Raw genomic sequence first — 288358 nt, forward strand, 5'->3', positions numbered from 1 at the left:
GCTGCTAATTCGGTGTTTATTTCTTTGGGGGAAAACAAACTTTGAAAAAAGCACAGTTACAGATAGGTGACAACTTCTGTGCTCTATGAAGAGAACCTAATGATACTGCTTGGTGAAAACTTCAACGGGATTTAATCAGCTATGGAGTCTACCCTTCGGAGCTATTGATTTTGGGAATCCCAAATCACATCCTCTCTGGTCATTATTGATGTATCAATCTTCACTATGATGTTTTCTTTTTTTCTTCTGGAAGCAACCAAACTGGAAAGTACCATGTAATCACCAGCGAGCTAAGAAAAGCTTCTTGAACATTCATATGCAAGTCATTTTGAAGTAATTAAGACAAGAAGACCATGTTCTAAATATATTAGAGACTCCTATCTTATAATTTATTCCTTCTTGGCTAGAGCCTCAGAATGGCATTGTTGGGTTGAAGACTTCTAATACTTCTGATTTTAATAAATTTTGTCAGATCACTTTACAAAAAATAATTCATGTTTCTACCAGGATGTATTAGAGTCAATATAATGTTTTAAATACTTGCTACTCAATGTGTGATCCAAGGACCAGCAGCCTTGGCATCACCTCAAAACTTGTTAGAAGTACAGAATCTTAGCCCTACTCAAGTCTGACTCAGTCAGAATCTGCATTTTATTAAGATGCCTGGGTGATTTATATATACTTGACCATTTGAAAATTTCTGTTTTTAATCACTTGCAATCTGTGTTAAAATTGACAGGGGTTGTATTGATGAAATATCTTTTCTGGAAGGAGAATTAAGAAATTGGTAGTTGTAACTGACTCTTGGGTGAAGCATTGTGGGACTGGCACAGACAACTGAGATGGAAACTTGTTCATCACCATATAGTCTCATAAGCTTTGAACTTTTCCATGTGCATGTATGATCTAAATGAAGAATATTTAAGAACACCTTCCTACAAATATAACGATTACTTTCCACCCACAAATCTCCAGGGAGATGGTTGCCCAGTGGTTCCACGTTTATTCCTCACACCCTCCTGCTGACTTTGTCTTGTGTTAGTGGCCTCCAGTTTAACAGCATGGTGGAAGAGAAAAACTTTCCAAGCCACACAACTTGCTCTTTGAGGATATGAAAATGTAATGATGTCAGTGGGGGTTTGTCTGACAAGGGAAACCTCGACAGGGAAGACAGAGTGAGTCAGTGTCATGGGGGCACCTTTGAACTTTTTCTGTAACATCCCCATAGTCTGAACTGTGATCATCATCCCAGTGTTCATGTTGCAATAGTATACAATTCCCCAACAAGAGAAAATTGCACTTAAAGTGTTGTGACTGATTTAACTTCTTGAAATACAAGAATTGTTGTGTTTCTTGTAAATCAAGAGAGCTGGCAAACTGGTTTGGAACATCTCAGTTTCAGAGTTCACACTGGATCTGCTGACACCGGGATGGCCGCAGGCTTCAAGGAGAATGGGAGGCAGCTTCACCTTGGGAGGTTAGAAATGGACCATCCTCACTGCCCTCTTGGTGCCTGGAATCTTCTTATGACAAGAATCCCCTTTTTCCTCAATGATCCATTGTATATAGTGCAATGTGTTTTTGGGAAATGTTTCATATAGGCTACAGTGAAAATATATGGAAGTGTTAAACAGACTCTGAAGGTTAAAATATATGAATCTTCTCCAGATGTTTCTCCAGATGTCGCCACCTTGTGGGTCTAACTGGCTTTATAATAAGCATGGTAATTCAAAGTTCTCTAGCCCTTGAATCCACCTACTCTCTCAGGACCACCAGCCTCCTGAAAAATGTTGCCCAGGTATTTTGGAGAACTTTTGGGAGTGTGGTGGTGGTTTTTACATATGCTCACAAGTAAACCAGGTGAGCCACCAAAAATTTTCCATTTCTTAATGTTCACTGACTTTGGCCCCTTCCTCTGAGCATCACCACTCGTCAGGAATTTCTTTCTTATATTTTTTTCTGCAGACAGTAAGTTCAGAAGGCTTTCCTCATAGCTCAGTTGGTAAAGAATCCACCTGCAATGCAGGAGACCCTGGTTCAATTGCTGGGTTGGGAAGATCCGCTGGAGAAGGGAAAGGCTACCCACTCCATTCTTCTTGGGCTTCCCTTGTGGCTTAGCTGGTAAAGAATCTGCCTGTAATGTGGGAGACCTGGGTTCGATCCCTGGGTTGGGAAGATCCCCTGGAGAAGGGAAAGGCTACTCACTCTAGTATTATGGCCTGGAGAATTCCATGGACTGTAGTCTACGGGGTCACAAAGAGTTGGACATGACTGAGTGACTTTCACTTTCACAGTAAGTCCCTTACATATGCACAAGTTCTGTTCTGAGAGTGCACTCGTAAGTCCAATTTGTAAGTTAGCCCGGGCACCCAACTAACACCATTGGCTATATACTTCTGTACTGTAATAAATTTATAATACTTTTCACACAAACAATACATACATGGAAAACAAACACAAAAAATAAAGAAAACATTTTTAATCTTGAAGTACAGTACCTTTAAAAGTACAGTCATACAGTACAACAGCTGACCTACAGGGACTGGCACACATGTTCGAATCTTTGAAAGTTTGCATCTTTGAAAATTCACAACTTGAAGGTTCGTAGGTAGGGGACTTACTCTATCTCCTTTCTCCTGGTGGGCATCTGTCTCCAGATGTACCTGGGACACTGGAGCCCTTGCAAGTGTGGGGAGTGGAAGGGGTTGAGGCTGCAGGATTTTCTTCTGGATGGGAGCAAAGAACTTAGTCTTCTTTTAGTGTTAGTCTCCCTTAGAGGCCCTGTGTCCCAGGGTTCTTGTGAAACAGCCCTTTTAGATCTCCTTAGAGTTCCCTCTGTCTTGAGTTCATGGCCATTTCACTGTTATTGAATCTAGCTTCTCTAGCTCTTTCTATGTTCCACGTACATTGTTGTCTTAGGATTTTATCTTCTGCCAATGGGTTTCTGCTTCCCAGAAACCCAAGTTTATGTTGGGGTTCCTGCTATATCCTCAGTGGAAACTCTAGGTTCATGAGAAACAATGGTTTATTGCCAGGACCTTTCTGGGATTTGGCATTTAAATAAGAGGTTTCCATGGCCAAACAGATGCCACCTACTCAATTCTCTAGGAGTTTCTGGGGTAGGGGGCCATCCAGCTGTTCAGTCATGGGCTTCATGGCAAGGCCAGTTCTTCCTACTCTTCAGCCACTTCTCTTGCCCTCTCTAGCATGGAAGTGGAGATGTTCCATCCTGTGTGGGAGAGAACTGCCTCACTGCCTCATAGAGAAGCTGAGGGAGAAGAGACTGTGGTCTTCCCTGGGCCCACGATGCTTCAGAGCTGCTACTGTGTGTTCAGCTCAGCGGTGGGGATGTTTGGTGTTGGTGGGTGGATGCGTGGGCGCTGGGGTGGAGGTGAGGAACCAGAGGATGGGAGGAGAACGGGGGAGTACCTTTGCCCACAGCGCCCCTGAAATTCATAATGAGCTTTCCAAAGGATACGTTTTATTTTTATACAGTATTATTTAATTTCCCCAAAGAGTGAAGGTGGTGGCAATAAAAGGGGACAGGGTGACATGGTGGGCATGGAGAATACATCTCCCGACCCTGCTCTTCTGTCTTTGGGAATTTCTGTGAAAAGAAGGGGGTGCCTTACAAAGTGAGTCTGCAGCCAGTTTCGGGAGAGACCCACAAGCTGTGGTTTCCGGAACGATAGTGTGATCACAATTGATACCTGCGTTGTAGTAATCACCACTTCAGTGGCCTTGCCTGTTCCTAGACATAGGGGGAGGGGTGGTGACAGGAAGCGGTGTTGGTTCTTCCATCTAGATTCAGTCTTGCAGGTGAAGTTGAGAGTTAGGTAAGAGGTGCATGGCTAAACCACCCCCTAATCAAAGGAACTTGTGGGCAAATGCTGGGGAAGATGGCTGGAGGCTTTGTGTGCTTATTCTCAGACCTGCCCTAGTTCACCACCTCCAGGTCTCTTCAAGGCTCAGCCTCATCTGTCTCATGCATGTTTCTCTTCCACCATTCCATGTCTAGCACGGACAGGAGATGCAGGCGAGAAGAAGATGGGCTGCAGAGAGGGTTGTACCTCTGATCTTGGTCTAGCCACACACTCCTAGCTTCCCAAAGGGTCAAATGTCTGGTAGCCCAGGACTTGCAGAAGGACCAGCTGGAGAACCTTGGACACTTACTGTCTTCCTCCTTCAGATTATTTTATCTTTTCATCCACATGGTTGGAGTGTCCACACAAGCTGGCTGAGACTGTGTCAAGGCAGCCGTGTACGGTTGGGCAGTTTGTACACTGTGAAAATGCAACCAGCTTAGAGGAGAATGGGGGCTGGGCTCCATTAGCCCTGAACGAGGCCTGCCATGAAGCTGTATCAGGCTGTAGGAAGGGACGTCTCCTGCACGGGGCCTGGTGGAGTCAGATGAAGGTGATGTCATGAGTTAGTGGTGGCCCTCTGTGCAGGGTTTAATGGAAACTGTGAAGCACTGAGTTTGGCAGCAACCTCCATTCTTGCTACCACAACCAACCCTCTGATGTGCTTGGAGAGACTGCCTCTAGAAAACCTGATGGTGGAAAACTGAGGCCACGGACCACACACATGGCCCACGAGTGTAGCCATTCAGCTTATACAAAATTGGCCCACACCATGTTTTAAATTATTTGAATTAATGTCAATATTTACAATGCAAGAGATTTTGCATGAGGATCAGAATTCCTGCCTTCCCATGGCACAGCCAGCTGACATGCGGTTGCAGGCAGTTAGGGTGGGACAGTCCTCACCGGGCCCCGTGGACTCTCCAGCACTGAGGATGAGACTTAACTGATGTTTATCATAGTACTTGTGCTCTGTTTTCTTGTAGTAGAATTAAGAGACAAGTAAAATCTATCCTGGACTGTCTTTGAAAAGCGGGAACGTTAAAGGTAGACTAAGAAGCCACTTTAAAAAAATTCTGTTGATACATTTTTTAAATACCTGCCAAGTCCCTCTGGCATTTGTGGTTCCACCCTGCATTGTCATGCGAAATCGACTCATAAACACATAGTCGAAAAAATTGGAGAAGTTCCCTTAAAGCCCTCACTCCTTCCTTGGGCTGTTATATTAAGCGACTAGGCTGACAGAAGAATCTTGGCTTATCATGACTCCTCTGCAGTGGAGAGTTTAGCTTGGGAGGTGTGTTTGGGGGATCTACCTGTCACCCCGATGGCAGCTGGATGGCGTCACCAACTGGATGGACATGAGTTTGAGCAAGCTCTGGGAGTTGGTGATGAACAGGGAAGCTTTGCATGCTGCAGTCCATGGAGTCACAAAGAGTTGGACACGACTGAGTGACTGAACTAAATTGACCTGTCCCTCTGCTCTCAGTGTTTGCCAGGACAGAGGGTTTTCACCCTCTTGCTGAGCTGTGGGGCTAGCTGATGAGTGGAACACACAAGGCCAGGCCAAGTGTCAGATAGAAAGATACTGTGATCAGATATATGGAATCTAAATGGTGGGGTGGGGAAGGACAGAGAAAATTTGAACACAGGTAAGACAAGTCAGGTGGCCACAAAAAAATCAGGTATCTAGGTCAATGGTGTCAGATTTCATAAGCCCTGATGGTCAAGTTCTGTCTGTAGGGAGGAGATGCTCAAAGGGCAGAGGGTTGAAGAGACCAGTCCTTAGCTGAGGGGACCACTGGGAATTTGACACCTGTGTTCATACCTTGTGTTGCCTCTACCTGACCCACACATGGCAGAGAAGTGGTGTGGTCCAAGGGTCGAGGGCAAAGACCCTGAAAACAGATTCCTTCCCTCCCAGGTAGGAATCCTAGCCTCTCACTTAGCAATGTGAGTTCGGTGAGCTCCTTACCCTCTTTGTCCCTTATTTCACCTGCTTTATAATGAGGATAGGTACATATCTATTTTATAAGGTTGCCTGTAGATGAGAATTGAGTTAATTCTTAGAAAGTGCTTAGAAGAGTGGCTGGCACATGTCAAATACCCAAGAAGCACTTATTACCACCAGCTTGCTGTCTTTCCCACCTACCTTAGGAAAATGCAATAGTCAGAAACATGGCTAATCAGCTTGGAGGAAGTCACCCTCTGAAAGAAATGAGAGCAGCGTATATTCAGAGTCACTCCATTCAGAAAGGAGACATGAAGTTCTTCTGGAGAGTGAGAAGCTAGGAGATGGCTTCCTATTCGGGGCATTCTTCCTGCAGACACTGATGCAAGGAGACTGGTGGCAAAGCCTCTCCTTGATTTACAGGAGCTTTACCATGAAAGGGGCTCAAACGGTGGCCGGTGGCGACACGGGTGGGAGACAACTCAGCCCTCGCCTGCGCGAGGGCACGGCTCGGTCTGCCCTACGCAGAGCACAAGGATGCTGTGGTTTCAGCCTGGTTTGTGGGGGCACAGCCGGGTGAAGCTGCTTCAGACGGCGCTGTGTTGCTGTCTCCCTGCGGTTAGCATGAAGTGAGCAAAGACACAACTGCCTGTGCTTGAAGCTCAAGAGCTCGGGGTGCTGCTTTTGAGCCCCATGCGGCCCTTCTGGGGCTTTGAACTGCGGCCACAAGACGCTAGTGGCATCTCTTTCCAGATTTGTTTTGACGCTCACTCGAAAACAAGATTTCACTCTGTCCTTCTGAAAAGAATCTGACAGGGAGTGTGCTTGTAGATTTGTTTAGCCCTGGCGCGACAGTCTCTGGTGATGCCTTGAGCAATGGAGGATGCTCTATGTCTGTGTGGAGAAAACTTTGGAGGCAGAAGGACCTGTTCCAACAGGCAATGTACATTTGTTAGTAAGTCCAGTTTGCCAGCAAAGTAGAAGAGGAGACAGAATTAAGGTGCAAAAGGTGTTGGAAGCAGATTTAGGAAATCTTTTGTTTAGAGAAAAAAAGGAGTAGGAATGGGGGAGGGGCCTGAAGGAGCGCAGATGAGAGGGGAGGCCGGTTGCTGGGCTGATGTGCTTGGGGTTAGACTAGGCTCCCAGTGCTAGAAGGAGCTGATTACAATAGAAGTCCTGGTTCTCATTAGTTTCCAGAGTCATTAGGCCTCTAGCAGATGTACCCTGATGTCAAGTAGCCTCCCTCCTCCAGAGCTGTAGGGGGCCACTTGAGGAAGAGGAAAGCGACCCTTTCACACACACACACACACACACACACACACACACACAAATAATACTGACAAGATGAAATCGGTTCTCTCCACAGATCTAGAATAGGGAACATATAAGATTATAGGAGGGCTTCCTAGGTGGCACAATGGTCAAGAATCCACCTGCCAATGCAGAAGGTCCAAGAGATGTGAATTCGATCCCTGGGTCCAGAAGATACCCTGGAGGAGGAAATGGCAACCTAGTCAAGTATTTTTGCCTGGAGAATCCCATGGAGAGAGGAGCCTGGTGGGCTACTGTCCATGGGGTCACAAAGACTCATACACGACTGAGCACGCACCCAAGCAAGATTATGGGAATATCTTTACTGCAAAAAGTTACTCTCCACTTGCTAGAATTTCTGTTAAAGGAGACACTCCTCTTCATTTATTAATCCATTTCATATTTATTGAGTATCTAATATTTATTGTCTCATACTAATAAGTTTGAGAAATTATGTTAAGGGAAGCTGTGTAAAATTGAGTAGAAAAAGATGATAAGCATAGAGAGATAGAATCAGACTGTAAATAGCATCCTAAGAAATGTGGAATTTATTTGATAGTAAGGAGTCAGGGGGAAAGTTTTTAATCAAAAATGAGACATGCTTAAGTAAAGATTCAGAAAGGTTGGTTTGGGAATAATGTAGAGGCTGGGTTTGGATTGAATGATGGAGGCTTTGGGAGAAGATATGAAAATAGGGGGTCAAATGAGTGCTATTTCTAGAGTCTAGAAGAAGGATTTGGAGGGATTTTGAAATAGGGTGGTGAGTGCGCACTGAAAGGAAAGGAGAGATGTGAGAGATGCTTGTAAGAAGTGATAGGTAGGGGGAGGAGAATGAGAAGGGAAGGATGGAGCCCCAGTTCTGAGAATGGGAGTCATCTTTCTGGGAGATGGAAGTTGGAGTAGTAGAGCTGAGAAATGGAAAGAGAAATTGAGGAGTAGAAAGAGAATTGCAGTCAGAGTAGGTCAAAGGGATCAAATTCTAAGTTCCTACCATAGCCACCAACTTCCCCACTTCATGGTACCCTTCATGGTCAACACTTCTTGTAATAGGGAGCTTGTAGTTTCTCATGGTCAGCTGAAATCTGCCACTAGTATTGGTTCATCCCTGAGGACCACAGAAAAGCTACTTCATCTGGACAGCTTTTCATATAGTTTGGACATGGCTCCTTTGTCCCTTACATTGGAAGCTTTTCTACTCAAGGCTAAAGCTACAGGACTTTGAATTTCCTCCCTTCTGAGCATATGTATCAGCTCCTCTGCATAAATAAATGGTGCATATATGCAAGTGTGTGGCTACAAACTGCACACAGAATTGCAGGTGAGGTCTAACCAGCTCTGATCAGAGGAAAATCAGCATCTGCCTTCCTACCTCTGATGCTCTGAGGACACCAGATTATTCTGGGGACTCATCACACAGCCAATTAGATGCAATTTACTTTGACTGAAAACCTTCTGCTTTTTATTTTTAAACACTGATAAGTCATACTTCCTCCATCCTGGGCTTGTGCAATTGGATATTTGTACTCCAGTTGAGCAAACTAGGTAAGACAATGGCTTTGGGAGTTCATATTGGGTTCCTAATCTATGTCTATAATTTACAAGCTTGTGACTTTGGGAAAGTTATATGATCTCTCGAGTTGTCATTTTCATTATGTACAAATGTACATCTTAAGAGTACTTACTTCACAGTTATGAGACTAAATGAGATAATGCCTTTAAAGCACTCATCACTGTACCTGACTCGCAGAACTTTTTCAATAATATTAGCTATTATTATCTATTGTTACCATTATTATTCTTCTAACTTTGTTATTGGTTCCTCTTTTTCTTATTAAGCATGTATGTCTGTGTGTATGCTCAGTCATGTATAATTCTTTGCAACCCTTTGGACTATAGCCTGCTAGGCTACTCTGTCTGTGGGATTTTTCAGGCAAGAATACTGGAGTGGGTTGCCATTTCCTTCTCGAGGGGAGCTTCCTGATCCAGAGATCAAACTCACATCTCCTGTATTTTAGGCAGATTCTTCACCCACTGAACCATCAAGGAAGCTTATTAAGCATTATTCAACTCAAATTTCTTCAAACACTGTGTCAACCACAATTATAATTAATCTGAATTCTCTCTCTCTTTGATTTCTTTGTTGATGGTTTGTATCACAGAAGTGAGTAAGAGAGACATGGTCAGTTTCTCCTATATCTAACTAGTCCTAGTCCACCGAGGGAGAGGGAAAATGAATAATTCATGTTATGAATCTTCTGTGTTCACTAAACTCACTCCACAATTGCACATTCACTTGTCATTCAGTCCTTATTTGTTTACCTTGTTCCCGAGGATATCATGAAGATATCATGGAGAATCCTGTAAAACGCCACATTGTTATCCAGAGGAGAGCAACTGGGAAAAGATTCAGATTCATCTCATAGAAGCTAGAGTTGGAGGACAGAGTATTATTTAGTGCCAAAAAAGAGGAGATAGTATAAATGTAGATACTGAAGAGGGTGACAGTTTGGTGGGTGAGTTGGATGAGGATGGAGAGAAAGTGGGCCTGGGTGGCATGAACATCCAACAAGGCCAGTCTTACTGTGGCAGGAAATGATCTTGGAAGTAGCTATTTTAGCAGTCCATGCTGATACCTCTTTGACCTACAATTTGTAAGAAATGGTAGCCCCCTTTCATGTTTTTCCCATAAATTAATCTAAAATACCAATTTTTGTAAAGAGAAGGAAATGGATCTTTGAAATAAGAGGACATGGACAGCTAGGCAAGAAAGAGGAAGCTATCCAATCAGGGTAAGAAAGAGAAGAGAAACTATGGTCAAGTAGTGGACTTTCCCAGCTTCTCTGCCGTCATTCATGTTAGATGTGTGGAAACCAATGGAAGTGGTGAAGGAGGCATTTCATGATTGTATCATAGGTTAACAGTCATTCTGTTTCCTTTACCATCTTTTATCCAGCTGATTCCTTCACTGAGACATCACTAGTGCAATATTTATTTTAGAAGAGAACAGCATCAGCTTCCCTTCCTTTTCATAGGAAATACTATAACATTATTTTTTTAGACAGTTTTAAAATGGGTGATCCCTGGATTTTGTCATCTAACTTACAGCAAAAGTGCAGTGATATACATAAGAACCGTTGCCTGGTAGAAAGGTTGGCTCAGCTGTTTATCATGTGACAGATGGCTTCTTGAAGGTTGGCTTTTCAAGACTGGTGTTTGGGTTGAATGTCCAGAGTCCTGAAATGGAGAGCCTCCTTTGGGAGATTTAAAATCAAATGAACTTTTTAGTTTTGAATTAGATGAGGACTTGCAGGGGAGCACAGGTTCTGTCATGGGAGAGGGCAGACAAAACACCAAGGCAGACAAAAAACCATGAATTTCCCAGGAGGGAGAGTGAAGAGCCTTCCTGCCTCAGGGTCCCGAGACCAGGACACATTATGTCACCTTTTAAGTGGACAAAATCCTTGTACTATATGGTAGGACTACATTGGAAACTGTCTTCTAACACCTTGACAACAGAATACAAGAGCATATGTTAGAGATGAATTTAATAGGGTTATGTGAAAATACCTGTACTTCAGTTTTTTTTTTCTTTAATGTGGGCTCTTAAGATAGGTGAAAAGGTGGTTAAACTAAAGCACATGAAACAAGGACTTAGAAGTTTTAGTTACTTATAAATTTAATATAAGTCATCAGTTTCTTTTGGTCATCATAGACTGCTGGTGTGTATGTGTGTGTGTGAGAGTGTGAGTGTGTGTGTGCGTGTGTGTGTGTGTGTGCACGCGCGCGCACATCCATACACAATGGCTTTGACACTCGGGTGCATTAAGAGGGATGCCATAGTGGTGTATCCAGAAGAGAGCAACCCAGATCAGAGACTTCAGAGACATCTCAGGAAAGCAATAGCCGGGGGACATAGTGATATGGAAGGCAAAAGCGATACCAGATGGTTTGAAGACGGTTGGGCATTCACTAGAATTATGAGACCTGAAAGGCCCTCGGGGAGATGAACTCCTAGAACAGTTTTTCTTTCTCTGGCAGAATCCTGTGCAGCCTCTGGTTTGAGCGTGAAGTTATGCCCTTGCCTGCTCTGGAATCTGCACAATGCAAGAGCTCTGTTTATATCCATCTTCCTGGGGATGGATGGTCCCCAGAAAGTCTGGATGGTCCTCTGTTTTCATCCATCCCCTTCCTGGGGAGGTCATCTTCCTCCCCCAGGTCCGCTCAATCCTGATGATGATTGAAGTCTCACATGGTGGCAAATACCCACCTGGGAGACCTTTGTGGGGGTTGCTCTCCCACTGTTTAGATGAGATAATGGGCCTCAGGAGGGGAATTCTACCATTTCATCCTTTACACTGTGCAAGAACATTATTAGAGCAAGAAATTAAAAGGAAATAAACAAGGAATTGCTAAAGAGCCCTTGTCTCTGCTTTTCATTTCTTTCCATTGCAATATAATGTTGCCTTGTCTAGTTTAGTCATTAATAAAAAGTGGACTAGTTGACTGCCTGTGTCCTTATCACAATATGTTATTTATTTGAATCCTATTTGCAGATACTCTTCCATTTCCTTCTCTAGAATAACTAGAACTACATTTAGACCAACTAAATTTAAATTATGAAACCTTTAGCTGGGTTTCCTCTCCACCTCCCAAGCTTCTGTGTCACCACCCCCACCCCCATAATCCTGAAGGCAAGGGTTCTGGGAATGGAACTGACAAGAAGCAGATTTAGGCAATGTGTCACTCTCCAGAAATAGAATACCATTCTCACTGATAATTGAAATCATCATTGGATCACTCATTGTTTTAGTGACCAATCAAAATGTGATCTGCCTACACATTTTGCACAAGTGTATTCTAATGAAACTTAAAGTTGGCTATGCTTTTAGTCTTAGGTTAAGGAGCACAGCAATAAAGAAAATTCACAACATCCCTGATTTCATGGAACTTAAACCTAGTGGAGCGATAGATAAACAAGAGTAAACATACAATTTGTCAGTTGTTGATAAGCACAACAGAAAAAAATATTAAAGTGGGTTTGAGATGTATGGGGATGGTAGGTTATTTCTATTTTGTATTATGTGTTGAGGGAAGGCCTTACTGACATAGCGTCATTTGAACAAAGGCCTGAAGGAAACTGGGGATAAGCCATGAAGATATCTGGGAGAAAATCACTCCAGGCAGAGAGAAAAGCAAGTGCAAAGGCCCTGAGGCAGGCATGTGTCTGCTGTGTTCCAAAATAAACAATGTGTACTTGTTGCTTATGAAGAGTGAGCTGCGGGGAGAAGAGTGGGAAATGAGATCAGAGACGCAGCAAGGGGTAAGATCCAGGTGAGGACCTGGATGAACCTCTGCATGACATGGGGCTCTAGTAGAAGGTTAGAGCAGTGGGGTGGCTTGAAGGCTCCCTCTCCTTGGCTTGGCTGTGTTGAGTCTGTGATGATCATAAGCCATCCAGGTGGGAATCAAGTCCACAGCAAGAGAGAAGTTTGGATTTCGGGGAAAGAAGATGGGAAGAGAAATTTCAACTTTGGCCTCATAAAGTCTTGGAGAAGGATGAGTCTTCCAGGAATTGACTGTGGATAGAGGAGGCTGAGTGCTGGGGCCTTCAACTCTTAGGGGCTGAATAGAAGAGGTGTGTGTGAGGTCCAGCAAAGATTCTCAGAAGAAGTAGCCAGGGAGGGGACCCAGAAGGGTTTCAAAGAGGCACAGCCACTGAAAAGAACATTATTGTTCACTTTGCAGCAATATGGATGGCCCTAGAGGTTGTCACATGGAGTGAAGTCAGTCAGGCAGAGAAGGAGAAATACTGCATGACATCCCTTACATGTGGAATCTAAAAGAAATGATACAAAGGAACTTATTTACAAAACAGAAACAGACTCGCAGGCTTAGAGAATGCACTTATGGTTGACAGGGGGGAAGGGATAGTTGGGGAGTTTGGGATGGACATGTACACACTGCTATGCTTAAAATGGATAACCAACATGGTCCTACTGGATGGCACAGGGAACACTGCTCAATGTGGCAGCCTGGATAGGAAGGGACTTTGGGGGATAATAGAGACATGTGTATATATGGCTGAGTCCCTTTGCTGTCCACCTAAAACTGGCACAACATTGTTAATGGCTATATAGTAATAAAATAAAAAGCTAAAAAATACAACAAAACAAAAGCACTTTCTTGAGATAAGTATCACTGAATTAGATTCACTAATTTACACAAGAGCTATCATTGTACATCAGTCTCTACAAGACACATATCCTATTAGTAAAGGATTATGAATAGATAACAGGATCATGACTATACCCGCAGCTGAGACAAAAGCCTTCTCCTTGACTGGTGAGACACTCCTTGGGATTTTACGGAGCAAGAACTATTAATATGAACTGTATGAAGCCCTGCTGCCCTGATTTGAGCTTTGGGGGAATTTTTAATGTATCTGCCTAATGCAGACACTTCTCACAGGGACACATCATGACATCTGTGCTTGTTTATTTTTCAGAATATTGTTTTGCTGTCTTCTGTTTTCAGAATCACTTCAAAATGCATTCCTTCTTACTTTGGATTTTGGCTCAGAAATTTAAGGTTTATTACAGAATATTCTTTGAGTTAAGTAAGGAAGACTCCCTTTACAGTGCTCCTCATAGGCTGGTAGGGGCCATCTCTTCACTTACAATGACAATGTATACAACAAACACCATGTTTACATGGGTTGTTTGGAAGATTTATTGCCACCCCTGTGCCTTCATTTCTTTTCCTCTGTAAGTCTTGAAGGAGACCTCTCTTCATCACTTCCTTGTACATGCTCACTCCTTTGGAGAATTATCTTAACATCCTAAGAGAAGAGATTCAAAGAGAAGTTACAACTCTTAATAAATGAATTAGAAGTAATGATTATTAATAATATGGGCTTCAATATGTGGCAGTGATTAAACAGTGAGTTTTTGTTTTTTCCTTTGAGAAAATTGTTCTCTATTTAGTGTGAATCCTGCCTTGCAACTTATTAATTTTGCCAGTGGACAGAGATCAAAGATCTTAGAGACTTCATTTCCCCATCTAATAAGATCTAACAATAGAGTTGTCATATTAGATTAATTAGATAACATTTGTAAAAGCAATTACACAGTTCTTGTTTAGTTGCTAAGTCATGTCTGACTCCTTTGTGATCCCTGGGACTGTAGCCCACCAGGCTCCTCTGTCTATGGAATTCTCCAGGCAAAAATACTGGAGTGGGCTGCCATTTCCTTCTCTGGCAATTACACAGAGTTTGGCACAAAACAGGCAAGGCAAAACATTATTTCCCTATTAATCAATAAAAAACAATATTCACCTTCTATTAAGGGAAAATTCTAACGCTAAATTAATCATGTTTACAGATTTGTAGAATTTTAGAACAGAAGATTATTTTGAGGTGGGGAATTATCTCCTTTCTGGTTTTTTTTTTTATATTAGGGATAGAATGATCTGTTTATTGTCCACTTAAGATATCCAACTGGGCTACATTTTAAATCACAGATGTTTATAAAATAAATTTAAGATATTATCACAATGTATTAATAGAAGGGGTACTAGCATAAGGGGAAAACGTAAAATTACATTTATTCAGTTTCCAGGTTTTTTTTTTAGGGAACTCTTTAAGAATATAAGTTTCTTTACTTCAGACCTGAGTTCCAAAAGTTTCTATTTGACTGTAGTCATTTTACTCATGAAAACATGAGTTAGTTCAGCATCTGAACAGAACCCTGCTGAGTGACACCCACATGGCTGTATCAGTCACTGCCAGGAAACATAGTGAATCATTTTCTTGAAGGAGCTTGTTCTTTGAAAATATAGATCTCCCACAGCTGAAGGGCAATCTTGGGCAAGTTAAGTGAAAAAGAACAGCTGCTTGCCATTGACCTTTCTGGTCCTACCCTCCACAGTACTTACTGATAGGTCTCCTTTGCAGAGAATATTATTTGTAACAGCTATTGCTGACTAGTGACCATTTACTTCGGGATTAAGGAATGAGTTGACCTGTGATTATTTGACACTCCATAGCATGGGGGAAAATTATAAGCTCTAGATATTTCAATCAGTCCTGGCTAGATTTATAGCTGAAATCAAGGGCCATAATTTTAAGTAACAGTTAGTGGAGAAAAGGCTGAGAGAGTCTAGAAAAGTTTGGCATGGGTGCCTTGAAAACACAAAGCGCTAAAGCAGCCACTGTATTTTGTTATAAACATAACGGAGGCGGTTGGAGTGTATCTTAAAGTCAGATACCTTGAAGACTGTGTCCCTTCCAGTTACATGTATATTTATAGGTACTTTGCCCTCATGTAATCAGGTCCTGACTCATTTGTTTCTAAGAAATTCTCCTGTGACATTCTGACTTTAACACTGAGAGATTTATTTTTATCTCCTAGTGAATGGAACCCTTAATATTAAGGCTATCTGCTGGATGTACAGGTTTTGTTAAAAGAGACTCACATTTATGCAGCATACGTGTGCATCACAAGAAACTACATTTGGTGAGTTGGTGCAGAAAATCCAACGTCCACTTACACTTGTAAATCTACTTATCGGAGGAAACTGACTTTCTTCACTAACCACCCACTGACGGTGTCCTCAATGATCTTGTTACATTTAAGCAAAGCATTTTCTTAAGAATTTAGGAAGCTTCCTTGAAAATAACCTCTCTATATAAAAATCTATGAAAGAAGAAGTTAAATAAATGAGCTTGAGTTGAATAACTATAAAATCCAAAACAAAACATGGGTCTTCTGAGTTGGAATTGACCGCATGTGGATTCCTGGGACTTTGGTTCGGACCCCCTGTCATCATGACACTCTCCAGTGAAAGTCTCCTTTCGTTCCAGAGAACAGACACTGAGTTTGGTAGATGAAATGCCAGCTTTTAGTTCATCTGTGTAAATTTTGCACTGTTCAGAAATATTCTTTATGCACTGGAACCACCAACAGACCAGCAGTAATAATAATAGTAATAATAATTACTATGTAGTGTTAGTCACTCAGTCGTGTCTGACTCTTTGCGATCCCATGGGCTATAGTCTGCCAGGCTCCTCTGTCCATGGAATTCTCCAGGCAAGAATACTGGAGTGATCCAGGGGATCTTCCTGACCCAGGAATCAAACCAGGTCTCCTGCATTGCAGGCAGATTCTTTACCATCTGAGCCACCAGGGAAGCCCCTACTCCGTAGTGAGGGCTTTCTATCTGCCAAGAACGGAGCTAAACACTTTGTATGGATTAGGTCATTTAATCTGTACAAGGACCTTGAGAGGCATGTTTGAGAAGTAACCCTATTTTACATATGGGGAAACCAAGGCACCATGGGGTCACTTGCCCAAGGTCACACAGTTAGTAGCTATGAACCCAATCAACATGGCTCCTGAGTCTGCTCTCCTAACCACAAAGCCAGGCCACCTCTCCACAGGAGCAAAAAATAACACATATCAAAATGATTACCCAAACTGACCTTTTTCATATGTATTTTTAAATGTTTGCTAGTTCCAAACACGAATCTTGTAAACACAGAGCTGTTGGGTGACAACCTTTACTTCCCACTGTTTATAACAGCAAACAACATTTTAACCTGAAAAACCACACTCTAGTTTTTGCTCTACTTATCTTGAAAGATCTTCAAACAACATCACTGTGGTTAAAGTTCATTTTAAAAATGTGATCTATTTACTTGCACATGGATATCTGGAGCAAAAAAATTGATGACAGGATGAGAGTGTTAGTAACTGAGTCTTCAGAGATTTTTTTTCTTTTCCTTTCTTCTTTTTCTTTATTTGCTTAGCAAAAATGAGAATAGAGCATCTTACTGGAAAGGGAACCTCTTTCCTTTTCAAGCATCACATTTACTTTTTTCAGGTCAAAGGCTCAACTCTTGTCAGAATGGTGCCCTGACTAGATTCTAGCAGGTGGTTCAATGTCCTCTCATCAGATTCCAGGGTGGAGTAATGACAGGGAAGAGAGATGAAGGACCAGGACGGTGGAGGGTTGAAGAAGCTGACTTGGCAGAAGTACTCTGGCAATGAAGGAACGAACCATCGGACCGCTAGACAGACTGACAAGCTCTCTTTCTATTAGGGTGTCAGGTGACATTCATGCTCTGAAGCTGGAGGTCAGAACAAGCTCCAGCTGTGGGGTGGGGGTCGGGGGAGGGAGGTGGGTGCTCTCAACCCAAGGGGTCTGTGCACCAAACAGGATTTGGGGAACGTGCAGAGATCTTTTTGGTCATCAAAGCATCAAGGTGCTCCTGGAATATAGTGGGCAGCAACTCAGAATGTTAGATGTTCTGCCATGCCAGAGTCAGTCCTATGCTATTCAAAATGCCAGGAGTATTTCAGCTGGGGTGCACGCTGATAAAACTCCTTCCTAAATCAGAGAAATGCACGAAGTGACAAGCACCCTGCTGACTCCAACTTTCCCTGAGGATCAGAGTCCATCTTCAGGGGGTTGACCTTCGAAGGCAGTCAGTCATCTGTTGACGGAGTTTTTTCTTCAGGAACATGCCAGATAGAATCGTCTCTGCAAAAGTCAGTAATAGTTAGACATTCTGGCCAGGGTAAAAATGTTCCCCAAATCGTCCTGACTTTGCAGGGAGTTCTTCTCCCATAATAGGAGGAAGTGATGGTGGCATCATTTTAGGGTCCTAGCTGTTGTTGGTAAGATAAGGTAAACCCTATTGCACATTATTCTAAGGATTTGAAAATTATTTTGCTGGTTTAAAATAGGGAGATTGTTCCCTGAAATGTGGAACAGAATGTGCAGGATGAAATGCAGTCTAAAGAGATGGGCTTCTGGAACTCACCTCACACAGAACGATGGTTGCCCAGAGGACAGCAAAGGCAGGGAGACCCCACAATTGGCAGATTGCCCCCCATTCTGCCTGTGACCACCATGCATTCACCCACCCACCTCTCTCCACCCCTTTGTTTAGTTCTGATGTGTGCTGTTCCCACTAATTCCAGGGTGACACTGATTTATCCCAGTCTCATCTTAAGTGGGGAAGAAAGCTGGTCTTTACGAGTGAAAGTAGGAGTGTAAGATGCTGAAAAGGGACCTGTGACATATGGGTTTCATTGTGAAGAGTAAATGTTTGTGGGATGTATGGGTATTGCCAACCACATATCTAAGCATTTTGGGCCTGTTTAAATAAAGAGACACAAATAATTTTACAAAGAGGATGGTTAAATGTAGAGATATAATGATGTGATATGGTTAAGAGGGCTTCCCTGGTAGCTCAGTGGTAAAGAAACCATCTGCCCATGCAAGAGACACACGGGTTCGATCCCTGGGTTGGGAAGATCCTCTGACAAACCCACTCTAGTATTCTTGTCTGGGAAATCCCATGGACAGAGGAGCCTGGCGGGCAAGAGTAGGACACAACTGAGCAACTAAGCAACAACAACAACGGTTAGAGATAAGGAAACACTTCAGTTCAGTTCAGTTCAGTTGCTCAGTCGTGTCCAACTCGTTGCCTCTCCATGGACCGCAGTACACCAGGCTTCCCTGTCCATCACCAACTTCCGGAGCTTGCTCAAACTCAAGTCCATCAAGTTGGTGATGCCATCCAACCATCTCATCCTGTCATCCCCTTCTCCTCCTGCCTTCAATCTTTCCCAGCATCAGGATCTTTTCTGATGAGTCAGCTCTTCGCATCAGGTGGCCAAAGTATTGGAGAATTCAGCTTTAGCATCAGTCCTTCCAATGAATATTCAGGGCTGATTTCCTTTAGGATTGATTGGTTTGATCTCCTTGCAGACCAAGGGACTCTCAAGAGTCTTCTCCAATACCACAGTTCAAAAGCATCAATTTTTCAGCGCTCAGCTTTAGATCACTTGCATCTTATCAAAGTGAAAGTGCTTTTATCGAAAACTCGGCTAACTCTCTGTAGTCCAATAAACAATTAGCAGGAGCCAAATAGGGAGACTGCATACTATTAAGCGTGTGAGGATTGTGAGAAAGTTGTAGCAAACTGCCACATTCTGAAAGGTGGTCACCCCCAGCCTTCCGTAGCCCTTGCTGTTGGGGACCCGGCACTTGCCAGGTAGATGCACATTCAGCATGTGTGGTTGATGTGCGAGGTGATGGTGTGAGCTCTGAGCCCCAGCTCTTCCTCTCTTCCTTCCTTTATTCTGCTGACTTGGTCCAGCCTCTCTGGGTCCGCAGTGTTCCCACCCTGAACAGTTTTCTCTGATGGAACCCTTATCCTTTCTTTCATAAGTGCGGCCACTGCACAAGTTACAGCAACAATGTGTATTGTGATGAGAGTTTGGTGAATAAATCAGTGCTTGGCTGGGGATCAGGGTCTCCTTTGTCCTCTTGGGCAGGTGGATTCTATTCCCCATGCTCTTCAATCATAGGCCAGGGTCATTCGATGGCTGGAATAACGCAGAACACTAATATAGCCACCCATTCAGCTTTTACTGCCATCTACCTCCAGCCTTCCGTGGTAGACTCAAGACCTCAGAGTCCTGGTGAGGCAGCTCTATGGTATTATCCCTAGTACTGGCGGTCCTATCGGTGGTACTAATCATGTTACCCATATACTGATAGTGCTAACTATCATGGTACCCGTGTACTGGTATGGTGTACTAATAGTCACTTCTACTCTGCCTGAACTCACTGCCCTTGTGGTATTGAGGGCTGGCCTTTTTGGCCTGATGCTGTTACCAGCTTAGCTTCCCGAGACCCTGGTCAAGCCTAGTCCAGCTTCTTCCCTCCCTCTCTTCCTCCACGTTTGTGTTATCCCACCAAGCGCTGAACCTGAATTCAACCATGTTAAGACAATCAAGAGAAACCGTCCTGATGAACCTATTTACAGGGAAGAAATGGAGACGCAGACACAGAGAATGGACTTGTGGACACAGTGGGGGAAGAAGAGGGTAGGATAAATTGAGAAAGTAGCATTGACATATGTACACTATCATGTGTAAAATAGATAACTAGTGGGAAGCTATTATGTAACAGACAGCCCAGCCTAGTGCTGTCTGATGACTTAGAGGGGTGGGATGCAATGGGGGAGGGAGGCTCACAAGGGAAGGGATATACATATATATATGCACATATATTTAATATATATATAATAATGCAACATTTATAAAGCAATTATCCTCCAATAAAAATAAAATAAGATTGTAATGACAGTTTTAAAAAAGACTGTATTAGGATCTTTGGGTAATACTCACAGGGATCTTATAGTCTGGATAACTTGAAATAAGGTCTTGAATAAAAGGATGCTTCAGAAGAACAGCAACTTCAACTGGCTCGAGGTTCTTGGAACCTAGGTCCTGAAACACTTTTATGAAGTTCTTAAAAGGAAAAAAAAAATAAGTTTAATTAAATCTATGATCCTGATGCTGTTAAAAATGATTTTATTTCCTAAAGGAATCATCATAATTTCTACACGTTGAGACATTTCAGGAGAAATTCTATGACCATACACTCAAAATTGACGGAAATTTTCTTGGGTATAGGTTGTCACTTTAATGAAAGAACCCAACCAACCTCTAAATAAATGTTCTCTATCTTTTGGTGGTTGGCAAATCTGTTAGCGTCCAGTACTTCATTTCCTCCTCGGAACACTCGGAGTAATGTTTGCATGGAAATCATTTCAGTATTCGCATTTTCAGGGAGTTCTTCTTCCTTTTCCTCCCCGTCCTCTTGTAATTCCCTTTCCTCACTCATAAAATTGTCCTCGAGTTCAGGATATTCCTCAATGGGACTCATATCAGTCAAGGAAGAGGTCTGTGCAATTAAATAAAGAGAAGATGAAGTCTTTCCATTAATAGAGATATTTAGAAAACATCAATTTCATCCCGAACTTTTTATGCCCTGAGATAGTAATGCCTACTGGTGTGCTACAGTCCATGAGGTTGCAGAGAGCTGAACACGACTTAGCGACTGAGCAACAACCACAGACGAGCTAAACAAGTCTAAAGATAGAATACGCTAGACAATAAGACAAGTCTTTCTTCCTTCTCCAACTCAGAAACAACAGCAAGAAGAAGCAAAAGTGGTTACCAACTGGGAAGGGTGGGGGAGGGGTAAATTAGGAGTTTGTAATTAACATATACACATGAATACATCTATAAAATAGATAACCAATGTCCTACTGTACACTCAATACTTTGTAATAACCTATGAGGGAAATGAATTCGAAAAATATATATGTATGTATAACTGAATCACTTTGCTGTATGCCTGAAACTAACACAGCATTGTAGATCAATTATACTTCAATAAAAAATAATAAATAAAAAGAATAAAAAGAAGTAGAATATGCCAGCTGCACTGGAAATCATGTCGAAAGTCTAGACCAATTCTGCTGGTACTTGACGGAGGCCTTAGTGTGGGGTGAGTTTTATTTACTTTCATACATGCTTTCGCTTATCACTCTCCCAGATAACACTGTATGCACCGTGCTAAGCCCCCTCAGTCATGTCCCATTCTTGGCGACCCCATGGACTGCAGCCCGCCAGGCTCCTCTGTCCATGGGATTTTCCAGGCAAGAATACTGGAGTGGGCTGCCATTTCCTTCTCTAGGCGATCTTCTCCATCCAACTTCTCCAGAACCCGCATCTCTCCTGTAGGCAGGTTCTTTACCACTAGTGTTACCTGGGAAGCCCCAGATACACTGTATTACTCAATAAAAGAACACTGAAATGAATTGTGTGACTTCTGTCAAACTTTTACACATGAATCTAGATTTTTTGACAGGATTTGCTTTGGAAACTGCCTGCAGTCTAGAGGTTGTGGCAGGTTAATTTCTCAAGTTTGATAGATTCTGAGAAACGTTGACAGCCTTTGTTTGGATGCTGGATATTAAACTCATTGAAGCCTTCAGAAGGTAAAAGAGAAAACAGCTTGAATACAGACAGATTGGGGTTCATATTGTTGCTCTTTGAAACTTGGCCAAGAGCTATGAACTTAGACGCTGGCATTCTTAGCATGGGAAAAAGTAAACTGTTTCTGATGTAGTTTCTTAAAAGCTTGAAAAATATGCCTACCTTTTGACTCAGTAGTTACTGATCTAGGAACTGATTCTAAAGAAATATTCAGGTGCACCAAATATTTTGTATACGGATGTTCATTCTGTGTTACTTACAGCAAAAATAGAAAACCTATGATTCCAACAACAGGGAATGGTGACATCAATGATAGTATTGGTCTGTGATGGAATGCTATGCTGCTGAAAGCATTTTAGCTTAGAAGGATACCAAATGACAGTGAAAAAGCAATCATGGGATAAGTGCAAAAAGGGAACAAAACACAAATAATAAATACACCAGGGTCCTCATTCCCTTATATCTCTAATACTTATTACAGAAAAAGAAGAGAAACCGATACATTAAAGAACTGACAGTAGGTTACCTCTGATTGCTCAAACAGGTGATTTACTTTTCATTTTATTTTGTACTTTGCAAGTTCTCTACAGTAGATTTGCATTTATAATATTTATAGTAATAAATGTGTGCGTGTGATGAGGTAATAGATATTCAATGATTTGCCATTGAAAAATGAGCGTTTTCAGAATGCTGACTGGCCCAATGTCATAGAACACCTGAGGGCTGGTTCTCTTTTATTCTGAGGAAGGAAAAATGTTAATTTAGGCTTAAAATTAGAAGAGGGTGCCATTGCTTGTAAATACTCAATTCAGTAGAAGCATTAAGTGCATAGATCACACAAGTTCTTTCCAAATAGCCACTGAAGTCCCAAGTGTAAAAGGACTATACCATGGCACAGAATTAAGCCTCTGGTCATCGTAAGCCCCTCTGAAGGATGTGCAGGGGTGGAGGGTGGTGCAATGGAGACAGGCTGCATTTGCCCTAGTTCTGTGTGGTCACCTTGCTTTAGCTGAGTTTCTGTATCCTTTGCTAAATTGGAAATTTAATCTAATCTTGAAGTTTTTGGAATTGAATATATCTATCTATCTAGTCTTTCTTGTTTATCTATCTACCTACCTATCCAGTTAGCCTCTTATCCATTTTAAACAATTGCAATATTGATTTGCTTGGCAGAAATGTGAAACCGACTTTTTTGTCTCTACCTAGGAAGCTTGGGAATCATCACACTGGCTTCCCATCAATAATTCCCCAGAGTGACAGAACACTGAGTGTGGTGAAAAGAACACCATTGAGACATAGAACATCTTGCTGATAGAATGAAGAATGAGTGAATTTTTATTCAGACAGAACCTGTGGGTGAGCGCATGATGAGCTGGGCTGGATGAGCAGGCGATACCAAAATTAAAGAGCAAGAACTTTCACCATTCTCTTCACCATTTCCAGAACTAGAGAGGGTCCAACGACTCAAAGACTTGATATTATCTTCATGGGATAAATGGATTTTTTGTTTTGGCCAAAAGATAATGAGTTAAACATTTGAATGAAGAATGTCATTCAAATGGCATTATGTCATTAGGTCTTACTAGGTCAGAGGATGCTTTATAAGCATTTGCTAGTTTTGCTCTCTAGGGGGTTGGAGAGAATAGACTTAGTGGTTCAGTGGGAAGGGAGGGAGCGGAGGGAGGCCGAGATCAGGGCCGAAGGAACCAGATCAGCCTCCTGGCGGGACAGCAGGGTGTGCGCGGGACGGGGGCGCTCTCCAACAGGCCGCAATTGCGGATGTGGATGTATGGACAAAACCAGGCATGCCAGTTTGGAGAAAAGCCAGGGCTTTTGAATGAGCAATTATTAATGGCATCAAAACTCTGTGTGAGTCACATTATCTTCTAAGCAGCAGGCAGACTGTGAGGCTGACAAACGCTTTGTCTCTCAGAGACACTCTCAGAGACAGCCCTTGAAGATTCCCAGCAACACGTCCTCAGAATGGTGCCTGAGTGTGCATTTCTACCATTCAGTCTGTTTAGTTCCCCACATCTCAGAGGCAGAACAGAAGTTCAGTCCTCGGGACTAATGTGAACAAAGCATCAAAGAGCAGAATGGGAGGAACATTTAAGTTATTTGAACCCCAAGGCCTCAACCCACCTGTCAAGATGTCTTAACAAGACTCTCAAAATGTGGACAGTTCAAGCTCATAATTTACTAAATTCCAATATCATAACCCCAAATCCCATAGACCAGGATGAACAAACATCAACTTCTTTGATGTTTCACGTTGACTAGTGCCTGCTCATGAGTGCCTGGCCCTTGAACTTCTTTTAAATTACCCAAAGAAGCTGTGAATTTAAACAGGAGGTCTGTGCCACAATGAATAAACCAGCGTGTAAGGAAGAAGAGAGTGAGGAAGAATGAAACAAATGGGAGATTTCCAGTTGTTTATTTGGAAAGCAAAAACCGAGATCTGATTAAATGTCTTGGGAGTAAACACAGACCTGTTAGAGGTATTGTTTCTGAGCAGGTTCATTTTAACATCCTGGGATCAGGTTGCCCAGGAAACTAGAACACAGTTGAAAGGGCACAGGGAGGCAGCAGGATAATTGGAGCCTGGATGGTGAGAGCTAGGAGGAGGCAAGAATGAGGGAGGCGGTGGGTCCTGTATATCAAAAGCTCCTATGCTTCACTCCCAGCCAGGAGCAGGCTTGTGTGTGTGGCGTGTGACAGACCTGCCCCTACCCTGGCTTCTTCGCTGCTGTGCAGTGGTTGTGGGAGAATTCTTGCCCAGTGTCCTTGGAATTTAAAAGAGCTCTTGAGAGAAGCAACCCAGGGAGCTGCTTCCTGGGCGAGCACTAGCTCAGGGGTCAAGGCCAGAAGGGATGCAGCCTCTTACGGTGCTGGTGCTAGCTGGCCTGGCTGCTACCCACCCAGACAGCTGTCTGTTGCTATGGCAACCGTTCTAGCACAGGCTGCCTTTTCCTGGTTTTTTTTCTGGTGACTCACTGCCGCCTCCGGGAGAAGAAAATGGCAACCCACTCCAGTATTCTTGCCTGGAGAATCCCAGGGACGGAGGAGCCTGGTGGGCTGCCGTCTACGGGGTCGCACAGAGTCGGACACGACTGACGCGACAGCAGCAGCAGTGCAGCCTCCGAACCTGCCACTGCCTCTGCCTCTGGAGTGTCTGCTCTCCTCCTCTCTGCCTCAGAGATGGGAGTCCACCCCTTCCTTCTCTCTTCCGCTCTTTCTTCCCTTTTACCAACACTCCTGGAGAACTTGTTATGTGCATTGCTGAGCGCCTGCTACTTCAGAGGATGCAAAGAGGGTAACAAGCTGTCTCCAGTGCAGAGGAGTCAATAGATAAACCACCCCCTGTGTGCATCACTAGTCCTCCTCCCTCCCGTGCTCCCTGCAGTCTGCTCTCTATGGGCATGAAATGACCCTGCCTCAGCGCCTTCTCATCTCCTCACTCGGCACAGCCAAAGCCAAGGTCCCTCCAGGGGCCCTTGGAGTCCTCTTCCCATCACTGCCCTTTCCTGCTGCTCTCCTCCAGCTCAGCGCTCTGCAAGTGCTGACTTGCGGTTCTTTGGGATACTCCAGGCACGGCCCTACATGAGGTTTTTTGCATCCACTGCGGTCTTCATTTAAATGCTCTTCCTCCAGAGGTCTATCTGCAAGGCTCTCTCCCTTACCTCTCTGGGCCTTTGCCTATATGTCTTTTCACAGAGACACCTTCTGTGATGACCCTATTTAACACTGCAACTCCTTCCCAGACTCCTGCATTTTTCCCTATCTTCTTTTTCACCTGTGGCATTTATCACCATTTGATTTAAGTCTTCACTTTACTTGCTTTATTCCCAGGTCTCGGGTAGTTCCCACATCACCAAGGTGCTGGATAAGTAATTGGGTAAATGCCTGGGATGATTCTCAGTCTTGCCAGAGAGGATCTGGATAAAATTGGGGCTCAGGTGAGGGAGCGCTCAGGGTGTCAGCGGGAGCTTCATGAATGAGCTGGTGTAGGAAATAGGCCTTGGGATACTGGAGAGGCCTTGAACCTTTCAGGATGAGCTGGCAGATGCTCTAGGTGGAGGTAACAGCAAGAGCAAAGACACAGAGGGGGCAAAAAAGAAGGCAAAGACCCCTCTTTGGATCAGTAAAGCCCCATGCTAATCTGTCTTTTGTTCTGTGTTCCCTCTGTGTTTGGGCCATCATTCCCTCGTCCTCCCATTCTTTCTTGTATAGTGAAAGTGAAAGTGTCGGTCACTCAGCTGTATCCTCTGTCCATGAGATCTTCCAGGCAAGAATACTGGAGTGGGTAGCCATTTCCTCCTCCAGGGGACCTTCCTGACCTAGGAATTCAACCTGAGTCTCCTGCATTGCAGGGAAATTCTTTACAGTCTGAGCCACCAGGGAAGCCCTGTATGGATATGGGCAACTGGATTTGTAACCCTTGCAGATCACAGGACTACACAAAGGGTATAATTTACAAAGCTAATCATGAGTTAATTGATTGTCCCACTCAATGAAATGTCTTTACTGAGCTCTGTAGCAGTAATTCAGGTTCAGGAATGCAGGTTTGGGGATGCAGAACAAGACAGATGGCCCTTCCCTGACCACCTGGGGCCCAGAGCCCAGAATGGAAGCTGACCATGTAAAGCAGTTATCTGTGAGGGTTACCGTGAGGGGGGAAGTGCAGGGAGCCATGGGAACATAGGCAGGGTGCGGCCACCACTCCAGGTCAGGGAAGGTCTCCTAGAGGACAGACATTCCACAGAGACCTCAGGTAGGTCATGATCCACGCCAGAGATGGGAGAAGGAGGCCCAATCCATACAGAGATGCAGAAACACCCCTGTGTGTGTGCGTGCTGTCATTTCAGTTGTGTCCAACTCTTTGCGACCCCACGGACTGCAGCCTGCCAGGCTCCTCTGTCCATGGAATTTCGCAGACAAAAATACTGCGGTGGGTTGCCATTTCCTCCTCCACGGGATCAACCCAGGGATCAAACCCACAGCATCTTTGTCTCTTATGTCTCCTGCATTGGCAGACAGGTTCTGTATCATTAGCGCCACATGGGAAGCCCTGGGAAAGTGGCAAAAGCAGTCCCAAGTGAAGGCAGACGGCATCTGGCTTGTCGTTTATTTGGGAAAGTGTAAGCGGTCCTTCTGTGGTCTAGGAAGACAGCATTCTCGAGTGGGAATAACAATAATTCGCTGCTGACTTTGTGTTGTTGAGTCAGTGTTAATGCTGCATTGACAAAGCATTGGGGTGAAGAGCCCTGAGCTGTCAGCTTCCTAGACAATAGTCCAGCCTCACCCTGGTCCTGATAGAAGGGGTAGGACATCCTCCTGGCCATCTGCTCAGGGCTGACATTTGGAGATGAGAGGGTTTATGTCTTTTGGGATGTGAAAGCTATCACAGGAGCTTCCCATTTTTACTCAGGTAACCCAGCATAACCAAGATGATGTTAGTCAGATCAGTGAAGACCAATTTGAAGATGACTCTTAGAGATGACTATGCTGTTTCTGCATGTAACCCCCCAACCCAACTCTGTCTATAAAAGCTCCCACTCCTTGCTTGTCACAGGGGGAGTCAGACTTTAGACAGATGTCCGCCATACACCCCCACCCCTCGCAGTTGCCGGCATCTGAAATAAAGCAAACTTTTCTTTCCACCAAAAAAAAAAAAGACAGGAAAAGAACTGCGGCTGGGATATCTGAGGAGTCTGGACGCATAGTATCCCTCTGCCCTCCGTGTCCACAAAGAACAGAGGAAAGCGTTCCACCATGAGGGTCACAGCTCACCTCACAAGGTCTACTGCAGGCTAAATAGTCAGACCAGTGGGCACCTCATAAGTTAGTACCCTGTTAGTACCCTGTTCTGAGACTTTTCTATCTGCCCCATCACCCCCACCAAAGCCAGGGAATGTTAACCCTTTATAAATCTACAGTGGGATGTGAGGTTTCACTGGACATTAAGGTTTTCTGTCCCTGGAGGCAGGTGACACAAAGATTGCCCATGCATCTTAGGTGGCCAAGTTTGGGCCTGAAACCCTATCAAGAGTTACAAATCTGTGGTATATGTTCGAAGGTTGAACTTGTTTTACATAGAATTTCCACACAGTGTGACAAACAGCCTGGATTAATACCCAGTTTGTTCTCATTTATCAGGATTAGCACTTCATGCAAAATAAAGACTATCCCTGACAGAGAAATTTTGGTTCCACTGAGAAACTCTGAGCAAATTTTGGATTTTACTACCAAAGCATTTTTTTTTTGGAGAATTGACCCCAAGTTCTTAACCCAGCTGAGTCCGGCCAAGTCTATCCAAGACCTAGTAAAGCATTGTGTGAGGAAAAGTTCAGGATCTTCTGGGATCCCCTCCAGACCCCAACGCTAGTCCATTTCTGGAACACAATTACCTTTTCTGCAACAGGATTAGGCATTTCAATTGGCTGGAAGACATGAGTCCCAATGGCCACGCTGAGGGCCCGGTAGACCCCTTCTGTACTGTCTGGATGGCAAGCAAAATAAAGCAGCATCTGTGTGTAGTCAAGCTGGGGTGGATCCTTCTCGCAGTCAGCAAACAACCTAAAGAAAAACTGTCATACAAAAAAGAATTTCAGCCAGAGAGAAAATGCAAACCATCTGGTAGACAGTGGATGCACAGGCAATGAAGAACCTCTCCAGGAGTTTTGGAATAAGGTCATTTTCTGAGGACTGAATTACTAAAACTAACATGTAATGAATGGTATTAACTGAAAAGTAAGCTAAATATTTTTTTTTAAAAAAAGTAGGGCTCTAAAAATTCTGATGTTCTAATGAGGCAGGTGAACCTAGAGCTTATTAGACAGAATGAAGTACGTCAGAAAGAGGAAGAAAAATATTCATGTATGTGTGTGTGTGTGTGTGTGTGTGTGTGTGTATACATATCTCGCCTGCAATACAGGAGACACAAGAGATGAAGGTTTGATCCCTGGGTCAAGAAGATCCCCTGGGGTAGGAAATGGCAACCCACTCCAGTATTTTTGCCTGGAGAATCCCATGGATAGAGGAGTCCGGTGAGCTACAGTCCCTGGGCTTGAAAAGAGACAGACAAGATGCATGTACTAATTAAAGTGGTGCATATTAGGTAGAAAAAGAGAGCAAGGACCTTTCTGTCCATCCTCAACTCCATCCTGACACACTGGCCCTGACTCCCAATCATGAAGCTTCTGGTGGGAAGTGGGGAGAGGGAAGGGAATGATGCCCAAAGCCACTGGGACTCCAGCCATTAGCCTCCTTGTTTCAGCCACTTGATTCCAAACTCCCTAATCTGTTGATGTAATGTGACTCCTTCCAGTGAGGACTCTCAGAGGAAGAGTGTGCTCATCACTGAATACCAGCTTTTTCAGCAGGTCTCTCCCACATCTTGAATGACTGAGCTTCCAGTCAGTTCTAGACGCATTGTCTCATGCATTTGACAGTGTGAAGAGTTGGTGCTTGGGGATCTAATATCATCCTCTGGGGCCCGGCAAAGCCCAGGCCAAACCCTGGGACACAGAGGCCACACCTAAATACCTAGGGACTTCTGTTCTGGGAGGTGACTGGCTCTTCTCAAACATGTGTGTTTAGTAACCTTTCAAAAATGCAGACTCTAATTAAGTAGATGGTTCTGGATGTTTTCAGGAGACCCCATTCGATTCCTGGGTCGGGAAGATACCCTGGAGAAAGGATAGGCTACCCACTCCAGTATTCTTGGGCTTCCCTTCTGACTCAGCTGAGAAAGAATCTCCCTGCAATGTGGGAGACCTGGGTTTGCTCCCTGGGTTGGGAAGATCCCCTGGAGAAGGGAAAGGCTACCCACTCCAGTATTCTGGCCTGGGTCGAAAAGAGTCGGCCACAACTGAGCGACTTTCACATTTTCTTTCTTTCTTTTCTGGATGTTTAGTAGATGGCCTAAGTTTCTTCATGTTTAGCAAGCTCCTAGGTGATTCCAAAACTGCTGATTCTGACCTACACTTTGAGAAGCAAGTGTCTAGATCTAGAGATAGCATATCATTCTTTAAAAAAAAAAATTAATTGGAGTATAATTGCTTTACAACTTTGTGTTAGTTTCTTCCGTACAACAATGTGAGTCAGCTGTATGCCCTCTCTCGAGCCTCCCTCCCACCCCTCCACCCCACTCTTCTAGGTCATCACAGAGCACCAAGCTGAGTTCCTTATACTATACAGCAGATTCCCACTAGCTATCTGTTTTACACATCGTGTCATTCCTTATTACTAGCAATCTTTATAACTATTAGCAAATTCAATTAGACATCCATGACGAATTGGAAAAATAAATTCCTGATATTTGACAAATCTAATACAAATTTAATTAAAAATAACTTTAATAGGAAGACACTAAAGTCTAAAGCATAGCACAAACTAAACTTCATAGCATAAACTAAAGTTATGCTATGAAGCAGAAAAGAATTTTTGAGGTCAATGGACTCTGCAAGCTCAATCATTCAGTCATATCTTAATCAAAAGTTTACTGAGTATTTGCTGTAAGCAGGCACAGAGCCAGGCTCAGATGGTCAGGCAGCCTTAGATTTTTCAAGAGTCATGATCCAGCTTTTGGGTTCCTTCAGGACCTTGTATTTATTTCCTCTTCCCACTTGTCATTGGAAGTCCTCAGGGATTTCCAGTAGGACATGGGGTAGAAGGGTGTTGACACCAATAGATAACCACAGCGTTGTCCTTTCATGCTTATCTTCCATTTCTTTCATATGAATCCTTGATTTTTAGTATTATTTCCACTGAAATGCTCTTGAAAATGCTATGTAGGTGCAACACATTATTTCTATTAACAAAGAGGCTGAATATGATATATTGAAGGAAGATGTGAAAAAATAAAGTGAACTGATATGTGAACTCCTTCTCTAATTACACAGGCTTGATTTTAAATCAGTGGATGAGACATGTAAAAAAGGTAAGGCCTGCTATATTCTTAAGAGCATTTAAAATGTTGTTATGGGAAGAATTCTAAGAAGGCTTTGAAGCTTCCCGCCCCGCTGGAGTACCCCCTTGAATACATATCTTGTATAATCCCTTCCCCTTGAGTGTAAGGGATTTTAAATGTGATGAGAAAGTCATTCCCAGGAGTAAAGGCAAAGAGATTCTGCAGACAATTAAGGTACTTAATCAGTGGGTTTTGAGTTAATCAAAAGAGACCCCAAACTTGGGCCCTGATTTAATCATGTGAGAGGTGTTTTAAAAAGGACTCTTTAAAAAAAAAAAAAGGACTCTTTTCAAGGAAGGTCTTAAGGAAGAGATTAGAGATTTGAAGCCAATGAGATACTCTCCTGCTGGTGAAGAAGCAAATCTCAAACTGTAAAAAGGCCATCTGGCAGGGAACAATAGGTAGCCTCTCGGAGCTACAGTTCTCAGTCCTACAAGATAATTCTGCCAGTAGCCAGTCCTGGAACCAATCAACCCTGTGTTTTGATGGTAGAACTACTAAGGCTTCCTAAAGGATTGGATGTGAGATTTTGAAAAAAAAAAAAAAAGGAAAAGAACTGGGGATGACTTCTAGGGTTTTGGCCTGACCAACAGGAAGGTCATAATGTCCACTGACCAAGACGGAGAGGGCTCTAGGTGAAGACAGGGCAACAGGGTGGTGGAGATGGGAGACCAGGGACTTAGACTTGGATACAGTAAGTCTGAAATGTCTGCTAGAACATCCAAGTGGAGACGTCCAATAAGCAGCTATGCTTAGGAGTCCAATGTTTGGGAGAGAGATTTGGGGTTGAAATAGACTCGGGATTTGTTAGCAAATAGTATTTCAAAACACAAGCCTGGCTTCAACAAATGGTAATAGTCCAAAGTCCACTGGAGGGTGAAATGGAAGACTACTTCAGTATTTCTGAACCCCATAAACAGTAGGAAAAGGCAAAAGAAATGACACCAGCAAATGAACCCCGAGGTCGGCAGGTGTCCAAAATGCTTCTGGGGAAGAGAGGAGAAATAGCTTCAGAAAGAGTGAAGAGGCTGAACCAAAGTGGATATGATGCCCAGCTGTGGATGTGTTAGGTGGTGAAAAAAAAGTGATGCGGTAAAGAACGATATTGCATAGGAAACTGGAATGTTAGGTCAATTATAAATTCCAAGGTAGATTGGAAGTGGTCAAACAGAGATGGCAAGAGTGAACACTGACATTTTAGGAGTCAGTGAACTAAAATGGATGGGAATGGATGAATTTAATTCAGATGATCATTATATCTACTACTGTGGGCAAGAATCCCCTAGAAGAAATGGAACTGCCCTCATAATCAACAAAAGAGTCCCAAATGCAGTACTTGGGTGCAGTCTCAAAAATGACAGAATGATCTTGGTTCATTCCCAAGCCAAACCATTCAACATCACAGTAATCCAAGTCTAATGCCCCAACCACTGATGCTGAAGAAGCTGAAGTTGACCAGATTCTATGAAGACCTACAAGACCTTCTAGAACTAACATTAAAAAAAAGATGTCTTTTTCATCAGAGAGGATTGGAATACAAAAATAGAAAGTCAAGAGATACTTAAGAGTAACAGGTAAGTTTGGCCTTGGAGTACAAAATGAAGTAGGCCAAAGGCTAACAGAGTTTTGCCAAGAGTTTTGCACTGGTCATAGTAAACACCCTCTTTCAACAACCCAAGAGACAACTCTACACATGGACATCATCCGATGGTCAATACCAAAAACAGATTGATTACATTCTTTGTAGCCGAAGATGGAGAAGCTGTATACAGTCAGCAAAAACAAGACCTAGAGCTCACTGTGGTGAGCCATCAGCTTCAGTGAGATCATCAGCTTCTCATTATGGAAGATGTGGAGAAGAGATCATGACCAAAAAATGTGTGAATTTGAGTATGATGAATTAAATTGCCTTTTCTCAGGATATCCCTATAGATTTTTTAAAACATTTGGTATTGTGTGGCCAGCTGGGAAGCTAGGACATGGCTGAACCTCATCAGTTATAAGGAAATGCACTGTCACTGTCAGGAGACAGTGATGTGACTGCAACACAGACGTGTCTCAGGGATCCTTTTTTGGATGTAAAGAGACTTTTTACCCAGTGCCTGGGACTCATCCGAACTCATGGACAGTGATAATGACCTATCTCCAGGAGCCCTGCCAGTCCTGGATCATAGAGAATACAGGTGACAAAGCAGGAGAGCTGGGTGTGGCCCTAGACTGTAGGCCAAGCCCTCTTCTTAAGCCCTCTTAAGAAGACGCAGAGGCTCTGGCAGAAAGAACCTACAGTTCAAGGTCCTACAGTGATTCCTGGCAGAATTGGAACAGAGCCCAGGGATCCTGATGCTTAGAATTCCTCTTTATGGGGTGTTTTCCCCCAATCTGGTCTTTACTGCTCTTGTAATGGCCAAAAAGTAAACTTATTATATTGTTTTATGTTTTCCCTTTGTGCAACTTCTTTAGGATGCTAACCATTAAGGCGTTGTTTCACCATGTAGGGTTAGCTTGGTTAGCTTCTGTTTAGCTGACACTTACATAGGGCTTACTGTGTGCCAATCACTGTTCTAAAAGGACCACACATATGAACTCATGCTGTACAACAACCCCAGCAGCAAAGGATGAAAATAAAACCACGGCACAGAGAGGTTGGGTAACTCCATCAAGACCTCACAGCTTTGTCAGCCACGGCAATCTGTGCTTTTAGTCCCAGTTGAAGGGTATTGAGATTTATGAAATGTAGAGCATCCAGTCTGTGGGACAGAGAGGCATGGAAAATTCCACTCCCTTCTGTTTTATGGACACTACACACACACTCTCACATACATCTGTCCGCCATCCTTTGCCCCATTATTGTTCAGCTGCTAAGTTACATCTGATTCTTTGCGACGCCATGGACTGCAGCATGCCAGGCTACCCTGTCCTTCAAAAAGTTTGCTCAGACTCATTGTCGATTGAGTCAGTGATGCTCTTTAACCATTTCATCCTCTTTGCCCCTTTTTCCTCCTGCCCACAGTTTTTCCCAGCATCAGGGTCTTCTCCAATGAATATGCCTCATAGAGCACATCTTTCTCAGACTTTGTGGTCCTGCCTCTACCCTCCCCCACACACTTTGTTCCAGCAGTTTGGGCAGCAGGAGATGGGAGCCATACCCCTCCTTGGCACCCAGAGGCCTCTCTGGCTTCCCTGCCTTGCAGTCCTCAGGGCTGACCAGCATAGACTGCCTCCTGCTTTCAGCAGCTCCATGAGCAACTGAAAGGCTCTGCTGTGATGGACATTTCTAACAACTTCTCGCAGAAAAGGAAAGTGCTTTGTACTTGACATCCTATTCAGACTACTGGCCTCTTCCCACGGAATGAAGAACCTATTTATATACAGATATGCTTTCCAAAGGTTTACAGGAGAATTGAACTCAGTCCTCCGGTTATAAAACAATCAACAACAACTAAAACAAAAAGCTGCCCCACAACTGCCAGCCTCATGTTTTGAACTTTTTTGGTAACTCCCTGACCCCTTTCTTTCACCTGCTCTCCTGCTAGCATCTAGCAGATATGCTTGAAATATGCGTCCAATGGAAGAGATTGCTCACTTTCATGTTACAACAAGTCATGTTCAGTTTTGCATTGCAATTACACCAATGGCTGGCTGAATTGATTAATCAATACATATAGCTTACTGTCATGTCTAAATCTACCATTCAATGTTTCTCATATCTTATCGAACTTGATTGTGTTGGATATAGTTTCATATTTTTAACATTTATACTGAAGTCAGAATAGTTTTCAGATTTTAAGATCTTATATACTATTGTGGCCTCAGGGATACAAGTTAATGATAGAAGTTAACGGCCAAAGTGTTCGTTCAGGTTTTTCCATAACATGATATGAAAAGCCCAAATGAATTTTTTGGCCAACCCAAAAATGATGATGATATTTTTGATGATAGCAATAATCTGATGGGTATGCAAACTCTTGGAATGTAACATGAGTTAGTCAAAATCAAAGAGAAATGAACAAAGGCATATATTGGTAAAAGGCAGTTCTTATCCAAAGCTTTTACAATTATAAGGAATTGAAGAATATGCTCAGTAACAGCTGATTTGCTAGATGAGAAAAGTGAAGCCCAGGGAGCTTAAGGATATTGTCCAAGATCACACAGGGAGTTAACAGGCGGACTGTTTAAGATTTTGACCTCTGCCTCCTCTCCAGACTCCTCTATACTGCCGCCTTGTACTCAGTTGCTCAGTCTTGTCTGACTCTTTGTGACCCCATGGACTGTAGCCCACCAGGCTCCTATGTCCATGGAGTTTTCCAGGCAAGAATACTAGAGTGGGTTGGGCATTTCCTTCTACAGGGGATCTTCCCAACCCCGGGATTGAACCTGAGTCTCCTGTGTCTCCTGCACTGGCAGGCAGATTCTTAATCACTAGTGCCACCTGGGTGAATATTAAACTATGCACTTTGGGAATACATTAAAGGAAAAGGGCATGGGGATGGAGTCTAAGACTAATTACACAAGAAATTGATCAATGTTACCGTGATATGGTGTTACATACATACACTTTTTAAAGAATACCTCAGTCATTACCTCTATAAGATGCTCCTGCCTATTGAATGGCAGGGGTTCAAGAGGATTTTCTGGAATTTTGATATCTTCATCTCCTGTAAACCACAGGCCAGCCTACACAAAAAACAAAAATGAGAATCATTAAAGTTATGCTGAGATGTAATTGCTGCTCTCAGAGCCACAAAGGTTGAATTGGTCTTTGCAAGGTGTCTAGAGACGAGGTCCACAAAGTAAGGTGCAGAAACCATGGGAGTGCTGAAGCAAATTCTAGAAATTCCATTCACGTATATGAGATCTCATTGTTTTGTAATTATTTTCTAAAAAATTGATAATGTATAGAATGCATTAGTGCAATAGTACACATGAATGATTTATAAATGAAAACCCACAGGCCAGGGCGCCAGCTACACTATGACTATACTGTAGCTGTTGGAATGTGCAATGAAGTTTGGAGGTCCTCACCCTGGATGTGGATTGCACAGCCATATCCTGGCTCAGACAGTAAAGAATTCACCTGCAATGCAGGAGACATGGGTTTGATCCCTGGGTGGGGAAGATCCCCTGGAGGAGGGCATGGCAACCCACTCCAGTATTCTTGCCTGGAGAATCCTATGAACAGAGGAGCCTGGCGGGCTACAGTCCAAGGGGCTGCAAAGAGTTGGACACAACTGAGCGACTAACCACACTCTACTGGTGTCTGTGTCCCCCATCACGCTGCACGTGTCCTGTCCGTGTTTGTGTGTGTCTTGGAGCCTAGTGTCCTGCTGGGGCGTGTTGTTGGTGTTGGAAATCTTGGCTGAGTGAGTGACTGACTGACTCAAGAGCTCAAGGACCGATTTTGAAAAGACAGCACTTGTCCTCAGCCCATGTCTGACACTAATTACCAACCCCCTTGATTGCCATCTGGGGATAACTTGCCCCTCTCTCCTTTTCTCCCACCCAACTGCTCCCATGCTGGTGTAAAGCCCTATTGCCTCCATCATGAGCTGCTCCAGCAGCCTTCAAGCTGTCTTCATTTCCAGTCTCCCTCTTGTTTGTTTCAACTCAGACCATTTGACCATATCAATTTTCCCCAAACTTGATTCTTGCCATGTCAGCCTCTACTCAGAACCATTTTCTTCTCTTGCTCACATCATTCCTCCTCCAGGTGATTACCTGTCCACCAATGTCAACCTGGTTATCTCACCAGGCCCAGCTTAAATTATACCTCCTCAGAGAGGTCCTCTCTTTGTTCTCTCCTCTAAACTCCAGTTTGACTTGTTTATATCACACATTCGGGCATTCAGTACATTTTGGGTGGCCTCATTCATATTTGCTATTAAACATCAGGTATTAATTCCTTGGGTTCGAAGAATGTGTCTTGCCAAGCTTACATATGGCAAGTACTTCCTTTTGTTCCTAGGTCTTGCTCCCTTGCTGTCTTCCACACTGACAACCTACCCTTGGCACTGCCTACTGCCAAGAACCACTGGCAGGTCTAACCTGACTCTGGCCTATGCTCTGTGCCTTCTTTCTTTCCGAGAATTACCTGTGCTTGGAGAGAAGGCTGGAGTGGCACTGGGTAGCTTCTAAGAGGATGCAGCCTCCAGAGGTGGAGACTGAGTTTTCATTTAGAACAGAGGAGTGTTGGGTGGGAGATTCTGGCCATGAATAAGCGTGTGAGGGAGGAGATCCAGGAGAAGCGAGGGTCCAGCATGGGCTCAAGTTTTGAATGTAAGTGCTTTGCTTTGCCCAGTGGCTAAACTGTTGACAGTAAGTACCACTCCATGGCCGCTTCCCTGGTGGCTTAGATGGTAAAGGAACTGCCTGTAATGTGGGAGACTTGAGTTCAATCCCTGGGTCAGGAAGATCCCCTGGAGAAGGGCATGGCAACCCACTTCAGTATTCTTGCTTGGAGAATTCCATGGACAGAGGAGCCTGGCGGGCTACAGTCCATGGGGTCACAAGAGTCAGACATGATTTAGCGACCAAGCCACCAAATGACCACCACCATCATGACTATTGGGCTTCCCTGGTGTCTCAGACAGTAAAGAATCTGCCTGAAATGCAAGAGACCTGGATTGGGAAGACCCCTGGGAGAAGGGAATGGCAACCCACTCCAGTATTATTGCCTGGAGAATTCCAGGGACAGTGTAGCCTGGCAGGCTACAGTCCATGGGGTTGCAGAGTCAGAGACGACTGAGCCATTAACAACACTAACCACTATGATGATTATTAATAGAATTTAGGGCAAAACACTAGAGGTGCACTGAAAGAGAAGGTGAGCCCTAAAGATGTGCAGAAAGATCTCCTTAAGTCTTGGTTGAGAGCTGACTTGTGCATATGTGTATGGAAAATACTAGAAGTGGGAGATAGAATCACAGGAAGGGAGTAAGCTTAACAATTCCTAAAACTTATATAGGGCTGGGACTATATTACCACCAGGGAAAATGTGACTACCAGGCAGGGAAGAACCTTCTGATGCACAAGGTATTGGGTAGTGTCCCCAGGAAGATACTGCCCGAGTAGTGGGGCCAGATTGTTGTTATTTAGCAGCCCAGTCGTGTCTGACTCTTTTGTGACCCCATGGACTTTATAGCCTGCCAGGCTCCTCTGTCGATGGGATTCTCCAGGCAAGAATACTGGAGTGAGTAGCCATACCATCCTTCAGGGGATCTCCCAAGCCAGGGATCAAACCTGTGTCTCCTGCAGGTTTGGCAGGCAGATTCTTTACTGTTGAGCCACCTGGGAAAGCAGGGCCCAATTAGCCCTATGATAAAAGGCTGTTCTGGACCCACCCTTACCAATCTTAATGTAACCTTGAAAGGATAAAATTGATTGCAAATAACATTATTACATGCCCAACAATACTTAAGGGCATATAAAATTGGGTGCCCAGCCATATAAAATTTGTAACATGTGGCATTCCATACAAAGGCATTCAAAAAAGCCAGAAAATATAACCCATAGTCAGAAGAAACATCAATCAATAGGAACAAGCACAGCAATACACAGATGATAGAATGAACAGAAAAGGATGTTCATTTAGCTCTTCTAAATAAATTTCATTTGTTCAAGGAGATAGAGGGAAAAATGCATATGATGAAGAGAGAAATGAAGGATATAAAAAAGACCCAACTTAAACTTCAAGAAATAAAAGTATATTTCCAATAAAAACACACTGGATTGTATTAATCACAGATTTGGTGCTACAGAGGAAATGATCAGTGAATGGGAAAAATGAAGGAGTAGAAATGAATACAAAATTGAATCAGAGAGAAAAAAATTGAAAAAAAAAAAGAATCCAGGATCAGCAACTTTGGGACATACATGTGATTGGATTTGAAAATGATAGTGGGGGGAGTATGAAAAAAAAAACTTCTGAAAAATTTCCAAATTTGACAAAAACTACAAACCCACAGATTCAAGAAGCTCAGTGAACCCCAAGCAAAATAAATGTGAAGAAAACCACACCGAGGGACACAATAAACAAATAGCTGAAAACCAGCAATAAAGAGGAAATGTTAAAAGAAGGATTCATTTTCATCCCCAATTTCTCTACTGTCAATTCCACATCCAGTTGTTCAACACACAGGAATTTCCCCTGATTCTTAAAACCAAGAATTCATTCAGTCACATACAAAAAAAAAAATATAACAGATGCATTTTAAAAATTAGGAAGCTGTTTCAAAGTGTTTCACAGAACAAGAGCGCCACAGAAGAAAGAACCTAATTAGAGAACAACTTGTACTTTTAAAAAAGTCACCCAAGAAAATTTTGCCGTGGGAAATGGTACACGTGAACTGTAGGGTTGGGTTTAAATTGATCAAGCAGGGTTCAGTCAACCACATCCTGCCCCACTGGATAATCAGGGGCTTTCTCCTTGAAATGTGGAAATGTCCCTTTGTACTTTCTTGCTAAAATATGGCCAAGGAATTTGAGGTTTAATTTTCCTTAGAGATGGAGTGCTGTGCTGTTTGGATCCTAGAACATCTGACTCACTAAGCCTGTGATAACATGCATTCTCACTGACAGAAGGTGAGCCGAGAGAGTTCGCCATCAAAGCATTCAGCGTGTGACTAGACACCCACACACGACAGAGGCCAGCGTGTCACGGCTGCCCGGGGGCTGGGAGCAGAGGCAAGGCACTTTCACGCTCGCGTGGCTCAGCCCAGGTACACAGTCAGAGCAGATTCACAAACCCTGTGTCTTATTCCATTTTAGAAGCTGGGGAAGTCAACACATTCTCAAGTGGTGGTTGTGGTGAATGTGCAATTAGTCAAGAAAAGAAAAAAACAAAACAAAATAAAAAGCAGAGTAGAGAGCCTCTTCCTCCCATCCCCCAGAGAACTTCATTTCAGCAATGCAATTGTACTATTTGGCTATTCTAAGGTGACATTTTCCACAAATCATAACACATTGCTGAAGGTGCTGTTTTGACATTCCCATAAAAGAACTCTGTATTGTGGTGTGATCTGGCAAGCGCTGGGAATCTGTAAGTCATGTGGGGAGGTCAAGTAGGCCTCTCCAATGGCTTCTTTGTCATGGGCTTTCTGAGGAGTGGGCACTGGGTGAGCCAGGGGAGAGGGAAGAGCTCAGAAATCAACTGCTCCCAAACCCAGCTGGTGATCTGATACGTATATTTGAGTTTCTGTTTCATGCAGCAATCAACTTTCTCTAAGAAATTCACACCTTTGGTGAAGGAGCTTTCTGGTTTTGCTCAGCACTTGTTGGTACAATTTACCAACACCTATGTTCATCTCATGTTTGTGCAAAAGATGTTTAAATTGATATCCTGTGTTCATTGGCACATACTGCAAAGAGTGAAGGTTGGTACTTTTGTGACTGCACGCTTGCTAAAATCTTAAGCCAACAAGTTTTGCTCTGCTGTTTGTGTTTTTACACAAAACCATCTTTAGAAGTTGTAAGTCCAGGTCCAGAACAGTGAAAGAATTCACAAATTGCTCTACTTGGGAAGTGAGTCAGCCCAGTCAGTTATATGTCTTTCTTCATCAGCCTTGAAGAACTTCTTCAATGTGTCAGTGCTGTTTCCTCTGGCTCAGCTGTCTGAGTGTGGGAATGTCAGGGTTGTCTATGAGCACATCATCCATTAATTGAGGAAGAAAAGAAGCAGGAAGAGATGTGATCTTTCAGTGGTGAAATACACAGGAGATACAGGCACTGAGAGATTATCACCCTGATTCAAAATCAGAACCTTATGAACCTTTCATGTCTACCAGCTATGTGAAGTGGTGGGCACTAAGATAAATTTCTTTGTTTTTCAGTTGCTCAGCCGTGTCTGACTCTTTTGAAATCCCATGAACTGTAACCCGCTAGGCTCCTCTGTCCATGGGATATCCAGGCAAGAATACTGGAGTGGGTTGCCATTTCTTTCCCCAGGGGATCTTCCTGATTCAGGGATTGAACCCTGTGTCTCTTACATTGGTAGGCGGATTCTTCGCCACTTTAGGGAAACCTTAAATTCCATTAGCAGACACAAAATAAGTCATTTACACCCTTCTTAGTTACGGTATTTCATTCTAACTCACTCTCTTCTTACTCAAACTTCTCAAAAGATGAATCGACTGTCTTATCTTCACTTCCTAAAGAACCATTTATTCCATCAATCCTCTGCAATCTAGATTCTGTACTCTCTCCAAATTGTTCTGGTGAGGGTTACAGTTACATCCTATCTGCAAATCCATTGGCCAGGTACCATGTTACTGGGTTACCCATCACTTTACACACTTCCCTTGGGTGATCTCATCCATTCATAACTTCAACATTTGCCTAGATGATAGTGACTGACTTCTGCATCTGCCATGTCAGATGGGACATTTCTGCCTGCATTTCCCACAGACATTTCAAAGTCAACTTGTCAAAAACCATCTCATCATTCAGCATGCTCAAGACCAAAGGAAAAAAACAAAACAAAAACCTACCCTTTCCCTGTCTGTGTTCACTGTAACTGTTGTTGCTACTCGCAGAGTATTGGGTATTGGGCATTGGGCTGATTAAAATCTCTGCGGGCGAGTCTAATGAAAAGTCAAGGTTAAGAAGTCGGGAGGAGGACAATGATGTTTCCTGTGATTTCCTTAAGAGCCCTTAGCTCTGCAAGCAGTTTGGACTTTTTCAGACCCTCCCTTTCCCAGGGGGTGAGGTGGGGGTAGGTAGGAGCAGACTTCTGCCTAGGACCTGGGCAGTACCTGTGCTGCCTTTGGGAGCCTAAACATGGGCCATGAGATCTGGCATGGTGAGATCAGGAAGTAATACACTTCTTAGGTCAAAAGTACTCTGATAGGATTAGTGCCGCCAGGGGCCAGGAGTGACCTGCTTATACTGTTCGTAAGTGATGGTGCCCAGCTGCTCCACATCCAGGGCCTTGAACCTCTGCAGGGTCTCCAGGAGCTCCTCCTCCAGGGGGATGGGCCAAGGCAGCGCGGCTACTAACAAGAATTTCCGCCAGTCCACGGACTCCGAGTTTGTTACCAACAAAGATGCCAACTCCTGCAACTAGAAGAAAACAGGAAATGCCACTGGGATATTTGCATGATTCTCTTGTGACATTCCACCTGTGTGCATTTCATAGTGAGAGGTTCTGGTGAAGGAAGTAAGATTTTCAGCTTGGTTAATACAGTCAGAGCTGATTTGCTCCCTCAGATTCTACCAAGCAATCCATGCCAGACAGAACCTAGAGAGTGTTTCCATTTTTGCTTCCTTGACATTTGTAGGTTTTGCTTACTGTTACACAAGGAATTGGATTTCCCAGGTGGCATTAGTGGTAAAGAAACCACCTGCCAATGCAGGAGACGCAAGAAATGCGGGTCTGATCCCTGGGTTGGGAAGATCCCCTGGAGGAGGGCATAGCACCCCACTCCAGCATTCTTGCCTGGAGAATCCCATGAACAGAGGAGCCTCACAGGCTGCAGTCCACGGGGTCACAAAGAGTCGGACATGATTGAAGTGACTTAGCACACACGCATGCACACAAGGAACTAACGCTTGTGACCACAGTACACTTTGTACCTTTCCAACAGAGGAGGAATAAAGATGATGTGAATGTGGGAGGGCTCGACAGCTTGTATGGAAATATTCTTTAACCATCTTGTTTTCTTAAGGAGCAGAATATGATGAAAGCAAGCCTGAATCATCTACTGTTACTCGTTAGCATCACTCCATCTGGTAGTAATAGAAACAAACTCATTGGCTGACCCTCACAGTCTCTGTAAGGTTTCACCGACTGTCAGCATCATCACTCATTTTCGAATACTGTGTAACTTGAAGTTCTTTCATTTGTTCATTCAAGTTTATTGGCTGCCTACAAGGCAGGAGACCCAGGTTCGATCCCTGGGTCGGGAAGATCCCCTGGAGAAGGAAATGGCAACCCACTCCAGTATTCTTGCCTGGAAAATCCCATGGACGGAGAAGCCTGGTAGGTTACAATCCATCGGGTCACAAAGAGTCGGACACGACTGAGTGACTTCACTTTCGGCTAAATGTCAGATACCACGCATGGATTGGTTATTTTAAAACTATTGACTTATCGATCAAAGAAGAGAATTCTCAAGGCTTGAAACCCAAACAAAATTGAAGCTTACTTCAGGTTGAGTGAGGTGCATCCAACTACTAGGAAAGCTGTTTGTCCCAAGGTTCAGGGTTACCAAATCCAGCAGAATGTCAGCAAATGCTTTATTACCTATTATACCTACAATACAAGGAGAAATATTTTTTGGTGTTATTATATGAACTGTTTCTTTTGCTAAAAATGGAATAAATAATGGATATTTGTATAATCATTTTATTCATTTTATTTAAAACTGCAACCTTTAGAGAAACATTAAACATTCTGAAAATACAAAAATATTAATCAATTTCCTGATTCTTTTTCATGGTTGTTTCTTGTCTAAGTCAACATGTCTTTTTTGGCTTAGTAATAACTCATTCCAGACTGGGTAAAATACTGGGACTTTGTATTTTGGTTTGGAGTCTTCTTTGACCTTTTATTCAGAATAGGTTGAATTAAAAAATAGTCCATTATTCCTATTATTATTTATATTATTAAAATGAATACTATTATTATTTACAGTAATATCCCTGTTATGCAGTAGGGCACTAGAATACAACATTTTGGCAAATATGGGATAAAGGTGTTTCAAATGCATGCATATCACCACTGTGATCAAAATAACACATTTATCCTCATTTTGCTTTTTTTAGATCAGAATATATTTGTTTGGGTTAAATTTAGGGATATTTGAATTACTAAATTACTGGGTTGGAAGTGCTAATTTAGTTATCTAATTGGCTCAAACATTCTATTTTATAAAAGGTCACTAATATGTCAAAGGCTTTTGCTCTTACACATGAATCTACTTTACTATGAGATGTTTGCTTAGTCTGTTGCTCATTTCAAATTGCATGCACATGCATTAAAAAAGAAGTAGGAAAGCAAAAATAAGTGTATCTGCTTAAAATATGTCTAAATCCCATTGCAGAGGTACCTTCTAGAGCCAGGAGACACTCCTACATGTATTCGGGTAACTGTCAGGTCCAGAGTATACAGCTATTCTTCTTTGTTTAGGAATAAAAAGAGCGAAACAAGTGTAGAGTCTCACATTTTTCTTACTATATCTAAGTTTTTAGCATTTCTAAAGTCCAACATGAACTTTATTATTTCCTCTAACCTTTGGGGAAATGTAGTAATCATTTTAAAATTTCAGTGGTTCAAATAAAATACACAAGTTTCAGATCTGGAAGGTAATTTCCTGTGTAGCAAGAGTAGAATATGTCTTTCTTTGATGTGACTGGCCATTCAGCAAGTTGTTCAGAAACAAATTCTCTATCCTTTTTGACCAAACCTGAATATCCAACTTTATAGAAATGAGAATAACTTTCCCAGGTAGTGGAATTTTTGGTAAAATGAGCTTTGTATGTGATACTACATTGGTTTTCAGATAAGTTAGAAATAAATCATTCATGTTCCTTAAAATGAAACCAGAAATAAACTCAATCGAAACCATGAAGAGGCTCAAAGTATTTAAAATTTCTGGTAGATTTGTAAAATAGTTCCACTGTCTCTAATACCTATGGCACAAGCAAAGTGTTCTAAGAAAATACTTTCAGTTCACATAGGGTTTATTTATCTGCGGAATTTAGTGTGAAATGCAAAAACTATTTTGATCTTTGGCCTTGTTTCTTAAATGATCAAGGCATATAATAATATGACCTTCACAAATAATGCAGTAATGGAAATAGATAAGCTTACACATTTTATTTACAGATTAAAAAAAAGTTATTTCCATTTGGCCCTAAGTTACTTATCTAATGCAGCCATCCATTAGAATTATCCAGGAAAAACAGTTAATTGTAAGCCAGGCCTAAAGGCACTCTTGATCATAATTATAGTCTGGTTACCCTTAGCAATAACTCTCAGAAAGATGATGTCAAGATAGTACCATTGCTTAGGTATACACTTCACCCAAAGAGTGTGAAAGAATGTGTGAATATAGAACTAGAATTAGGAAAACCAATCTTTGGATTTTTGCTTTGTATGTCTGGATGATGCCAAATGCCTTTTGTGTTTGATGTGAGGACTGGTGACTTTTAAATTTCAGGTTTTTGAAAACAGTTCTTTTTGCTAGGATCAATGATGAGGTCGATATTTATCACATTACTAGTCGCTTTCACCAAGGCTTTCTGAGTTTGATGAGCAATCTGAGTTAGGTCTTGTGTCATCAGTTGAGGATGGTGTTCTTGTATTCCATAAATGAATGGCTTTCCTAGGGTCAAAGTTGTTAATGTCCGGAGAATTCAACTGGATTATCAGGAGATCCGTCATGCTGTCAGCCTCGACCTTGGCACGCATTTGGGACCTGGTGCGCTTCATCTGACCAAAGCCGCGTCCTGCCTCAGCTGAACTGGCAGGCAGGCTCAGCACGAGGTCAATGAGAGTCAGGATGTTTGGATACTTGTGTGAATAAACAGAATTCACAAAATCCCAGGTCAGTTTGCGAATGTTCTGAAATCTAGGAGAAAAAAATGAAAAAATGTGAAGGATGGAGACTCCTGTTTTACCCCAATATTTATAAATCAACTAGGTTACTTATGCTTACCTAGAGTAGATCTCCAATTTCATCATGCTCCATTCTGTGTCTACTTGGTCAATTTTCACCTTGGCTGCCTCTAATACTGGTTCATAATGTGCAATCAGGATGGCCACCTCTTTTTCTCCAAATTCTGCAATCGACATGCCAAAGAAAAAGTCACATATCTGACAGACACGTGTACAGACTTAAAGAACAACAGAATCAGAGCCAGTGCTCATGGATTACCTTGATTTATTTTTGCTGGCCACAGTTTAAAGCTTCCAATCGTGGTTGCCTTCACCACATCTTGGTTGGCATCTCTGAAACAGCTTCGCAGCCTCTTGATAAGATGTGTTAAAACCGTGTTTCTCACGTCAGAAATGTTTCCCTTTCCTTCCAGGCAGTTACCATAAAAGTGTGTGACTGAATCCACCCCACGTTCTTTCGGCCCTGGTCTGGGAGGGGGGAAAAATGCCCCAAGAGATGATTACATGCAAAAGCCTCTGGCGAATGGCTTCCCAAGTCCAGCTGTCTGGTTTTGATAGACTCTCAGATCATCCCAGACTCCTCACCTTGCCTGATAAATTCGGAGCATTTCCAGTGTTGACTCTAAGGTGGCAAATATATCAGCAATTGAAGAATTTCTGTTCTGATTGACATGGGACAGTATGCTAAGGACATTGACAACATCCACCAAGAAGTGGACAAATTTGACAACATCTGCCTGGAGGAGAGACTCCAGGAATTCTTTGGCTTTCTGATGACTGCTGTCACTTCTGCTTTCTTCTGCCTGCGACACAGGTTGGGAATAAAACAGTGGTTTTATCTTTCTCAAAATTATCTCAAATTGCTCAATAAAAGTATTTTTTTTTAAATTCTGAAAATCTGAAATAGTACCATATTTCAAAATTACTTACTGAATGCAGCTGCTGGACAATTGCTGGATATCCCTTGAGAAAGTTCTGGAGGGCAGCCTGCAATCCCTGAAGCCACCTCCGGCCTCTGACTTGAGAGGGCATCACAGGTCGAAGGTGGAGGCCCTTGAAAGCAGTGACCAGAGCACTCCTGTGAGCAGGAGAATCGTGATAGAAGCGGTACATGCTATGAAGAAGGTCTTTCACGTGGTTGTAGAGGGGAACGCTCCGGAACACCGCCTGGTAAGACAGTTCGAGGTGATGGGCAAAGCAGTATACAGACAGCACACCTGGCTGGATTTCCCTTAAGAGCAGGGCCACCTCACCGCCGTCTTCTCCCTCCGAACCCGGAGCTCCATCACTTCCGAAACCCACCAGTTTCTTTGCCCACTCTTGGTTCGACAGTCGAAGTTGAAGATTTCTCTCTAGAGTTTTCTCGATGGCGCGTTTTATCGCCCGGGGCTCCTTCTTTTCCACTGTCTGTACCCCGACGATTTGGCAGTGCACTCTCCCTGCGCGTGCAAACTGCACATACACCAGTTCAGCTTCCTCAACGGAACTGTCTGCGATCCCATCACTGAGGACGGAGAAGAACTGACTTTTTTCTAACTTCTCTCTTAGAGTTCTCCGTTCCACTTCAGCAATAAAGTAGGTAAAAGTTCTGGCAGATTTACTGGTTCTGAACACGGGGCCGATATCAACGCCCTTCATATCGTCCAGCGAACACATCCAGAGGAAGTCTTTGAGGGGACGTCCGGTCTTGGCGATGGCGTGGCAGGACCGGAAGAGGTTCTCCACCCGGCCGAGGGTCACCTTGCTCATGGTCCTCACCATCAGCTCCGTGGTCGCTCTGCTCCCTGGAGAACCACTCGTGGCTTCCATGAGGGACGCCTTGGCGTGAGCCTCGCTCAGATGATGCGCGTTGAGAAATTCAGTCCTGAAGTTATCCGTGCCGTAAAAAAAACTCACCTGATTTCCCTTTGATGTCACTCCATGTTTACGACACAGGCCGCAGAACATAAGATTTAGTATCTCATCGTATACAAGCCAAGGGTATTTTTTAAGCCAAATTTTCAAAAATTGATTGTTCCTCTTTGGGAGGTAATGGTCAAGCTTCCGAGGCCTTTTCTGCTTCTTGGTGAATCCACTCACATCGTCTGGAGGATCCCTGCCTTTAAAATAACTCCATGTTGTTATTTTAAGCGATTTCCGATGCCTACTGGCAATTTTAATTCCTGTCCCCCACTCCGAACTTATTATTTCTAGAACAATCCTAGGGAGGGCTTACCACTTACGAGGCATTTTGAGTAGTGCTCCAAGTGCTTTGTATCATTTACTTGTCATCACCCAGTATCCCTATTTTACATGGTTAAGAAAGTGGGTCAGTTACTAGTACTGATAGCATTTGTGGATTAAAAAACCTAAGACACAGAGAGGGTAATTAATGTGTCAGGTGTCACAGTGGCCATCCACAGTGGAGTTGGGGTTCGCTAGCAGGTGGTCTTACTTAGCCCCCTCTGTTATACACTTCATATTACAGGTTTCTCCTGTGGGCAGAGGGTGCTATGGTCTCCTTCTCCCCAGAATCTGTTTCTCCAGGCAGGAGAGGGGCAGGGTCTTTTGCTGTCATTGCCTTCTCTGGGTGAAAACACGAGAATCACAGGACACGGAGGGCCTTGCCTCGGCAGGGTTTGCTTTGGACACCTCTCCCCTCCCGCCATTGGTTGGCTGCTACAAATGGGGTGTCCCAGTGGGAAGCTGTTGTATAGCACAGGCAGTGGGTTGAGTGGAGGGGAGGTGGGTGTGGAAGGGAGGCTCAAGAGGGAGGGGATATGTGTATACTTATCACCTTGTTGTCCAGCAAAAACCAACACAACACTGTAGAGCTATTATCCTCCAATCAAAAATAAATTTAAAAAATTTACTGATACTAAAAGAAGTTATACAGTTTAGATTTTACATTTAGATCTATAAGAAAAAGGGGGAGGGCATCCTTCCTAGATTATTTTGCAAAGGAGCTGTGCCTCATCTTTTTCCTTTCCCTTAAGGTCTAATTTCTGACACTCATTTATCTGCCAGACAGAGGAATATGTATTTATCTGGACAGAAGGAAAAAATAATTAAAATCACACAAAATTCCTAAAATATGTTTCTTCCTAAAGGCAGAGAGCCTAGATCAACATCTCTCTCTTCTCCTACAACTTCTGTGAAACTCCTGGTCATGAGATGACATTGTCCTACTTCACAGCACAATGAAATCTGGAACATGTGCTTGTGTGACTTGATATTAAAATGACTCATGTTGACACACACACTTGGTGTTTGCTTCAATTTAAGGCTTTAGGGTCCCAGGCTTTCCCTCTTCAACAGACAGAACCACCCTTCTTCTGTGCTTTGTCACATGCCAGATGACTGCTGAGCACTAGGGAGATGTTCAAGAAAATAAATCTCCTTTCCTAATTGATATTTTGGAGCTCATGTCTCTTAACATCTTTAAATTGAAAATCTTTGCACTCATGTCAATCTGCTTCTGCCTCTTTATTGGCTTCTAATTTATATTTTGCCTTTTAACCAATCCTTTTGCAATTGTTGTTGTTAAAACAAATCCTTATTTATTTATTTTTAGATCCTAAATTTTCCGTTTTTCATTTAAACCTAGTCTCCTTATAGCTGGGACCCACTGCCTCCACTATCTTACCCGCAAGTTGGGTAACTTTTAAGCTTCCCACACTAGACCCTCAGCACCATGCTGGGTGCCTGCTCTACACACGTGAGAGTTGGTGAATACATGAACAGCTGCATGAAAAAAGCAGACTCTGGTTGTTGAATGAAAAGACTTTTAACTTTCTCTACTAATTTAGCTAGTTTTTGCATCTTTAGCTTTCTGGCCAGATTTTACAGAAATGCTATCTTGAATTCTGAGCACACACTTTTTCACTGGCCTCATGTAAATTCTCTGGTTTCATGAGACTACATTCCCCTTGAAGAGATACCGGGAACTGTGCCCACAGACTATTCTACCAGGTCCAAAGTCTTCTAGATTTACTACTGCATTTCTATAATGTGACTCTGAGCGAGTAGAAGGAGTTTCCAGGCTGAGAGAAACATAGGGCTCCTGAGTGCCACACTCCTTTCTGCCTTAATCCCTAGGACTTGCCACCTGCTTAGATATTCCTATTAATAACATCAATCCTTTCTTTTACCTTTTCTAAGAAGCGTGAAAGTGTTAGTCACTCAGTTGTCTCTGATTCTTTGCGACCCCATGGACTGTAGCCCACTGGGCTCATCTGTCCATGGATTTTTTCAGGCAAGAATACTGGAGTGGGTAGCCATTTCCTTCTCCACTTTTCTAAGAAATTTTTTTGTATTTCTTGATTTGAGTAAATGTCAGACTAATTTACTTTTCAGATCAAAATAGGGAGCTTACTTACCTGCAAAGTAGGGTGTCATAGTTCTAGAATTTTCTCAAAGACCTGAGCCTGGGAAAACCCAAACAACTGTCTAGTTACTCCTTTCAGGGAATCACCAGGTGCCCTTACTGTGCCTCTAGGGTAGCTGAGGCTTTCTAGGGAGACAGTAGTGTCTGCTGCTCTCAGACACAGTCTTATGCTCCCTCCAATCCAATCTCCACATCCTTTGGCTCTAAATGTCTTCGATAATTCTCTCCAGTGTGGCCTTTGGGGGCAGCCTGAGGCTTCACGTGGGCTTCCCAGGTGGCGCAGTTGGAAAGAATCCGCCTGCCAATGCAGGAAATGAGGGTTCAATCCCTGGGTTGGGAAGATCCCCTGGAGGATAAACTGGCAACCCACTCCAGTATTCTTGCCTAGGAAATCCCTGACGGGCTATAGCCCATGTGGTTGTAAAGAGCCGGACATGACTGAGTGACTGATCACACAATCTTAAGATTTCACAGCTTGACCACAAGCTCTTTGTGGCCCTTATTTCCTGGCTGGTCTATTGCCCATTCCCTAAATAGGTCATGCAACTTCAAAATCTCAGTGTTGATTCCATTTTCTTCTGTGCCTAGAAGACTCTGCCCCTGCTTCTCTTCCTGTAAGCTTCTGTTCAGAAGTTTCCCGTGGATTACACTCTTTGCTGACCCACACAGGAGCAACAACTACTTCCTCCTTGGATTCTTGTAAAAACCACAGAGCTGGGTGATATAGCTCGGCCACTACAGCCTAGACTTCCTGAATTTGTGCCCTGTCTCTGAGATCAGTCACTGAATCCAAGGGTCTCCAAGAGGGGGTTGAGAGGAACACTTGTCATTTTTTAGAACAAAGTTGCAGGTCTTGAAAAACTAAGCACTGCCTCTCTTGAAGAAGTTGAGGGTACAGAATTTGCTGAATTGTGTTTTCTCTGGATAGCCTCTGAGCAGAAATCAAAATAACTATGAACCAAATCTCTGTAAGATATTACATCGAGTACTGATGAGCTTACAAAGAAAAGGAGTCCTTATGGCTTAAGTGGGGACATTGGAACACTGTTAAAGTGTTCCAGCTTCAACAGACTCCAAATTGCTTGCACTGGAGAAAGACTCTCTTCCTGATGTGCTTGGCACTTGATGTTTGGACAATATGTACCTACTCAGAGCTCACTCCGTACAGAGCTGAGTGTTTTTGGTTTGGAGGCTTACAGTCCCCAGGGAGCTGCATACCTCATGGTTCAGTTCCACCCGGTGTTGTGAATTTTCTTTTCTTTTATTTTTTCTTTCTGGAATCGTTCTAAGGTAACACTGTGTTCCTATGTGTTCAGTCACTTAGTCGTGTCTGATTCTGTGACCCAATGGACTGTAGCCTGCCAGGCTCCTCTGTCCATGAGATTCTCCAGGCAAGAAATCTGGAGTGGATCGCCATACCCTTCTCCAGGGGATCGGGGAATCGAACCTGCGTCTCCTGTGTCTCTTGCATTGAATATGTATTCTTTACCGGTGAACCACTGGGAAAGCTCTGCAGGGACCTCTTAGGGCATGTGCACCTTCAGGATACCGAGCTCACATTCTGGATAATAAGCAGAGTTTGTATCCATATTGCATCATGTTATATATTACATAAGAATATAACATTACTGTAATTATATAATTAAGTGATAATGGCTTATATCACATCTGAATTGCACATTCAGTGTGCCAGACACTTTAAAGCACTTTACAAACATTAATTACTTTAATGCTTATAACAGTGAAATACTCCATTTTTCAGATGAGGAAACTGTGACTAAAAGAGGTTAAATAATTTGCTCAAGATCATATTACAGTCATTTGACAAGAGGGGGAGTTGGAAAGAGCTGTCTGACCCTTCTTACCCACGGATGGGTCTTCTTCCTCATCCAGCCATGGGTAAGAAGTGAATTAACGTGGAGATGCTTGAGTAGGGGCTGACACATAGGGCTTGACACCATTCCAATATTGACTACTGTCATAATTCAGAGAATACGCACAAAATTCATTCTGTGCTGGGAGTATGCTCATGGGAATGATTCCTGGGACAGGCAGTGGAAAGGTCCTGATGATTCAGGCTCTCTTACTGACTTGAGCTGCTCCTAAAATTTTAAGTATAGATCTTTGCTGGGTGGCAATAAAAATGCTAGCATGACAAGTCCTTTAATTACATTTTGCATAATTTTGTATGATTATCACATATAAGATCTTTTTTCCCTGGCATATTTGTGACAATCAACAAATGGTATTTTATGTCTGATTACTGCCTTTATCAAAGGAGATATAGAAATATGACACATGCAGAATTTGATGAGGAAAGAAGGGCTGAATAACAGCATGACAGTATACGACACACTTTCAGTTTTCTGTTATCTTCAGTAAGCACTATCTTAATGACTTAATTTTCATGTGGATAACCAGTACTCAGCAAAAACTCTTTAAGCTTTAGTTCTATTAATATTTTGATACTAGTTATTCACAAGTATTTATTCAGTCATTTGTTTTAATGAAAGATTATCCATTTCACTCAATAATTTTATTTCTGTAGCATAGTTAAAAGTAACAAAGTGTAACTTAATGACATTGATAGCCCTTGTAAATTTGCTAAAATACTCTTACTACAGCCCTAGTAACATAATGATTGTTACATGCAAATATGTATGTTTTTTTCCTAGAAAAGATGAATCAATTCATCATATTTTAATTAATTTTAGTGAGCTTGATGCTTGCATCTTAGATATCATAGGTTGCATTGGACTATGTGAAATAGTATAAGAAAATGCTCACATTTCTTGGCTTAGATATAACAGCAATTTTCAAGTTCAAGCAGGAAGTTTTGTGGGAGTCCACATTTAGAAAGGTACTACTTTCAGCCAGTTGCTCTATATTTTCAAAATGGTTATCACTTCAGTTAAGATGGTCTTTTTAAACTGTAGATTTTTAGGGTAAGTACCATAAGAGGTATTCTAAAAGATTTTCTAATTCTTGAAAAAAATATGACAAAAACTTCATGTAAAAGACAGATCGATGTGTATCCATTAATAATCACAAGAATCGAAGAAGAAAGACTTAAATCCATGGATGTTTTGGGGGCCAAAGGAACTAGGAGAAAGGGCGAGTGGTAATTAACTTCTAAGATGTCATCAGAGAACCTCTAATTCTGTGACTCTGGGATGCAGGAAATAGAATGATTATTATTTTGTATTACCTTTTATACATGAGCAAAATGACAACCATGAAAATTATTTCTGTTGATAGACCACTCGACTCTGTGCTAAGTATTTCACATGAACTTAAAAAGTGCCATATGTAACATATATTTTTTCAAATAGTATGACTGAGCTAATAACAAAGAAAGGGTTTAAACTTTTTGCTTATAGACCGTAACTCATTTTGAACCAAGATCTCCAAATCCCACAGTATTATATAGCTTTGTCAATTCTGTGTCAACTACAACTGTTATTCTTAAATCTGGATAATTCTCCAGCACAGGTGGGTGCAGGTGGTTCCACAGAAAGAGTTGATCTCTGTATCTGTTTTCCTGCAGTTCACACAACTGGTGAAGGAGAAGCAGAGACGTCCCTGACCTTTCCGTGAGCATCTGTACTCAAGCCTCATAGCTCCACGCTTTCTGGTGACTGTTCCCCCAACTTTAAATATCCTCTGTATCCTTGCCATCTAGTTACTCTTTACTTCTTTCAGTTCCTCCCTCCAGGCTGTCTTTCTGCGCAGTTTTCCTGATCAACCTCTTTGCACACTGATTCTCCCTTGTTTACATTCTTGAGCACTTTCTTTGTTTATCAAGTTCAGATTTTGTTTTGGAAAGAACCTAAACAGAAGTTTATATTTTCTTCTTCTTTGGATGCCTTTTCAAATTATGCTCTAAGTCCCTAGGGCAAGTGGTTTTCCTTTTACATCTACTTTAAAAATATATATATTATATATAACTATCTCCTTCCTCCTCTACCTCCCTTTCTTTCTTCTCCCTTCCTTCCTCTTCCTACCATACTCTGAAAATAGTGAATCAGTTGATATCTTTTAGTCCAGTTTCTAGTGTTAATCTAAGACATACACATGTCAAGTTATAACTGATATTTGTAATTTATTTATTTTTTTACATGTTGGCCACTCCTTGCAGCAGGAGTGGACCAGGGATTTGAACCAGCGCCCCCTGTGGTGAAAGTGCAGAGTATTAGCCACTGGAGAAGTCCCTGTAATTTATTTTTAAACTTTTAGTTGAAATGCAAACTCTTGATTTTGAGTTTGGATCCAAGAATGTATTATGGCTATCATCATAAATATAAAGTCTCTTCTGAAAGGGACTATGAGTGGTTGATAATTTTCCACCTACTCAAATATCCCCCAAAGCTTTAAATTTTGACCTGCTTCCAGTCACCCTCATTTAGGATTAAAGCAAATTATATTTCATATTTGAATTTTTATAGCTCTGTCTTATTTTATATATAAACAATAGTCTGGATAAAATGAAAAGCAAAATCAACTTTGAAGAAGGAAATATGCAATAAAAAGACATCGTAAGCCCACACAATGGCAAAGAGGCTAGAATCTGCTTGATAAGGACTGAAGGAATTTCATGTGCTGGCTGTATAAAATTGAGATTTTTTTTTTTCCTGTAGCTGCTGATAGCCATATTTTTGGGCCTTCTGCCCCCTACTCAAATGCTGCCAACCTGAGTTACTATGCCCTTGTATCCTGGAGGTGTAGACCCACTCAAGCTAATTATCTGAGGTGACACTTCCCAGGGTAGGGGACTACCCAGGGATACAGTGGTTACACCTATTTCACCCACTGGGCTTAGCAAGGAAGTCTTTAGGCTTAAAGTAAAGCAATACTCTCTTGACTAATGAGATCTAATGTGGTTTTCTGGAAATACTGAACTTAAAAAAAAATATAAGTGAAGTACAACCATTATGAAAGTGACATTGTGTTAGTAATGGACAAAGGTCAGCTGACTATTCTCTAGGGAAAAGCAAATGATTTTCCAGTAAGTAGGAGATGTTGGAAGATAAACCTCTTTATGTGATGCAACTTAGTTCAGTGAGAAGGGACAAGACCTTTGAACCTGAAGTGTCCTGAGGGATATGTGACCATAGGCAAGTTCTCAACTGCTCCACCACCCAGTATCCTGACCCGTAAAATGCAGATGATGACCCTCCATGTTCTGTCGGAATTATGTGTGCTGTCAATTGATGGATGGCACTCACTGTTGAATATCTATACGTAGAAACACCCAAAACTTTTTTTAAAAAGCCTGTGTAGGTGCTACAGAGTCATAATAATAAAATGTGAAGGAAGTCAAGAATTTGTGTGCATAAAATAATGTGTACACTTACATGTGAACAGATTAATTAATCAATTGATTAAGCGAGTATGTGTTAACAAAGGTTCTGCTCTTGGTCTACAAAATATTGAAAGAAAAGGCATACATAAATGGGAAATTCTCTACTCCCTGGTCTCCCTCCCTAGACTAGTTGGGGAGATAGAAACATAGCTCATAATCCCAGTAAATTCCCAATGAAACTTAAACTTGAAGGATGCACAAAGCCTGTCTCTCAACTGCCAGATGGAGTAATGCTCAAGTTTGCCAAATTAGCCAGGGGCAGGGAGAGCAGGAGAGAATTACCAGGGGTGAGGGTCGCCGTACTGCCAAAGTGTTAGACACTGTTTTGCTCTGTTTAATTCAGATCTATGTTGTATGAAGCAAATACTAGATAAACTAGAATGAAGCAAGGGCTCGTTTCAGCACCACATGACCCCAGAAGGCTGTTTTACTTGTGGACAGGTGATTGCCTTCCTGGTTAACCTCAATCTTTTTTTTTTTTTTTTTTGTCCTCTTTTCACAATAATCACTTTTCTTACCTTTGGGTGCTATATCTAAGAACTGATCCCGGAGGCTGTCAAGCTGCTTGATGGTCAGAGTGCTGTTTTCCTCCTTTTCCACAGGTGGAGGGCGTACCGGAGGAGGTGGATCTGGAAAGACTTTGATATCGCCATTAATGAAGAAGTCTTCTTGGTCTAAATAAAGTTCATTCTGAATTTTGGTTGATGTTTCAATGTGATAGCGAGCTACCCCAGTTAGTTTTTCCACACTGAAAGTGGAAACGTGAATAGGGTTATCCCCATTGAAAATACTATCAGATTAATAGTGTTTTCTTCTTAGACATACACAGAGTTAACACATTAGAAAATATAGCTAAGTTAGAAAATTCAATCTGCATGTTTAAAAATTCTAATTTATCCTCAAGTCCATTTGTACAAAGGCAGTAAAAATAAATAAACATAGATTAGAAATAAAATACATGCTCATTACAGGGCTAATAGTTTCACATTTTATAAAAAACTGAACAAAAAGAGACTCCACTAAAATGATTTTATTGGTATTAGGCAAGATTATGTCAAGAGATATATTTCATTCTAAATATGGGCCAGAATAAGGTTATATGACAGAAAAACCTATAAAATATGACTATTAGTATAACGCATTTATTTGGAATCAGGGCAAGTTGTATATGTAAAATGAATTAAAGTTGATAATGGATTTCAAGAAAAATGGCTTTTCTCCAACTTTATATCAAGGAGTTTGATATTATCTAAGACCCATTTGACCGATTGGACTCTGATGAGACAGCCCATTGAAATTGCTTTCCTATGTTTATGGAGAATAACGTTGTTGGTATTGTTTAGTTGTGTCTGACTCTTTTGTGACACCATGAACTGTAGCCCACCAGGCTCCTCTGTCCATGGGATTCTCCAGGCAAGAATACTGACATGGGTTGCCATTACCTTCTCCAGGGAATCTTTCTGACCTAGGGATTGAACCCACATCTCCTGCATTGCAGGCGGATTCTTTAACACTGAGTCACCTGGGAAGCCTGGTGAATAGTGGTTCCCAGCTAAATCACATGGTATAAGCAGGTCTGGAGTGACTGTGGTGTGCTGGAAAGAGCCCTGGAAGCTGAGCTCTCATTGTACACTGTCTCCAGCCCTGGGTCCTTGAGTTAGTGACTTAAGCTCTCCAATTTCCTCATCTTTGCAAGGGAGCCCAAAACACATAACTCCATACCTTATGGTTATTAATGTGAAATCACATAGAGCATGGATTTAGGCTTTCCTAGGGATTATAGTTATAAGTCTAACTAAAGGCTACTTTAAAGGCCAGAGAAGTTTTATACAATAACTAAAATATCACTGTAATACAGAAAGAATCTTATATCTTACAATAAAGATTGAACATGGCAGAAAAGTGCATATTTAATCTGCTTTTATATAACTCAGGAATACCAAAATATTTGTATATTAGAAGCAAACAAACAAAAAAATCATATTAGTCATTTTCTTTCAAGAGACAATCTTGAATTTAATTCCAGCACCCTATATTTGTGAGTGCCCATACAGTGGAAGCAGCGTCAGACTTTACTTTTTTGGGCTCCAAAATCACTGCAGATGGTGATTGCAGCCATGAAATTAAAAGACACTTACTCCTTGGAAGGAAAGTTATGACCAACCTAGATAGCATATTAAAAAACAGAGACATTACTTTGCCAACAAAGGTCCGTCTAGTCAAGGCTATGGTATTTCCAGTAGTCATGTATGGATGTGAGAGTTGGACTGTAAAGAAAGCAGAGTGCCGAAGAATTGATGCTTTTGAACTGTGGTGTTGGAGAAGACTCTTGAGAGTCCCTTGGACTGCAAGGAGATCCAACCAGTCCATCCTAAAGGAGATCAGTCCTGGGTGTTCATTGGAAGGACTGATGTTGAAGCTGAAACTCCAATACTTTGGTCACCTCATGCGAAGAATTGACTCATTGCAAAAGACCCTGATGCTGGGAGGGATTGGGGGCAGGAGGAGAAGGAGATGACAGAGGATGAGATGGCTGGATGACATCACCGACTCGATGGACATGAGTTTGAGTAAACTCCAGGAGTTGGTGATGGACAGGAAGGCCTGGCGTGCTGCGATTCATGGGGTTGCAAAGAGTTGGACACGACTGAACGACTGAACTGAACTGAACTGATATAGTTCACCATCTGCTTGATGGTGTTTGTAGGTTGGGGCAGAGAAGGGGCACTGGGTGAGGAGGGACACCAAATGCATGCAGAGACCCAGCCAGAACCAGGATATCAAAATAAGTGTGCCATCTAGTGGAAGGTTATGAAGAGTAACCTCAAAAGGAGGGTAGGGTAAGGAGAAATGCCAGAATGAAAAGTGGGATTCGAAGTTGAAAGAGATCCAGAAGTTCTACCTATTCATTTTTTCTTGTCACTGGAGGATTTTTGCAAGAACCAAAACCAAGAGCATAGCTGAAGAGTACCAGGTTTTCATTTCTTGTGGCCATATTCAGGTTTCAGAGAGAGACATACACACACAATCCATCTGAGAAATATGTATCCTTCTGATAAAAATAAGCATTTACACTTAGTGACCACAAGGATGGGCGCTGTGAACCCTAAGAATAAAGAAGGTACACTTTCATTTGTAAGTGGCAGGCAGAGATCAGGACTGTACATCACTGTTCTATGAGTAACTGTCTAATTATTTTAAGCATTATGGCAATGAGGTGACCAGGCTGAGCGGTATGTGTGTGCGTGCGTGTGTGTACATGTGTGTGTGTGTGTGTGTGAGAGAGAGAGAGCAACAACTTAGATACAAACAATGAAGCTGAGGATTTTACAACAGAACTTTCACAATGAGGCAAGAACTGGAGAAAACTAACCATAACAACCATCTTCTAGCTGGCCCATGTTGCTTCTAAGAACACTTGCTGTTCTTAGGTATGCCGTGACTTCCAACTTATCAGTAAATGTTTATTGCAAACTGTGGTGTGGCCCAGAATCTAGCAGAAACCTCTAGAAGAACCTGGTTGGAGTGTTTTCTATTAAAGATGAGGCTTGTGGGGTCGGAAGTGATTAGGCATGCTGTAATTTGTGGACAAGGAGAGAGTCCCCATCTCTTGGTCTCCTGACTGTTGAGGGCATTTCTGCTCTGCTGAGCTGCTTTCTTACACCTTCCAGGGGAGAATTAAGAGGATGAGATGTTCTCTAAGGACCTATACCTCCCCATAAAGAACAATGATCGGTCACAGGTCTGTTTCTGCTCTAGACTACAGTTCTGTTCCTCACTAGAAATGAGGATCTAGAAAGCTTTTAGAATCTAACAGAAAAGTAAACTGGCTGTCACAAGAGAATCAGCCTAATGGGGAAAGCATTTCTGTAAATGCCTTCTCCATCTCCTGCTCACTGGCCCTGACTAATAAGAAGCCTGACATTAGAAAGATATGAAACATTATATCATGTCTAAAGAATAATTTTAAATTGCTTATATGCTTACCTCGTACACTGAGGTCCTCATGGAGCAGTGGGAAAACCAAGCTATCATAAATAATGTGCAGTAGTGCCCTTGGATACATGACTTAACTGTGGTTAAAAAGAAGCAACACCAGTGTATAGGTGATTTCCTAAAAGGTCAAAATTCTATTTATAAATGTAATTCACATTTGTAAACATTTAACATTTTTTTGGTCAATTGTGGTCTTCAGGGATTAGCAAAGTAAATATTCAAAATACTTAAAATGTCATGCAGTTCTTTACCTGGCCATTTCATTCAAGTACCTCTCACCGAGCCACTTTTCCATGAGTCTATATACATCGACCGCCTTTATTACTAACTCTTCCAGGAAAGCCAATGCCTTTACCTTTATCAGTTCAAGTCGGAACTGTGTAGCTATCTCTATTTAAAAAAGAGAAATAAAGATGTTTTTAATGTATTATGTGGCATGAACCTTCTGATGAACCAAATTCAATTTTGAACCAATTATGCTTTAGTTTGTGGAACGTTTGGCACATCTTTGATATACCAACATGGATAATCAATAACCTATCCACCTTGGAAACAAAATAGCATGTGGTAGAGTCGTTTGACAGTTTACTTAAACCAAAATTATAATTCAATTTTACATATAATTGCACTTTGTCATATACCATTTGATAAACTGGAATGGGAAAACAGAAATAGATAATTTCTGAATTTCAAAAAAGGGGAGGCTAACTAAGTCTCTTGATCTCTCTTCTTAGAACCTTGGGAAGATGACACCATGTTCTTCAGCACAGGTGAGAGGAAGGTGAAGCCCATGGTCCCAGGGCCCGTTGATACTCTGGGCACACAGTGAGGTCTGTGATTTCCCTCTAAAATATCTGTCCAATCTTTCTTCTTTGCTTTTTTCCATTGCCACGTTGTGACACTGATTTATGTCTCGCCTCCACTACAGCAACCACCTCCATCCTGCTTTCTCCAAGTTCCCTTCCTCACCTCAAACCCAAATCCACCCACCCCAGAGTGACCTGTCTCACCTGCACACGTGCTTCCGGGCACTTTCTGCCCAGAATTCTTTACTAGCTCCCAGTTGCCATACAGGAAATGGAACTTTCTGAGCAGGGCCTGCATGACCCTCCACCTCCCAGATCCCTCGTTTCCAGAATGTGCCTCAGACTCCACAGCTACTCCCCATCGGTGGGTCACCTAGCTCCCCTCCCCAGTCTGTGCCCCCATCGTCCCCTGCATATACTTCTAACATTCTTCTCGTTCAGCTCAAGCATGAATTCAATTGCTCAGAAGATTTTCTTGACGTCCTGCTTGTGCCCTTTGTCCTGTCCACCGGGCTCCAATATCACAACATATTATAAGTGATCATTTGCAGTTCTGTTCCTCTGTATTTTTTTTTTCTTTTGATGCTTTGTGTTTGTGTATATATGTGTATCTTTTTCTCACCTACTGTAGGACTGGCATATAGTAGAAACTCAGAAAACCTTTACTGTGTAAATGTGTGAATTCAGCCACACTAGGAACCACGTATGGAATGAACTCAAGGAATACTTAGCTACTGAAAGCAGATGTGGGAACAGGCAATGGGACAAGCATGTATCTTGACTTTCCGTGTTCAACATCCTTCAGATTTTACTCTTGGAAATAAGAAACCAGGTGGTAGGAGGATGAAGAGAGGGGAGAAAAGGAGAGAATCAAGGGATGGAAAGTATCTTTAGTAGCTAATCATCACTGAGTAGTTAATGGGTCCCAGCATATCCAACGCTGCATTTTTACAGATTTGACATTTAGTATATTGACCATGGCTTCTTCCCAATGAGGATACTTTGGTTCAATTTCTTGATCTTTTCAAATTTTGTTTTGAATTGTATTTTAAGACACCTGGAAGAGCCAGGAGGAGATTACGTCATACAAAGTTGTCGCTCTCCATTGAGAACGAGGCCCTTGAATGTTATTGATCCATCACTAACTCTTCCATGGGGTCTGCTCCCAAGAGCTCCCTTTCAGGACTGGTTGACCTTTAGTCAGGGTTTACTTGCCTAATGAGATGCCTAAATTATTCTTATTATATTATAGAAGCATAGCCTTAAGCCTTCTTTCAGCCTATAAGAGCACACCAACTCTAAAATATTGCTTCTGTTTGTTTTTTTTTTTTACTTTGAGATTTTAATTACTGCTGATGCTCTTCTAACCTCTTCCCAAACTCCCTTTTTGAGATCCCAGCAGACAATCATACAACAGTCAGATCTAGTCTTCATATGGTCGCATGAAAACAGCCAACTGAACGTTATGCCTTTCAGTCAGTTTGCTTGTGCCTCACAGACACAAAGCCAGCCAAGGGCTGCTTGCCTGCTGGTCTATCTTCTACTCAAAATATCATCTTAGTTCTTTCCAATTGCTACCTTCAAATTGCAGGGCGGCAAGATGCTCTTCCTTTATTTTGAGCTTCAGTTCATTTTTTACTTCCACTTCCTCAGTCTCTTCTGCCGGCACTACTACAGGAGCAGCTTCTGCCATAGGTGGGGATTTACCTGAAAGGGTAATGAATCACACTGAGTTATCTGCTAATGGGAAAGTACACACACAGGGACTTGGACAAAATGCACACAAAGTGGAGTGTGTAGAGCTATACATGTCTAGTGATTTGGGAAAGAGAGACCCCGGGCCAGACAGTGTGAGCGATGAAACATTAATAATCCTTCCTTGAGAATTCTCCATGTGGTATCTGGCTGGACACATATAAAAATGCCCCATTCATGTAGCATCATGGAAAAATGAGATATGTGGCCAGTGTGGACAAGGTCACAGACTCCAAAGAGGGTGCAATTTAGAGTTTGGGGACAGAAATTAGCAAACCCCAAGACTGTGCTGGCCACCTGGAGAAACAACAGTCTTCAAAGGATATTTGCACTGGTCAGTGTTCCCCAGGTCCTCATCAAGAAAGACCAGAGAACAGCCTCATGCAGATACAGTGGAAATGTAACCTATGGTCAACAATCTGTAATTCACTTCATTTTTTAAAAATTAATTTATTTATTTTAACTGGAGGCTAATTACTTTACAATATTGTAGTGTTTTTTTGCCATACAATGACATGAATAAGCCATGGGTGTACATGTGTTCCCCATCCTGAAACCCCCCCCCCCACCTCCCTCCCCATCCCATCCCTCAGGGTCATCCCAGTGCACCAGCCCTGAGCACCCTGTCTCATGCATCAAACCTGGACTGGTGATCTGTTCCACATATGATAATATACATGTTTCAGTGCTATTCTCTCAAATCATCCCACCCTTGCTGTCTCCCACAGAGTCCAAAAGACTGTACTTTACATCTGTGTCTCTTTTGCTATCTCGCATAGAGGGTCATCATTACCATCTTTCTAAATTCCATATATATGCATTAGCATACTGTATTGGTGTTTTTCTTTCTGACTTACTTCACTCTGTATAGTAGACTCCAGTATCATCCACCTCATTAGAACTGATACAAATGCATTCTTTTTAATGGCTGAATAATATGTGCATATGTACCACAGCTTTCTTATCCATTATCTGCCGATGGACATCTAGGTTGCTTCCATGTCCTAGCTATTGTAAACAGTGCTGAGATGAACACTGTCTCTTTCAATTCCGGTTTCCTCCATGTGTATGCCCAGCAGTGGGATTGCTGGGTCATATGTCAGTTCTATTTCCAGTTTTTTAAGGAATCTCCACACTGTTCTCCATAGTGAGTGTACTAGGTTGCATTCCCACCAACAGTGGGAACACTCTCCAGCATTTATTGTTTGTAGACTTTTTGATAGCAGCCATTCTGACTGGCGTGAGATGGTACCTCATTGTGGTTTTGATTTGCATTTCTCTGATAATGAGTGATGTTGAGCCTCTTTTCATGTGTTTGTTAGCTATCTGTATGTCTTTGGAGAAATGTCTGTTTAGTTCTTTGGCCCATTTTTTGATTGGGGCATTTATTTTTCTGGAATTGAACTGCAGGAGCTGCTTGTATATTTTTGAGATTAATTCTTTGTCAGTTGCTTAGTTTGTTATTATTTTCTCCCATTCTGAAGGCTGTCTTTTCACCTTTCTTATAGTTTTCTTTGTTGTGCAAAAGCTTTTAAGTTTAACTAGGTCCCATTTGTTTATTTTTGCTTTTACTTCTATTACTGTGGTAGGTGGGTCATAGAGGATCCTGCTGTGATTTATGTCGGAGAGTGTTTTGCCTATGTTCTCCTCTAGGAGTTTTATAGTTTCTGGTTTTACATTTAGATCTTTAATCCATTTTGAGTTTATTTTTGTGTATGGTGTTAGAAAGTGTTCTAGCTTCATTCTTTTACAAGTGGTTGACCAGTTTTCCCAGCACCACTTGTTAAAGAGGTTGTCTTTTCTCCATTGTATATCCTTGCCTCCTTTGTCAAAGATAAGGTGTCCATAGGTGTGTGGATTTATCTCTGCACTTTCTATTTTGTTTCATTGATCTATATTTCTGTCTTTGTGCCAGCACCATACTGTCTTGATGACTGTGGCTTTGTAGTATAGCCTGAAGTCAGGCAGGTTGATTCCTTCAGTTCCATTCTTCTTTCTCAAGATTGCTTTGGCTATTCAAGGTTTTTTGTATTTCCATACAAATTGTGAAATTATTTGCTCTAGTTCTGTGAAGAATACCATTGGTAGCTTAATAGGGATTGCATTGAATCTATAGCTTGCTTTGGGTAGTATACTCATTTTCACTATATTGATTCTTCCGATCCATGAACATGGTATATTTCTCCATCTATTTGTATCATCTGATTTCTTTCATCAGTGTTTTATAGTTTTCCATATATATGTCTTTTGTTTCTTTAGGTAGATTTATTACTAAGTATTTTATTCTTTTCATTGCAATGGTGAATGGGATTGTTTCCTTAATTTTTCTTTCTGTTTTCTCATTGTTAGCATATAGGAATGCAAGGGATTTCTGTTTGTTAACTTTATATCCTGCAACTTTACTATATTCATTGATGAGCTCTAGAAATTTTGTGTTGGAGTCTTTAGGGTTTTCTATATAGAGGATCATGTCATCTGCAAACAGTGAGAGATTTACTTCTTATTTTCCAATCTGGATTCCTTTTATTTCTTTTTCTGCTCTGATTGCTGTGGCTAAATCTTCCAAAACTGTGTTGAAAATAGTGGTGAGAGTGGGCACCCTTGTCTTGTTCCTGACTTTAGGGGAAATGTTTTCTATTTTTCACCTTTGAGGATAATGATTGCTGTGGGTTTATCATATATGGCTTTTATTATGCTGAGGTATGTTCCTTCTATGCCTGCTTTCTGGAGGCTTTTTATCATAAATGGATGTTGAATTATGTCAAAGGCTTTCTCTGCATCTATTGAGATAATCATATAGTTTTTATCTTTCAATTTGTTAATGTGGTGTATTACACTGATTGATTTGTGGATATTAAAGAATCCTTGCATTCCTGGGATAAAGCCCACTTGGTCATGATGCATGATCTTTTTAATATGTTGTTGGATTCTGTTTGCTAGAATCTTGTTAAGGATTTTTGCATCTATGTTCATCAGTGATATTGGCCTGCAGTTTTCTTTTTTTGTAGCATCTTTGTCTGGTTTTGGTATTAGTTAGGGTGATGGTGGCCTCATAGAATGAGTTTGGAAGTTTACCTTCCTCTGTAGTTTTCTGGAAGAGTTTGAGTAGGATAGGTGTTAACTTTTCTCTAAATTTTTGGTAGAATTCAGCTGTGAAGCTGTCTGGTCCTGGGCTTTTGTTTGCTGGAAGATTTCTGATTACAGTTTTGATTTCTGTGTTGTGATGGATCTATTATGATTTTCTATTTCTTCCTGGTTCAGTTTTGGAAAGTTATACTTTTCTAAGAATTTGCCCATTTCTTCCAGGTTGTCCATTTCATTGGCATATAGTTGCTGATAGTAGTCTCTTATGATCCTTTGTGTTTCTGTGTTGTCTGTTGTGATTTCTCCATTTTCATTTCTAATTTTGTTGATTTGATTCTTTTCCCTTTTTTTTCTTGATGTGTCTGGCTAATGGTTTATTTATTTTATTTATCTTTTCAAAGAATCAGCTTTTAGCTTTGCTGATTTTTGCTATGGTCGCCTTTGTTTCTTTTTCATTTATTTCTGCCCTAATTTTTATGATTTCTTTCCTTCTACCAACCCTGGGGTTCTTCATTTCTTCTTTTTCTAGTTGTTTTAGGTGTAGGGTTAGGTTATTTATTTGATTTTTCTCTTGTTTCTTAAGGTAAGCTTGTATTGCTATGAACCTTCCCCTTAGCACTGCTTTTACTGAATCCCATAGGTGTTGGGTTGTTGTGTTTTCATTTTCATTCATTTCTACGCATATTTTGATTTCTTCTGTGATTTGTTGGTTATTCAGAAGCATGTTGCTTAGCCTCTATATGTTTGTATATTTAATAGTTTTTTTCTGTAGTTGACATCTAATCTTACCATAGTGTGATCAGAAAAGATACTTGGAATGATTTCAATTTTTTTGAACTTACCAAGGCCTGATTTATGGCCCAGGATGTGATCTATCCTGGAGAAGGTTCCGTGTGCACTTGAGAGAAAGGTGAAATTCATTGTTTTGCAGTGAAATGTCCTATAGATATAAATTAGGTCTAACTGGTCCACTGTATCATTTAAAGTTCGTGTTTCCTTGCTAATTTTCTGTTTAGCTGATCTATCCATAGGTGTGAGTGGAGTATTAAAGTCTCCCAGTATTATTGTGTTACTGTTAATTTCCCCTTTCATAATTGTTAGCATTTGCCTTACACATTTTGGTGCTCCTATGTTGGGTGCATATATATTTATAATTGTTATATCTTCTTCTTGGATTGATCCTTTGATCATTATGTAGTGTCCTTCTTTGTCTCTTTTCACAGCCTTTATTTAAAAATCTATATTATCTGATATGAGTATTGCTCCGCCTGCTTTCTTTTGGTCTCCATTTGTGTGAAATATCTTTTTCCACACCTTCACTTTCAGTCTGTATGTGTCCCTTGTTAGAGGTGGGTCTCTTGTAGACAGCATATATAGGGGTCTTGTTTTTGTATCCATTCAGCCAGTCTTTGTCTTTTGGTTGGGGCATTCAATCCATTTACACCTAAGGTAATTATTGATAAGTATGATCCCGTTGCCATTTACTTTGTTGTTTTGGGTTTCAGTTTATACACCTTTTCTGTATTTCTTGTCTAGAGAAGATCCTTTAGCATTTGTTGAAGAGCTGGTTTGGTGGTGCTGAATTCTCTCAGCTTTTGCTTGTCTGTAAAACTTTTGATTTCTCCTTCATATTTGAATGAGATCCTTGCTGGGTACAGTAATCTGAGTTGTAGATTTTTCTCTTCATCACTTTAAGTATGTCCTGCCATTCCCTTGTGGCCTGAAGAGTTTCTATTGAAAGATCAGCTGTTATCCTTATGGGAATGCCCTTGTGTGTTATTTGTTGTTTTTCCCTTGCTGCTTTTAATATTTGTTCTTTGTGTTTGAACTTCATTAATTTGATTAATATGTGTCTTGGGTTATTTTGCCTTGGGTTTGTCCCTGTTTGGGACTCTCTGGGTTTCTTGGACTTGGGTGGCTATTTCCTTCCCCATTTTAGGGAAGTTTTCAACTATTATCTCCTCAAGTGTGTTCTCATGGCCTTTCTTTTTGCCTTCTTCTTCTGGGACTCCTATGATTCGAACATTGGGGTGTTTGACATTGTCCTAGAGGTCTCTGAGGTTGTCCTCATTTCTTTTAATTCTTGTTTCTTTTTTCCTCTCTGCTTCATTTATTTCCATCATTCTATCTTTCATCTCACTTATCCTATCTTCTGCCTCAGTTATTCTACTGTTGGTTCCCTCCAGAGTGTTTTTGATCTCAGTTATTGTGTTATTCATTATTGATTGACTCTTTTATTTCTTCTAGGTCCGTCTTAAACATTTCTTGCATCTTCTCAATCCTTGTCTGCAGACTATTTATCTGTAACTCCATTTTGTTTTCAAGATTTTGGATCATTTTTACTATCATTATTTTGAATTCTTTTTCAGGTAGACTCCCTATCTCTTCCTCTTTTGTTTGGTTTGGTGGGCATTTATCATGTTCCTTTACCTGCTGAATATTTTTCTGCTTTTTCATGTTGTTTAGATTGCTGTGTTTGGGGTGGCCTTTCTGTATGCTGGAAGTTTGTGGTTCCTCTTTATTGTGGAGGTTCCTCCCTGTGGGTGGGGTTGGACGAGTGGCTTGTCAAGGTTTTCTGGTTAGGGAAGCTGGCATTGGTGTTCTGGTAGGTGGAGCTGGATCCCTTCTCTCTGGAGTGCAATGAAGTGTCCAGTAGTGAGTTTTGAGGTGTCTATGGGTTTGGTGTGACATTTTGCTGCCTGTATTTTAATGTTTAGGGTTATGTTCCTGCATTGTTGGAGAATTAGCTTGGTATGTCTTGCTCTGAAACTTGTTGGCTCTTGAGTGGAGGTTGGTTTCAGTGTAGGATGGAGGCTTTTGAATGAGCTCTTATTGATTAATGTTCCCTGGAGTCAGGAGTTTTCTGGTGTTTCCAAGTTTTGGATTTAAGCTTCCTGCCTCTGCTTTTCAGTGTTATTCTTTTTTTTTTTTTTTTATTAGTTGGAGGTTAATTACTTTACAATATTGTAGTGGTTTTTGTCATACATTGACATGAATCAGCCATGGATTTACATGTGTTCCCCATCCCGATCCCCCCTCCTGCCTCCCTCCCCATCCCATCCCTTTGGGTCTTTCCAGTGCACCAGCCCTGAGCACCTGTCTCATGCATCCAACCTGGGTTGGTGGTCTGTTTCACCCTTGATAGTATACTTGTTTCAATGCTATTCTCTCAGAACATCCCACCCTCGCCTTCTCCCACAGAGTCCCAAAGTCTGTTCTGTACATCTGTGTTTCTTTTTCTGTTTTGCATATTGGGTTATCATACCATCTTTTTAAATTCCATATATATGCATTAGTATACTGTATTGGTCTTTATCTTTCTGGCTTACTTCACTCTGTATAATGGGCTCCAGTTTCATCCATCTCATTAGAACTGATTCAAATGAATTCTTTTTAATGGCTGAGTAATATTCCATGGTGTATATGTAACACAGCTTCCTTATCCATTCATCTGCTGATGGGCATTTAGGTTGCCTAACACCTATCTTACTCAAACTCTTCCAGAAAATTGCAGAAGAAGGCAAACTTCCAAACTCATTCTATGAGGCCACCATCACCCTAATAGCAAAACCAGACAAGGATGCCACAAAAAAAGAAAACTACAGGCCAATATCACTGATGAACATAGATGCAAAAATCCTTAACAAGATTCTAGCAAACAGAATCCAACAACATATTAAAAAAATCATACATCATGACCAAGTGGGCTTTATCCCAGGAATGCAAGGATTCTTTAATATCCACAAATCAATCAATGTAATACACCACATTAACAAATTGAAAGATAAAAACTATATGATTATCTCAATAGATGCAGAAAAAGCCTTTGACAAAATACAACATCCATTTATGATAAAAACCCTCCAGAAAGCAGGCATAGAAGGAACATATCTCAACATAATAAAAGCTATATATGACAAACCCACAGAAAACATTATCCCCAATGGTGAAAAATTGAAAGCATTTCCCTTGAAGTCAGGAATAAGACAAGGGTGTCCACTCTCACCACTAGTATTCAACATAGTTTTGGAAGTTTTAGCCAGAGCAATCAGAGTAGAAAAAGAAATAAAAGGAATCCAGATAGGAAAAGAAGAAGTAAAACTCTCACTGTTTGTAGACGACACGATCCTCTACATAGAAAACCCTAAAGACTCTACCAGAAAATTACTACAGCTAATCAATGAATATAGTAATGTTGCAGGATATAAAGTTAACACACAGAAATTCCTTGCATTCCTATATGCTAACAATGAGAAAACAGAAAGAAAAATTAAGGAAACAATCCCATTCACCATTGCAATGAAAAGAATAAAATACTTAGGAGTATATCTACCTAAAGAAACAAAAGACATATATATAGAAAACTATAAAACACTGATGAAAGAAATCAAAGAGGACATAAATAGATGGAGAAATATACTGTGTTCATGGATTGGAAGACTCAATATTGTGAAAATGGCTATACTACCCAAAGCAATCTATAGATTCAATGCAATCCCTATCAGGCTACCAATGGTATTCTTCACAGAACTAGAGCAAATAATTTCACAATTTGTATGGAAATACAAAAAACCTTGAATAGCCAAAGCAATCTTGAGAAAGAAGAATGGAACTGGAGGAATCAACCTGCCTGACTTCAGACTATACTACAAAGCCAAAGTCATCAAGACAGTATGGTACTGGCACAAAGACAGAAATATAGGTCAGTGGAACAGAATTGAAAGCCTAGAGATAAATCCACATACCTATGGACACCTTATCTTTGACAAAGGAGGCAAGGATATACAATGGAAAAAAGACAACCTCTTTAACAAGTGGTGCTGGGAAAACTGGTCAACCACTTGTAAAAGAATGAAGCTAGAACACCTTCTAACATCATACACAAAAATAAACTCAAAATGGAATAAAGATCTAAATGTAAGACCAGAAACTATAAAACTCCTAGAGGAGAACATAGGCAAAACACTCTCCGACATAAATCACAGCAGGATCCTCTATGACCCACCTCCCAGAATATTGGAAATAAAAGCAAAAATACACAAATGGGACCTAATTAAACTTAGAAACTTTTGCACAACAAAGGAAACTATAAGCAAGGTGAAAAGACAGCCCTCAGAATGGGAGAAAATAATAGCAAATGAAGCAACAGACAAAGGATTAATCTCAAAAATATACAAGCAACTCCTGCAGCTCAATTCCAGAAAAATAAATGACCCAGTCAAAAAATGGGCCAAAGAACTAAACAGACATTTCTCCAAAGAAGACATACAGATGGCTAACAAACACATGAAAAGATGCTCAACATCACTCATTATCAGAGAAATGCAAATCAAAACCACAACGAGGTACCATTACACGCCAGTCAGGATGGCTCCTATCCAAAAGTCTACAAGCAATAAATGCTGGAGAGGGTGTGGAGAAAAGGGAACCCTCTTCCACTGTTGGTGGGAATGCAAACTAGTACAGCCACTATGGAGAACAGTGTGGAGATTCCTTAAAAAACTGGAAATAGAAGTGCCATATGACCCAGCAATCCCACTCCTGGGCATACACACCGAGGAAACTAGATCTGAAAGAGACACGTGTACCCCAATGTTCATCGCAGCACTGTTTATAACTGCCAGGACATGGAAGCAACCTAGATGCCCATCAGTGTTATTCTTACAGTAGCCTCAAGACGTCTCCATCTACACTACACCGATGATAAAACATTTCGAAGACAATGGGCTGCCTTTCAGGTTGTCTGGTGTCCTCTGCCAGCGTTCAGAAGTTGTTTTGTGGAATTTGCTCAGCATTCAAATGATCTTTCGATGAATTTCAAGGGGAGAAACTGGTTTCCCCGTCCTGTTCCTCCACCATCTTAGGACTGCCCCACTTACTTCATTATTTTTTAACTAGTACTTAACTACAAGTACTTCAGAGATAGTCTATGAGAATTAGAAAATAAGGATTTGTCAGTGTTTGCCTGAGAATGTACCCATAAGAAATGGCAGTGTGATTCTAGCTGCAAGCCCAGGTTATACAATTCTACTTAGTTCAATAAATCTTTCTTGAAGGTCTGACCTCAAGGGGTTCAAATTTTGGGAAGAAGACAAATATTAACAAAGAAATCGTAATTAGATGTGTTGCATCTTATTTGCAGTAGTGGAATGTAAGTATAAGTTACAGATGAAAGAGCCCTTAATCTCTCTGGGTTTCTGTATTAGCATCTGTAAAATTAGGAAATTGGACCCAACATTCCATTAAAGTAAATTGAATCATTTCCTTCAAATGCTGATTATTTCTGTTATGTTCACCATTTGAGACAAATGAGGGTCACAAGTTCTTAATTGTAATGCCACTCTTTCCTCTGCTCCAGGGGCTATCACCTCACGCCTCTCCCATCCTCAGGGTTTTGTTGCAACTCCCACCCTAGATACCTCGATGGACTCCACCCAGGAAGCACTTCCTACTGCCTCAGATGAAGTGAGGTGACTGCTCTCCAGGGACCTGTTCAGTTCAGTTCAGTTACTCAGTCATGTCTGACTCTTTGCAACCCCATGGCGACCCCAGGGACCTGTACTTCTGCATAAAGAATAATGGTTGGACACATGTCTGTCTCTGGCTTAGACTACAGTTCTGTCAGGGCAGGGACCACGGTTCTGACTTTTTATGTAAGTTTGCCATTGTGTCCCTCGGACCCATCTTAATTGTGTTCTGCATGGTGGGGACCTAACAAACACATCAGGAGCAACCAATCAGTGGAGGGACTTCTGCTCATATGCTTCCCTCTCTTCCTCTCTTGCCTCAAGTCACTTCAGAAATGTACAAGCGGGAACATTCAGAGGGCAGAGTATATCTGTGGTGGAGCTCATCCCCAAAGTTATTGGAGGTGTCTCCGAACTTAAGTTTTCTTTCCTCTTTTTACTCTATCTTAAAGAGTTTTAGACAGGAGGAGGCCTCCAGGAGATTAAGTTAAACCTGAGATCTGAATTAAACCTAAGGGCATGGCAACCCACTTCAGTATTCTTGCTTGGAGAATCCCATGACAGAGGAGCCTATCGGGTTACAGTCCATATGGTCACAAGAGTCGGGCATGACTGAGTGACTAACACTTTCTCACTTCCACTTCAAGCCTGAAATTTACACACACAGAATTAGCTTTTGGGCTTCCTTGGTGGCTCAGCAGTAAAGAATCGCCTGCAATACAGGAGATGCAAGAGATGCTGGTTCCATCCCTGGGTTGGGAAGATCCCCTGGAGAAGGAAATGGCAATCCACTCCAATATTCTTGCCTGGTAAATTCCATGGACAGAGGAGCCTGGTGGGCTACGATGGTCCATGGGGTCGCAAAAATGTTGGACACAACTGAGTGACTAAGCTACCACCTGTTGCTTGTAACCCTCTCTTGATTAAGGCAGCTACTGCCAGTCCTCTTGCACATACTTTTCAGATTGCACAGGGTCATCTTGGGGTTCTTTTCACATGTTTTAAACTGTCTTTGACATTTATTTCACTGTAAATACACTTGGTTATGTGGATAGACAACTTAGAAGGGGCTGGCATGGAGAATGTTTGCCAACTAACATTCGAACTTACAGAAGCCCAAGTCTCTAAATAAAACCTAATGAACAGCATTCTAGTAGCTCAGAGGCTCATGTGCCTGTTAAGTGCTTATTTTCCACCAAGGAGAGGTTAAGCATCCACGGTTCTGAATGCTAAAGCTGTGAATACCTTTTCCTTTTTTGTCCTCTTTTTTTTTCTTGGGTTGCGGCGGCAGTGGTGGAGGCTCCTTTTTCACTTTTTTATTTGCAGCCGCCTGAGGAGGTTTTTCTTTTGTGTCTGCTGGCTGGTTTTCTTTTTCTTCTTCCATGAGCCTCTGATGAATTTCAGCAGCCACCTGGTTGTATAAGAGCAATACTTCAGTTAGTGCACCATTTATGAAAGATGATAATTATGTGGATGAGTCATCACCCAATGTCACTGAAACCTTTTACTGAAACAACCATGCCATGTACTGAGTCTTTACAGAACACACTTCAATGTTTCACTTAAATGGAAACCAGTCTCTGTCCCGAGATGTGGCTTCCTGAGGCCCTCTGTGGGGCAGCCACTCACTTTCTCAAGCCCTGCCTGCCATGAGTCTTTCTGTTTCCTCATTGCTGCCTCCAAACCTGGAAAGCTCCATAGTCATACCAGCATTTCTTTCTCAATCTCAGACCTGTGGATTGAATGCTCACTATTCTTCCAAGTTATTTAACTTATAGGCAGAGTACATTACAGGGAATGCCAAGCTGGATGAAGTACAAGCTGGAACCAAGATTGCCGGGAGAAATATCAATAACCTCAGATACACAGATGACACCACCCCTATGGCAGAAAGTGAAGAAGAACTAAAGAGCCTCTTGAAGAAAGTGAAAGAGGAAAGTGACAAAGTTGGCTTTAAACGTAACATTCAAAAAACGAAGATCATGGCATCCGGTCCCATCACTTCATGGCAAATAGTGGGAAAACAATGAAAACAGTGACAGACTTTATTTTTTGGGCTCCAAAATTACTGCAGATGGTGACTATAGCCATGAAATTAAAAGACATTTGCTCCTTGGAAGAAAAGCTATGGCCAACCTGGACAGCATATTAAAAAGCAGAGACATTACTTTGCAAACCGAAGGTCCATCTAGTCAAAGCTATGGTTTCTCCAGTAGTCATATATGGATGTGAGAGTTGGACTATAAAGAAAGCTGAGAATAAATAAATATATAAAAAACAAAAAAAAGAAAGCTGAGTGCCGAAAAATTGATGCTTTTGAGCTGTGGTGTTGGAGAAGACTCTTGAGAGTCCCTTGGACTGCAAGGAGATCCAATCAGTCCATCCTAAAGGAGATCAGTCCTGAATATTCATTGGAAGGACTGATGCTGAAGCTGAAACTCCAATCCTCTGGCCACCTGATGCGAAGAACAGACTCACTGGAAAAGACATTGATGCTGGGAAAGATTGAAGGCAGGAGAAGGGGACGACAACTGCTGAGATGGTTGGTGGCATCACCGACTTGATGGATGTGAGTTTGAACAAGCTCTGAGAGTTGGTGATGGACAGAGAAGCCTGGCATGCTGCAGACAATGAAATCACAAAGAACTGGACATGACTGAGTGACTGAACTGAACTGAACTGATTCTTTCAAGTTCCTGTTATCTCTTGGCTTTCAATCTGGGGCATTCCCCTAAATCAGTGTTTCTCAATCCTTTTTGTTGTTGTTTGTTTTTCGTTATTGATTGTTTTTAAGTCCGTTTCTCCTAATTACATTCCCCTCCATGAAATCTGAATACTACAGAAGTGTACCTGCCTATGTACTTTATATATGTCTGTGCTTTGTACATAGTGAGAATCTGTCTTGTTCTTCAGTCAAGTTTTGGGAGTCCATGCCCTGTATTAACTGGGCTCACGGACACTTGAATCCTGGGCTCCCATTCTATTCTAACACTAGACATCACCCCAGGAATGTACAGTGTTCACGGAGGACAGCCTGTCCCCCAGCTAACCACATTGCTGGTTCTTAACTTCCTCTCCCTGGGAGACTTTGAGCTTCTCTCCATATCTGTACTGTCCTCCTTTCGCTCTCACAGATTTCCTGGTATCAGAGATTAACTGTGTGGTCACAACACAACAGCTGATGAATGGGGTCGGGTGAGCTGCAGCTGGGACCCCTCCCTCTCCCTGCCCTGTGGGCCTCAGGAAAACCTTGTCTTGGGGCTTGTGCAGCTGTGGCTGTGCCTGCAGTTAGAAAGACTGCAACTTTCAAACCATGTTATCTTCTGGATATATGTCCAGGAGTGGGATTGAATTTGAAAAACTGTATGTGTTAGTAGCTCAGTTATGTCTGACTCTTTGTGACCCCATGAATTATAGGCTCCCAGGCTCCTCTATCCATGGAATTCTTCAGGCAAGAATACTGGAGTGGGTAGCCATTCCCTTCTCCAGGGGATATTCCCGACCCAGGGATCAAACCCAGGTCTCTCACATTGTAGGCGGATTCCTTACCATCCAAGCCACCAGGGAAACCGTTGGAAAAGAATAGAAATGTATATATGTATAACTTTGCCGCACACCTGAAACTAACACAAGATTGTTAATCAACTATGATCCAAGGTAAAATAAAAATTAAAAATAAAATAAATTAAAAAGAAAGATTAGACCTGCTAAAATTTGCCCAATGGCTACTGGAGAGGTGAAGGGCATTTCTCCAAAAGGGAGAAAGAAAACTTGCACACACCAAGGGGGCAGTAGCAACAAATGGTTGAAAACTTAAAAATCTCAGTAAGGCAACTGGTGAGGAAATGGAGGTCCACGGAGTTTGTTTATTTATTAATGTTCTTCCTGTGTCCAGGTCTGAAGATATTTCTGGGGAGAATTGGGTTAGGGGCCTGGAGGAGAAAGGGGGAGTTGGATAGAGGTGAACAGAAAGATGAAAAAGGCACAATCTAATGTTTACCTTCAAAGAAGTTTGCTGTCCTGTGGGCAACATAGACCAGCTAATTCCTGTGCTCTCCAGATCCCTGCCGCAGAGTCCCACCATGCTTTACCACCGCGGCTCAGCGTGTAACTGTCCTCAACTGTTCCGCGTGTTAGTCACTCAGCTGTGCCTGACTCTTTGCAACCCCATAACTGTAGCCTGCCAGGCTTCTCTGTCCATGGGATTTTCCAGGCAAGAATACTGGAGTGGGTTGCCATTTCCTTCTCCAGGGAATCTTCCTGACCCAGGGATCAAAACTGGGTCTCCCACATTGCAGGCAGACTTTTTACCATCAAAGCCTCTGGGGAAGCCTTCAACTGTTCTATGACTGTTAATTCTCATCTCCAATCTTGAAATGGGCTGAGAGCTCTCAAGAGCTAAGCCAGCCCTGTGTCTTAGTTATCTCCATTGCTTTTAGCATCTGTGTTAATACTCATAGAAAATGTCCAGGAAAGGCTTATTGATTGATAGGATTTAAAAACAAATAACCATATGCTGCAGAATATATCCACAGCTTCTGGTACAGTGGTCAAGAATCCATCTGCTAATGCAGGAGCTGCAAGAGATGTAGGTTCGATCCCTGGGTCAGGAAGATCCCCTGGAATAGGAAAAGGCAACTTGCTCCAGCATTCTTGCCTGGAAAATTCCATAGACAGAGAAGCCTGGTGGGCTACAGTCCATGGGATCATGAAGAGTTGGACACAACTGAGCGACTGAGCACACACACACACCCACAGCTCTTTCGGTATTAGCAGAACCTCGGAGGGATACAGAAAGGTTTCAAAGAGCAAGGCAGTTTTTTTGGTGTGTGTGTATGTGTTTTTTTAATCAGATGCTCTTTTGATAAAAATGAATTTCATGATATATACTGTACTTTCAAATTCTTGGTAAAACTGTTAACATTCTCCCCTAAATTGCAAGCAATTCATTTTTGAATCTGTTCTTGCAAGGCACAGTAAGTTAGTAATTTCCTTTAAAATTGGATTTTTCTCCTCTGTAAACAGCCTTGTGATAATGGTGATGGTGATTATCATTACCTGCATTTTTCTAGCCCACTTCCCTCAAACACCGCTGGGTCTCTTTCAAAAATTAACATAATTCACAGTATACCTAGTAATCTAGCTTGCAAGGCTGAAGAAACTGTAGAAATAATGCTTTGATACAGTGGGAGTTAAACATGACTGGTTTCTTTGAAATCATTGCATACCTGCTAATTAGAAGAAAGTTCTGCTAAAAATTAACATAACACACTAAGTAGATAGCTCTTGGTAAAGCTGCTGTGTACAGAAAAAGCCCAGGCTAAGTGCTGTCATTTCAATTGCCCTGATCTCAGCTGGTCCTGTTCTCCCTGCATCACTTTATTGAATCAAGCCTCTCTTATTTGAAACTCAAAGTTGTCTTGTGCGTATTAGTTGCTCAGTGTCTGACTTGTTGTGACCCCATGGACTGTAGGGGTTCAGACTCCCCCACCCATGGAAATCTCCAGGCAACAATACTGGAGTGCATAGCCATTCCCTTCTCCAGGGGATCTTCCCAACCCAGGGATAGAACCTAGGTCTTCTGCATTGTAGGTGGATTCTTTACTGTCTGAGCCAGCAGGGAAAGTTCTCTTAAGGTCATTTAGTGTCAAAATCATTTGGAAGTCTACTAGAAATATAAAGGGCTTCCTTAGTAACTCACTTGGTAAAGAATCCACCTGCAATGCAGGAGACCCATGTTCAATTCCTGGGTTGGGAAGGTCCACTGGAGAAGGGATAGGCTACCCACTCCAGTATTCTTGGGCTTCCCTTGTAGCTCAGCTGGTAAAGAATCTGCCTGCAATGTGGGAGACCTGGGTTAAGTCATAAAATCAGGATTCAAATGTAATTATTGGGAATATTAATTACTAACAATCCTTCCTCCTATGTTTTCTGTATGGTTTTCAAAAGTCTGCAAGCAAAGTGGTACAGTTTTAAACAAAATTCTTAATATAATGATCTATTATATTTAGTTTCCAAAAAACTTTCATATTCATTATTTCATTGGATCTTTTCAGTCATTCAAGAAAGGCTAGGTAGAATGTCTCCATGTTACAGATAAGGACCTGAAGACTCAGAGAGGTTAAGTGATTTTCCTGAGATCACACAGCTTACCCAAGAGGTGTGGCCAGGGCTCTTGGTGCTGTACGATACTCTCTAAGAATCTAATATTTTAAAACTTATTTTCCTAGGTAATTTTAGTAGGATGCATAAGATTTGTAAATTATGTTTATGTTCAATTAAACAAAGAATAATAATTAATCAACTTCTTTTCTTAGAACTTTTAGATCTGGTTTCCTACTCTCTGATGCTTGGCAGTTGTGGTCTTTGCAGACTACAGCTCATTGCCACTGCCATCATCATTTATATGAACATCAGTGTCATGAGCATAGCAGCAGAAGCATCTCAAGAATGTACTGAGGACTCAATATTGTGTTAGATGTGGGCATTATGCTACGTGTAGCAGATACAGAAAGTTTTAGAATTGTTAAGTATTCAGGAAAACATTTATGAGATAAAAATTATAAACAATAACCTAGACACTAAGAGTCAAGAGTAGGAGAGACAATAACTGCTACAAGGATGGGAAGAGCATATGATCACAGAAGGTTTGGGCTTCAGGAAACAGACAACCAACTGGTTGGTAATGAAGGAAGTACTAAGACTTAAAGAAAGTGTAGGCTGAAGTCTTGACTTTAAAAATCTGGCCCTACTGGGCCCCATTCTTAAACGGCAAAGTTGACCTCTCTGTTTCTCTTATTTCTTCTAGGGAAAAAAAAAAAAAAAAACTTCTGGGAGATATAAATGTATCCTGTGAACATTGTGTAAATTTTCTATTCATAGCATATTACCAACTTTGGAATCCAATGAATGAGTGTTACTAAAAGAAAATGTAATAACCAGCATTGCTTACCATGTGAGATATTGCCAAAGAAGACTGCTGCCACGTATCCATCACCATCTTCTCATTGGCCTCAAAGTTTAACTCTACACTTTCCAGCGTGTAATCGATCTTGCCCTTCAGGATGCTTTTTGTTTTTGGCTTGGATAAAGCTGACTCTGGAGAAATGGATCTTCGAGGAACCAGGGGAATTCTTGGGAAAATCAACAAAAAGGAAATATAAAGACTTTAGCAGAATTCTATTTTTGTGGCCATATTACTCAGTAAATTTTGTTCTCTTGTTCTAAGAAGAACCCTTTTGATGGAGAAAAGACTATGAAACACTGTATTCAGATTTTTATGATACAGAGACTCTTATTAACAAGAGGAAACTAGAGACAAGCAATGCTAAAACATAATCTTTAGGACTAGTTCTTGGCAATTATGAGGAAGGCAATTTTATGCAGAAATTCAATTTTGGAATTTGTCTGGGATATAAACGTCCAACAAGGAATGAAAAAGTGAACCAAACAGATTTGAGATTGCTTCCCTGGTGGCTCAGATGGTAAAGCATCTGCCTACAATGAGGGAGACCCAGGTTCAACCCCTGGGTTGGGAAGATCTCCTGGAGAAGGAAATGGCAACCCACTCCAGTATTCTTGCCTGGAAAATCCCATAGATGGAGGAGCCTAGTAGGCTATAGTCCATGGGGTCGCAAAGAGTCGGACACGACTGAGCGACTTCACTTTCTTTAATATAACTAGCACTTGGCTTCTGGAAATGAAAAGTTAAAAGTGGGATATATTATAATAGTTGTGAAGTCTGCAAGGGGTGTCTCACTGAGGTTTGAAAGCACCAGCAGCCCTCCCCCCACCTTGAGAATGGATGATGAACGGTTTTGCAAAGTGCTGTGAGAACACAGAGTTAAGCTTTCCCCTTGCTCTCAATCATATTGCTGCTGCCCCTGTGTAGAGATTTTAGAGCTGCCCCTGGGAATGTCCAATCCCTGAAGGATCCCAGGATCTCAGAGGCTAACTGCAAGCAGTGATCCACAGATCAGAATGCTTACTGTGACTGGGATCCCACTCAGTGATAGAACACAGGAGGGCTTTTAGCTTGGGCAGAAAGGAGCTCCCAGGATGCCTTGGCTAAAACTTGAGAAGAGCATGCGTTTAGCTTGGCAGACTCAAGTTGCTGGGGAATGGAGCAGTGATGCAGAAAGCTGGCTGTGAATTTTTGCAAATCACTGGCTTGGACATGTTTTGAAGCATCAGACGAGGTTTTCTGAAGCTGGCTCTTTGATTATCACAATGTTTGGAATTTTGACAGTATATGGTGCCTATGGAGGCCATATGTTTGTGACTCAGTACCCACCTACCCACAAGGCCAGTTGACACTTTAATAACCAAGTAATGCTCAGTCTCAGTCACTGAGACATATTAGATTCATGTGTTTAACCAGTTAAGGTAATGTTTGTGTGATTATCTCTAGACGTTGAAGATGGGGCAACAGGCATTTCTGAACACCTTGCTTTGGAGGACTGCAGTGGCGGCATATCATTTAAAAAAGGAATCTGGGTTTAGAATTCATCTACTGAGAAAAATTCTGGTCTAGCCAGTTCTCTCAATATCAGTAGATATTTCAGTAGATATGAACTAGAGCATGTCACTTGACTTTCTGAGGCTCCATTCCTCTTGGAAGAATACAAATATAATAATATTATCATTACTATTATTTTTGTACATCATTTGTTTTTAGTTAATACCATTATTAATACTATTAGGCTGTTGGAGGAATAAAATAGACAAACTATGTGAAAATGCTTGACGCTGTGCTCATTTCCCTACCCATGTTAAAGAGACTGGTGGACTGGTTGGCTGGCACATCCATTGGCTGAGAGTTCCAGGAGATACTTACAGCAGTGATTTGAGGTTGAGACTGGTGCAGAGTTGTTTTGCAGAAAATAAGAACTGGCTGTTCTTTTGCCCATCTCATTCTACTAACCAACATTAACAGCTTCCTCATTAGGCCTGACTTGCTATTTTGTGCTAAGAACAGAATGCACTGACACTGGGGACACTGAACCTTGGCCTCTTTTGATGACTCTTAATGGTTCATATCACTTTGGAAATTTTCTTATTGTTTTTAATTGCAATGTCCTCTTTCAGCACTGGCTGAGTTAAAACATTTATCTTGTATTTGTGTCAAAAAGAGGGTACAGATGTTCCTTTTTGTGTTTTCTTTTTTTTTTTTTTTTTTTGTGTTTTCTTGCTTATGCGTGGTCCTGACAGGGACATGATGGGACTAGATGGAAGAAGCCTACAGAGAAACGGGCCTCAGATCACTGTGGAATCCTGTTGTGCTCAGGCCATTTCAAATTCTTGATGGCATAAGGGAGGGTAAAACAAGAGATACTCACAATTAAAACAGTGCATGTGAGGAAGAATAGTTTGTTGTCATATTATGCAATAAAAATAATAGTTACCACTTATTGAGAGTCACTGGGACTAGGTCTCAAGTTTTCTGACTCTCAGACATGGTGCTATATGTTCTGAGGATTTCATTTTCTGCAGTCTTCATAACCACCCTACTTTTACAGATAACGAAACCAAGGCTTAAGAGAGTTGGGGGTGACTTCCCAAATAAATTGTTTTAATTTATTTACATATAACGAGTAATTGGCTTAAAATGTAATTTTTATTCTACCCTTACCACCAAGTTTATTTTCATGCTGGTGGGAATCTGATGTTAGATCACTAAGAAGTTTCAGTCTCACAAAGACATAACCACATAAGTTTGAGTCTTTACTGTTTCTCAGTTTCCTATACTGTAAAAGAAGACACATAATGCCTTGAAGTTTCATTTACATGATGTCACACACAGACACATCCATACACACAGAACAGCATGGGACCTTTCATAAAAGTGGTAGAGGGTCATGATCCCTTACCAGAAAGCCTTGTGGTCAAAAGTGTTTCAGAATTCAGAATTTGTATATACTATATATTCCCTACTACCCCCAGCAGCATGGTGGAAGCACTCCATAACAAAACACATTATATCTCTGCAGCAAAAATGAGTAATCAATGAGTAGGTAAGTAGAATAAATAATGCATATGAATAGTCTTTGTTAAAGTTAGAAAAGAAATAATTCAGTTTTCAGACCTTTTTTTTTTGGATTTTGGATTAGCAGATATAGGAGTGTGGTTTTATAGCGGTATTCAATTTAAAATCACAAAGCTTTATCTTCAGACTAATTACAGTGCAACATGATAGTCTGCCTTACCTAAATTGGCTTTCCAAAATATCTTTACTATCCAGTTGGACCAGTGGGACTCGAGTGAATCTCTTAGTGTCATCCATTGGAATTTTACATTCCATGGCCCTGTAATAATCTTGCAGGAATCTCTTCGTATCTTGGAAACGGTTCATTTCTGCCTTTAATAGCAAATATGAATGTTAATATCCAAGACAGAACAAGATAATCTGCACATATTTTCCATATAAGCTCTATAAACACTATTTAAAAACAGTAGGTTGAAATCAGCTTTCTAGAAACTAAGAGAAATGGTTTTTAAATGTTTATCTAAGATTTCATAAAAATTAAAGAAAGTTGGTGAGTTTGCATTCTCTTTACTTATTGAATATAAGTCCACTTAACAAGATGACATTCCAATGCCCCTTAATAACGTTACAAAAGATAGGATGATGTCTGAAATAGTGCATATTAGTCATTATTTTGACATTAGGAATTCTTTGTGCCCTATATTCAACCAATCAATACATTAACAAACATTTGAGTGTGTTTCATCATACATAACACATTAGTTGACTTGGGAAATACTAAAAGTACACATAAAATACATAATATACATACATATACTGCTATGAAAGAACTGAAACACAAAATAAGACTAGGTTTTGGTCCTGTAGGACTATGAAATGTAGCTGTGGAGAACTAACAAATGGTGAGGTGAAGTGATAATGAATATTTTTCTCACAGTTTCCATTCCTGATCAACATGAACAGAAAGGGAGGTCACTCCTCCAAGCTCAAAATAAAATTCCTCTGCTAACTTTGCCAGTAGGCATCTTGAGGGACAGGAAATGGAGAAGCACAGAGGAGCATCAGTTATTCATGACTCCCTCCCAGCAGGTTGTTTCCATTTGTGGCAATTGTGACACGTATGTGCAGTGAGATCCTGCATATTGTCAGTTACACAGACCATGAGTTTTCCAACCTGCTCTCCTATTAGATGTCAGATCAGTTGGCATATCAGTGCTTCTCTCTGGTGGTGTAACCATGACCTTCATTCTTTGCTTTTGTTAGTAGGGTCACTTAAACCAGTTCAGTTCAGTTCAGTTGCTCAGTCACATCTGACTAATTGTGACCCCATGGACTGCAGCACGCCAGGCTTCCCTGTCCATCACCAACTCCTGGAGCTTGCTCAAACTCATGTCCATCGAGTCAGTGAGGCCATCCAACCATCTCATCCTCTGCCATCCCCTTCTCCTCCTGCCTTCACTCTTTCCCAGAATCAAGGTCTTTTTCAATGAGTCAGTTCTTCGCATCAGGTGGCCAAAGTATTGGAGCTTCAGCTTCAGCATCAGTCCTTCCAATAAATATTCAGGACTGATTTCCATTAGGATTGACAGGTTTGATCTCCTTGCAGTCCAAGGGACTCTCAAGATGGAAGCTCTTATGCAGATTTATTCCACAACAGCTAGTTAATTATTGAAAGCATCTTTTCTAAAAAGAACAAAACTCACCTGGTGTTCAAAGCCCTTTGCTGAACCTAACTCAGGATATTTATAGGGGCTTCCCTGGTGGCTCAGATGTAAAAGGTCTGCCTGCAATGTGGGAAACTCTGGATCGATCCTTGGGCAGGGAAGATCCCCTGGAGAAGGGAATGGCTATCCACTCCAGTATTTTTGCATGGAGAGTCCCATGGACAGAGGAGCATGGCAGTATATTTATAAAGGGGTTCCTACATTCAGCAAGCAAGTAATGTTGTCATTTATGTAATAAAACATCAAGGAACAGTCTTGTACTGTCATATCGAGTTTGGAAAAAATAAATGTCTGCTTTGCATTGTAGTCTACAACAAAAGACAAGGATAGTTTCAATAGATTCATTTTTGATACAGGAAAGGATAAACCAAATTGATCCTGAAAAGCTGCTCTCTGCAGTATTAATCTTTTCTAGATAAATAATTGAAATAGGAAGAAATTCCTTTGGTTAATTCTATACTGTAAATAAAATTACCATTTATATGTTATCTTAAGATAAGATAAAATATGAAGAAAAGCTATGGCCAACCAGACAGCATATTAAAAAGCAGAAACATTACTTTGCTGACAAAGGTCTGTCTAGTCAAAGCTATGTTTTTTCCAGAGGTCATGTATGGATGTGAGAGTTGGACTATAAAGAAAGCTGAGTGCCAAAGAATTGATGCCTTTGACCTGTGGTGTTGGAGAAGACTCTTGAGAATAACTTGGACAGCAAGAAGATCAAACCAGTCCATCCTAAAGGAAATCAGTCCTGAATATTCATTGGAAGGACTGATGCTGAAGCTGAAACTCCAATACTTTGGTGGCTGACTCATTGGAAAAGACCATGATTCTGGGAAAGATTGAAGGCAGGAGGAGAAGGGGATAACAGAGGATGAGACGGTTGGATGGCATCACTGACTCGATGGATGTGAGTTTGAGCAAGCTCCGGGATTTGCTGATGGACAGGGAAACCTGGTGTGCTACAGTCCACAAGGTCACAAAGAGTCGGACACGATTAAGCAACTGAACTGAACTGAACTGATACTCAAGAGAATCTTCATGATACCACATTTACAGTGTGTGGCATGCAAATGTATTAATGAACCCAATTTGTACAAATTGGATATTGACAAATAAATTTGGGGAACTGAAGTATTGTGAGGCTATAAAAATTGTTAGTTATTAAACTATAAGCATTTTGGTTTAATAATGCTTACCAAATTAGCATTATTTGGTAAATATATTTAGAAATCAGGAAATTATTTCCTCCTTAACTTAGAGAACTGAACTCTTTAATTATGATTAAGGTTAGTAGGTCCTATTTTATATAATTGGTATTTCAGACAGTGTTGGTATCCATGCCTCAGACTAACCCTGTTATAATATTTTATATAAAATATTAATTTATTTTGGGGGGACATAATTTGACTCATCATACAGCTAACTACAAATAAGATGCCATTGTACATCCACAATACCCATATAAACAGAATTAAGACTGTTTTCACACTTGTGGTAGCTAGTAAATAATGCTTTCTCATTGTTTCTGTCTTCATAGAATCTCAGTTTTGAAAGCAATCTTAGAAATCATGTAGCATAGCATTTTCTAAAATTTGTTTTGTACAAACCTTGTCTTCAGTTCAGTTCAGTTCAGTTGCTCAGTCATGTCTGACTCTTTACAACCCTGTGTACTGCAGCACGCCAGGCTTCCCTGTCCGTCACCAACTCCTGGAGCCTGCTCAAACTCATGTCCAAAGAGTTGGTGATGCCATTTAACCATCTCATCCTCTGTTGTCCCCTTCTGCTTCCACCTTTAATCTTTCCCAACATCAGGTTCTTTTCCAATGAGTCAGTTCTTCGTAACAGGTAGCCCAAGTATTGGAGTTTCAGCTTCAGCATCAGTCCTTCCAATGAATATTCAGGACTGATTTCCTTTAGGATGGACTGGTTGGATCTCCTTGCAGTCCAAGGGACTCTCAAGAGTCTTCTCCAACACCACAGTTCATAATCATCAATTCTTCAGTGCTCAGCTTCCTTTATAGTCCAACTCTCACATCCATACATGACTACTGGAAAAACCATAGCTTTGACTAGACAGATCTTTGTCGGCAAAGTAATGTCTCTGCTTTTTAATAGGCTGTCTAGGTTGGTTATAGCTTTTCTTCCAAGCAGCAAGCGTCTTTTAATTACATGGCCATAGTTACCATGTGCAGTGATTTTGGAGCCACCCCCCCCCCCTGCCAAAATAAAGTCTCTCACTGTTTCCATTGTTTCCCCATCTATTTGCCATGTGAATTTTGTCTTATAGACTGTTAATGAGCACCATGTTGGGGATAAAACAAAGAAAAACTTTGCAACATCAGTTTCAGAAATCCTGGGTTAGCACACTCAAAGAGTTTCTATATTGCAGGGCATCTTGATAATAATAATATGTCAGTATTTTTGTTAATGTCCCAGCAAGAAGGAAGGGTAGAGTACATAGCCCTTCCCAAAATCTTTGGAATCATCAAATCCTTGTTTTGTGAAACATCTTGTAGTAGTGTTCTACAGAATTCACCTTGGGAAACACTTATCTAGCCATAAACCCTTGAAAACTTTCAAAAAGATTTTTGTCCCCTTCACAAATATGCACAAGATTCTGCTTATGGGCTCCTGGACCAGCAGCTCAAGGGCCTGCAAAGTCTGTTATTTGATGGACAGTTCCAATCATTAGGCTCTTCTTTTCACTTATTGAACTGAAATCTACTACTCTCTTGGAGTTTGCAGCTTTGTTTTTTTCCCTTTTTTATAGGATTCTGTCAATCCACGTAGAACAAGGCCTTTTCTGTTCTATTGGCTAGCCTTTAACTATGGAAACACTGATGACAAACCAGTGGTCAGAGGTACTCGCCCAGGAGTTAGACTCCCTGAGTCCAAATCCCAGTTCTCTCTCGATTGGCATGTGGCACTGGTCAAATTACTTCATCTATGTTTGCCTCGGTTTCCTCATCCGTGAAATGAGCATTAAGATAGAATGTACAGCCTAGGGTTCCTGTGAAGGTTTAATGTATTGCACATGAAGAATCCTTAGAACCATGTTTGGCACATAAAGATTAAGAATTTAATACATATTAGCCTTTGTTTGCTGTCTTTTCCTTTACCCTCTTCCCCCCCTCCCCCAGTTGGTTTTAGATGTAGATTCTGTGTCTCAGGGAGAGTCTGAAAGGCAGGTATTGTGGGGTGTAAGAGTTATGCCATTTTCAGAAGAGGTGCATATTGCTTGGACTTCTGTGAATGACTTACAAATATTCTCTAATCCCTTTCCCTTCACCATTGGATTTCTGTTATTTCTACCCTAAGCTTTTGACACACCTTTACCAACATTCAATCTCCATTGACCCAAAGTGGCACCCCAGGGGCGTCACCCCAGCGGGTTTAGGCTGCTGGGTGTCTCGCCTTCAGACTCAGCACAATCCATGTCTTGCGGCTCTCTCCTGATCCCAGAGCCGGCAATCAGTGAGGCAGCTCCTGTCTCTTAGGCTTCTGCCTCCGGTGGTCCACGATTGTCTCCTGGAGTGCTGGGAGTCCTCGCCGTCAAAGTCACTTGTTGAACAAGGATGTACTGAACACATCCTGTGCACAGGTCTGGTGAGCCTCAGCTAACTATCCTCATTTCTGGCAATGACTTCTGTAAACTAACCAGTTCAAGACCTATAAGGTACCCTTTTCCACTGTATCCTCACTGCTATTTCTTAGGAAAGAATACTCCTGTAGACTCAGCTTGATTACCAAGAAACCCTTCATATTCCCCTCAGTGTGAAGAGATTATAGACAGGTTTCTCCCTAACTCCAGGCTCCTGATCTTCCTTGTCTGAGAGTATTTACTTTAGGAAACTTGTCTTTGTAAGCCCATTCTCTGTCACTTTGAGATGTAAATCTCTTCAGATCTTTCCTCGGGTTCTAGGAACCAGAACTGTCTCTGTCAAGGACCTGGGAACCACCTCTTTGAGATGGAAGCATATGAGGTGAAAGAAGCAGCCTTAAGTCCCTGTCCTCTGGGAGGAGAGGAGCCTGACTTAGGAAGACATCTTGCTCCAAGCTGTAGAACTACTTGCGTCAAGAAGAGAGGAGAAAGTTTACTTTTCCTTTAGGTGAGGCCAGTTGAGAAACACAGGCTGCCCATGACACCCCACCCCACTCCAGCTCTTAGAAACACTCCAGCCCTTCTTCTTGGGAGAGCTGGGTCTCCAGACTTGGTCTGTGCTCTCTCCCCTATTGTTGATGAGTTTCTTGGGATAAAAATCAACCCCTGCCTCTTTAGCTGGTCCAGCACGATTCATTATTTCAATGGGCTGCAAAAGCAAGTTAATCAGGTTGTTCTGATGAATGGTCTGTGTTGCCAATCTGGACACAAATGTTTTTCAGGAATCAAGTGCCCACTGAGACTGATCTTCCCATGTTCTGCGGCAAGGCTTCAGGTGTCCACTGCAGGGAGATGGCGAGGTAGTGACCCAGGACAGACACCATCTCTGTTGTCCCCTCCACAGCTCCAGGCTACCTGCAAACAACTGGTGAGGTGTTGCTTGAGATGTTCCCAGTTCTGGTGTTTGCTTGAAATGGTTTATTTCAGCTGAATTCCTTAGCAAGTTGGGGCTCAAGACTGGGTCGGGTGCTCTGAGTGAAATAAGCTCCAAACAGCCCCTTACATTCCCAGAGGGGTGGTTAACAGGAGGGCTATGGCCATAGAGGGCAGAGTCTGTGTCATTCTGACCAGCCACTCTTACCTGCATCAGTGAGAAAAAATGGTTCATGGCGATTCCCATCGAGTCCTGCAACCAGCTCTCATTAATGATGTCCAGACGCTCCTGCTCTGCTTCTTCCTTGCGGGCATCGCAAATGTCCCACAGGCGGTCCCGTAAATCCTGAACACAGAGAAGCAACGCCGTGAGGCTTCAGAATCGAAGCTTGGAGGACCTCCGTGTAATTAAACTAAAATCCTTTGTCTGTCTTAAAAACGTGCCTGAAGAAGATTTAGATCTAATGCATTCATGTATTTTATCCTTTCGCTCAACAAATATTTATTTTGCTTCTACTCTGTCAGGTCCTCACTTTCTAAGGTCCCCCTCAGCATACCCTGTACCCATGTCCAAACCCACTGCAGTTCACTTTCTTCATGGGGGGGCCATGGTTTCTGTATTCTAATCCTTCCTCACAAGACTTGTTTGGTTGAAATAAGACCTCTCAGGGAATTTTGGAGGAAATGGTGTATTGTTGGTGGAAGAAATCTGTAGCTCTGTGGAGTCCAAGGGCACACATAGGCTTGCTAATGAATCATGGGTGGAACATGTCATTCACCAAGAAATGGTGTTTGACACATAATGGGCTGTCTGAAGATAAGCTTTGTACTACAGAGCTAGCAGTAAAATCAAATCTTTTAAAGATCCCATCTCTGCCATTTACTAGATCCTGAGCAATAATGATGATAATACCTTTCTGTGTGTGTCACTGCATCAGAAGAGAAGTCAGTGAACTTATATTGACTCATTGAATGCCTCCCAACAAACTTAGGTACACTTATTATCTTCCTTTTGCAGGTGAGGATCTGAGTCAGCCACAGAGAGGTGTTTTTTTTTTTTTTCCTGAAGTCAGCCTATGAGCAAGTGGTGGAGTCAGGATATGAGCCTGTGGGCTTGAGTAAGATGTACCACTAGATTAGGGCTCAGTTACTTGACCTGTGAAATGGGGATATTGTTTACCCTTTGGATGTGCTGTAGTCAGCCTAAGCCTATAAAGCACTTTGATCCCTGGGTTGGGGAGATCCCTGGAGGAGGGTATGGCAACTCACTCCAGTATTCTTGCCTGAAGAATCCCATGGACAGAGGAGTCTGGAGGGCTACAACCCATGGAGTCGCAAAGAGTTGGATACGGCTGAAGTGACTTAGCATGCATAAAGCACTTAGCACAGTATTCAGCATACAATAATTTCTCAATTATAAACACTATCATAGAAATTCATAGCAGTAAAATACCTGTTTAATAAAAATCCCATTAAGAAAATATATATAGTCCAATAAAACTTGACAGTTTTCATAACATTAGTAATTTATTGAATATTAACTGTGCATTAGGCATTGTGTTTATGGCCTGACATTGATTACCTCATTCATCCCCACAATAACCAAGAGAGAAGTTCCTGATGAGAAATTGGATGCCCAGAGTGGTTAAATCACTTGCCGATGGTTTCAACGTGGTGAAGTCAGGAATTCAAGAGCAAGAAGCTTTATTCCAGTGTCCAAGAGAGTTTTATTTCTGTGATGCTGTGTTTATGGAACACTTAGTGTTTTGGTTTGTTATCTTGTGGGGGCTTCATGTGAAATGAAAAGATCACCGCCATTTTTATAGCTGTGTGCTAACGGCAGAAGAATACACTATTATTTAGAGCTGATCCGGGTGTCTCTGGGGTCTTTCCACAAATGCTCTATCAGACATTCAGTGAGGACTGGCTTGTACTCCCCACACGTTTATACATTTTTAAAAAGACAGAGGAGGAAGCAGGGGCCTTGTTTCTAGTTCTCATTCTGTTTCTGACTCACTTGGAGGCCTTAGCAAGTACTGTATCTCCGCAGTTTGGTTTTCTAATGGTAAGATGAGGATAACACAATAGCAGAGCCTCATCATTAACTTCTTAGGATTTAAATGAAATAAGCCAAGAACAAGGACTGTTACCCTGAATAAAGAGGTTAACTACTGGCAAATAGGATTATGGATTTGTCATTTTAAATTTTTGTTTGTTTTAATTACACATCTAACTTGTATACAATAAACAAATGGTACTTCAGGAACTAGGGGAAAAGTGCTCATAAGATATTTTAAGTCTAAAAACCTTCTCATTCTACTAGCAATCATCTGATTGATCTGGGGCAAGAGTTGATAGGAGGGCTGGCTTTGGGAATAGGTAGGAAACAGAAAAGGCAGATATGTTTTAGGATTAAGAACAGGTAAAATGCTTCAGTACTGGGGCATTTGTTAATTCAATACCTTCTTGATAGAACCTACCAGCACGCTGCTCATCCAAGTTACATCATGCCTTCACTTAACTTCAATAGCTCCCCAATTGGTTTCCCAATGCCTCTTAAACACACCAAGCATCCTCCTCCTTTAGTGCCTTTGCTTTTCTCTCTGCCTAATACACTCTTTCTCCCCAGATCTGCCTGACTCATTCATTGTTTCGTTTCCTGAATTTGCTCAAATATCACCTTCTCAGAATGGGCCTTTACACAATCACTGGATACTAAATAGTACATCAGTGCTTTTTCCTCTAGGCTCTTTGTCCTTCACACAGCTCTTACCAGTGACATATTCACTGTACATTTATGTGTTTATTGCTTATTCTTTGCATTCTGGCCCCCAGAATATAAACATCCTGACATCACAGGCTTTTTTCCCACTGTCAATCCCTAGCCCCTGGAACAGTGCTGAGACCCTGGTAGATGTTCAATAAATATTCACAGAGCAGATGAATGGGTCATGGGGTAGAGCTTGGCAATTTGTTGTTGTTGTTGTACAAATAAACATTGAGACTACAACCAGATTTGACCACTAGTAGCCTATAGTTAGGGCTTTCCTGGTGGCCCAGATGGTAAAGAATCTTCCTGCAATGCAGGAGACTCAGTTTGATTCCTGGGTTGGGAAGATCCCCTGGAGAAGGGAATGGCAACCTGCTTCAGTATTCTTGCCTGGGAAAGCCCATGGATAGAGGAGCCTGGCGGGCTTCAGTTGTGTCAAGGGAAAGAATTCCCCTGACAGGAAAAGGTAAGAGACAGGAAATGGTAAGAAATCGAAATCAGGCTTCTTAAACATCAGAGGATATTTTCTAAAGCATCAGGGTAATATATACAAATATATACTTAAATGTATACTCCATTTATGAATTTATGAAAATCTGCCTGTCGACCAAGTACCAGGCACTGTGCTTGCTGGAGATACAAAAATGTGTTAGATTTGGTAGCTTCCCTCAAGGGATCTATTCAATAGAGGCAACACTTCAGGCTTTCTGGAATGTTCCCTCATTCCCCTTCTCACTGACATCAACCAACCATTTAACTGCATCGAAGACAGGCACATACTTAATACCAGACTTGGACAGGCTTACGTGACCTGACAAAGTGGTTAAGAGTGTACAAAATTAATAGAGGCTGGAATGATCTTAGATCCCTGGCCTTGGCTCCTCCTTCCAGAAGCATGGACCACTGGATTCTCACTCTGAACTCAAAGTGCTAAAGAGCCACTGCTCTTGAAAGTCGGCAGGTTGGTGTTCAAACCATTTCCCTTCTCATCCTCACACATCAAGAAAGTAATGAGGGGGTAAATGAGGCTTTTGCAGTGGGAGGTTTGAGAGTGTGGAGACCTGGGCCCCATGAGTCACAGATTCCCTTACATTCACTCTTTGGTGTAGCTCAGCCTTTGTTTCCTCATCATCCCATAGGTCGTCAGGAAGGGAGTTGAAATCCGCCTGCCACTGAGACACGAAGTCTTGCTTGTGGTCTGGACGCCTCAGAAACTGCTGGAAGCTTGTTCTGTAAGGCATTGGCAGAATGAGACAGAGCTTACATGTCCTCGCTGTAAACTACATGGCTGGAACTGTGAGAACTTTACTTACCTAATATCATATAAGTAAGCAAATACGGTATGCTGGCCTTCTCTCAGCTGCCTGAGTACTGTTTTGATGGAATTTATATAGGAACTTTCTATCAGTTTCCAGTATGGTACTAAAAATGATGGTATTTCCTGTTAAATGACAAAGCATAAAAATCATAATTTCAAAGGGAAAATACTTCTGCATAATTGAGTCAAAGGGCACTACTAAGTGGGAGATCAAGATGCAACTGCGCTGGGACTTCCCTGGTGATCCAGAGGCTATGACGCCACACTCCCAGTGCAGGGGGCCTGGGTTCGATCCCTGGTCAGGGAACTAGATTTCACATGCGGTACCTAAAAGATCCAGCATGCAGCAAATGAGAGAGCAAGCACAGCCAAATAAATAAATATTTTTTAAAAAGATGCAACTGTGGCTACTTAAAGCATCTCTGTGCAACTTCTGGCTCCTCCCCCAGCTAATTCCTATTTCAAACCATTCTTTGTATTTCAGCTCAGACATGTTTGTTTCCAGAAATCCTTCCTTGAAACCACAAGAGTACAGGGTCATCCTTCATCCTCTGAAGTTCGGATGTCCCACTTGAGCACCCTGTACTTCTCCCTTTAGAGCACTGATGGCATTAGTTGTAACTGCTTATGTTATTTGCCTATATTCACCTCTAGAACAGCAATCTCATAAAACCAGGAAGAATGGTTATCTTATTCACCACTGAACAGTTTTTCCTATAATTAGCACAGCATCTGGGGCATGTTAGGTGCTCAAGAAATATTTATCAAATGAATGAATTGAATGATCACAGACATCTTATCTTGCCTAGGTTGGAGAACACCTAAGGGCTCATGTCACAGTGATTGATGAGTTATTTCTCTGAATTCCCCCTTGAGGTTTCACATTTGCTGTAAAGTGTACCATGAAACCTGGAAAGTTTCTTTTATGTTATTTTTAATGATGCAAATTAACCATCAAAACCAAGAGATAATGAAACAAGAAATAAAATTGAAGATATTTATTATATTTAGTACAAACTTTCTGTAGTAGTTATTCCCTTATTGGCTGTGCATTTATTAGTCAGGGAACACACACATAGGGACCTTGGAGGTCATTTGGGCTAATTTCCTCTCCAACTGAGAAATGACAAGAGATCCAGGGATAGATTATCCAGTCTTCCTGTGGACCTCATTGATTTCAAAGCAACTCCCATCCAGGGTCACACAACTTGTGTTAGTGGAAAGTTCTTCCTGTGTTATTCGCCTTCCTGTAGTTTCTACTTATAAGCCCTAGCTGTGCCTTTCAGAGGACAGGCTACATTCATACTGTCTTCCCTGTGACAGCCTGTTAAATATTTGAAGATGTGAGAGAGGAGATGTAGGCAGTCATTCAGGATGAAACTTGCTTATTTTTGTATTCCTGGCATCTGATAGAACATTTGCAAATAACAGGTGCTCAACAAACATTGATATTGGTGTAAGTAGACTCAATTAAACCCAATTTATCATCAGTTAAATTTTTAGGAGACTGGATGGCTCCATCTAGTTCTATTTAAGTTAATTTTATTAATATTCTATTGGGGCTTTCCTGGTGGCTCAGGCAGCAAAGAATCTGCATGTAATGCAGGAGACCGGGGCTCAACTCCTTGGTCAGGAAGATCCCCTGGAGAAGGGAATGGCTACCCACTCCAGTATTCTTGCCTGGAGAATCCCATGGGCAGAGAAGCCTGGAGGGGTACAGTCCATGGAGTCGCAGAGTCAGACATGATTGAGCGACTAATACTTTCAATATTTTATTGGGGTATAGTTGATTTACAATGTTGTGTTAGTTTCACATGTATAGCAAAGTGATTCAGTTATACATATATGTATCTTCATTCTGCTTTAGATTCTTTTTTCAAATAGGTTATCACAGAGTATTGAGTAGAGTTCCCTGTGCTATACCGTAGGCCTTTTATGGTTATCTATCTTATATATAATAGTGTGTGTGTGTTCAACTCAAACTTCTGATTCATCTCTCCCTCCATGTATGATTCTATGTTCAACCATACTTTAGTATTTCATTTATCTAAATTAAACATTTACAGTTCTTTCAATGCTTCTCTCATATCATTTTAATACCTTTCGCCTACATAGATTCCCTTCTGGTTTCCACTTTTAAAAAATAATCTCTCTTAAAAGATATGGTATCCAGAGTGGTGCTTAAGACCATTTTACATAAGTCTACTACTAAACCTCAGAATTCCCAGGTGACTCAGTGGTAAAGAATCCACCTACCAATACAGGAGATGTGGGTTCTATCTCTGGGTCGGGAAGATCCCCTGAAGGAAGAAATGGCATTCCACTCCAGTATTCTTGCCTGGAAAGTCCCATTGGCCGGAGGAGCCTGGCAGGCTATAGTCCATAGGGTCACAAAAGAGTCGGACATGACTGAGCATGCACTCATGCATGCATACACCAAAACTCCCTCCTAGTGACTTCAAGACATTAACACTCAGTACTTGGAGAGTTACCACCCAGGAATGGACCTCGTTGAATATCCTGCTCACTGCTCTCATTTATCTACAAAAACTTCATAAGAAATTGTCAAATACTATTTTGAAATAAAAATATACTATGTTTATGGTCCTTCCCTGACCCACCAACCCAACCTTGCTATCAGAGAAAAGGAAAGGGCCAGTTCAGCAGGACTCAGGCTTAATGAACCTATCTGAGCTTTGTGTGATTATTTTGTATGTTATAAGTGTTCAGAAATGTTATAAGTGTACATATATATATATATGTATATATATAATATATATATATTATATATATAATAACAATAATTAATAATTTTCTTTTACATTTTGTCAAGGATTAATCTCTGGATCACTGGTCTTGGGCTTTCCTTGTGGCTCAGATGATAAAGAATCTGCCTGCAATGTGGGAAGACATGCTATTAAATCTCATCCACCTTCAATATTTAGGCCTTTGCCCACATCTGATCTTCCAGATTATACTGTATCTTCTGTGATTTCTGTGAGTCATTGATAATGTCTATCTGTAGTTTCTTTAATTCTCTGGGATGTGATTTTTCTGGGTCTAGGGACTTGAGGTTATGTGCCGTGACTAGATGCTAAGACCTATCCTTTCCAATTAAATAGTCTTCTCTTCATTGACTGAAGCATAATAGGAAATTGGGTAGCCAAGGCAAGTATCCTCCAAGCTTGAGAAGCTAGAAAGCAAAGACCCCTCACTCCACCGCCTCCTTAGTTTTCTCTGCACCCTCCTTGTGGCTGGCAAAGGGGGAAGGACCCAGGTTCCCCTCGAACTTGGTTGCTGCCTCCACCTGCAAGAACCAGATGTGGAAGCAACAACTTTCTGTCTCTGTGTCTTTCCACATGCCTATCGAAGTACATCTGGGGTCCCTGGAAGGCTTGGAACTAGGTTTACCTGATAAAGTATAGGATGAACATATATATATATAATTGATTATGCACATATATATCTATTTCATTGATTATCTAAAACTCAAATTTTTTAACTGGGCATCTGTCTTTCCTCTCTGTATGCAGGTAAGCCCTGCCGCTCACCTGTTAGAAGCTTAGAGTGGAAGAGGAGTAGGGTAGAGCACGTGGCCTGCTTTGTTTCCAGGTTCTAGGCTACTTCCGGTCACAGCAGAAGGAGTGCTGTCCCTGGTTTCACTTAGGTAACTGGAGGTCTGGGCTGTGTATCCTTCCATCGTCCCTACAGACTGACTCCCCATCCTTCACGCTTCGCCCTGCTTGGTGCCCTGGGAGGCCGACTCACGTAAATTACTTCAGGAAACTCCCTTGCCTTCCTCCTCCCAGGCAGGGACCATGAAAACAAGAAGGACATGAGTCCTGGTCAAGTGTTTGCCTGCTCCTCCCTGCTGGTCGCTGCAGGGGCTGCATCCTCTGGGAAGGCCACAGCCCCTGGCAGCTGGTTCTCTCTGTGCACAGGTCTTCTTGAGGTCTTCACCTGCATCCCCAGGCCTCACCTTCTCAGGCCCAGGAGCAATAATAGCTCCCACTGAGGATAACAATCTAACCCTTGTAGATTTCCTTATTTATTGAATACACACACACACACACACACACACACACACATGAGCTTCCCTGGTAGCTCAGATGGTAAAGAATCCACCTGCAATGCAGGAAACCCCAGTTTGATTCCTGGGTCAGGAAGATCCCCTGAAGAAGGGACAGGGTTCCCACTCCAGAATACTTGGGCTTCCCTGGTGGCTCAGCTAGTAAAGAATTCGCCTGAAATGTGGGAGACCTGGGTTTAATCCCTAGGTTGGGAAGATCCCCTGGAGAAGGGAATGGCTACCCACTCCAGTATTCTGGCCTGCAGAATTCCATGGACTGTATAGTCCATGGGGTTGCAAAGAGTCAGACACAACTTTCACTTTCACTTTTTCTTTCATACACACACACACATATATATACACAAACATATATACAGGCTTTCCAGTGGCTCAATGGGTAAAAAATCCACCTGTGGTGCAGGCGATGAGGGTTTGATCCTTGGGTCAGGAAGATCCCCTGGAGTAGGGCATGATAAGCCACTCCAGTATTCTTGTTTGGAAAATTCCATGGACAGAGGAGCCTGGCGGGCTGCAACCCATAAGGTCATTAAAAAGTCAGATATGATTGAAGTGACATAGCACTTACATATATATATATATAAATCAGCCTTTGTTCAGTTGTCTTTAAATTATCATCTGCTTTCTGCCAAGACCCTGACTAGAAGATCTAATACAAGGGAAGCTTGCGTCTTATCTCAGTGTAAATGTTTATTTTGTACTCCTGTCTTTTAGTTCCCTCTTGTCCTCTGTGAATTTATTTCTCTCAAGGGCATCAAGGTTTGGAGTTAAGGATTAGATTTCACTATTTTCGTCTCTCACTGTCCAACTCCTGCCCAATAATATCATTTTAATCTTATCTCCTTCCCATCAACCACTTCTGTATACTGCTTCTATGACAGTTTTTGAATATATTTAGTTTTCAAAGTAGCTACTATTTGGCTGAGTGAATTATACACATCTATATTGATATCATATAAAGTTTTCATCTTCTAATATTTCCTGTTCTAATCTCCCCATCAAGGCTAATTAATCAACTCTTCAGAGCTCTATGAAGAATCTCTAACACAGTCGTCACTGTATTTGACTCTGTATTGAATGCAGTGAATTATTTCACATCCTTCTACCCTCCTCCAAAGGGTTTATTATTTAATTGGAGAGATAAAGAAGACATTTCCTAGGAATGCTCAATAATAACGCAACTCATGACTGGGTCTCAAGTGTCTGGCACAGATTGTCAGGGCTGAGAGTTCACAAGAGTCGAAAACCATGGAGGACTGAAATTAAGAAGACAGGGACTAAGGCTTTCAAAAAGTCTTGAAAGGTCATTCTGTGTGAGTTTCCCAAGATGACTTATCTATTAAAGCAGCCCATCTACTCAGTGTTCTGTGGTGACCTAAATGGGAAGGAAATCCCCAAAAAGAGGGGATATATGTAAACACACAGCTGATTCACTTTGCTGTACAGCAGAAACTAATATAGCATGGCATAGCGACTATACTCCAGTAAAAATTAGTAATAATCATTTAAAAAGCAGCCCAGTTTGCCAAGGTGACAACTGGGCTTTGCAGCTGTCAGAGAATGAAGAACCGAATGAAGCTCCAGGGCTCAGCTGGACATCCCTTTGCCGGACACTGCTACTGCTAAATCACTTCAATTGTGTCCGACTCTGTGCCACCCCCTGGACGGCAGCCCACCAGGCTCCCTCGTCCCTGGGATTCTCCAGGCAAGAACACTGGAGTGGGTTGCCATTTCCTTCTCCAATGCATGAAAGTGAAAAGTGAAAGTGAAGTCGCTCAGTCGTGTCCAACTCTTAGCGACCCATGGACCACAGCCTACCAGGCTCTTCCATCCATGGGATTTTCCAGGCAAGAGTACTGGAGTGGGATGCCTTCTCTGTGCCAGACACTAGGGTACCCATTTATTAAGGTCAGGCCAGGCAGCTCCCTACTCACTTATGAGCTGAGTTAGCTTCAAAATTTTCCTTCTATTTCTAAAAATTCAGGGGTTAAACATCATATGAAAGCATTATGATGTGAGCATGAGAGCTGGGTTGGAGGGCTGTAATTTGCTGGGTCTGTGTTCTGGGGAAGCTGTCCTTCCAGAAAATTGCATTTCTGCCCGTCCTTGGGGAGAAAATTGGTCCTCACGGAGACCATTTACTCTCCTGATTGCGTCACTCACCAGCCGCTCAAAGCATGACTCAGAAACTCAAGGGTGCAGAGAAAAATATGGAATGTGGTTCACTGAGTATCCTCAAACAATCATCTCTGCTTTTTGATAAATACATATATTATCAGCCAAGAAAGGCCTTTTGGATGGTGCAAATAATGATGTGAATCTTACTATAAAGAGGAGAAAGAAGAGATTCTACTAATTTGAGTCTAAACTGCCATACCTCAGGAATTGGTTCATTTACATACACCCACTCCTCTGATCCAGGCTTCGATGGGGCTGGCACTACTGGGACCGGTGAAACATCTGTAGACTCGGCAGGTGATTTCTTGAGTGGAATCTTCCCTCCTAGTGATTTTCCTCTAGGAGAACCTTCAATATGCATATTAAATCATGCCATTACAAGGATATGGATGGGGACAGATTCTGATGGAGGATTAAACTTATGATTGCTATGAGCCTCAGGCAATTCATTAACTACTCTTTAAGCAACTTTGGGCAGCCTTATCAAGTCAAAAAAAAAAATCTCCTTCTCTATAGCCCCTAATTGTACCAATGATACCAACAGGAGGTTATTTACTTATTTTAAACAATACTATACTTCTCTTGTCCAGTTAGCTATGGAAAGCAACTTGATATTTCATTTTCATCTCTGTCCTTGCTTCCACAATGAACACATGGTTTTTTTTTTTTTACAAAGTTTAGACTCCAGAGAAAAGTGCAATTTACTACTGCAAAAAACTGGCAAATTGAACTATCAACTTGAAAAAGAAAGAGGATAGTCACAACAGGAGCAGTGCTCTTGGTGTTTACTGAAACCCAGGAGAAACTGCTGGGAGAAAGGATGCTATTGTGAGTCAGCCAGAGTCAGTGAGGGATGGAGGGGAGAAGAAGGGGTATTGTAGCTCTTGAATAGTTCTATATTCCCTGGATCAGACAGAGGGTTTCTAATCAGGGAAACTATATTTCTTACTACAGTCAGGTTGTATGGATGAAGGCAACCCCTGTGCCAAAAGCCTGGCTGAATTAAGGCATAAGGTGGTGGGGAGAGGGGAGGGGAGGGGAGAGTAAGAGTGAGAAGGGAAAGAGAGGGGAAGGAAGAGGAGGAAGAAAAGGAGGTTGGAGGAGCAGAAAGAGAGGCCTCATTTTAGCTCAGAATCCAGAAAGAGCATGCACTAGCTGAGAACACCAAGGGGGATTTCAGGCCAATGAAGTGGTACCCATGTGGTCTGAAAGATCTTGTGACTGAAGAAACTACCTTAACTCAGAAAGCACCTGTATTTCCTTAAAGGATCAAAGTTATAATTTAGGAATTCATTCAGTTTAAATTTAACTTACTTTCAGATTCATTGTTAAGATTTTAGACGCAGTTTATAGATACCTATAGAATTTGCAGCACTTTCTTTCCTCAAAATATATTTCTTTAGTGAATATTATTTAATGATGTGCTGTTTAGGAAAGTAAATACATCTTCCATTTTTATACTAGTTAAAAATATATGGATTATAAGTAGACAAGAAATTATCAATTATGTACTGTGGACAGTTCAGTGCTAAAAACGGTACGGCTATCTACAAGTTTAAAGTTGTATCCAGATTTTATTTTAAATTAGAAAAATTTAAGAACATCTTTATTCAGGTAATAACCAAAAATGCTCATAATTTGAGACATTTTTCTATATGATAATTTTTTTATTCTCTGACCTGAGTTTCTGGTAAAATATGTGATAACACTATCACTACTTTAAGATGAATTTCTCTAAGGAGAATTTCTAAGGATAACTTTGTAACTATGAGATTGGAATGAGTTTCTTTTTCTTCTTTTCTTACATATCATGATCATTCAGTGAAAACTAAGAAAGCTAGGAAGTATTTTTGAACCACTGTGCTTTGACCTTATTTAGATTTTATCTAATTGTTTTAAACAATCAAAATGCTAAAAGGAAAAGATGTGAATGAATTAAAATGTATCTATTGGCATAGTGAGTGAAAATAGATATCACATTTGAACAAAATCTATCAACATCTCAAATTTACAAAAGGCAGTCCTTTTAAAGTATTACTCATGTGACCATGTGAATATTTCTAAGATGTTTGCTTTCATTGGAAGTTGAATTATTAGTCCTGAGGGTAGCCATTCTTCTTGCATGAAAAGTTTGAAGGGTAATCTGTTCTTAGCACACGGGAAAGGTAGATTTTAGCAGTTTTTAGTCCAGTTATTAGAATCTAATTGTATCATGCAGAAGCCCATGGAGTGAGAACAAGTAGATAAAATGAGGTATACAAGAAAAACACAATTTTATAAGGTGAACATGGGATTTATTTAATGATTTTATCTGTAAATAAATAGTCAAAGTTGAAACAGCAGAGCAACAGATTTGAGCAATGATAGTAACATACTAGGAGCTCAGGAAAGGTAAGAAAAACACTTGATCAACTGAAGAAAGGAATCTGAAAAAACTGGAACACTTTCACATTAAGTTGGCACTATTCAATGAGTTAAGATTGTAGGAAGGAGGATAAGATGTAAAAAGTCTGATTTTTTTTTTTAAAGAAAGGCATTTTTATTACCTTTCAGTCTTAAAACATGCCCTAGTAGAATCTGATTTAATTAAGAACCTCACTGGGTAGAAACTAGAAGATTGGTTAACAGTGACAGCTTCCTTATTGTTTTGCTTCAGCAAGAAAACATTTTGTTGTTAACAGATAGTGCTAATAGTTGCCTGGGCTGCAAACATTGGCAACTGAAGTGGAGACTCAGGATGCCTTGGATAAATGAAAATTTTAGCTCTGAAGCAACGTGGCCAGGAAGAGAAGGGTGTCAGTGATAGGTAAGGATCCAGATATGGAACATGAACCAGCTTCTCTAAATCACTTACTGAGAAGCTATTTCGGAAGAGTTTTCTCTCCTTGTTGTCCTAGAATTCATGTTGTTACTCTGTGTGGAGCTCAGTTCAGTTCAGTTTAGCCACTCAGTCATGTCTGACTCCTTGAGATCCCATGTAATGTAGCACACCAGGCTTCCCTGTCCATCATCAGCTCCCGGAGATTACTCAAATTCATGTCCATTGCACTGGTGATGTCATCCAACCATCTCATCCTCTGTCAACCCCTTCTCCTCCTGCCTTCAATCTTTCCCAGCATCAGGGTCTTTTCCAATGAGTCAACTCTTCACATGAGGTGGCCAAAGTATTGGAGTTTCAGCTTTAGCATCAGTCCTTCCAATGAATATTCAGGGCTGATTTCCTTTAGGATGGACTGGTTTGATCTCCTTGCAGTCCAAGGGACTCTCAAGAGTCTTCTCCAACACCACAGTTCAAAAGCGTCAATTCTTTGGCGCTCAGCTTTCTTTATAGTCCAACTCTCACATCCACACATGACTACTGGAAAAAACCATAGCCTTGGCTAGATGGACCTTTGTCTGCAAAGTAATATCTCTGCTTTTTAATAGGCTGTCTAGGTTGGTTATAGCTGTTCTTCCAAGCAGCAAGCATCTTTTAATTTCATGGCCGTAGTTACCATGTGCAGTGATTTTGGACCTCCCCCTCCCCCCCAAAATAAAGTCTCTCACTGTTTCCATTGTTTCCCCATCTATTTTCCATGAAGTGATGGGACCAGATGCCATGATCTTAGTTTTCTAAATGTTGAGCTTTAAGCCAACTTTTTCATTCTCCTCTTTCACTTTCATTAAGAGGCTCTTTAGTTCTTTGCTTTCTGCCATAAGGGTGGTGTCATCTGCATATCTGAGGTTATTGATAATTCTCCTGGCAATCTCGATTCCACTTTGTGCTTCATCCAGCCCAGCGTTTAGCATGATGTACTCTGCATATGAGTTAAATAAACAGGGTGACAATATATAGCCTTGACATACTCCTTTCCCGATTTGGAACTAGTGTGTTGTTCCAGGTCCAGTTCTAACTGTTGCTTCTTGACCTGCATATAGATTTCTCAGGAGGCAGGTCAGGTGGTCTGGTATTCCCATCTCTTTTAGAATTTTCCACAGTTTATTGTGATCCACACAGTCAAAGTTTTGGCATAGTCAATAAAGCAGAAATAGATGTTTTTCTGGAACTCTCTTGCTTTTTTGATGATCCAGCGGATGTTGGCAATTTAATCTCTGGTTCCTCTGCCTTTTCTAAATCCAGCTTCAACATCTGGAACTTCACAGTTCACATACTGTTGAATCCTGGCTTGGGGAATTTTCAGCATTACTTTACTAGCATGTGAGATGAGTGCAACTGTGTGGTAGTTCAAACATTCTTTGGCATTGCCTTTCTTTGGGATTGTAATGAAAACTGACCACTGGTCCTGTGGCCACTGCTGAGTTTTCCAGATTTGCTGGCATATTGTGTGGAGCTGGAGGTGTGGAATGTAGACTACTATAAAGTGATGAGGACTGGTTATTTGGGATCACTTATAGGCATCTGGTCCCATCACTTCATGGGAAATAGATGGGGAAACAGTGGAAACAGTGTCAGACTTTATAGTTTTGGGCTCCAAAATCACTGCAGATGGTGAATGCAGCCATGAAATTAAAAGACGCTTACTCCTTGGAAGAAAAGTTATGACCAACCTGGATATCATATTAGCATATTAAAAAGCAGAGACGTTACTTTGCCAACAAAGGTCTGTCTAGTCAAGGCTATGGTTTTTCCAGTGGTCACGTATGGATGTGAGAGTTGGACTGTGAAGAGGGCTGAGTGCCGAAAAATTGATGCTTTTGAACTGTGGTGTTGGAGAAGACTCTTGAGAGTCCCTTGGACTGCAAGGAGATCCAACCAGTCCATCCTAAAGGAGATCAGTCCTGGGTGTTCATTGGAAGGACTGATGCTGAAGCTGAAACTCTAATACTTTGGCCACCTCATGCGAAGAGTTGACTCACTGGAAAAGACCCTGATGCTGGGAGGGGTTGGGGGCAGGAGGAGAAGGGGACGAGAGAGGATGAGATGGCTGGATGGCATCACCGACTCGATGGACATGAGTTTGAGTAAGCTCCTGATTGGTGATGGACAGGGAGGCCTGGCGTGCTGCTATTCATGAGGTTGCAAAGAGTTGTACACAACGGAGCGAATGAACTGAACAGAAAGGATCTGATTTTAGTATAATTATAATCAGTGATAAACACTGGGAACTCCTTAAGTCAACTTTGCAAAGGATTTGCCTTTCTGCCCACAGTCTTTAATAACCTGATCTGGAATCAATAATTATATCCCACTTTTATTTAGTCCCACGACTCTGAGCAGGATCCTGTTGTTTTGTATATTTACTTATTCCCTGCAATAGCCACAGGGAAGTACTTTTACGACCTCATTTTACACACAAGGGAGTTGAAACAGGCTAAGGTCAAGTTGTCTGCCCTTAGTCACCTGGATACCATTTAGATGGTAAACAGGCAGAGCCAGAATCTCAGTCCAGGCAGGCTGACTCCAGGGTCCATACATTTGACTATCATATTTGATTGCCTTTAGTGTCTATTGATGTAATTCATGTTCAGAAGTGTTCATTAGGCTGATATTTAGAAATCTGCAAGTTTTAGAGTTGCCCTTTTAATACTATTTACTTGGCTCATAAATTGATTTTAAGACTATTCTATTTACATTGCATTATAATTGTTACAATTTAATTTTTCTGCTTGTGGTGAAAAATCTATTAAAATTACAGTCTGAGAAATCAATTAATTGAAAGGCTAGATAATAGAGTATAGATAATATTATTTAATTCATTTAAATTAGATGATGGTGTTAAGGCAAAATCCAAGGAAGTTCTGAGAACACTGTGGAGAGTTAATATGGAGTATAGATTGCATTCACCAAAGTGTGAAGAGGCTCTGACTTTCCCTTCTTTCAGATTAATCATTCCTAACAAAATATTACCTTATTTATTTTGACTCTCAATTTCCTCATCTTTGAAGTGGGAAATGATCATTGCTACTTCACAGGTGGTTATGAGGATTTAGGGAGATTATACATAAAAATGATCTTGCATAGTGCCTGGCATATAGATGATCTAGGAATTTCAATTCCATTTCACTCTCATCTTTTTTCCTCTGTTCTTCCATATCCTTACAATGAAATGTCATTAATGTTTATAACATTGACATAATATTTATGGCTAAGTGACTTGGTAGCACCTAAACTATAAGTTAAATCAGAAGGCTAGCACTGGAACAGTCCCAATACTAATACATGGGCAGGCTGACAGAACTAAAGAGGATGAGGTTTCCAAGCATTTATTTATAGAACTCTAGTCCCAACAGGGGCTTCCCTGGTGGCTCAGATGGTAAAGAATCTGCCTGCAATACTGGAGACCCAGGTTCGATTCCCTGGGTCAGGAAGATCTCCTGGAGAAGGAAATGGCAACCCATTCCAGTATCATTGCCTGGAGAATCCTTTGGACAAAGGAGCTTGGTGGGCTACAGTCTATGGGGTCTCAAAGAGGCAGACATGTCTGAGCAACAAACACTTTCACTTTTTAGTCCCAGCGGATACTCCTCTGAGAGAGTTCTGCAGTCACATGTTTGGGATATTACATAGTGTGCCTCCCACTGACTTAGAGATAGATGATCATAGGACATACACATCTATATCAACATCTATCTCCGTGGAGAGTAAATATATTTTAACTTGGTGTAACACAACATTTTTCTGAAATTGGTTGATTAGGGAAAACTCTTCAATTAGCCCTTACATAATACCTCCTAGGTAAGATCACAGAGTAGAAAAGTCCTTATGTTATGAGGGAATAAAATAGGGCCATGACAAATGGTTGAAGATAATAAATTCTTTAAGAATACCATAAATACAATTGCAAATGGCATTTCAGTGTCAAGATTAGCAGGGAGAAGGGTAGGGACTGATCTAATACGCAGAGAAAAATAAAGATGAGTCAAAGATGCCAACAACAGGAAACAAGGATAAGTTTAAAGGAAGGAAAAAGGAGGTGGCTCCTCAACCCATGCTTTCCATATAATTAATTGGTATCAAATAGCTTGTGAAGTAAACAGACAACCAATTAATAGTATTCACCTCCCAAAGGTATTAGTTCCAAATATAAAGAATTAAAATTACTAAGGCTTCTCTTAATGAAGTAAATCCTATTATACATGCCAAAACAACAGTACTTCTACGTGGAAGAAAGACTTCTAAATCTTGATCAAGAGTTCATCTATTTCAAATATTATTCAATACAGTAGAAACTATGTTTATGGAAATAGAAACAGACAGGTAAAATAAAAGAAAAAAAGAGTTCTTGAATTACTTAAACTGAGCTAACTGCATGATTTAAATGAATATATATTTTGCTGGGTGAAGTTGTATTTGCTTATGGTTCATTTGAGTATACTTTTACCTAAAGATGCTCTCAAAGCATGTGCATTATTAGGTCTAACTTGATGATTTGGACAGGACTGGAAAAGGTAAGTTTTCATTTTAATTCCAAAGAAGAGCAATGTCAAAGAATGTTCAAGCTACCGTATAGTTGTGCTCATCTCACACACTAGCAAGGTAATGCTCAAGATCCTTCAAGTTAGGCTTTAGCAGTATGTGAACAGAGAACTTCCAGATGTACAAGCTGAGTTTAGAAAAGGCAGAGGAACCAGAGATCAATTGACAATGTTCATTAGATCATAGAGAAAACAAAGGAATTCCAGAAAAACATCTACTGCTTCATTGACTACACTAAAGCCTTTGACTGTGTGGATCACAACAAACTGTGGAAAATTCTTAAAGAGATGGGAAAACCAGAGCACCTTACCTGTCTCCAGAGAAACCTGTATGCAGGTCAAGAAGCAACAGTTAGAACCAGACATGTAACAAAGGACTGATTCAAAATGGGGAAAGAAGTATGTCAAGGTTGTATAATGTCACCCTGTTTATTTAACCTATGTGCAGAGTACATCATGCGAAATGCTGGGCTGGATGAATTACAAGCTAGAATCAAGATTGTCAGGAGAATTATCAACAACTTCAGATATGCAGATGATACCACTCTAACGGCAGAAAGCGAAGAGGAGCTAAAGTATCTTTTGATGAGGGAGAAAGAGGAGAATGAAAAAGCTAGCTTAAAACTCAACATTCAAAAAACTAGGATACTGGCATCTGGGCCTATCACTTTACGGCAAATAGAAGGAAAAAAGTGGAAACAGTGACAGATTTTATTTTCTTGGGCTCCAAGATGTGACTGTGGATGGTGACTGCAGTCATGAAATTAAAAGACTTGCTCCTTGGAAGGAAAGTTATGACAAAACAAGACAGCATATTAAAGAGCAGAGACATCACTTCACCGACAGCTGACAAAGGTCTGTATAGTCAAAGCCATGGCTTTTCCAGTAGTCATGTACGGATGTGAGTTGGACCATCAGGAAGGCTGATGACCTAAAAATTGATGCTTTCAAACTGTGGTGCTGGAGAAGACTCCTGAGAGTCCCTTGGACTGCAAGGAGATCAAACCAGTCAATCTTAAAGGAAATCGACCCTGAATACTCATTGGAAGGACTGATGCTGAAGCTGAGGCCCCAATACTTGGGCCACTTGATGTGAAGAGCCCACTCAGAAAAGACCCTGATGCTGGCAAAGAATGAGGGCAGGAAGAGAAGGGGACGACAGAGGATAAGATGGTTAGATAGCATCACTGACTCAATGGGCATGAGTTTGAGCAAACCCTGGGAGATAGGGAAGGACAGGGAAGCCTGGTGTGCTGCAGTCCTTGGGATCACAAAAAGCTGGACACGACTGAGTGACTGAAAAACCACAACAATGCATAAATATATTTCTTTTCTATTTTTGATGATTCTATGCAGATCTTTCATTTGCTTTTGCTGATCACAATGAGAAAGTAAGGGATTCGTAAAGTAAAAGTGAAAACTATTCTCCTATTTGTAAACAGGTGAGAGAAAGCATATCATAAATTATAGCCAAAACTCTAGCTAAATTTATAATCTTACCAATGTTAACTCAACAATGACTAGTTACATAAACCTATCAGGTTATATAATCAGAAAAGGGTGAGATTCTTTGAGAATCATGGATATGCATTTTCGAATGCCAAAACAGAGATCCTTTTAAGCCCATCATTCTGTGAACATTGCACATTTTGGGGCTGCTATTGCACTGGCAGTCTGTAATGAAAAATTAAGCAGTGGCACATACTTCACGACAACCCCCTGAGCATGTACTCCACAGAAGTCAACTGCATGTATCCATAACTGCATTTCAATCTTTAATTTGTTGCTGTATCAGCTCCAGGGCTTTCCTGGTGGCTCAGTGGTAAAGAATTCACCTGCCAATGCAGGAGATGTAGATTCGATCCCTAGGCTGAGAAGATTAACTGAAGAAGAAAATGGTAACTCACTCCAGTAGTCTTGCCTGAGAAATTCCATGGACAAAGAAGCCTGTTGGGTTACAGTCCATGGAGTTTCAAAGAGTCAGACACAACTTAAAGACTGGCAAAAACCACTACAATGTTGTAAAGTAATTAGCCTCCAACTAATAAAAAATAAAGGAAAAAAAAAAAAGACTGAGCAGGCACATATGTAGCAGCTTCAACACTATTGTTGTTTAGTCATTAAGTCATGATTGACTCTTTTGCAGCCCCATGGACTGTAGTCCACCAGGCTTCTCTTGTCCATGGGATTTCCCAGGCAAGAATACTGGAGTGGGTTGCCGTTTTCTTTTCCCCGGGATCTTCCCAATCCAGGGATCAAACCTGTGTCTCCTGCATTGGCAGGAGGATTCTCTATTACTGAGTCACCTGGGAAGCCCAGTGGGTTCAACATACAATGTAACTAATATGCTTTTAAGAGCCTGGTATTTCTCCTGCCAACTATCAATTATTTACAAAATTTTATTCCCCTTATTTCACAGAAACAGTTAAGATAGAAAATAAATGAAACTAGATCAGGAAAAATACAACCTAAATTAGAAGGGCAAGGCAAGGAGAGGAATTAGAAAGCAGACTCCAGGATACAGGTCCTTGCTTAGAAACTAAAATCTTAGATGCTAATTTGGTTCTGAATTTCTAGACAGCCAATATGGAAAAGGCAGTGCTATCATTCAGAGGTACTAATTATTTAGCCATGTAGAGGAAGAAAAATTCTCCAGTCCCTTTCTTCTGAATGAAATTTCCCACCTAGGATTTTACACAGAGGCTACTGAATGATGTAATGGGCATTCTATCCCTTCAGAAAATGAAATACCAGGTTATTAGTAGTATAATGAAACTATCTCCACTGCTGCTGTGTTGAGGACTTTATATCAAAGAACTTATCAGTGAAAGCAATTTCATGGAATCTTTCCAAGAAAATATGGTTCAGTATGTAGTTTTCTGATGGCATAACTTAGCCTAAGGATAACACTTATAATATTTATGATTGAATATTCTGTATCTTAGATATCAGAGAAAGTAACGGTGCCTCACTCCAGTACTCTTGCATATCCTCTAAATTATTCCTCACAAGCATCACTTTCTTCAGCAGGACATTTGGTAAGAGCCAGGCTACAGAAAGACTGAGGTTTTCTTTGGCAAGGGTTTATGATTGACAAATGCCTGAAAGAAGGGCTCAACATACATTACTACATAAATATCACTATTTTCACCGAGAGTTATAAAATGCAGAATTATATTTAATCATATTTATCTTAATTTGTACCTTTTCTTTTGAGTGAAGTTTCACTTTTCTTCCCTTTTCCTTCCTGAAGAGGTTCTCGATTACCATGCGGGGGCTCTAAACAAAATTTAACACATAAATATCATTTATGATTTTTTTTGATAGCTGGGTTATGATTTGTAAGCAAGCAAATGTGATTTCTCAAAACAGCTATATTTGTGAACTGCCTAAAATGGCTCAGACCTTTACTGTGAGTTAAAATTAATCTGAAGTTGGACTATGGATTGAAAATTCTTGAATGACAACCCTGATAGGACTATTCTATTTTGTGACATTGAGAAGTTGAGTCCTAAGTTTAACATTAGCATTTGGTAGTGAATTTGCTTGTTGTTGTTCAGTTGCTAAGTCACATCTGACTATTTTTGACCCCATGGACTGCAGCACGCCAGGCCTCCCTGTCCCTCACCATTTCCCAGAGTTTGTCCAAATTCATATCCATTCTGTTGGTGATGCCATCCAACCATCTCATCCTCTGTCACCCGCTTCTCCTTCTGCCTTCAATCTTTCCCAGCATCAGGGTCTTTTCCAATGAGTCAGCTCTTCCCATCAAGTGGCCAAAGTACTGGAGCTTCAACTTCAGCATCAATCCTTCCAATGAGTATTCAAGGTTGATTTCCTTTAAGATTGACTGATTTGATCTCCTTTCTGTTCAAGGGACTCTCAACAGTCTTGTCCAGCACCACAGTTCGAAAGCATCAATTCTTCGGTGCTCTGCCTTCTTTATGGTCCACCTTTCACAACAGTACGTGACCACTGGAAAGACTATAGACTTAACCATACAGACCTTTGTCAGCAAAGTGATGTCTTTGCTTTTTAACACACTGTCTAGGTTTGTCAGTGAGTTTGATTATAAACTCTTTAATGCAACATACATATAGAATTTTAAAAGTTAGTCACAAGTACATTTGAAGCAGATGGCTCTATTAGTATTTGGATATAGTTCACTGAAATGATGGTTATACAATAAGATGACTGGATCTATAATAAGAATGATGCCAAAACACTTTGAAGGAGAGTTAAATAAACACATTATTTTGATATGGCACATTCTTGAAGTTCTCTTGACCCCATACTTGGTTGCCTTGTGACATTTACATTCCATTGTGCCTTGACTATTAACTTGTAATACAAAGGATGGTTTGGGAATATATACATTGGATTCCCTGGAATCTAATTAAAAGACATGCTGGAAAGGGGGAAATGGGAAACTGATGACCTGGAGGCCAATAAGATTTCCCAAATAATAATTTGGTTTTTGAAAAAATCACTACATCCCACATAATTCACCAAACAAGTTCAGTCATCTTTCTCCATTTGTCTTGGGTTACAGTTTGTTCCCCCTCGTCGTAAGGATGCACATATGGGGCAATTTAAATGTCTGTGATAGAGTTTGTCTGACCTATTCTCTGTGTTTAGAAATGACAGTTATAAGAATGTGTAAATGCATAACATATCACTTATGTTTAAATATCTTAGCTCCAAAAACAAAGATTCCATAGAAATAAGACAACCTCTTTTGTTAGTTTCTATAAAAGGACTTTTAAACATCCAAATAGCTAAATAGTTAAACACCAATTCATTCATAAATAAATAAATCCAAAGGTATGAATTAGTTTTTTTTTTTTTTTTAGAGGTAAGGTTAATAAAAAAAGTCTAGATAACATCTTAGTACCTTTAATAACAATACTCTGGGTAACCAACTTTTTAGCTCTAAACTTTAGCAGAAGGCAACAGAAAAGGGGGTGAAAATAGGGACACCTAAGCTGCTGAACTTATAAAATATTGTGAGCAAGTCTAATTTCTGCTGGGAGTAGCATGAATTCTGCCTGTTTGAAAAAATTATTTCCAAAATGTATTCTGAAATCTCCAAATATATTCTTAGCAGCATGGATAGCACTACCATGCTTTGTCACACTCAGAACTTTAGTTTTAAATTACATTCTGACATTTGATAGTGGACTTGATAATAAACTCTCTAATGGAGCAAAATTGTGAAGTTTTAAAAATTTAATCTCAAGGGTACTTGAAGAAGATAAAAAATGCAGAACTGTAAAAAATTAATAAACAGAAATCGCAATTAAACAGAGTTGAGAAACCAAAAGGGGGAGATCTTTGGTCCTAAGAGGATAGTATTACCCAATAGGAGGAAGAAAGACTCCTCTTCTTTCCTGACACGGATTCAGCCAATGAAAAGCCATGGACTCATGGGGGTACTATGGACCTTCCAACTTCCTTTTCCCTCTATAGAAGCATTCTCCTTCCCTTGTCATACGAGGACTTATATAGGGCTTGCCATAGTTGCAGACCCTGCATTATCATTCCCTGCTAATTCTGAATAAACCCATCTTCACTGGAGAAATATCTGACACTCTATTCATTTCAGGTCAACAAACCCATAAACAGTGTAAAGCTGTCAGTTCAGTTCAGTTCAGTCGCTCAGTCGTGTCCGATTCTTTGGGACCCCCCCATGGACTGCAGCACGCCAGGCTTTCCTGTTCATCACCAGCTCCTGGAACTGACTCAAAATCATGTCCATTGAGTTGGTGATGCCATCCAACCATCTCATCCACTATCATCCCCTTCTCCTCCTGCCTTCAATCTTTCCCAGCATGAGGGTCTTTTCCAATGAGTCAGCGGCCAAAGTATTGGAGTTTCAGCTCCAGCATCAGTCCTTCCAATGAATATTCAGGACTGATTTCCTTTAGGATGGACTGGTTCTATCTCTTTGAAGTCCAAGGGACTCTCAAGAGTCTTCTCCAACACCACAGTTCACAAGCATCAATTTTTAGGCACTCAGCTTTCTTTATAGTCCAACTCTCACATCCATACATGTCTACTGGAAAAACCATAGCTTTGACTAGACAGACCTTTGTTGACAAAGTAATGTCTCTGCTTTTTAACATGCTGTCTAGGTTGGTCATAGCTTTTCTTCCAAGGAGCAAGTATCTTTTAATTTCTTGGCTGCAGTCACCATCTGCAGTGATTCTGGAGCCCCCCGAAAATAGTCTCTGTTTCCACTCTAGAACTGTATTTGAGCAAAATGACCTTTAGTACTCAGTGTACAATGCTTCCTTCTTTACCCCACTTCCACCTTGGCTTTTTTTTTTAGTAAATCATTTATCTTTTCTTCTCAACTTTTAAAGAAAATTGAAATTGGATGTTCGCTTTGGGCTTGTTCAGAAGCCTCTGGCTTTCAGTTCTGAAAATGTGTTCTTTTGAAAAACACTAAATTTTTTAATATAAATATAAATAAACCCACTGGGAACTTCCCTCCATAAAACCACTTATCCCACCTTCCCTGAGGTGTAAGGGCAGTGTGCCCTGTGCTGTGGTCTCATCAGTGTCTACTAGCACTGAGATCTCACAGTGATGCCTTGTGGTTGGAAGGCAGTAATTAGGCCTCTGGTGGTGAACCCTTCTGTGCATTTTAAAAGCTCAGGCAGTAGCCCTGCCCTTGCTGGAAGAAGGAGACAGATACAACCACTCTTTGAAGCAACAACAGCTTTATTATTCCTCCAAATGCACAGTATTCAACTATACAATTTTAAATTCACAAGCAAACTTCAGAAACTTAGGAGACTGCTAGAGATTGGTTTCAGGGAATGGCTCCAGTACATAGATACCCCTGGTCATGAGGCTGAGGTGAAGAAAGGGAGGGAAGGCCATGGTCTTGGGTTTGAGGCCTGGGTGGACAATGCCAGGCTCCCTTGAGCCTCTGTGGAAATTGTCTTTCCCAGTTAAATAGCATTTTTAAGGTTTCCATTAGTCCTCCAGACCTCTGTTTTGCTTTTTAAAGGGAAAAAGTATGTATGTTTAATTAAATGCTTTGTGCTTTATTGTTCATATGATAAAAACATTTTTGGGTATTTTGTCTTTAGTTAAGTCCCATTTTGTGGAATATAATGATCTTCAGCAGACCATAATAAATGTTATTAAAGTTTTCAGATTTATTTGTTTAATATAAGCAAACTTAATTTTGAAAAATCAGACCCATCTCTGATCTCCATGAAGAAGAAAGATTATAGCCTTTAAAAATGCAATCATGACACAATAACAAGCAAACCTAGGTAGACTTGTGTCACTGCACAGCTGACCACTTACAAAGCCGAAACCAGAAACTAAAGTCACGTTTGCTTCATATACACAGCACTAAGTCGATCCTGTCATGCTCCCAGTATCATACATTTCAACAGTTGAGCATTTCCCTTTTGTCATTATATATTCTATCACTTCATGGTCCATAGTGGTTAAGGATACAGAAAGAACTTAAGCTAAAAAATAGTCTCTATATAAACTATCCATGTATGCTATGTGTTATAAAGATACAAGTTTACTGAGATGTCGGGAGCTTGTTTCTGGCCTTTTATAATTGCATAGCACAAAAGAATAACAGTTACATATATATTCCAGTCTCTAATGGATGCTGTTGATTTTTTCCCTTATTCTTGTGGGCAACTGGTTATGTTCTCATTTTGGTAAGGAGGTCTCACTCTTCATAAACTCAACTTTACCGCTCCAGCAAACAGAAGTCTGTGCCCTTGATCTGCTCTATGCTCCTTATGGTTATTCTCTCTGTGCCTCCCCTTCTCTCATCCATGTTCTTATTCTAATCATGCCCAGTAGATCTGGGCATGAGGTTGCCCACACGGAGGGATCCCACATGGTCAGGTACTTGTGCTTTGGGACATCAGCTACTGCTGCCTCTCCACTTCATCTGAGCAGACAGCTTCCTTTCACATGACTGACGCTGTTGAAAGCCTGAACCTACTGATAGATAAATGGACTGGTACTATCGTTTACAATTCCTTTCTAAGTGAAAATGAGAAACTGGTAGACAGGGGTAGCAATCACTCTGTCAGTCACCTGATGCTTGCTTTCCTTTTGCAGCGGGAGTTTTGGACCGCTCCTGTGGAAGGTGGACGTCCTTCTCTTTTTCCGGTTCCGGAGGGGGAGGAGGAGGTGGGGACATCTTCTCAGTCAGGGAAACTTCTTCTTTTCTCTCAGCTTCCTTTTCTTCTAATTTCTTTTTCACTTCAAGCAGGATGATAAGAATGGATCTTTATTAGCAACTCCAGACACCTACTATTTCACGTGAACTAAGGTAAACCTAACTTAACATAAAATTGCTCTCATTACTCTCTGAATTAAGGCTAAATTCATGTTTTAAATTATCCAGTCCTTAAAGCTGACATTTGAAGTCATCTCTATCTGGTTAGAAATACCATTACCCCTGCCTCTGATGGAGATGGGGAGGGGGGGGGAGGGGGTGTGGGGGGTGTGTGTGTGTGTGTCTATAGCAGGTAGACGATTTGATGAGAGGATGCCAACTATAAAACTAACAATCTAGAATTAGCTAATAAACTGGGAGAGGAAAGTAAAGAATTACGTCAAATTTTCTAGTGGATAAACGAGGTGAAAAAAGCCTAAAGAGAAGATAAAGAGCAATATGACAGAAGAGGTGGAGATCGGGAGGACATAGAAGGGAAAAGAAATGCATGCGGCACTAACTTCTAGGGGTAAATACATATAAAGCATTTAGAATGGTGCTTAGTACTCAAATAAGGCTTAATAGAATTCATCCATTCATACACTAGCTAGTTATTCAATCTCAGTTGTGCCCTGAAGGAAAGGAAGCCTTACAACAATAAGATAAAACTATGCCAATACTGTGGGCTTTCCAGGTGGCACTGGTGGTAAAGAACCCATCTGCCAATGTAGGAGACATAAAAGACACAGGTTCAGTCCCTGGGTAGGGAAGCTCCCCTGGAGGAGGGCATGGCAACCCAGTCAGTATTCTTGCCAGGAGAATCCCACGGACAGAGGAGCCTGGTAAGCTATGGTCCATAGGTTCTCAAAGAGTTGGACACAACTGAAGGGACTGAGCATGCATGCGTGCCAATGCCATCAAGAGGTAAAACTATAGCAATACTGTAAATAATAATAATAGTAATACAAACAATGCTAGGCACAGTTGTGGCTGCCAGAGATACAAAAGTAAAACAAAAGAGAAAAATCACTGCCTTGTGAAGCTTGCAAACCATAAACATGATGAATAAAGTAAGTCATGTAAGAAGCTGGAAGGTGGTAAGTGCTCTATAGAAAATATGCAGAGCAGAGGGAAGGGCGTCAGGAGTGCTGTGGGGCAGCTTCCACAGTTTGTTTCAATGGCGTGCTTTGCAGGATAGACCCACTGAGAAGGTGGCAACTGAGCAAAGACTTGAAGAGATTGAGGGAGTGTGCATTCCAGGCAGAGGAGACCGCTCTGGGGTCCTGAGGGGGTGTTTCTAGATTGTCTAGGGTCCTATAACTGTTAGGGCCCTTTGCCCTTCTGGATTCAGGCTTACCTTACCCAGCGTGCCCTTCCTACCCTCCCTGACTTCCCAGTGCTCCACCCTGGAAATGGCCACAACTTTACCCCTGTACCAATGGCAGTGAATACCTGCACCCTTGTATGGCTATTTCTCCCATTGCCCTCAGATCATTCTTTTCAACTTGGCAAGATAAGGAGGATTTGTTTTATTGGATTTTTTTCAAACTGGAAATTAATATCTTTTCTGATTATGAAAGTAATATACAATTATTGCCTTTAAAATTTCAACAGTGTAGATAAATAAGCTGAAAGAGAAATTTCTTGTTAATTCTCTTCGTCCTCCTTCTTCCCCCCTCATCAAAGACTGTATTATTGTTAAAAAGAAAACCATAAGCCCAAAATGGCATCACTTGTGCTAAATAAATAAAGTCCATGATACCAAACCTGTGCTACCTGCCTCAGCTGCAGTTTCTACCTTCCACAGAAGTATAATTTTAATCAATCAGTTTGGAATTTTCTGGTTGGCACCAATGAGATGATCTGTCATGTGGGCCCTCTCTATATCACCTCCCTTCTATATCAAAGAAGAGGAGTCAATCTGCATGGCAAAGACCCTTGCAGTTCCCTTCCCCCAAAAGATGTCCTGGCCCAAAATAACCATTTTTTCCCCCTTTTGCTAAAGACTTCCCTGTTCCACCCTCGTGTCTATGAAAACTTCTACTTTTTACTTCCCTTCAGAGTGTCTTCTAGTTGTTAGATGGGACACTGTTTGGTGAGGAATAGTTGAATAAAGCCAGTTAGAACTTCAGATTTACTGGGTTGAATTTTGTTTTTTTATTAGCATATATACTGTCACTATTTTCTGTGCACATACATTTAATAATTGCTGCTGTTGTTTTAATCCCTTAGTCATGTCTGACTCTGTTGCCCACCAGGCTCCTCTGTCCATGGGATTTACCAAGCAGGAATACTGGAGGGGGTTGCCTCCAGGGAATCTTCCCAACCCAGGGACAGAACCCATGTCTCCTGCATAGAGAGATTCTATACCACTGAGCCACCTGGCAAGCTCAAATTTAATAATAGATACACTTTTAAAAACAAAAAAGGGACAATTTAAATATAACCTGATTTTTCCCACTTAACAGTATATTATGATTATTTTAAAACAGCAGACTATTCATAGAAGTACCATCTCCTTTTATTTTTTGTTTTTAACTTAATCAGGATGTTTAGTACAGAGCACTGGACTAGGTGAATGTTTATTATTTTAATGACAAAATATTTGTTAAAAATAATTAATGGATTGGAATGTAAATCTTAGATAAGTGGCAGTGGAGACTGTTCACATGATAAGTGACCGGGATAGAAAATGAGTCTGATAGCCGGCACAAACACTGATTCAAATCTGTAGATGTTTGAAGCTACAGTTCAGTTCAGTTCAGTCGCTCAGTCATGTCTGACTCTTTGCAACCCCATGGACTGCAGTATGCCAGGCCTTACTGTCCATCACCAACTCCTGGAGCCTACTCAAACTCATGATGAGTTTGATGCCATCCAACCATCTCATCCTCTGTTGTCCCCTTCTCCTCTTGCCTTCAATCTTTCCCAGGATCAGAGTCTTTTCAAATGAGTCAGTTCTTCACATAAGGTGGCCAAAGGATTGGAGTTTCAGTTTCAGCATCAGTCCTTCCAATGAATATTCAGGACTGATTTCCTTTAAGACAGACTGGTTCTATCTCCTTGCAGTCCAAGGGACTCTCAAGAGTCTTCTCCAACACCACAGTTCAAAAGCCTCAATTCTTTGGCGCTAAGCTTTCTTTATAGTTCAACTGTCACATCTATACAAGACTACTGGAAAAACCATAGCCTTGACTAGATGAACCTTTGTTGGCAAAGTAATGCCTCTGCTTCTTAATATGCTGTCTAGGTTGGTCATAACTTTTCTTCCAAGAATTAAGCGTCTTTTAATTTCATGGCTGCAGTCACCATCTGCAGTGATTTTTGAGCCCAAAAAAATAAAGTCTGACCCCCCCAAAATAAAAACTATTTCCACTGTTTCCCCATCTATTTGCCATGAAGTGATGGGACCAGATGCCATGATCTTAGTTTTCTGAATGCTGAGCTTTAAACCAAATTTTTCACTCTCCTCTTTCACTTTCATCAAAAGTCCCTTTAGTTTTTCTTTGCTTTCTGCCATAAGGGTGGTGTCATCTGCATATCTGAGGTTATTGATATTTCTTCTGGCAATCTTGATTCCACTTTGTGCTTCATCCAGCCCAGCGTTTAGCATGATGTACTCTGCATATAAGTTAAATAAGCACGGTGACAATATACACCCTTGACGTACTCCTTTCCCGATTTGGAACCAGTGTGTTGCTCCAGGTCCAGTTCTAACTGTTGCTTCCTGACCTGCATACATATTTCTCAAGAGGCAGGTCAGGTGGTCTGATAATCCCATCTCTTTCAGGTTTTTCCACAGTTTGTTGTGATCCACACAGTCAAAGGTTTTGGCATAGTCAATAAAGCAGAAATAGATGTTTTTCTGGAACTCTCTTGCTTTTTCAATAATCCATCGGATGTTGGCAATTTGACTTCTGGTTCCTCTGCCTTTTCTAAAACCAGCTTGAATGTCTGGAAGTTCACGGTTTACCTACTGTTGAAGCCTGGCTTGGAGAATTTTGAGCATTACTTTACTAGCGTGTGAGATGAGTGCAATTGTGCAGTAGTTTGAAAATTCTTTGGCATTGCCTTTCTTTGGGATTGAAACGAAAACTGACCTTTTCCAGTCCTGTGGTCACTGCTGAGTTTTCGAAATTGGCTGGCATATTGAGAGCAGCACTTTCACAGCATCATCTTTTAAGATTCAAAATAGTTCATCTGGAATTGTATCACCTCCACTAGCTTTGTTCATAGTGATGCTTCCTAAGGCCCACTTGACTTTGCATTCCAGGATGTCTGGCTCTAGGTGAGTGATCACAGCATTGTGGTTATCTGGGTCATGAAGATCTTTTTTATATAGTTCTTCTGTGTATTCTTGTCACCTCTTCTTAGTATCTTCTGCTTCTGTTAGGTCCATACCATTTCTGTCCTTTATTGAGCCCATCTTTGCATGAAATGTCCCCTTGGTATCTCTAATTTTCTTGAAGAGATCTCTAGTCTTTCCCATTCTGTTGTTCTCCTCTATTTCTTTGCACTGATCACTGAGGAAGGCTTTCTTATCTCTCCTTGCTGTTCTTTGGAACTCTGCATTCAAATGGGTATATCTTTCCTTTTCTCCTTTGCTTTTCGCTTCTCTTCTTTTCACAGCTATTTGTAAGGACTCCTCAGACAGCCATTTTGCTTCTTTGCATTTCTTTTTTTTGGGGATGGTCTTGCTCCCTGTCTCCTGTACAATGTCATAAACCTCTGTCCATAGTTCATCACGTACTCTGTCTATAAGATCTAATCCCTTGAATCTACTTCTCACTTCCACTGTATAATTGTAAGGGATTTGATTTAGGTCATACCTGAATGGTCTAGTGGTTTTCCCTACTTTCTACAATTTAAGTCTGAATTTTGCAGTAAGGTGTTCATGATTAGAGCCACAGTCAGGTCCCGGTCTTGTTTTTGCTGACTGTATAGAGCTTCTCCATCTTTGGCTGCAAAGACTATAAGCAATCTGATTTTGGCATTGACCATCTGGTGATGTCCACGTGTAGAGTTTTCTCTTGTGTTGTTGGAAGACGGTGTTTGCTATGACCACTGTGCTCTCTTGGCAAAACTCTGTTAGCCTTTGCCCTGCTTCATTCTGTATGCCAAGGCCAAAGTTGCCTGTTACTCCAGATGTTTCTTGAGTTCCTACTTTAGAATTCTAGTCCCCTATAATGAAAAGGACATCTTTTTGGGTATTAGTTCTAGAAGGTCTTGTAGGTCTTCATAGAACCGATGAACTTCAGCTTCTTCAGCATTACTGGTCAGGGCAGAGACTTGGATTACTGTGATATTAAATGGTTTGCTTTGGAAATGAACAGAGATCATTCTGTCATTTTTGAGATAGCATCCAAGTGCTGCATTTCTGAATCTTTTTTGACTATGATGTCTACTCCATTTCTTCTAAGGGATTCTTGCCCACAGTAGTAGATATAATGGTCATCTGATTTAAATTCACCCATTCCAGTCCATTTTAGTTCATTGATTGCTAAAATGTCAACATTCACTCTTGCCACCTCCTGTTTGACCACTTCCAATTTCCCTTGATTCATGGATATAACATTCCTGGTTCCCATGCAGTATTGCTCTTTATAGCATCAGACCTTGTTTCCATCACCAGTCACATCTACAACTGGGTGTTGTTTTTGCTTTGGCTCTGTCTCTTCTTTCTGGAGTTATTTCTCCACTGATCTCCAGTAGCATATTGGGCATGTACTGACCTGGGGAGTTCATCTTTCAGTGTCCTATCTTTTTGCTTTTTCATACTGTTCATGGGGTTCTCAAGGCAAGGATACTGAAGTGGTTTGCCATTCCCTTCTCTGTGGACCACTTTTTGTCAGAACTCTCCACCATGACCCGACCGTCTTGGGTGGCCCTACATGGCATGGCTCATAGTTTCATTGAGTTAGACAAGACTGTGGTCCATGTGATCAATTGGTTAGTTTTCTGTTATTGTGGTTTTCAGTCTGTCTGCCTTCTGATGGAGAAGGATATGAGGCTTATGGAAGCTTCCTCATGGGAGAGACTGAGGGGGAAACTGGGCCTTGTTGATGGGTGGGGCCATGCTCAGTAAATCATTAATCCAATTTTCTGTTGATGGGTGGAGATATGTTCCCTTCCTGCTATTTACCTGGGGCCAAACTATGGTGGAGGTCATGCAGATAAAGGTGACCTCCTTTAAAAGATTCCATGCATGTACTGCTACGCTCATTGTCCCCAACCCAGCATCAGGCCACCACTGACCCACGGCTCTACTGGAGACTCCTGGACACTCCCAGGCAAGTCTGGGTCAGACTTGTTGAAGCTACAACCTAGATTCAATTTGTTTTTGCTTTTCAATCTCAACTCTAGAGGTTACCTTCCTCCTCTCAGCCTAATTTCTGACTGTCAAAATAACATGTTAAGCCTTTTATATAATATATTTGCTTTGTATGAAAGTTTCACATGGATGTTTTAGGGGAGTGGACATTTAGATGTGGAAGCTTGTCTTTCTAAGTGTGAACTCCTGGGGTTTCCAAGGTGATTGCGGCTTACACTTATGCACTATTTTGGTGTCAGTTCACTGATAAATCATAGAAGTTAGGTCACAAATCTGGGGATGAGAGAAAGCATTCTACCAAGGCAGTTTTAGAACCTTTGTGATAGTTAATTTTGACCACTTTTTATTATACCAAGAAATTATACTTGTCAGTGTAGTCAGGGATGACTGATAAACAAAAGGGTAACATTTCATTTCTTCCTAAGCTCATCAAAACCACACATTACATTTTTGCTACATAAACTCAAAATTATAAAAGAATTGTAATTACCTTTATTTTCTTTCTTCATTAGTTCAGTCATAAACATTTCCTTTACTTTTTGGCACAGTGACTGTTTATCTACTTCAGCATTGATTTTTATCAAAATGTTTTCTGGCTCTGTAAACCACTGCTCCAATGAAGGCCAGTTGTCAAGGAAGCCTACAATTCTGCAAAACCCAAATATTATATGAATATAATATAATGAATTACATGAATATCACATACTGAATATGTGAATATCACATATTGAATATATCATATATATCACATATGAATATCATATACTGATTGAAATGTTGGAGTAACAATAAGCATGATTTATCTGATGTACATGATGAAAAAACCAGCTGCCAACATATCTGAAAAAAGCAATTTTAAGAAGTCTACAGGCAATGAAATACATCCACTTTAAAGAAAACATCAGTTAATGCCAACTAGCCATATGTTTTGAGGTATAGGAGAGAGTAAGAGAAGATTTGGAAATTCTACCATTTCAAACCTTTGATGTGGGTTTAGTTTTCTAAATGAAGTTCTAAGGAACCATCACCTGTACTCATAGTAGACTGAGTACCCTTCTGCTGGCAGCTATAGCCTGAGCCACATAAGTTATCTACTTTTTCATAGATAGAGAAGTTCAAGAGACCCTTGAGTAAGTGTCGGTGGTGGTGGTTTAGTCAGTCACTAGGTCATATATGACTCTTGTGACCCAGTGGACTGTAGCCTGCCAGACTCCTCTGTCCATGGGAATTTGCTTTACTCAAACATACTCTTGGAATGAGTTTTGTCCTCTGAGAGTAGATAGGCTTCATGAATCAAATTCCTCTTTGTTGCCTCAACTCATGTTTTCAGAGTTCTCAAGTTTTCAAAATATTGTTTAATTTTGTTTAATTTTTCTTTCCAATGAGCAAACTGCATACAACCAAAAGAATGCTTATTAGCATAATTTCATTTTAGTTTTAGAACTACACTCTATAATCTGATGCCTAGATCTTTCAAATTCCAAGATCTTTATTGGCATTTGTTGAAAGAGAGCTGAATTAGGATTCTCTCTAATGAACTTGTAAGTTCATGTAGCCATAAAGGGTAATGTTGCTTGGTTTAATTCTTTTTTTCTGTGACTATGATGACTTATACTCTGAATATAAAAGCTAGCACAGAAATATTTCACTCAATATCAAAGCTACTTCGTTTTGTTTTACCTATAAAACAGTGAATGCTAGGAAATACATTTTCCCCCTAGATCTGATGATTCTAAAGTGACTAGTTGCCAGTTTGTTCACAGGGCAAGAAACAAGAAGACAATGAGTTTTAAACTAACCTGTGCTGTATTTGATCTCTTAAATTCTGGTCCTCATCTGTACCTTTGTTTTTAGCCGCTACACGCTGATTGATATCTTCATGAGGAGCGTCACTTGAAAATGCTTCAGCTGTGATATTGAAATTACTTAATTAGACAATCCGCTACACCAATCAAAGTTGCAGTAGCACTGCCAAAATATACTGATACAAAAAAGCCAAATGAATATGGTCTTCCTCTTTGGTTCAATATTAATTAAAATGTTTAACAAAAGACTGAAAAAGTAAAGCATAGTTTGGGGGTCAGAATTCAAATTTCCCTTAGAAATTAGGAGAAAGAGGTAAAATACAACATTGAAGAGGAGCTCTAGTTTCAAGGTAGAGCATCTTGGGATTGACCATGAAGAGAAGGTACTGAGAAATGATGGTTTGTCATAAATAACAAACAAGGAAACAATTAGAAAATCAACACCATGATGTAAAAATTAAGAATGAAATAACAGGGTAACCATAAAGTCAAATATGCAAGTTATTTGTCAATATTATATTAGAACACAGTAATTTATCTTTCTAGACTTTATGGTTTTTCCCGGTAGAAGAGACAGAAAGGAACATACCACAGGAAACTGAAGTCAAAACCAATTCCAGCTCCTCTGATTGAGTCCTAGCCAGGATTAAGGAACAATGTCCAGAATACTTATGAATTTAGAATAAATGGAAAATCATGAAGAGGGAAAGAAAGCCTTGAACTAGATTAAAAGGAATTAGATTACTCAGTTAATGCAAGAGAACACTGAAGAGGAAATTAATAGCGCTCAGAAAGATGAAGGCCCCTCATAGGATACAGCAATCAATTGTTCTCCATCTATATTTGTGATAGAAAAAGAGGAAATTAGTTCAGAAAACAGAATATGCTTTTAGGTTATTCAGAAAACTCAAAGACGCTGATGACAATGAGTGATGGAAGAAGACTGTGGGAACTATCATGAACCATTCCATGGTCACTAGCTCATTTTTGTCAAGGACTTCAGAACATGTATCAGCATTCTTCTCTTCCCAAACTGCACCCAGGCTTTGGTTCCTTCCTCTTCTCTCCACTTCACTAACATGGCCACATCTTGGATTTTTTGATCACCTTGAAGTGCTCCATCTCTGGAATGGCCCCATCTCTACAATAGTAATGATCTATACCCTTATCATTTATCCTGCCAGCATGCCTCTAGAGTTGATCAATCTCTATGACCCATCCCCCTAAATTTGTACATCGTTTTCCCCAAATTGACAAGCATTATCCTGACTTGACTATTATTTTAGCAAACCTGAGTTGCATGATTGAACATTTCAACTTTTCTCCCTCATCTGACAACTTCAGTTTATATCCTTCTGCTGCATCAGCCTTAGATGATATCCATCTCTCTTTTTGACTTATAACCTCACTGACTCTCTGGCTCAAAAATCAGCTGAGCGCTTTCATATAAGTGTACCCTTTCCTAAAACAGGGTGGGAGGGAGAGAGAGACAGAGGTAAGAAAGAGAGACAGAGACGGAGAGAAAGAAGGAATACTAAAACAATAATGATAAAAATATTCTGTTTCCATAGTTCTTTCCTTTTGTTCAGAGACAAGTTTCTTGAGAGGTATCTTTACTCACACTGTCCACCTCCTCACCCCCATTCACATTCCGTTCCGTAGCAATCCATCCTTCCCTGTCCCCCACTCCATTGAAACAGCTCCCCTTCTGGTTATCAAAGACATCAATTCAATGGAAATGTTTCCGTCTTTGTCTTACTTGATTTATAGGTAAAATTTAGCACACAGTTCTTAAATGTTTTTACACATACAGTCAGCCCTCCATATCAGTGGAGTCAACCAACCACAGATTGAAAATATTTGGGAAAATAAGCCCAGAAAGGGCCCCAAAGCAAAACTTGATTCTTCCAGGTGCTGGCAAGTATTTATATAGCAGTCACATTGTATTAGGTATTATAAGTAATCTAGAGATGATTTAAAGTATACAGGAGGATGTGCACAGGTTATATGCAAATATCATATCATTTTATATAAGGGACTTGTGCATCCTTGGATTTTGGTTGCTCCGTTGTATCTGTTTGTGACCCCATGGGCTGTAGCCTGCCATACTCCTCTGTTCATGGGAATTCTCCAGGCAGGAATACTGGAGTGGGTTGCCATGCCCTCCTCTTGGTATCCAAAGGGGTTCTGGAATTAATCCCCTGTGAATACTAAGGGAAGACTATATTACATTATTTTATATCCACAACAAAACTTGTAAAGTAGGATTGTGATTCTAAAATTGGCCCCAAATGGCATAGTTTATAAATGAAAGAAAAAGCATTTGATTCCAGTTATCTCACTCCAAGTTCTGAATTTCTTTTTAAATTTTCAAACTGCTTATTGAACCACACCTTCCAAAAAGAATGCATACGTGAATATACAGCTCAGTGGCTTCCCAAACTGAAAATAGCATAAATAGCACCGATATCAAGAAATAAACATTATCAACCCTTATCATATCTGGAAAGCAAGTTGGATTGCTCTGAGTTGTGGGCCCTGTTCTGCCAATAAACAGCCATGGATTGGCAATATTCTTCACCAACCCTCAGATATCCTTCAACAAGAATAGGAAGTTAGCTGACCAATCATCACTACTGTCAGTATAGTCCCTACTTCCTTGTGTGGAGAGAAGTAAATTCTCCCTTTTGGAATTCGATGGACAGCATTCAGTGTAAAGTACTGTGCTCAAGAGCTGAAGTAGTATCTAATGGTTTTGTCCTTTTATTTAAATACAGTGAAAGGAAGATCTCAAAATTATACAAACTCAAAATAAGGAAGAGTCAAGTGCTCATGCTTTAAATGTCCACCTATAAATATAGGAGGAAATGATTCCCTAAGTCTCTCTTAGCCACAAATGTCATTATATTAGTTGCAACAGCAAACATATTGTACATATACAATGTACAATAACATCATCTAATTCTTTAATTAATGAGGGAATCAGCAAGATATTACAACTAGTTCAAATGAAAATCTGAATAAGAGACATATTCACAGACAGGAATGATAAAATAGATGATAATAGATGAAAAAACTATTTCATCTATTTCAACTATGAAAAAACTGGTTACTATGTATGGAACAATGTCATACTTGAAATTATCTTTTTTAGCATGCAGAAATTATCTTAATTGAATAAAATTCATTTGTATGTCTATAGACAAGAATCATTTGAATTACTATCAATTTTCTACAATTTATGGTTATAGAAGAGATGAGTTAAGCCAATGAAAGGTACAGAATCCTATGAAACCAAATACTCCAAGGGGTCCCATAGACAATACTCAGTCTTCTATTGAAAGAATATCCAATAATATTTTGTTCATTTCAAAGTCTTCCACTATTTTTCCTGATGTGTTTCCTGATGTCCTGCCCCTATTGTTCCTGATGCATGTACCAGATTCTATACTAAGTGTTTAACATTTATCTCATTTAATATATGTGAGACAATAAGAAATATATATTTGGTCTTTGTCTCCTGACACAGAGCTTTGAAAACCCTTGTAATTTCCTATAGTGGTAAGAGGAGGGTTTTTATGTTATCATTATTTTTCATAATAAGCCTCTTTCAACCTTATCTGAGTTTATGCCAAAGAGGTGACTCTTGGGAGGGTGGAGCCCTTCTGCCTGAGCAACCAACTGACCACAGAGCTAGAACTTTCAGTCCTACCCCCAGGTCTCTAGGGTTGGGAAGAGGCTAGAGACTGATCACCAATGCTCAATCATACCTACATAATGGAACTCCCATAAAAACTCTAAAGAAGGTGTTCAGAGAGCTCGTGGGTTTGTGAATGCATCCATGTGCTAGGAGTGTGTTACACACCAGGCTCCACGGGGTAGGGGCCTGAGCTTGGAATTCTTCCAGACTCTGCCCTGTGTGCCCCTTCAGCTGGCTGTTCATTTGTATCTTCTATGTCAGTCTTTGCAATAAAACAGTAATATTAAGCAGAATGCTTCCCTGAGTTCTGTGAGTCATCACAGATAATTATAGATAATCTATCAAACCTGAGGTGGGGTCATGGAAACCCCTAATTTATAGTCAAGTCAGACAGAAGTGTGGATAACCTGGGGATCCACTGCATTGAGGCAGACATCTGAAGTGGGAAGAAGTCTTTTGGGACTGAGCCAACTGAAAATCTGTGAGAACTCTGGGAAGTTACTGCCAGGATTGAATTAAATTCTAGGACACCCACTTGGTGTTTATTAAGAACTGAAGAACTGGGTGGTATGGAAAACCCATACACCTTTGGTGTCAGAAGTGTTGTGAGTAATGAAACAGTTTTCCTTTAATTATCCAGTAATAATGCAACGAGCCATTCTATTATATATATTGTGAGATGGAGGTTAAGAAGAAAGAAAGAATTAGCTTTCCAAAGGTCAAATGCCTAATAACTTGCAAAGCTAAGAATGTGTGCTTTTACTCGTAACTACTTAATTTATGGAATAAAGTGATATTTTCATCTCAACAATGAAAAGTAGTTAAACCATGAATCTTGGCAAGACTATTTGACCTCATGATGTAAGGACTTGAGTCAACTGATAACTGCTCCTCAGTTAATACACAATCCAAGGGAAGGATGTTAGCAATCCTTGCTTGTAGCCCCAGTGTGGTTCATGAACTTCACTAGAGTAACACACCAAGATACACAAAGTAGCCATAAGAAGCTTCTTCATTCATGCAAGTCTCAAAGAGGGCACCTCAGGGCCAGGTGAGCTGCCAAGCTGATGGAAGGGTTGAAGGAGATGCTTGCAGTCCCCATGGAATTCTCTACTAGCTTCAGGTTTGGGCTAGAGTGCTGAATACAGACAGAGCAGGAGGCAACTAAGCTGTGTTAGGTAATTCTTTGGAAGTCTGAAATGGATTCTTTATTATCCACTGACAGTTGTAGATGGGCATATTCACCATTTCAAAGAAAAATAAAGAACTGTGAATTACATAAAAGGACATTTTTAGAAAGGTGTACAGCTTACCCATGATGTCATTCATGCGATTCAGTGAGGAATTATCTGAAATGTCTAATAACATGACAAAATCAAATGCAGAAGGGGGGCGAGGCACTTCTTTGGAAGCTGTAGGGTCAACAGCTAATGTGGATGTTTGTGATTTCTTTCCCTGCAGTTCTATGAGGCTTCTGTTGTAGCCTGTGAGTGCTTCCTCCAGAAGTTCTGCTTGGTTTAATGTCATTGGAAAGCCATCCAGGATCCAGCCTTTATGTATAGGTATCTGACTAAATTAAACAAAGGACAAATAATTAATAGTTTGATAGACACAAATCCCTTTAGAAATAATAACACAATGAATCTTGCCTTTATCTTTATTTCAACTCCACAGTTACCTCTTTCTGCATAAATTTTACTTCTTTACAGCCAAAAGTGGGCTTCCTGGTGGCGCTGATGGTAAAGAATCTGCCTGCCAATGCAGGAGCCACAGGAGACTTGGGTTCCATTTCTGGGTTGGGAAGGTCACCTGGAGGAGGGCATGGCAATCTACTCCAGTAATCTTGCCTGGTCGCAAAGAGTTGGACATGACTGAAGCGACTTAGCACGCACACACAATCAAAATCAGGCTTCCTATTGTACCACAAACACTGCCTTGCTCAAAATCCTTCTGTGGGTCCCTGCTGCCCTCCAAATCTATTCCAGAAGCCACAAGGTGGTGTTTAAAACGAGCTAGCCACAACCTGCTCCCCTATAACTTCTCTCTCACAACTTTGAACCATTCACTTTGAACACACCAATCTCCTCGCTGTTACATGAATATAAATATTACTTTCTAGCTGCGTTCATAGGCTGTTCCTCTTTAGAACCTCAATTTCCTCATTTATAAAGCAGGATAACATAACATACCTTACGGGATGCTGGTGAGGATGAACCGAAATGACACATTTTAAGAATTCAGCACAGAATTTAGCATATGGTGGAAACTCACATCACCAATCTGGAAGGTATTTCCTACCCCACCCAATCCAGCGTGGAGTTATAACAGCCTGATCTGAACTCCTTTGGACTCTCAATCACTTCATCACACAATTGGTTAACTCTTACATTCTTTGACTTAGAAAAATTTAAGTGAGTCTTCTTTATCTCAATTAAATTCTAAGTTGCTGAAATGTAAGGATCATTTCTTCAGTTTTTGCATTCAGTGTCATATCCTCTAAAGAGAATAGGTTCTCCAAAAACTATTATTTTATTTCTTTAAATTGGAAAACAACTTCAACTTTGCTGTTGCAAAATCCTTAAATTATGTAAAATTAATGGCAAAACCAATACAATATTGTAAAGTAAAATAATAAATAAATTAATTTAAAAAATAGACTTTGACTTTTGGATGAAAAATTATAATTTCATTTCTTTCTCCATTAAAACTCATTCAAACACTTAGAATTCCCTTTCTAAAGGTTTGGAAGTATGCTTTGGTACCTGTGTATGATCCTTCTGACAGTGTGGCAAGGAAGGAATGGGAAAACTCAAGTTCAAAGAGGTTTAATTAATTACTTGTTCAAAGTCACAAAACTGCAAGTGACCCCAAATCTAGTGATCTTTCCACAGTATTAAGCTGCCTTCAGGTCACTGCTTCTCTTACTCCTATTAGGCTATGAAGGGCAAGGAAAGCCTGCATTTTGCTTTTATGGCTTTTCCAGAGCATGGTAAGCACTCTGCAGAGAATGGGATTTTTGATTCACTGGCCTCAGTCTGAGGAGAAGACACTTCTTGAGCACTTTACCAGATCTGAGGAACCTTCTCCCACCTCCTGTCTCAGGAGCTACTTCAGGGGGGGGAGGAGGCCAAGGCCTTGCTTGTCAGGCTCTAGTATGAGGACACCAGATGACACGGAATGAAGAAGCTTCCGCTTTGGTTATGCCACTAACCAGACATGTGACTGAACTGCCCAGCTGAACTGCCACGTGCCTGCCTTTCCTCATCGAAGAAGGATGCACTTGGACTAATTGGAAGGCTCTCAGGCTGATGGCAGTTCTCTGAACATGTCTCAGAGGCAGAGGGGATGGTGGTAGTGGGAAGGTAGCAGAGTTCTGAGGGTGGGGTGCAGACACTCCAACTCCATGGAAACCAAAGCTAAGATCCATTTTAGAGCTGATGCTCTGCATACGCAATTTTCTTTGAATGATGAATGCCATGGCTAAAACGTTTTATTCCAGTTTTTGAAAAAGGCTGCAACTGTTAGAATGAGATCCCTTCCAGCTTTGAGAATAGCATCCCTGTGGCCAAGTTTCTTCAAAAAAGCAGTCAGCCCAAGATATATCACCACTGAGAGGCAACTTAAACCTTGAATGAAGCCTCTTAAGGAAACTCAAAAGGGAGACTCCATTGCAGACGCCCAGGAAAAATTCTCCAAAGCCTCCTGTCCTCATTCTATTGGTCATACTGTTTCTCAAGCAGCACAGCCCCCAACCCCTCGCCCACTCGATGCTCTGCAAAGGTCTTTCACAAGAGCCTTTTTTATTTTTCCATCCTGCTCTGCCTCATTTCTTTACTGCATGAATTAATTAACCGGGCCCCTATGGCTTTTTAAAATTTCTCTCTTTTCCCAATTGTAAAGGAGGGCTGATGAGAATCCTTTTTTCTTAGAAAGGAGGAATCACAAAATTATAGTCTATTAAAATTTTTTTCTTTACCCTATCACACATTACCTCTGTGCTATGCATATGCTATTCCTTGCCTGTGCAACCTCTAATTTCTCCTTGTCTTCCTATCCTGTGCTGCCCAGCCTTTGGACCCCTGGGGTCACTCTCTCTTCCAGAAACACAAAATGAGGAAGCATTTTGGCTCAAGGCCATATAGTGAAGGTTTCTCCTCTCCCAAACCTGTTCCATGGCTTTTCCAACTATCTAATTTCTCCTTGAATTCCCCATACAGAATAGAACTTGGGACTTCCCTGGTGGTCCAGTAGTTGAGAATCTGCCTTCCAGTGCAGGACACATGGGTTCCATCCCTGGTCAGGGAACTAAGATCTTACGTACCCTGGGGTAACTAAGACCAAGAATCACAAGGAAGACCCAGCACAGCCAAAAAAAAGAGAATAGACCCTAACTTGAATTCCCATCTGGGTGAGTGAAGTCAAGTTTAAAAAAGGGAGGAAAGTGAAATACAGGCATGAAAATCACAAAATACATCTTTTTCTTTCTGTATGTATTCATTAGATATTAAAAATTAAAATGACTTCAAATTATTCTTGATAAAGCTCTACCTACTGATATATTAAATAGACATAAGAAAGAAAGTGTGGTACATAGATACATACTTAATGGCATTTACCATGATGCTGACTAGCAATATATCAGATATGCTCTTTCCTTTCTTCAGCAGCCTTTCTGATTTTGCACCAAGCTGAGCACGCACAGTGAGCTATGAAAATAACAAGGAATGGTAAGGAAGAGTTCATTTAAAAGTCAGATTCTAAATATCTGGAGGGGAAAAAAAATTAAATGGTCGTGTCCTCTGGTGAAGACACTGATCCTTTAGTACAATTCTGGAATCCAGTAAGCAGTTAAGGAAAATGTATTTACAGATTTGGGAGCTCCTCCTCTAGCTCCCTCCTTTTCAAGATCTTCCTCTTTAATTCTTAGCTGCTCTGGTGTCCCCGGATTTCATCCTCTAATATGTTAAATCAAAGAGATTGGGGCTTTTGGCTTGAGTTCTAGTCACTCATGCCACGAAGAGGGAGCATGCCTTCTGGGGTAACCTGTGTAAGCCTGACTTTTGCCCACTGCAGTTCTCTCCTATCAATGATGAAATCTGATATATTTCTGCCTTTTCTGTTATAGTTTATTATAAGATGTTAAATATAGTTCTCTATTCAACACAGTAAATTTTGTTGTTTACTTTATATACAGTAGCATACATCTGTTAATCCCATACTCCCACATTATCCTTCCCCTATCTTCCTCTCTGGTAGTCATAAGCTTGTTTTCTAAGTCTGCAAGTTGTTTCTGTTTTATAAATACATTCATTTGATAGAATATAATATTTGTCTTTCTCTGACTTACCTCACCTATTATGATAATCTCTAGGTCTTTCCATGTTGTTGCAAATGGCATTATTTCATTCTTTTCTATGGCTGAATAATACTGTTTACTTTTCTGATGCCTGATTTTGGCCCTCAGATAATTAGCTTTTCTATTTCTTCCAGCATTTATATTGTTATATGAACAGAACATCCCCAGCATCTATTCTGAACTCAGCCACTAGAGTGAGCATTTTATGAGTCAAATGATACTATGTGCTAGAGTGCTCAATTCTTTGCAACCGCATGGACTGTGGCCCACCAGGCTGCTCTGTCCATGGGATTTCCCAGGCAAGAATACTGGAGTGGGCTGCCATTTCCTATTCCAGGAAATCTTCCCCACCTAGGGACTGAATTCGTGTCTCTTGTGTCTCCTGCATTGCAGGCAGAGTCTTTACCTGCTGAGCCATCGGGGAAGTCTCTATTCAAACCCTGCAAAGGCTCCCCTGTACTCTCAATGTCCTCATCGTGGCCTCCATGACCCTGGCTGACCTGATTCTTCTCCGGTCCTGCTCATCTCTCTAACCTCCTCCCTTCTCTTCCCCTACCTTGCTGCACAAGCACCTTTCTGCCTCAAGGCCATCATCCAGCTCTTCTGGCGACCTGAAATGGTTCCCCAGGGCCAGTGGTTGATTCTGTCAATTTTCTTTCAATCTGTTTAAACCACACTCTCTCGAAGCCATCTCCCTTACTCTACTTTTTCTTTTCAGATGACATCATCACCATCTGCTGGTTCATATAAATTCATTTACATATGAGTTTATGGTCCCTCTCTTTTAGATTGTAAACTCCTTAAAGCTTGGGAGCCCTGTCACTTTTGTTCACTGATATACACTCCGCCCTCAGATTACAACAATGCATGGAACAAAGTATGCCCTTAGAACTGAATTGAATATGGAATGCAGGAGATTCGTAACTCAATAAATGTAAATATAAAAACATATTTAGCCTTTATGCTAATTTATATTTCAAAAATACAGAGAAAAAATTATAAGTCCCTTTTGATCATTTTCTCTAAACTCATTTTTCTCCCTGTATGTCATCATATTTATAGCTTGGTGTATATTCTTCCAAAACTTTTTCTATCTTAAAGGAGTTTTAAAATCTAAAATATTATAAAATTGATTTCCTTGGGGGAAAAAAACAATAAATTAAAATGTACTTTTATTTACTTTAATTATATTTAATAAAATCCTACTTGATTAATCTGATCATTCTATTTGACCATTATATTTCCATATACAGTAAGGCAATCCTAAATATGGAAATATTAGTTTTCATTAAAAGTAATAGTTGGCAAATTGTTGTAAACATTTTTTCAGGGATTAATGAAAAATTCTGCAGAGTCACCAATAAGTCTAAGGATAAATCCTGGAAAAAATGTAAAGATAAAGAGATTGTGAAAGGAAATAAAAATAATAAATTAAGTGGTAAAGAAAAACAAATCAATATAAATTTGGTATAAGTCTAAAATTTTTAAAATCATGTGTTTGCTTTCTTACTTGGCAAAACTGAAAGCAATTTCCTCTGCTTTATATACAAACTATATTAAAGATACAAAAAATATCAAATAAACCCAGGTTTAGTATTTCATCATCAGGTTTAAGCCAAAGAGAAGCACATTGCTATTTCATATGAAGATGAAAACACTACGAAAAGGCTATGACTCACAACACATTTCAATATACTAGTAGCCAAAATTAGATTATAGTACTTACTTCAGAGAAACTATCACTTACTACGACTTCTTCAGCTTTTGCTGTTTTTCTGGCATCAGTATCTAGCAATGGAAAAAGGGATGAGAACATACTCCGGTACTGACAACTAACAGCCATGTTAGTATTTGACCATCTGTGGTTTTGGACCTGTGGGTTATTGGATTCAGCTGTGTCTGAGATACGCGGAGGAAGGAAGTGAACGCGGCAGCCCAGCATGGCATTTACCTTCATTTCACTACATTAAATCCCGGCCACTGTGTGGCTCCATGTTTTCTACTTGTTTTCTTCCAGTGTGGCTCACTCATAACAAAATCATTAGAAATACTTTAGTACCATTTCTCCTCTTGGAAAACAAGCCAAAAATATAGTTAGTTAATTTTACTTTCCCGTATTCTTCCCTGGAGAATCCCACAGACAGAGGAGCCTGGCAAGCCACAGTCCACAAGGTCATAAGGAGTTGGACACGACTAAGTGGTTTTCACGTTCACATTACTTTCCTGGGTTATCAAATTATAGGTAATAAATATGTCTGAAGGTGGAAAATTCTAGAAGTCAGAGAGTTTTTTAGTTCAATTCTATGTAAAAAATTAGTTTTCAGAGTCTTTTTATAATTTGCTGGAGTTTCACAATAGAATGTCATAAAATACTTTACAATAGTTTAAAAATCAATGATAGTTTAAAAATCAATTAGAATTATCCTGTAAGAAACAAATAACTGAAACAAGGGACAGCATATATTCTTTTAAAAGACAGGAACCTTGGCCTCTCTGGCAGGATTGCCTGCTCATAATAAACGTGCGTCCAAGGTGATGGCTATTATGGTGACGGTACCGTGCTTAGTCGCTCAGTCGTGTCCAACTCTTTGCGACCCCGTGTACTATAGACAACCAGGTTCCTCTGTCCATGGGAGTCTCCAGGCAAGAATACTGGAGTGGGTTGCCATTTCCTTCTCCAATGGTGATGGTACAGGAAGAACCAAATTTTATGCAATGATTAAATATGGCAAAGCCTTAACTAGCACAAATAGAAAACATATTCAAGATTTAAAACTGTTTTCCTTCAATGATTTTACCAAGGATCTGAAGGACTGAAGCCCAGATCCCAAGGAAGATAATGTTTTGCTGGGTTTGAGAAGCTTGGTTCTATTTGCTTTGTGCAAGGCTGAGAATAAACGTTAACTTTTATAGTATCTGAGGAACCACTGTTGAGGTGGGTGGATGAGACAGAGCCACAGCCTCCCTCACCACAGTGAACAAAAGCAGCTGCGTGCAGACAGCACAGTGGTACACGCCCACCTGCCTAGGTGAGAAGAAACAGTTAACTACCGTCTCCCTGCACAGCCAGGAAGAGTGACGATGATTTAGCCTGGCTGTTTTCAAAACCACAACAAGACTGAGCAACTACTTGAAGGGATGTGAGAAGATTCCTTTGAAATTGTCATCTCTTATCGCCAGCAGCAGACAGTGGTTAGGGACAGCTGTGTTGATCTTGTTCTGTTTGTCCTGTGAACACTCAGACAATCGTAACCCTCCCCATCTCTCCTCTCTTGTCCTGAAAGTTGGTTTGTGCTCACATCCATGTGCTCCTACTATTAGTCTCACTTATGTAAATGATGGATGATTTGTTTCGATATCTTACTTACCAAGTCTGGTTTTATCTTCTCTTTTTGGTAGTGCTTCAGCTAAAGATACATCTTGCACATCCTCTGGGGAGGAAGTACATGCCTGCACACAGGGAGAGATTTTAACATTGTCAGATTTTAGTAAAATTCTTGATTTTACTTCTATAAGTAAGGTTTACAACCATAGACTCATTAATCTAAAACATTAATGATATTAGGAAGAACTGAATGAGTTCTGGAAATGAACACAATTTGATGATAATTGTACTTAGAGAAACACATAGTAACCCATGGTATAATCTGTCTTTCAGCTGGCCTTCAGCTTCTATGTAAAATACACAACTGCCATTTGGAAAGGATAATGGGAGCTGAGAAAGAGAGAGTTTGTGGAAAACCATCCTAGAAAGATCAGACCTAGAGGGGTCAGTCATAGCCATAATGGAAATAAAGAAAAAATATGTACATTATCTATTACCTCATCAATTAGAATACAGAGTACCACAACACGGAAGAAGAGGCAGCCCACAATGAAGAAAAACCCTCCCAGTTATTTTCAGAATCATGGTTAAATGGTATTTTCCTTGCAGCTCATGCAAATGACCTGGATTAGAGTCTCTTTTAATTTATTCAATTTCAGAGACAGCATAAGGTAGGGAAAAGAATATTGGATTTAGAATCTGGGATTCCAGTCAAAGCCTAACCATCAACAAGCCTCTGATGGGAAATATATCAATTCATGCTTAGAACTGCTACTGTTTCCCTTTAAAAGAGCAGATTAGACTATATCTGGTGCTGGAGAAGACTCTTGAGAGTCCCTTGAACAGCAAGGAGTTCAAACCAGTTAATCCTAAAAGAAATCAAGTCTGAATATTCACTGAAAGGCCTGATGCTGAAACTGAAGCTCCAATAGTTTGGCCACCTGATGGCAAAGAGCCAACTCATTGGAAAAGACCCTGATGCTGGGAAAGATTGAAGGCTGGAGGAGAAGGGGACAACAGAGGATGAGATGGTTGGATGGCATCATCAACTCAATGGACATGAGTTTGAGCAAACTCTGGGAGATGGTGAAGGACAGGGAAGCCTGGCATGTTGCAGTCCATTGGGTCACAGAGTCAGACATGACTTAGAGAATGAACAATAACAACAAGACCACATCATAATTCTCAACATGGGGCCATACTCTCCAAGTTCCTGCCCTGGAATCTTTACGTAATAAGCAAAATGCAACACTGATGGAAACAGTAATGCAAGTAAACCATAAGAGATCTTCCCCTACCAGCCACCCCCCAAAACTGAGATCTACTAGTCTAGATCAGAGGTCTGCAAACTATGATCCCTGGACCAGAATAGGCTGGTTGTTTATACATGGTCCATGAGTATCACTCCAGGGGATAGCACTGCAAGGCATCCCCCTTGCCGTCTGTCTGTTCCTCTCCAACACCTTCCTTGGCTGCTGCCCAGGACCGGCACTGGCTGCATCTACAAGATGGTGACTTGCTGCTGGCCACTGCCAAGCTTTCAGTAGTTGAATTCTACTCTGAGAGCTGATAACTTTGTGAACTTTCCCAAAACACTGACGTCTCACCCCTCCCCAAGCCCTTGCAATTGAGCCACCCCCTTACCTTATAAATGGACATGAATTTGGGAAAACTCCAGGAAACAGTAGAGTACAGAGGAACCTGGCATGTTGTAGTCCATGGGGTTGCAAAGAGCTGGACATGACTTAGCAACTGAATGAACCCCCTTACCAACCAGTGGCTCTTTCTTCAGGAGAATGCCTGAGCTGATGGTAACTGAGCTCAAGTCTAGCCCACCATACTGGATGGCCCACCTAGGTAATGATATGTGTGTGTTTGTGTGTATGTATTAGAGGAGTAGGGATGGGGGTTGAAATTTTCTCTCTTGTTATGTAAGTACCCATGTAATATATCCTTGATGTTGCCTCTGGGCCCATAAAACTTAAAATATTTACCATCTGGACCTTTACAGAAAATTCTGCCAATCTCTGGTCTAGAAGATCTCTTAGATGCTATCCAGCTGGAAATCTCTAATGTATGAGGCGCATGGAAGAAAACTAAAGCCACACTTGCCTGGGTTTCTTTACCACTCTTTTGCCTAACTGGTAAAGCCTTTTCTTCGGGTGCTTTCTGAAGTCCCTGGGCCCCACTGACACTTTCATTGTCATGAAATGCTTGGATAGCTTCTTGAACAAGAGTGTCGATAGAAAGTACCTGAATAGGAAAGCCTAAAATACAAAAGATTATTTTATGAATAGCTTTTCACTTAGGAAATCGAATCATTGTTCTTCAGTGCTGACTTCAAACTTAGAACATTCTCTTTAGGGTCTCCTAGAAATGTTGTGCCATCTATGGGGTCGCACAGAGTCGGACACAACTGAAGTGACTTAGCAGCACCAGCGGCAGCAGAAATGTTTTTTGGGTCGAGATTTTTTTTTTAATACTGTGGTAAAATTCACATGGGGCTTCTCTGGTGACTCAGTGGTAAAGAGTCTGCCTGAGATGTGGGTTTGATTTCTGAGTTGGGAAGATCCCCTGGAGAAGGAAATGGCAACCCACTCCAGTAATCTTGCCTGAAAAATCCTATGGACAGAGAAAACTGGTGGGCCATGGGATCGCAAAAGAGTTGGACACAACTTGGCAACTAAACAACAACAAAAATTCACACGACATAAAATGACCCATTTTAACCATTCTAAAAGATACAATTCAATATTACGGTCATTTACCATGTTGTTCAATCATTACTGATATCTTCTTTCCAGAAGATTTGGATCACCCCAAAGGAAACCCTGCATTAAGCAAGCAGTCACTTCCTATCTCCCTACCCTTGCCCCCAAGAACAAATTGCTTTCTGTCTGGAGATCTGCCTATTCTAGATGTTTCATATCCAAGGAATCAAACAATATGTGGTCTTTTGTATCTGACTTCTTTCACTTAGTATGATGTTTTCAAAGTCCATCCATGTTGTAGCACATAAGAGTACTTCACTCCTTTTATGACTGAGTAGTATTCCAGAGTATGGATATAACACATTTTGTTCATGATTGATTCATTGGTGATGAACATTTGGGTTGTTTCCACCTTTTCTCTATCATTAATAATGCTGCTATGAATATTCTGTACATGGGATTTTTTTTTCTTTGGACCACCTGTTTTCAGCTCTTTAGAGTATATATACCAGTCGTGGAACTGCTGTGGTCATATGGTAATTATTTAACTTATCGAGGAATCACCAACTATTTTCCATGGTGGTTACAACATTTTAACGTTCTCAAAAGCTATGTATGAGAGTTCCAACTTCTCTATATCCTGACCAACACATATTTTCCATTTCCTAAAAAATTATACTCATCTTATTGGGTGTGGAGTGGTATCTCACTGAACTTTTGTCAGGCTTTAAACAGGTCTATTTAACATCTCAATAATGACCTACAGTCTTAATACAGACTGATCTCAGTAAAAATTCTGAATTTTCCAGTAAAAACAGTAATTGGTGTTCGGCTGCTCAGTCATGTCCGACTCTTTGCGACCCCATGGACTGTAGCACGCCAGGCTTCCTTGTCCTTCACTGTCGACTGGAGCTTGCTCAAACTCATATCTATTGAGTCGATGATGCCATCCAATCATCTCATCCTCTGTCTTTCTCTTCTCCTCCCACCTTCAATCCTTGCCAGCATCAGGGTCTTTTCCAATGAGTCAGCTCTTTGCATCAGGTGGCCAAAATATTGGAGCTTCAGCTTCAGCATCAGTCCTTCCAATGAATATCCAGGACTGATTTCTATTAGGATTGACTGGTTTGATCTCCCTGCAGTCCAAGGGACTCTCAAGAGTCTTCTCCAACACCACAGTTCAAAAGCATCAATTCTTCTGCGCTCAGTTTTCTTTATGGTCCACCTCTCATATCCATACATGACTATTGGAAAAACCATAGCATTGACTATACAGACCTCTGTCAGCAAAGTGATATCTCTGCTTTTTTAATATGCTGTCTAGGTTTGTCATAGCTTTCTTTCAAAAAGCAAGTGTCTTTAAATTTTAAGGCTGCAGTCACCATCTGCAGTGATTTTGGAGCCCAAGAAAATAAAGTCTGTCACTGTTTCCATTGTTTCCCCATCTATTTGCCATGAGGTGATGGGACCAGATGTCATAATCTTAGTTTTTTGAATGTTGAATTTTATGTTTTTCACTCTCCTCTTTTACTTTCATCAAGAGGCTCTTTAGCTCCTCTTTGCTCTCTACTATAAGGGTGGTGTTATCTGCATATCTGAGGTTATTGATTTTCTCCCAGCAATCTTGATTCCAACTTGTGCTTCATCCAGCCCAGCATTTCACATGATATACTCTGCATATAAGTTAAATAAGCAGGGTGACAATATACAGCCTTGACATACTCCTTTCCCAATTTGGAACCAGTTCATTTTTCCATGTCTGGTTCTAACTGTTGCTTCTTGACCTGCATACAGATTTCTCAGGAGGCAGGTTAGGTGGTCTGGTATTCCCGTCTCTTGAAGATTTTTCCAGTTTGTTGTGATCCACACAGTCAAAGGCTTTAGTACAGTCAATGAAGCAGAAGTATGTTTTTCTGGAATTCTCTTGCTTTTTCTATGATGCAATGGATATTGCCAATTTGATCTCTGGTTCATCTGCCTTTTCTAAATCCAGGTTGAACATCTGGAAGTTTTTGGTTCATGTACTGTTGAAGCCTAGCTTGGAAAATTTTGAGCATTACTTTGCTAGCATGTGAAATAAGTGCAATTGTGAGGTAGTTTGAACATTCTTTGGCACTGTCTTTCTTTGGGATTGGAATGAAAACTGACCTTTTCCAGTCCCGTGTCCATTGCTGAGTTTTCCAAATTTGTTGGCATATTCTATTTAATTAGCTTTTCTTTGATAATACTCACTTATTAACAACAGTAATAGGTAAGTATTATCAAAGAAAAACTATTAAATAGATGGAAATCTGTGATTTCACTTCTAATTGGAAGAACTTCTAGAGAAAAAGCCAAAAGTTCATGAAAGGGAAAGAACTCAATTGATGTGAAGGATTAAAACATTTACAATTTTAAGTCTGTATCTTTTCTATTTGTGACAAGTTGTTATTTTCCTATTTCATCTATTGGCAAAGTAAGTAAACCCTATGATGAAAGGTTTAAGATATTATTTCCCTTTATACTATACATCATCATTATATAGCAAGCCCATAGATCCAGGTTTCCTTAGGACAGTTCTGATTCATGACTCTGTACTCTTAAAAGTGTCTGCCTTGGACAATAAGTTATGTGATCACTTTATTACAATATTCTTAATGCTAGAACTTCCCAATATATTAGCAGATTTTCATGTATGTTTTCTACAGACAGAGCCATTTGCAGCTATATTCACTGTAAATAGAAATCAATAAAGGAAAAAAAAAGAAAATAAATTTTACTTTTTTCTAGAGCCTTTAGAGCTGTAGTTTTTCCACTAAAGGTTTTCCCCAACAAGCATCCTTTTATAGCAAATGAAGGTAACTCAGGTTCTGTAGGTTCAACTTGAGGAGGAAGAGAACTTTCAATTAGTCTGTGAATCACATGGCCCAATATGCAATTGTTGGAGGGTGGTACGTTTTCAACCATTTCTTCTGGTAAGGCCCATTCTCCAACCATGTTCTATAAAAATAATAAAAAAACAAAACAGAAATATTCTTAAAAGTGGAATTTAAGCATGTAGGAAATTGAAAGTAAATACAAATTATAACAAACAAAAGTGAATTGATATTTTAAATAGTTCTGTTACATAAATGAATAATAACATAATACTTTTATATTAGTGAAAAATAAGCTTCCCATATAGAAATAAAAAATAAATTCTAAAATACTTAACACTTTATGAAAGTAGACATATTGAGCTGAGACAAATTGTAATGTAAGTTGAGTATTAAGACACTTAAATTGGTGCTATCAGTAGATAGATAAAAGACAGTAAGAGTATGTGGCTACTGTATGCAAATACTAAATTTATTTTTAAATATTTTAAACATAGACAAAAGAGAATTTTCATGACCAATATGTTGTTTCCTATATTTGTCTTCCAGTTTCTTTAAGCTTCTGGCTTAAATGATCTAACAACTAGAGGAAAAGCAAAACAAAGACAAAACAACTATATAGTTCACATTCTCTGACTTCTGTGCACTAAAACTAGAAATAAATTTTATTTTTAATAATTAAACATTGCCTTTTTTAATTATTCTTAATGAAAAATTAAAACTGTAAATATCTGTAAATAACAGATTGAGAAAAATATTAAAATAATAGATTTATTTTAAAATATGAGACAAAATCAAGCTGTAGTTAGAGGAAAACTCATAGTCTCTTAGTTTAAAATGCTTTGATCTAAAATAAAAAGAAGGAAAATAAATGAACTAAGGTTGAAAATAGGAAAAAAACAATTTAAAAATAACCAGAAAAGAACATGGAGGAAGAAACTCATGATAATGGAGATGATAAATTAGAGAGTAATACTATTAAGATATTTTTATTGATATAATTCTAGAACTTATTCATTTTAATCATAATGAAATTGCTACCAGTTATGCACAAAGGTGAAGTATAGCAAGTGTCAATTTTGTAACATAGGAAAGGCAGTAACAACAGATTTTTAGGAGACTTAAAAATCCTTAAGAAAATATTATATACAACTTTACTATGATAAATTTTAATTTATTAATGTGTGATAAAATGATATTTTAAGAAAGTACAAATGATTAAAATTAATTTAAAAGAAATATTTGTAAATATTAAAGGCATGAAAGAAAGAAAAACATTATTGAAGAACTGTATCTAGGAAACTTGATAACACTGCTAACAGAAAAAAAAAAAAGAAATTTTTTCTCAAACAGATATTTAAATGTTATTTAAAGTCTTCTGAAATATGGCAGAAGATAGCTTTCCAGTTCGCTTGGCGAGACTGATATAACACTGATACTAAAAAAGGTGTCAAAGATCATTGACAAAAACAGCATTCAAAAAAGAATATAACAAACCAATCTCATTTGGAAATATACTGCAAGAATCATGCATAAAATACTGACAAAAATTGGCCTATATTAAGACAAAACAATTATATTAATTGACATTTACTACACATTCAGTATATCCCATATACTGCTGTTTTCATGAATTATTTCTAATGATTCTCACACAACTCTTACATAAGTATAATTATCTTGCCAATTTTGCAGAAGAAAACCCTGAGAATTATAGAAACTGAGTTATATTTGTCTATGTGTGTGTGTGCTCATGGGGCTTCCCTGGTGGCTCAGAGGATAAAGCGTCTGCCTGCAATAATGCTCAGTCATGTCTGACTCTGTGACCCCATGGACTGTAGCCCACCAGGATCCTTGTCCATGGGATTTTTCTAGGCAAGAGTACTGCAGTGGGTTGCCATTCCCTTCTTCAGGGGATTTTCCTGACTCAGGGATCAAACCTGAGTCTCTTATGTCTCCTGCATTAGCAGGCAGGTTCTTTACCTATAGTGCCACCTGGGAAGTTCATAGTCACAATAAGTAGTAATGGCAGAGCTTAGTAAGGACTCAGGCAGACAGACTGCAGAACATATGCTCAAAACCTTTATACTGTATGACTGAATAAGTGTTACTTCATGAATATAAGGAAGGTTAAAAATTATAAAACCTGTCATATATCACATTAATAGGTTAAAATACAAGCATATGATCATTTTGACCAAGAAGCATCTGATAAATTCAAAATTCATTTCTGATGAGAAAAAAATTAAACAAATTTCTTAGTATGTTACAAATTGAAGATGATTGGCCTAACATTTTTTACATATCTTACCAATAAATAATGGTGAGCCAAAGTGAGCAACACATTTTTCTATTAAAGGTAGGAATAAGGAAAAGATGTTCATCATTTACATTAATAGTCACCTTATTCTGGAAGTTACAGCCAATGCAAATAAGATAAAGAAAGAAGTAGAAAATTAACATATCTACAAAACAGATTCACAGACACAGAGAACAGACTTGTGGTTGCAGGGGGAGGCAAGGGAGGGAGGGAAGGACTGGCAGTTCAGGGTTAGCAGACTTAGCAGATGCAAACTAGTATATACAGGATGGATAACTAATAAGGTCCTATTGTATAGCACAGGAAACTATAATCAATAGCCTGTGATAATGCATAATGGAAAAGAATATGAAAAGGAATGCACATGTATTTATAACTGAATCATTTTGCTGGACAGCAGAAGTTAACACAGCATTGTAAACCAACAATTGTAAATCAATATTGCAAAATCAACAAAATTTTTAAAAAAAGAAAAGAAAAAGTAGTAGCGCTCCTAGAATTAGCAGTTCAGTTCCTGGTGCAGAGGTAGCTGCTGCAACCTGAATTTCCAGTGCTCTGTGCTGCTGACAGTCTTCTCATCAGATCTTGCTGTGATGGTTCTGATAATTTTCCTTGGAAGTTTAACCTTGAGCATAGTTCTTGAATTTAACCTACAGAGTCACTGAACGACCTAAGATATTTTGGATATTTTTTCTGCTTACTTAGCATAAGTCAACTTTTTTTATTGCAATTAGAAACTTTGACAAAAATCACTGAAATTGATGAGAAATATATAACCTAAGCTTAGTCTCGTATTTCTACTGACAAGTGTAAGAAAAATGACTTGAATAAAAGGAAATTTAAAAAAGTCCAAAATTATAATCCACTGAATTCTTCTCCAAATTAATCTGATTTAATGTAATGAAACAAAAGTGTTAGTGCTATTTATTTTTCCTTCAGGATATCACAAATGGTTCTAAAGTTGAAGCATAAAAAGAACTGTACAGATAAAAATATGTATTTAAAAAGGAAAGAAATACGGGTTTGTTGCCTAACCAGAGTATTAAAGCACTTATTAATAACTTAAGAGGACTTCCTAGGTGGCGCAGTAGTAAAGAATCCACTTGCTAATGCAAGAGATGAAAGAGATGTGGTTCAATCCCTGGTTCTGGAAGATCCCCGGAGGAGGCATGGCAACCCACTCCAATATTCTTGCCTGGGAAACCCCATGGACAGAGGAGCCTCATGGGCTACAGTCCATGTGGTTATAAACAGTCGAACATGACTGAATGACTGAGCACTCAGTGCTTTATACTCTTGTCAATTCCTTCATCTTTGTATGATAACAATATCTGTTTCACAGGGTGGTTGTAAAGGTTGAGTGAAAGGCTTGTGTGACCACTGACTCTGAATGCTTAACTATTAACAGAAGTTCTCTTGCTGCTGCTGGAAGCACACATGGCAATACCCTTAAGGGAGACAGCAGCTACATTTTTGCCCAACAAGAAGTGCACTGTGATCAGAAAGGCATGCTTCCTCACAAAGGAGTCAGAATAAAGCCCTCTTCCCTCACTGGTTAGTTGCAGAATGTGGTCAGACACAATGGGATAGAATGTTGACCATGAAGAGAACTGAAGGCTTAGGTCAGGCAGAGAACTGAAGCCTGACCAGTGGAGATGGACAGATTGAGGATTTGGTAGAACATATTTTACAGCATCACCTTAAAAATACAGCTGTGAAATTCCTAATAAGACTAAAGATAAAGGGTAAGTAAAGGGAGATGTGTCAGGTTGGAATAAGAACATGATGAGGGAAAAGGAAAACTGAAAAAAGAGGGAAATCAGGCCAGAATAAAGATGACTAGTTTAAGGACAATGGCAAAAGAGACTTTGTTTTTGAAGGTTCTTTTTTTTTATTCCCAATTTCCAGAACCATGCTGGAACCTAATAGGCATTCAATATTTATGAAATGAATGAGTGAATGAAATGTGAATGAAATGAATGAAAGAGTGAATCAATCAATTGGTAGTACAGGCTCAATATAAGTGAACTAAATAAATGAGTGAATACATGGATATTGCATCTTATTAATTTTGATTAAGTACAAGGTTGTACAAGGATGACTTAGTTCTCCAAATAAGATAGACACAAGCCAACCTAAAATCTAGGATACGATCAGCAAGAGTCACCCTCACAGATGGAAGTTAAGAAGAATCCACAATGTATGAAACTAGCTAACCCTGGAAGCATGTCTAGAAGTAACAGCTTGTAGTATGATTTTCAAAGAGCTTCTCCATTAAACCAAGGCATCCTTTTTCATGGCAGCAGGAAGCATTTCAGTTAAAATGTACTAAATTATAAAGAATTTATAAAATGGGACTTTGTAAGAAGTTCTGCCAGAGATTTTTACAGGGTGCTGAGGGGGTAAGGAGCAGCCTGACTGAATGAATAGGTAAGGCCTGCTCTATGGCAAGTTATTATGATCTGGTTCGTTTCATTTTCCTAACTGGATATTTGTCTTGGGTCTCACAGATTACATTGACCCAGGGTATACCACATGACTGGCAGATAATAAAAATAAGCTGCAGAAATTCTAGCTCTGTTTGTGGCAATTAACTTCCAAGCCTTTCGTCTTGAGTCCTGGCCTGTTCCAGTTCTGCCTAGCTTCCAATCTGCTGGCTTCGTCTCCATCCTCTAGCCTGGTTCTTACCCAATCTCAGCTTTGATCACTGGCCTGCTCAAAGGCCTTGGCTTGATCCCACCTTTGTCTCTTCCTTTTTCTGACTACATCAGGTAAATTATCTTGACCACCTTTATTCCAGCTCTGAGAACTCAATGAGCCCTGGAGCTTGTTCTCATGCCTGACCTTCTCTGTTCAGGTCTGTCCTGCCTCCTACCAGAGGGAATCAGATATCATAGAAACACATCTATTATTATTGCAACATGGAAAGTCTAGTGGCTGCATTCCAGTTACTGTGCTTGGAGGATTTGGCACTCAGGAAGACACCAAATTCCACAGGGAAGTACTAACATACAACCTGGTGGTTTTGGAGCCTCTGTCCTTTGCCTTGCTTTCCCAGACTTTCTCCTCCAACCACTCCCAAACCCTGAGGGAATCTGGAGGAACTGCTTATGTTTGTAATTCAGACTTTATAAAGTTCCTTATAACCACCCACGGTTCTCAGAAGAAGAAAGGATGGTTGGGTATTCTGCCAGATGGGAAATTCAGCTCATGTTAACTGGCAACTCCTCAGGGCTTGACTACTGTGTGGGACTTGTTTGAGAGGCAGGTTCCTATCAAAGATGGGGAAGATTGATGGAAAAATGGAGGCTGTGCTCTTCTGCCTCTAACAAGGAGGAAGGAAAGAGGTCCAGTTAGGTGATGGGCAGCTCAATCCTGACCCCTCTTCCAAGAGCTGTCATGGAATGGGCTCTGTATCAAGACCCAGTTCCAAGAAGAACTCAGAACAACATGAAAAGATGAGCTGGCTCTGCTAAGTGAGACTGGCAGCCTTTCTAAGGTCACCTGACCTCCAGTCAGGTCAGAGTATGGTCAGATGTCTGGCTACGCCTTTCTTACAAACAGACTGGCCGTTGACTTCCAGATGAGGCAGGGGCATGGTGCTGGGCAGCTCTCACTGATGTTGGCATGGTAGGTGCAACTCCGGGGAGAAGGCATGCCACCACATCCCTCTAAGCTAGATTGCTCAGTCTGGACCACATCTTATCTGTGGCCAGGAAGTGCAAGTGTTGCCCATGGTAACGAAGGAAAAGCAGATGTTATCACAGCTTCACCTGCTCTGCTCAGCTGAAGACTGTTCTGGCTAGAAGTAGCACTGTGAATAGCCAGCACCTTTCTATCAATTGATCCCATGGTTAATTCTGGCTCATCAGGAAATATGAAGGACTGGTTCTGATCCCATAATGGCTTTCACTCAGAAGCCTGCTCACTGCTGTCCCAGGGGCAGTCTTCCCCAATCTTTCCTGATATTATACTATGGAAACAGACATGTTTACTTCTAGTCTGTCACAAAAGACCCAGGACAACAACATCCATGTACCTTGTGGTTATTTTTGGAGGAAAATTCAGACGAGATCAAGTGTGTTTAGGGTGATATGGCTATATATGGGAGGGAAGGAGGAAAATTCAAACTGGCTACTGTCAGTCACCAACAAAGTTACAAAGACCACTGTCAAAGCCTACAAGCCCACATGACACCTCCCTATGCAATCCAATAACTAGCTTCTGACAAGTTTAGAAATTCAGCAAGCTCAGCAGTTGTGAGCCACAGCAGGCTTCTTTTTCCAAAACTCTGAGCTACCAATTACTTGTAAGTCATGCAGCTGGAATCACTGGGCTGATACTTTGTCTTCAGATTACCGGGGGTAACTGAGATGAAGCCACTCTAAGAGACCCCCTGTTTCAAACGCATTTCAGTATTACTGAAACCCAAGGACAAATCAGATGTGAACAACGGGCAGGAGATTCTGCTTAGCAGTCTGACTCCACATACGCAAAGTGACCCACTGAGATCATGAGAAAGAACACCTTATTTGCCCCGAAATGACAGGCTCCCACTACTGGTTTATTCTATGTCCCGGCAAGCCACATGGCCCTCCAAGGCATTGAATGTGGCACCCTGGGAGTTGCAGGAGCTGTGTAGGTAGCCCAGCATTTTTCAAAGCTCAGTTGCCTGAGTCTAAAACAAAATAAGAATAAGGTTACTGCATTTCTCCTGATGTCCAAGTGCCCTTGGGACAGCATCACAATGGACTTTATATCAGATCTTTCCTTGTGCCACAAACAATTCTGGTGGTGGTGGCTATCCTCATGAAAATAGTAATCTTCATTCCTTAGATGTTCAAACTATGCTCTGTTCATCATCAGGGAGGTGGCAGTCTCCCTCCAGATCACTTTTTTTTTTTTAAACTAATATCTATCATCTTGCAGACCATAGAAAGAACTTTTCCAGAGGCCTCTACATTGGAATTCACCCATGTGTTGCCACTGCCCAGCCAGGGACAGTCAGACAGGCTTGGGTAGAAGACACTTCTAACCAAGTCAGACACTTGGTTAGAAGATTTATTCTAATCTTGTCACTGCAAAAGTCACACGATTTTTCCAAATAGCATACCTTCCCTCATAATAATGACCACTGTCACTCTATTTTCTTGTTTTGCTACTAAATGTTGATATCTCAAAGAGGTATGAAAGTGAAAGTGCTAGTTGATTAGGTGTGTCTTGACTGTTTGCGACTCCATGGACTGTAGCCTGCCAGGCATGAATACTAGAGTGGGTTGCCATTCCCTTCTCCAGGGAATCTTCCTAACCCAGATCAAACTCTGGTCCTCTGCACTCTAAGCAGATTCTTTACCATCTGAGCCATCAAAGAGGTATACAACACTCCAAAATAGCTTAGGAATGGCACTGACCAATGTAAGAAAGACTACTGTGGGGTCAGTGTACTCCAGGCTATGGCTGACAGACCCTGGTACTGGATAGGAGTGGTAGAGTAAGGCGTCATTTGGATGGAAGTTTCTCTAGTTCTCAGCCCAACACATCTGCCCAACACCAAAAGTCAAAGACTTTCCTGGGTCCATTAAAGTTTTTTGAGGTTAATAACACCACTGTGTTCTTGCCATATTTATCTACCAGATCCATAGAGCTATCTCTAAAATACTAGATGGGAAGTCTGAGCAGTTGATTGAAGAGAAGTTAGACTTGTGGTATAGAAGCTGGATCCTATAGTTGTCAAAATAGGCAAAGGATGAACAAGAAAATCAGGAAGCCCAGGGAAGATTTTTAACACCTTATCTTGGCTGGTTCTAGATGAGAAGGAGCCTGGGGCAGAATTAGATTCTCCCTATTCTATGTGATCTAGAGCAAATAACAATGAATGGTGAACTTCACTATTAGTCTCATTCATAGCAGTCACCCAGGGCTCTTCTTTCTGGCTATGTCCTTCTTACTCCTCTTTCCATTCCACTTTCTATCTAGGTACCAATTCTTTAATTTTGCAAATCATTTCTCCATTCTGGTCTAATGCCTTGATCTTGATACCTTAATTCAACTGTTCCTACCATGGTTTTCTAATGAACTTAGTTTGTCTTCAATTCTAGTAATTTGAAGCTAAATACTCTACCAGTGACCCAGGCTTCCCTTCCATTACATAAGACACATACCCCACAGGCACAGTGCCAGACTTCTGCAAAGCCTACCCCAGTCATCTGAAATTCTTGGCCCACAATAGTCAGAAGGCAGTCCTGGGCCTAAGCCATCTATAGGTATACCTTTGAAAACTAATACAATGATTTTTTGCTTTGTGAGTTAGTATCAGTAAACTTGATGGCCATTAATGAGCATTCTAGGGCATAAAGGTGATTCTACCAGGACACAGCTACACGATGAGGCCTAGCCTAGAAAGCCTTACCATTTGAGGAAAAATTTAGGGAGTTGGGCTTTCCTGATAGCTCAGTTGCTAAAGAATCTGCCTGCAATGCAAGAGAGCCAGGTTTGATTCTTGGGTTAGGAAGATCCACTGGAAAAGGGAAAGGCTACCTGCTCCAGTATTCTGGCTTAGAGAATTCCATGGACTGTACAGTTCATGGGGTTGTAAGGAATCAGACACGACTGAGCAACTTACACTTCACTTAGGGAGTTGGAGGCAAAACTCTAAGCAAAGACAGAAGAACATTACAGCTATGAAATTCATATAGCAAACATGAGAACATTCTGTTCAGTACCAAGCTTCCTTCTTGGCTCCTATTTTAGAGGCAGATCATGATTCTGGTTATCTATTTTGGGAGATGTTTGTATTTTAGCAGGTTCCTCTGATGCATCTATCCTTGTCTTCAGTGCACATGATAATATGGGGCATCAGGTACAATGGCTGGCAGAATTGTTAGAGCACAATACGCCAGCAGAAAATCTCCACTCCCATCATATAAGCAACTGCTTACTCGACCTACTTAACAGTCACATATATTCTGACATGTCTGAAACTAAAAGATAAAACCATCATAAATTCATAGTCAGAAGGTAAGTCATTAAGTTAAGACTTCTTTCCCAGAAGGGCACAAAAGAGGCCATGAAACAATTTCATTTGAAACTAGGGATTCCTTACTTGACTAGTAAGTTTGCACTTTGAGACATTTTATAAGTGTCTTGAATAAACACATATGTAATGGACTAAATCCTGTCTCTCCAAAATTCATATGTTGTGTCTCTCCATTGTGATGGTATTTGGAGGTGGGGCCTTTGGGTGGCAGTTAGGGTTAGATGAGGTTATAAAGGTGGAGGCTCCAGGACAGGATTAGGGTCCTTCTAAGAAGGACCTTTTAAGGATTCCCTGGTAACTCAGATGATAAAGCATCTGTCTGCAATGTGGGAGACTTGGGATCAATCCCTGGGTCGGGAAGATCCCCTGGAGAAGGAAATGGCAACCCACTCCAGTACTCTTGCCTAGAAAATTCCATGGATGGAGGAGCCTGGTGGGTTACAGTCCATAGGGTCGCAAAGAGTCAGATGTGACTTCACTTTCACTTTTCACAAGAAGAAGAAGAAGAAGAAGAAGAGAGATCAAAGTTCTCTTTCTGTCTCCTCTATGTGAGGACATGACAAGAAGGTGGCCATGAGAAATTCAGAAAGAGAGTTCTCACTGGGAAATCAAATCAGTTGGGACTTTGGTCTTGGATTTCCCAGTACTATGAGAAATAAATTCTTACTGTTGAAGCCACCAAGTCTACCGTATTTTCTTTTGATAGCCTGAGCTAATACAATGGATATCTTTAAACACATACTAGAACAAAACAGCAACCACAATTAAAAAAAAAAAAGTTCTCTTCACATGACCTTAAGACTCATGTACTAAAATCTATCACTTTGCTTCAGTTAGTTATCCAACAATACCTCCTGAGTAACACGGGCTTCAAACTGATATTCAGCCCAAAGGGAACAAATTCACTCAGTTGGGTTCGACTCTTTGTGACCCCATGGACTATACAGTTCATGGAATTCTCCAGGCCAGAATACTGGAGTGGGTAGCCTTTCCCTTCTCTAGGGGATCTTCCCAACCCAGGAATTGAACTGGGCTCTCCTGCATTGCAGGCGGATTTTTTACTGAGTATCAGGGAAGCCTGATTAAATACTGAACCATAAAAATTTGGATTGTTCACTGGGAAGTCAGAGAGCCATGCAAGAGCTAGGCTGGAGAGTCTACTGTCAAATGTCAAATCTAAAGAGCCACTGGATCAACAACAAAGGCCGGAGTTGGACAGTAAGAAGTAGTTAGTATTTGGATAGTGCCTTTGGGTCAAATAAGTCAGATGAGACTTATACAGGAAGATAGACCCCCCATGGCTCATTTAGTTCCACAACCCTATTTTCTAGTGGAAAAAAAAATCCAGTGATAATAAGTGCTATTGTATAAATAAATTTGGGGATACATCTGCAGTAGTGACAAGAGTATGAATGTTAAACCCTAACATATACAGCTACATCTTAAAGTCTAGTTAATGTAAAATCATGAGTCAAAGTGTTGCTGATAAAAACGTTCATTACAATACACGTAGGGTTAACCTAACAACTACAGCAAACTCAAGAGATCATTAAATAGCGATTTTCATTGAAAACAAAAATAACAGCAATTAAAAACTATGACCAGCATCAGACAACACGGATGATGTGCTGGACACAAAACATCCTCCCTCCAAATTGTAGGTATTCCAATGACACCCTGCTCGTGGGCATGCACAGTAGAGCCTTCAAATTGCCAAGTGCTTTGTGGTAGGGACTTCTTAGAAATATCTGCATCAGCAGGAAACCGTGGCCATGAGCTAAATTTAGTTTTAATACCCAGTTATAGTAACTCAAACTCATTCAGTAGCTAATTGCTAATAAGCAGCTTACGTTAAAATGAAATACTATGGACCTGTGAGTCATTTGCCAGTAAGAAGCATGGAAGGGATTTGCGTTTAGGGGAGTTTGGGGTTTACCAACAGGAGTCCACTGAGTAACTCAGAACCAGTGGCTGCTATGTGGGGGCCATGCTGTCAACTGAACTGGAGCAGTTGGGCTCTTGGCTTAGCCTGTGGTTCATGGTCCATAGGATTTTGAACTCCTCCCCACTCTCCACTAAACAACTCTTTCTTATCCTGTAGTGGTTGCTTGGGAATCCCAGTAGGGTATGTCTCCATGAGGAGGCTTCTGCCTCCCTCTTAGGAGAGATAAATGATATTTTTGGCCACACCATTCCTGGTCCAGAGTTCTCTCACATGTAGCCATTCTACGAAGAGAGTATGATGATTGGGAAATAATGTGAGGAAAAAGGAGTCAAATTTTTGGTGGCTATATATGACATGGACATAAGCAAAAAATTGTTTTTATGTCAGTTTCTAGGTGAAATATTTAAAAATTTTTGAACACATAGCTTCCTCTAACCAAGTTTTAAAAGTGTGATCTCAAAACCAGGAAGCATTAGTTCTATACAGATGGTAGATATTGCTGTTCAGTTGTTAGTCGTGTCTGATTCTTTGAAACCTCATGGACTGTAGCACACCAGACTTCCCTGTCCTTCACAATCTCCCAGAGTTTGCTCAAACTCATGTCCATTGAGTCGGTGATGCCATCCAACCATCTCATCCTCTGTCACCCCTTCTCCTCCTGCACTCCATCTTTCCCAGCCTCAGGGTCTTTTCCAATAAGTTGGCTCTTCGGATCAGGTGGCCAAGGTATTGGATGAATGGATGGTGGATATAGGCATTAATAAAATATGCTAAGAATGTAAACTTTTTGAAGATCAATTTTTAAGCTGTGTGTTTGGCTGAAGGATTAAAAATTCTGAGCAAAGTTAGCACTTTGCTAAAACTGTTCCATGTTTATTAAGCCATATGTGGGGACCCCCTCTTTCTTGTGAAAGACTATTTAAGCCAGAGGATAAGACGGTTGGATGGCATCACTGACTTGATGGACATGAGTTTGAGCAAGCTCTGGGAGTTGGTGATGGACAGGGAAGCCTGGAGTGCTGCAGTCCATGGGGTCGCAAAGAGTCAGACATGACTGAGTGGCTGAACTGAATTGAACTGATTTAAGCCAAATAATGTATTTTCAAACTTGAAACATTTATTTTTTACTTAAATGCAAAACATTTAAGAAGTATCTGAAGAAATTAAAGTTCTAATAATAGAGACTAATAAAGGACTGTTTATAGTATATCCATTAACACCTGTATATGGTATAGCTTCTATCACAAAGTCAAAAGGAACACAGCATATAAACACATATCAGATATCCTAAGGTAATATTCACTTCCAGGACAACAGCAAAATCCAGAAACAAAATACACTGCATTACCAGACGTTCACATACTCCTAAAAAATGTTTATAATTTGCTGCAAAAGAAACATACCAGCTGCTTCAGGATGTGGCTATGACAAGCATGTTCCTGTGGTAACAATTTCCCAAACAAGAAAAAAAGTTAAAAAGACAAGTCTTTGCTAAGCTTTAGACTACCAGGTCTCCTGATTTATGAAAGCAACAAGATAGATATGGTTAAGAAATAATTCAGAAACAAATATTTCATGAGTCAGCAAAATCTGTCAAATAAAATGACTTAGAATCTACAATGGAAAGAAATACCTTCACATAGGCTGACAATGTCAAAGAATTTTTTAGACAGCATTGTATGTTAGGTTGACATACTAGATCTAGAATATTCTATGACCATTCAAATAAATATGAACATATATCCTATAAGGTTCTGGTCAATCCTTAATAAACAATTATTTTAGTGAGATGTATATATAGAGTCATCCAATTAAAATATGATATACATCTAGTTTCTCATAACAACAACAAAATCTCACTTTCTTTACTTATCTTTTTATAAAAAGCTTATCTTTTAATATTTTCATATTAGTGCTATTTTACACTTTTCCCTGTTTATTGTCACTCATTCATTTTATTTGTGCCTTCTTTCAAAAACACTGAGTATTTGCTAAATGTCAGAAAATGATTGGGTCAAATTATCTTTTTTTCATATTGCACTTACTATCCTTCTAAAACTCATTCAATCATATTTCTAAGAATAAAAAGCCTCATTTGCCATTCCATTGCTGATCATCTACCCAGAACTTCTATCCCATAGCTATTCATTTCATATTTTTCCTGCTAAAGGTGAGATGAAGTGGGACAGGGAAGGCAAGGTGGTCAGGAAAGAAATTAGTACATATTATTTGCATCAACATGTATTGCACTTGGCTAAGTGTTTAACACATATTATCTTAAATAAGTTTCACAACAACACAATAAGGTAGTCATATTGTTATCCCCATTTCATATATCGGATATGAAATCAAGACTCTCAGCACTTAAGGCCTCATAGTTAGCAGTTGGTAGTGCCAATAATGAGACCTCAGCCTGGTTTATCCCAATGGTCTTTCAGCAGCTCTTTTAAGAAGCACAGCTGGCACCCATACTTAAAAAAAAACAAAAAACTGAATCAAATTATTGAATAAAAATGCATCTATGTCACTCAAAAACTCAGATCTTCTCCCCTTTTATTTTCCTCTAAAAGCAACATGCTATGTAGATAAGTTACTAGGAAAACACATTTAACCAGGGGTTTTGAAGCGAAGGCCACACAAAGAAAACTGCTAATGAATAAATTAAAAACTTCAAAATTCTGAAATCCACCTACTGCATTATGCTTAATTTTATTTCAGACCACTCTCCAATATTACTGGAAGTAACAGATAATGGATTATGAATAGGCTAGGCATGTAAGTTATTACTATAAATACAAATTAAACTAAGGCAAAATGGAACACAAAACACCCCATTTTATTTAATAGAGATGAAAAGAAATAATATCACAAAATTAATGCTAAAGCAATGGCATTTATTATGTTGCATTCTCTTTAATTATTCCATGTTGATAGGTACCTTATATTCTTCATAATCATTGTTATCTAGCAAGTTCCTTTTCTCCAGTTCTACAAGGTGTTCTGCAGAGAGCTTAGTTGGTAAATGTCTAAGAGAGGCTTGCTCATATATGGGTTTTCCATGAAAAAACAGTTCCTTCCAATCATGCATCAACTTATATGGGATCAGGCTACAGCAACAAAGGAAAAAAAAAAGGTTGGAAAAAAAAAAGGTTAAGATAAATCTTAAATCTTAGTCTTTCTATTACCATGTTCATTCCCCAGGCTCTGCTATTTGAGGCCAGAGGTTCCACTTACTATGACATTCCTAATAGCCTAGTAAAATAGTTGAAACTTAGTAGTATGAATGAATAAATGTTGCCTAAAGCCATTGGTTCTCCAAACTTGTTTTGACTGTGCACTAAAAGCACACTGTATCTAAAAATAATGACCACTAATCATAAAACTTAGGTTCTTTGATTTCCAGCTGTGATACTAAATGGCTGTGCAAACTTTGAATATCATTTACCTGTTCCAATATCAGTGTCCTCTTAATGCAAAATAGACTGAATATTTTCCAAGGTCCCTTTAATATGACAGCTAGTTTGCATATTTGCAAGTAATTTGTAACAAAAAAATCTAATGTATGGTGGCTTTTATTGTCACTGAACATCTTGTAACCTTTGCAATTCTTTCTCAGTACTTATTCTATTTAAGTCAGATGAATGACTTGGAGGTAGTCAGGACAGAGTAATCAAAAAATAGTTCCAAGAGGAACAAAATATGCAAAGGAAGGAAAGAGTCTAACATAACTCAGATGCATTTCTCTAAAAATAGTGGGACTGGAGCTTGAAATTACAACCGAAAAAGCTGTTATTTCATCCTGAGACATGCTACAACATACATAAACCTTGAAGACATCATGCTAAATGAAATAAGCCAGATACAAAAGGACAAATATGATTTTACTTATATGAGGTACCTGAAATAGATTCATAGAAACAGAACAGAACAAAGGCTACAAGGGGCTGGAGAGAAGGGGAATGGGGAGTTATTGTGTAATGGGTACAACACTTCAGTTTGGGATGATGAAAAATTTCTGGAGATGGATGATGGGAATGGTTGCACAATAGTGTGACTGTACCCTATGCTAGTCAACTTTAAAAGGGTTGAAAGTCACTTTAAAAAGGTTAAAATGATAAATTTTATATTATGTATGTTATGTTTCTCCCCAAGGGTAGTTTTCATTAAATGCAAACTTCAAATATATTTTGTTTTCCATTAATAAAATATTTATATTTATTAGAGATTACAGAGATATGAAGTTTATAAATTAATATACTCAGGCATAGAAAAATTCTAACATAAAAATTATTAAAATGGCATGGGCTCCTGTGCTGAAGTAAATGATTAACAACTATATATTGTCAAAAACTTAATGTGGCAATTACTGAATCAATGGTCTCTTATCTGAATATTGATAATTTTGTTAAGAAGTCTTAACAAAAGTCAGTTCATGTAAGAAGGCTAATACCAAGAATATCCCTGTGCTCTTGGAAAAAAAAATGTTGATAACATCTTGTTTAGGAAAGTACAGAGAGAATAAAGTTATCTTGATGGTCAGTAGTAGAGATTAAAGAGATCTTAACATATATGCGTAAACACTGTATTCACTTGCAAGTAAAAGACACTTAAAGTTTCAAAGCAAATGATCCCTTCAAAGTTTGATATTAATACTTCTGGAATTTTAAAATCTTGTGTATATTTCATTAAAATAAAAATGACTTCATATAATCAATGTTCTCTCAATATTAATTTTCACAAAGCAAGATTTAGAGAGTAACAGAAGTCAGACTAGTATATGACTCCATAAAATAATAGTCAAAAACAATACACACAGAAGGTCCTCACCTTACTAGTTAAGTTTGTGCTCTGTAAGGAGACTTTTAGGTCACCGATTTGACACAGAAATAATCCTTCTGTGGGTGAAAAGAAAGCTCAACGTTGCTCCTAGGACAGGTGATTACCGTCTAGCCCCTTTCATGCTGGCTCCCAGCCAGCATGGCTGAGACAATCTCCACAGCCTCACCCAACAGAGGCATTCACGGAACAGGCGTGTGAGAAAAGTCTGAGACTTTTCTCAGAGTCTCCTTTCCAGGCTCTACCAGGCAGGTGTCAGGGGACCTCTGGCATTCTCCGACTGGCAACTGTGTGACTCTGTCCTGATGTGATTATAAGGTGTTCTCGCTATGTGCATCTTTTCTATTTCTTATAAGGATACCAGGCATCTTTAATGAAGGCCCCACCTTCCATGGGTATGACCTGATCTTAAATAATCAGTGATGACTATTTCCAATGTTACGCTCTGAGGTATGGGAGGGGTAGAACTTTTAATATAGCTTTCTGGGGCAGGGGAACAATTCAACCAGTATATAAGCATTTCTATGTTGCCTTTTTTAGACACAAAATTTCAAAGTAAAGGACCCTTAAAAGCTTATGCTATTAATATCTCTGGAAATTTCATTTTATATATTTCATTTTTACATTCAGTTTGAGCTCTCCCTGGTTTTTGGTATGATGCATGGCTTCTTTATTAATTGAAGTCTGCATATTTTTAGATTATGCTGTGACACTCTGGATCATGTATAAACCTTCTGTCCTAGCTGTTTTTTTCTGATATTGCTTGAGCAAGGGAAGGAGAAGGGGCCATCATGTTACTGACAGGTGTTGGCAGAAGTCCCCATGTGGACCTCCTCATTACCAGAGGGAAGCACATCTTTGTTGCTGATGAAGGAGGTGGCAGTTCTGTCCCCCCACAAGGTCTCTACCACAGTGGGGGCCGCCGGGCGATGGTGAAGGTCCTGACCCTCCCTTGGCTCCTCTAACATGACCCTCGTGGGGAGGGAGCAGTGGTCGGTCCTGCCTGGTGGGGGCAGAAGTCCACGCTTCCTACCTGGCCTCTGGGATGGTACCCTGGTGGGGGTGATGGGGTCCCTTGTTACAATCTTGTGAGGGTAGAAGACAGGCTCCTTCCTTGCCTTTGCTGGCCGAGGTGGAAGTGGGGCTACATTTTTCTTGCACGTGATAGTTGGAAAAGACTGGTTATCGTCTGATAGTTTTCCATCTTGCTAGGCTGCTCCTTAACCGACTAGAGACAGCAGGTTCTTGTTGGGGTTATTTTTTGTCTACACCACTAGTATCTCTGTTTCCAGAATATTCAGTTCTGATCTGGGATGTGTGAGGCAAAAAGAGAAAGAACTGAGGAAGCTCATCACAGAGTCCTGAGGTCATCAGCCAGTCCCACTCCTTCCTTCCATCTTCAGAGCCTTCTTATGCATGTTTCATTCACAATGTCCAGGGTTTTTCACTGTACTTAGTAGGGGGAATAAGGAAAGGGGCATCCACTCCATTTTCCCACAGCAGAACAAGATTTCTGTTTATGTTTTAATTTTGAATTATGAGCTTTTACTTAGAGAAATCAAGCTGTACTTCCCCCACTCTGAATTATCTTTTTATGTTTTTATATTTAAATCTACTATATTCTATTTTTTATTCTATTACTCTATTTTTTATCTTATTACTCTATTTTTTATCATTACAATGCATTGTATCACCTTTCCTTTTTAACCCTTTTGTAGATTACTTCTTCACAATTTTATTCCAATTTCAAAATTTTCAATTTATATTAACAGGAAAAAGTATTTTAAGACATTTGCTCCTTAATTCATTTCCATTTTTAGTCTTATTTTTCTTTTCTCAATCTTGTACCCTTATAGTTTTATCTTCAAAATGTCCTCATCATCATGTTATTTCATTTAGTAGTTTTTATACAGTATTATGTCAGAAACATACTTTTGAACTGTGGGGTTGGAGAAAACTCTTGAGAGTCCCTTCAACTGCAAGGAGATTAAATCAGTCAATCCTAAAGGAAATCAGTCCTGAATATTCATTGGAAGGACCAATGCTGATGCTCGAATACTTTGGCCACCTGATGCGAAGAACTGACTCACTGGAAAAGACCCTGATGCTGGGAAAGACTGAAGGCAGGAGGAGAAGGGGACGACAAAGGATGAGATGGTTGGATGGCATCACTGACTCAATGGACATGAGTTTGAGCAAGCTCCCAGGGTTTGTGATGGGCAGGGAGGCCTGGAGTGCTGCAGTCCATGGGGTCGCAAAGAGTCAGATAAGGAGAGACTGAACTGAACTGAAGTCAGAAACATGGCTGTCAGGGTGAGAGCAGTGGAGAAAGTTCCTGTCCAGGCCAGAGGTGATGGGATTGTCTCCCCATCTTCTGCTGACCCTGAATATCATGGGGCCTTCATTCTTTTCACTGTGGGTTTTCAAGAAGATCTCAGTCTGGATAACATCAAAAGTGTACAGACGAGTGGAGTGCCTTATCCTTTTGCTTTCACTGAGATCTGCAGTGATATCACTCCCCTTCAGCTTCCAGCAAAGGACATCTCAAGAAATAGGTCTCTGAAGCCAGATGGCATATTTGCTTAAAAGCTGTTGCTGAGATCATTCTCCACAGATCCACTACACTACTCATTGCATCTTAGCTGGGGCCACAAGAGAAAACCATTATTCTAAACTGAGAACCAAGAAGAGTGATGTATTCTGTAAAGAGCTAGAAATGGGAATTAGACATCATATGACAAACTGTGTTGCCCTTTTTGTTTTTTCTACCTGGAAGCGCAGATAAAATTTGCAGCTCAGTTGCAGGAATTGGCATATCTACTGACACCTGTGTAACTATATTTTAATGTATTCCTTGTATTTAACTTTCTACTTTATCTGGCAATGCTAAACGGCTTGCAGGATCTCAGTTCACCAATCAGGGATTTAATCCAGGCCACGCCAGTGAAAGCCCAGAATCCTAACCACTAGAAAACCGGGAAGTCCTATCCTTTGTTCTGATTTTGGCATACAGTGTATTCTTAATATTTTATGCACTGTTAAATGTTTCCTTACAAATAGGTTGACTCCTTTTAGAAAGAATGTGCAATGAAAAGTGATTTTGATTAGTAAAACAAAAAACTTTAAGTAATTCCAGTCTTCTAGGAAGTTCCTAATATTTTAAATGAATTATTATAGTTATCTTGTAAATCATAGAGAACTTAGACACAAGTTTTAAATGTTAAAAGACATAACTACAAATTAAATCAGGCTAGTCACTGGGTGAAATAAGTCTGTAATCAAGGTATTCTGGACCCTTCCTCTTAGTCTTCCAAGAATAATCACTGTCTCTCTTTACTCCCCAATTTAGTGCCACAATCTTACCCTTTTTTCATTTTCTGTGGTGTCTCTATTGTATTAACTATAAAAAAACAACACTTACTTATTTGTCAACAATCGATAGTCTGCCACCTTAGTGGACAAATCAAGTATTTGATCCAAAATTTCTGCACATATTGAGTAATGCTTTTTGTAACGAGCTTGAGCTCTTTCCATGGCAATCTGCTCATGAATTTCCTTATCTCTGAGGGCTTGTTCTTCAAAGTCAATCTTGGCTTGTCTGGCTAAAGCCTGAGAAGGAAAAGACATATATTTTAAAGATTTGATTTTGTATTGGGGTGTAGCCAATTAACAAACAATGTTGTGACAGTTTCAGATGAACGGCAAAGGGACTCAGTCATACATATTCATGTATCCATTCTCCCCCAAACTCCTCTCCCATAAATCACCATAACTGGACAGTGATTCAGGTGAAAATAATGTCACCATTTCAATAGCTAAAAAAAAAAAATCTCTAAATAGAATGAAGCCTTCTTTTATATCAGGAAAAAGATAAATCATAAGAGAGCACTTTCTCCTTAATACATTAAGCACTAAGTAGGATGGTAAAGACAATATTAGAAATAGCTCACCCTTAGCTTATGTTATCAGCAAAACCTAGTGCGGAGAAAAGTGTGCTGCATGGATTAATGATAAATTGGATCTGAAGTATTTAAGAAGTCCTGAGTTCATGGGCCGCAAAGAGATTTGGGGGTCACGGAGAAACAGGCAAGTTGTGCAGGGCACCAAGCATGGCTGGCTGCTTCGTGCCCATCTCAGAAGACTAATTAATCTGACATATCTACTCTGGCTAATGCCCTATGTCTTTTAGCAAGAGACTTCTGGAATACTGATTTATACTTAGAAAATATTTTGGAAATCCCCTGATTATACTGGCTTGAGAATATCACACATTTGCCAACAAATGTTAAATGTGTTTAGACAATGAAACCTTCTGCTGTTACAGCCTTAATAAATTGATAAATTCATAAAGACTTGTATTTATATAGAAAGTAGGAAAATATTTAAATGGTTTGGCATCACCCTCTGCTTGGTTTGCACTCTTATTTTGTTTAGGGAACCCTTGCCTTATACCAAGTAAAAGGCCAAACTTGGCACAACCAAATGTTTTCAAATAGTTATACCAACTCCTTGAGAAATTCAATCATGTGCTGACATGCTCCAGAAACAAGACCTGCCTCCTGCAAGGTAACCCAATGAATGTACAGTGGTGGTTAATGTGGGCCTGGAGAAGCTGTGGTTGAATTCAAGCCTCACTTTGTACAGGAATCAAGTCTTAGCTGCAGGCATGGCATATGTGCTCAGTTGCTGGACTGTAGCCCACCAGGCTTCTCTGTCCATGGGATTTTCCAGGCCAGAATATTGGAGTGGGTTGCCATTTCCTACTCCAAGTGATCTTCTCAACCCAGGAATCGAACCCACGCCTTTGGTATCTCCTGCTTTGGCAGGCAGATCTTTACCACTGCACCACCCGGGAAGCCCCACTAGCTACAGGACCTGGGCCAAACTGAAACCTCCTACATCTCCATCTCTTCACTGTGAGGCTGGGATGGTATAAAGACTTGGCATGAACAGAAATTAACTGTGAGAGCAGACACCTTAGTCACAAGGGGCAAAATACATGACAATGGGCTGCTACTGTCCGCTGAATCCAAGGGAAGTTTCATTTGTTTTGTTGTTGCTGCTTTATTTTGTGAGTTTGCTTTATTTTTGCTGGGAAAGGAGTTAGCTTAGGTGACCTGTAACGTAGATCCTGAACATTTGGCAGGTTCAGGAATTACACTAGTACTTATTATCCTTGCTGTATTGCTTCGTAGCACCTGGTTTAAGCGTGTAAGTATGCTTACGGCATGCTTCTCAAAGTGTGAAGGGAAGAGAAATCTGAGAGTCTAGGAGCAGTCAGGTGAGACTTTATGGAGAGAGCCAGTGAAATAGGTTGTGAGGTGGGTTTACTGATACTACAAAAAGCCTGGAAGGCATGTGGAATATTTAGGATGCTATGGAACTCAAACCTTAGGAGCCCAGAAATTCCTTCTGCAGGAACAAAACAGCTTCCTCTCAGTTCTCCTCCCTCCCTTCCTCCCTCTTCACTCTCTCTTTCCTTCCAGGCCTTCCTTCCTTCTTTTGAAGCCTTAGAGTCTGCTATTTCTACCCCTTTCTCCTCCCCCATGCTAAACCCACCACAATTTCCGGTCCCATCACAGCAAAGTGGGTTGCAGCCCTAAATAAAGAAAGAAGGAAAAGGAGAAAGGAAATCTGTGGGAGGCAGTAAATCTCAGTGGTGATGAGCCTAGACTCTGAGAGCCACTGTGCTCTGGCTTCTCCACCAAGCTGTGCAACTTATGAGCTTTCTAAGTTTCATTTTCCTGACATGTGATATGTAGATACAAGCAGAGTCCACTGCCAATGACGCTGTGAGAATGATAATGCATGAGATGAATACAACTCAGTGCTGGACTCAAAGTAATACTCACAAGTGGTAAACATTATTGCAATGAATTATTGCTAATAATAGCAGGTGGCACCGAAATTTGAAATCAGGAACTGGTTTTTTGTTTGTTTGTTTGTTTTTTTAGGAACTGTTTTAATTAAAATAGAATTGATGCCCACTTGCCTTCAAAAAAGAGATCAGCATATTTAACTTAAAAGCAAAACCAACTCCTGATGGTGAGAAACATGACGTTCTCTCTCTTTCTCCCTTTCCTCACTCCCTACTGAGGCACCAGCCACTCCTACTGCAGGAGGTAATACATTCAAACTGTGAAAACAAGTTATCTCAGAGGGAAGGGTGCTGGGGAGGCAGATACCTCAGCTTTGGGAAAAAAGAATCAGGTAAGAGAAAGGGATCTGATTTTTTTTTTTCAGGGGATTCAGGGCCTCACAATTCTGACCTCTGAGGCTCTGGTAGACAGAGTGTCTCAATCCTCTGAAATGAGTTCAAGCTAGGTAAAGAGAGAACAGGTCATGCTGCTCATCACAGTGAGAGCAGTCCTGTTCCAAGAGACTAGGACTTTGCTATTCTGCACGGAATTAACTAGGCTTGTGAAAAAACATATTTAGTAAATAGGCACTTATTTCTCATGTAAGCAAATGCCACTGAATCCATTCAAGTTTACTCTTGTCAAAGAGAAATGAAACAATCCTCCAAATAATTCACCCCTTGAAGACACTTGAGATTACACAGGTCTAACATAGCGGGTATGGCTCCCCGCCCTCCTCCAAACGTTTTGGCTATATCTGTTCTACAAAGGCAAAAGCACTGGTCAGTCTCCTGACTCTTGGGAATATAGTACTTTCCAAATGGTATTTCTCAAAATTGCAATTCATTTTCATGAAATATCACAGTGAACACCATGATCAGCATGGTTTATAAAGCATATTTATATTGATTTATACATAAAGCATTCCCTTCCTATTTTCCGTAAGGTTTTCTCTTCTGCACAGCCTGGTTTTATGAATATTTTATGACAGTAAAGACAAGCTATCTAAAATGCTTCCCATGTGAGTTTTATACTTCTTCAATCAAATCCAGATTAATGGATTGTATAAATTTGAAACAACCCCAATAGGAAAAAGATGAGAAGTGATCCATATAAATCCATTGATAATATAAATCTATTTTGGTTATTAAAACTGTACATGTAAAAATAAGAAAGATGCTAATATATCAAATAACTAAAAGATTGATACTTTGACTTTCAGAGCTATAGAGGACCTTAACGCAATGATATCATGTTGGCCAAGAGCATACCTGGCACCCATACTTTGGCTTCTGTGACCGTTCTCAACTACAATCAACCAGGGTCCCCTGTAAAAATGGCTTGTTCTAGTTCTGAGGGAAAAAGACTACAATATGGGCCTGGGAAATCTTATTTTACTAGAAAGCAAGGTATTGCTTATTAAAGACTCATGGTATCTTATAAAAAGGAGACAGCTTGAAAATACTCCCATTTCCTGAGAATAGTATTCACCTAGAATAATGAACACTAGTAACATCCCAGTAAACTTAGTGGATCTTAAAGAAAAAGAAAGTCCTTTATACATCTAAAAAACAACAGTAATGACTCAAGGAGATGAAACTTAGATTATCATTTTTTTTTTTTTTTGGACAGCAACACTTTATACCTGAAGAAAATGGAATAAAGTGTTTAAGATAGTCAAGGGAAGAAAATGTGAACTAAGGATTTTATACAGGGCAAAACTGACTTGTATAAAAGGCACATATTGTTATCAACACACAAGCAGTCAGGGAATAGTGTTCCCATGAGCAGTTGTTGAGGAATCTACTGGAGACCTTCAGACAACCAAAAAGACCAGAGAGACGTGGACACAAGGACTGGTGGTGAGTGTGAAATATTTGAAGAATCAAGACTGAAGGGAGACAGTATAGTATGTGGATGCTATGTGCACCATTGGTGCAGCTGTACAAAAGTAAAAACAGGGAGATATAAAGAGATCATATAAAAAACTGACTCATGAAATGATTGGCACCTAAATGCAGCCCTGTTTACCTTGACGTGGTAGAAAGGATCAAAAGAAACCTTAGAAGGATTGTTAAGGGAGGTATCGTTTACCGCTTCTCGATCAAGAGCATCCTGGAAGTCTTTAAGCCGTCTTTCCTCATATTGCTTTTCTCTGAAAATTCTGTTTTGCCATAAAACTTCCTTTTCGTGCCGAACGTGCATGAGCTGCACAGCGATCCTGCGTTCCTGCTGGGATTGTCGCATCAGCCGGTTGATCAACTGCTCCTCCCGATAAGCCTCCTGGAAACACCATTGCAACAGTCAGTCATTTGTCAAGGCCACGTCCACTTTTGCTCAGCCCACTGAGCTGAGAAGCCTACACATCATGTGTAAAAGGCATAGTATGAACCTGCATCAGTTTTTGCCATTTGATTTCAAGTCAAACGTGGCAAAAAAAATTCAAGTTATAAAAATGAAAATTTCCACCAAGGGTTGTATAATTTTGGTATCCAGAAGCATATGGTCTTGCAACTCAGTCATCTTAAATGAATGATTACTTCCTTTAAAATCTGATCAAAAATAATTTAAGTAATTGTTTTCAAGGTTTTATAAACAAAGGGTAACTCTCAAATTATAAGCATGTTTTCAGAAACTTGGAATTATGCTCTATGCACTCAATATAAATACTAGTGGTAAAGACAAATGCAGATATTGTCTGGCTGAGAATGGCAGATCTGATAAGTTCCAAGCAGGGCCGTCTCAATTTCTACATGATAGCATGGGGAGACTGGAGAAGAGGCTAAGAGGAAATGACCTACGGTTTACCTTAGAAAATCCAACAGTGGTTGTAACCTGAGAGAGAAACTAGATGCACTCGTCCCTTGGCTATTTTAAGAGAAAGAAGGGGAACAAGCATTAACAGTGGAAGAAGCATTAAACTGGCAATTGGAGGCCCTGGCCATTGCAGCTCCACCTCTACCACTGACTGGCTGTGTGGCCTTGGGCAAGTAACTTGGATTTTCAGGGATTATTTCTTGACAGGTTAAATGAGGGGTTTGGGTAGAAGATGGTCTCCAAGGCATCTTTAAGTTCTCTCAGTCTGTCTAAACAGAGTCTAAACAGAGACACCATGTGGAAGGAGGAGGTAATTAAATTTCTCCACGGGGAAGACTTGGAAGAACATCTACAGGTTAGAGTTGTCTATTTAACACTAGATGGTAAAGCATCTGCCTGTAAAGCAGGAGACCTGGGTTCAACCCCTGGGCTGGGAAGATCCCCTGGAGAAGGGAATGGCAACCCACTCCAGTATTCTCGTCTGGAGAATTCCCTGGACAGAGGAACCTGGTGGGTGCAATCTATGGGATCACAAAGAGTCAGACACAACTGAGCAACTAACTAGTTCGCTTTCAATCCAGTTGTTTAGGAATAAAATCTGGCATCACTAATGACACTGTTTCAGATTAAGGGAGAAATACTATATATATTTTCAGAATCAAGATACAAACAACAACACTCTATGGAAAGCAGCAAAACTTGAACTTGGGAACTGTATAAAAATGTAGATTAAATAAAAGTTCAATTGAAAATAAACATTAAAATTTTTCTATTAGTAACATATCAAATAAAAAATGAAATGGATAACTTTGAAAACTGTTTCATCTAGTTTTAACATTCTAGACGTTTTAACGTTAATCATTTGTTGCCTGTGTTGCCAGTGGAGGTGAGGCAGAATGTAAAAACGACCACAGGTTCTTCAGCGTTCTTCATCCACAGCCTTGCAGTGCTATCCTGCAGATATTCCCATCAAAAAGCAGAATCTATTTCTCCACTTCTTAAATGGGTAGGGGGTGGCCTCTGACTTGAACTGGCCAATGGGACATTAGTGAACACAAAATAAAATGAAACAAAACACTTGGGACCTGACTTAATTCTCCTGTGACCTCTGCCACCGTTACCACATTTTCTGTTGTTAGAAAATGAGAAACCATAGATGGAGAGATACCAGCCTTCTCAGTTGGAACTGATGAAACTCTCCCAAGTCAGCCAGCCTCAGTCAGCCTCTGAGACAGGACAGGTAAGACCAGCAACAGGCCCATAGCTGATCCCTGCCTAAGTTACCTACCACATTTGGGGGTGGTCTGTGATAGCACAGTCACAGTCATATTTATTAAAAGTATAGCTTGATTTATTATTCCAAATGAATTCTATACTTAATGAGGAATATTAATGTGGAATATATTTGGCTGTGTTTATACGGCAAGGCAATTCAGTTGTTGAAATGAGAGCTGGTCATTCTGATCCTTATAAGAACTGGGCTGGTCAAACAGGTCTTGGCTATTGCTTAAATGACAACATATTGTGATTAAAAAGGAAAGGAAAATTACTGTTGAATGGCTGAGTCAACGTTACATATATAAAACTTCAGTATGAAGAACTATCAACTGTATTAGGACTTGTACTAAAAAGTTGAGTGGAAAAGATTTTTTTTGTTCCATTATACAAGTAGTTCATCTTTTAGAAATAGACTTTTCCTCAAAATTTCATTAGAATGTGGGACACATTTTCTCACAGAAAGAAAATATGTTATGTTTAGGTGTTCAGGGAAGCCTACAGATGTCTGTTTAACCCATAATGTACATGAACTAGTCTACATCTGCAATGAATAAAACAGAAAATAATAAAAGCCACATTTCTCTTTTAACTGTATATAATTATATTTGGGGAGGATTTATACAGATACACAATCCAAAACAAGCTCAGTTTGATTGTCAAGACCTCTGCCTTTCCCATGAGTTGGAGCTAGGAGCTAACTCTGGTGCATATCATTGCTTTAATTCTCTAAATATGCCCAAGTAGCTCTCTTGGAGGATAGCGGCTTCACCAAACACAGAGAAGCAGCAGCACAGAGATGGAGTTCCTTTAGTGGAAATATCATTAGTCAGAGAACCAACTTACTTCAGTGTCCCTTAGGTTGCTAGATCCCTGAACAGATCTCTAGCCAGAGACTGAAAAAATTGAAGCTGTGAACATTCTGGTAGAAAGTGACGGAAGCCAGAAAGCATTTATTCACCCAGTTTTCTAAGTAACATTTCTCAGTAACATTTCTAAGTAAATGTCAGTCCTGAATTACAAGCAAAAAAGTAGAAGGAAAAAACGCTGCAGCCAACACACAGCTGTTTTATAATATAAATGAAAATGTGTTCAAAATCTCACTGCTCATTAATGAAACGTGAAATAGGTAGTTATTTTAAAAATCTACTTTTTAATCATCTAATTTTCATAACCTATAATTCATCTAATGAAAAGAGTGACTAACAAGCTGAGTAAAAATATTAACAAATGTGAATTCAAAGTAAGAAATTACCTTTCAGCACAAAGAGATGGCAGAGTTATTCTTTGAATTTTTCACTAAGAAAGGAGTGACTCCATGGATAAACAGTATTACTTCTTCATAATGTATATGAAGCCTGGATTTCTCTTCAGTTAACAGAACACCACTGAGTAGACCAGATGTAATTAGGTGAATAAAAGAAGTGCCTTCAAATGGTCCCTCATATTTCAGACATAGAGATTTGTCCTACTTACATTCACAGCCTGAATCACCTTCCTCCCCGTCTGTTCTTCTTACCACCTTCTGTATCATAGCTAATGACTCCTCCATGCACTCAGCTGCCCATGCCAGACACCTGGCTTCTCATCCCACTGTTCACTCCTCCATGTCTAATGAGTCAGTTATTCTCATTGATTTTACTTCTCAAATAGCTCCTGAAGCCACTTCTTTCCATCACTACTGCCACGACCCTAAATGTAAACTGGAATAATTCCTTATATGGATTACAGAAACAGCTCTAACTTGGTCATCCCTCCTGCCATATATTTTTAAAAGTGAAGGCGAGGGTGGGATGTTTTGAGAGAACAGCATCGAAACATGTATATTATCTAGGGTGAAACAGATCACCAGCCCAGGCTGGATGCATGAGACAAGTGCTCGGGCCTGGTGCACTGGGAAGACCCAGAGGAATCGGGTGGAGAGAGAGGTGGGAGGGGGGATCGGGATGGGGAATACTTGTAAATCCATGGCTGATTCATGTCAGTGTATGGCAAAAACCACTACAATATTGTAAAGTAATTGCCTCCAACTAATAAAAAATAAATGAAAAAAAAAAGTGAAGCCAGTCTGATCTTCCTAAATGTCAGTCTGGCCCTGTCACTCTTGTTCCCCTTTGCACTCAGGATAAAGTATCCTATTTCCCTCTTTACAGCTGATAAGGCTTATGATGGCTTGGCCTCTGGGGACTCCTGCCAGATGACACTTAACTTGCTAAAAGCCTTGAGCCATCCATGAAGACACACTTGACCTTCCACTATCTCTACCTCTGCTGGAAACTAACTCCTCACCCTACACCCAGAACCAGCCCCATCTTCAATTGGCTAACTTCAACCCTCCCTCATGCTTCTGTGCTCTCCTAGAAACCATCTCTGAGGCAGGCCAGAGCTGGACTCCCTTCTCCTCACTTTCACTGCACCTCCATACTCCAACGTAGTTGGTTGTTTACAGATCCTCCCCAAACAGCAAGCTCTGTGAGAGACGGTTTCCTGTTATTCTTGTTCACTGTTGTATCCTAGGCCTAGCACAAGTTCCCAGAGCATAGAAGAGATCCAGTAAATATGTGTTCAATGTGAGAGTTGATCAGTGATTCTCAATTCATAGCTGAATCAAATCACCTAGAGGGACTGTTAACACAGATGATGGGCCCCAAGCCAGAGAGCTGTGATTTGAGTTTCTGACTCAGAAGGTCTGAGGTGGGACCTAATTATTCACATTCCTAACAGTTTCCTGGCGATGTTGATGCTGGTCCAAGGGCCACACTTTGAGAACCACTGGAGTAGATCAAACTGACAGGACTAATGAATTTTCCATGTTTTCATGTAAACGCTCCCTTTTTGATAATATCAATTGATACAGAAAAAAAAAATTGAAAAATTTCAGTATCATTTCATGATAAAAATTCTCAACAAATTAGGTAAGCAATGTAACTCAACATAATAAAGCTCATATGTGATAAGCTCACAGTTAACATCATACCTAAAATATGATGCTAAAAGCTTTTAGATTTTCACCATTCCTCAAACATCAAAAATAAGACAAGATGTCCACTCTCTCCACTTCTATTGGTACTGGAAATCCTAGCCAAGGAAATTGGACAGAAAAAGAAAAAAACAGGTATCTAAATCAGAAAGGAAGAACTAAAATGTCTCTGTTTGCAGATGACATGCTTTTTACATACAGAAAACTCAAGACTTTCATGCAAAAAAAATGTTAGAACCAAAAAACAAATTCAGTAAAATTGCAGGACACACAAAATAAACATATAAAAATAATTTTTGTTCCTACACACTAACAATGAATTATCTGAAATAAAAAAAAATCTCATTTACAATAGCATAAAAATTAAAAAAATAGGTAAGAATAGATTCAACCAAGGAGGCAAAAGATCCATACACTGAAAATTAAAAAACATTAATTAGAAGAACTGAAGAAGATATAAATAAAAGAAAAAGATGTCCATGGATTTGAAGAATTAATAATGTTGAAATGTCCATAATATCTAAAGTGATCTATAGATGCAAAGCAATTCCTAACCAAATCCCAATGGCATTTTTCATAGAAATACAAAAACAATCCTAACATTCATTTGGAGCCAGAAAAGACTCCAAAGAGTCAAACCAGTCTTGAGTAAGAAGAATATCAAACTTCCTGATTTCAAAATAAATTACAAAGTTTCAGTACTCAAAAGAGTATGGTACTGAAATAAAAACAGAGCTATAGAAAAATGGAATAGAATAAAGAGCCCAGAAATAAATCCACATGTTTACAGTCAATTGATTTTCAGTAAGGGTGCCAAGGCTACATAATGGAGGAAGGACTGTCTCTATAACACATGGTTCTGGGAAAACTGGATATCCACATGCAATAGAATGATACTATACCCTTGTCTCATACCATGTATAAAAATCAATTCAAAATGGATTAGAGACTTACACATAAGATCAAAAGCTATAAAACTAACAGAAGCAAATATAGGGGAAAAAAACACATCTTGACATTGGTCTAGGCAATTATTTTTTTTAATCTGACCCTAAAAGGACAGGCAACAAAAGTAAAAATAGATATGTGGAATTAGGTCTAATAAAAAAAATTTTGCACAGCAAAGTAGACAATTAAAAGAGTGAAGAGGCAACCTACAAGACAGGGGAAATTACTATTTGCAAACCATACATGTTGGCTAATACCCAAAATATACAAGGAACTCAAACAACTCAATAGCCAAAAACCAAATAGCCAGATTTAAAAATGGTCAAAGGACCTGAACAGACATTTCTCAAAAGAAGACAAACAAATGGCCAACAGGTATATGGAAAGGTGATCAACATTTCTAATCATCAGAAAATGCAAATCAAAACCATCTGTTAGAATCAGTTCAGTTTAGTTGCCAAGTTGTGTCTGACTATTTGCAACCCAAACGACTACAGCACACCAGCTTCCCTGTCCATCACCAACTCCTGGAGCTTGCTCAAATTCATGTCCACCGAGTCGGTGATGCCATCCAACCATTTCATCCTCTGTCATCTCCTTCTCCTCCTGCCTTCAATCTTTCCAAGCATCAGGGTCTTTTCCAAGGAGTCAGTTCTTCACATCAGGTGGCCAAAGAATTGGAGTTTCAGCTTCAGCTGAATAAATACTCAGGACTGATTTCTTTTAGGATGGACTGGTTGGATCTCCTTGCAGTCCAAGGGACTCTCAAGAGTCTTCTCCAACACCACACTTCAAAAGCACCAATTCTTCAGTGCTCTGCGTTTGACATAGTCCAACCCTCACATCCATACATGACTACTGGAAAAACCACAGCTTTGACCAGACGGACCTCTGTCGGCAAAGTAATGTCTCTGCTTTTTAATATGCTATCTGTATTTATCATAGCTTTTCTTCCAAGGAGCAAGGGTCTTCTAATTTCATGGCTGTAGTCACCATCTGCAGTGATCTTGGAGCCCAAGAAAATAAAGTCTTTTACTGTTTCCATTGTTTCTCCATCTATTTGCCATGAAGTGATGGGACCAGATGCCATGATCTTAGTTTTCTGAATGTTCAGTTTTAAGCCAACTTTTTCACTCTCCTCTTTCACTTTCATCAAGAGGCTCTTCAGTTCCTCTTCACTTTCTGCCATAAGGATGGTGTCATCTGCATATCTGAAGTTACTGATTTTTCTCGCAATCTTGATTCCAGCTTCTGCCTCATCCAGCCCAGCATTTTGCATGATGTACTCTGCATATAAGTTAAATAAGCAGGGTGACAATATACAGCCTTGACATACTCCTTTTCCAATTTGGAACCAGTCTGTTGTTCCATATCTGGTTCTAACTGTTGCTTCTTGACCTGCAAACAGATTTCTCAGGAGGCAGGTAAGGTGGTCTGGTATTCCCATCTCTTGAAGAATCTTCCACAGCTTGTTGTGATCTACACAGTCAAAGACTTTGGCCTAATCAATAAAGCAGAAGTACATGTTTCTCTGGAATTCGCTTGCTTCTTCGATGATCCAACAGATGTTGGCAATTTGATCTCTGGTTCATCTGCCTTTTCTAAATCCAGCTTAAACATATGGAAGTTCATGGTTCATATACTTTTAACTCCCGGCTTGGAGCATTTTCAGCATTACTTTGCTAGCATGTGAGATGAGTGCAACTGTGCAGTAATTTGAAAATTCTTTGGCATTGCCTTTCTTTGGGATTGGAATGAAAACTGACCTTCTCCAGTCCTGTGGCCACTGCTGAGTTTTCCACATTTGCAGGCATATTGAGTGCAGCACTTTCACAGCATCATCTTTTAGGATTTGAAATAGCTCAACTGGAATGCCATCACCTCCACCAGCTTTGTTCGTAGTCATGTTTCCTAAGGCCCACTTGACTTCACACTCCAGGATGTCTGGCTCTGGGTGAGTGATCACACCATCATGGTTATCTGGGTCATGAAGATCTTTTTTGTACAGTTCTTCTGTGTATTGTTGCCACCTCTTCCTAATATGTTCTGCTTTTGCTAGGTTCATACCATTTCTGTCCTTTATTGTGCCCATCTCTGCATGAAACAGTCCCTTGGTATCTCTAATTTTCTTGAAGGGATCTCTAGTCTTTCCCATTCTATTGTTTTCCTCTATTTATTTGTATTGATCACTTAGGAAGGCTTTCTTATCTCTCCTTTCTACTCTTTGGAACACTGCATTCAAATGGATATATCTTTCCTTTCCTTCTTTGCCTTTAGTTTCTCTTCTTTTTTCAGCTATTTGTAAGGCATCCTCAGACAACTATCTTGCCTTTTTGCATTTCTTTTTTTTGGGGATGGTCTTGATCACTGCCTCCTGTACAGTGTCATGAACCTCTGTCCATAGTTCTTCAGGCACTCTATCAGACCTAACCCCTTGAATCTGTCACTTTCACTATATAATCATAAGGAATTTGATTTAGGCCATACTTGAATGACCTAGTGATTTTCCCTACTTTCTTCAATTTAAGTCTGAACTTGCCAATAAGGAGTTTATGATCTGAACCAGTCAGCTCCTGGCCTTGTTTTACTGACTCTATAGAGCTTCTCAATTTTTGGCTGCAAAGAATATAATCAATCTGATTTTGGTATTGAAGATCTGGTGATGTCCATGTGTAGAGTCTTCCCTTGTGTTGTTGGAAGCGGGTGTTTGCTATGACCAGTGCTTTCCCTTGGCAAAACTCTTTTATCCTTTGCCCTGCTTCATTATGTACTCCAAGGCCAATTTTACCTGTTACTCTAGTTATCTCTTGACTTCCTACTTTGGCATTCCATTCCCCCATGATGAAAAGGACATCTTTTTTGGGTGTTAGTTCTAGAAGGTCTTGTAGGTCTTCATAGAACTGTTCAACTTCAGCTTCTTCTGGTTGGGGCATAGACTTGCATTACTGTGATGTTGAATGGTTTGCCTTGGAAACGAACAGAGATCATGCTGTCATTTTTGAGTTTGCATCCAAGTACTGTATTTCAGACTCTTTTTCTGACTATGAGGGTTACTCCATTTCTTCTAGGGGATTCTTGCCCACAGTAGTAGATATAATGGTCATGTGTATTAAATTCGTCCATTCCAGTCCATTTGAGTTCACTGATTCTTGAAATGTCAATGTTCACTCTTGCTATCTCTTGCTTGAACACTTCTAATGTATCTTGATTTATGGACCTAACATTCCACGTTCCTATGCAATATTGTTCTTCACAACATCAGACTTTACTTCCATCACCAGTCACATCCACAACTGGGTATTGTTGCGAATTTCTGTTAGAATAGCTATTCTCAAGAAATATAAAACAAAAATGAGATAAAAAGTGTTGGCAAGGATGTGGTGAAAATGGAACCCTTTGTAAACTGTTGGTGGGAATGTAAACTGGTACAGCCACTATGGAAAATAGTATACTGCTTCCTTTAAAAATTAAAAATAGCATGACCATATGACTCAGAAATCCTACTTCTGGGTATATATCCAATGGAAATGAAAGGAAATGAAATCAGTATCTCAAAGAGATGTTTGCAACCCTACGTTCACTGCAGCACTATTCACAATGGCCATGACACAGAAACAATCTAAGTGTCCACTGGTAGATGAATGGACACTTAAGTGAATATATATATGCATCTCACATTTTCTTTATATATATAAATATTATATATATACACACATAAACATATGTATATATTTATATCTAGAATGAGCTTTTCAGGTGGCACTAGTGGTAAAAAAACCTGCCTGCCAATGCAAGAGGCATAAGACATGTGGATTCAATCCCTAGGTTGGGATGATCCCCTAGAGGAGGACATGACAACCCACTGTGGGCTATGGTCCAGAGGGTCACAAAGAGCCAGACACGAATGAAGCGACTTAGTGCAAATGCATGCATATACAGAATATGATCAATCTTAAAAAAAAAAAAGAAAATATTATCATTTGTGATAATATGTTTGAACCTGGAGACCATTATGCCAAGAAAAATAAGCCAGACATAAGAGAGACAAATATTACATAATCTTACTAAATGTGGAATCTAAAAATGTTGAACTTAAAAAAGTAGATCTTAAGTATTTTCACCAAACACACACACAAAAATGGTAACTTATTTTTTTTGTTGTTAAGGTGATGGGTGTGCTAATTAGTTTGATTATGGTAATCATTTCACAATGCATACATATATCAAAACATCAATTATATACTTTAAATATATACAATTTTATTTGTCAATTATACCTCAGTAACCTCAGATATGCAGATGACACCACCCTTATGGCAGAAAGTGAAGAAGAACTAAAGAGCCTCTTGATGAAAGTGAAAGAGGAGAGTGATAAAGTTGGCTTAAAACTGAACATTCAGAAAACTAAGATCATGGCATCCGGTCCCATCACTTCATGGGAAATAGATGGGGAAACAGTGGAAACAGTGGCTGACTTTATTTTTCTGGGCTCCAAAATCACTGCAGATGGTGATTGCAGCCATGAAATTAAAAGACGCTTACTCCTTGGAAGGAAAGTTATGACCAACCTAGACAGCATATTAAAAAGCAGAGACATTACTTTGCCAACAAAGGTCTGTCTAGTCAAGGCTATGGTTTTTCCAGCGGTCATGTATGGATGTAAGAGTTGGACAATAAAGAAAGCTGAGCATGGAAAAATTGATGCTTTTGAAGTGTGGTGTTGGAGAAGACTCTTGAGAGTCCCTTGGACTGCAAGGAGATCCAACAGTCCATCCTAAAGGAGATCAGTCCTGGGTGTTCATGGGAAGGACTGATGTTGAAGCTGAAACTCCAATACTTTGGCCACCTGATGTGAAGAGCTGACTCATTGGAAAAGACCCTGATGCTGGGAAAGATTGAAGGCAGGAGGAGAAGGGAACGACAGAGGATGAGATGGTTGGATGGCATCACCGACTCAATGGACGTGGGTTTGGGTCGACTCTGGGAGTTGGTGATGGACAGGGAGGCCTGGCATGCTGTGGTTCATGGGGTCGCAAAGAGTTGGACAGGACTGAGCGACTGAACTGAACTGAACTGAAACCTAGGATAAAAAGTTCCCTTTTTCGTCTATAAGTAACAATAGATATACATGGTTGCCATAACTTTTAGATTCCTATTTTGTCAGTATTTTTTTATTATATAAAATTTACCATTTCAACCACTTTCAAGTGTATAGTTCAGTGTACAATTAAGCAAATTCACAATGTTGTATAAGCATCACCAGATTTTAGATTCTTTGGTAAGTGTTTTATGTAGTTTTTTTCCTGAGTGTATTTGCTATCATGGTGTGAAGATGAAACACTGATTCAGAGTAGTGCATAATACATACAGAAGATACACATAAGAGTGTATAAAAGACTGTATTTTGTAAAAATTTCAAGCACTTTTATTCAATCAACAACTAAACATCGTACCTCTTGGGCTTCATGAGCTATTAACTGATCCATTAAGAGTCGCCGCCGTCTTTTCTCCCTTTGCTCTCGTGCAAAAGCATCTTCTTCAAGGCGCTTTTGGATTTTTTTAATGTAGTCATCATCTGAATAAGTGTTTAACAAATCGGTGGTTGTCTGGCCTGCTGTATCTAGAGATGTCTTGGATGCACTAAGGACAATAGTTTTTATTTAGATTTTAAAATACAACTTAATCACCCACCGCTACTTGTGACTACAGGGGAAGACCTCAGCACCCTTGGGTGCTCTGTTCATTTATTAATACAAGCATTAAAGCAAACATTAGAACTTCAGTGTTCAGCTTAAAATATAACTTATAAGGTTATTCAAAAGACAGGGAAACATTATTATGGTATTCAGGGATTAAACAGTCATCAATTCTCATATAGACTGAAGTGTTTTTATGAAAGCAGTTAATTTCATGTTTAACAAAGTAATAATCACACATGTTCTTTCCTAATCTGAGTATACGCAGTTTTATTAAATCAAAGATCAAACCCATTTACATAGTTGAATCAAAATTCTTAAATTATAATTAGTTCTACTTAATAATCACATATTTTTGGCACAGATCATATTTTATTATAGTTCATTATTTCTATATTTGCTGCTTCCAGCTGAACTCTGAGCATAGGAGAAAAGTATACTATTTTACTTTTCTCTGTACCTGTGCCTCACAGTACTGACATGTAGATGATGTTTGCTAAATTTCAAATCATATGCTAAGAAGCACTACACAAGTATAATACAATTTAAAAAAACTACACACTGAAATTCTGGTTATTTTATTGGCAGGTGCTCAACCTTTGATTGTATTCTGTCAACTGAGAGTCATTCAGCAGAAATTACGTAGCTAGCAAAGCCTCAGGAAGATCGAAGACAAATTTTAACTCTATTTACTAAGTTCAGTATAATTAATATTTATTACTATTAATTTATGAAATTAATATTAATGTATGGAAATATAGCATAATTTTTTAGATCCTTCATCAAAATTCTTATTATATTTTCACTTAAATGTGACATTTAAAAGAGTTTGCCTTACATTGAGCATGGGTTAATAGGTCTCTCTCAACACTGTTTGGCTGCTATCAATATACTTAAGATATTGATTCTCCTTTGTTCATCAATCAGTCTATCCAACCATCCATACATACACCCATCTTCTGTGTTACCCCAATCAAGGCCTGAAGAAAGTTACATGATATTTTCTTGAATAAATATTCATTTTATGAGAGTACGGGTTTCTTGAGGGCAATAATTACGTTTACTTTATGTCTGTTTGATTGTCAAGCCTCCATAGAGTTAATAATTGTATGAGTGTGATTATTAGTGATAGGAACCTTGGCCAAATTCATGAGTGTGTGTATATATTTTAAAAAGCAGTTGTTAGAAGGAAAGTAACGTAAATCTGTGAATCCAAATGTCAAATTACAGCAGCCAACAGCCTCAGAAAAGAAACAAAGAACAAAAGAGGGGGTGGCATTTACTATTTGTCTTAAAAAATAAAGAAATAGGATACGTGGGGGAAAAGCAGCAATGGTTGTTCTTGCATTGCTCTCACTGAGCATTCATTTCATCCTTTCACAAAAGAAACGGCAGACTTTGAAATGACATCCATGAGAAAGTGCTTTGGGAGCAGGCTTTGAATGGGGCAGCTGCAGAAATTGCTCCTTAGGTCACCTTAAAAGATGATTTTAGTGCCTTCTGCCATCAAGTAATGTGAAATTTCTGGATGAGTCCAGAACATGTTTGATTCTAAGCTAAGGATTCAGAATGAACTAAAGAAGTAGTGGTCAATAACAGGGGTTAAGAAAGGCAATATTGTACCATAACTTTTTTGTTTCTTTTAAAGTTTGCCCTAGGCCAGTGTCTCCCAGCATTTTTTATCTGGGGGTCCATCAGAGGAAGGTCAGGGAGAGCGTGGTGGGGTTCAGGTGGCCGCTGCAGGGGAGAGTAGGCTTGGGCTGAGGTTATTTTAGGCATCAGGGAAGCACAGATAAACATGAGCAAGGCTTAGAGTAGGGCACCAGGAGTTTCCACAGAAGGAAGGAGGAAAGGCAGTTAACACATACATTCTTCATTCTGCTTCATTTCCATTCACACCTGACTTCCTCACCATTTCTTCTTCCAGCTTAATCTTATTCCACTTCATTTGATTCTATTCCCTTTGCTCAGAAATATTAATATGGAACATTAATATAAAGTATATAATTTGTGTCTATTTTTCTTCCTTAACAGAGGTTTATTTCCTATTCTATAAAATGTAAATGAGTAGACTTTGGATAGTTTCCATGAAAAAATGCAGAAGAATTCAAGCTGCTTCTATATGTGCAGTCCCTCATTAATTGTTTTCTAGGAGTCAGTGACCCCTGATAGGAAACAAAAGGGGAGATGATCTTTATCTTTAAGCAAAAGAAGCCCATTAACCAGGAGCTTTCTATAAAGAACCCACTGAATCCTCTTAGTGACAGTTAGTCAACACTCATTCAGCAGTCCTTTATTACTGGTCCCTGTGCTAAATGCTGAGGATGCAAGGGGAGAGCAATTAGAGTCTAATAAAGGCAGTACAGTGACAAATGTAAATGAATAGTAACTTGAAAAAATGTTAGTGAATGTTTAAATAGTATATGTGATAAGTATAGTATAGAAAAAAAAATTAACCTCACAAATCATAATAGCTACTTACCTTCTTGATATTTACAAAATTGTTAATGAACAACTAATCTGAATTTTCTCATTTATCTTCCTTAATACACTCTCTCAATAAAGACTCTACAAAGTGAAAACATCCTTGGAATAGCTGTTTCAGGCAAACTGTTTCTAAATATTCAAAAGTTAAAGTAAAATGAACTTTTTAAAGAAAAATCAAATTTTTGATTATTAAAATAATTTTATCTCACCTTTCTTTTGCCTGGAGATCCTTTTTTATTAATGCTTCAAACTTCTTAATTTCATTGGCCACATCCTTTAAAGAAAATTCATCATCAATTTTTTACCTCTAAATATATTGAAACTTTCTCATTTATCACTTTCATTCAAATTTGCAAAAGTGATATGTACTAATAATTCAAGCTAGTTAGGATTTCTAAATATTCTAGAATATTCTTCTATTCCAATTTGTTACTTTCAGTGTAGGCTAAAGGTACCTAAAAGAAGGTGAAAATTGCCTAATCTGAATAATTCAGTTCACAATGCTAGCTCTAAAAGTACATCAAAAGGCATTTAACAAGAAAAAATATTATAAAAAAGTTAGGATGTGCATTTTTAATTACAATTATTTTACATTTGATCTTAGCCAAAAGGCCGAGAAGCGATTACAATTATTTTAAATGAGAATAACTCTGGGAGTTGGTGATGGACAGGGAGGCCTGGCGGGCTGCGGTTCATGGGGTTGCAGAGTCAGACACGACTGAGCAACTGAACTGAACTGAACTGAACTGAAGCATTTTTTGGATATAAATATTTCTTCAAAAATTATCTTGGGTGTTTTAAACATTTCTTGTGCACTCTTATATATACTATTAATTTGCTGTTGGAAAATTAATTTTAGCTCATCAGCCTACTGCAAATCCTTTTTCATAAACTTTAATCAACTCAAGGAAACAGAAGAATTAAATTTTTTTAATATAAATTTATTTATTTTAATTGGAGGCTAATTACTTTACAATATTGTAGTGGTTTTGCCATACATTGACATGAATCCACCATGCGTGTACACATATTCCCCATCCTGAATATTTTTACTAAAATGGGGTCAGAAAAAAGCCTCTGTTGGTAATATTTTTAGACTCTAACTATAGGATTTCAATATTAAAAATTAAGTGTGAATTAAAATAAAATGCAATGGATTTAGATATCAGAGTGACCTGCCAATCTGCTTTATCAGCATTGTGAACTTGGGTAAAACATGTCTGTCTTCTGAGCCTGTTTCCTTATCCAAAAAATTGGGAAAGCAATACCCTACATAGCGAGTTGTTTACAAATTAAAGACAATGTGAAATGCCCAACCCACAGCCTGACATACAGCAGATGATGAATAAATGGTAGCTGTTTTCTTAAGTTAAAGAGGAGAATATTACTAACAATCATAGCAGCATTAAGTGTAGATTCCAGGAATTAGTATCAAAATGCACAGATAGTATTGCTCCCCTGTGAAATATAATGAGATCGTATCCTATAGGAATGACTGATAAGTGTTAAGTAATATGATATATTTATCAATAGTATATCTTAAATCTAAATATAATGAGAGCAAGCAAATTGCTTAACATTTCTAGGATTCATAGAAAGACAGTGCAACATGGGGAGGAAGTATCAGGGAAAAGCAAATAGTAGGAATGGCACATAGATGGTATTTTGGGTACCTAGACTGGCCCCTGTTGTATGCATGGGTGTCGTGACCCATCACAACAGCACCCACCCTGGCACAGTTTGCTCGTGATCACAGAATCCACCACACAAGAGCCCACACAGGTATTCTCATTTAACAGCAGTTTGTCATCCATATCCTAAAGCTATATTCTCTGTTTCTAAACAAATAATGGAATAAAACGGATTGGACATGCATGCAGTGCATGTGTTTTAAATGAGAAGGGACAATGCCAGAGGTAATTTGAAAAGGAAGTAGGAAGTTCAGGGAAGTTTCTCTCTTAGGGAAAGATCATCCTTTCATTAAGATAAGCACAACACAATGTTAAAGGACTATCACTTACCTCTGCCTCTCTTTTCTTTTTCATTAATTTTTGGGTGTCAAGTATTTTCAGAGTACGATCTGATGCGGGTTTAGGAATCTGTATGATAGCTGCTTGGATTTTGGCCATGATTTCATTTTGTCGTCTTCTGCTCAAGCGTTGCTAAATATTCCATATATATATATAAGTTTAGTTATTCAGTTTATCAGAATAATATGCAATGTAATACACTCACAGGTACACAGATATGTAAATTTTCCATTCAAATTTTCTAAACTCAGCATTAACTTAGGGACTAGGAAATATTAGGAAGGAAGTATCAATATAACTAATTTTGAAAAGTATAATATTGAAACACAATTTGGGAGTCCCTAAATTATGCAGATTGAATGTGTCTATTTTCATTATGGGTGGTGATACTAAAAGGCTAATAAAGGCATCCCCAATACAAAAAATGAATGTAATTCTTTCCCAGTTCCACCTTCATGACCTGCCTAATCATGGTATCTGGAGGGCTCCCAACATCACTAATTATTAGAGAAACGCAGATCAAAACTACAATGAAGTATCACCTCACAACAGTCAGAAGGGCCATAACCAAAAAGTCTTAAAACAATAAATGCTGGAAAGGGTGTGGAGAAAAGGAAACCTTCTTACACAGTTGGTAGGAATGTAAATTGGTACACCCACTATGGAGAACAAAATGGAGGTTCCTTAAAATACTAAAATAGGACTACCATATGACGCAGCAATCCTACTACTGGGCATGTACCCAGAGAAAACCATGCACTCCAATGTTCATTGCAGCACTATTTACAATAGCCAGTACATGGAAGCAACCAAAATGTCCATCAACAAAGGAATGGATAAAGAAGATGTGTTATGTATCAATATATACAATGAAATATTATTCAGTCATAAAAAAGAACAAAATTGGGTCATCTGCAGAGACTTAGATGGACCTGGAGACTGTCATACAGAGTGAAGTAAGTCAGAAGGAAAAAAAATGTTATGTATTAATGCATATATGTGGAATCTCGAAAAATGGTAAGATGATCTTATTTGCAAAGCAGAAATAGACACATGGACGTTGAGAACCAACATATGAATGAATTGAGAGACTGCAGTTGACATATATACACTATTATGAACCTACTGTATAGCACATAGAACTCTACTTGGTGCTTTGTGGTGATCTAAATGGGAAGGAAATCCAAAAAAGAGGGGGGATATTTATACATGTGACTGATTCACTGGCTGGACAGCAGAGACTGACACAGCAGTGTAAAGCAACTATATTTCAATTAAAAATAATAATCAAAGGACATTTAATGAGTATTTTCAATGTTCAAAGCATTGTACTAGGCAAATTTTTTGAATTGGAGGAACTAAAACTCTTGTGAGGTCATATGACAGGTAAATAATGAAAGTCAATAAAATCAGCAAGAGGTGGTTAACACCAAAGAGTGAGAATTATCTGTGCCCTAGGAGTTCCCCAGAAAGAGTCTATGTGTACTGGGAAGGTTGCAGAGTAGATGGAGGGAAGTTTAGGGGAAGAGGAGAGAGGAGAATGGTGAGCTTGGGTATGACAGAGGGAAGAGCAGAAATAAATGAGTCCTATTCAATAACAGGCTGCCAGTGTAATAACAGAAGAAAGACAATGCTGAGGGTTATGAAAAGATACCAAAAGGTTGACAGTGTTTAGTGAAAAAATTTAAATGCTAGTCAAATCAAGGGACAAGATATTTGTAGAGTAGCTTCCTGGGTGGCTCAGATGGTAAAGAGTCTGCCTGCAATAAAGGAGATCCAGGTTCAATCCCTGGGTCTAGAAGCTCCTCTGGAGAAGGAAATGGCAACCCACTCCAGTATTCTTGCCTGGAGAATTCTACGGACAGAAGAGCTTGGCAGGCTACAGTCCATGGGGTTGCAAAGAGTTGGACACAACTGAGCAACTAACACACACAACGTATTTGTAGAATAGCAGGTTTCTGAGAAGAAGCCAACAAAAGTGCAATTGAGGGCAGATTCTCCTAGCAGTTGATTAAACTTTAGGAGACAAGCCTGAAGAGCAGAGATTCATTCATAGGTTGCAGCAGGAGATCTGAGTGGATTCAACAGGAGTATAGAAGAAAAAGAGCAGGCCTAAGAAGCGCAAGGAATTAGGAACAAACAGAATTTGATAAGTTACTGGAGCTTAGTGGAGAGGATGGAGGGAGGCGTCAAAAATGAATAAATGGAAAGAAAAGATAAAACCTGAATAGGGCCAATAACATAATCAGGGATATACATGCTCTAAGGGGCTTCTTTGAAAATGCAACATCATTGCCATGTCTTTTCAGCAAGCTTTTATATTCTGATATGTTTATAATTTTTCTTTATATACTTACATCTCTAAAAGCCTCGCTTTTCATGTTTTGAACTTTTGTGCTCATCAGGGGCTGTACGGTTGGCATTTCCACTCCAGTCTGAACCCCTTTCTTTTTCCTCTGGAGAGCAATGTACAGCTGATATAAGAGTTTCGTGGCAGCCCCAGGCTTCTCTGTGATGATATTGTGGGCCACATTCTGATCAAATTGCACACCCAACAGGTGAAGGGTGGGCTCCAAGCGAGAAAAATTGTTAAGTTTGGCACTTGAAATCCTAGGCATTAAAATATTTCACATAATAAGACATTGAACTAAAGGCAAACAACAAATATCAGAGGATTTTCATAACCAAATACCATGTTCTTTTAAATTTATCAGTCCTTGCAAAAACCACTTAATCCTCTAGACAAGTTGAGATTTTGTCTATTGCCCTAGCTCCATGCATTTATTTCTCTTGAATGGCTAAACTAAAACTCATTAATTTCATACACTCTGCTACTTAGATACTAGAATTTCTACAGGAAGTCAGTACAAAAACATATCTAAATGCCTTCTTCAAAATGGAAAAACTTAACTATAGTTTTGAAAAATATTTTACTCAGAAGACAAAACTGCACTTTAAATATCCATTTCTTTAATTGGTATAACCTGAAAATAACCTTATTTTCAGTGATGACTGAAAGTGATGACTCTCAACATTATCTTCTCAGGCATTGTCAGAAATAGCCAATCAATATTAGCCATACAACTAGATGAGTCATGAGATTATTACTGTACAGTTTATATCACTTCTTCAAAAATCACTAAAGACTTTCTAAAGTATATGTATTGTTGAATCATCTATTATCAAATGAGGCTCACATTTTAGAAGAACTCATTAATTCATTATTAATTTACTCTCTCAACTATACCAGTAACTTATTTATTTAATAAATGTTTATAAAATTATTAAGGTCTTACAAAGATGAATAAGACACCCTGCCCTTTAGTAGTTCATAGCAGGAAAACAGGTGTAATTAGTAGTGATAAACTGATGCAACTGTTGCAATAAAGGTCTCAAATGACCAAGGGCCATTAATAAGCCTGTGAATACAGCAGCAGAATAAAAGCAAAAAGATGTTAGATGCATTTTCAACTTTTGTGCCTCTCTTATGTTCAAACTGGATGCAAATGTCAATTTTATCCACTGGCCTACTTTCTCTTTACTTTAACTTTCAAACATCAGTGACATTCTTTGATGGAAAAAAATATACTGAATATACTTATAAGTCAAAGTCCCATCTTCTCCCTGAAAAAAGAGGATACCTTACAGAGGGAGTTGGCAGAATTTCTAATATTATAGGGTTACTCACTCAATAACTTCATTTCAGACTATAAAACTATTTGGGGAAGATACAATGACCTCTGTTGAATTTTCAGAAGCTGAAAGAGATCACTTAGCACTTAAAGTTTTTAAATTTTATTTTATTTTTAATTGAAGGATAATAACTTTACAATATTGTGATGGTATCTGCCATACATCAACAAGAATCAGCCATAGGTATACATATGTCCTTTCCCTCTAAAACCTCCCTCCCACCTCCCTCTGTATCCCCACCCTCCAGGCTGTCACAGAGCACCGACTTTGGGTTCCCTGTGTAATACAGCAAATTCTTACTGGCTATCCACTTTACATATGGTAATGTATATACTTCAATGCTATTGTTTCAGATTATCCCACCTTCTCTCTCCCCCACTATGTCCAAAAGTGTTCTCTATGTCTGCATCTCCATTGCTGCTCTGTAGATAGGTTCATCAGTATCTTTCTAGATTCTGTGCATGCGCACGTGTGTGTGTGTGTGTGTGTGTGTGTGTGTGTGTGTCTGTTAGTTGCTCAGTTATGTCCAACTCTTTGCAACCTCATGGACTGTAGGCCACCAGGCTTCTCTGTCCATGGAACTCTCCAGGCAAGAATACTGGAGTAGGCTTCCATTCCCTTCTCCAGGTCTAGATTCCATATATATGCATTAATATATGATATTTGCCTTTCTATTTCTGCCTTACTTCACTTTGTATCCCTGGTGAAGGAACTAGCAAGCCACTCCAGTATTCTTGCTTGGAGAATACCACGGACAGAGGAGCCTGGCGGGCTACAGTCCAAGGGATCTCAAGAGTCGGACACAACTTAGCAACTAAACCACCATTTTGTATAACAGGCTCTAGGTTCATCCACCTCATTAGAATTGACTCAAATGCACTCCTTTCTATAGCTGAGTAATATTCCATTATATATATGTATCACAACTTATTTATCCATTCATCTGTCAAAAGACATATAGGTTGCTTGCATGTCCTAGCTATTGTAAATAGCACTTAACACAAACTTTATATACTGTCATACTGTTTCTAGTATATTATTTCTCAAGAGATAGCTTTCAAGCAGTGATTCTAAACTTTTTTTTTTTTTTAATCACATATACTATCCTTGGGAAATCTGATGAGAGCTATGAAACCTTTTCCCCAGAGAAGAAAACACACATCCATGCATATACACAAAATATGTATGCACTTTTGGGGTATTTGTCAATCTTCTAAAAATCTAGCCTAAAAGTGCCTACTAACTGCAAGGGAGGTGGGGTTGGGAAAATAAAGGAATGATTTATATAAATAAAGAAGTCAGTGTCAAATGAAGGCCAAAGCAACAAACATATTGACAGAAGACACTGAATTCCTTTTCCAGTCATGCGGTGTAACTCAGTGTCCTATTTCCTATATTTGGTCAAGAATACTTAGCATGGCATGCCACATTGGCCAAACTTTGAATAAAGTATTTTAAATAGATAAAAGATAAACAGATCTTAGAGGGAATGAGAAGAGATAAGGAATGCTACAAGGCAATCTTATCAACCACAAAAGTAAAACATTTTTTTAGGTCTTCTCATGTCATGTCCAGTGTTGCAATTTGTTCCCCCACAAATGACCTACAGTTTGAGATAACAAGCATTGGCCTAAAATGATTAGGGTGCTACATAGACCATGTTTTGAAGAGTCTTGATTGTGAAAGAGGATGGTCAGGTCAATGACTTGTGTCCACATTCCTTGGATGGGCACCTGACACCCACTTTTGATCTTTCAACACAGTTCATCTTTTCATGTCCTTCACATCTTCAAAGTTTGTATGTTTTCTCTACTACATTTATTTGCGAAGATATGGCCCGAGAGACAACTTTCCGAGGTTTTACCTGTGACATAACCTTAGGCTTCAGAGGTCAGAGGCACCATAATTTGGGAGGGAAAATCCAAAAGCAAACACTATTCATTTGCAAACTTTATCAAAATTTAGCCCTGTGCCCAGTGAAAGTAAAGCACACTACCCTTCCTCTTACTTGTTTTACACAACGTCCAGAATGCAGTGTAGCCTGCTAACACTAGGGTTCAGTGACACGGTAGGCTTCAAAATGGCTTTTATGGTCTGGCTGAAGTGTCCAGGTATAATAGTACTTCTTTCTGGAAGCTTTTAATAATATATATTCTAAATATCCAACCAAAATTTTGGGAATATAACTGGCATGTAAATGGATGGAAGCCCACTCTTGTCATAATATATGCTCAATCAGTATACCATGATAATCAACAGTTGTTTTTAAACTGAGAGAAACCACTGGGACATTTTTGCTCTGGAGACAGAGCATATGATGTAAATGATGACCCTTGAGGGGATAAGGAATGTGTTCTGGGAAAAGCCTTCTCCCTTTCTACCTGCAGTCCTTATCTGCCAAGGGATTACCTCCTTGCTGTCTTGTGAGGGAATACAACTCAAAAGGTCATTAGAATAGGGATATCCATGCTCCTTTACTTTTTATTTTTTTAACTAATCTGCTCATTTGTCACCCTCTGAGTTGGACTACAGATATCCTAAAACAGAATTCTTTCAGAGTTAGATGAGTTATTCTAAGGATGAAGTAATTCCCAAAGCAAGTTAACTTCAAGTTATGTGCAATGCAGATTTAGTTTACTGTTTACATTTTAGACTAAAGAAACTAAAAATATTACACAAAAATCTCCAAATCATGAGCTCTGGCACTAGACAGCTGTTTAAAAACTAGGCTTTACAAAGAAGGGTCCTTTTCCCCACTGAATATGCTAATAGAAAGCTCATATGCATGGATTTACTGATTCTTGTCTTCTTTAGAATATCATAAGCCCTAGAAAAACAGTGGGTTGTCCTAGGAACTAAAGGTTGATAGTATTTGGTTGTTAAGACAAATAGGTCCATCTCCCCATGTTAAAAATGTGATGATGCTCAGTGAAACAGAAAGTTCATCCTTTGCAGTGAATGAAGGGCAGGGCTGCAACACAGGATGATACTCAGGGCACATACCTATGCAGAGGCAGGACAAAGGTATGAAATCTACCCTGGGCTCAGCTTGCCAAGCACAGGACCTTGGCATGAGGCAGCTTCATCCAAAATGGGGCTTTTTGTTCTTTGCACAAAGGCTTTCCTATTCACTAAGACCTGTTTGCACAAGGGCTTTCCTATTCACTAAGACCTGTGTCTTTATGATTACTTCCATCCATGTGGGTCCCTGTTTCTATTTCATGCAAAGGCCTTCCATGGTCTTGCTAACAAGAGCCAACTCAGTACACATGAAATACTGCATGCATGATCTGATTAATATGGTTCTTTTAAGTTTTCCATACCTAATTCAGAACCAGATACACTTTCTGAAGTCAGTCATTTTTATTCAAATAGAGAAACATGATGGTGTGCCTGCAGTGGGTCAGGGACAATGCCTGGAGCACAAAGAATAAACATACTCTGCAACTTTGAACATCTTTGCAAAGTAGTTAAGGCACAAACATTCATATATTCACTCATCATATATGGTTTGGGCTCCTTCAGGTGGTAGTAACTCTTATAAGAACTGACATGTAAATAAAAAAATATAACTTAAAGTAATAAAAAAAGGGATGTCTGAAGTGTTGTTGAAACAAACAGAAAAAAGCAAAGAGTAAAAGGAAATTAAATCTGCTGGGGAGAAAACAAAGAGTTTAGAAAAGGGTGGATTTTTAGCTGAATCTTAAGGATGAATAAGAGTTTCTCAGGGTGAAAGTGAACAAAGAATAATATACAAAGGTTCAAGGCATAACAAAAACACATGACATATTTGTGGACCAAAGTAGCTTATGTTAGAGCTACAGACTAGTAGAAAATATGACTGGAAAGGGTGGATGAGGGTCACAAGGGAAGCATTTTGTAATAGAAGCCTTGAGAAAGAGAAACTGGAATACCTAAAGCTTTTTAAGCTGATGGGGGAAACCACACCTAAAGATGTGGGTGTAGAGTTCTATCTGCCTATGGAGAAGTTCAGACAAGGGGCTTAATGCAGGACTTATCAGAATATGCAGCCATTCATTAATTCAGAAAACATTTACTGAAAGCTAAACATGTGCCAGGCCCATGATAGCGCTGGGGATGCAAAGAAAAATAACTCATAGTACAACTACAAAATCCTCTGAAGGTACAACGTGCAACTGAAAGAGATACAAACAAAGAAACTGACAACAAAGTGACCGATGTTATAACAAGTAACTGTACAAGACAAGTTTAAAACTTTCATGAAGGGATAATAAGTAATGACACCAAAAATGGATTGGAAACCTGGTTACATGGAGATCATCACAAATCAATCTGTGCACATGAGAACTCATGAGAAAGCAAAAAAGAGAAAAGAAGGGCATGTACACTGACTTACCTACCCTGGAAATCTTATATCTTAGAGGCTGATCCTTGCTTCTATTGGAAGGGAGGAGATTTAGGTAGAAGCAGAGTGGGCACAGGGCTAGAAGATCAAGCAGAGGAGGCAGCTTGGGCTAAGCAGAGAAGGACAGTGTATACCTTGCTCTTGAGGAAGAGATGTGAGACATGGGGAGTAGGATAAGCATTAGAATGTTACCTAGTACCCTAGAAGCTTAAGAAATTGTCAGGGATTAGCAAATGAGGATAACTTGGTATAAAAACATATTTACAATCCATGGCTTCTCTTGAATTATACTATTATTACCTGCACAACTAGCATAATCTGGATTGTGAAAGAATGACTCACCTTTAGAATGGAGGTACTAGACTTCTTTTCCTTGAACTCTTGCAATGTAGGTAATGCTCAATGGAGATATACTATCCAAAGGAACCAAAAACTAAGAAATACTTGAGTGGGAAATATCAGGTTAAAACACTATGGATATTGAGCAGGATGTCATGAATGGCAGAGTAAGGACCTCCAAAAATCTATTCTTCCAAAAAGACAATAATAAAACTGACAAAATTTATAAAAATTAACTTCTTTGTAACTCTAGTGATTAGCCAAAGGCTTGTAACAATATAAATAAAACGTATTCAAGAAAAAATCCTTAATCTCAGTAAGAACAGAGAGCTTTTAGTCATTTTAACTTGCCCTATTCCCATTTCCTTCTTCCCAGCTCTTGAAAATCAGGAGCCCTGCAGTAAAAACCAGCAGCCTAACAGCCATCTGAGAGGACAGACAGGTTTGGAACTCCTCAAGAAGTCCTATCCTCAGAACACTGTCATTATTTAACATAATTTAGAGCTCAATCACTGCTTTAGGTAGCTGTGATCTTCAACAGTTGCCACTGATGACTTTTTACTAATACCCTGGGAATAGGGTTTTCAAAATGGCAACCTGCTCCAGTATTCTTGCCTGGAGAATCCCATGGACAGAGGAACCTGGCAGACAGTCCATGGGCTCGCAAAGAGTCGGACACAACCTAGTGACTGAACCACCACCACCATCTAAGGCAGTAATACCACTGGTGCAAGCAAGAGCTGCCCAAAAACTTAAAAGGAAGATATAAGAATGAAATATCCAAAAAAAAAAAAAAAAAAGGAATGAAATAGCCACTGGGAACTTTGGGAAGCTCTGATGCATTCCTGGGGATCGAGAGAACCATATGCATGTGTAGGAATGTTTGGATACCCAGGAAAGACAGGAGGAGGCCCAAATCTCTCACTTTTGGCTGACCTTAAGCTCCATACAAGCAGGAAGTAAAGGCTAAGGCAGAGCTGTAAACTGTGAAAGCACTGAAGATATACCTCAACAAACTCAGCATCTCAGCCAAGGAAGATTTATTAGTTCAAGATATTTTAAAATATCTCCATTTATTTGCTGGGCTCTGTTCACTAAGCTAACCAAGCAGAGTCTTCAGGTGCTATACACAACAGGGAATATAGATTTTCCAAAATTAGTCCAAGAGAGTCATTAAACAGACAAAAAGTAGCAGCAGAGCAACAACAAACAGCAACGGCAACAAAGCCTGGGAAGGTGGAACAATCTGAGTTACCTCATTGTATTATTCTAGATGTCTGTTTTCAACAATTATGAGACACATAGAGAAATAGGAAATACTGTCCCTACCTAGGGGGAAAAGGTCAGTAGAAACTCTCTGAGGGAGCCCAGATGTTTAATTTATTAGACAAAGACCTTAAGTTGGCTATTGTAAGTGTTAAAAACTAAAATAATTCATTTTTTTAAAAGTATAAAAGAAAGTATGAGAACAACATCTCAACAAAAATAGAATATCAATAAGGAGATAGAAATTATAAAAATAACCAAGTGGAATTCTAAAATTAAAAAGTATAACTGAGATGTAAAAAGTCACTAAAATAGCTCAATAGGACATTTGAGTTGGCAGAAGAAAGAAGCAGTAAACTCAAAGATAGATCAATTGAAACTACTCACAGGGGTAACAAAAAAGGAAAAAGAATGAAGAAAAATGAACAGAATCCCAAAACACAAAAACTCATTCTACTCATGAGAGAAAATTTCAGACTAATTCCAACTGAGGAACAATATCAAAATACTTGATCAGTTTTTAATTTTTTAAAACTGTAAAGATTATAAAAAAAAAAGGAAAGTCTGAGAAAATGATATCCTAATAAGATATTGGAACAAAAAAGGCATTAGATAAGAATTATAACAAATCTTTGGTACAAAATGTACCATACCAATATAAGATGACAACAGTAGGGAAAACTGGATGTGAACAGCACGGGAACTCTGTACTATCTTTGCAACTTTTCTGTAAGCCTAAAATTGTTCTAAAATAAAAAGTTTAGTTTTAAAAATCAACAAAGCTCCTGAGACCTGTGGGATACTGTCAAGTACACCAACACACACGTAATAGGAGTCCCAAAAAGAGAAGAGAGATGAAAAGAAATGGGGAGAAAGAACTTTGGGAGAAATGAGGAGCAAAAGTTTCCCAAATCTGATTAAACACAGGAGTGCAGGATTATGGAAGACATTGAAATGCAGCCCATCTAGAGATGAGGTCTTGCAACAGCCTGTCACTTTCTCTCCTTTGTACTCCTGGGAAAATGACATATGTATATGTGAGGAAGCAGCAATTTTCATATCAATGGTGCATTTGCCTGGTTTAGGTTTGGAAGGAATCTTGTGATAAATGATTCTTTAATGTTAACTTTGGAAGCTAAATACATCCAAAGGCCAAAGGAATTGACCTTTTTAAAAATAAAGAATAATCTCACTAACCTGCTTTCTGAAAAGTCTGCAAAATCATCCTGAAGTGCAAACTTGTGCAAAACTTCTCCAATTAGATAGCCACTGGAAAATGCCTTTGCAAATGACTTGGGACCTGAATTTTAAAACACAAAGATAAAAAAGTAAATATAATGCTTTACACAGAGCTTGTATATTTTCAGTATGTACATACAGAATAAAATCCCATAATTTAACCTGAACTCAGAATGCCATCAAAATATTTCTAAATATATCTTTTAATAATCAGATGAAAATACTGAATTTTAACAGTAGGTATCTTATAAGTATCCCTGAATAAATGTGGATCAGTACTTGATAACATATGCTATTTGGAAAGAAAAGACAACTTTTGATCAAACCAAACAAAACACAACCAACAAAATATATAACCTTAGATCTAAAAACAAATCTTCAATATATTTTATAAAATTATACTCTAATACTTCCATTATCAATACAACCTGTGGATGATTTCATATTCTTGACCAAGTGAGGTACAATCCAACTTCTTTAAACCTCAAAACTTAATTTTAACCTTTATGCAATGGAAATTTTACAAAAATCATCTGCACCTTCTTAAATAAAGCCTACTGAACATAATCAAGATTTTCCTTGGGCTTCCCTGGTTGCCTCAGTGGTAAAGAATCCACCAGCCAATGCAGGAGACACTGATTCGATCCCTAATCCAGGAAGGCCACATATCTCAGAGCAACTAAGCCCATAAGCCACAAGTACTGAGCTCGTGCTCCAGAGCCTGGGAGCTGCAACTACTGAGCCCATGGGCCTCAACTACTGAAGCCTATGTTTCCTAGAGCCTGTATGCTGCAATAAGAGAAGCCACTGCAATGAGATGCCTGCATACCACAACTAGAGTAGCCCCCGCTCACCACAGCCAGAGAAAAGCCTGTGAAGCAATGAAGATCCAGTATAGCCCAAATTAAATAAGGAAAAAAAATTTGAAAACTATATTATAAAGAAGATTTACGTTGGTGGTTCTGTGGTTTACTCCAGTGTAGCTGGTGTCCGGTGCAATGATGGAGATGGCCCAGAGGAAGACAGGTTTTGGAGCTAGAGGTATCTATGCTGAAATCTTGTCTCTGCCTTTTACTAGCTGTGCAACCTCTGACAAGCTGCTTAACCTTCCTGAATTTCTATCCCATCCTATCTATATCTATCTTGGTGAGTTATTTTAAAGATTAGAGGCAATATATGAGAATTTCTTGGTACTATGCCTGCCACAAAGTATGCACATACTGATAAATGCAGGGAAAAAAATTAAGTGTAAAATAGAATTTTCTTTCTTTAAAAATGTCCTTAGTTTGGGGTCATTTATATTTTTCTTATGAAGGATATAGGTTTACAAGGTATTTAAGAATGATATTCAAAGTTGATACATAAGACATTATCATAAGACAAAGTCATCATCTCTCAAAGGATTTCAAAATCCTCCAAAAATCTTCAGTCTGTTTCTATCACAGTCCTTTAGGAAACTGCAATACTAAATATCTATAAAATGTTATATATTATCACAGTATCACCTTGGAAGGAAAGTTATGACCAACCTAGATAGTATATTAAAAAGCAGAGACATTACTTTGCCAACAAAGGTCCGTCTGGTCAAGGTTATGGTTTTTCCTGTGGTCATGTATGGATGTGAGAGTTGGACTGTGAAGAAAGCTGAGCGCCCAAGAATTGATGCTTTTGAACTGTGGTGTTGGAGAAGACTCTTGAGAGTCCCCTGGACTGCAAGGAGATCCAATCAGTCCATCCTAATGGAGATCAGTCCTGGGTGTTCATTGGAAGGACACTGACACTCCAATACTTTAGCCACCTCAAGCGAAGAGTTGACTCACTGGAAAAGACCCTGATGCTGGGAAAGACTGAGGGCAGGAGGAGAAGGGGATGACGGAGGATGAGATGGCTGTATGGCATCACCAACTCGATGGACATGAGTTTGGGCAAACTCTGAGTTGGTGATGGACAGGGAGGCCTGGCATGCTGCGATTCATGGGGTCGCAAACAGTCGGATATGACTGAGCGACCGAACTGAACTGATCACAGCATCACAAACTTGTTCATACAGAATTATCCTCTTTTATCTATTTGATTATTAACAAGGTGGCTGACTGCAAATGACGGTAGAATGATTTCACAATTCGTAGAGCTGGTGCTTGGTGTGCAGTTGCAGGGAGGTGAGGGGAGACCTTACTCAGAAGACTTGACGTCATCATGAGGCTCCTGCGTATCTGACACCAGCCCACAATTCTGCCCAAAGCTTCCCTAGTATCTGCTCTCAGAGTATTTTATACTTTAATAATATCCCAGTTCTTAGGTTAAATCAATATAAAGTAACTTAAAAGGATGTCAACAATCCTCATTGATTCTGTTTACTCAGGGTGAGCTCCTAAACTATCTAGCACTAGAATCTATCGACTCTGCCTTCCAGCATCATGGGGCTTTCCTAGTAGCTCAGTTGGTAAAGAATCTGCCTGCAATGCAGGAGACTCAGGTTCGATCCCTGGGTCAGGAAGATCCCCTGGAGAAGGGAATGGCAACCCACTCCAGTACTCTTGCCTGGAGAATTCCATGGACAGAGGACCTGGCTGGCTACTGTCCATGGGATCGCAGAGAGTCAGACACGACTGTGCGACTAATATTCCTTTCCTTTTCCAGCATCATACACCAGTAGTCTTTGCAGCAACTGAAATCCAAAGAGCCCCTTCTGCCCCTAAAGCAGAGGTGTGCCTTGTCCTCCCGCTGAATCACTGTTGCTTTCTCCTTCCCTCAGGACCCACCACTGCTAACCTCCAAAGCTGTGCCCTGCTTTTCAGCTGCCACCACTGTCCTTGCTGTGCCATCTGGGCTGCTCTGGCTGTGCCTTGCACCTCTTCTGTCTGTTGCTTTCTCTGTTCGGCTTCTTTCCCTTTTTTCTCCCTCTAGCCTGTCCCTATTCTTGGTTTTCTGAAGTGCCCTTGGACATATAGTCATTGTCAGACTATAGAGTCCTACTAAAATTCTAAAGACTATTACTTTGCATTCAGGAGCTGCTGCTATATCTGGTGATCTCGTTCTCCCACTCTCTCTGGATTTTGCATTTTTGCCTGTTGTTCCTGTTGACCAAAGACCTGAAAGCTAACCTATGAATAACTGGGGAATAACTGTATCCTAGCCATCACATCCAACTGATCAGGCAAATGGTCTGTAGCAAACTCATAGCTACAAAAAGGTCAGGAGAAAAATAAAATCATAATCTACTTCCTTTGAAATGGCAGGACTTTTTAATAAGACAATTCTGATATGGATAAAATAGAGGCATTTTGGCTACAAAGGTCAAAGAAGAATAGCAAACACACTATTTCACTGTCAAGTGGGTTACTATAAATAAGTTTGAAAACATGTTTGCAGCTCTGTGTGCATTAGACACAGTTTTTCTTTTATTTATTTATTTTTTTCCTGTGCTACAGGAACACAGAAGGAAACAATCAGAGGAAAGCTATAGGAAGCAGAAAAAATAACAAAGGGAAAACACATAGAAAAAAAAATGGAGAGAAAAAAGAATACATGCAAGAAATTAGATGAAGAAAAAGCAGATAATCCAGGAATATGTAGATTAAAAAGTATGAGAAGGAAGATAAGAAGCCAGAGAGAGAAAGAGAAATGGAGAGAGGTGAGGGGAGAAAAACAGTAAGGAAAAAAAGAAAACACAAAGGAAAGATTTTTTTATTTTTGGTTTATCAAATTTTCCTTCCCAGTAAATGTTTCAGAATACCACAGTTAATGATGGCCACCTCTGTAAATTAATTTGCACTCATGACTGGAATTACCTAGGGGAAAGAAAAGGTGGATTGACTCCAGGATAAAGAACAATGAAGAATGTGAGAAAGAAATGAACCATAGGAGCTCAGTAACAATCTTCTCCCTGAGATTGGAAATGATCTACATGTGGAAAAATGTTGTTCCATAATAACTCAGCCACACCTCCAGTCTTCCAAGCCACAGGTCTGATCCCATTCACTAAAGCTTTCAATTACAGAAATCTTTAATGTGAGCTTTTGTGAATTATCTGGGACAGAGGACAACGGGTCTATGTGCTTTTCACTTGAGCCAGCTGGAGAAAAGACAAAAGAAGATAAGCCTTCTACATTCCAGATGGTAATGCAGTCAGCACAGGCTTTGAAGAGAGAAATATTCTCTGGTTTGACTCTTGGACCATTTATAAGACCCTGGACTTTGGATAGTTACACAGCCCCAGTTTCTTCTCTTTAAAAGAGGGACAGTGATGGGTTCTACCTCCTGACAGCTGGTTTAATTAAATGAGATAATTGATTAAATGAGATAATGTAAAGTGCTTAGCATAATTCCCGGCCTATAGTAAGTGCTCAGTGATCACTTTTACTATTACTGAAAGTTTCAGTTGCTCAGTCACGTCCAATTCTTTGCGACCCAATGGACTGTAGCCCACTAGGGTCCTCTGGTCATGGAATTCTCCAGGCAAGAATACTTGAGTAGGTAGCCATTTCTTTCTCTAAGGGATCTTCCCAACCCAGGGATCAAACCTGGGTCTCTTGTAGTGGAGGCAGATTCTTTACCATCTGAGCCACCAGGTACTGCTTCCTAATTTAAGACAACATGTTACACCAATTACACAATTCATAAGCTCAGCAATAGATCATCAATGACTCTAGTACAGGACTTCCCAGGTGGTGCTAGTGTTAAAGAAACCACCTGCCAATAAAGGAGATGCCACGGCCAAGGGTTTAAAGCCTGGGTCAGAAAGATCCCCTGGAGGAGGGCATGGCAACCCACTCCAGTACTCTTGCCTGGAGAATCCCACAGACAGAGGAGACTGGTGGCCTATGGTCCATAGGGTCACAAAGAGCTGGACACGACTGAAGTGACTTAGCACGCACGCATGCACACACACATGCAATGACGATAGTACAAAGATCTTTATTTAAAGATAACTTGAAACTTAGATAGCAAATATTTGACCCTGTCCTTAAAGTCAGATACAGACCTACTCTTGGGTCCAGATAAGCTATAACACTCTCCCTGGTCTGGGGAAGCACATATAATCAAATGTAGTTGATTTTACAGCAAACCACTTGAGGAAAAGAAATAATGACTGAACATAGCCTCACAGCATTTGTGGTCAAGTTTTGCTACCAAATAACTAAAGAGATTTGGGGATGTGGGGATCATAGATAAGGGCCTATAGACCTATACATTCTATGCTAACTGGCCTTTGTTCCTCCTTTACTAGAAGAGCAAAGACCTAGCTCAGGTTATCAACAACATTTAAAAAACCAAGTAAATTTGCTTTCATTTGAGAGACAGAAAAGCTGCTGCTGGTGGCTGGGCACTGGCCTGACCCCATTAAGCCCCGGTGTTCCTAGAAGCTGGCTCAGCACTCACGGCTAGACTTTGGCCTTCTCCTGCTGACCATAATCAATTTCACAGCACACCAAGACCAGACAGGTTACTCAGTGACCCTGATGGACTAAGACAAAAACAAAATCCCTCTATAAACATGTCTGAACTTGGAGTGAAATAGTATTGCCCAAAACACAAAAAATGACCAAATGTCACCCCCCTATTCTGACTGATGTGAGTGGTTGCTACTGTTTTTCCCTCCTTGCTTTGTTATCCCCACTTCCATTACCAGAATAGGTTATGCTGGTGTCCTTTTCTGCATGATGAATTGGTACTGTGGCTTATAAAATCATCAGAATGTAATGTCTGTTAGCATGTGACAATCCCTAAGAAACTGCTTAAAGTAATAAAGCAGAACTTCTGAAATCACAAAAGTGAGGATCAAAGTACCTAGGATGACCTTCCCAAGATGAACAAATCCATCAGGTTCAACTAAAAACAATACTTTACCCTACTTTTGCCTCACTCATGCATCCTCATATAATAAATATTTACTAGGTGCCTATTATGTGGCAGGCATCATAACAGGTATTCTTCTAAAGTGAGAGACACAAAAGTTGTTGAAATAATATTATCTAAACCTAGATACATGATAGGCACTGTGGTAGATATTTTCCATTTGCAATATCATTTGACACTTCCCAAATATACAGTAATTATTATTATTACCTCTCAGGGTATAAAATTGTGACTAAAGATTACTGTTTCTAGTTCAGATACTAGAAAATCAGGACTTCAGAGATACTAAATTTTTCAACTCAGTTTTCTATTTATTGATTCTTTGTTACTTGTGATAACGATGTCTGAGACTATTCAAACAAAAATACCCGTAATAAGGTATACACAATTTTCACTATGACCCCATCCAGAATCCAAAAGAATATGGACTGCTTGTATATCAATTTGTACAAAGAATCTGATGTATACAATACATGGAATTTGAATGCTCTACATTTGTGGAGAATGTTTAATTATGACATTCTGATGCCAACTTCCTCTTACAGTGAATTCATAAGCATTTTGCAAAACAGAGGCAATGGTTAGGTTTTAAAATAACTGAGAGTCTGTAAAGACTTTTACAGCAAATCTCTTAGTAACATTATTCTATATTGCTTATTTTTATTACAAAAATAATTGCTTGAATTATTTTCTATTGAATAACTTTTAGTATTTTAAGACATTTCATTAACATACATCTAAGCATTATTTTCCAGGACAAATGGTCTAGTTAAACTTAACTCACTGGAGATCCTTAGCTTTAGTAACATAGATCTGAATCTTCATATGTTGAGACTATTCAAACCTCTGGTGACTCCCAGAAACCTCATTAAGTGGAGGGAGACTGTTCTTAACTGAGGATCATTGGAATTCATTTTCTTTACTGCTGATATTCAGGGTAGTCCAGGCAACACAAAATTCAATATGAGATGCTTTATCCAAATTGATTTCTACCTTTCAGAATAATCCAGAAATCAATCAGCTTTACCTGCCTCTCTAATGACTAAACCATGATTGAGTCTCACCGAGGCAGCAATGCATTCACTTGGCATTCTCATTCTGTTTGCTTTGTCTCAGGAAGCAACATGTGGACTGAACTATTTCTAAACAAATACTAATAACTCCACCATTGTCACTTAACCATTTAACCATCTGGTTGAATTTCTGTACTTCTTGTGACTTCAACTGAACAATAATCCTCCTTAAAAGGAGCTCAAATGAATATCTTTGGGAGGGTTAATTTTTAAATAGTAAATTCCCTAAGCATAAAATCAAATGTATAATACATCCTAAGAGCACTAGTCAAAGATCTAGATCCAAATTCTAGTTCTAGGGCTTATTAGACGGGTGACTTAGAACAAATTATCAAGCTTTCTCAGCCTCTTCTACACATGTGTTCAATGGAGACAATGCCTCTTAGGACTTTTTAAAATCTCAAATATGAAAACCTATGTAAAAGGCTTAGCACAGGGTCTGGCATAAGAATTTAAGTGCTCAACAAAGATTAACTTTTATTATTATTATTATTCCATGTATAGACTTCATTTGAGAAAATAACTCTTACGTACTCCCCTGTCCCAGCAATACTTCAATATGCTTACTATATTTCAACTAAAGTGTTAAGCCTCTTTTTCTCCTACATTGTCATGTGACATTTGATCTTCTTTTTTTGATTTTGCATTTGTAAAGCTATACTGAATTTTACTTTCAAATTATGAAGGCAATACAAGCAAAACATCAAATAACACAGATGTATAAAGAAAAGCTAGCAATCATCTCCTTTCCCAGGGTAAGCAATATCAATACAGTGGCTTATATGCTTCCACGCCTCTCTCTCACACAAACCACAAGATTAAGAGTCATGTATATGTCAACAGTCCAGTATATGCCTCTCCACACTTTTCTCTCACACATCCTCATGCAAAATGATATTATACTGGTTCAGTAAGTTTAATTTTGTTTTTCACTTGACAAAATTACATGAGCACATTTTAGGTCAAAAGTTAGAATAACTAACTCATTTGTTCTAACAACTGCATGATAATCCATAGCATAAGTACAGCATCATTTACCCAAGTATTCTATTATTGAAGCAAATTTACATTGTCTCCATTTTTTTTCTTTTTGCCCCTACAATCCATGTGGCAATAAACATCTTTGTTCAAATGTCCTTACACATCGGTGATTTTATTTTTGTATGATAGTTTCTAAAAAGTAAGATTTAGCATTTACTGTGTGTCAGGGACTGTTTTAAATGCTTTGCATTTATTATGTCATTTAATCGTAACACTACTTGATAAAGTATTATTATTACCCCTATTTTGAGTATTATAAAATTTAGGTAAATAAATTGCTCACAAGCACTAGCTAGTAAGTGTGAATAAGTGATTTTAACCTAAACAGTCTGGCCTCCAAATCCTTGCACTTAACAGGATGCTTATCCAGAAATTGCCCAGTTATTTTCCCCAGAAGTTGCATCCACTTATGGTCCCTCCAAGAGAGTTCCTATAAACTGTTTTAAGTCTTCCATTGTATTGGTACCACAGAATGGCTTATCTAATGACAGAAATCAACTGGCAGCATGCTTCTTAGGCACACAGATCCTATCTTGTCTGTTTCCAAACACCGTTGAGTGTGTTCCCTATAATCTGAAAAGGCTCTTACAACATGGATTTAGGTAATCTCAGGAATTGTCTCTCTCTCCTTTGACTCCTCTTAGCAGTTAGGATCAAGAAATGAATATGTATTGCTAGTGAATGGGATGCAGAATATATTAGCTGTCTCTGCTAACAGCTTCCAGCTTTACACTTGGGGAAAGCAGACATCGGAAATTTTCCATTTATAGTTTATGTTATTTAAATTCTTTAAAAATCTTAGTCTTGGGACTTCCCTGGTGGTCCAGTGGTAAAAACTCAGCACCTCTACCACAGGGGGTAGGGGTTCAATCCCTGGTCAAAAAACTCAGTTCCTGCATGCCTCTAGGTGGGGCCAAAAAATAAATAAAATCTCCAGTCTTTTAACCTTCAGGGAATGAAGTAATTCTTCCTCCTCCTTTCAAAACCAAAACTCCCCAAACTGATTACAATTAGAATGGCATATTACTGTTTTTAGATTTCTTGTAAATTTTATTTACTTTTCTCAAAATTGTTTGAATATGCAACAGAGTCTTGTGGACTTGAGCAAAGAATATGGCTTTTATTAATCAAGTAAATGAACCAAAGTAAACTCAGCAATCTGTAACTGCTTTTCTTCAGAAGAGTATACCTTAAGGCCATGATACTACATTTTGGCTCCTATGGTGAGAAAGAATTAAGAAAAGAAAAATGCTAATACCATCCTGAGATAAGCATCATATTTTAGATAAGGAACAGTCAGAGAGACACATGGGATGATCATGGAGTCCTGGGAAAAAACTTACTGTGTGTGGGTGGCAGTTTGGCAAAGAAAAAGTCTGGGTTTAATGCGTCAAGAAAGACAACTGGAGTGAGTGAGCGATAGTCGCTCAGTTCGTGTCCGACTCTGAGACCCCCTGGACTGCAGCCCACCAGGCTCCTCTGTTCATGGAATTCTCCAAGCAAGAAAACTGGAGCGGGTTGCCATTTCCTTCTCCAAAGGCTACTGCAAATGCTCCAAATTTAAAGATCTTAACGTTGGTAACAAACACTTCGCAGCTGCAGAGACACTACTGGTTGAGCAAATACTGTGGATGACTTAAGATTGAGTTGGCATTATTGCCACTCTGGAAGCAAGTTGCCATTATGCAAGAATGCTTCTGGGAAAAACAGATTGAAATGATTTGGCCTGAAAACCTCCTGCTTTGAGCAAAACCATACCAGTTGGAAAATGAACTCTTGTTTAAGAAACAACAAAAAGAAGTTGAATGGGGTATAGTGCTATTCTGGAATTACTTGGTTGTTACAAAAGCTGTCAGCATGTAAAACTGCGTCTGGGGTTGTGGGATTTAGGAAATTTGGATGACAACTTTATGGCTGGGATAAAGTCAGGTTAGTGAAGAAGTCAGCTTTGGGAAAAGTGAAAAGTGGTCAGAAGTAGCAAATGTGTACATATCGAGTTAAAACTGCTGAAATTTGTAATAGTTAATATATCCTGCATTAACTCATTTCACACACAGCCCTTTATACTGGAGGGAACACACTGCGAGAAGGAGAAGGTATTGTAACTTGTCCAGGGGCACACAACTAGTAGTAGTGCGGTAGCTGACTTTCAGGATTCACATTTGGCTGGTTTCCCAGCACACCACGCTTCTGAGAGTGTGAAAGGAGCAAAGTCAGGGCTAGACTAAAGAGTCCAGAAAGTTCTTCTCTCCACTGGAGCAAGGGCGCCCTCCCTAAAGCCATGGTAGGACAGAACCCACGGGGCTGGGACCACCGTGATGATGGGTAACTCAGAGCCGAGCGGCAAAGTGGAGAAGAGAGGCTCCGCGGTGGCTGAGGTGAGCCAGAGCCGGCAGCTAGCCTGCCCCGGCAGACTCCATCAGCTCGCCGCGCCCCAGGCTCCGCTCCCCGTTCGCCCCCGGGCCGCTCGCCCCAGGCTGTGTCACTCACTCACGGTCTGGGACACCTTCAGTTCCTGGTTGAGCCACTGGCACAGGATCTCCGACATGGTTCGGCCTGTGCCTCCCACCGCACGCAGGTGCCAGGAACACGCGGGAAACCTAGCCCGCCTGCCTGCCTGCGTCCTCTTGTTGCCAAGGGCGACCCGTTGCTAAGGAAGCGTATTCAGGCCGGAGCTGGGAGAAGAGGGGTGCCAGAGCTCAGCCCAGGAGGACAGAAAATCGTGGCCTGCCCCCTGCTGGTAGGTCAGACAGGGATGTGCGCAGGCGCGGTGGGCTTGGGAGCGCTGGGGGAAGGCGGTGGAGCGCTATCAACACAACAGCCAGGAGAGGTTTGCAGGGTTGGTGTGTGGAGAAGAGGCAAGGAAGCCCTTCGAAAGAGAGAATCTTGATTGAAGGGGATTTTTTTTTCTTCCTGTTTACCTCCTAAAGAAACTTATGGGAGCCCCTGCTCCAATGACCTCAGTTTTGTCTTTAACTTACCAATTGCCGGTTTTAATTGCTGTATTATATGGGATACCCAAGCAGGGACTGAATAGGTCTTATGCAACTTTTAGTCCCAGAACTGGTAGAGGTCCTGACCTGTAGCAAGCTTTCAATAATTTTTGTTGGTGGTGGTGACAGAAGTAACATTTAGGGTAATTCATATCTTTATATTGTTTTGAGAGGTGAGTATTTAATGAATTTCTTTTCTGGTCATTTTTTTCCTTCCAGGTATTATTTTAAATTGTATTTTGGGAAAGACTCTCACCTTGACCAAACCTGAGTCAGACTCCTCTAAGCCCTCTTCTCCCTGAAGTCCTACCTTGAACTCTGTCCTTGGCTCCTTTGTCGAGTTTGGGCAAAAATTCTGCTGGGTGAGTTTAGTGAAAATCCACCACCCTCCATATCTGATCTAGTTCCCTGTCCCTGACCCTTGATAGCTGATCATTCTGGCCTGTTTTCTGCAAATGTCCTGTCTAGTCAGTTTAGTCTTTAACTCTGATGTTTCCTGTTAGTAGTTTTCCATCCAAAGACCTCAAATACACTCCTTGGCTGTAAATCCCCACTTTTCCTTATTATATTCAGAACTGAGCCCTATCTCTATCCACTATTGCAAAACCCCATTGCAGTAGTCCCTTCAATAAAGTCTTATGGTCTTTAACAACAGCAAGAAAAATTCTCCTTTAATAATTTCTAAAAGTTTAGATGGAATAATGGAAAAATTATTTACATATATAATGTGCTTAGTCACTCAGTTGAGTCTGACTCTTTGCGACCCCATGGACTGTAGCCCACCAAGCTCCTCTGTCCATGGGGATTACTCCAGGCAAGGATACTGGAGTGGGTTGCCGTGCCCTCCTCCAGGGGATCTTGCTAACCCAGGGATTGAACCCAGGTCTCCTGCATTGAAGGCAGATTCTTTACTGTCTGAGTCACCAGGACAATATATATATGTGTGTACATATGTGTGTGTCACAAATATAAGTAACTTCTCCCCCAAAGCTTGAATTCATCAAATTCTTTTAAACTGTAAGAATGATGACAGTAATGTCCTAATAGGTGAAATTTCTCTTAAAATTAATCTGAAATTGATCTGTGTGTCCTGATTGGATAAATGTTTAGTACCTATACACCATGGAATATTACTCAGCCATTAAAAAGAATTCATTTGAATCAGTTCTAATGAGGTGGATGAAACTGGAGCCCATTATCCAGAGTGAAGTAAGCCAGAAAGATAAAGACCATTACAGTATACTAACACATATATATGGAATTTAGAAAGATGGTAACGATAACCCTATATGCAAAACAGAAAAAGAGACACAGATGTACAGAACAGACTTTTGGATTCTGTGGGAGAAGGCGAGGGTGGGATGTTTTGAGAAAACAGCATCGAAACATGTATGTTATCAAGGGTGAAACAGATCACCAGCCCAGGTTGAATGCATGAGACAAGTGCTCGGGGCTGGTGCGCTAGGAAGACCCAAAGGGATGGGGTGGGGAGGGAGGTGGGAGGGGGGATCGGGATGGGGAATACATGTAAATCCATGGCTGATTCATGTCAATGTATGGCTAAAACCACTACAATATTGTAAAGTTATTAGCCTCCAACTAATAAAAATAAATGGGAAAAGAAAAAGTTTAGTACCATTTCACTGCTGGCTTTACTTAACATTGAAATCTCTCATCCGACGAGCTTCTCACACTCAACACAGTAGGCATAACTACCATGGGAATTCTGAGGAAGATTTTTTGCCAACAGAATTGGAGCCTGATACACTTGATATGCATCATATTAGAGTTATCCAAATTTGAAAGATTACATTCTAAATAGCCTGTTTAGCTTGGGGGATGTATCTAGTAAACCTTTAAACATTAGAAATATGTCATCCCTGAAAATGCTTCTAAAAGATGAATACCTGCCTAGAAATGACCTCCAGGACACTCCTGTGGCTAGTCATCCCAGTTGTACATTTAAATTGAAGATTAGTGTTACTCATTTATCAAGAATTTCCAAGCTTTAATTTCAGCCTGTAGAGCCCAGGAGATAGAAACTATTGTTTTCTAGATTGCTGAGAAAATTGCTTTTGGGGAACGATGTAGATGAAGGCACATCAAGTTCCACAGCTGCTCCAGAATAAAATGTCTGAGCTCATAAGGTGTCCATAGATATATGCTATTATTCCCATATCAGAGCAGAATATTTCTGTGCCATCTAGAGGAGCTGTTTGGTTGTTGCTTATTGTTTTGTTTCAGTTACTTGCAGTGTTTGTCTCTGGAACCCAGCTCCAAACAACATAATCTGCCAATGCAATATTTTGGAAAAGAAGTTTATATACAGAATTTAGATAAATGAGGAAGAGATGCTGCAAAATTAAGGCACAGTTGTTGTTTTTTTTTTTTTTCACCAAAAAAAGCACGTTTCAGTTCCTAAACTATTCAACTTGAAAATTATCTGACATTAAAATATTAATGAAAAAATTAGAGCTATTGTTGAAACACATGCATTATATTGTGTGTTTTTTCTTGAAATGGCTAGCTTAGTTGGTATTCCAATTTTACCATTCAATCAATTGAATTTCCATTGAAATCCCAGCTCTGGATAAGGTTTGTAGCACTGCTTATGTTGTTATTTTTCATCAATATGATTTATGGCTTGGTTTCTGCATGTGGAATCAGTTGGGAGAGGAGATGATTTTAAAAAATGGACAGTTTCCCATCTGTTCTTGAGATGGCACCCTGATTGTTTTTTAATTGAAAATTTTAGGGTATCTGGAGCTTGCATTTAATTGCAACCATTACAGCCAGTTTAAAACTTAATTGAAAATTTATTTTTTAAAACATTCTTTATAAATCCTTATTTCTCCTTTGCAAATAGTGAAGCGTGGATGATAAAGAATTATTTTGACACCACACCCCTTTGGGTTGAAAAGTGCTATGGTGTACTGAAATGAAATACACCTTATTTTTTTAAAAAAAAGAAGGGTAGCATTTTTTCAGAATAGAATTTTACACTATCAATAAAGCCCAAGATTTGAAACCAGATACACCTGGCCCCAGTGAAGAGCTGACTCACTGAAAAAGATCCTGATGCTGGGAAAGATTGAAAGCAGGAGGAGAAGGGAACAACAAAGGATGAGATGGTTGGATGGCATCACCGACTCGATGGACATGAGTTTGAACAAACTCCAGGAGATGGTGAAGGACAGGGAAGCCTGGTGTTGTGCTGCAGTCCATGGGGTTGCAAAGAGTCGGACACAACTGAGCGACTGAACACCACCACCACCTGGCCCTAGATAACTGCTCATGATCTGACAGGCTCTTTGACTTTGGAAAAACTTCTTAACCCCTGAGGCTCAGTTCCTTATCTGTAGAACAAGGACATCAATATTTGTTTGACAGACTTGTGAGAATTAAATGAGAAATTGCACATATTAATGTCTGGCTTATAGTAGATGCTAAGCATTTCTTTCCTTTTCTCCTAAAGCTATATAAATTTTTCCATTACATGGCTAGTTGGCTTAGTTTTGAATAGTTTGGACTTGTTTATAGCATTTCAAGAAGTTTTTGAGGCATTTGTTTCCTAAATCTGCTTTGATTTTATTAATGACTAATTCAATGTTTATATATACATAAGTACATACATACTGAAGGATTTTTAGAAAATCTTATGTGGTCTTTTACGTGTGTGTTGCATGCATTTCTTCATTTCTCTCTCATCACCTTAAGATCATTCTCTCATTCCTTCTCCTCAGCCTGTTTTGCAATATCCTTGCTCACTTTATATTAGTTAATTCAACAAATATTTCCCCAGTCTCCACAATAAGCAGCCAAGCTAGATTTCCCTGTCCCTTCCCCTCTAGTCACTCTCTGCAACCAGTCCAGTTCATATTCCTTCTCTATTTTTCAACTCAGGCACTTCCATTGATTTAACTAGAGCAGCATTTACAGACTGTGCGTTTTGACTTCTTAAAAGAATATGTAATTTCTATGACGGATCATGCTAGAATTCTTTATAAGTGAAATAGTGAAGAGTAAAACAGAACAGAAAATATCAGAGGGCATTTCCTGAAGGAGGGTTAATGTGAAATGAGGGTGGAAACAAGGGTGGAAACATTTTTGGAGTCACTGTCCTAGAGGATAAAGACCCCACTGGAGGCTATTTATGATGTAGCCTAAATGCAAACTTAACTGTGAGCCACAAATTCCCTTTGCACAGCTCGCACACATTTCTTCACTAGATCCCACTTTTCTCATCTCTGCATCTTCTTTTGGCCAAAAAAAAAAAGAAAAAAGAAAAAAAGAGCAACTTTCTGCCTCAGCCAATCCTTAATTGAGGATCCAGCTCATCAGTTACCACCTTCACGAAACCTATTCTCTCCATCTCCCTAATTCCTTCTCTCTTCTGAAAGCTCAGAATAAGTGCTCTCCTTTCGACTTCCATCCAAGACACCTACCTCTTACCAGCTACCCACAGCTTGGCCAACAACTCAGTTTGGCAATCTTCTACAAGTCTTTCTCAACACATTTCCAAACAGGTATTGATTTAGGTTCATATTATTTGTGGCAAATAGCAGTTATGCTGTTAAAGTTTAATTCTGTTTCAAAATTCTTGAAGTCTTTTCTATTGAAGCAGATATGACCTTTCCTTCAATGTGTCATATTTTCCAGGCCCACATGATTTGTCTTATATATCGATTGGCTTTCTTAAGCAAACATTTAAATTTTCAATCTTAGAGAGCAATCAGATTTGAAACAAAATCAAATTACAAAGAAAACAAAATGAGACAAAATACTAGGTACCTTACGAGAAAAAGTGAGTCATATGTTCTAAGACTGAGATAAACTGAAGTTCATTTATCAGAATTCATGCTTTAATTTCTTACATATTGAAGTTTTCAGAGAAGCCAAACCACCCTTTAGTATCTTAAATTTAGGGTTGTGAATTCCTGTTTTACTTTTTCCTTACTCAGAAAAAAGTTAAATTTTACTAGTAAACCTTTTTAGTTTTGCTGAATGTGATCAAATTAAATGGACATTTCTCCAAGGAAGACATACAGATGGCCAAAAAGTACATGAAAACATGCTCAACATCACGAAATATTAGAGAAATGTAAGTCAAAACTACAATGAGGTATTACCCCACACCAGTCAGAATGGCCATCATCAAAACATCTACAAACAATAAATGCTGGAGAGGGTGTGGAGAAAAGGCAACTCTCCTACACTGTTAGTAGGGATGTAAATTGATACAATGATTATAGAGAACAGTAGGGAAGTTCCTTGAAAATCTAGATATAGATCTAGGATATAATCCAGCTATCCCATTCCAGGCATATATCCAGAGAAAGCCATAATTTGAAAATATAGGCATCCTGTTGTTCATTGCAGTATTATTTATAATAGCCAACACATGGAAGCAACCTAAATATCCATCAACAGAGGAGTGGGTATTGATGTGATACATATATACAATGGAATATTACTCAGCCATAAAAAGAATGAAATAATGCCATTTGCAGCAACATGCATGGATTTAGGGATTGTCACATTGAGTGAAGTAAGTTGGACAAAGCCAAATGTCACATGATACCGCTAATATGTAGGATCTTAAAAAAATGAACTAATTTATAAAACAGAGGCAGAGTCAAAGACGTAGAAAACAAGCTTATAGCTAACAGTGGGGAAAAGAGGGGAAGAATAATTTGAAGATTGGGATTGACATATATACACTACTATATATAAAATAGATAACTAATAAGGACCTACTGTGGGTTTCCCTGGTGGCTCAGTGGTAAAGAATCCGCTTGCCAATGCAGGAGACACAGATTCCATCCCTGGGTTGGGAACATCCCTGCAGAAGGAAATGGCAACCCACTCCACTATTCTTACCTGGGAGATGCCATGGTCAGAGGAGCCTGGTGGGCTACAGTCCATGGACCCGTGAAGAGTCAGACATGACTTAGTCAGTAAAACAACAACAACACGAAGGACCTACTGGATAGCACAGGGGGCTTGACTCTATATTCTGTAATGAGCTATATGGGACATGGATCAAAAACATGTAGCTATATGTATAACTGATTCACTTTGCTATACACCTGAAAGTAACACAACGTTGTAAACCAACTATACTCCAATAAAATTATATACATACAAATATATGCAATCTTATTTGTCATACCCCTAATAATAAAAGCAAAATCTGGCAGAACTAAAGGAAAATCAAAATTATATAAAATTAAAAATATATACAATTATAGTTGAGACTTTAAAACTTTACTTCTAACAATTGATGAAGTAGAAAAAATATTCTTTAAGGTGTAGAAAACTTGAAAAACACTATATCAATCAAATTAATATGACTGATGTTTATAAAATGATGTGAAAGGAAGCATTCATCGAAGGCTGATTACACAGTAATACAACTAGAAATGGGGGTGGTATAGATTAGGTTCACTCTGATGACTTCAAAAATCACATCGAGAAAATTACTTTTAGTTTTTCTTCCCACTGTGAATCTATATTGTCATCATGATGCATTAGGTTCTACACAGTTGAGCTCTCATTGTTTTTTCAAACTTCATCTAATCACATTTTTTATTGGTACCTTTTCAAATATGTTATCAAAAATTTCATAATCATTTTCCTAGATTACTAGAGAAAAGTTTATTGAATTATGTAATATTTTTATTTCAAAGGAAATAACAATACTAATTCTATAGGAAATATGGGATTTCCTATAGAATATAGAAGGAAAGAAATATGATAGCAGAATTTCAGTCATATGTGCACTTCATGAAATAAGATATAACTATATTATAGTTACTTCCCTCTTGAGTATTTGTTTATTTTTATCTTGTTTTTTCTTTGCATGCTTTTGTTTTTATGGAGGGAACTTATCTGAATTGACAGAGAAATAACATAAAACTAAATTTCTTTGTAATGGTTTATAAAACCAGAATGACAATTCCCTTTCATTTAGCAAGGATGAAGGAAGGATGTGTGCTCTATGCTCCGTGTGATTGCAATTGCCAGACTGGTGGATTTTACCAACTGATAATATTTCAAAAGCAAATTTGAAAAACAATGTAATGTTGCCCTTTTTTTTCCAAGTAAGAACCTAAAAACAAATACCATATCTTTTCTGGCCATTATTTCACATGAGAAAGAATATTTTCCAAGGAAAGAAACAGGAATCAGAAAATTTGAGAATGAAGAACCAAACTTTATATTGAATAGACTTTATGAAAAGCCCACAGTATGTCATCAGAGACTTGTGAATGTCTTTATAGATTGGACCTACTGTTGTCAAAACTCTGTTCCAGGACCTGACACTTAGGTACCTCTTGAACATGGATCCCTAATCTCCATGGTGTTTGCAACCTTTCCACGATGGAATGTTCAAGAGCTACAAGATACTGTGTATGAGTGTACACATTAATGGAAAATTATCTGTGGATACTTTTTTCAGCCTTAGCCAGTTTCTTTCTCTTTCTTTTTGGAGTATTAAGTATCTTTCTATGTCTTCCAAGAGAATGAATACAGGGTTAAATGTTGGGTGGGGGATATTTTTAAGGCTACCTGAAGACTACAAGCTTTCATAGAATTTGAAGGTCTTCTATAGAATCTATCGACACCTCAGCCACAAACTCTACTGGAGAATTCCGCATTGTAGGAGACAATTGCCAATAGCAAGTCAAATCCCCAAGGAGAAAAAATGGCTTTCAGATTATGCACCCTTTGGGAGACAACTGAATTCTTATAGTACTAAACTGGAGGCTTTAAATCATGCTATTTTGAATTGCATCTGGAAGTCCAATCCTAAGTAAGACCTGTACTTGCTCTGGCTACTAGCAATTTCCATGCCATATTCTTACATACGTGTTCTAAGTGTGTGATTAAACTGTCAAATCCTCCAAAAGTCTGAGAACACTGGCAAGAGTCAGACCAAAGAGATCCAGACATTTAAATGAAGCATGAAATTAGCTTCAATTTTCTTACTTAGTTATCATCTACGGTATTTCACCAAGTCTAATAGCAGGTCTTCAAAAACGTTATTTATTCCAAACCACTCAAATGTGAGGAAGTCAACAGTGATGAAATTATAATGAAAATGCATCCATATTTGTTAAGAAATTATTTTTTATGCCTAATTAGTTTTTGAAAAGTGGAACTCTGTGTTCAAGTACTGTTAATTTGATATATTTACCAGATGGATCTCTTTTATATTAAATTCCTACTGGTTTACCAAATAATAGCTATTAAAGATACTTAGGGTGTCTCAAAGACAAAGCAGGATTTTAACAGCATCAGGAAATAAATGATTGTAATGTATGCTAGAATTGTGATGAAGTGATGACCAACAATTATATTAAGTTCCACTGCTTTGAAAATAGCATTATTTCATTAGTCAAGGATGAATTTTTATTCTGACACAAGGTTCATGAGGACAAGTCTAGTGCATATGAATTTAAATAATTTGGCAGTCAAAAATGGAGATATTCTGTATCAGGAAGTCACATCCAAAGAATGGATTCTATCTTTGCTTCTTCATGCTAGCTCCTAACAATTTCCATATTATATTCTTGGATATGTGTTTACATACACATATATATTTACATATGTGTGTGTATAAAACCTTGCATAAAAAGTGAAAAGAGAAGAAAACACTGTGCTTATTTCTAGTACAGTTTGAAAATGCATGAGTATCTGGAAGCGAAGAATAGACTGAGATTAGGTAAAAAGCTTGTTAAAATATAAGTCCAAGTCCAATGTTCCATCATATAACTCTAAAAACTGCTTTTCACTGAGTATTTGAAGTTTTTAGAAATCAGGAGCCCTCTATTAACCCAAAGGCCTTTGGGAACTTGAGGGATCACATCTTATATCTTATTCCACTTACACTGTATTTTTATGTGAATGTCTTGAAAGAGATAAGCAGAAAACAGGATGCAGGAAGTTGTTGATGAGCTGAATATAATGGAAGGGGTAGTAATCCTGGAAATGGAAGGCCGGACTGATGAAAGAAAGAAGGAAAAGTACAGACAAGCTTTTATCCCTTGCAAAATTTACATAAGATTAAGTCTGGGGTCAAGAGATGCTATATAAGGGGAAAATCAAACAAATTCTGAATAAAATATAAAATTGTGCTTAGTTGCTCAGCTGTGTCCAACTCCCTGTGGCCCCATGGACTGTAGCCCACCAGGCTCCTCTGTCTATGGGATTTTCTAGCCAAGAAGACTAGAGCTGGTTGCCATTTCCTCCTCCAGGGGATCATCCCAACCCAAGAGATGCAAGAACCTGCATCTCTTGCATATTCTGCATTGGCAGGCAGATTCTTTACTACTAGCACAATCTGGTAAGCCCAAAATATAATATTAAGACTCCCAGAATTGGTATTCACTTTGAACAATCATGAATGACTGCATGATGTGTGGGGAAGGTAACAAGCCAAAAGAACCTTTTGTCAGGGAATGGGCAGAAAAACTCAAAGATGAATGATGTAATATATGTCTTTCTCCATTATAGACAAGCATGCAACATGTGGCAAGAGAGGGAAAATTCAAGAACCGAATGGAGAAACAGCTGTTTTTTTAAAAATTAACCCAATTACAACTTGATGTTGACTTGGTATTTTTCTCAGATGCCTTACTCATGTTATGGAAATAGCTAATGAGGAAGAAGGCCAAAGATGGAAAATCTGATATGGCAATTTTCTTTTGCTAAAAACATCAATCATGTAATTATTATCAACAAAAAATGCCAAGTAATTGAATTTCTTTATGTGATATGAATCCTTGCAAGTCCTTGCTATTTCTTTGTGAATTTACCAACTGACTATGCATTCCTCTCCAAACCTGCAAACTTATTGGCAACATAGAACCCAGAGATAAGTTAGTGTAACCAAATTTAGCATTCTAAAGTTTCTGCAAAATGGAAGAACAGAATCTGAACCCTTGATGTAAATTCAGTTGCCTCAAAGTACTCCCTTACAGCTAAAAGATTTCACCTACAACCTCAGAGAAATGCTGAGAAAACTAACTTGATTTTTGCATATTTTTCATCTTTCAGAGATTTGGTGGTATGGGCAAAGTCATCCAAAAACAAACAAACCAACAACCAAACAACTCCCAAGCTTTAGGACAGTTGTATGTATCAGACTTTCATTTATACAACCTGTGTGGTGCTAGAACTGAAATAAAAAAATAACATAAAAACAAATGAAAGGCCCTAAAACATGATATGGTCTAACTATAGGACATTTTGGAACAGGCAGAACTATGGAGACAGTATAAAGATCAGTGGTTGCCAGGGTTTGAGGGGAGGGAAAGATGAATAAGTGGAGCACTTATTCATCAGAATAAGAGGATTTTGGAGGCAGTGAAAATACTGATAATATAATGGTGGCTACACAACATTACGTATTTATCAAAACTCCTTCCCAGGTGGCGCTAGGGTAAAGGATTCACCTGCCCACGCAGGAGACTATAGGGTTTCTATCCCTAGTTGGGGAAGAGCCCCTGGAGGAGGAAATGGCACTCCACTCCAGTGTTCTTGCATGGAAAATTCCATGGGCAGAGGAGCTTGGTGGGTTACAGTCCATGCGGCCGCAGAGAGTCAGACAGGGCTGCGAGACTGAGCAGATGTGAGAACAGAGACAATACAACACACAATGAACCCTAATGTAAACTATGAACTTTGGGTGATTAAAAACAAGCAAAACCACTAACAAAATTAACTCTTTTCCCACAAAATATGTACTTGGAAAGTAACCAGTCCACGTCCATGTGCTTTGTTGCTCAGTCGTTGCTGACTCTTTGCGATCCCATGGATTGTAGCCTACCAGGCTCCTCTGTCCATGGGGATTCTCCAGGCAAGAATACTGGAGTGGGTTGCCATGCCTTCCTCCAGGGGATCTTCCCAATCAAGGGATTGAATCCAGGTCTCCTGCATTGCAGACGGAATCTTTACCATCTGCGCCAATCAATGCATCAGAAACAAAATCACAACACAAATTACAAAATATTTGAAACTGAGCAGCACTTAAAGAACTACATATAAAAAACTGTGGGATGTAACTAAAATAATATTTACCAGAAAGTTTATTGCCTAAAATAAATATCTTAGAAAATAAAAAGTTTGGAAATCAATGAGTCTAGGCCTTTCTCAAGAAATTGGAAATTAAAAATAAGTTTTTTTTAAAAAGAACAAACTAATGTGCTAAGATATAAATTATTTTTAAAAATAGATCTGATCAAATTAGAAGCATACATATCTATAAAAAGGTCTTTGTGACTGTGAATTATTAGAGTTATTTATGTGTAAAGAGGTAATGGAAACATATTGTATCTACTTAGGGTCTAGAGATCTGTTTTCTAGTTCTTTTCACAGAAAAGACTAGATATTGTGTCACTTGTGGTTCACTTTGCCTTCTGGACCTTAATTATTTAATTAATGTGAAATGAAGAATTTGGAGAAAAAGTCACACCTAGCTCTTCTGGGATTCTGCTTTTCCAGGGCCTTTGTGGAGGCAGCACTTTGCCTAATATAATATTCAGCATATATAGTGTAGCTATCATGTGAACCACTAGTGTCTGCTTGGGATCCTGGAAACTGAAACAGTGAGTTATATTACACAGTACACAACATTATTATTATGGCCAGTAGTAGCAGTTGTGGTGGTGGTAATGGTAGCGGTGTAAAATTTATAGTAAAGATGATTCACTTGCTACTATTATTTCCTTTGTGTGGTCACAATTAGTTCATAACTAAATTCTCAGCACTAAAATCCAAACTTTCCCCTCTTTGCAACATTTTCAGTAAAATGTATAACTCTCTTCCAAGGCAGGCTGTATTTATTAATAGAAGTTTCAAGTTGCTCCTAAGTGTTCCTAGGGCAAAGCAACTGACAATTGTTTTGTTAAATCGGTGTCATGTTCACTTACTTAAGGAGATTCTGGTCTGAAAAAATAGTAAGGCAGGCTGTTTCATTTCTCTTACAAGAAGAATAGAATAAAAATTTTTTTCAAAGTTAGAGAAGATTTCACAGTGCATTTTTGCTCACAATGTAGAGAAATCTTCCTTCACTATTTCTTGCTCCTTCCCTTTGGCCTTGCTGTAAAAAGGATGAATTGACAGTTGGGAACAGCACACCAGGGAACCTACTTTTTCTCCCCTCTGTTCTCTTGTAAACCAATGTCTGTTCCTGTAAACCAATGGTTCTCAAAGTGTTGTCAGAGACCCTTCCAGGGGCATCAAAACGATTTTCCTAGTAATTCTAAGTAAGACATTACTTCCTCTTTCTCGCTCGTCCTCCCATGAGTGTACAGTGGGGTTTTCCATAGCTGTATGCCATGTAACGTGGCGTCCCAGGTGGTGCGGTGGTGAAGAATCCGCCTGCCAATTAAGGAGAGGTGGGCTCAATCCCTGGGTCTGGAAGATCCCCTGGATTAGGAAATGACAAAACGGCTCCACTGTTCTTGCCTGGGAAATCCCATAGTCAGAGGAGCCTGGCAAGCTACAATCTGTGGGGCCGCAAAGAGTCAGACATGTCTGAGCGACTGAGCACATGACAAGTGATGTCACAGCAGTTTGAATATGGAAGCAGACGGGAGAATCTTGCTGTCTTCTATCAAACCAGAGGTTAAAAACATCTGCATAAATACAAAATAATGCCACTCTTCCCACAAAATATTTCTTTGATCATATATGTTTCATAAACACATTATTTTTGTTAATATGTCAAGGGTTTGTTATTTATATATTAATGTGTTAAGCATCATTTTATGTAGTATTTATTTATATACTTATGTAAATAATTATGCTTCAATTAAACTAATATAATTTTTATATATTTTTATTATATATAATGTATTTAATATATTTTCATGCATGTTCATAACTAATGTATATTATGTGAATACTTTAAATTTGCATTTTAATTTCAAAGGTAGTAAATATTGATAGATACCAATCCAATTAGCAAAAATTCTTTATAAAGTTTAAGAGTTCCTGAGATCAAAAATTTGACAGCTACCACAGTAAGTATTTCCTTTGGTAGCAAAGAGGAAAAATAGAAAACAAATGAATCCAAAATCCAGAGAAAAGGACAAAAGTCACTTAGATGCTGAACTAACCCCAAAGAAGAAGCTGAAGTACTCGGAAAATCTCTCCCAACCTCCATAATGGTTTAGACTCAATGTAAGTAACAAATAAACTCTTTAATTCAAAATCATGTATGAGGGACTTCCCTGGTGGTCCAGTGGTTAAGACTCCACACTTCCACTGCAGGGGGCACGGGTTTGGGGAACTAGGATCCCACATGCCAGGTGGGTGAAACAACCCTGAATCTTCATTAGAACAACTAATGCTGAAGCTCCAATACTTTGGCCACCTGAGGCGAAGAGTCAACTCATTTGAAAAGACCCTGCTTCTGGGAAAGATAGAGGGCCGGAAGAGAAGTGGACAACGGAGGACGAGATGGTTGGATGGCATCACCAACTCAATGGCCATGAGTTTGAGCAAACTCTGGGAGATGGTAAAGGACTTGGAAACCTGGCGTGCTGCAGTCCATGGGGTCGCGAAAAGTCAGACATGACTGAGCAGCTGAACAACAACAGCAACATTAGCCTGGGGCGAATAAAATGAATGGAGAGTTAAGTAAGGATAAATGGGAAAGTGCTCAAGCTAGACTCTAGATTTGCAATGCCATATAAGGTATTCTTACTGCTTATCTTGAAAGACGGTATTTGCTTAATGCCCCCACGCATGTGTGTATCTTAAATGTCTGGGTTGTCGTATATGTGGCATCTGTGTATATGGTTTAAAGATTACTGATCAGAACATGTTGCCCTGTCCTTCAGTCCTGGATGGAATGGTAGTATAGGTTCAGAGCAGACATCTGGAGTCAGGCTTGGGAAGTTGAATCCTAGTCTTTCAAGTTACTTAATTTATTTGTCTATAATATGGGGTTAATAACAATAGCAGCTCTGCCATGGAGTTGCCATCATGATGATAACACTTGTGACTACTTGATAAATGTTTAGCACAGTGCCTGGACCACAGTGGGTTCCCTATACTTGTTGGGTTAGCAAATAAGTGAAACCAGAGCTGGCCAGGTTAAACACCAGGTAAAAACAAGGGCATAGGCTGTAAAGCAAACATAACATGGCGGGGTTGGGGGGCGGGGGCAACTAAGTAGGGAAAACAGATGGCAGCCTCTGGGGTTAGAATGACTGGGTGTGGACAGACCCAACAGCAAGTCATCAAAGCCCAAGGAACCAAAGAGGCTTTACGTGACAGAGATGTGCTCATTGTTTCTGTCGTGTCTGTCCCTCTGTGACCCTACAGACTGTAGCCTGTCAGACTCCTCTGTCCATGGGGTTCTCCAGGCAAGAATACTGGGGTGGGTTGCCATGCTCTCCTCCAGGGGATCTTCCTGACCCAGGGATCTAACCCAAGTCTCCTGTGTCACCAGCCTTGCAGATGGATTCTTTGCCACTGAGCCAGTGGGGAAACCCAAATGAGAGGGGAGGGGCTGGGGGAAAAAGTGTTGTTCCCAATAGACTCTCATGAGAATTGTTTCACAGAGATTGAGCTTGGTGTGAAGGCCTGCAGGGGAAAAAACGAAACCCTCTGAACCCAAACATCTACTCTTCCAGTTATAAAAAATTGCCACCACTGATTGATGGCAATATATTCAAACCATGCACATCACACCATTTCCTTTTACTATATCATTTCCAAATTCTGTCCCAATGTGCTGAAAAAATGTATTTGAAATATTCTGAAGTCCAAAGAAGAGACTTTTTAAAAAGTCATGCCACATTTCTTTTCCAGGGGAATTTTAATTAAGTTTGAAAAAAAGAAACTTTGATTTACTCTGGCATTTCTATAAATCTGTTCTAATTTCATTAAGTATTCCAAATGCTTTTGAAAACACCCTTATTGTTTTATACAATAGTTAAATTTTAATTAAGTGTGCTATTTATTTAATTAATCTTGTTCAAAAATAGGGTCTTGCCAACATATATTAAATGTATAATTAGCAGCTTGGCACATGTAGTTATTTACATATTGTTTCAAACAAAGACTTGTAACCATTGTGTATTCAGAAGTAAATAATGGACTTCATATTTTAACATCAGACACAATTTAATTTCCTGTAATTAAAATGTCACAATAGCTAAACTCCAGATTTGCAATGGAAATTCTTTTATTTCTGTGAAGCTTTAGATAGTTGAGGTAGGAGGAGTTATTCTCCAAGCACAAAGTGCCTATTGCTTTTCCACTCAAATACAAGATCAAGTCACCATGTTGTAGGCACTCATTCTGGGAAACTGACCCAGAAGGACAATGCAGATAGTGGAATGCAGTTTATTATACTGGCGGGCCCAAGGCAGAGTCTCCTCTTAGCCAAGGACCTGGATCAGTTTTTTGTGAAAACCTTATACAGGCTAAGTGTATGTGCCCAAACCCACCTACACAATTCTCTGAAACTAGTCTGAACAAAGGAAAAGAAAGACACAAAGTTAACCCATGATTTGTATGCCTTAAACCCGTGATTTGTATGCCTTAAGCCTAGGTAGTTAACAGCGGACAATTATCAATAGGCCTGTGGTCATACCCCAATAAGCATAATCGAGTTTGTGATTCTATTAGGTTACACAGATAATTAGGGTATTCTTTTAGGCGACAGGAAAGTCTAGGTACGAGCCCTGGGGCTCTTCCATCCTGGGGGTCTGGTTTTCCAGTTGGTATGACATTTCCATAGATACTGGGCATATAACTCAAAGTCCACAGTCCAGCCCAAGATGGAGTCCTGCTTTCAAGATGGAGCCTGTTCTGTCTGTTTCCTCCTTCAACCATCTTTAAGCTTATCATGTAACTCCAGAGTAGCAGGTAAACTTTTAGAGAAAGATTAACTTTCTAGTATGCACACTTCCAGTAGTAAGGATCCAGTAAATGTACAGGTAATGATTATAATGGGCACCCTTCTTCTAGGAGCAAAGTGGAGGAGCACAGTCTTTCAGAAGTTTCAAGACAAGTTCTTCTCAGTGGTATTATATAAAGAAATGCCGAGGCTTTGTATGCAATACTAGGAAGTCGCTTGTCTTCCTTCTATTCCTCTTTCAAGAACAATGTGAAATAAATATCCTATATTAATACATATATGTGGAATCTGAAAATGCCTAGTATAGGTGATCTTATTTACAAAGGGAAAAAGAGACACAAATGTAGAGAACAAACGTATGGATGCCAAAGGGAGACGGGTGGGGTGGGATGAATTGGGAGATGAGGTTTGACAAATATGCACTATTAATACTATGTATAAAAGATAACTAATAAGTAACTACTGTTTGGGTGGAGACCTCTACTCAGTGCTGTGTGGTGAGCTAAATGGGAAGGAAATTCAGGAGAAAGGGGGTGTATACATAGAGCTAATTCACTTTGCTGTACAGTAGAAATGAATGCAATATTGTAAAGCAACTATACTGCAATGAAAATTAAAAGAAATAAATGAAACAATTGTGTTCCTGTTCAGGAATTCTGCGCTTGACCTACTCTGCAAAAACCCCAAACTCTCTTTGTCCAATAATTAAATATTGTTCAACAATTAAATTTTGAAAGTAGAATATAAAGAACAGTGGGAAAAGTTAAATATGTATATTTGCTTTTGTTGGGAGATTCACTTGAACTGAATACTTGTACTTTTAAAGTGACATCTCTGCTGAGAATTTGTGAAGTGCTTTGTATGTGTAAAATTTTCAGCAACCTCTGGATTGAAACAAGATCAAGCCGGTCCTAAAGGAATCAGTCCTGAATATTCATTGGAAGGACTGGTGCTGAACCTGAAGCTCCAGTATTTTGGCCACCTGATACAAAGAGCTGACTCATTGGAAAAGTCACGGATGCTTCAAAAGATTGAAGGCAAAGAAGGGGGACAGTAGAGAGTAAGATGTTTAGAAAGCATCACGGACTCAATGGACATGAATTGAACGAATTCCAGGGGATGTTGGAGGACAGAGGGGTCTCACATGCTTCAGTCCATGGGGTTTGCAAAGAGTCAGGCATGACTTAACGACTGAACGACAACTACAGTGCCACAATTTACATAATTTCTTTAAGAGAAGTATTATGTTTACAAGATATTGCTATTAAAAACATAAATGGGTAAACATTCTCATGTACAATTATTTCTTCATACTTGAGTTTTTGCTTTGGGATAAATTCTCAGAAATAGGTCAAAGGGTATGGGCATTCTCAAGGCCCTTAACACTCAGCTAAAAATTGTTTTCCAGGAATATTGTTCTGATTTACTCTTCCATTAATTGTGTATGAGAATGGCTTTTTCACAGTAACTTTGCCAGCATGAAAAGTCTCATTAATCAAATGGCAAACTGGCAGAGGTCAACATAGTGAGTGAACTGGTGTTTAGACACTAAGTCATGTCCGACTCTTGTGACCCCATGGACTGTAGCCTGTCAGGCTTCTCTGTCCATGGAATTCTCCAGGCAAGAATACTGGAATGTATTGCCATTTCCTTCTCCAGGGGAGTGAACTGGAGGGAGTAAAATTTTGTACATTTCAGGAGAACAATTTGTCATTGTCTTTCTGAGATGATGCATGCAAGGACACTAGAAAAATCCACAACATTTTAACTATTTACACCAATCACAAAAGTTTTTCCTAAGAAAAAATGGATAGCATGTATAAAATGAGCATTTAAAATGCTAATTGTGGTGTTGCAAAGTAGTGGGGTAAAAAGCAACTTACATAGGAAATACTGAAAAAACTGTGAAATAACTGCTAAAGATAAAACTACTTATAAAACCACTAAAGATGTAGAAAAACATTAATGGTGATGAGGTACTAAGCAAAATAATCAACTATCAGTAAAATAAAATTTTTGAATTTTTAAAAACCATATGTTGATTTTAAAATATGGAAAGAGATATCAAAATGTTAATAATGTGTTTGAGGTGTTTTTTTGTTGGTTTTGTTTCTCTCATTATGCTCTTTTTTTATATCTTTCTAGAATGATGCTTTCCCTGATGCTGGGAAGGACTGAAGGTAAAAGAAGGGGGAGGCAGAGGATGAAATGGTTAGATAACATCACCAACTCAATGAACATGAATTTGAACAAATTCCCAGAGATAGTGGAGGACAGATGAGCCTAGTGTATTGCAGTCTTTGGGTTCACAAAGAGTTGGACACGACTTAGCAACTGAAAAACAACAACAACAACATCTTTGTAGAATATATATTTTAAAGAAAGGACATATAAAGATAAAATCCTTATTTCTAAGTCTATAAAATTATGATCGTTGGTTCAAAAACTTGCCAAAATTTATTATAATTAATGTTAGCATTTAAATGCCCTTATTTTCAATATCAATCAAAGCCATTGTTATCAGCTTTGTTTTTATTCTCAGGAAAATGGATTTTCTTTCTTAATTCTACTAATGTGTTGAATTATTTTGTATCATGCCTTTAACTGCAATTATGAGTGAATGTAATACTTTATATTTCGCCTAACTAGTTTCATGAAAACTCATAAAACCACACAATATTTCCATATGTGAGTATTTCCATATGTTTTACCATTAATAGACATTAATTAACTTTTTAAAATAAAAAATGTTAAGGTATTTAAATACGTTAAACTGTGTTGCTCTTGGCAGTCCATCTAATTAGGGAACAAGTCTCTGCCAACTCTATTTCCCAATATTTCCATCCCAGTCAAATCAAATTCTTGCTAAGTCAATCTACCCCCTCTGATGCTCCAAATGTGGTCTGTTAACCAGTGACACGGTTATCTCCAGAAAGCTTCTGAAAATGCAAAATCTTCAGCCCCATTTAAGACCCACTGATTGAGACTCTATTGGTAAGTTTCCCAAATAATCTGAATGTATGTTAATATTTGAGAAGCACTGGGCCGGAAGTGATGGAGAATAAACTCTTTCAATCTTCTTCCACTTTTTTTGTTGGTTTTGATTTGTTGAATGCTATTTAAACCTAACCTTGGTGGTAAACAACTATTATAGTACTTTTCTGCCCAGCTTGAAACAATCTTTTTTTTTTTTTTTTGACTGACTGGGGTAAAGTGTGGCTACATAATTTCAAACCAAACAAATCAAGACCAAGCTGAAGTTTTCCTGGAAAATAAAAAGGTGGGAAAAAAGTCACAGACAATTGCTTAAGTATGCCTGTCAAAACTAGATATATTTTTCAAGTCATAAGATTTCTTCTCTCTTTATCAGACCAAAACATAGACTCCTGTACATAAGCAATGACTACATCACAATTTTTGGATGACATTTTCTGCTTCTAAGGCTTCTTTCTGGGGAAAATGGGTTCTATCAAAACTATGCTTTTAAGATATGATTATTTCAACTAAATATTTCAACTAAAAATGAAACTAAAACAGAAAAATAACATGCCACTATTTGACCACTTATACTAAATACATCTGGTGGAAAATAATATCCCTGTTTTAAAAGACCAGATGGAAAAATTTTCTCCTGGAAATCAATGTTAATAAGGCAATCTTTTCAATCTTTCCAAGAATTTTGCTACCCTGTATACCTGTAAACAGAGTAACAGGGAGAAAAATGATTATTTTCTTCCAATGAACACAGTGGAAATAATTACTCTACTCAATCTATGAGGAGTACATAGCTAAAAATTCTCTGAAACAAATTCTTCCACGATTGTTGTATCTTTTCTGAGAGGGATTCCTGTGAGCATCCTAGAAGCTGGGTTTTAGATTGCTGATTGGTTGCTGGGAGAAATATCAATAACCTCAGATATGCAGATGACACCACCCTTATGGCAGTAAGTGAAGAGGAACTAAACTAAGGAATCTCCTGATGAAGGTGAAAAAGGAGAGTGAAAAAACTGGCTTAAAACCCAACATTCAAAAAAACAAAGATCAAGGCATCTGGTCCCATCACTTCATGGCAAATAGATGAGGAAACAATGGAAACAGTGATAAACTTTATTTTCTTGGGCTCCAAAATCACTGAGGATGGTGACTGCAGCCATGAAATTAAAAGCCCCTTGCTCCTTGGAAGAAAAACTAAGACAAACCTAGACAGCGAATTAAAAAGCAGAGACATTATTTTGCTGACAAACTTCCATCTAGTAAAGGCTATGGTTTTTCCAGTCGTCTTGTATGGACCATAACGAAAGCTGAGCACTGAAGAATTGATGCTTTTGAACTGTAGTGTTGGAGAAGACTCTTGAGAGTCCTTTGGGCAGCAAGGAGATCAAACCAGTAAATCCTGAAGGAAATCAGTCCTGAATATTCATTGGAAGGATTGATGTTGAAGCTGAAACTCCAGTACTTGGGCCACCTGATGTGAAGAACTGACTCGTTGGAAAAGACCCTGATGCTGCGAAAGACTGAAGGCGGGAGAAGGGGACGACAGAGGATGAGATGGTTGGATGGCATCACCGACTCAATGGACGTGAGTTTAAGTAAACTCCAAGAGTTGGTGATGGACAGGGAAGCCTGGCATGCTGCAGTCTGTGGGGTCACAAAGAGTCAGACACGACTGAGCGACTGCACTGAACTGAACTGAACTGAAAGCATTCAGGTGACCCAAGCCCCAGCCAATGTCTGACTGTAGCAGCATGTGAGACCACAAGGAAGAACCCTCTGAGCTCTTCCTGAATTCTGGACCACAAAATATTTGGCAACATCAATTTTTTTTTCTTTTAAGATGGTAAATTGTGAAGTAATTTCTTTTACAGCAATAGATGAAAACACTGACAAATGCCCACAGCCCTCATATGTAGAGATCATGCTTTCCCTTCCCATGTCTCCCGTAGCACTGACTATTTCTTTAGCACTGATATTAACCATGGCTTTCTCTGGTCATGAATAACTTGGTGATCTCAAGTTGCTAAAATGTCATTTACCTAATTTCATTCTGTATTTCAAAACTTAATAAACTGATTGAGCTAAATGATGGCAAAAATGAATTTAGAGAACATTGTCACTGTTGCTAAGACTGTACTGTAGAAGGAACGTAACAACTTCGGGCACCTGGACCAATGAAAAAGCGAGGTACGGAGTCTAAAGAAGATTACCTAAAAGGTAAGCAAGGACTAATGAATGAGAGAATGAAAGTACTGTTGCCTACTTTTGCAGAAGACTTTTTAAAATATGATATTGTTCTGTAATTTGTTTCAGGGAATGTGTTTTCCCAAGAACATTAACATTTATTTTTGTGCAAACAAGCCAACTCTTTTCAACTACTAAATTACATTGACTTGTAATTCATAGAAAAAGAAATTTCTAATTTGAAATTAAAGTTTGTTGCTCAAGTGACAGGTTAGTTTTAGGTTACAGCTTGGTCTTCTTTTCTTTTTCTTTTTTTTATTATTATTATTTTTTTTTATTAGTTGGAGGCTAATTACTTCACAACATTTCAGTGGGTTTTGTCATACACTGATATGAATCAGCCATAGAGTTATGAAATGTTAAAGACTCCAATCATTTTATATCATTTTTCACCAGGGAAAGCGTCACTCAGTCATGTCTGATGGACTGTAGACCACCATGCTCTTCTGTCCATGGAGCTCTCCAGGCAAGAATAGTGGAGTGGGTAGCCATTCTGTTTTCCAAGGGATCTTCCTGATTGAGGGATTGAACCCAGGTCTCTTGCATTGCAGGCATATTCTTTACCATCTGAACCACCAGGGAATCCCAAAATAAATGGTGCCAAATAGCTTGTGAAGTATACAGATAACCAATCAATAGTATTCACCTCCCAGTGGTATTAATTCCTAATAGAAAGAATGAAAATTACTAAGGGAAATCAAATCATCAACTTTGCTCTGAGCTGAACTCTGCCTGACATCATAGTATAAGAATCCCCTGTGGAGCTGGAAAATCCAACTTGGGCTTAAGGACCAAGTGACAGTCTTTTCTGTCTACGTCCCTAGGTCTCCTTTCAATCCTAAAGTAATGCAAAGCTCTCCAGGGCCCGAGTGATGTTTAAAAAGAGCAGAGAGAAAGCATGATGATTAGGCCCTTAGGATAACTTATCATCCTATCTCCTGTAAGCAAGAAAGTAGAGAGAACCAGAATGAGAGCAAGATTCAGGGCCATGCCAACTTACATCATCTGAGCACACAGAAGCTGGAAGCTGCACCATATAGTCACTCAACAGTGGCCATGCCAACTGGGAAAAGTGGCTCAGTTGTATTAGCAACTCCAGTTATCACCCATACCTTCCCATAGTCTCAGCAGAGTGACAAGAAGAAAATAGGAAAAAAGAGGCTTTCTCAGCTTTAATTTATGTGGGGAAAGTTCTTTTTCTTGCTCTTAAACCTGTGAAGCAAGAATCAGTGTATGTATTGATCCCCCTCCTTCTCATCATCTGATAAAAGAAGTTAATAAAACCTAAATGGAATAACTGCAAAAATTAGGGAGTTGACATCTGGGACTATTTAAACTTCAGACATAGTTTATTTGATTAAAATATTGATCCAATGATAAAAATCAAATAATATTTTTTGAAAAAAGCATATAAAAATGAGTAAATTTTTTATCATAGATGGTTAACTATACCAATCATATAAACATTAGATAACTGTCATTCCCAATGGAATATGATGTCCCAGTATTCACAGATTTGTCTGCTTTCACTTCTCAATATTTTCAACTTTGCAACTAAGTATACTTAATGTTCAGTTTTGTCACACTCATTAATCCTTTACTTTTTACTTCATAACGTTCATACAAGCATATAAAATCACAATGGGATGGAGGACAAGGAGAGTTTAGTCTCATAAATTTGATTAATGTCTTTGATTTCTTTCAAAATTCTTTTTCCTGTTTTATATATAAAACACAAGGTAAGCTTCTTGGTTACCCCATGTCTGAGTCTCTCCTCATCAAGATGAAAAGAAAAAAGCTTATCACTCCAAAATATTTATTGAAGATGTATTGTAATATTTTAAATAGCCCCTCTGAGGCAGTGTCAGGATGCTGAAAAGATGGCTAGTTTGTCTTGGAACCTAGGCTGTTAGCAAAGTTATGCAAACAAGAGTATACTGCTCTCAAAATTCCACCCAGGGAAATACAAGGCAGAATTTCTTCCTTGTTATATAGTTTAATAGAATTTTCTTATGGTGAAGCATGGCTATAATATTTTGCAATCAGCATGCATTTACTTTATTTACCCACTTACTGATTTCCATCTGTTTGATTATTTACCCATTCTACATTTAAGAAGAATTTAAAGTCATTTACAGTAAAAAAACAAACAAAAAAACACAATAGGAGAGTCCATACAGTAGTAAGAAGCTTCACATTTAGTTAAAAGTTGAAGAAATCACATGGACATTGGGTGAAACTGAATTAGTGCTGGATAGAATCAATGAAGCTCTCCAAATATTTGCAGTCTGGCCCATATTGTAATAGTAGATGACCTTGCTCTTTCATCTCACTGAGAAAACGGAAACAATAGGAAGATAACTTCCGGGTCCTCCCCAGACCATGAATTATATCTGAACCTGTTTCTTGCTTTCCTTTGTGTTTCCATGCGAGACTGCTCCCTCTCATCTCCCTCTCTGCCCTGATGAGAGGGAGATTGCCCTCCCTCTCATCAGGGCAATCGCTCTTCTAGGGTCCTGGATGCCATGCATTCCTTTCATCTAGTGAAGGACTTGGTCCTGCAATTATCACCCTCTCCTGCATCTTCTATTATTTGTTCCTTACTATAGGATCACTCTATTACATACAAATACACTGTCGTAACTTCCATTAAAAAAAAAAAACAAAACTCTTGATCCTACATTTCTCTTCCTTCCGCTGCCATATGGCTTTGCTGTCTATACAGCAAAAGTTACTGAGAATGCTGTCTTTACAGGGATTTGAGGCAACTATTAAATAATACCTTGTTTCCTGTTCCAGTTGAGATCCAAATTGAGAGAGAAACAGGATTTAGAGAAATTGAGATTGATGACAAAACGAATATGGGAGAACACAGCTTAGGTCCTCTAGTTATATGCTGATATTTCTCTACCTCATTAAGCTGACACCCAGTCACTGGGTGGGACAAGTGTATGCCTCTCTGGCAAAGGCTGCCCCCTTTACCTCAAGAGGGCAGAGAAGAACTAGTGTGTTCTGCAAGTCAGAAGCTGCAGAGAGGGGGAAAGGAATATGGCGCCTCATCTGTGTTCTTTCCGCAGTTCAGCATCAGATCAGCTCCTCATTTTCTGGGAAGGAGTGATGAGGCAGAGAGAGGCCAGGAATGTGATCCTAGAGGAGACCTCCTTCTAGAGTCAAGAAGCAAAGGGAAGGAGGTTCCTTCCTAAATGCACCGTGACCTCTTCTTTCGATGTTTCTTGAGTCTGAGACAATTGGCTTTCACTCCACTGGTCCTCCGGTGAGTGCCAACTTGTCAGTAACAGCCAGGTACAGACGGGGCACAGCTGCTGCGATATCATAGATATGTGTTGTGTTTAGGTGTGGGAGGACCTGCGGCAGCCTCCACCTGCTTCCCCTTAGTTCCAGTAAGGTGTGGAACAGATTCAGAAAGTTCTCCTGTGGGACCTCTGTGAGGCAGGGAGAAAGAGGGAAGAGAGGATGTAGAAAGTGATTCAGAATTAAATCAGGGTGGTTGGAGCGGCACGGGGTAGGGAGGGTCAGGGAGGGTCAGGGGAGTTAGAGAAGGATGGAGAGATAGTAAGGCTAGGGAGTAGAGGGGCCGAAGTCTAGTGCAGCTGAATATCTGAAGTTCAAGGGAGGAAGATGGGAAGCCCCGGTGGTAGGAAGAGATGGCTTAGTTTCCCAGAAGCAATTGTCATCACAATTCTATCTTGGGCTGAGAACAGAACATGAGCCAAAGAGACTTGAGCAGCATCTCTAGCAGGGACAGAGGCCAGAGCCCGAGGACCAGCTACAGACAGCAGAGAAGAGACACTTTCTCTGGAGCAGACAATTGACGGTTCTCTCTGTACCTAGACTCCATCTCATGAAAAGGCAGAATGGTCTCTTCTTGAGAGAGGCAACAATAGTCTTCATTATGAGTCTAAACTTTGAATGACCTTCACAAGGACTTTAAATATTCATTTGAAAAAAAAAAGACTTTAGCAGAGACTGAATCACCTCAAATTATCAGATTAAAGTTTATTCAACTATTATGGAATAATAGGTACCAAACATCCTGGGTGGCACAGTGGTAAAAATCTACCTGTCAATGTAGGAAGGGCAAGAGACATGGGTTCCATCCCTGGGTTGGGAATATCCCTTGGAAGAAAAATTGGAAACCTGCTCCAGTATTATTTCCTGGAAAATTCCATGAATAGAGAAGCCTGGTGGGCTGCAATCCACTGGGTTGTAAAGAGTTGGACAAGACTGAGCATTCACTCACACAAGAGCAAGTCAGCTCATTTATAAGATGTAAAGCTACTCTTCTGTACATTTTGTAGAAATATATTCTGAGTCCTCTGTAACTGTATCTACCTCCTAAGTGAACAGTGAACTTAAATTATGCTTCTTTCTGTCACGTTTTGTTTCAGAAAATAATAATGTCACTTGATAACCATGCTGCTTCATTTTTATATCCAATATTGAGAGCTGAGAAGTTGTAGCAGCTCAAACATAAACACTGGTTTAATAAATGATAAAAAGCAAAGGAAATACAACTTTTAGCAGAAAATGACTCATGCCTGAAAGTGTGGGACCTGGAAAGTGTTCCATCAGTGGCAGTTTTAGTCTCATGACATCAGCTCTTTATTTAGGAATCTCTTAAGAGAAGAATCAGACATCTCTAATTAAGAAGAACCTTACTTCTGACCTCTTCTTGCACCTCGACAGATATTCTGGATTTATACTGTATCAGTTCAGTTCAGTCGCTCAGTCGTGTCCAACTCTTTGTGACCCCATGAACCACAGCATGCCAGGCCTCCCTGTCCATCACCAGTTCCCAGAGTGCACCCAAACCCATGTCCATCGAGTCGGTGATGCCATCCAACCACCTTATCCTCTGTAGTCCCCTTCTCCTCCTGCCTTCAATCTTTCCCAGCATCAGGGTCTTTTCAAATGAGTCAGTTCTTCGCATCAGGTGGTCAAAGTATTGGAGTTTCAGCTTCAGCATCAGTCCTTCCAATGAACACCCAGGACTGATCTCCTTTAGGATGGACTAGTTGGATCTCCTTGCAGTCCAAGGGACTCTCAAGAGTCTTCTCCAACACCACAGTTCAAAAGCATCAATTCTTCAGCACTCAGCTTTCTTTATAGTCCAACTCTCACATCCATACATGACCACTGGAAAAACCATAGCCTTGACTAGATGGACCTTTGTTGGGAAAGTAATGTCTCTGCTTTTTAATATGCTGTCTAGGTTGGTCATAACTTTCCTTCCAAGGAGTAAGTGTCTTTTAATTTCATGGCTGCAATCACCATCTGCAGTGATTTTGGAGCCCCAAAAAATAAAGTCTGACACTGTTTCCACTGTTTCCCCATCTATTTCCCATGAAGTGATGGGAGCAGATGCCATGATCTTAATTTTCTTAGTGTTGAGCTTTAAGCCAACTTTTTCACTCTCCTCTTTCACTTTCATCAAGAGCCTCTTTAGTTCTTCACTTTCTGCCATAAGGGTGGTGTCATCTGTATATCTGAGGTTATTGATATTTCTCCTGGCAATCTTGATTCCAGCTTGTACTTCTTCCAGCCCAGTGTTTCTCATGATGTACTCTGCATATAAGTTAAATAAGCAGGGTGATACTATACAGCCTTGACATACTCCTTTTCCTATTTGGATCCAGTCTGTTGTTCCAAGTCCAGTTCTAACTGTTGCTTCCTGACCTGCATACAAGTTTCTCAAGAGGCAGGTGAGGTGGTCTGGTATTCCCATCTCTTTCAGAATTTTCCACAGTTTATTATACTGCATGGGAACAAATAATAAGCACTTACAGTATTCCTGCTCTTTGGGGAGGAGCGTTGATTTCCTAATGAACAACCCTACTGCATTGCCCAGGAAAGACCCTGGGGAAAATTGGACTTTATCACCACAGGGGATGGGTTAAAAACAAAGGCATTGCCCTGTGGGACCTTGAACTAGTTAGAAGGCAAAGGAACTCCCAGAAGCATAACTTATAAAAAGGTGGCACGATTGTTAATTACTGGCAATTGCAGCACTTTTGAAAAAAGTGGGGAAAAGATTTACACAATTAAGACACCATTTTTATATCAGTGAGTCAGAGCTAGAGTTACAGAATGAACTCAAAATATAGGGGGCAGGGTATTGAACATGTGGAAATAAAGAAGATTCCATTTACAGTTATCTTAAATTTAGATGCTAACTCCTTGTTTTTTAATATGACTACCCATCAAACAAAATTTTTAAAATGCAAGTAATGATGTAATAGAATGCAAAAACAATTCAATTACATAAATTCATGCTGGTTCCCTGATATTTACAATACAAATGATAATCTCTAAAAACATTTTGTTTATGTGTCTCCAACTCAAAGTTCTTTGGTATCTGATGAAATGCATACCATGTTGTCATGTTAAATGCTACAAATGAGCAAATAATAGTTAAGTCATACTGTGGGGAAACATATTTTTCTTTCTCTTTTAGGGAAACAACTGTATTTGCCCCATCTTTGATTATTCATAGTCCCACCTCTGCTCGTAGGATTAAACTATCCATTTGATCTTTCAACTTGCTAAATCTTCCTTGAAAACCTTCTTTTTTTGTGCTTTGGTTTTTCAATGTGCACTCATCAAACCGCTCTATTCTCAACGTGTCTATGACTTGTTTCTGCTCATAGCATGTTCAAAGAAGGAACATCTTTACCTGGAAGAGGGGGCATTTGTCTTCTGTAATCATATCATTCACATTTGTCAGTAGGGCTGCCTCTCATATGAGTGAAGTTGTTGAGTGGCATGTCAATTCACAGAAAGTGTGCCGTAGAGGGTGATTTGAATACCTCTCCTGGATTCCTATCACAAATTAGAGGTGGAAGCATCATGTTTGCTGATGTTTGCACAGAAAATTTGAGGGAAAGGGGAATATGGCCAATGATATTACCTGTGTTTTGTTTGTTTGTTTTGTTTTTGGTGAAGCACCACAATTTTTATTAAAATTTTTTTCAGTATTTTTTCTGTAGATGATTCTTATAGTATAATTGCTTTGTAATGCTGTGTTATTCTCTGCTATACAATGAAGTGAATCAGTTATATGTATACATATATACTCACCCTATTTTTTTCTAATGCAGAGTTAGGGGCTGAGATGGGAGAAAGCCAAGGGTCTAAAAATATGGAGCATATGAAATTCAGCTTGTCTGCATTTCTGGTTCATAGGACTTTTCAGCATGTACCTTAGAATTGATTTAGACTTTTTGTAACATTTTTAAGTTGGAAACAAGATACACTAGGACTTGGGGAATTATTTCAAAAAGTATTAGAATGTATGTTTTTAGAGCCAGGTTTAAATCCTGACTCTGCCATTAACTGGTTCTGACTTTCAGCAAAGCTATTATTTAGTTTTGAGAAATAACTCTAGAAAGAATGAGGAGATTGAGCCAAAGCAAAAACAATGCCCAGCTGTGGATGTGACTGGTGATGGAAGCAAAGTCTGATGCTTTAAAGAACAATATTGCATAGGAACCTGGCATTTTTGGTCCGTGAATCAAGGGAAATTGGAAGTGGTCAAACAGGAGATGGCAAGAGAGAACATTAACATTTTAAGAATCAGTGAACTAAAATAGACCAGAATGGGTGATTTTAATTCAGATGTCCATTTTATCTACTACTGTGGGCAAGAATCCCTTAGAAGAAATGGAGTAGCCCTCAAAGTCAATGAAAGAGTCTGAAATGCAGTACTTGGGTGCAATCTCAAAAATGACATAATGATCTCTGTTCATTTCCATGGAAAACCATTCAGTATCACAGTAATCCAAGTCTATGCCCCAAGCACTAATGCCAAAGAAGCTGAAGTTGAATGGTTCTATGAGGACTTACAAGACCTTCTAGAACTAACAACCAAAAAAGATGTCCTTTTTTATCACATGATACTGGAATGCAAAAGTAGGAAGTCAAGAGATACCTGGAGTAACAGGCAAATTTGGCCTTGGAGTACAAAATGAAGCAGGGCAAAGTATAAAAGAATTTTGCCAAGAGAACACACTGGTTACAGCAAACACCCTCTTCCAACAACACAAGAGATTACTCTACACATGGAAATCACCAGATGGTCAATACTGAAATCAGATTGATTATATTCTTTGCAGCCAAAGATAGAGAAGCTCTATACAGTCAGCAAAAGCAAGACTGGGAGCTGACTGTGGCTCAGATCATAAACTCCTTATTGCAAAACTCAGACTTAAATTGAAGAAAATAGGGACAACTACTAGACCATTCAGGTATGGCCTAGATCAAATCCCTTATGATTATACAGTGGAAGTGACAAATAAGTTCAAGGGATTAGATCTGAGAGGGTGCCTGAAGAGCTCTGGACAGAGGTTCATGACATTGTACGGGGGCAGTGGTCAAAACCATCCCCTAGAAAATAAATGCAAAATGGGAAAACAGTTGTCTGAGGAGGCCTTATAAATAGCTGAGAAAAGAAGAGAAACAAATAGCAAAGGAGAAAAGGGTTAGGGTCAGATATACCAATCTGAATGCAGAGTTCCAAAGAATAGCAAGGAGAGATAAGAAAGACTTCCTCAGTGATCAATGCAAAGAAATAGATGAATACAATAGAATGCCAAAGACTAGAGATCTCGTCAAGAAAATTAGAGATCCCAAGGGAACATTTCATGCAAAGATGGGCACAATAAAGGACAGAAACAGTATGGACTTGACAAAAGTGGAAGATTTTAAGAAGAGATGGCAAGAATACACAGATGAACTTAATGATCCAGACAACCACGATGGTGTGATCACTCACCTTGCACCAGATATCCTGAAGTGCAAAGTCAAGTGGGCCTTAGGAGGCAACACTATGAACAAAGTTAGTGGAGATGAGCTTTTCCAGTTGAGCTATTTCAAATCCTAAAAGATGATGCTGTGAAATTGCCGCAATCAATATGTCAACAAATTTGGAAAACTCAGTAGTGGCCACAGGACTGGAAAAGGTCAGTTTTCATTCCAGTCCCAAAAAGGCAATGCCAAAGAATGTTCAAACTATCACACAGTTGTACTCATCTCACATGCTAGCAAAGTAATGCTCAAAATTCTCCAAGCTAGGCTTCAGCAGTACATGAACCAAGAACTTCCAGATGTTCAAGCTGGTTTTAGAGAAGTCAGAGGAACCAGGGATCAAATTGCAACATCTGTTGGATCATCAAAAAAGTAAGAGAATTCCAGAAAAACATCTACTTCTTGCTGACTATGCCAAAGCCTTTGACTGTGTGGATCACAACAAACTGTGAAAATTCCTCAAGAGATGGGAATATCAGGCCACCTTACCTGCCTTCTGAGCAAACTGTATGCAGGTCATGAAGCAACAGTCAGAACCAGACATGGAACAACGGACTGATTCCAAGTTGGGAAAGAAGTATGTCAAGGCTGTGTATTGTCACCCTGCTTCTTTAACTTATATGCAGAATACATCATGTGAAATGCTGGGCTGAATGAAGCACAAGCTGAAATCAAGATTGCAGGGAGAAATATCAACCTCAGATATGCAAATGACACCACCTTTATGGCAGAAAGCTAAGAGGAACTAAAGAGCCTCTTGATGAAAGTGAAAGAGGAGAATGAAAAAGCTGGCTTAAAACTCAACATTCAAAAAATGAAGATCATGGCATCTGGTCCCATTACTTTATGGCAAATAGATGGGGGAAGCAATGGAAACAGAGAGACTTTATTTTCTGGGGCTCCAAAATCACTGTGGATGGTGACTGCCACCATGAAATTAAAAGACGTTTGCTCCTTGGAAGAAAAGTTATGACAAACCTAGACAACATATTAAAAAGCAGAGACATGACTTTGCCAATAAAGGTCCATCTCGTTAAATCTATTTTTTTTTCCCAGTAGTCATGTATGGATGTGAGAGTTGGACTACAAAGAAAGCTGAGTGCCAAAGCTTTGACACTTTTGAACTGTGGTGTTGGAAAAGACTCTTGAGAGTCCCTTGGACTGCAAGGAGATCCAACCAGTCCATCCTGAAGGAAATCAGTCCTGACTATTCATTGGAAGGACTGATGCTGAAGGTGAAACTCCAGTAATTTGGCCACCTGATGGGAAGAACTGACTCATTGGAAAAGAAACTGCTGTTGGAAAAGACTGAAAGCTGGAGGAGAAGGGGATGACAGAGGATGAGATGGTTAGATGGCATCACCGACTTGATAGTTATGAGTTTGAGCAAACTTCCAGAGTTGGTGATGGATAGGAAAGCCTGGTGTGCTGCAGTCCATGGGGTCACAAAGAGTTGGACATGATTGAGTGACTGAACTGGACTGATTTGTTTTTGGATTTCTGTTTGTTCATTTGTCAGGATGCTTGGCCATCCACCAGGGCCCTGCCCCTAATTCCGCTCAGCTGTTTTCAAGCTATATTCTTTAGTAGTGGCTGAACCTCTCCTTTGTTCCAAAGATCAATTAAGTTGTTCTGAAGAGATCAAAATAATTTCATGCCTCTTGCTGGGGATTGTTTTGAAGATGTAGATTTTACCCATTTCTGGTCAACAAGATATAAAGAAAGTCTGGGAGAATTATGAGGACATTTTCCTGGCCATAAATAACCCCTCCTCTTATTGTTCACCACTATAAGAGGGTATGATTTATAGAAGACTGGGAGCCATCTCGTGGGAAGAAGGCCAAGTGAGAATAGTCAAAATTTACATGCCAACAATGGAAGAAGGAAGTGGTGCCAATACCATGGTCCCTGCTGAATTCTTGAGTTCCTGCATTAACAGAGTTTGAGACTTATTATGGAAAATAATCAATTCTTCCTATTGTAAAAGTAAGTTGGATTAGGTTTCCTGTAGGACAAATTCCTCTTAATAGATATACTATTTATATGAAATGGGACTTGAAATACCTATATCAAAGGTTTTGAGAAAAAAATATGAGAAATATGTATAACATTTCACACAGCGGGTGTCAAGTGCTCAGTAAATGTCACTATTGTTATAATTAACATCAGTATTATTATTATCTCAATATTTTCTAGGCATAGAAAATGTTTTCCTTCCTTTCTTCTAGATTCTTTCACTGACCAATTACATGCATACCTTGGTGATATGTAGGTTCTGTTCCAGACTACCCTCAATAAAGCAAATATTGCAATAAACTGAGTCACACAAATTGTTTGGTTTCCCAATGCATATAAAAGTTATATTTACCCTATACCATAATCTATTAAATGTGCAATAATATTATGTCTGAAAAAAACAGTGTATATACCTTAATTAAGTATAGTTTATTGCTAAAATATGCCAACCATCACCTGAACCTTGGGAAAGTCATAATCTTTCTGTTGGTGGAGGGTCTTGCCTCAATGTTGATGGCTACTGACTAATGAGAGAAGTGGCTGCTAAAGATTGAGGTGGTTGTGGCAATTTTTTAACATAAGGCAACAATGAATTTGCTGCATTGACTGTTCCTTTTCATGAATGATATCTCTGTAGAATGCAATACAGTTTGATAGAATTTTACCCACTTTAGAACTTCTGTCAGAATTGAAGTCATCTCAAACTCTGCTGCTGCTTCATGAACTAAGTTTATGTAATATTCTAAATCCATTTTTTTGCCATTTCAACAATTATCACAGCACCTTCATTAGAAGTAGATTCCACCTCATGAAATCGCTTTCTTTGCTCATCCATAAGAGCTAACTCCTCATCCACTGAAGATTTATCATGAGATTATAACCATTCAATCACATCTTCAGAACTTCTAGTTCTCCTGCTACTTTTACCATATCTATATTTATTTCCTCTACTGAAACCTTGAACTCCTCAAAGTCATCCAAGAAGGTTGGAATCCAATTATTCCAAACTCCTGTTAATGTTGATATTTTTACCTATTCCCATGAACCATGGATGTTCTTAATGGCATCAAGAATGGTGAATCCTTTTCAAAACATTTTCAATTGCCTTTGCCCGGATCCATCAGAGAAGTCACTATGGCAGATAAGGCCTTATAAAATGTATTTTTGGAAAAAATAAAACTTGACAGTCTAAATGACTCCTTGATCCATGGGCTTCAGAATGGGTTTTATGTTAGCAGGCATGAAAACAACATGAATCTTATTGTACATCTCTATCAGAGCTCTTGAGTGACTAGATGCACTGTCAATGAGCAGTAATATTTTGAAAGAAAGCCTTTTTTTCTGAGCAGTAGCTCTCAACAATGGGCTTAAAACATTCAGCAAATTATGTTGTAAACAGATGAGCTGTCATCCAGGCTTTGTCATTCCATTTATAGAACACAGACAGAAATTCTAATTCTTAAAAGCCCTACAACTTTTAGAATGCTAAAAATAAGCAATGGCTTCAGCTTAAAGCCACCAGCTGCATTGGCCCTTAACCAGACAGCTAGCCTGTCCTCTGAAGTTTGATTTTTTTCTCTTGCTATTAAAGTTCCAGATGGCATCTTCTTCCAGGATAATGCTGTTTCGTCTGCATTGAAAATCTATTGTTAGAGTATCGTCCTTTGTTAGTGATCTTGGCTAGATCTGCTGGATAACTTGCTGTAGCTTCTACGTCAGCACTTGTAGCTTCACCTTAGATTTTTATATTATGGAGATGGTTGGCTTCTTTCCTTCAACCCCAGGAATGACTCTCTGCTAGCATTAAACTTTTCTTCTGCAGCTGCCTCATCTTTATCACTCTTCATAGAGTTGAAGAGAGGACCTTGCTCTGGACTAGGCTTTGGTTTAAGAGATACTGTGGCTGATTTGATCTTCTCTTCAGATAATATCAGTGTATCAGCAATAAGACTGTTTCCTTTCTTGTCATTCACATGTCCACTGGAGTAGCACTTTTAATTTTCCTCAAGAACGTTTCCTTTCCATCCACAACTTGACTAAGCATATGGTACGAGATGCCTAGCACTTGGCCTATCTCAGTTTCAGCGTGCCTTCCTCTCTGCAATTAATCATTTCTAGCTTTTGATTTAAAGTGAGAGATATACAACTCATCATTTTACTTAAACATCTAGAGGTCATTGTAGGGTTATTAACTGGACTGATTTCAATATTGCTCTGTCTCAAGGAATAGGGAGGCCCGAGGAGAGGTAAAGAGATGGGGAACTGGCTGGTCAGTGAAACAGTAACAATACACATAATGCTTATTATTTGCCATCTTTTATGCGCATTATGTACATTTCATGGCACCCCAAAACAATTACAATAGCAACTTCAAATAGTAAACAAACCCAGGTTGGTTCCTGGAGTTGATTAATCACAGATCACCTCAAAAATTATAATAATTATGAAAAAGTTTGAAATAGTGTGAGAATTACCAAACTATGACACAGTGATAAGAAGTGAGTAAATGCTGTTGGAATAATAGTGTCATAGATATAGGGTTGCCATAAATATTCAGTCTGTAAAGACAAGCCAATATTTGCAAAATGCAATAAAGCAAAGAACCACAGAATGAGTTATGCTGCTGCTGCTGCTAAGTCACTTCAGTCATGTCCAACTCTGTGCGACCCCATAGATGGCAGCCCACCAGGCTCCCCTGTCCCTGGGGTTCTCCAGGCAAGAACACCAGAGTGGGTTGCCATTTCTGTCTCCATTGCAGGAAAATGAAAAGTGAAATTGAAGTCTCTCAGTCGTGTCTGACTCTTAGCGACCCCACAGACTGCAGCCTACCAGGCTCCTCTGGGATTTCCCAAGGCAAGAGTACTGGAGTGGGTTGCCATTGCCTTCTCCCAGAATGAGGTATGCCTGTGATTAAATTGCCATAAGACAGATTAACAGGAGAAAAACAAATTTAATTCTGTATGTATGGGAGCCTTACAAAAAAAAATATGAGACTCAAAGAAGTAACCAAAGTAGGCAAGTTTTATACCTTTAAAACAATAAATTAGTGAAAAATTGGCAGGACAGATAAGTTGGACTTGGGGTAGTAAATTTGTTAAGGAGTAACAGGTTTTGTTGTATAGCCTCCTTGGCCTTAAATTCCCTATTTTTGGTGATAAGGATGACTTTAACCCTTCTGGTGCAGGGAGGCTACTTTCACATGAGAGAGTAACTTCTTGTTTTCAGGGGGATAGAAGAGGGTCAGAATGTTCTTCTTGAACCAACTGTTTCTTAAGTAACTAATTAAAAATACTATACAAAATGGTATTTTTGGGGGTGGCATAAAGTAAGAAATTTCAAAGCAGAGAGGCTGAATGACTTGCTTAAAGTCACTTAATGAGCAAAAAATAAGGCAGAAAACAGACTCAAATTCCTAGCCTCCTACAGGACTTTATTTTTTCCCTCATTCTGAGGCCTCCTATGTTAGAAAAGTATCTCTATTAAGTTACTATCACCATCAAAGACCTAACATTTTTTTAAAAGAGATGACCTTTATTCAATTTAAAGCTTACTTGGCATCATCAATAAATGTTTCATACAAAAGGAATGAGAAGAATCACTTTTCTTGTATCTTAGGGAACAAGCCCGGAGGTAAACATATTTATTGAAAACATAAGAATGAATTTCCCCCAAAACAGAGTGACACATGAACAAGCCATATAAATAAACTCATTTTTATATATTTATTTTTAAAGTACTTTTTATTGGAGTATAGTTGCTTTACAATGTTGTGTTAGCTTCTACTGCACAGCAAAATGAATCAGCCATACATATACATATAGCCTAAGGACCCTAAATCTTAAAGAGTTTCTTTTCCTTTCTCTAAAATAATGACACACCAGCCAGTATTTGATTTAGCTGCTTCCTCCTTGTAAGGCATTTGTTTTACTTTTCTAATACTCAACATTCATCTTCATGTTTGCTCCTAAAAAAGTGGCAACACAAAATAAAACTCCCAAAACTCCATTTTAAGAGCTGGAAAATTGAAAGCAAAAAAGAGTAAAGGCTGTATATTTTGTTTTTCCAGATAATAAATATTTTGTCTTCCTGGATGTCAACTCAATTCTTTTTTCATTTCACTGTTTTCTCACAATGAGAAAAGAGAAAGTATAGAGTTTTACCCCAAGGAGGGAGCATAAAAAATAGGAAGAGGTAATTCAAAGAACATTAGGGAAGAAACCACCCCATTTTCACCCCATTTGCTCCAATTTCCTAACATCTTCACAAATTGAAACAGCAGATAATTTTTATTGTTCCTGATGATGTCATGATGTCTGGAAAAACTTATTTCACATGAGTTTTTGTTCATAATAGACTTAGCCACTTTGATTTTTATGTTTTGTCCTGACCTTTTGATTCCAGGACAAGACTGGTTGTTAACTCTCACAGCATTTCCTAGCAGAGTTATGCTCTGCAAAGAAATGAAGCTTTCTTTGTCAACTCTGTGTCATTGTGCAATGGAAATCATGAAATGTGGTATTATTCTTTAGTAGAGTCATCTCCCAAAGAAGTAATGTTCTCCCATTAAAAATTTAAAAATTACTTTAGAGACTTAGGGCATTGGAATTGCCTGAGAGTTAGACAAGCTGGAAAAATACTGTTTCTCTAAGATTACCAAGAGCTTTCTCACTTAAATAAAATAATGTATCCTCATCACAGTTTCCTGCAATTTCAGATTCAGGGTGGGGGAACCAACACAGAAAGTGACTCACTAGTGCCCCATGCTGAGTAAATTATGGGAAGAATAAAATCTTCCTACAGAGCTGATCACATTCATTGATATTTGCAGTAGTTTGAATGATTGATTCCTGCAAATAACTCCATCTCAGATAACGAGCAAAGGTAATTTCAGTATTGCTATTTCCCTTACCAGTCTAGACATGGTTATGTGATGACATTGAAGCTGATGAGGCAGGAGGATAGTCAGGGGGAGGTGAGGGAAGGGATTTTCTGGGATGAATGAGATTGTATTTTAGGCCGAGTTCCCTAAGAAAGACCCTGAGATGTGGATTCTTATGAAAGGTATGTACCGACCATACATACCTGGAGAACAAGAACAAAGGAAGCAGAATGAGGGGTAGCAAACAGCTGATCAAGAATGTGTTCTCAGTCAGCAAGGGGCTTCAGTCTCATCCAATGGGAAAACCGGGAGCAAAACTGGATCCAAGGAGTTGATTCCACCTTGAGGTGAAGGGTGAAGGGAAATGAGTTCAGAGAGGTAGAGAGGAGTCATGTCATGGAAGGCTTTGAGTGCCAAGCGAAAGAGCCTGTGTGTGACTCTATAACTGATGAGAAGCCAGAAAAAGTTTTAAATGGGTCAGATACAGCTACAAAATTAGCCCTTTGTTGCAGATAGGAGATTAAAGAGGATTAAAGAGGACATGACCAGAGCTAGGTAGACACATAAGAAGTTTTACTGCCCAGATTTTAACTGATGAGAGACTGACTTATGACATAGCATGAAGAGTAATGAGAAAAAGAGAGATTTGAAGCACAACTTGGAACTGAAATCAGCAAAACATGGCGATTGACAAGACAGGGGTTAAGTGGAGACAAGTAACATCCCAAGCTTCCTAGCTAGTGAATTCTGTGGCCCCTAATAAGCCAATATTCAATAAAAGATAAAAATGACAAGCAGAGATGAGTTCAGTTTGGGAAGCCCAGTGTTTATATCTGTAGGGACATTTAACATTTTACCATGGAAGTCTGGAGATTCATGAGGATAAACTTGGGCTGAAGATGCTATGCAGTTGCCATCAGAATATTTACTGTAAGGGGCAGGCAAAACCAAAGGAAAGTCCAAAAGAGGTGGTTTGACTATTGTAGGCAAATAATGGTCCCCCTAAAAATGTCCATCTTGGAATCCCAGTAACCTGTAAATATGTTTCCTGTCATGGCAGACGAGACCTTGTGGACATGATTAGGATAAGGATCTTGAGATAGATTATCTGGATTATCCAGGCAAGCCCAGTATAAACACAAAGACTCTTACAAGAGGAATGATGGAAGATCAGAGTCGGGAGGAGAGAGGTCTGAGAAACTGGAAAACCCTACACTGTGGCCTTTGATGGTGGAGTATAGGGAAACCAGCCAAGGAAGACAGGCAGTCACTAGAAGCTGAGTAAGGCAAGAAACCAAACCTTCCCCTCAGATCCACCAGAAAGAACAGCCCTGTCTGTGCTGCAATTTGAACCCATTAGGACTGATTTTGGATTTCTGACCCCAATAACAGTAAGACAATAGCTCTGTGCTGATTTAAGCCACTGTGTTTGTCAGAGAAGCAAATGGAGATTACAGTGGCTTTGTGAGTCAGTTGACATCTATAGACTACAGTTAATTCTGTTCTTCCAAAAATATGTATGGAATAGCTACTCTCTGCCAATCCATGGTCTTTAGAAACCAACAAATGAGTGGACAAGAAAGAAACTGCTGCTGCTAAGTCACCTCAGTCGTGTCCGACTCTGTGCGACCCCATCCCTGGGATTCTCCAGGCAAGAACACTGGAGTGGGTTGCCATTTCCTTCTCCAATGCATAAAAGCGAAAAGTGAAAGTGAAGTCGCTCAGTCATGTCCGACTCTTCGTGACCCCATGGACCACAGCCTACCAGGCTCCTCCGTCCATGGGATTTTCCAGGCAAGAGTACTGGAGTGGGGTGCTATTGCCTTCTCCGAAGAAAGAAACAGAAACAAATAATTATAAATACAGAATGAGAGGGGCTGAGATACATGGATCTTCACAAGGGAATCATGATGTCAGAAAAGGTGGTGGGGTCAGTTCTCCAAGGTTAAGGAAGGCTCCATCAAGGTGGTGTAGCTTACTAAGTCACAAGGGATCCCTGCAAAAATTACAAGATGTTCTCTGAGATTCCTCAAAAAGGCAAAATCCTGAGATCATGCTACTGTTTTTCAATAGAGTGGTTAATTGCAAGACATCTTGGGACATAGGCAACCGTGCTGGATTGAAATGACTGATTTCCTCAGTTGCTCTTTCTCAGTTTCTCTGACTCCACACAGTCCTTTAGGATGGTGATATTTGATATAGACTGTCATTCTTAAAAACATGAACAATTAGAACATGTTATACTTATTTTTCTATTGAAGATAATTGCTTTATACTTTTTGTGTTAGTTTGTATAATTTATTATACTTCTATCTTCAGTTATTGGTTTTTAAAAGTTTATCAATGTATTAGTTTCCTACCAAAGAAACTGAGTGTTTCAAAACAACAGTAATTTATAGTCTCACAATTCTAGAGGCCAGACATCCAAAATCAAGGTGTTGGCAGGGCTGTGCTCCCTCTGAAGGCTCTAGGGAACAATCCATCCTTCTTTTCTCCAGCTTCTGGTACTTGTGGGTAACCTGCAGCATTCTTGGGCTTTTCGACCCACAATTTCAGTTTCATCACCAACTTCTTCCTGTGTATCTTCATATTTTCATTCCTCTGTGTGTGTGTGTCTCTGTGTCCAAATTTCTCTCTTAATAAGGACAGCAGTCATATGGGATTAGAGCCCACTTTAATGACCTTTTATTGAAACTTGATTACTTCTACGACTATACTTGTAGTCCAGTGGTTAGAACTCCAAGCTCCTGCTTGGAGTTGGATTTGATCCTGGGTCGGGGAACTAAGGTCCCATATGCCACATGGTGCAACCAAAAATAAATGAATAAATAAAACTTAATTACTTCTGTAAAGACCCAGTCTCTAAATCAGGCATGTTTTTGAGAAACTAAGGATAAGGATTCGAACATACTTTTGGGGAGGGAACACAATTCAACTCATAGCAATTGATGGCTTCAGTACATTTATACTTATGAATGGATTAGAAAGAGCCAGAATATTAAGAAGCTATTTGCCTTTTCCTAGGCAGATCAGAAAATTTAGAGTAGAAATTTGGTGATACTAAATAAGAGTAAGAACAAGAAGACAAAAGTCAGGAAAACATATGCAAATAGTAACAAAATAATCATGTTTTATGTTTAAACATATTACATTTTCTATTTAAATTTTAAAATAATTTTTAAACTCTTTTAGAAAATGGTTTATGATATTACCCAAGGTTTTTTTAAGTACGAATTGTTTCATAAGGTAATTGGAATATGAAATCAAACTGAAAGAAATAACTGATGGATGCAGAATTTTTTTTTCACATAAGGAAGTAAAAAACTTTATCCTGATGCTGGCAAGTTAGAGGAGGAAAAAGGGAAGAGATGATCAGTAACAGGAAGCTATTCTGATGCTTTTCCTTCTCCAGTTTCTCCCACAAGAATTCAGAAAAGCAGGAAGCTAAACTTTTAGAGAATGCATTTTTTCATCAAGAAGCTCTTAAAGAGGCTGCCAGTATGGCATGGGGGGGGGGGGGGGGCGGTAAATTGCCCATAGTCACAACTGTAGGGAACTTCAAGGGAATTGCCAAGTTGGGCTGCTTCTCAGGCACTAGACCATCCTGCATCATCAGAGCATGGCCAAGAAAGAAACAACAGCTTCAAGGACATAAAATAGAGTAAGCTCTGGGTATATGCTGATCAAATGTGCTTTAGATAGGAGTTAAAAATGAAACGAAGAGTTAAGAATTAATGACTTCAGTTTTAATTTTCTTTTTCATATCTACTCTCTAGAGTCAGACATTTTCACTGTTCCATGTGTATACCTTACTTTTGTTTTAAACTAATGAAGGGAGGGACATCCATGGTGGCCCAGTGGTTGGGAATCTGCTTGCCAGTCTGGGCGGGGGACATGGGTTCAATCCCTGGTCTGGAAAAAATTCCACATGCTACAGGCAACTAAACCGGTGTGCTACAGCTACTGAGTCCTCACTCTAGAGCCTGTGCTCTGCAACAAGAGAAGCCAAAGCAGTGCAAAGCCCTTGCACCACAACTAGGGATAGCCCTCGTTCACTGCAACTAGAGAAAGCCCATGCATAGCAACAAAGATCCAGCACGGCCATAAATAAATAAAATTAAAATAATGAAGGGAAATATGGAAGTATGGAGTCAACTTGAAAAAATATCAGACTGTTTAACAGGTAAGATTATCATTACCAAGGTACCTTCTCTCTTTTGTTGATAGAATTAGCAAAGAAGTAATGCATAATTTCTTAAATATTTGTTAGTTTCCTATGGCTTCTGACATTCTTTGTCTTTTGACCTTATGACTCCAATACATGCCTCCATTTCCACATTTCTTTCTCCTCTTCTGTTTTTTGTCTAATTCCCCCTGCTTCCCGTTCATAAGGCCACTTGCGATTGTTTTTAGGGCTCTTTTGGATAACTGGGATAATCTCTTTCTCTCAAAATTCGTTACTTAATTACATCTGCAAAGACTTTTTCCAAGTAAGGTCACATTTACAGGTTCCAGGGATTAGAACTTGATGGCCCTGCAGAACATAGTTCAGGCTATTATAAATACAGAATTTACAAAACTACTGCACAATGATAGTAAACATGCAAGGTAGTATAACGTCAGCTCTACGGTCATCTAGATGTGGATTCAAGTCCCCTCTCTGCATCTATTAACCTGTGTGACTCTGAGTGGATGGTTTAACATTCCTGCATACCTCATTGCACTCATCTGTAAATTAGGGCCAATACTACCACCCACATAAGAGGGTTATGAGGAGGAATAAGTGAGATAATGCACTTAGAGCATTTGCACAGAGCAAGCATTCAATATTTATTGATAAAATTAGTAAGAATAGTGGTGAAAAAGCAGAACTCTGTGAAATGCCTAGTATTATTGTCAATTATGCTCTTGAAAGTTAAAATTACTTCCTCTTGAATCTCAGAAAAAGGGAGAGAACAACTGAATATGTTGAGAAAAAGACATCAAAATAACCTTTATGAGATAATGGAATCAATACACTAGTAGCAAGAGGTGCCATGAAGTGTAATGCTGAATACAAACAAATGGAAACTTCAGAGTATATCAATTGCCTCATAGCAATACAAATATAGAATCAATTTCCAAGAAAAGACGCAACACAAATAGTAGAATTGCTTTTCAGCTGGTAGACATTAATTGTTTAAAATATGACTAAAGGAGAAGCTGTAATTTTAAAATAAACAATAAAGTAGATAGATTATTAGTCTAAGCAGCTGTTTCCAGTGCCCATAGTCATTATGCTTTTTTAAAAACATGATTTAAAAAATACTATCACTGAAGATAAAGATCCTGTATAATTCTCTCTCTTCTTTAAGCCAGCAATTTATGAAGACACTGGGATGAAGAATGGTCTTGTCCGCAAGCAGAAGGGTGTGATGCTTTCACTCTGGTGAAAATGATTTCTTGCCCTTTCCTTTATTTTTGATGTAGAGTTAGAGAAAAATTTGAGAGAAAGATGAGGCTCCAAATCTATTTTACGTCAGCTGTGCATCTGACCTTGGACAGGAGGGTGTGGGTGAAGTTTTAGGTGAATAAAAGTGAGGTCAGTTTTGGGAGAAAGATTCTCCAGCAACACAAAATAGATATTCAGAATGACAGAATCAGTAAACATCTCTCCCTGACAATTTTACATACAAAATAGTTGCATTCAAAATGAAGTTCATTTTTTTGCCCCTGAAATTATGTGTGAAGAGCAAAGCTTACTGGAGAACAGGATCTATCATATGTAAAGTATAGTTCCTCCTTGCTGATACAAGAAGGAATACTTCATCAATCCTGTTCCTTTTCCAATCTTAACTTTAGCAGTTCTTATCAATTTCCTTGCTTTTTCTAGCCTATCATAACCATTTCTCTGGCACCCAGTTCTGATGGGATTCTTCTTATTGCTTCCCTATGACTGAATTATAAAGTATCTCTGGTTGTGACCATCAGTACACCTCTTATTATAGTCAATATTATTATTTATTCTAACAGGAGAGGCCAGGTTATGAAAAATCTTGTGATTATTCCCATGTTGGAAGAGTCTGACTCAATAGCTTTGTCCTAGGCTCAGGAATCTGAATTTCCTAAAATTCTCTCCAGTAACTTCATTTATATGATGCTTTCTGGTCATTTAAGTAAATCAGTGTGCAGGTTAGTATATGCACTTTTTCTGTAGATGATACGGGCTGTTCCTTAGAGAGATACTATAAATTTGCTGCTGTGACCACTAGTGCCCTGGACATGGTAATATTTATACCATATGTGTGTGTGTGCACATATGTGCACAGGTGTGTGTGTGTGTGTGTTAGAATCTATGTAATAATGCCTATTTATTTCCAAACATTTGGAGAAACCTTTATTTAGACTATTTGTAGATATGAGAAAGCAAAAAACCATCCTCTTAATAATTCACAAATGTTAAAAATTATTTGAAAATTGACTATAATTCCAATGACAAAGATAGTTATTAAAGATACAATCAAAATAACAAAGGAGTAATCAGCCTAGACAATCAAAACTACCCATATTCTTAGTCTTTTTCACTGCCTTCTAATTAGGACATATTATGATCTGCATGTATCTCCGCAGCTCTTTAAAATATTTTTTTTGAACAAATTTGTCAATAACTCACAATGACAGCAATACTGGCCACAGTTAGCATTCACTTGGCATTTATTAAGTTCCAGGCAAGATGGCAAACACGTGACATATAGCTTATCTAAGTTAACAACTACCATATCAGAGGGAAATTATTACTCTTCCTGTTTTACAGATGAGGACAACGTTGTCACATAAATGAAAAGTAGTTGCACTGGAAAGATCTCAAGAATCTGATTCCAAAGCTTAACACTTCATTAAATAAATAAAAAGTTCACATTTAAAGAATTAGTATTTTAGAGCACAAGTTTATTTGCAATTTTGCAAAGTTTTGCCTTAGGACATAATGCCCTGAGACCAGATTTTCATTACTTCTTTCATTATTTATACTATGTTTGCTTCCCAAAGGAATTTGAGTTGGCTTACAAGAGCAGACACACACACATTGGAACAAAACAACCTCAGAATTAGAACTTTTAACAATAGAAGTGAGTAGGAAGAGTTCCCACCAGGTTTCCTAGCTGAAATGAAGCCACTGATTCAAAACAAAGTCTTGCAACTGAAGCATAAAAATGAACGGCATGAGTCTGCAGATTTGCTTTGTTTTTTTTTTTTTTTTTTTTTTGGTTTGTTTTTCCTGAGTGTAGTGGGAAGAGGTCTTGAAATACTAATCTTAGAGATTTTTCTTTTCTCCTGCCCTTTCCAATCTTTTCCTGGTCAGTCAGAGACACACCCCTACCCATAGCTTTGAGGGGAACAAATGTTGTTGCAGCATAAATATAAAGAGAAAGCAAAATTATCAACAGTAATCATTTTTATTCCACACTGTGCTTCCAAGAATCAAAAGGGAAGTCTTAGAGGAGAATTTTTGCCACAGAAGTGATTAGAAGGAGAAGAGACTTGTGCCTCATATCTGGGAGTTTCCATGATGGATTTTGTCTGGGGGATGCACATCATGAATTTGGAGGTGGTCAGGGATCTAAGGGAGATGGAGCCTGGAGGAAGCCCGGCCAGTTCCCTCTGTTCCTGTGCAAAGGAATCATGTCTACTGACTTCAAAACTCTTTGTGTGAGAGCCTTCCAACCCAATGGCTGCCTGCATGTCGTCTACAGCCCATCCAGCAGAAGGACCATGCCTGTACTGCTGGAGACATGCCCCATGAGAACAACAGCCCAGGACAAAAGACAGGTCCTCGATCCTTAAAGGGATGGGTATGGTATGGATTAAAGGCCTCTGCACAATAACTAAGTGAAAACAATCCTGTTATCTCTGACATTGGAGGAATTTAGTGTTTCAATACATACACATAGGGTGTTTTTAATTTTTTTCTTAAAGACGACTATTCCATAAAAAATGTATCCTTTCTATATTTCATTTTTTCACTTAAAAAATCACCTTCCTATCCATGGGGTTTGAGTAGTGTAATAGAAATTTTGAAGATGCAGAAACACATTTCAATAAATAATTTCTCATATTTTGAACTGCAGTTCACTAGAGGCCTTTGTATAAATTAAATCAGAGCAATTCATGCATGTTTCTCTCAGACTATCGAACTTACTAAGTTATTGCTCGGGGCAGCAGTCGCACATCAGATTCACTTGGAAGGCTTGTTGAAACACAGGTTGCTGTGTTTTAACCTCCAAATTCAGTAGGTCTATGGTAAGGCCTGAGAATTTACCTTTGTAGCAGTTCCCAGCTACTGCTGCTGGTGATCTGTGATCACACTTTTACAAGCACTGACATGGGGGATTTAGAAACGTGAATACTTAGCATATCATTTAGGGTTTGTCTCAAATACCAATGGCCTCAATTTAAGAAGGCATTTTGTTAATACAAGGTCTGGGATTAAGCAAACATACAGGTACTTATTTCAGATCAGACCATAGTGAGTCAAAAATCAGGTTGGGCCAAGATTTTCTGCAAAACCATATCTAAGAAAATTCTAGAGCAGTTAGGGAAATGTGACCAACCATGTTGTCACAGGCCAAACTGAATATGATGTGTAAAGGCAGTTAAAGCTCACATTCATATTTGGGATAGGTCGTAAGATATACCATTCATTTATTTACCATTTTTTCAAGCTGTAACAGACCTAGAGAGCATATTAAAAAACAGAGACATCATTTTGTCGACAAGGGTCCATATAGTCAAAGCTATGGTTTTTTCAAGTCATGTATGGATGTGAGAGTTGGACCATAAAGCACTGAAAAATTGATGCTTTCAAACTGTGGTGCTGGAGAAGACTCTTGAGAGTCCCTTGGACTGCAAGGAGATCAAACCAGTCAATCCTAAAGGAAATCAGTCCTGAATACTCATTGGAAGGACGGATGCTGAAGCTAAAGCTCCAATACTTTGGTCACCTGATGCAAAGAGCTGACTCACTGGGAAAGACCTGATGCTGGGAAAGATTGAACACAAAAGGAGAAGGGGATGACAGAGGATGAGATGGTTAGATGGCATCACGACTCAGTGGACATGAATTTGAGAAGATTCAAATTCAAACTGGAAGATAGTAAAGGACCAAGAATTCTGGCACGCAGCGGTCCATGGGGTTGCTAAAAGTAGGACACAACTTAGTGACTGAACAATAACAACAAGAACAATGCTTAATCTAAACTTAAAATTATTCTCTTTATTTACCATATGAGTTGACTATATTGTTCTTGTTATATATTATATATTGCACACAGACATACAAGGTTTATCAAGGGGGAAAATACTGTTAATAATATTTGAGCTTTGGAAAAATACTAGTGTTTTTGGTCCTAACATTTTAAGGATGCAAAAGAGACATCCAGGCTTATTTTTCCCAGGTTTCTTCTGTATTTTTAATAACTTTAATACTTTCATTCAAGAAAAGAATACAACATGTTTTTCAATGGCAGACAGAACAAAAATGAAAACTAAAAGCTTGGAAGAAAATTTTCTATAGACCATTGTGACATTTTTCATAATTTGACAATAATTGACCTTGAAATAGGTGATGATTTGTATACAGAACACTTACAAAAAATAATCACTGAGAACTTTTTAAATTTAACAGGATGTTTTGAATTTTTTTTACTTCAAACAAGAATCATTCTAGGGAATTCATTAGATTTTAATTCATTTCTTTCATCAAAAGATATTATAAATCTATACCCTTAAAGAATAAGTTGTTGCAACTGAGATCTGTTGAAAAATGGACATTAGATTGAAAGTTTAGCTTCATTTTCTTCATATTAGGAAAAAACTCATAAATTAATATTAAGAAATTAATGAAATTCCATTCCCATCAACATATTTCTGAGATGAGTTTCTCTATTATGAATATTAAAAAGCTTGGACATATTTGTCCCTTTGTGAGTAGCGTTATTGTCAATCCAACTCGGAGAAAATACAAGGAAGAAGCAAGTCTACTAATTAATTAATTCAAAATTTTAAATATTGATATGTAGTGTTCATTCAATGTTTGTGTATAGATGCATGAAAGACTAGATTTTTGTTCTATTTTAATAAGGCATTGATCCAATAATTCCCCAAAAGAGGAAAAAACTAAGAAAATTATTGAAGAAACTTTCTCTGAAAATATGCTAGGCTCAAGTGGTTTTCAGATGAATTCTTTTAACCTCTTAAAACTCATATAACTGCTGTAATGGTTAAATAGTTTCTGAGTATAGGAGAAGGAAATCATCACCGTATGAGGTCACCATAACCCTGAAATGAATGAATAAGACAAGATAGAAAATTGTATCTAAAAATATGCAGAAAAATATCACATAGTATGGATTATTAAAACAACTCCCTTATGTAAGGATAACAAAATATTAATATAAATAATATAACTCATGGACCATATTAATAGGCCAAAGGAAATAAATAAGCATTATAGTAGATGCCACCAAGACATATGACAATGTTGAACATCCAAACACCCAATACTGATTTTTAAAAGTTATAAAATAAGGATATGTGGATATTTTAAAATATACATATATTACCAGAGAATTCAGACACACAACACACACACACACACCCCTCAAGTTAAGATCCAGCATCATGCTGAATGATGAAATGCTAGAACTAGTCTCACAAGCCTAGAACAAATAAATTAAGATCTCTGTCACCATTATTGTTTAATGTTTCCATAAATGTCTCTTGGATATATTCAAAGCTCTACTACAGATGCTGTTGTGGTAAACTGAATAATGGACTCCTGACATTTTCTTTGCTCTACTCCATAGAAGCTGTGAAGATATTATATTACATAGCGAAAGGGAATTTAAAGATGTGATTAAGATTACAGACCTTAAATCAGGAAATTAGCCTGAACTAAACAGGTGAGTTCAATCTAATTACTAGGCAAGAATACTGGAATTGGTAACCATTCCGTTCTCCAGGGGATCCTCCCAACCCAGGGATCAAACCCTGGTCTCCTGCATTGCAGGCAGAGTCTTTACCGGCTGAGCCACTAGGGAAGCCCAATCTAATCACATGATATCTTGAAACACAAAACAAGAAGTCAAAGAGATTTCAAGTGTGAGAAGAATTTGACTACTGTTCCTATCTCTAAGACAGAAGGTCTGCCTGTGAGAACCTGAGAGAGGCCTCTACATATTATGTGAAGTGAATTGTTAGTTACTTAGTCATGTCTGATTCTTTGCAACCCCATGGACTGTAGCCCACCTGGCTCCTCTGTCCATGAAAAAATTCTCCAGGCAAGAACACTGGAGAAAATTGCCACTCCCTTCTCCAAGAGATCTTCCCCACCCAGGGATTGAACCCAGGTCTTCTTCATTGCAGGCAGATTCTTTACCATCTGAGCTAGTCCACAAATGACAGCCAGCAAGAAAAGAGGGAACTTCAACTGCATGGAACTGGATTCTGCCAACAACCCAAACAAACTGGAAAGCAGAGCTTCTCAATAACAACTCAGATCAAAACTATGACTTCACCTTTGTGAAACATGGAACAGAAAAATTAACCTAGATTTCTGACTGAACAGAACTGTGAGATAATAAATATCTGTTGATTTAAACTGATAAATTTGTATAAAGTGTTGTGCCAGTGTCATGGACTAAATTGTCTCTCCAAAGTTTGTATGTTGAAGTTCTGACTCTCAAGATAGCTGTATTTGAAAACAGAACCTTTAAGGAGATAATTGAGTTCATAAGGGTGAGACTCTAACCTTATAGGAAGAAGAGAAATAAGAGGAAGAAACACCAGGGATCTCTCTATCTTTCCATGCAGGCATAGAGAAAAGGCCATGTGTGTACAAGCAAGAGAGCAGTCATCTGCAGAACAATGAAAAAAGCCTCAGCAGAAATCAACTTTTCTGGCACCTTGATCTTGGACTGCTGGTCTCAAAAATTGTGAGAAAATAAATTTCTGTGTGGTATTCTGTTATGGCTGCTGCTGCTGTTGCGCTAAGTCGCTTCAGTCGTGTCTGACTCTGTGCGACCCCGTAGACAGCAGCCCACCAGGCTTCACCGTCCCAGGGATTCTCCAGGCAAGAGCACTGGAGTGGGTGGCCATTTCCTTCTCCAATGCATGAAAGTGAAAAGTGAAAGTGAAGTCGCTCAGTTGTGTCCGACTCTCAACGACCCCATGGACTGCAGCCCACCAGGCTCCTCCTTCCATGGGATTCTCCAGGCGAGAGTACTGGAGTTGGTTGCCATTGCCTTCTCCCATCTGTTATGGCAGCCCTAGCCAATTAAAACAGGCAATGACAGAAAACTAACTTGGTGTGAGAGCCATCAACAGAGACTGATTCTGGCAACTTGAAATATCTAGGGTTTTGGTGTGTTTGTTCATTTACCCCTAGTTGACATTATATATTTGCCTTTTCACATTCTATTCACGTGATCAAGTTTATCAGTTGTTTCTTTGAGGAATTTTCGATTTTGTATCTTGCTTAGAAAAGACTTCAAATCTCTCTACCCACCCCCAGTCTCTTCCTGACTCACTCTAGAATAATACTTGAACATTAGGATACATAATGACCACTTTTCCCTCTCCAATCTTGCTTTGCTTTTTAAAGTTCTCTTCCCTTAAATTTCCCTTCCCTGTTTAGAGTTTTCCTGAATACCAGCAACAGCCCATCATGTGAGCTGTTTTGACTTAATGAAGTTCTTTTGAGAGATACTCTATCTAACTGCCCTATTTCAATTTTTGTTGATTCCTTTGAGGGTATTCCTTCTCCCCACTGATTGTTGCAGATAAGAAGAAGTGTAATTCTACCATATACATCTTTCCACCGTAACTTATGATAATTATATTGAGAGAATATTAATTTTTCCCTGATGAGTGGACATCTCAACCACTCATGTACCAAGTATCACGTGGCTGATTAAAACAGAAAGGCATTGCTTGAACACTTAGTCCTATTTAAAGCATACCCAAGATGTTTCTTCACTTCTCCTTACCTTAGGGTTTTATTTCAAATTTCCATTCTCCTTTTTTTAAAAAAAGTAGCCCTTATTCGTGGTTCTTTTTACAACTTTCTATGCTGTCATGTTGTTACTATCTTATTGCAGACCCCATACAGTGTATTGGAGCCATTTTGCAACTGCTCCTAAGAGTTAATTATCTGCCACTTTTCTAAGCACTGTGTTCAGTGAGGTCAAGTTGGTCAGTTGAAATTAGTTTTGGTGGGAATACTGAAACAGGCAGGCAGGTTCTTTACCACTAGCACCACCCAGGAAGCCCTTACAACATATGGATTTTTCTAATTTTATGGTGGCAATTATTTTTGGTAAAATAAAGGTCCAAAACTATGACTTTTATTTTGATAAAACAAAGAATTAAAAATTCTGAACTTATAATATTATACAAGGTCATTTTAATAAGCTAAATGTCTATTAATAGGGTAATGTTACATAACTTATGTGAAGACTGTACTAAAGAATATCATATAGTAGTGTGACAAGTATATATGTTCTTGGCATCAAAACATTCTTAAATGGGTAAAGTAAATGGCAGAAAATGTATATCTTATGCTGCATTTATGTACAAAAATTTTAAGTAGAGTGATATGTAGGGGGCCTCTGAGGAGCTGATAGTGTTCTATTTCTTGACTTGAGGAGTTGTTATAATGGCATATTGCATTTGTGACAATTCATTAAGCTGTAAAATTATGGTATGCATACTTTATATATGTATTATTCTTTAAATAGTTTAAAATAATATCTAAATATAAGTATGTATAGATATGTGTGTGTATATAATTTGAAAAATCTAGAAATGACCAATTGTTAACAATGGTTCCTTTTGATGAGAGGTGTGGCATTTGGGGAAGAGAAAAGGGGATGCAAATATTTTGTATTGTTTGAATGCTTTACAATGCATGTATATAATTTGTAGAGAGTGAAAATCCCTCCAAAGAATGACTAGAAACTAAAAAAAAAAAAACAACAGTGTGCCGCATCTACACATTTTGCCTTTAAAATTGATTTTCACTTTGCACATTCAGCTGTCTCTTGTGTTATCCTTGAAGTTCCAGTTGGAGAGCTTCATTCTTTCCTGTGTTTGCAAACACACGAACAAAGGAGACATATCTGAAATGTAAAATCCGTGTGACAGCCTCCTTCAAAGGAGGCTCATCTGTCTTTGAAAACAAAGTAAGTTACTCGAGTGAATTCAAATTCCATTTTGTGAAGTCTTTGTTGAGAAGTAAGTGAATATTCAGTCAGGAGCCTACAAACCTATCCACCAGTACTTATTGCCCCCTGGGTGCACTGGGATAAATATTTTAGTTTTAAAACATTCTTTAAAACATTCTTGAATGTTAGTATGAGGAAGTATATCCCAGGCTGGTCCCCATGAAGCCTTCTATGGGACTTAAAGAGACTTCTACATGGGCCAACTTCTACACATTTCTTAAGACTGCCAATCTAGGTTTCATTCCCTGAAGAACATGTTTTTTGCTTACTTATTTTATCTGTTTTAACCTAACCAAAACTTCTGAACAGCACACAGCTGTTCAGGATAAGGCCAAAGTGATGAGGAGCTGAAATCAGCTTTTTTATAAAACTTTAATTTATTTATTATTCAGTTCAGTTCAGTCCAGTCACTCAGTCATGTCTGGCACTTTGTGACCCCATGAACTGCAGTACACCAGCCCTTCCTGTCCATCACCAGCTCCTGGAGTCCACCCAAACCCATGTCCATTGAGTCGGTGATGCCATCCAACCATCTCATCGTCAGTCATCCCCTTCTCCTCCTGCCCTCAATTCCTTCCAGCATCAGGGTCTTTTCAAATGAGTCAGCTCTTCACATCAGGTGGACAATGTATTGGAGATTCAGCCTCAACATCAGTCCTTCCAATGAACACCCAAGACTGATCTCCTTTAGGATGGACTTGTTGGATCTCCTTGCAGTCCAAGGGACTCTCAAGAGTCTTCTCCAACACCATAGTTCAAAAGCATCAATTCTTCAGCTCTCAGCTTTCTTTCTAGTCCAACTGTCACATCCATACATGACCACTGGAAAAACCATAGCTTTGACTAGATGGACCTTTGTTGGCAAAGTGATGTCTCTGCTTTTTAATATGACGTCTAGTCATATTAAACCATATGTCTGGTCATAACTTTCTTTCTAAGGAGTAAGTGTCTTTTAATTTCATGGCTGCGATCACCATCTGCAGTGATTTTGGAGCCCAGAAAAATAAAGTCAGCCCCTGTTTCCACTGTTTCCTCATCCATCTGCCATGAAGTGATGGGACCGGATGCCATGACCTTGGTTTTCTGGATGTTGAGGTTTAAGCCAAATTTTTCACTCTCCTTTTTCACTTTTGTCAAGAGGCTCTTTAGTTCTTCTTATTATTTATTATAATAAGATTATATTTATTATAATTTTATATATTTATATATATTATATTATAATTGGATTATATTTATAATATAAGTTCTTATTTATTATAATTGGAGGCTAACTACAATATTGTGGTGTTTTTCGCCATACATTGACATGAATTAGCCACAGGTGAACATGTTTGCCCCCATCCTGAAACCTCTCCCACCTCCCTCCCCACACCATCCATCTGGGTTGCCCCAGACCACCAGTTTTGAGTGTCCTGCTTCATGCATCAAACTTGCACTGGTCATCTATTTCACATGTAGTAATATGCATGCTTCAATGCTATTTGCTCAAATCATCCCACCCTCGTTTTCTCTCAGAGTCCAAAAGTCTGTTCTTTACATCTGTGTCACTTTTGCTGTCTTGCATATAGGGTCTTCATTACCATTTTTCTAAATTCCATATACATACAGTAATACTGTATTGGTGTTTCTCTTTCTGACTTACTTCACTCTGTATAATAGGCTCCAGTTTCATCCAATTTGTTAGAACTGACTCAAATGTGTTCTTTTTTATAGCTGAGTAATATTCCATTATGTACATGTATCACAACTTCCTTATCTATTCATCTGTCAATGGATATCTAGGTTGCTTCCATGTCCTAGCTATTGTAAACAGTGATGCAAGGAACATTAGGGTACATGTGTCTCTTTCAGTTCTGGTTTCCTTGGTGTGTATGCCCAGCAGTGGAATTGCTGGGTCCTATGGCAGTTCTATTTCCAATTTTTTAAGGAATCTCCACACTGTTCTCCATAGTGACTGTACTAGGTTGTGTTCCCACCAACAGTGTAAGACAGTTCCTTTTTCTCGACACCTTCTCCAGCATTTATTGTTTGTAGACTTTTTGATGGCAGCCATTCTGACCAGCATGAAATGGTACCTCATTGTGGTTTTGATTTGCATTTCTCTAAATAATGAGTGATGTTGTACATCTTTTCATGTGTTTGTTGGCCATCTGTATGTTTTCTTTGGAGAAATGTTTGTCTAGTTCTTTAGCCCACTTTTTGATTGGGTCATTTATTTTTCTGGTATTGAGCTGCATAAGCTGCTTGTATATTTCAGAGATTAATTCTTTGTCAATTGTTTTGTTTGCTATTATTTTCTCCCATTGTGAAGGCTGCCTTTTCACCTTGCTTATAGTTTCCTTCATTGTGCAAAAATTTTTAAGTTTAATTAGATTCCATTTGTTTATTTTTGCTTTTATTTCCATTACTCTCAGAGGTAGGTCATAGAGGATCTTGCTGTGATTTATGTCAGAGAGTTTTCTGCCTATGTTTTTCTCTAAGAGTTTTATAGTTCCTGGTCTTACATTTAGATCTTTAATCTATTTTCAGTTTATTTTTGTGTATGGTGTTAGAAAGTGTTCTAGTTTTATTCTTTTACAGGTGGTTGACCAGTTTTCCCAGAACCACTTGTTAAAGAGATTATCTTTTCTCCATTGTATATTTTTGCCTCCTTTGTCAAAGATAAGGTGTCCATAGGTGTGTGGATTTATCTCTGGCTTTTCTATTTTGTTTCATTGATCTATATTTCTGTCTTTGTGCCAGTACCATACTATCTTGATGACTATAGCTTTGTAGTATAGCCTGAAGTCAGGCAAGTTGATTCCTCCAGTTCCATTCTTTTTCTCAAGATTGCTTTGGCTATTCAAGGTTTTTTGTGTTTCCATACAAATTGTGAAATTATGTGTTCTGGTTTTGTGAAAAATGTCATTGGTAGCTTGATTAGGGATCGCATTGAATCTATAGATTGCTTTGGGTAATATAATCATTTTCACTATATTGATTCTTCCAATCCACAAAGAATTGATACTTTTGAACGGTGGTGTTGGAGAAGACTCTTGAGAGTCCCTTGGACTTCAAGGAGATCAAACCAGTCAATCTTAAAGAAAATAAGTCCTGAATATTCATTTGAAGGACTGATGCTGAAGCCGATACTCCAATACTTTGGCCACCCACTGCAAAGAGCCGACTCTTTGGAAAAGACCCTGATGTTGGGAAAGATTGAAGGCAGGAGGAGAAGGGGACGACAGAGGATGAGATGGTTGGATGGCATCACTGACTCAATGGGCATGAGTCTGAGCAAGCTCCAGGAATTGGTGATGGACAGAGAAGCCTGGCATGCTGCAATCCATGGGGTCACAAAGAGTAGGATACAACTGAGTGACTGAACTGAACTGAACTGAAATCCACGAACATGGTACATTTTTCCATCTGTGTCATCTTTGATTTTTTAATCAGCATTTTATAGTTTTATTTATATAGGTCTTTTGTTTCTTTAGGCAAATATATTCCTAAGTATTTTATTCTTTTCATTGCAATGGTGAATAGGATTATTTCCTTAATCTCTCTTTCTGTTTTCTCATTGCTGGTGTATAGAAATGCAAGGGATTTCTGTGTATTAATTTTATATTCTGCAACTTGGCTATATTCATTGATTAGTTCCAGTAGTTTTCTGGTGGTGTCCTTCAGGTTTTCTATGTAGAAGACCATGTTATCTGCAAATAATGAGAGTTTTACTTTTCTTTTCCAATCTGGATTCCTTTTATTTCTTTTTCTTCTCTGATTGCTGTGGCTAGAACTTCCAAAACTATGTTGAATAGTAGTGGTGAGAGTTGGCACCCTTTTCTTATTCCTGATTTTAGAGGCAATGTTTTCAGTTTTCACCATTGAGGATAATGTTTGCTGTGGGTTTCTCATATATGGTTTTTATTTTGTTGAGATATGTTCTTTCTATACCTGCTTGCTGGAGGGTTTTTTTTTTTTTTAAATCGTAAATGGGTATTGAATTTTGTCAAAGGCTTTCTCTGCATCTATTGAGATAATCATATGGCTTTTATCTTTCAATTTGTAGATATGGTGTATCACATTGATTGATTTGCGAATATTGAAGAATCCTTGCATCCCTGGGATAAAGCCCACTTGGTCATGATGTATGATCTTTTTAATATATTGTTGGATTATGTTTGCTGGAATTTTGTTAAGGATTTTTTCATCTATGTTCATCAGTGATATTGGCCTGTGTGGGTTTTTTTTTTTTTTTTTTTTTGTGGCATCTTTGTCTGGTTTTGGTATTAGGGTGATGGTGGCATCATAGAATGAGTTTGGAAGTTTACCTTCCTCTGCAATTTTCTGGAAGAGTTTGAGTAGGATAGGTGTTAGGTCTTCTCTAAGTTTTTGGTAGAATTCAGCTGTGAAGCCATCTGGTCCTGGGCTTTTGTTTGCTGGAAGATTTCTGATTGCAGTTTTTATTTCTGTGCTTGTGATGGGTCAGTTAAGATTTTCTGTTTCTTACTGGTTCAGTTTCTGGAAGGTTATACTTTTCTAATTATTTGTCCATTTCTTCCAAGTTGTCCATTTTATTGACATATAATTGCTCATAGTAGTCTCTTATGATCTTTTGTACTTCTGTGTTGTCTGTTGTGATTTCTCCATTATCATTTCTAATTTTATTGCTTTGCTTCTTCTCCTTTTTTTTCTTGATGAGTCTGGCTAATACTTTATCTATTTTATTTATTTTCTCAAAGAACTAGCTTTTAGTTTTGTTGATTTTTGCTATAATTTCCTTTGTTTCTTTTTCACTTATTTCTGCTCTGATTTCTTTCTTTCTACTAACTTTAGGGTTCTTCTTTTCTTCTATTACTGATTGTTTTAAGTGTAAAGTTAGATTGTTTATTTGATGTTTCTCTTGTTTCTTTAGGTAGACTTGTATTGCTATGAAACTCCCTCTTAGCACTGCTTTTACTGAATCCCATAGGTTTTGGGTTATTGTGTTCTCATTTTCATTTGTTTCTATGCATATTTTGATTTCCTTTTTGATTCCTTCCATGATCTGTTGGTTATTCAGAAGTATGTTGTTTAGCCTCCATATGTTTGTGTTTTTAATAGTTTTTCCCTGTAGTTGACATCTAATCTTACTGCATTGTGATCAGAAAAGATGCTTGAAATGATTTCAATTTTTTAAAATTTGCCAAGGCTAGACTTATGGCCCAGGATGTGATCTGTCCTGGAGAATGTTCCGTGTGTACTTGAAGAAAAGATGAAATCTATTGTTTCTGGGTGAAATGCCCTACAGATATCAATTAGGTCTAACTGGCCCATTGTATCATTTAAAGCTTGTGTTTCCATGCTAGCTTTCTGTTTGGTTGATTTATCCATAGGTGTGAGTGGGGTATCAAAATCCCCTACTATTATTGTGTTACTGTTAATTTCCCCTTTCACACTTGTTAGCAGTTGTCTTATGTATTGAGGTGCTCATATGTTGGGTGCATATATATTTATAATTGTTATATATTCTTCTTGGGTAGATCCTTTGATCATTTTGTAGTGTCCTTCTTTGTGTCTTATCATGGTCTTTATTTTAAGGTCTATTTTTATCTGATATGAGTATCACTACTCCTGCTTTCTTTTGTTCTCCATTTGCATGAAATATCTTTTCCCAGCCCTTCACTTTCAGTCTGTGTGTGTCCCTAGGTTTGAGGTGGTTCTCTCATAGACAGCATATTTAAGTGTCTTGTTTTTGTATCCATTCGGCCAGTCTTTGTCTTTTAGATGCAGCACTTAACACTTACATTTAAGGTAATTATTGATGAATATGATCCCATTACCACTTACTTTGTTGTTTTGGGTTCATTTTTATAAACCTTTTCTGTGTTTCCTGTCTAGAGAAGATCATTTAGCATTTGTTGAAGAGCTGTTTTGGTGATGCTGAATTCTCTCAGCTTTTGCTTGTCTGTAAAGCATTTGATTTCTCCTTCATATCTGAATGAGATCTTTGCTGGATAGAGTAATCTTGGTTGTAGGTTTTTCTCTTTCATCACTTTAAGTATGTCCTGCCATTCTCTTCTGGCCTGAAGAGTTTCTATTGAAAGATCAGTTGTTATCCTTATGGGAATCCCCTTGTGTGCTATTTTTTTTTGCTTTTCCCTTGCTGCTTTTAATATTTGCTCTTTGTGTTTGATCATTGTTAGTTTGATTAATATGTGTCTTGGGATGTTTTGCCTTGGGTTTATCCCTGTTTGGGACTCTCAAAATGGAAAACAAAACTCCATTTTGTTTTCAAGATTTTGGATCATCTTTACTCTCATTGTTCTGAGTTGTTTTTCATGAAGACTCCCTATCACTTCCTCTTTTGCTTGGTTTGGTGGGGTTTTATCATGTTCCTTCACCTGCTGAATATTTCTCTGTCTTTTCATTTTTCTTAGATTGCTGTGTTTAGGGTGTCCTTTCCGCAGGCTGGAAGTTTGTGGTTCCTCGTAATTGTGGAGTCTGATCCTTGTGGGTGGGGTTGGACTAGTGGCTTATCAAGGTTTCCTGGTTGGGGAAGTTGTGCCTGTGTTTTCATGTATAGAGCTGAATCTCTTCTCTCTGGAGTGCAATGAAGTGTCCAGTAGTGAATTTTGGGGTGTCTATGGGTTTGGCATGACTTTGGGCAGCCCATCTTTTAATGTTCAGGGTTGTGTTCCTGTTTTGCTGGAGAATTAGTGTGGTGTGTCTTGCACTGGAACTTGTTGACTCTTGGGTGGAGCTTGGTTTCAGGGTAGGTATGAAGACTTTTGGGTGAACTCTTGTCTATTAATGTTCCCTGGAGTCAGGAGTTCTCTGATATTCTAACGTTTTGGAGTTAAGTCCCCTGCCTTTGGCTTTTGGCCCTTCTCTTACAGTAATCTCAAGACTTCTCCATCTCTATAGCATAGAAGATAAAACCCCTAGGTTAATGGTGAAACAACTTTCTACAACCAGACACCCAGAGAGATTCACAGAGTTTTATAGAGAAGAGAAGAGGGTAGGAGGGAGATAGAGGTAACCAGGAGGAGAAAAGGGAGAATCAAAAGAGGAGACAGCAATCAAGCCAGTAATCAAATCCCTAAGTGCTCTCCACAGCCTGGAGCACCCAGAGAGATTCAGAGTTATGCAGAGAAGAGACCAGGGAGGAAAGACATAGAAGTGACCTGGAGGAGAAAAGGAAGAGTCAAAAGGGGAGAGAGAAATCAAGCCAGGAGTCATATCCCTAGGTGAAAATGGATACTGAAGATTAGATCCTTAAAGGTAAAAAATTGATAACAAATATCAAAAGGCAAAGTCTAGACTAGAGGTTAGACTCTCAAAAATACAATATAAAAATTACAAAACAAAATCAATCACAAATTTTTCAACAAATATATATAGAATTTATTTTAAAAATAGGTTTTTTTTGGAAAGGTAATAGTAGGGTATAAAAATGAAAGTTTAAGGGGTAATAAATAACTATTTAAAAAATTTTTTTAAATTAAGAAATTAAAGAGTGATAATAGTAAAAATATATCTAAGAATTTCTGTGGAGCTGGTTGTGGACGGCGCAGTGTCAGATAGTCCCTTGCTCTGGCGTGTATTTGTCCTCAAGGTCTATAGATGCCCCTTAAAAGCACAGTCTCAGTATTAACTGAGAGTTTTAGTCTGTTTTACCTGTCACTTCCAGAGCAGTTCTCCCTTCTTTGTTTATTTTGGCTTCCTCTGTTTGCAAGTCTCTTCAAGTGTCTAGTTTCCACCCTGACCCAAGGCAGTGAAGGTGGTCACTTATTTAGGCTCACTTGTTCAGTTGTGTTGTGGGGAGGGAGGGACATCAGAAACAAATAGTGCTGGCATGTGTGGGGAGTGCTCGCAGTGGATGGACCACACTGGGTTTGCCACAGCCCAAGGTGGCGTGTACTTCCTGGGTCCACATTGCTCAGGCTCCAGGGTGCTCTGTAAGACCACTGTCCCACGTGGTCCCTGCGCTTCATGCACTTCCCAGGTCTAAGCCGCTCAGGTTCTTGGGTGCTCTGCAGGGGCGCAGACCCAGATGGGCAGTGCGTTTTGTGCCCTTCCCAGGCCCAAGCAGCTCAGGCAACTGGGTATTTGTCCCGGGTATGCCATGTATCTCCTCTGGGGAGCTGATCTCAGGCTGTGACACTCCTGGTAGATGTCAACTGTCCAGGATCCCAGGAAGACATGGTTAGCAACTGGGAGCCTGCTCACAGTTTGGTGGAAAATGCAGTCTCTGGGGCTGAGATTGCAGCAGGCCCTTTCCTTCCAGCTCTGGCTTGGACCATTCTTAAAGAAAGAAGACAATTTCTTCTCCTTGAACATTGGAATACACTTTGGAATAAAATTCATTTGATGCCATTACTTAAACAACATTGGATTAGTCTCATCTATATTTCTGACACATTTAGAGTCTTCCTAAAACATTTGGCTGCTTAGTTCAACATATAGTGAAAACATGGAGTGATCGGGAAAACTTTTTCAGTTTCGCATTGTTAATTTTTAAAGCTTTCCCCAAGATTGTGATTTTAAATCTTTCATGTCTAGAATGGCAAAGGAGACTTATTGCATATTGTACTTTATATCCCCTTAAGGTAAATCAATAATGAATGCATTTTTTATTAGACAGATAGCACTGGGCTAAGAGTCTGTAATTTGCATTTTCATTCTCCCTGCCAGTCCTGACTTTAAGCTTGGGGAAAATCATTACTCTCCAAATTCTGAACAATACAGCACCAGCTTCTGACTTCTTGGCACTTTCTGCCAACTCACTTGGTCAAATCTAATGTGTGGAGAGAATATCATAAAATTTATATCTTCTCCAAATTCTGGGTAAATTCTTAAGCTTGTGCATGTGCAGCAAGACTGCAGAGAGAAGCAGAGAATTCTTTTAGAGTGCTTCTCCACAGCCACAGATAAAACTGGATTCATAAAAAATTGGAAGGTCGATAATGTCCATCAAATTTTCCCATCTCTCAGGATACCTGAAAGAGGGCAAAGATGGTCATACTAATCCTTCTTCTGGGGAGAAGGATGTCAAACTCTGGAACTACCTTAAGATTCAGAATACAGACTGTATTTCCCAGGCATGGAGGTAGAGTAGGTAAAGAAAAACTAAGGCCTTCTGTGTCTCAGTTATTCTATCATCCTCCTTCTGTCTGAAAAAGATACTTTGGAGGAGTTGAGAGATGGAGCTCTGGGGTGTCTGATGATTCTCAGCTCCCTGCTTTTCATATGTGGGTGACCATCATGGACCAGAAAATGTTGTGCCTCCCTCAGAGAAGGCATGGGCTGCTGCTCCACAATTGAGCGTGCTGCTGCATTTTCCCTTGGGACCCCTTGTGCTTCCGTCTTCTTGGGCAGGGCACTGGGCATTGACAGAAACCTCAGGAAGATGGTTAGCATTGCAAGGCAGGTGAAATGTAGATGTTCATGTTGCATTGATTACAACTATTTCTTCCTTTCCCCTGCCCCTGCCTAATGTTGACCCAGCCTCTGGGCTGGGTCTAGGCTCTAGATCTCTAGATTAATTTATCTACACCTCCCCAACCCTCTATTTTTTATTTTTACTTCAAGCAAACTTCCCATTGCTTTCCTTCTCATCTACTTATGGAAATGTTCCTCCAGTTTATTAAACCATTAGCCTTTAGCTCATCCCATCTTAACCTGAAAAATCAACCTATCTTCCTGTTCACACAGACCACCTCTCCTGAAGTTCAAATAGGAGATGTCACATGAATTCTGTGCAATTCTTCAAAGCTTTTCCATCATTATCAAAAGTCTCAACTTGAAAGTTTGAAAGTGAAAATTTAATAGTCCAGAATCCTAGTACTTCAATAAAACCTGAAAAATAAACAATGTAAATATTTATACAGTGCTTATAGATACCTCTAACTCCAATACTATCTCTATTTGTATTTTAAATGGCAGCATTTTATAAAGATAATAACACGGTAGTCATAAAAATCTGGTTTGAAACCCTGTTCCTCCCCTTACTTAGTTGTGGTCAATTAGAAAGGCTATTTACTGTCTTTTAGAGTTTGTTTACTTACATATGAAACAAGGTTGTAATATCCACCTTAAAGACTTGTTTTGAGGATCAAATTAAGTAATGTATGTAAAATACCTGGCAAATGATAGATGCTAAATAAACATCAGTTCCACTATACTGCCTTCAACCTAGAACAATATATTTGCTTAACTCACTTCTAAAGCGGAATAATTAGATGATGGATAACCCTGCACATCTCTAGGTACCTCATTAGTCCTTAACATGATCGCATCCTCTTCTCAGTAAGTTGACTTGCCCAAATGGAGGTTTCAAACAGTGACTGAGTTCATTAGAATTCATTGTCTCATCTTCTTTCCTTGATCTCAGTCAAATAACATTTTCTAGGTATCAGTAGACCCATATGCCCTAAAACTGCTTGCTTTATAATAATCAAAATAGTTTCATTCACTGCTCTTTAAACAAAAAAGAGTGTTTTGGAAAAAAATTTTTCTTTTCAATTTTTTCCTCAAACTTGTGAGTGTAAAGAACATGTGGGAATAAATGCAAAAAATATGAAACATTTTTAATACAAATAAGAAAATGTTTAAAGTAATTATAATCTCAATATGTTGTAAGTAGAGTAAAAACTGACATTCTTATTTTGCTAATTGTCAGCTTTAAATTTTCATTCCTGATCATCTCTATATTCAAAGCTGTTGAAAGTCAAATAGAATACCAGGAGAGTCTTGCATTGAGAGCTGTGATATATACAATCAACATTTAAATACTTCCAAATACTATTATTTTTTTAATATTTTAAATTAAAGCACATGGATACAGCCAAATGTTCTGATTTTTCTTTTTCTCATTTTGTCTGATTTTTCATGATATCCAAATGCATTGAGTATCACTTCTCTGTACTCAAGTCTGTACCTTTTATCTCTGTTTCCTTTGCTGGCTTTGTAAGATCCTTCTATTTGTATTCCATCTTTTAGAACAACAATTCTAACAGAACTTTGTAGTAAATAAATGTGTGAGATATGAATTAAGACAGTGTAGTTCTCAAAAGTTTGCTGATCACCCATCACTCAGAAATGCCTCTGATTGGCTTCAAGAGTGAGGCTAGTGGTGGTGAACTCTTTACATGTTAAAAGTCAAATTGCCTTTCAGATACTCCTCAGTAGAGAGATTCAGCTTCTCTCTTGATTCTCTGAATTCAAATGTCCCTCCATCCACCTGAGCTTAAAAATTGAACAGCAATCAGCTAGAGCAAGGCCTAACTCAGATGCAACTTGACCCCTGGCTCAGATGTAAAGAATCTGCCTGCAATGCAGGAGACCTGGGTTCAAACCCTGGGTTGGGAGAATCCCCTGGAGAAGGGAATGGCAACCCACTCCAGTATTTTTGCCTGGAGAAATCCATGGACAGAGAAGCCTGTTGGGCTATTGTCCATGGGGTCATAAAGAGTCAGAGAGTACTAAACAATTCACACTTTCTTTCCTTTCCTTTCCGTGTATGCATATGGAATGAATAAATGAGTGAAGAGGAACTTAAATGAATTCATTTAAAGTAATTATGATTTTGTTACAGATGGCTAACAAACACGTGAAAAGATGCTCAACATCACTCATTATCAGAGAAATATAAATCAAAACCACAATGAGGTACTATCTCATGCCGGTCAGAATGGCTGCTAACAAAAAAGTCTACAAACAATAAATGCTGGAGAGGGTGTGGAGAAAAAGGAACCCTCTTACACTGTTGGTGGGAATGCAAACTAGTACAGTCACTATGGAGAACAGTGTGGAGATTCCTTAAAAAACTAGAAATAGAACTGCCATATGACCCAGCAATCCCACTGCTGGGCATACACACTGAGGAAACCAAAACTGAAAGAGACACGTGTACCCCAATGTTCTTCGCAGCACTGTTTAAAATAGCTAGGACACGGAAGCAACCTAGATGTCCATTGGCAGCTGAATGGATAAGGAAGCCATGGTACATATACTCAATGGAGTATTACTCAGCTATTAAAAAGAATGCATTTGAATCAGTTTTAATGAGGTGGATGAAACTGGAGCCTATTATACAGAGTGAAGTAAGTCAGAAAGAAAAACACCAATACAGCATATGAATGCATATATATATGGAATTTAGAAAGATGGTAACGATGACCCTATATGCGAGTCAGCAAAAGAAACACAGATGTAAAGAACAGACTTTTGGACTCTGTGGAAGAAGGCGAGGGTGGAATGATTTGAGAGGATAACATTGAAACATGTATATTACCATATGTGAAATAGATCGCCAGTCCAGGTTCAATGCGTGAGACGGTGCTCAGGGCTGGTGCACTGGGATGACCCTGCAGGATGGGATGGGGAGGGAGGTGGGGGGGGGTTCAGGATGGGGAACACATGTACACCCATGGCTGATTCATGTGAATGTATGGCAGAAACCACCACAATATTGTAAAGTAATTAGCCTCCAATTAAAATAAATTAACTTAAAATAATAAAAGGAATATATATATACACATATGTGTGTGTATATATATATATATATGAGTCATTTTGCTTTACACCAGAATTAATACAACATTGTTAATCAACTCCAATGTAAAATAAAAAATAAAAAAAATAAAGTAACTATGATTTTGTGAAGATCAGAGAGCTAGTTTCCTCATTTTGTAATGAGAAGAGTTGGGCTTCTATTTCTCTACGTAAATTATCTGAACTTTGAATATATTTGTTTATTGTTCTTAGCCCCAGGAAGACTGTGTGAGATCTCTGATCAATGGTGGCTTGTGGATATGGTGAGTGCAGATTTTTATGAGACTGAAGTTCACACAAATTTGGGGTCCTTCTCTGAGAAAAAGAATGCCCAAATACAATATTTGGTACATAATAAAAGCTTTTTCCCCCTACCAATTGATTATATTTTAGTTTTTCAGATGTTAAAAAAAAATGTATGACCATGTAGTACACTGTTGTGTGTTGACTGCTAACTGATGCCTTCTCCATGTCCACTGTGTGAGTTGAGATGACTTAAAGCTTGGGCTCAATATTCAATGCCCAACTTAAAGACCAGGCAATCATATACCTCATTAAGAATCTTGAACTTTTGCACAGCATGGTGGCCTCAGGTTGTCTGACTCAAAGTAAGCTCAGTACTTCAAGGGGAGCATCCCTTTGGACAAGACAGAAACATCAAGTACATTTATAACCTAGTCTCAGAAGTCTTGTGTCACTTTCATCGTATTTTTTTGGTCAAGGCAGGTAAATGCCCAGCAAAGAATTTCTTGACTGAGTTTGAGAATCCACATGAATTTTAGGATTTTCTTCTATTTATGCAAAAAGTACTGTGGTATTTTGACAGGGATTGTGTTATGTTTGTGGATTGATTTGGGGATCATTAATATTTTAACATCAATTCTTTCAATCTGTGAACTAGAGATGCCTTTCCATTTATTTGTGTATTTTAAAAAAATTCTTTCAGAAATATTTTGTAGTTTGTAGTATACAAATCTTTTGGTTTGCTGGTTAAGTTTCTTAAATATTCTTAAATACTTTGTTCATTTTGATATTATTGTAAATAGAATTATTTTCTAATTTACATGTGTGTTCAGTTGTGTCTGACTCTTTGTGACCCCAAGGACTGTAGTCTGTCATAATTATTTATTACTGTATAGAAACAAAACTGATTTTCTTGTGTTGATTTTGTATTCTGCAACTTGACTGAATTTTATTTAGTCTAACAATTTTTTGTGTGTAATCTTTATGAGTTTCTATATATAAGATCATGTTATCTATGAATAGAGGTAAATTTTGGTTTTCTTTCTGATACAAATGCCATTTGTTACTTTTTCTAACCTAATTGCTTTGGCTAAGATTTTTAGTATTACATTAAACAGAAGTGACAAGACTTCTCGCCTTGTCTTATTGGAAAATTTTAAGTTCACTTTGAGTATGATGTTAGCTGTTGTCTTTTCATATATTCACTTTATTATGTTGAGGTAATTTCCTACTTTTCCTAGTTTGTTGAGTGTTGTTAACATGAAAGAATGTTGAATTTGGTCAAAGGACTTTCTCCCTCAATTGAGATGATTATATGGTTTAATTTTTGACATTTGTTAAGGTTTTTGGTATATTACTTTGATTCATTTTCATATACTGAAAATAATATCTTGGTCATGATATATAATCCTCTCAATGTGCTATTGAGTTCTCCTTGCTAGAATTTTATATCAGTATTTATCAAGGCTATTGATCTGTTATTTTTCTTTTTTGTAGTATCATTATATGCTTGATTTTGGTATCTGGGTAATGATCTTGGAAAGTTTCCCTCATCTTAAATTTTTAGAAGAGTTTTAAAAGGACTTCTGTTAATTATTCTTTAAATGTTTGGTAGAATTACTTAGTAAGGACATCTGGTTTTGGACTTTTCTTTGTGGGAGGATTTTGATTACTGATTCAATCTCCTTACTAGAGATCAGTTCAGATTTTAAAATTTCTTCACAATTTGGTCTCAGTAAGTTGTGTGTTTCTATGAACTTATCCATTTCTTCTAGGTTATCCATTTTGTTGGCATATCATTATTCATAGTAGTCATTTCTGATCCATTGTATTTCTGTGGTGTCATTTGTAATGTCTCTTTTGTTTCTGATTTCATTTATTTCAGTCTTTTTTCCTTAATTGAGCTAAAGTTTGTCAATTTTGTTTACCTTTAAAAAGACTAACTCAGTTTTGTTGATTATTGTTTTCTTTTAGTCTCTCTTTCAACTGAAAAGGCTCCATCTAGCAATTCTTGCAAGACAGGTCTGGTGGTGATAAACTCCTTCAATTTTTATCTGGGAAAGTCTTTATTTCCCCATCATTTACGAAGAAAATTTTGCCAGGTATAGTAATTCTTGGCTAGCATTTTTCTCAGTACTTTGAATATATCATCCCACTTTTGGCATATATAGAGCAATATAGGCATAGATATAGATATGAGACAGAGAAAGAGAGATGGGGTGGGGAGAGAGATTTAAAAGCCATTACCTCATGTAATTATGGAGGCTGAGAAGTCCAAAGATCTGTAGTTGGCAAACTGGATATCCAGGAGAGCTGATGTATAGCTCCAGTCAAAGTCTGAAGGTCTGGGAGTCTTGTGAGTTTCAGTTTGAAAGCTAGCAAGTTTGAAGAAGAGCCAAATGTTTCAACTGAAGTCTAACGGCCATAAAAGACCAATATCCCACATCAAGAAGTCAGGTAGGAAGAGTTCCCTCTTACTCAACCTTTTTGTTATGTTCAGCTCTTCAGCTGATTGAATAAGGCTCACCCACATTAGGACCAGAAATCTGCTTCTCTCAGTCTAGGAGAGAAGATATAAATAGGTGGACAACAATTTGAGAAATGGATTTAGTTTTAAAAGATAGACTTTCCTAACTCATGGCAAATATTTCTGGAGCATCCTACCAGGTAACAATCCTTTAACAAAATTCATGACCAAGAGTTTATCAGTAACTTTGCTCTTAACTCCCCTGGTCAGCTGCTGTATATTATAATTTATTAAAGTGTGACCTAAGGATCACCTGGATATGACTCACCTGGGTAATCAAAAATGTAGATTCTCAAACCAAACCCTAGACTTAGCATGTCAGTATCTCCCTGAGTGTCTGTGAAGTATGCTGAACCTTATATAAATCTTGGCTATTGAAAGTAAAATAATAATTTATTTTTGGATGTCCCATTCAGAAAATGGCCTCAGGGAACCAAATAGTGGTTTGTCTAAAAGCTCTACACCAAATTCCCTCTGGTTGTTCAATGTGAAGGGTGATATCAATCTCACTTGACAATGTACAGATAAGAGTATAAATTTGGATATTCACAAATCCTTGCTCCATAAATTGAATTCTGAATCTTTTTTCTGTAGTGAATCTATTGAATAAAATGGTTCATTTGGATACTTTTGCTTATTGGCACCTAATAGGATAAATAGAGTCATTTGTTATTTTGTGATGTTCTTACCTCTGGTTTCTAAAGTTCTGAGAAAAAGTGTAAGAAAAATAACCTAATATTTATTGAGTTCCAAAAATATGCCACAATCTATATTTAGCACAATCCCACACATTTTTGCTAATTTGATCCACACAAAAACCTAATGATTTAAGACATTATTATAAGCTCCATGAGGAGACTGGCACAAAGATTTCACTCTGCCTGTCCAAAACCACGTAAGAATGGCTCAGACATAAGAACAGACATAAGAAGGTCTCAGACAGTAAAGCATCTGTCTACAATGCAGGAGACCTGGGTTTGATCCTGGGTTGGGAAGATCTCCTGGAGAAGGAAATGGCAACCCACTCCAATATTCTTGCTTGGAAAATCCCATGGACGGAGGAGCCCGGTATGCTACAGTTCACGGGGTCGCAAAGAGTCAGACACAACTGAGCTACTTCATGTCCAAAACCACACAGCCGCTGGGAGGGATTGGGGGCAGGAGGAGAAGGGGACGACAGAGGATGAGATGGCTGGATGGCATCACCGACTCGATGGACATGAGTTTGACTAACCTCTTCGAGTTGGTGACGGACAGGGAGGCCTGGCGTGCTGCGATTCATGGGGTTGCAAAGAGTCGGACATGACTGAGCGACAGAACTGAACTGAACTGAGTGGTATCGAATTAAATCCAAGATCATCTTACATAAGAGCTGTGTTCTTTAGGTATTATGTCTTGTCATTTTCTTAGATTAGGGCACAAGCTAGACTGAGGGACACTTACAGAGGTACTCAACCCAAAAGCATAATTCCCTTCATGTTAAGAGAGCTCTTTGAATTGAAAAATATATACACTCCTGTGTATTATGAAGTTTGTCATTCGGGCTATCTCTATAAAAGTCTCCATTGGTTAATTATCCTCTGACTTTAAAGGCATTTAGATGAAAGCCTGTGAAGTGCACTGCCCTAAACTGTTTCCTGCATTGTCACATAAAATCCAGACGTGCTAAGAAAGTATAGCAAAAGTTTGAAGGAAGCCACTGAAATGATTTTCCTCCTTCTGGAAAGCCTCAGAAGTGTAAATAATTCTGAAACCACTTCAAGTAAACTGGTTTTTACACCCATTGTCCTCTAATTAGATGTGTACTTCCATTTAATGGGAGCTCAGAACAAAGGATTAATATGTAGTGAGACTTGCCCAAAGGCATAAAATAGGCAGCAGAACTTAAAGGGCAGTTTCTAGCTACCCTTATGCAAGAAGGAGAAATAATAAACCACATCCATAAAAATTTCGTAACCTGTTTGAAGTTCTATAACTTCTTATTCTAAGAGAATCTGCTTTTTTTTTTAAAAAATCTATTTCCCCATAATGGTAAATTAAAAAAAAAAAAACTCATAAAAGACAAAAGATCTGAGCACTTGTATAGTTTATACTATGGCAGCTTCAGAAAAACTTACTGATTATTTCAGCCCTGAGCTTCTGCTCCAGGGGAATACCTAATTATGCTCTTATTGGAAAGAGCTCCATTCTGGTTCCTACCAAAACACTTAAGATGGACCCCAAACTGTACTCTTTTTACACAAAAGAGAATAACTTCAACAAGTGCATAAGCACAACCTAAGAATTTTTTTTTTCATTTATTTTTATTAGTTGGAGGCTAATTACTTTACAATATTGTAGTGGTTTTTGCCATACATTGACATGAATCAGCCACGGATCTACATGTGTGGTTGCAACATCTGTCACCCCATTGATCGCCAGGGTTGATTCGGCTGATCTGGCTGGCTAGTCGGGTGTCCCCTTCCTCCCTCACCGCTCCATGTGCGTCCCTCCTGAAGCTGCGCGCTCGGTGGAAGAGGACGACCATCCCGGATAGAAGAGGGACGATCTTCGGTCAAGGGTATACGAGTAGCTGCGCTCCCCTGCTAGAACCTCCAAACAAGCTCTCAACCTAAGAATTTTTGCAGGTAATGACAAAGGCCCAGAGTAAGGACCAAGCTTATTGTTGCAGAATAGTATAGGACCTGAAAGAAGAGCCAAAAGAGATGTGCTTCAATCCCTGAGTCAGGAAGTTCCCCTGGAGGAGGAAATGGCAACCCACTCTAGTATTCTTGCCTGGAAAATTCCTGGACAGAGCAACCTGGTGGGCTACAGTCCATGGAATGACACAGAGTTGAACAAAAGAAAAATCAATGAATTTTGACGAAAAAACTTGCACCAGAAAAATCACGGACAATTTTCTTAATGGTTAACTGCCCACCAATTTCTCATATGAGAGAGGATTGTAAATTAATAGCAAATGACTCCTATACTGAATCTCTGCTGAATGTAATTATTCAACATAAGTTTACCATAAAGGAAAAAAAAAATAGAGTTCTATTCTTATTATCTTCAAAATGCCTTGAGTTAAGGCATCCCTCTAAGCATTCTTGTAGATTATTTGGCCTGCTTCTTATGCTTGTATAAAGAACAAAATGTTAAAAGCAATAATCCTTCAAAATGTTACTTTAATGAGTTTATTTCTGCTTGTATATGCTGTACTTTTTTCAAGGGAGAAAGAAAATCAAGAGCTGCAATAAGTGCACCTGTACCTAAAATTCTAGAGTAGAGTTGGAATAAGAATTCTAAGATAGAATGGCTCAGGTCAACATTAAAAATGTAGAAAAGCAGATTGTGTTTCTGGCATAAGATTTCAGGGGGAAAATAAATCTCATAAGTGTCCTTGATCTCAAAAGTGGCCTCACAGACTTAACAACTGAATGATCATTGGGGATTTCAGACACATTGCTGTTGTTAAGTCACTTCAGTCGTGTCCGACTCTGTGCGACCCCATAGACGGCAGCCCATCAGGCTCCCCCTTCCCTGGGATTCTCCAGGCAAGAACACTGGAGTGGGTTGCCATTTCCTTCTCCAATGCATGAAAGGAAAAGTGAAAGTGAAGTCACTCAGTTGTGTCCGACTCTTTACCACCCCATGGACTATAGCCCACCAGGCTCCTCCGTCCATGGGACTTTCCAGGCAAGAGTACTGGAGTGGGGTGCCATTGCCTTCTCCATCAGACACATTAAAGTCAACCAAACACATTGTAGGATTTTGAGGCAAATTTGAATGTCAAATATTTTGATACTTATTACAGTGTTGAAATAGGTGGAGTATTCAGAGATTTTTAGAGATTGCCATATGTAGATGCTCACCAGTGAGTTCAATTTTTTTCCTTTAATATCCCACTGACAAAACATTGGGTCACTTGATCCCATTGACATCAAGAATTCATTCACTCAGCAATCATTGGATAAGAAATTCCCATCCAATTAACTCAACTTGGAACAAGTGTCCATCCCTGAACCAGTCAGTGATAATCGGGGAAATGAGAGTAACAGTATATGAACTTGGCTTTGAGCATAACAAATTTCAGGTCAGTATTAGACTTGGGGATCTAAACAGAGTGATATATGCAACGGACTTTGAAGACTCTATATATTCAAAGACTGTGTATAGGAGTGAGGAAGAAGGAAATTTGAGATTTGATGGTGGTGGGAAGGATGTAGAGCAGGCTGATGTCTGAGAAACACTAAAGGGAGATAGGGGCTCAGTCGGGAAAGAATCCACCTGCAATGAGGGAGACCTGGGTTCCATCCCTGGGTTGTAATATCCTCTGTAGAAGGAAATGGCTACCCATTCCAGTATTCTTGCCTGGAGAATTCTGTGGACAGAGGAGCCTGGTGGGCTACAGTTCATTGGATAGCAAAGAGTGGACAAGACTGAGCAACTAACACTTTCACTTATCTTTTCACTTTCAAAGGGAGACAGACAGCAATGGTTGTGGTAAAGATGGTAACAATGAAATATGTATGAAAAGGCAGCCTATAGAGCATATTACCAAAATATACTCTATAGATTTTGTCCATCTCCACCCACTTAATTGAAAACATGTGTTTGTCTGTTGTGTTCATTAATTCCTGCCACATATTAGGCACTCAACAAGTATGTTTTGAACTAACAAATAAATGCAAGAGTAGATGGATTGTGGCAAATGTAATAGAATAAGATGTACTAATATTATGGATGGTTTTCCTGAAATATTCTTTCATGAATATAAATTGAAAATATTTCTTATCCAGGTTGGAGAGCCAAAGAAAAATGAAATTTGTGCTTCCTGCACCATCACATTACTGGGGTCTCAGTGGAAATCTGGTAGTATATGATGACAACATGGCTCCACCTCTCTCAGGAAGTTCCAGTCAGAAGAACTCATATCCCAAAGTACTTACTGATAAAAATTCATTTAAAATTGGAGGGTAAGGGGACTCCATTTGAGGAGTATAGAGAGATTCCATGGAGGTTCTTAATTCTGGAAGCTGGTACTCAAATCTTCTATTTATCTTCTCTAAAGAGTCAACTTGTTTTGTCTCTTTGTTTTCCCTCACTTCCTTACACACTTGGGCTGTTATTTTCATACTTGAGACATTTTAATTACTTACAAAAGGATCTGTTGCTGAGGAACTGACCTAGCTGCTCATGACTTTTTCATTAGCATGTTAGTTTTATGTTTTTTATGTGCTATATCCTGGGAGTCCTCACCATATTTTGCTAGTTTATTTATGACATTGTTCATTGCCAGGATTGGAATTCACAAATATATTCTTTTGTCTAACCTTTTTTTTTTTCTTCTTTGTCTCTGTGCTTAATTCTAAGTAGCAAATTCATCATAGTTCTTTATTCTTCTGGTTCCAATCCATTGACAACATAAATATAAAGACCCATGAATTTCTGTTCATGCTTTTTCAGTGAAGGTCAATATTCCATTATTTCATTATATGCCACAGCATGCTGTGAAAAGAATGTGACTTAGAAACTCCAGTTTTCATCCAGGTTCAGAAATCTATCAGCTCTATGAATTTAAGCTAATCACTCAAACTCTCTTTCTTAGTTTCTTTATACATCCAATGAAGTTATTAATACTATTCTTGTAGGACTGTTGTCAAATCTACTGAAACAAAAGACTGGTAATGTCTTCTAGAATGAGCAAAGCACTCTATCAACCTAAACATTATTGTCAGATGTCCCTTTAGCGAAGTTTCCCTGGTCACTGGTTTAGGTGTGCTGACTCCAAAATATCTCATCAAGACAGGCAGAATCATAATCAGCCCCTTTGGTAAAACCCAATTATTCAATCATTCTTAAAAAAACAACTATCGAGCACTTACTTTGTGCCTGATACATTTTGAGGATTGAAAATACACTGGCTAATGTTACATTACTTCCATGAATTCCATTGGGCTTCCTGATGCTAGTGGTAAACAATACGCCTGCCAATGCAGAAGACACAAGAGAACTGAGTTCCGTCTCTGGGTCAGGAGAAGGAAATGTCAACCAGCTCCAGTATTCTTGCCTGAGAAATTCCATGGACAGAGGAGTCTCACGGGCTACAGTCTATGGGGGCCACAAAGGGTTGGGCATGACTGAATAAGTGAACACACACATATAGAAAAGAATTGCTTCTACAGAATAGAAATTATATATATGCAGGAATGTTTATATTTATGTCTTTCTGTATTTTTTCTTTTTTGTATCTTTGTATTTTTTCTTTTTTGTATCTTTTTAATGATATATTATTAATGTCATAAACTATACACGTAAGTTGTCCAAAAAAAGCTCCCATTCTTATTGTGTACTTGAATACATTATAAAACTCATAGGCATTCAGGAAACCCAAGAAGAAGAAAACAATTAGGTCAAAGTGTCAATTTCCTAAGTTGTTCAGTGGATGAAATGACAATTAATGTAAAGTGCTTTGAAAATGATAAAGTTGATTCTTTTAAAAGAGAGACCATTTCAATAATAAGCAGATAAGCTCCTTCAATAACTGATATTTAGGACTGAGAAATAGGATCTTGTGTTGTACTGTTTCCGACAGCATCCTGATGGCTTGGTAGATTTAAGGTATGGTGTGCATAGTCATTCATTCCTTATTGGCCATCATTTTTAGTATAAGACATAACTTATTTTGTGTAGGTAAGTATTCTTCCTCCTCTTTTTTCAAGCAGAATTTTTGACCTTTGCTGTTGTTACAGAATTTTTAAAATATTTTTCAATGTCACCTAGAGTATGATTACTCCTTATTCTGTCATTTTCTAGGTTTAGGAAAACTTGGAATTATATTTGAAATAAATCTACATAATGGTACAAGGAAGGAATTGCCTAGAGTATGATTACTCCTTATTCTGTCATTTTCTAGGTTTAGGAAAACTTGGAATTATATTTGAAATAAATCTACATAATGGTACAAGGAAGGAATTGCAGAGGGAGAGGAAGACCTATGCCCTAGAATACTGGAATATCCAAGACAGTTCATTAGCTAAAAAGAATTTGAGCAATATTTCAATAGTTGTATATTCACCTGTTAGTCGATATAAAGTCCACTCAGTTTTATATCCTTTAAAATAGCTCCAAATAGCATCAGCAGTGGTGTTCAGTGAGGGTGTGGTTATACCAAAGATGATCTAATTACACTGTTCTTGCAAGAGAAAGTTCTCAGTTCCTATCACAGTATTCCCCCCAGAAGCCCTATCCATGGATCTTCAGCAAACAATGATAATTTTTCAGTATGACTAAAGCTAACTTTTCTTCTCTGGTGGCTCAGAAGGTAAAGAATCTGCCTGTAGTTCAGGAGACCTGGGTTCAATCCCTAGGTTGGAAAGATCCGCTGAAGGAGGGCATGGCAACCCACTCCAGTATTCTTGCCTGCAGAATTCCCATGGTCAGAGGAGCCTGGTGGGCTACAGTCCACCACAGGTCACAAAGAGTTGAATACACATGAATGACTAAATACACAGCTATAGAAGATCTGGATGGGAGATTTTCCCAAGATGTGAAAAAAGACATCTCAAGAGAAAAAGCAAATATCTTACTTCATTAAACTGCCCATTAAAGTTTTGATAAATTTTTAAAAATCTGAATTACATTTTCAATTATCCTTTCATGTCCCATCACATATGGCATGCTCATTCGCTCAGTTACGACTCTGTGATCCCATGGACTAAAGCCCACAAGGCCCCTCTGTCCATGAGATTTACCAGATGAGAATACTTGAGTGGGTTGCCATTTCCTTCTCCAGGGGATCTTCCTGACCCAGCAATCGAACCCACATCTCCTGTATCTCCTGCACGGCTGATTTCAGTCTAATACACGTGGGATCAGAGATTTTGCTTTCCTCCCTAAATTAAGATTATATAGATTTGGAAGGAACCAGGAGGAAGTGAATGAAAGCACCCCAGAACTTCCCTAAGTCATTTGGAGGCAAAGTAAATAAATGAAAGGATCATGGACAGTGGAGCCTCTTGGGCTACCGTGCCTGGTTTCGCCAAGAGTCAGACACAACTAAGCACATGCACACGTGACTTGAGCCCTGCTCTCAAGGAACTAACAGTCCAAATGGTGAAGAAGTTTAGACTAGAACACTACAGGTCAAATGGTGTTAATTGTAGGCACATTCAAGACAGCGCCAGTGATCCCCCTGTCAGTATTCACCCCCTCCACATCTTACCAGGGCCAATCTGTGTAACCAATAGGATACAGGTGATGATGTCTGAGATTAGGTTAAAAAAGATCAACAGCTGTCTTCATGGCTCACTCTATCTTAGACAAGTTCCTAGAAGAGAAGTCAGATGCCATGTGGGAGCTTCCTTACAGAGGGGTTTGCAGGTGATACACTGAAGCCTCGGGCCAAGAACTGGGGCCCAAAACTAACAGCTACATGAGTGAACTAAGAAAAGAGTCCCAAAGAGGAGTCAAGTCTTAAGAAAGTTGCAGCCTGGTCAGCATCTTGACTGCAACTTCCAGAGATTCTCTGAACCAGATTCACCCAGCCCTCAGAAAACATTTGTTAATGTTTATGATTTTAAACCTCTAAATTTGGAGGTAAGTTCTTATGTAGCAATACACAACAAATCCTGTGTTCTTCAGACTAAAACTGTTCTCAGAATCAGGGAAAGATGAAAGGTAGAAAGGTTTCAGCTCATGTGGATAGGCAGCTTGGAGAAAGTATGGCAACAGGGAAGGCATTTCAAATGGAGAGCAGATTTTCTCCCCACCTCTCACCCCAGTCCTAAGTTCTCTCTCCAGGATAATTGTTAACTAGTGTCTTACAAATATATTCTAAGCATTTCTGATGTTGTAGATCTTTGATCTACATTAATACTAAGAAGTTCTCCTTAATAGACATAGAGGAGAAAATCATGTAAATTTCTGACAACTTTATACTGTGTTTTAAACCTACTTGCAAAGTGAGTTTGTTTTTCAAACCTAATTTTTAACATCTATTGTCTGAACATACTTCTTTTAGTTCTAATTTTATGTTTTGTTCAGATACATAGCAGAAACTATTGAGATTTGCATTTGGGCTCAAGACTGTTTCAAAATCATGCAAATAATAAACTTTTCTAAATGATGACTTTCCTTCATGCAACAGAATACTTCCCATTAGTTAGTCTTTCCTTTCTTTCTAGAGATATTTAGCTGTCATTAATAATTCATTGTCTGTTTTAATAAAGGTGCTGTTAGTTTTCATTAATATTTATTATTTATTTTAACAGTGTGCTCAGCTGAGGGTCCCTGAATATCGAATTCACAGCCTCTTAGAATTGTGAAGATATTTCGTTCTTATGAAAATGAAGCAGTAATTATTAGAATTTTCTTCTTGTTTATGAGCCTCACAAGCTTCTGAGACTACAGGCTGTCCATTGGGTTATACTTTTCTTCTTGGGAACTTACTTGTATTATATGTCAGCTTTTGGAATCATGTTGCCCACATTCTGCTTTTTTAAGCTTAACTTATATATATATATATATATATATATATATATATATATATATATACACACACACACACACACACACTATCTGAATTACCATTTGAAGATTCAGTGAAAATTTGTTTCAGTTTCAGGCACATTTTGCTGTTGTTCAATCACTAAGTCATGTCCAACTCTTTGAGATCCTCATGGACTGTAGCCCACCAGGCTCCTCTGTCCATGGGATTCTCCAGGCAAGAATACTGGAGTAGGTTGCCATGCCCTTCTCCAGAGGATCTTCTTGACCCAGGGATTGAAGCTGAGTCTCTTATATCTCCTGCACTGCAGGCAGATTCTTTGCCACTAGTGCCACCTGGGAAGCTCTGTCCTTCACTGTCTCCCAGAGTTTGCTCAAATTACTGTCCACTGAGTCAGTGATGCTATCTAACCATCTCATTGTCTGCCACCCACTTCTCCTTTTAACTTCAATCTTTCCCAACATCAGGGTCTTTTCCAATGAGTCGGCTCTTTGTGTCAGGTGGCCAAATATTGGAGCTTCAGCTTCAACATCAGTCCTTCCAGTGAATATTCAGGATTGATTTCCTTTAGGATTGATTGGTTTGATCTCCTTGCAGTCCAAGGGATTCTCAAGAGTCTTCTCCGGCACCACAGTTCAAAAGCATCAATTCTTTAGCACTCAGACTTCTTTATGGTCCAACTCTCACATCCACACATGACTACTGGAAAAATCATAGCTTTGACTATACAAACTTTTGTTGGTAAAGTGATGTCTCTGGTTTTTAATACACTAACTAGGTTTGTCATAGCTTTCCTTCCAAGGAGCAAACATCTTTTCATTTCATTGCTATAGTTACTATCCACAATGATTTCAGAGCCCAAGAACATAAAATCTATCACTGTTTCCACTTTTAATATGGGCCCAGATACCACATTCTAGTCTTTTGAATATTGAGTTTTAAGCCAGATTTTTCACTCTCCTTTTCTACCCTTGTTAAGAAGCTCTTTAGTTTCTCTTCACTTTAAAGGTCTTTGTTTTTATTTGCTAACAATTTTTTTTCTTTCAAAGTGACATTTCCATGTTTTTTTAATCACTCTTTCCATGGTTATGATTTATGTTTTCTTTGTAACCTCAGTTTACTTCTTAGCATGGGCTTCACTTCATTTTAAAGTTGGCTACACATTTGATTTATAACCCCAGACCACAAAATGTATTTGCATAACTAAAAACACACATTTACATACACAGTAAGTAACATAGTCTAAAAGCCATAGAAACCACAGCAGTCATGCAATTTTACTTGGTCAACAGAGGGTACTTGTTATTATTTTTATTTTTTAGAAGGTTCATTTTTGCCCTTAGCTATGACTTTCTGGAGTTTTTCCCCATGCTTTAGTTAATTTTAACACAGCTTTGCAGAATATGCAATGTGATACAATTCAGAGAAATTTTCCTCAGCTTGCCCTCATTTCCTTTGTGGTGGCATAAGAATAAACATTTACTCCTGGGCTCTCCTAATTTCTTCCATCCAAAAGCAACTGGCTATTTTCTGCTTCTGGTCCCTGCTCATGAAGCCAACCCTTGACAGTCTACTATGAACGATTTTCCAGGTGTTCCAATTTTATTTTATTTGTCAATATTCATCATTTCAATATCGGTCCATCTATAACACTCAGTGCAAATCAATCTTCCTCTGTGAAAACTTCTGGGAAGGAATACACTCTGGGGCTTGATAAATTAATGTTTTTTAAAAATAATAAGGAGCCAAGAAAAGAATAATCCTCTAATAAGGAATGTTATCAGGACAAATGCATAGAAACAGACCTCAATCCTGCATTCTGGGAAGTTACAACAAAGAAGGCAGTACATTGAGAGAACACTTGAGGAGAGTAGTTCTCCAAGGTTAGTATGCTCTAGAAAACACCACTGGGATGCTTATAAGAATCGTGATTTCTAGACCCCACTCCCAGAGATCCTGAATCCGTGAGTCTGAGATGGGATCCAAGAATCTGCACCCTATAGGATTTCTATGAAAACAGGCTTTGTCACATGCTTTGCTGAACATATTTCAATGAGTAACACAGAAAGCTGTTACAAGATCAATATGTGAATGTTCACAGTATTGAAACAAGAAGGAAGATGAGTTAAGTGTTTATCATGTATGAAAGATAATCATTTCCTTTTTTTTCAAATTTTCCAAAAGATTCTTTAAAGAAGGTTAATTAAAGGAACCATTTAAGTAATTCAAGAGAAAAGATACATTTTCAGGAAACAATCTTGTCAGGAGTGTAAGGAAGTATTTGAACTTGCTTTGAAACATGAAAAGACAGAAAACTCTAAAGAAAAACAGACACTGTTGACAAGGTAGAAAAATTTGAAACAGCTAAAATGGAGGCAATTTAAACCTTACAGGATTCACTAATTGCAATGAATAATTGGCCTGCACTATTAGAAGTTTATGGACATACAGCCTTTTAAACTAGAAAGATACTTGAATTAGGTCTTTGACTATGGAGAAGGGATTTTCACTGTAGGCTGCATGATAGAATTATCTGGAATCTTTAATTGAAATTTATGCATGTGTCCCACACCTTAAATATTGGACTTTAATTGGTCTTAGTCATAGCTTGTGCATTAGGATTTCTAAAACTTTTTCATGTGATTTTAACATGTTAGCAAGGTTAACAAACACTGTTCTAGTTAACCTGGTGAGTAAGGCAGCAGTATGAAATTAACCCAAGATAGACTGATACCGAAATAATTGTCACACAATCAACAGTGCTTTGTAGTTTATCATCTCTGTCTCTGTTTCTTCTTTCTCTTTTTAGATTTACTGGTATCTAAAATAAAAAGCCTGATAGTGTTACTCAGAGCTGTCCTGGGAGGGAGAGAAGTGGAGAGGGAGAGAGAAAGAGAGAGCATAGAGAGATTGCATTAGGAGAGAATAAACATCTGCTCACTCGAGAAACCTTTTATTCTCTGAGTACAGATGAGTTGCTAGGTTTCACTGTGAATGGGAGAAAGTATTCTCAAGACTATCTCAAGACTCTTGCCTCTGGGTCCATAGCCACTGCTCAGTTTTCTGACTGTAAATTGGCATCCCTGGAGATGTCAGTACAGAGAGCATGCACTGGCCAGAAGACCTGTGTATCCCAGGGCCCTTAGTATTTATTTCTCTCATTGTAAATTCATATGTTGACAGGTGGTTTGTAACATTTTCTCTATTGAGTCTGGAGAGTATTAGCTGAGCCCCCTGGCCCCAACAGCCCTTCTAACTGTAATGTCAAAATATTTTCTTGGCTGCAAACTTGATCACGAAGATGCTCTGAGACTGAGCTTAATTGAGCAGCTGGACAGGTTCAAAGAGGTAAAGCAACAAGTCAAGGACAGAGGGCAAGGACATTCATGAATAGGGACACAAAACTTTTGAATCTGAGGGCAACACTACTTCCACAGCATTACTGTGTCTCTTGTGAAAGATGCTTGTCATAACGACTTTGCTTTCATCAACTTAGGAGACCACTGCGTTTTTAATAATGACAGTACACCTTTGTCAGGAAGCAAATCCTTCCATGGATAAAATGACTCCATAATTATAGAAGCTTCATTTAGGATAATTTTCCCCAAAGACTTTCACCTTCCAAAACCAATTTGTGTTGATGCATGATGATACACCTCTTATGCCTGACATGGATTTCTTCCCTTTTTTTTTTTTTTTCTGTCGTCCCAAAGTGCTGCTGCCTAAACATACTAAAATCCAGATAGAAAAAGAGAAACAAACTCACTCAGCTTGAAAATTTGATCTTTACTTTGAAAATAACTCTCTAGCTTTGACAAAATGCTTGTATTCTACTAAACAATGCAGTCATCAATTAAACTTGGTTTCAGACTTAAGGAATGCACCACCAAAAATCAAAGGAGAGGTCAAGATGGCCCATGAATGTGATTTACTTCCTTCAGCATGTTTAGACAGGTCACCTACAGAGTTGCTTTCCAATGCAATAGCTGTATAAAATTTACTTGACCTGTTTTGCTTCAAGTCTGTTCTGCTGTCTTTTCCCAGTGCTTACAGGCCTAGGGAATAACAGAAACCAGATCAGAAATCCCTGTATTTTCTCTGGGCTATAAATGTCATGTGTCACAACAGTCACTGGACTCTCACCAGCTTATTGACTGAATTTAGATCATGATCTCCCGACTCAGTCCATTTAAATTAGACAGAAGGTATGAGTTCACCAATGCTCTGAGACAGTGTCGACACAAGCTGGGTAAACAGCCCATGCTCAGAACTCAGGAATACCTTCCCTGACAACCGAGGAACATCTCTCTGACAAAGCAACTTAGAGGTGTGATGTAAGTCATGCTTTCAATCACTTTGAGAAAAGCCTTTTTATGACTTATCGCTGTGTGTGTAAACTGACAGGAAAAAATATATTCCAAATGATTATTCAAACCTCCTTTAAACCAATGGTGGTCTCTAAAACAGTGTGTTGCGATAAACAATGGTTAGAGACTTGAAAATGTAGGCTGTGCCTATTCCTTCCTTTCCTGTGCAGAGGGATAAGATGGTTGTGCAATGGGTAGGAAAAAGAATTAATTAAAAGAACATACTCAAGTAATGCGATTGTGTTTGTTGTGAGGTTCTAGGAACTTGGAGAATATTTCTAGGGACAGGGCCTGTCCTGGGTGAGACACTGAAGGTCCATGTACAGACATTCAACAGTGAGTGATGATGTGTGTTTGTCTGTTAGAAGGCAATGAAGAAGAGGAAAAGGATGCCAGAAATAGAAACTCTGCCTAGGAGATCTAAGAGAGAAGAGTTGTGTTTACTGATGGGAAGATGGTTTCTATTGAACCCAATTATGGAGAATTTAAATCTCTTTTTTTTCTCATTTCTGCAGGCTTGTCCTGTTCTAGGGCTGTGATATGATTCTGGGAGAGAGCTTCTCAGCGGGCCTTTTCATAATCAAGAAGCATCTGCCGAGTATCTGTCAAAAGTCAAAGATGCAGAGATGAACAGGATGAGGCCCGAGGCCCTTGGTGTCAGGAATCTCATTAAATAGTGGAGGTGGTTTCACAGGGCAGTATGAGAATTTCTGAAATAGAACATGGGGTACTAAGAGGCCATGGAAAAGAAGCATCTACATTAGCTTTGGGGTCAGTGATGTATTGGGCTTCCCTGGTAGCTCAGACGGTAAAGAATCTGCCTGCAATGCAAGAGACCTGAGTCCAATCCCTGGGCTGGGAAGATCCCCTGAAGAAGGAAATGGTAACCCACTCCAGTATTCTTGCCTGGAGAATCCCATGAACAGAGGAGCCTGGTGGGCAACTGTCCATAGGGTCGCAAAGAGTTGGGCATGACTGAAGTGACTTAGCATGCATCCTGAAAACTTGAGCTTAGTGTGGAAGGATAACTTAAAGAGAGACATGAATGGACCTACAATCTGTCATGCAGATCGAAGTAAGTCTGAAAGAGAAAAACCAATATGGCATATTAACACATATATGTGGAATCTAGAAAAATGCTACCCAAGAACCTATTTGCAAAAAATAAAAAATAAAAAGAACCTATTTGCAGGGCAGGAATACAGATGCAGATGTAGGGAACAAATGTGTCGACATGGGGGTAGGGAGGATGAATTGAGATTTTGAGATTGATGTATGTGTGCTGCTATGTGCAAAACAGACAGCTAGTGAGAACCTGCTATATAGTGCAAGAAGCTCAGCTCCATGCTCTGTGGTGACCTACATGGGTGGAATGGGAGGGGAAATGGGAGGGAGGTCCAAGAGGAAGGAGATCTATGTATACATACAGCAGAAGGGCTGGGCCTGGAGGCAAGAGGGGCAGCTGAGCAAGGTCACAGAGGCAGGAAACATGAAACACACTGGAGGGAAGCCATAGGAGGGGTGATGGCAGGAAATGTGGCCAAGATGGTAAAGGATGGGTAGTAAGGGCTTGGGGCACAACCTCAGGACATAAACTTTTTCTGCAATATTACAAGCAGGTTCCTCAGTCTCTTGTATCCCATTTCCAGGTATCTGCAAGTGCTTTGTAATAACCTGTAGAATAACCCTACCAGACACACACAGAGATGAAGATAAGGTCAAACCAATGTTGTGAGGCTTCAAACTGATGTGTCAGTCTTTTTTTTTTTTTATTACACTATATATCTCAATTTCATCATAAGAAATAGATATTAAAAGAAATAAAAAACAATGTGATAAATGTGCAAAACCTCTGCCTCAGGAAGATGATAAAAGATTGCATGGAAGGAATTTCTAAATCAGATGAATTGGTCCATAGGACATTTGTAGACATACCCACTAGATGTTCTCAGAATGAAGATATTTCTATTCATCTAATCAGAGATTTAATTTTCCCATGGACTGTGAATATTCTTTGAGTGCCTTCGGGGTACAGAAAATGGTACTTTAATCCCAGCATGCTCTTAGTGAGAATGGAAATATTATGAGAATTGGACGTTTTTCACTTGGGGAAGAGGAGTATTAATGCACATTTAAAGAAGGGCTTGTAAGCAAGGGGACATTTGGGTGGCCAGGGGAATACGAGGTTCACAAGGGCCCTGTTTTGTTTACCTGTATCTGCAGTGCCAAGCAGATGGCCTCGCAAGAGGAGGCATTCAGCAAGAACTGATGGGTGGCTGGCTGGAAGGCTGGATGGATGAGAGGAAGGATGGGTGGAGACACCTGAAGTGATGCTGCCAACTGCATGAAGCTGGTACTCTTGGGAGAAGTGACGGAAGTTTTCTGCTGAAGGTCAAAACGGTGGCACAGAGGAGCGTAGTGCTGAGAGCACAGGCTGAAACCAGATCCCATGGGGCAGCTTCCTGTCTCTGTTGCTTTCTAGCCTGGGATGATGAGCAAGAAATGTCACCGTTCTATCCTAGGTTTCCTCATCAGTAAGTGAGGGATATTAACGATATAAAAATTATATTTATATCAAATGGTTGCTTCAAGGATTAAGTGATACATATCACTTAACATATATGTGGTTATAATTCATATATATTACATGTAAGTATATAAAATCAACTCCTGAGAGTTCTCCATTCTAAAAGAACTTGGCATACAGAAATTATTAAAATATCATTTAGCCATTTATTTTAAGGTGTCTTTCCTCTTTGGTACTTAAACTCTTGAACACTAATAACAAGAAAAAAGAAGAGAAAAGATGGAGATGGTACACAACGTTTCACTGTTTGTTTGTTTTTGTTTTTGTTTTTCACTCTTTCTTATTCCGAGTTTTAAAAAAATGGAATGGGAACTATGGAAAAGGATTATTATTGAAGGCGTCAAATAGGTCTACAAAAATCCAAAAGCCGTGCAGCTTGGTCAGCTGGGTTGACATCAAATTGAATTCACACGGACAGAAAAATGGAAGGAAAATAAGAGGTGGCAGATTTTTCAAGCAAGCTCAGGTGAGAAAAATGCCTTCCCACCTAACAATCGATCTTCTCCCTACTTGAATCCTCGAAAAGACGGGTCGGGGTGGGGGGAAGCAGCGCCGAGGGCTGCAGCCTGAGCTGGCTCGGCTCTGGGCGGCTGAATTCCTGCCGGGCTTACTCAGCCTGCACCGTCCTCACATCACACTGCTTCCAGGAACTTCTCACCGTCACTAGCCAGGGAGCAAATTATCTGCAGCAGGTGGTGATGCCTCTGCAGTGACACGCGCACCCCGCTCTCGGCAGCCACGCCCTGCTCTCATCACACCCCACGGACCTTGCCTGCGTCGAGAGGCCTCAGGTGAGAAGACGGTGATGGCCAGCCTTGCTGACAAATCTCTGCTTCTTGGAATTGTTTGGCAGGTGGATTTGCTGAATTAATTTCTCCTGGCTTGAGAAGAAGCTGAGAAAAGAGGAAGAGCTGTGAAACTTCCCTGCTGCGGCCTGGGTTTGAAAGGAAAGTCCTGCTCAGGGCGGCGCTCTGATGTCTCCAAGGAGAGATGCTGCCGCGCGCAGTGCGGCCTGGTCGCCAAAGCGCGGTAGTAGGTCCATCTGGCTATTTCTTGTACACGCTCTGGTGGTTTTCCAAATACCGGATCCATCCTCGTCCACTTCCGAGTAAAATGCATTGAGCATTGAGGAATTGACCTTAGTTTTTTAAGGGGCTGTTTAGTTACAAGGTTTTCTCATCCACCTTTACCAGCAATTTGTGTTGCAATGAACATGTGACCCAGTCTGACTCCGGAAGTATTTGCAGGAGGTTGTGGCTTCACCAGACATGAACCAGTCAGCCATCCACTCACTCCTCGGGGAATCAGTTGATGCTGTGGATGGACGGATGGCAGAGGGGAATGGGAATCCAGAATGGCCTTGATAAACTGCTGGACTAAACCTGAAGTAGGTCCTGCCTTGGGAGGTTCTCCTATGAGACTATGAAATATCATTGTTTTTCCAACTGTCCTTAGTTTTCTTACTTGCTGCCAAAACATCTAAAAAATACAGAAATCTACTTAAAATATGCATGTCTTTTAAATTGCCACATCTTTATGGAAACCTATAGGATCAGCTTTCTAAGGAATGCAGTTTTTGAGTGGATGAATGCTGGTCTAATCATCAAATTTTATTCATTAATTCTATAAGCTTTAATTGAGCGTCCACTTTGAGTCTAGTACTATACTTGTCAGTGAGGGTATGTAGATCAATAAGACCCTGCTCTCAAATTGCTCATATCTGCCGGAAGATACAGAAGCAGGGAAATGAATGTTGAAATACAACGTGATAAATTGGATAATAGAGCTATGCAAATATTCTGAGGTTCCAGAAAGGCGATGAGACCAGAGCTGTGTCTTATAACTGAACCTAAGTCAGGGAGAGAGGAAACAAATGGGCAGTCCAGGCATTGTAAACATTATGAACAATGGCAGGGCATCCATCCTTCAGACTGTAATGTGAATGGTAAACCCTTAGATTTGTGCAGTGCACAACCTGCCCTACTGTAGACAGCAAACCTCAAGAAAGACAAAGGAAATGAAAAATGGTGTAGGAATTCACAGAACCTCAAACTGTCATTCTTGCTGCACCAACAGACAGATGAGGTTGGATGGGCTCTCGGAAACATTCATTCTTCTTATAGAGTCATGTTATACAGCACTTTAAGGAAATGGAACTTTATCCCATAGGTTAGGTTAGTATTTCTCTGGAAGTATGTACATTAGCAGCAGCTGGTGAAAAGTTTCCAAATGCACACTTACAGGCTCAGCTCCCACATATGGATTTCATAGGTTAAGAGCGGGACCAGGGACTTGCATCTTTAACCATATCTCCAACTGATTCCTTTCCCTTAGAATTGGGGGAAAAAGTAGTGAAGGCAATGTGGTGTCACTGTCAGAGGCTGGTCAATGGACTGACACAAATTTGTTTCAAAAAACATTCTGGCTGTTGTTTGACGAGAGGGCTGGGAGCTGGGAGAGTGGAGGCAGTCAGGAAGACATGCAGTCATTCACATGAATCGTGAGGAGACAGACAATGATGGTAGGGATGGAGGGGAAGCCAAAAATTTATGTGGTTTCTTAGCTGGGTCCAATGACCTCCATGCCAGGTGAGCATCAGGGCCTTCACTCATTTTTTGGATAGAGAACCTTATACACGAAACTCCCTGTGAGTGGCAGGTGGTGACAGAAGCCTATATGACATCTCTTCAAATTGTTGCAACAAACAACTTCATGGTTCCTTCTGAGAAGATGCTGGTTCCAGGAGTTGAGGCTGAAGGAGTCCTCAAGCATTGTGGTTCCAGATACATAAGCCTCCCAAGGGCCCACAGACAGACAAATCACATGCATGACTCCAAATATTTTGCAAAGTACACTTTCAACTGCCCATTGGAATAGTATGAACTACATAAGTAAATCTTAGAAAAAGAATGGGGAGATAGGAATAGTAGTGAAATCAGTAGTTTTTATCAGACCATTTCCCTCCCCCCAGGAATCTAGTCACCCAGTTGAAGAGAGAAACAAGCACGTTCAGTGATCCTAAACCAAGTGTTTAAATACAACTCTAACACCATCTGCCACATGCTAACTGTATGACTGTAGGTGACATCTAATCTTTCTATTCCTCAGTTTCCTCATCTGTTGTTCAGTTGCTAAGTCATGTCTGAACCTTTGTGACCCCATGGACTGCAGCACACCAGGCTCCCCTGTCCTACACCGTCTCCCGGAATTTGATCAAATTCATGTTCATTGAGTCACTGATGCTATCTAACCACCTCATTCTCTGTCACTTCCTTCACCTTTTGCTTTCAATCTTTCCAGCATCAGAGTCTTTTCCAATGAGTTGGCTCTTCACAACACATGGCCAAAGCATTGGAGCTTTGGCTTCAGCATCAGTCCTTCCAGTGAATACTCAGGATTGATTTCCTTTAGGATTGTCTAGTTTGATCTCCTTACAGTCCTTGAGACTCTCTAGAGTCTTCTTTAGCACCACAATTTGAAAGCATCAATTCTTCAGTGCTCAGCCTTCTTTATGGTCCAACTCTCACATCCAACATGAGTGCTAAGTTGCTTTAGTCATGTCCAACCCTTTGCAGACCCTATGGACTGTAGCCTGTGAGTCTCCTCTGTCCATGGGATTCTTCAGGCAAGAATACTGGAGTGGGGGGGGAGGAGCCAAGATGGCGGAGGAGTAGGACAGGGAGACCACTTTCTCTCCTACAA

General features: G+C 39.5%; 1 protein-coding gene across 6 annotated transcripts; it reads right to left on the bottom strand.

The window, feature by feature from the left end:
• Window positions 1–13778: 13778 nt before the first annotated feature.
• SPEF2 (sperm flagellar 2) lies at window positions 13779–201514 on the bottom strand. 6 transcript variants are annotated; one of them, XR_006337807.1, is made up of 37 exons: window positions 201327–201514; window positions 190822–190924; window positions 182297–182549; window positions 179931–180071; window positions 178119–178183; window positions 175180–175366; window positions 163801–163989; window positions 159270–159457; window positions 153951–154119; window positions 139616–139835; window positions 136258–136412; window positions 134189–134270; window positions 132547–132608; window positions 130067–130170; window positions 126778–127034; window positions 121759–121867; window positions 120450–120607; window positions 113505–113672; window positions 108624–108698; window positions 98203–98351; window positions 91734–91861; window positions 91512–91650; window positions 87859–87996; window positions 81610–81761; window positions 78357–78537; window positions 72650–72815; window positions 61677–61805; window positions 59544–59682; window positions 55815–56044; window positions 43095–43201; window positions 41827–42009; window positions 35539–35631; window positions 28394–28573; window positions 20647–20886; window positions 20328–20450; window positions 17545–17664; window positions 13855–13963 (listed from the first exon to the last, which is right to left on the bottom strand). XR_006337807.1 is itself a non-coding variant. In XM_043887575.1 (36 exons), the coding sequence occupies exons 1-36, from the start codon at window positions 201382–201384 to the stop codon at window positions 13874–13876; spliced, it is 5310 nt and encodes a 1769-aa protein (XP_043743510.1). In that variant the 5' UTR covers window positions 201385–201514; the 3' UTR covers window positions 13779–13873. The 6 variants fall into 6 exon arrangements, 5 of the variants coding, with proteins under 5 accessions (XP_043743510.1, XP_043743512.1, XP_043743507.1 ...); XM_043887575.1 differs by lacking the exon at window positions 17545–17664 and having other exon boundaries at window positions 13779–13963; XM_043887577.1 differs by lacking the exon at window positions 13855–13963 and having other exon boundaries at window positions 16540–17664.
• Window positions 201515–288358: the final 86844 nt, after the last annotated feature.

Source organism: Cervus elaphus, chromosome 25, assembly GCF_910594005.1.
Source record: "Cervus elaphus chromosome 25, mCerEla1.1, whole genome shotgun sequence".
NCBI classification, from domain to species: domain Eukaryota; kingdom Metazoa; phylum Chordata; class Mammalia; order Artiodactyla; family Cervidae; genus Cervus; species Cervus elaphus.

What these genes read in the sequence shown, in the direction of transcription:
- SPEF2 (XM_043887572.1), bottom strand. Translation starts at nt 201,384, where the DNA reads ATGTCGGAGATCCTGTGCCAGTGGCTCAACCAGGAACTGAAGGTGTCC. An exon ending in GAAGGTGTCCCAGACCGTGA is followed by an intron (nt 190,925 to 201,326) that starts GTGAGTGACACA and finishes TTTAAAATTCAG; the next exon opens with GTCCCAAGTCATTTGCAAAG. An exon ending in AGAGGACAAAAAAGGAAAAG is followed by an intron (nt 61,806 to 72,649) that starts GTATTCACAGCT and finishes TTACCCTTTCAG; the next exon opens with GTAAATCCCCACCTATGGCA.